Raw genomic sequence first — 288358 nt, 5'->3', positions numbered from 1 at the left:
AAGAAATCACCTTTGTCATAGTTCTGTTCAATAGGCTGTAGGCAAAGTTGTGCTAGTGTTTCTGGGTAAATGTTTGCTTTCCTGGTGAAAGAGGACATAAACATCTGGTGCCATCCATTGGCCATGGTTCCTGCTGGCATTCAGACATGGTGTCTGGGGCTGCCGCAACTATTTTGTGACTATGCGGTAATCAGAAGGAAAAAAAGGACCAAGGGACTCACAGATAAGCTGGCTCTTAGATCACTGAGGCTCAGAGCCACTGTGAGCACAAACCTTTCTTCGCAAACTTTTACTTATGTTGTAGGCCAGTTTAAGTTGGGTTTTTCTCTTAGCCGTTGCTAAAATCACTTCTGATAAAGTATGGTTTAGTGTTCTACCCAGAGGACAGGAGTTTGTGACAGAACTGAAGTGAGGTGAACAGTCCTGGGCTTCTTTGTCACCCTCACCATTGTCACCACCACTGCCACAAATGTTTATTGAACATTTACATGTATTATCTTATTTCTTTATTAGCTACTTGTCTGTTTATCAGTCCTTATTTAATTCATTGTCTAATAATTTTTGATAAACAAAATTATTGTCTAACATTATCTAATTATTAATCATCTATGTAGTATCTAATGTCACAACAACTCTGAGGCAGGAGCTATTATCATCACTTTTGGGTTAGGAAACTGAATCTCAGGGACTGTCTTGAGCGGTAGCTTTGGCCACAGTGCCCCTGGTCCTCAGACACATCCCAGAAACAAGTCTCAGCCCTTGAAATTAGCAAAGTTGAACAAGCCTGTCACATAGTTTCCTTTTATTCCTCAGCATTAGGAATTACTGTCAGTGCAAACACACTGTTTCCCCAAAGTTGACGGTTCAGCTGGTTTGGCATTTGAAAATTACCATTATTAGTTGTAGCACGTGAGCAATTTCTCCCAGCCTCCCAGTTTGCAGAGTTTGTTTTTAATCTTTTAACTCATGATGGGATGACACATTTCATTTGTGTTCAGATTTCCCCCTGCACCCTCTGAAGAATCAGACACCTGAATTTACAAAATTGTTATTAGAAACAAAAAAAACCTCATCAGTTTAGTCTTCCTGTGTCCGTATCGTCTTTACTTTGGTTCTGCAAGGTTGGTTGTGAAGATAAAAGAAAGAAATCGAAAGTCGTTAATATTCTTTTTTTCTCATACATTAAAAAAATCAGTGTTCTGAGGAATCTGGCAGGTAGATCAGGCTGAGTGCTAAACTTCTGTTTCTCTCTTGGCTGATTATTATCCTTGCCATATGGAGACAGAAAGGGAGTCCTAATTTATGCAGCATTACACTGGGCTTGTGCACAAAGATGTAAAATAAATAATACTGATAGCCATCGTTGTCATCATCATCTTCATCATCGCAAAGCCTTCTACTAAGTGCCAGCTGGCACTGCACGCACTGGAGATGCATTAACTCTGTTCTATTGTGATGAAATGCACATAACGTAAAATTCATCATCTTCACCACTTCTAAGTGTACACCTCCGTGGCACTGAATACGTTCACACTGTGGTGCAACCATCACCACCATCTACCCTCAGGACTTCTGCATCTTCTCAAACTGAAACCCTGTACCCATGAAACACTGACTCCCCATTCCTCCCTCCCCCCGCCCCCTAGCAACTACCATTCTCCTTCCTGTCTCCACAAATTTGGCTACTCTAGAAACCATATATAAGAGGAGTCATACAGTATTTGTCTTCCGTGACTGGCTTATTTTCACTTAGCATAACGTCCTCAGGATTTGTCCATGTTGTAGCATGTGCCAAAAGTCACTTAATTTTTAAGGCCAAATAACATTACATCGTATGTGTATGCACCATGTTTTGTTTATCCATTCATCTGTCAACGGACAGATGTTGCTTTCACTTTTTGGCTATTGTGAGTAATGCTGCTATGAACATGGGTGTAAAATTGTCTTTTCAGGTCCCTGATTACAATTATTTTGAGTTTTACTCAGAAATAGAACTGATTGATCATATAATAATTCTATGTATAATGTTTTAAAGAACCACCATTCTGTTTTCCATAGTGTCTGCACCATTTTACATTCCCACCAACAGTGCACAAGTGTTCCAGTTTCTCCACATCCTCGCCAATATTTATTTTGGGTTTTTTTTTAAATAATAGCCATCTTAATGGGTATGAGGTATGAGGGGCTATTTTTATCTCCATCCATTTTGGAAGTGAGGAAACTAAGGCACAGAGAGAGAAAATAACCTGCCCAGGGTTCTTTGTTTATTATGTCACAGTAGAATTGGGATTCACACCCAAGTGGTGCAGCTCCAAAATCCATACTGTTCTGCACAGACCTTTTAAAGCTCAGAGCAGCTACCTTTTAATGAAATTTTATTATGTGCCAGGCACTACACTAAGCATTTTACATAAATTATTTCATCTAATTCTCACAACTGAACTGCAAGATCATTGTTGTTCTTGTGCATACTTTTCTAACAAGGAATACAGACATAAGTTTAGTATATTATCCAGGGCTACTTAGCTAGTAAATGACAGAGCTGGGACTAGACTCCAAGTCTCTGAATCCAGGGCTTCAGCAGGTAATCTCTATCACATACTTAGTTTTAGACAAATGATCATCCCATTAAATTCTTGATCTTTCTGTGTGCGCTCAGCAGAGATATTTCCCCCTCCCTATAGCTAATCAAAGTCCTTCAAATTGGATTTCCTAGTGATATGGATCCGTTCACTGGCATTTGAATGCAATTCCTCCAGGCTTTCGGATGAGCTAATAAGTAAGTTGAAACCTGCATACCCAATGTAACATTCCTTCCCAGGGAGAGTAAGTTGGCAGGACTCACTCTTTCATAGAAAGGCCGTGATTGTCCAAAAAAAAAAAAAAAAAAAAAAAAACAAAAAGCCTCTCAAGCTATCCCTTCCCAGTTACTTCATTGTTGTTCTAAAAATGTTTTCTTCCAATGGGAAATGCTAAAAACAAAATTTTCTCACAGCCTCTCTCGCTCTTTCCTCAACCTATTATCATGTCTTTGGAATATATGAGCAAATTTTACCACGTTCGCTCTTTGGTGTGCCCCAGAGATTAATATTTCGCTGTCTTTCAGTAACTCTGCTAAATCTCCCCAACTGTTAGTGACTTATCTTTCTCAAACATCAGTCCCCAAAGAAGTGCGAAATGCCGTTCAGAATAATGGGATGTAAGCATAGTTCAGTAGCTACGAGCACAGGTTTTGGCGTTCACTCAGCCTGGGTTCAATTTTACTCAGCCACTTAATAGATTTTTCACTTTGGATGAGCTATTTTAACTGCACTGGACATCAGTTTCTTCATCTGTAAAGTATGGATTAAGAAGTTTCTGTGTCATAGGGTTTTAAAACGATAAATGAGATCATATTCAGAAGAATATTAGCATGGTATTTGGCACACAGTAAGCTCTCTATAAATATTAGTTGTTCTATTAAATCTTACTAACTAGAGAAGAGCATTCCAAAGGTGGGGAGTCATTCTTCTTGATTTTCCTAGCAAAGAGCCTGACACACAGGAGATGAGCAAGAAATCTTTTTGGATAATGATTGCTCCTTATTTGGATGGGGTAGTGATGATCTTCTCAACATTGTGACCTCAAAAATCACAAGTTTCAGGAAGGATCAGGAAGGATGCAGGGAAGGAGGGCAGAGAGGCTAAGGGAAGTGGGCATGGGAGACGGGTGCACACAGGAATTTCAGAAGTCATCATCCTGTGAGATCCAGCCATGAACAGTGTTCACACTTCATGCCAAAATAAGTTGGCTAGCATCTCTGTGTGAAGAGATGGATTGTTGAGCAAGGCTCTGCATGTCTAAACGGTTCCAGCATCTTGCCCACCTGAGGAGTTGTCCCAACTCTTCTCACCAGCGATTATTCTGCTTTTCCACACCCACACATTAGGAAATTTCTCCTCTCTAGGACATCCTAGGCCAGATCATCTCCACTGGTATCTTTGAATTCAGTCAGGCCTGGAAGCATTTTGCTTGTAATTGGAATGTGCTAGGGTTGTCCTAGAAAGCCTGCCCGACACTTACATCACAGCTGGAATATGAACTCCTATTCCTTTTCTTCTTTTTCTAGAGCTGAGCTGCCCAGTAGAGTAGCTACTATACTCGGGCAACCATTTAAATTTAAATTAATTAGAATTTAGTAAAATTTAAAATTCATTCTCATGAGCCATATTACCGGTGCGCAGTAGCCACATGTGGCTACTGACTATTGTATTGGACAGAGCAAATATAAAACATTTACCTTATCACAGAAAGTTCTGTTGGACAGTGTGGCTGTACAAAATAGCCTCCAGCATCATGGAATAAATGCTTCCCAGGAAAAATAGTGTCACAGCTAGATCATTAGCAACAGGGGCTGTTATTTCTCATGCACACTGTGGTGATTTTAAAGCATGTCATTAACACTCTGACCATGAAAATATGGACTCTAATTCCCCTCTTCTTGAACATGGGCCACTAGTGACTTGCTTCTGTTAAGTAGAGAGAGACGGAAGTGAAGCTGTAGAATTTCTGAAAATGTTATGTTAGAAAAGCTGACAGGGCTTCTGCTTGGCTCGCTCTCTCCTGAAATGCTCACCTTGAAACTCCAGCCACCATGCTGTGAGGAAGCCCAGGCCGCACGGCAAGCCCACATGTAGATGCGTCGGCCAGTCACCACAACCACAGCTGACCACGAGCTTTCAACTCGAGACATGGGAGCCTTCTGAGGATTCCAGCCTTTGAGTCACCCCAGTTCACACCAGGTGGAGCAGAGACAAGATGTCCCCACTCTACCCTGCGTAAATTTGCCAACTCAGGAGCCAAATGATTTTGTTGTTTTAAACCACTATATTTGAGGTGGCTTCTTATAGATATATAGATCATTGGAACATACACATTCTGAAAAAGCAACACATTTTTAATGAAATATCTTGGGTGAATTTCTAAGGAAGCACAAGGGTCATTGTCTTCAGTACCAACTGAAACATCACTAGTGAGAACATGAGACACACAGAGTAGGAGAATGGTAATGCACTTGTAGAAATGGCAACCACCCCCACCATCCAATTGCAGACCCCCCCTTCCCCCAGCCCTGCTCTCAGTGGCTCTAAAATGGCAATACTTTCTGTGCTTGCTTCCCCCGTGTCAGGAATGGCAGCTCAAAAATTCCTTAAAGGGGTTACAGTCTGTTTGTAACAGGACTCATCTTGGTTCTGTATCTGCATAGGACCCTTGGTACTATTAATAATTATATGTGATGGTCAAATGACAAAGATTCCTAAGATGCTTTTATTCTTTTTTTTAATTGAAGTATAGTGAGTTTACAGTGTTGTGTCAATTTCTGTGTACAGCACAATGCTTCAGTCATACATATACATACATATATTCCTATTCATATTCTTCTTCATTATAGATTACTGCAAGATATTGAATATAGTTCCCTGTGCTATACAGTATGAACTTGTTGTTTATCTGATTTATATATAATAGTTAGTATCAAAATGTCTCAAACTCCCAATTTATCCCTTCCTACCCTCTTTCCCTCTTAGTAACCATAAGTTTATTTTCTATGTCTGTGAGTCTGTTTCTGTTTTGTAAATAAGTTCATTTGTGCATTTTATTTAGACTTCACATATGAATAATATATAGTATTTTTCTTTCTCTTTCTGGCTTACTTCACTTAGAATGGTGATCTCCAGGTCCCTCCATGTTGCTGCAAATGGCATTAGTTTATTATTGTTATGGCTGAGTAGTATTCCATTGTATAACTATACCACAACTTCTGTATCCAGTCATCTGTTGATGGATTTTTAGGTTGCATCCATGTCTTGGCTATTGTAAATAGTGCTGCAGTGAATATTGGGGTGCATATATCTTTTTGAATTAAGGTTCCTTCTGGATGATGCCCAGGAGTAGGATTGCTGGATCATACAAAGTCTATTTTTAGTTTTTTGAGGAATCTCCATACCGTTTTCCAGAATGGCTACACCAAACTACATTCCCATTAATAGTGTAGGAGGGTTTCCTTTTCTCCACACCCTTTCCAGCATTTATTCTTTGAGAAAATGTTCACTGTCCCCATATAAAAATTATTTTTCCTAATCAGCTTCAGTTTTGATTAGTTGTAGGCTTCCCCAAAAGCAACCCCTAAGGAAGAGACTTATGTGCAAGTAGTTTGCTTGAGATGTCAGATAGCTCAACCCAGGGGGGGACTGAGACCAAATACACAGATACATTTTGGGGTTGATAAGTGCAAGGGAAGCCTGGGTGCTGAATGCCCTGAGACTTTCAGAGAAGTTAGATGAATGCAATGCTTCTCAGGTCTGTCCAGCCCAGAGGAACAAAGGAGGAAGCTCTTACCACTGGCTCCTATTCTCTGGATCAGTTGTTGCCCCATGGACTGTGCCTGAGGGAGCGCCACATGGATTTGCAAGGGCATCCCACACTCTACATGAGAGAAATCCTACAGCAGAAAGCAGGAGATGTGCAGTGGAATCCTGAGATAAAGCACTGTTGGGTTGCACCTGCATGAAGCTGGTTAAAGGACGAGTGGAGCCAGTTCTTTCAGGCTGGCTAGAATAAGAGGTGAAGATAAGAGCAGATAAGAGCTCTGAGGTGGCACCTAAGGTGCGTGGTACAGGCTGCTCTTTGGTCTACTCAGCTATGCTTCTGCCCTCTCAGTCCAAACAGTTACACAGTATCTGTAACGTAGCCACCACCACCATCTGTGCAAAGACATAATGTAAGGGGGCTAGTGAACCAGGCTAAGTGACTGCAGCCAGTCCTGAGACTGTCACTGCTGTTCCAGAGGCCTTTCTACCACCAACAGTTCTAGATTCCCTTCACCCTTGGCTCACATGTCAGCTGAGATGCTTGCCTAGTAATGATTCAGATATTCACTTTCCGAAAGTCTAAGCCTTGGTTTCCTTGCCATTGTGGGGCTGTGGTTCTCACACTTCCCCATGTACCATTAGCAACAGACATGAACCAGCAAGGGACACCCTGCCGAACGCCCTGGGTCTCAGGCTTACGTCTCACTGCCACTATTAGGTAGCAGTGCCGCTGGCTTCTCCTGCTAATGAGTGTCAGTTACACTTACTGTCGCACTATTTCTTCCCTTTGCCTTCTAGCCTGTTGTCATGAGAAGTTGCACGTGACCCACACCTCACCTTAGACAAGTTATATTTCTTGCCCATACAGAGCCAAGGGTGACTCAGGCAAGATTCAGTCCAAACTGTCTGACCCTAAACCCCATACACTTAACCTGTACCCTCTCGGACCCTTAAATTCCTAATGTAACAAGAACACAGAAGGAATTTACACTTTGCCAAACCTCCCAGGCTGCACAGCTTTGTGGGCCTTACTGGAGTCACGCTGGATGGTCTCCAAGGTCCCTTCCGTGGCGCCAATTTCAGGACTCAGTGGCCCAAAATCTTGTCCCACAAGACCCTCCCTAGCCCAGCTCTGTTTCTCTTTGCTTGCCACCCCAACTGTTTATCTCTATCTGAACTTTGCTTGGATAAAAGCACCTCATCCATAATTTTTCTTTCTCTGGATCCTTCAGGGGAGAAAAAGAGACAAAGATAAACGCATGACCTCCACATTCATTTTGATGATAAGCGTATCTAGCCCTGACGCACACAGGCCTGGGACTACTCAGCAGGTTTGACTGAAAAGAATGATAGGGTGGGGGGCAGGGGCGGGAGGCAATAGAACAGAGACCTTTCCCTTTAAAAAGAGCTTAACCCAGATAGCATCACCAACAGCAGCCCAAGTGAGATCTCTGTGTTGAATTTCCTGGTCTGTGTTATTGCTGTTTTATCCCTAAGTTCAGACCTAATTGTAAGATAATGACTTAGAGAAAGATAAAACTCAGGGAGAATGTCATATTGTGGAGGAGAAAGCTTTTATTCAAATTAAACTTCTTTGATGGTAGGGAAAAAAAATAGGGCGGATGTCAATTGCTGTTTTACAGCAATCACCTAATTGCTAAATTCCTCCTTAAGCACAGCACGATTTTTTTTTTCCTTTTTGAAAGAGGAAAGAGCAAAGACAGGTTCTTTTCAGTAAGGATTTCAAGCCAGTCATCTTGTGTGTTTTGAAACAAGCTGACATTTTAGTAAAAAATTGGGCTTTCCATCTACGACTCAAGATAAAAGCTTGCATTCAGCAATGGGTAGTCTGTAAGTGCCATTTGAAGGTTGTTTTTTTTTTAATGCTTTTACAGTTTTTGGAGCAATTGTGAGCTCCACACATTTTTTTCCTGAGTCATAAAACTGGGGGAGATGTTTGCAAGTCATAATGTTCCATAAATGGTTCCAAATTTATGATTGCACCATAAACTATATTTGACGATCCAAAAGCTAGTTTGTTGCTTTCACTGGCGCTCTCTGAGTCTATAAATTAGAGAGTTAAGCCTGTAAACAGCAAATGAGCAGTCATGAAATCACCCTGGGACAAGGTGCACACACTGACTATTCAGAACGTTCTATGTCTCTCTGCCCCAGACATTGCTAAATAAATCATCCAGGGACTAGAGTCAAGGTACCCCTCCTTGAGAGGCACCCAGCAGGCGAATCCACTCAGATATCACACTCAAGCCAACTAGAATGGGGATGACTCAGGGGGGTAATCCATGTGGTGGAGAAGGTTGACCACATGACTGCTGCATCGTCCTCAAGGGAAGCTCTGTCTGTCAGAACCCTTCTCTTCACGAGGCCCAAGGTTGCCCTGCAGAAACTGCTGTAAAATAATAATAATAGGTATTATTACTGTTAATATTTATTTGTTGAATTCTCACAAGGTCCAGGCACTGTGCTAAGCATGGCAGATGGATTATTTGTGCTATTACTCACCACCCTATGGGGAAACTGAGGCTCAGGAAGGTTAACCATTAGGCTTACTTGGTCCCAGATAAAATAACTCAGACTTTCTGTACCCAAAGCCAAACAATTAGCCACCCCCCCAAACTGCTATTTCTAGGCAAGACACAATCCTTTAGAGCCTAAGCAAATAATAAAATGTCTTCAGTCGACCTTATGTGCATTTTGTCACTCACTGTGAGTCCACTTTAGCCGAAATAAGAGCAGTAACGATGCAGACGAGGAGGAGGAATTGTCACCTTTATTGAGTGGTTACTATGTAGAGAGTGCTCTGCTAGGCATGACACAGGCAGAATTCCAGGTTGGTAATCAGATCCCCCGCCCCTGTCTGTCCCCCTGAAATTCTCCTTATTGTTCTGAGAATTAAGGGCTGGTGTATGTAATGTGCTCAATATGGACAGCCATCATTACTATAAGTCCTGTTCTCAAATGTTGGAAGAGGCAGGGAAGAGAATGGAAAGTAGACATAGTGTGCCTTTATTACACAAAACTGAAACTGATAAAGTCATTATTGCAGGTATAATTTTCTAAGAAATACAGCTTTGAGCAAATTGCGGTTTTTATAAACCCTCCTAGATGATTTTGAGCTATAAAAAACCACAGTGACTGAATATATGAGAAAAGATACTCATGGTGAACCTTCATGTTTGAGTTAATAAGTATTAAGATATATTATGGAACCTGGAACACCAACTGTAAACTAATGACTCCCAAATTAATATCACCAGGTCAGAATCACCTCTAAACTTCAGACTCATATATCCAACTGTCTACTTGACATCATTTGAGTAAGGTGTCTCAGACAGAATTCTTGAATTCATCATCCATACCCACTTGTGATCCAGTCTTCGCCACATTGGTAAAGAATATCATTATGCATCTGTTCATTCAGGCCAGAAATCTTGAAGTCATAAATCATTGACTCTTCTTTTTCTCTCACACCCATATCCAGTCCAATGGCAAATCCTTCTATGAAACTTTCCAAGTTTATCTTTAATTGGTCCACCTCTCATACCCTTCTTGGCAGCTACTCAGTTCTAAACCACCATCATTTCTTTCAGACAACTACAGTAGCCTCCTGTCTTCTCTGCTTCCTCTTGTGCCTCCTAGGCTCAATACTTATCCAGAAATCAAAGAGATCTTTCAAAAGTATAAATCAGATGATTTCTCTCTTGCATCCAACCCATTTGTTTTTCACCACATCCCCAAAACAAAATCCAAAGTCATTAACTTGGTCCACATAGATCTCTGTGCCTTGCCCGCTTTTATTGACCTCATCCCTACCACTGCCTACAACCAGTGTGCTACCTCTGCTCTAGACATTCAGATGTCTTACTGCTTGAACAGGCTGTTTATTCATACCTCAGGGACTTTGCACATGTTCTTCCCTCTTCCTGGAAATCAACTCCCCCCCTTACTCACGTGACTGACTTCCTCCCTTTCTCCAGGGCTTTGTTCAGATGTCACCTCATCAGAGAGGAGTTCCTTGTCCATACGAGTTAAACAGCATAGTGCCCTCAGAACTCACACCTGCTGTCCCCAAACCCAGTCATTCCCTTTCCCCACCATGACCTTGATTCCCCCCAGTTTGTAGCACATATTACGTGTTTAAGAGCCGTTTATCTGTTTTCCTCACTAGGGTGCTGCTTTGGGAGGGCAGACAGTTGTTTGGTTCACTACTGTATCTCCCGTGCCTTGTAGGGATCTCCCCTTAGCAGAACTTGGTAAACGTTTGTTGAATTAATTAATTTACCACCTAGCATCAGCTTTTGCTGCAGCAGCCTCGGATCCCTCCTCCCCCCACCCACTTCTCCCATGCCTTCGGGAAGATGCACCACTCAACAGGAATCTCCCCACAGTTAGGTGTGTGCATCTTAGTTAAAGAGAAAAATAATTAGATCTCACATTTAGTGAGCATCTCTGTGGCAGGTATTATGCCAAGCCCTTGACCTGCAAGATCTCATTAATTCTCAGAACAATGCTGTGAGGAACTTAACTTTAATTGTCCTCCTTTTAATGAGGAAGAAACTCAGATTTAAAAAGGAGTTTATGCAAGGCCTAGATGTGAAAGAGCCAGAATTGGTCCAAAGCGATCTTTCCTCAGAGTTACACTCTTGTCTCTCTGCATACCTCCCCAAGACACTGAACAAGGGTCTCAGAGTTGGGGGGGAAAAGATTATTTCCTATGTTTTAAGCTCTTGATATTGTGTGTTTTGTTTTCAAGGAAGACATGTCAAAATGCGATGAAAAAATTGTGGAACATTTTAAATGTGTTCACTTGTTGTAACATCCAAGACGCACTGAACCACAGTGAGCTGTAAGAGTACTATTTACAAGGTGATAATGAGATTATTACAAAAAGAAAATGGTAATTCATAATGAACTGCAGGTGAGGAGATGCAGTTACACAAAAATGGCATCTTCTTCTAATCCTGTCGCTACCCTGCTGGGACCAAGCGCGTGACCTCATTCGGCAGTGGGAACCTGAGGTCCCTGGTTGCTGGGAGGCTAAGCAGCTCCCCTGCACCTGCTCCCCACCTCGCGGGAGGGCATGGAAGTGCTGGAATGAACTTAACCAGGAAGAGCATGACAGCTGGGGCTCCCAGAAAGGCAAAAGCCAAACCTTGATGGTTGAGTTCAGAATCGCCATCCTTCTGTGCCTGTGTAACTCCACAACTCTAACATGGCACGTGGGTACCATCTGACTGCATTCCTGGATAAAGCGGATTGATTCTTCTGAGTTCCCCTTTGCTCAGCCAAGTAGCCAAGCCCTGATGACCGAAGCTGAGTCAAACTTTGGTCACACCCAGTCCTTTTTCATTGGGGAAACACTCAGGGCACAGATGTTCTCAGGTTTGCCTTCATTGTGACTCAAGCGTCATAGGATTTTCTTTTGCTTTTCTTTTACACTTTCTTTAAAGCCGAATGAGGGGTCAAACCAGGGTGCCAGTAGAGTGTGCAGGTTACATACTGCACAACCCTGGGGTCACCATTCCCAGAGACCACAGTGGGACTCAATGGCTATGGTTATAATGCTTTGGTGATCTTCAGGCTCTCTGAAGCTTTATCTTTTTCCTTTGTAAATGGGGAATAAAAACCTGCCTTATTCCTAAAGTTGTTGGAGAGAGTAATGAACCAATAGAGGTAAACCCCTCATGAACTGCAAAGTTCTTTAGAGCATGTGTGATGTGTGTGCTGGGAATGGGTAATAGGCAACTGACTAGCTACCTCTGCACAAGAACCCTTTGTTATAAATGACTCCATTCCTTCATCCATAGAATGCAGGTCCTAAGACTGCCCTCTAATTCCTTTATGGGAATGTTTATTCAGACAACAAACAAACTTCAAGAATTTCTTACACCAGCCCCTCGAAAAAACTATATGCTAGGTAAAGTAACATACAACAGCACAGTCTTGTTGTGGGTTTTTTTTTTAAGTGGATGCTGCTTAACCATTATGCTCAAAGGCAAACAATGCCAAGGTGATCTTTGAGCAGGTCAATCCAGAGCCACATAAACTGAGTCTCAAATTTTAATCAAGGAGATGCCTTTTTCAATCAGATTTTTACAGTAAAATAAATGCTGTTTTCCTAATACATTTGATGAAATGCATATAGTAATCAGGAGAAAAGTGAAATGGCCAAGCAAATCAGACATTCCATCTCAGCGCAAGCATGACCAGCCCAGAAGCAACAATAAAGTCCTGCCAGCAAACCTGATGTTATCACGAGGGAAACAGGAATTTCTTGAGCCATGTTTTGACTCTCCTTATGGAAGAAAGAGCGGCATGCTGTACCCAGGAAGTGATGCTAATACAAGGCTTTGGACATCTGCATGAATTTTGAAAACCAAACTGCTCTAAAATTGCATGGAGACAATCACATTAGGGGTTGCCTTCATTTAGTATTTTCAATTAGAGAGCAGACAGTTTCAGCTGCTTTGAGTTCTCTGCTCAACAAAAGCAGTTCACAGTTACATTATTTTTTTAATTGATCTTCATTCATTAGCGCCAAATGAGAGAAATAATTGGGCTCTAATTACCCTGGCATCTGAGTAAGTAGTAGTATAATTTTCCATTTGGCTCCAAAGTAGTCTCAATAATTAAGTCATGTCTCTCCTGTTATCTAATTTAAGAACCTGAAAGAAATGAAAGGGTTGTGGGTGGAGGGGGGACACTTAATCACAATCCTTATTGATAGGCAACTTCTCTCCTGTATGCAGCTTCGTTTTGGTTTTAATCAGGACTGAGGCATAATGCCAAGTTCAGGGGAGATGGGAGCAACGAGTGAAGTACACATGAGAAGTCTCCTCTGTTGCTTATTTGAGATGGGAATTCAAAGCTTACAAATGTTTACTACTAAGATGGACAGAAAAATAGATACCATCCCACACATGCGTGAGTGTTTTTGTTTTGATTAGCCTCAATTTGATTGCTATCCAGTCCCTTCAGAAACCTAGATAAAGATGTAACACTAATAATTAGGGATGGTTATTAACTCATATTTATATAACCCTTTAGAGTTTTCAAAACTCTGTGGAATATAGTATCTCATAGGCACCAGAGAGGAAGCAAAGGTCCGTGCTTAAGATGCCAGCCCTGGGGTGGGACCACCTGGGTTCCAGTCTCAACTCCACTATTTCCTGGTGTACAACTGAGGTGGTAATAGCACTTTCCTCATAGGGTAGCTAGGGAGTATCTAAGTATTTTACGTACTTTAGTGAATATCTGTGAAATACTTAGAACACTGGTAAATATTAAGTTCACCATAAATGGTTACTAATGGGTGAGGGGTTCAGAAAAATTATCGATCCAAATAATGGGATATCGAACAGGAGGTGGTAAACTATGGCCCAGGGGCCTAGTGTAGGCCACTGCCTACTGTTGTCTGGCTCATATGCTAAGAATAGTTTTACATTTTTTTTCAAAAAAAAAAAAAGAAAGAGAATAAGAATACTTAGCAACATGTAAAAATTATACAAAATTCAAATTTCAGTGTCCAAAATAGGATTGCATGTGAACAGAGCCACACCCATCATTCATGTGTGACCTCTGCCACACTAAACATGGCAATGTCTATGCCATTGTCTGTGGCAGAGCTAAATAGCTGTGACAAACACTGTATGTCCTGCAAAACCAACAATATTACTGTTTAGCCCTTTATAGGAAAAGTTTGCTAACCCCAGGTAGAGATGTTAAACTCAGTTACAAGATAAGGACTCCTAAAGTAGTATAATTAAGGAAAAAGGGAACAGAAATCAATTCTCAGTAATAGAAAGACAGAATTTAGGGTAGTGTGTACTTTGGAGCCCAATAGGTGTGGTTGGAATTCTAGCTTCAAACACATGCATCTGTGTAACCTTGGACAGGTCACTTCAACTTGCTGGTGGCCAGCCTCCTCATCTGGGAGAAGATTATAATAGTAATTCTACCTTTCTCACAAAATTTTTTAAGGATTATATTAGATAATGTGTGTAACATATTGAATATCCCATAAGTATTCAAAGGTCAAGGATAACACAGAACTGGAAAATACAAGATCAAGTTCAGGAACTCAGGTCTGAGAATTGAAGAACTAAGTGAAAATTCAGGTGAGACGGAGGTCCAAGTGAGGAAGGACAGGAAAGCATGTTTTCAAGATGGTAAACTGAGCCTGGCTCGGGAGAAGGAGACACAATTCACCTGGATGTTCCTACCAGCATGGCCTCCACCTCAGCCTGCAGCTGTTTCCCCAGTGGGGTGTGACATGTGCTTGTGGTTTCAGCTGTTTCTGTGATCCAGGTTTATCTCCAAGGGTGTAGTCAAGATGATGAACAGAGAGAGGGATGGAGGAATTTGGTGTGTCCTGTTAGGTTTGAGGGACCAGTGGGACGTTCCAGTCCAGTTGAGCGGCAGGCATCTGAAAAGAGGACTCGAGACAGAGCCATGGCCTGGAAGCCGCTGGGAGAGCTGTGGTAATTTAAGGCCTCAAGGCTGAAATGAGTAAGAAGGACAGAGGGAAGGAAGAAATGAAAGCCAGGAATAGAGCTGCCACAGACACGGTTGTCAACAGAGGCCACGCCAACACCACATTCCACTGCTTCCTGCCACCGTGGAGTCTGTGAGGCCAAGTGCTCACCCAGCTGACTTGGTCACAAAACTCCAAATACTGGCAGATCTAGGTAACGGAAACCCACTCAGAGTAGCTTCAGTTTTAAAAAAAAGAATGTACTAAAAGGACACAAGGCCATTTCAGAGAATTCAGGGATCAGAAGGAGCCAGATCTCAGAGAGGACTCTGTTGGGGCGCTGATGGGGTCCAATAGACAGAACTCCTCTTCATTTCCTGGGTCCTGTGCCAAGTGAGGATTAAGGCCAAATGGAAGACCAGCTCTCAATGTTTGTTCATTCCAATATCCGGGAGCATAACACAGTGTCCAGGAACTGGCTAGTGTTCGGTACATATACATTGAATTTGAATAAATGAATGACATTTTTGGTTGGCCCAGGCAAGAAGTACTTTTTCTTGTCAAAGAATAAGGCACGAATAATTGAATAGCAAGAACCAACGGCCAGTGATGAGCACACATAAAACCCACTGCCCACTCTACTATGCTTGCTTCCATAGCATGTATCACCGTTTTTAATAGTACAGTGATTCTTTGATTAATGTGTCTCATGAGATAAGAAATTTCTTAAGAGTATAGCTTGTGTCTGTTGTGATCATTATCTGGCACAAGGTCAACAGACGTTTTCTGAAAAGGGCAAGAGTAAATATTCTCATCATTATAGGACATACAGTTTGTCACAACTAATGCTGCTACCGTAACACAAAAGTAACTGTAGACCATGTATACTGAATGGGTATGGCTGCGTTCCAAGGAAACTTTGCTCGTGATGACAGGAGGCAGGATATATTGCTTCATGGGCCACAGTTTGCTGACCCCTGATCTAGCACGTAATTGGAGTTCATTAAATACTGAATAGTGACTATTCTACATCAACTTAATATCAGCTCAGGATGACCTCATACTGTCTGTGCCCTACAGACATCAGTGGAGGTGATGTCATTCCTTTGACTTCTGCTGAAAATTCCATCAGGCTTTGTTCACTTGATTCAGTGGTCAGTTAAGAGGCAACCAGAAGAGAGTGGGACAGATAAGATGAAGAAAAAAAAACTTTTTTTTTTTAAGAAAAGAAGACTTGGGGATTCAAGTTGTAGATCTGGAACTAAAGCAAAACCAATCTGTCTGAACTCTGATGGTCCCAATATAAGAAAGTTACATAAGTGACTCTGTGACTTTATGAGAAGACCACTTGGGCTTTGAGGTCCAGAACGCCTGAGTTTAAGTCCCTCTTCTATCCCTCCCTGGCTTTGTGATGTTGAGCCAGTGACTTCTTATGACTGAACTTCACTTTCCTGATCTGTAAAATGGAGATAATAAGACACACTCTCCTTTCAATGTAGTTACTAGGATTAGATAGCGTGTGTAAATTCTTAGGTTTGTTAATGAAAAAAATGCTCAGCAAATATTATCTTCGGTGCTCTTACTCAATTCTGAAACCCTTTCAAAAACTAGAATTTGTCCTTCTCTCGAAGAGCTGCAAATAGGCATTTGGCCCCCACCAGCTTTCATGAAAAATTCAAGACCTTTGCACAATGTACACATTTCCTTTGACATCACTACACAATGCAGAACATATGTGTTGTTACAAAGATGAAAACAAGGCTTTGTGGCATAAATTATTGATATGTTTTGGAGCATATGCAAAATGAGACATGGGGGAGGGAAATAAAGTGAATAAAGAGGTGAATTTGAAAGAAACTCAATTTACAGGCACAATTAAATCCCTATGAAATAATGCTAGCCAAAGAACAGTCATTTAAACAGGCTGACATGAATTAGAGAAAACTGAGTTCACTAAAGTTGTTTACTAGTAAAGGTAGGGATGGTTATTCTAAAGCCATGTTCCTTATGTTACCCTCAGCAAACAACTGGGCTTATCGTTAATATGAAAATAATGTTGATGTAATTCAAATCTTTCTGGAGAAAAGAAAGGCTATTCGCCTTTCAGATGTTTTGTAGAGGGAAGCCAAATAAACTCTAAGAAAGCATTATTTGGTTAATCACCCTTCCCTGCATGGATATATACACGCACATACTCAAATTTTATCTATGTAATTAACAAGTTGTTTTGTGTCCCTGAAGTGTCTCAAGCTATAGAGTTTTTCAGTGAACACTGGTTCCTATAAGAAGCATGGTATGTAATCTTTACAAGTGTTCTCATGCTTCCCTTCCATATGTACATTTTATCTGTCCTTAAAAAACAAATTTTAAACTTGAGCCATAAATATTGCTTCTCCCTAAGTATACATTTCCTCCAAGTTGAGCACAGGTGAACTTTACAAAAATAAATGGATCTCCAAATAAACACAGAATTACTGGTCTTGCCAAATTTGAAATATCATTCATCTTACTTTTGTTTTCCCTTTTTTCCTGTTTCTCATCTTTCTTAACCTGAAATTCCGATAAATAGGATTGTTTCCAAAGAGATGAGACGTAAGGGCAACTGGCAGAAGGAACAAAATCAGGTCTCACTTTATCTTCCCTTCATCCTAATTGCTCCAAACTCCTGTACAGAGAGCCTGCCTCACAACTATTTTGTTGCGTACCAAGTTCCCATGCTGATGTGAACATTTTTGGACCCATTTTAAAACTGTGGACTTCCTATGGACAGCAAATTTTTGACTATGAAACTGATTGTCTTTTATTTCACTATTTGTTGATGGGACTGTCTTGCCCCCGGAAATAGAACCTCACACTCTGATGCTCATGGGAATGCCAATAGAATATAAATTAGTGAAACAGGTCAGATATTTCCACATTAAACACATAGAAGTGTTCTTTACTTCTAAGAAATATGCTCTTTCCTATCCTTCTTGAAAGATGTGGTCATCTGTATTTGTTTTCACATTTCTGAGTCACGGATACAGAGATTTCTTCTGTCTGTGTAAGGCGCTTGCACAAACTCAGTGACAAATGGCCGCTGGCCCTTTGGCGTGGGAAGGACAATGGCACCTGGCAGGCTCTGTGGGGAGTGGGCCTCGCCCAGAGGAGACAGCGGCTGCTCAGCAACATGGTAAGTAAGGAAACGGAAGGTTTGTGGCTTCGTTAGAACAGTACCTGGCACCAAGCAGTCATTCAACAAATATTAGCTGTCATTGTCATTATGGTTGTTATTGCTGTCATAGGATTTCAGTGGGTGGAGTTGGGGATAAGAATTGGTGCTGAGTTGGGTCAACAGTCAGTGATGGAGTTGGATTAGAGAATCAGTTTGCTCATTGTTTCCATTCTTCCTGGTTTTATATATATATATTTTTTGAGTTATAGTCAGTTGATTATGTGTCAGTGTCTGGTGTACAGCACAATTTTTCAGTCATATGTGAATATACATATATTCATTGTGGTTTTGATTTGTATTTATCTAATGATTTTGGTATTGAGTGTCTTTTCGTGTACCTGATGGCCATCTTTATGTCTCCTTTGGAAAATGTCTGTTTAGATATTCTGACCATTTTTTAATCAGATTGGGTTTTGTTGTTGCTGTTAATTAAGTTGTATGAGTTCTTCTATTTAGATATTAACTCCCTTACTGGATATATGTTATCTTCTCCCATTCAGTAGCTTACCTTTTTATTTTGTTGATGGTTTCCTTTATTGTGCAGAGGCTTTTTAGTTTGATGTAGTACCATTTGTTTATTTTTTATTTCGTTTCAGTTGCTTTCTCAGTGAGATCCAAAACAATATTGCTAAGACTGATGTCAAGGAACTTACCATCTACATTTTTCCCTGGAGTTTTGTGATTTCAGGCCTTACAGTCAAGTTTTTAATTCCATTCTAAGTTAATTTTTGTGTATGGTGTAAAATAATAGTTTCATTCTTTAAAATGTGATTGTCCAGTTTCCCCAAGATCATTTATTGAAGAGGCTGTCCTTTCCCCATTGTATGTTCTTGCCTCTTTTGTTGTCAATTAACTCACCACGTATGCATGGGTTTATTTCTGGGCTCTCCATTCTGTTCCATTGATCTGTATGTCTGTTTTTATGCCAATTACACACTTTTGATTATTATAGCTTTCTATTGCAGTTTAAATTGGCATGTGATGCCTCTAGTTTGTGCTTCTTTTTCAAGATTGCTTTGGCTATTAGGGATCTTGTGAGGTTTCATACTAATTTTAAGATTGTGTGTTCTATTTCTGTGAAAACTGTTACTAGAATTTTGATAGGGAGTGCATTGAACCAGTAGACTTCTTTGGATAGCATGGACATTTTAACAATCTTAATTCTTGCAGTCCAGGAGCACAGAGTATATTTTTTTTCCCTTTTTAAAATTTCTTTCATCAGTGTCTTGTAGTTTTTATTGTACAGATGTTTCATCTCCTTGGTTAAATTCATTCTTAGGTATTTTATTCTTTTCAATGCAATTGTAAATAAGATCGTGTCCTTAACTTCTCTTTCTGATAGTTTGTTGTTAGTATATAGAAATGCAGCTGATACTTGGATATTGATTTTTATATCCTGCAACTTTACTGAACTCATTCATTCTAAAAAAACTGGTAGAGTTTTAAGATTTTCTATATATAATATAATGTCATCTTCAAATAATAACAGTTTCACTGCTTCCTTTCCAATTTGACTGCCTTTTGTTTCTTTTTCTTCCCTGTATTTTCTGGCTTAAGAGAGTGTGGTATTGGTGAAAGAATGGACAAATAGATTAATGTGACAGAAATAGTCCTGCATAAATGAGATCGAGTGACCTTTGACAAAGGAGCAAAGGCAGTATAGTGGAGCAAATACAGTCTCTTCAACCAGTGGTGCTAGAACAAGACATCCACATGCAAAAAAATAAATCTAGACATAGTAGACACAGAGCTTATACCTTTTACAAAAAAAGAATTCAAAATGAGTCAGAGACATAAATGTAAAAGGCAAACCTGTAAAACTCATAGAAGGTAACATAGGAGAAAACCTAAATGACCTTGCGTATGGTTATGCCTTTTTAGATAAAAGACTGAAGACATGACCCACGAAAGAAATAACTGAAAGCTGGACTTCATTAAAATTAAAAACTTCTGCTCTTTGAAAGAGAATTAGAAGACAAGCTGTAGAGTAGGAAAATATATTTGCAAAAGACACATCTGATAAAGGATTGTTGTCTAAAAGATACCAAGAACTCTTAAAACTTAAAAATCAGGTTGTTTGTTTTCTTCTTATTAAAATGGACCGAAGACCTTAACAGATACTTTACCAAAGGAAATACACAGATGTCAAATAAGCATAGGAAAAGATGCTCCACATCATATGTCTTCAGGGAAATGCAAATGAAAGCAAGGAGATACCAGTACACACCTATGAGAATGGCCAGAACTGACACCACCAAGTACTAGTGAGCACGTGGAGCAACAGGAACTCTCAGACACTGCTGGTGGAAGTGCAAAGTGATACATACAGCCACTTTGGAAAACAGCTCAGCGGTTTCCTGCAAACTAAACACACTCTTACCACATAATCCAACAATTGTGCCCCTTGGTATTTACACAGAGAAGTGGGAAACTTATGTCCACACAAAAACCTGCACAGAGATTTTCATGGTAGCTTTATGCGTAATTGCCAAAACTTGGATGCAACCAAGATGTCCTTCAGAAGATGAATGGATTGATAAGTGTGGAACATCCAGCCAATGGAATATTATTCAGTACTAAAAAGAAATAAGCTATCAAGCCATGAACAGATACAGAGGAAACTTAAATGCATATGACTAGATGATAAAGTCAGTCTGAGAAGGCAACATACTGTATGACTCCAACTCTGTGATATTGTAAAAAGCAAAACTGTAGAGACAATGAAAAGATCACTGGTTGACAGGGGTTCCAAAACGACAATCTGTACCCATGGAACACTAACTCCTAATTTCCCCTTCCTCCAGCCTCCTACAATCACCATCTAATTTCTGTCTCTATAAATTTGGCTAATGTAAATACCTCATATAAGTGGAAATCATACAATATTTGTCTTCTTATGTCTATGAAAGTTTTGATTGTATCTTCTAGTAATATATTTCAAAGTTTTATCCCATCCCAAGAGAACATTAACTATTCAGAGGAAAGAAAAAAATGTACTTTGATTTAACACTTTGCAGTGATCAATTTCTGTGAAGCTTCATTTTCCTAAGGGAAAATTAAGTTAAAGTCAGAAAAATGCTTGCAGCTCTGCAAGGAAGTATGAGGGTGATGTTAGAATAATTTACGAGGGACTTGAAGAAATCATTCCTGAAACCTGGGACAGTTCTGTCAACTATGTAGCTCATTGGGCCTTTCAAAATTGTGTCTTAATGCTTTTGGAGTATGTTCAGTTCACTGGTTTGATAGAGGAAAGTGTCATTACTCAGTGAAACAGTGAAATTATATCTAACATTTACAGTATTGAAGTTCAGATTATTCCCAAGATGAGTGATGATGCCGTTCTACTACATACACAGAGTTTCCTGCTCGGAAGAAGGAAGAGTGGATGGATGGATGGATTAGACTATGTCTAAGTTTACATAATATATACGCAGGCTTCAGGCTGTCCACATTTCTTCACCCTGTTTTTTGTTCTTCCAAGAGAAACGTCAAACATTTAAAATGTATCAACAACCAACTCATTCTGTGATTATATGGTTTCTTGATTCTACAATAATAGTTTACATAATCGGTGCCTATAAACACTTAAATACAAGCTTGTGTGTTTATAAACAACCAGAAAACCAAAAGACAATGGACCAATGTGAGGAAAATCAATAAACCTCTAATTAAATCTCTCTGGAAAGACTTTTTGCCTTGAGGTGCACCAGCGGGTAAAAGAAAAAAAAATTTAATGGAGGAGAAGTGAGAATATAGAGAAGATCCTGAACGAAGTTTCAAATTTTAAGAGTCCCCCTGAAATTATTGAAAATGCAGAAATGAAAAAAGAAAAGCATGTGGTTCTGGGTGGTGACTGTAAAACTAAAAGAAACCTTAGCCTTCACATCACTATTCGATTGACATTTTACAGTTGTCCCTGAGGCTGGGCTGGGGGAAGGGAGTACGGAACTCACCCAAGGTCGCAGTTGGTGACAATGTGGGGCCCCTTTTTTTTTCCCTCCATCTCACTTGGTATGCAGCCCACATCTGGTCATGCAAAACAAACAGAGCTTTCATTTATTTTTCCCTTCATAAATGCAGGAAGTATCTGCATTTCCAAGGAAAATATTTATGTATTTTTAAAGTGGATTCTAAGACCAATCGAGTACACAAATTAAAACAAATATATTTGCCTGCTGGCCAGTGCCTCTCTGAGGCCCCCATTGTGCTTTACACATGAAGACAGGCTTAAAGTTTTTATCTTGATAAAAAGAGAGTTTCGTTTGATTCTGTTATCTTGTTTTTGAAAGAAATTTATTCTCCTTCCTTCCTTTTTCATTCATTTTGTCAAATGGGAATACTCCGTTGTTAGCAAAAACCCAGACAGCAAAATACGGTGCAAAGCAGATGTGATTTGAAAAGCTTCAGGTTGTGTTTCAGTTGTTTCTGAAGAAAAATGGATTGGTGGGAAGTGAGACATTTTTAGGGTTCTATTTGCATTTTAATGCAGGATTGTAGACTTGTTAACCCAAAGTGTCGCACAGATTTGGAGAATCATTTTTCATTAAGAATGGCCAACCTAGCTTTTTTTTTTTTTTTTTTTTTTTTTTAATGGAGCAAACACAAAAGCCTGTCGTGGGGCTACTACAAAAGGAGCTCATTATCTCAAAACCATGTGACATCTTCAGCTTCATCATCAGAACAAGCTAAAGAAATTAAAGAAAAGTAATGGTAGCTCAATGCACTTTGTAGACATAATTAAAGTCGATGTAGGTGGGGATAAAATAAGCTTGGGTCTCTGAGGTTTCTAAATTTGAATGGACTGTTGACTTTATGGCCATGAGAACATGCAGCCATAGTATATTCCCCATAGTCATATTGATTAATTAGTTAATGTAAATTCCAAGAAGTCTCATTAGTTAAATTAAAGAAATAATAGTAGGTCATGTTGAGTTTAAAATTAATTATGGAATTTAATCATCAGTAACAACAATAAAATTCATCTTTTTAATATTTTCCAAAGGCCAAATAAAGTAAAGTGCAATAAAGAAGAAAGGACTTGAAATATTTAAATGCCACCCTCTCTAGTCGAGACAACGTTGGAGCTTTAAAAAGAACCGTTTAACAAATGTTTGGTTTTTTCCCTGCTTTTTCCTCTTAACAAGCGTGTATTCACATATCCATTCCAGTGTTAGCCTCTTCATTCAGCTTATGTTTATTGTCAGCTGACTGCCACCAAGTGAGGACAAAAGGACAGCCATCAATAACTGCTGTCATGGGTGGCTTTGGGTCACAGCGCAAGTTGGGATCTTCCTCTGACCCCATCCACAAGGTTGGCTGTGGGTGACCTTAATCAGCCTGAAACCGGCTCTGGAGAGCACTCATTCGGCTTGGTCATTAGACTACAGGTCTGAAAGCTGTCAGGGTAAGAGTTAAAAATTTCCTGAACAGCCTACTGTTCCCACCAGTGTGGTCCCACGAGCACTCCCCCGGCTTGAGAAGACGCCATCTTACTAATGGGAGACGCTTATAACATCAACACCTTTTCGTTTTTGTTGTTAAACTTTAGTCTTGTTGGCTTGGCTGCCAAAAGTGTACCTCAACTCTATTCCCTCATCTGGAGGCATTTGAGCACCCCGGCATTTCTCCCTTTTTAGCTAAATGATGTGCTAGAACTTACCTTAGTGTAGCATGTTTTAAATGCCAGTAGGCTCTGCAATTCAACCAGACACAGAGTCAGCAAAGTTAAGTCATCTCATCACACAAACCCAAAAGCAGATCACTTTCGCGCACATGATACGAAACGAGATGTGCAAAGCAGGGTCCTTCATGCTATGATGTGCACTTTGCATCTGCCTCCCTGCCAGGAAGGTCGTTTGTTATGATACATGTGACTTTCCCCAGTGCAGCCCCCAAGGCTCTGAAGATCCTCAGCTGCGTGGAAGAGTGAACCAGAGGCTGAAACAACACAGGCCCTGAGATAAGAGCCATCCACGATGACCTAAGGCCATTCACAAGACTGCATGATCAGCACTAAATTCCCTAAGGTATCCTGAGCTTTGAGATCCCGCCACTAAAGGAGATGGCAAAGTCTTACTATGTAACCCCTCAGCCTATATTTTCCTCCACCTCGTTCATACTCTAGCCTTGAATTCCAGCCTGTATTTGCTTTCCAGATACCAAGTCATGAAGTCATGTTATTGGAACTGTGTTCTGCTTTAAGTACTTACAACATTTCACGCATATATTCACCTTGTGGGTTCACTTGGGTCTCCTAGGGAAATTTACGCAGGTTTTGATCACCTCTTACGGATAAAAAATGAAAATAAAGGAGGAGGCCAGTTACTAGAATTATCATGTGCCTTGTGAAGTCAGAAGAGAGAGATGAAATAATGGAATCTGGCCTCGGGATGTTTAAAAAAATAGCATGGAGGAAAAAGTAAAAACATTGCCCGTAGAAAGAATCTTACACCAAAGATCATGAGTTTGCCTTGTGAGGTCAGAATTCATCCAAGTACAAATAATAAATAGACGAGAGAGAAGGATTCTCGGGTTTACATTTTCCAATTAGCATTCAGAACATCAAAGCTCTGAGAAGATGTGGAATCCCTTGCCTGCCCAAGGAGGGGGAACTAACGTGGAAACACCATGTCTCTCCACAGGGGACTCTCACTTTCAAAGGTCTTTGTTTAGAAGCCTCCTGGCCCCAGCTCAGCAAAGCTCAATGTCCTCTCCGGCCTTCTGCTGTAACATACACGCTCTTCCCTGAAAATGCCTCCTGTCACAACTGAACATTTCTTATCTCCAGAGGATTAAAACCAGAGCGCCCTCAAAGGGCCCAGGGAATGTTTAAGAATAGCAGAAATTTAGCTTAATCAGACCTACGGAATTTGAAGAAAATTATCTGCTAACGTTCGGCATTTGCCCTAAGCACTCGCTGTTGCTTTCAGCTGTTCACTCTGCCTTATTCCATTAAACCTTAGTTATGGCTGTGATCATTTTCCTTTGTGGACCAAGGGCTGGTTTGAGGGACAAAGACCCTTAATCACTTTTCAAAGGCCTCACAACATGCTTTAGAGACGCCTGGATTTGGAAGGCCAAAAAACTATAATCCAATGAGTTTGGTGACTTGGAAATGTTCATTTTTGAACAGAACAAAAAAGGCATTTACTTCCCTCATATAAACATAATAAATGTAAAATATGACGGATTAATAGGAAAGGCATGAACATTTATAATGCCACAGGAAATAAAATGTAAAATGATAACAGTATCAGACAACACGAGGCACCTAGGAGTGTGGACCATGGCTTAAAGCACGTGGACGTATAGTATCTTTGTACGCAAATACGTCGTTATTTTGTTTTAGTATGGTGAAGTAGATTTAATTCCTGTCAAAAGAACAGTAGCACTAAGTAGTTTTGTTTGGCATCTAAGTAAATTTGTAAAAAGGTGAAGGACGTGCACCCAGGAGGCAAGTATTATTAGTATATTCTTCACAGAATATCAGTGCTCTGCATGGTTTCCACGGAAGAAGCCGAAGTTATGTAAATAACATTACCCTAAATCGCTAACCAGAGCTATTCATGTAAAGTCTTTATTGTAGCTATCTCCATGACCATGACCATGTAGAGGAGAGATACTGCATTGTTGACAATCAGATAATGTAAATTTCATTTGCTCTGAAATAGCACTGGCTGTTGCTTTTGAAGCCAGCCAAGGTCAGACTTACCAGATGGAGAACATATACCCATGTGGTTTAAGAACTACATTGCTGTCTGTTTAAAACCTAAATTCCTTGCAGCTATCTAGAAGAGTATGCTAATGGAAAAATCCCACATATTCTTTCTAGGCGTGTAGTTAAATTCGCTTGCCTTGGGAAGGCACATGGCATTATTTCATCTCATGGTCCTGAAACTAGGAAAAAAGGGAATCAAGCACAAGCTGTGCTGCGTATTTGCAAAGAATTTCGTACACATTTTCTCTTGTTTCTGCTCCCCTGGAGAGTGCAGGTGACATAAAACTGAAAGGTTTTGTTAGAAGATAGAATCCTTCTCACAACACAACTTTGTTGCACTGTTTCGGGCTCTGGGGTCACAGAAGTGAACGAATGTAGTGTCTGTGTTCTCAGGGAGCTCGCAGTCTAGTTAGGGCTAACAGACAGTAAAAAATTTTAGAAATGAATAGAACAAATGACAGGAGATGGCAAATACTATGAAGACTGGGGGTCACATCTGAGCCTGAGGTGGTAACACGTGAGCAGAAATGAAGTGAAGGAGCCAGCTGCAGGGCCACCTGAAGGCAGAGTGTTCTGGGCAGAGGGAACAGCAGATGGAAAGGCCTCGTATTTCTTCAGGGGATGGGTGGGAATGGGTAGGGAGCAGGGAATGGGTAGGGAGCAGGGAATGAGGGAAAGAGGCAGGAGAATAGATCAGAAAGAGAGAAAGAGAGCCACGGGTCTGATCACATCGAGTTCTGTATGGTTACAGTATAGATGCTTTGTAGAGTTGCCAGCAAGTTTTGACCAAGGGAGTTAACATGATCGAATGTGTTTTTTTAAAAATGCATCCCCTGTAGGTGATTGTATAGACAACAGAGGAAGGCAGGCAAATATAAGAGCATGGAAAGGAGTTAGCAAATTTTTGTTGTAGTCCAGGCTGGAAAATGATGGGGCTCACAATAGGATCGTGGAAGTCCAGATGAATAGCGATGAAGCTTGGTATAGACTAGAGGGTAGATCCGATGGAGTTTGCGGACGGACTGAATAGCGAGTATAAAAGACGGGAAAGAGCAAAGAGTAACTCTCAGATTTGTGACCTGAGCAACTGGATAAGTGAAGATTCTGTTTACTGTTTGTCCTCATAGGGTAGAAAAAGGACTGGTGGTGGGTTGGCTGGGATGCTGTATAAAAAGGATTTTCCAGCAGTTATATCTGGCAAAGGAAGGAATGAGGTGTCTTTAAAGATGATGAGTTTTCCACACTGGAGGTTGGCACAGGTAAGGAGAACACCTGTTTGGTGGAGGCTTTGTGACAGGACTCGAATGCCAATAAGGTGTGGAACTAAGTGATCTACAAGGGTCTCTCCAATCATGAAATTTCATCAACTATGAGGTTTATAGAATTGGAAAGTAACTCATTACCTATGACCGTTCATATGGGTAAAAGAGAATAACAACATACAGTCACATTGCATTTTGCTTGTTTCAAGCTGGGGCAAATTAGGGAGAGCGAGTGTAGGTTTCTGTATCCCATGACACACTGTCCATTACTTCAGCGTCAGACAATCCCTTTTCAAAGTCAGAACGTCCTGGGAGGACAACAGGGTGTGGTTTGTTATTGTTTCTCTTTCCTTTTCTTTTCTCAGTTGTAAAGCTGGAAAATTCTGTGCATCTGTGTAGTCTGGGAAGACCAGCGTGGGCTGGGATCCTGTCGCTCTTTACTCCGTGTGTGAGCCATCCCTGGAACCGATGGAGATTAGAAGGGCACCCCAGACAGACCAAAGGGAAGAAATAAGAGCCAGGCTTGCTGACTTTTTTAAAGAGAAATAACTCCTATGGATTCAACAGAAGGGCACCTAGAGTTCTGTAAGGCACACTTACAGCTGAGTCCACAGAGCCAAACTCTTTGTTTCCCTAGATCTCTTTTCCCAAATTTAAACTTCCTTTCCTGGACAGGTCACATGTCCTACTCCCAGTGGAAGAGGCTGGGGACAAATTTCAAGAGTTGAAAATCCTCCCCAGTCCTTTCCCATTCATGTCTAGTTAGTATGAAATCAAGGGGGAAACACACCACGATTTATTTAATTTTGTATCTTACCTGTCCTGTCTTTCTTGCCTTGTTTTTTGTTTGTTTGTTTTTGTATGCTGACTTGTTTATTTATTTAGGTGGGTATTTCCATTTTTGGAGGGGGGTGGGAGGTAATTAGGTTTATTTATTCCTTTATATTTAGAGGCAGTACTGGGGATTGAACCCAGGACCTCGTGCCTGCTAAGCATGCTCTCTACCACTTCAGCTATACCCTCCCCGCCTTGGTTTGTTTCTGAGAAAGATCATTCCCCTTTCTTTGCCAGGACTAACCTGAGAGCCTGTGTTTATCTGTGCTTAACTCCTCTGGGAACTTGCCTCCCTAGTCACCCACACTTTCTGTCTCCTTCCCATTCCATTCATGCTGTTATTAAACCCCTCGGGGTGCCTCTTCCTGGTGGACAGTGTGCTAGGGTGGGCAATAGGAAACACACCTCTCCATCCTCACCCAGCACTCTCATTCCGATCCGTGGGGAAGGGCTTCCTGCTTGACTGTGAGACCTCTAAGTCTGGAGCTCCGCCCCGCTCTTGGAAGTGCTAAGGCTGGACACCAGTGTCGATGGTCCTTGTGTAGCAGGGCAGTGCCAAGGCGACTTGGAAATGCCAGGGGATGAGTCAGGAGTAGGTGAAGAAAAGCTAACCTGCTCATCATGAAAAACTCACCAAAATTTGTGAGCAGCTGGGAAGTCGGTGGTGGGATGGGGTGTGTGCTGATGAGCAGGAAGAAAAGTCCTGGGACTGAGGAGTGGTCCACTTGACTGTAGGAACAGGGATGTCAAACCCTGAATCTGACATCAGTCATACCTGGCTGTGGTCTAGGATGACCCAAAAATTCAGTAAAAGCTACTGCTCCCCGTAACATTTGTTAACAGTGCTTTGGGGAAAGGAAGGAGAAGATGTGGAACTAAGTGATCTGCAAGGGTGTTTCCCATCATGGAATGTCATGGCTGGCCTGGTCCAGTCCAGGATAGAGGTGGTGAGAGGGATGGCAGTGTGGAAAGACAAGACCAGAGGCTACACAGAGAGGCCACAGCAGGAGACCCCCCTCTTTTCCATCAATTTACTTTAAAAAAAAAAGGGCTATTCGAAAGTGGTAGGATGATTGCATTACATTGAGGTGCAGAAATAAAAGATATTGGTCCTGACCCCCCTAAAGAGACCAGTATCCCCCTCTCTTGTATACCCAGTACTTTATTTTTCTACCTCCATTAATGCCACCCATCCCCTGGTGCAGCATTGCACCCGTACACATCGGCCTATGCCACCGTGTCATGAGTTCTCCAAGAGTAGGATTATTCATTTATTCAATGAACATTTTGTGAACACTTGCTACGTACCAAACACAGGGATAGGCAGATGAGTAAGACATGGACCATGGGTTTTTCTCAGTGAGATCTTCATCTGGGAAAACAAAAATAAAAAGGAAAGATGTTTTCTCTTCATGTCTTTATGTGCCTGGAAGAGGATGGGCTCGTGAAAAATATTTGCTAAGCAAATATCTATGTTGAAAGAGGACATAAATTAGGCTCTAAATACACCCAGTAGGAGAAGCCTTTGGAAAGAAAGAAATCTTAAGTGATTGGGTCACACTAGGATGCACCTGCGTCTGTCCTTTGAAGTTAGGTGAAGAGTCTAAACTACTTGGTGTGAGGAAGTTGATCTGTGCATATTTTCTATTTTCTCGGTGTTGCTTCAATATTTCATGAGACAAGAGCTTTATCCTCATGTCTTCTCCAGATATCACCCTCAAGAGCGCAAAGAATGTGCTTTCTGCGTGCAGTTTTAAAAATCTGACAATGATGAAAATTAAAAGTTAAAAACCCTGCATGGAAGAGATGACACAATGCGACCAAATCACTGAAAATTCAATCAAGAAAATAGGACAGGACTCTTTCCCAGTATTGTTACTTGGCTTCATCTGAAGAAGTTTGACTTACACTTTTAATAAAAGTTTTTCCCCCTTCTTGCTGGTTTATTCCTAGTCTTCCAATATTTTTAGATTTCATAAACCAGATGAAAGCTGTATGGTCAGAAAAGAATGCGGCATGCCTGAAAAGCATGGCAAATAGCAGAAAATGATTAATGTGGCAGTGATGATACTAAAACAATAAGACAGCTAGAGAAGAAATGTAGGTCATTGTCTGCACTCCATGGGGAGCCTCCCAGGAGAGATTCTGGCTCAGTGATGGGAGAGCCACCAGGCTGGGCTTGAGTGTAAACATAGATGGTCAATTACAATCCAGTACCCCCCGACCCTGGTGCACTGGTCAGGGTTTTGGTTATAAACAATGGAAACATCCCTGATTGGTTTATTGAGAGAAGAAATTTATTGGAAAGACATCAGATATAGCACATAGAATCAGTGAAAGCAGAGGCTGAGCTCAGGCAGGAACCAGGGCAGGCACTACAAAGCCAAGCTTAGCCACAGGAATGATCCACTTAGTGTGCTCCCCCAGGGCCACTGTGAGTATGGAGCCATTGCCCCGATGGCTCCCTGCATGGCCCTGGGCTCTCAGTGCTACAGCACATCCCTTCTATCTGATCCTGTGCCTTTGTGTCCCTCCACCGAGATTCAGAAGCCTCGGCTTTGGTACCCTGGGGACTCTGCTGCCAGGAAGCACACATCCAACCCTCTTAGGTTTTGTAGTGAGAGGCGGGCTTTGTTTTGCTCGGGATCCCTCCAAATAGAATATTCAGATGTCATGTAGCCAGAATGTCAGAGGTCCACTCCCTCTGGCCAGCAGGCTGGGTCCAGGGCCAGGATTGTGTCTGAGAGAGGGCAGAGGGTAAGCCAGAGAAGCTTCCCCAGGATGGAGACTGAATCAGCATTGACAGTAGCTGAGAAATGGGAGAACTGGTTTGCAGTCAGGCCAGATAACCAAGAAAGATAATCAGGGACCAGTGGGTCACTGCAGTGAATGGGATGCACTGGAGGCCAAAATCTGGAGGCAGGTAACCCATGCTTACATGTAGTGCTTCTCCTGTTCGCAGATATTTGGGGATAAATCCTGATGCTCAGAAGGGCAGAGGCAAGTTGTTACCTGCTCCCCTTTGCCTCCCCAAATTTCTACCATTCATGTGTTAGCAGGTTCATTTTCCCAAAACATGTGCAGGCACTGTTAGTGCGTGAGAGGGGATTTCTTTTAGGTGGCCACTGAGTAGACTTTCCCCCCATTATTCTGCATATATGTTTATGATACTCAGAAATATGAACTGAAAAGGAAAATTTTCTTACTCTGTTCCAAGTCCTTTTCATACATTCCAATTCATTTAATCCTCACAAAAATCCAAGGAGGTGATCATGATTATTACTGTTGTTACCCAACGTTTACAGGTGATAAAACCCGACAGGCCCAGAAAGGATAATGAACGTGCTCAAGGTCACATGGCTAGTGAGCGCAGGAGCCGGGTTTACACTCAGGCAGCCTGCCTGCATAGTCCTTGCTCTCTGGCCGCCAAGGCGAGGGTCTTTACTGTGAGATGAGCACCTGCTGGGCCTTCTGAACAAAGAAGATGACTTTTCTTTTCTTCTTTTTAATGAACGTGAATGTTTCCTTTCACCTCAACCCTGTAAGGGAAGCAATAGCTAACATCACTCAGACCGCTTAGTCTGTGCCGGGTACTCTTCCAGGTGATTCATGCATGATAAACTCATAATTAGGAGGCAGAGGCTCCCTTATACCCATTAGAAACAGAAACTGAGGCACTGAGAGGTTGTTGCTTTCCCGAAATTACCTCGTTACTTAGCCTCGAAATGTCTCTTCTTGCCTATGCATTATTTTGCCTCATCAAGCTGCCAGCCTGGGAGGTAGTTACCATTATTATCCCATTTTCCAGGTGAGGAAAGTGAGGCTCAGACAAGTGAGGGGCTAGCTAGTGAGCATCTTTGCCTCTGTCGCCACTTTGTAACTCTTCTCTTGTAGCACAAAAGCAGTCATAGACATCACACAAAGGAATGGGGGGGCGGCTGTATTCCAATAAAATGTTCCGTATAGACACCGAAGTGTGAATTTCACATCGTTTTCATATGACACGGATTACACTTCTTCTTTTGACTTCTTTTCAACCATTTAAACATAGAAAATGTATTTGTTCATGGGCCAAGCAAAAGCAGGCGGCAGGCGGGATTTCTCCACAGGTCATTGTTTGCCAACCCTTGGCCGAGGTCACGTCACCAAATGGTGTCTGATTCCAAAGCGGGTCTCTTTCCACTGAACCGTGAAGCTTCCAAACAGAGAGAGGAAAAAGAGAAGGGCTCTCCCACGCCAGGGACAAGCCAGAGGCTAATACAGTGACAGCTCCCTCCTGGCCCATGGCGTCCCTGCAGGTCAGCTCTTGACAGTCAGTAAAGTTGGAGCATCCTGGTGGGTGGAAAGAAAGCATTGATTGTGAAAAGCAACACTTAAAATGTAAAAGTAATACTTTTAGAGCACGTTTTATCAAACGTTCTGTCACAAAAATACTGCAAACTTTTTTTCAGGATCATGATGAAATAAATTGTTCTGAACCATGGCTTGCATTTTCCCCTTTCCCCCAAAGAAAATCAAACTGTAAAAGCATGCATTTCCCCGAGAGGGCTCTTTGCCCATTCAGCCATGTCTTCTAAGGGGTTTGACTTATTGAAAAATAGAAACCACTCATGGCTGTAAAACCAGTGAACCTCTTTCCTTTATTTAACCTATTGCCCCAGAAAATGTGCTTTTTTATGGTTCACACGTGATCCAACCCAGTCTGCTCTCAGCAGTCCTTTCACGTGAGTTACATGGAGAAGCACTTCAAAGAGAAAAGAGAAATGCTACCTAAAGACAAGGTAGTAGGGAACTCAAAGCTAATCTTAATTCAACTTGAACCCTATTGCCAAGTTTAATCGTCTCTGATTGAGACAGGAATTTCCTAATGGATGCTCTGTCCTTGATTCCTCTCCCTTTAATCCATCCCTTTACTGTTTCTGTGCACACTAGCTCTTGGAATACTATCCTGCCCAATAGCCAGTGCACGTGATTCTCTGTCAAGAGGGCTGCCCTGGGGCTACCAGAGCTGGCTTTGTCCCCTGAAATAGAAGTACCTGGGAATTCATACACCCCCACCGCTGGGAGCAGCTCTTAACCAATGACTGATGGTTGTGGGGCTCTAAACACTCCTGCTCCTTCGCTCTTGCTTGGGACACCTGCAGCATGAGGCTTGCTGTGTCCTCCCCCGTGGGACTGAGTCACCGTCAGTAAGATAGAGCATCCTTGCTTGATCTCCTTCTCTTCTCTGGTTCACCCTCCTTCTCAGCCACTCATTTTTCCCAGGAATACTTCCTAGTAAATTGCTACCACGCAAATCCTCATCTAAGGCTCCACTACTGGGAACCCACTTTAGCCATGGGTTACAACAAGCATCCTCAGTTCTGCCTTCTGGTACACGGTATGTTGCAATAGAAACCTGTTTCTTTGCGGAGCTGGAAAGAGTTTTCCAAATGCTTTTAGAGCAGTATCTATGTAAACCTTCAAACTAATATGATTACCTTCATCATACAGGTGAAGAAACCGAGGCTCAAAGAGGGTAAACAATTTACCCAAAGTCACACGGATGGGAATTAACAGAGCCTGGTCCTCCTGCACCTAGGGTAGGAACCCTGGAGTCCCCAAATTACTGTGAATGACCATTATTTAAAATTCAACTGCGCCAGGGTTCAACCCCCAGGACCTCCACTGAAAAATAAATTTAAAAAATTAAATTGCCATAGGATATTTTCTCAGATACAAATATAGTCTCTCTTTAAGTCAAAGGAAAAAAATTACTTAAAAATGAAATGCGTTAAAATCCTTTATTCATACGACAAATCTTTATCGACTTCCTACTTTGTTTCAGGTGCTGGAATAAAGGCTCTAGATATGACAGTGAGCTCCTCCTGGAACTTAACTTTGAACAGGAGGATGAACAAGAGAAAAGAAACTAATTATAATGGCTGTAATTGCTTTGAATAACATGAACAAGGGAGACTCAGAATGGGCCTTCTGTAGAGCAGAGAAGGCTGCGGACAGGAGGACATTAAGTGAGAACTAAGGGGGTCTGGGGGCGGTGAGAAAATGTACTTCAGGAACCAGAACCTGAAGACCACTCTTCACAGGGAAAGTAGAACTCAGAAATCTGGTTTCAGGTGGCCTGTATATAGGAGCCAACCTTTTTGGAAGCAGAGCAGATGATGGTATTTGAGAGAGAATTTCAGGGCTGTCAATAGTGCTTAGACAAACATTTCTATCCCCCCACCGGCCTGGGCCTTTGACCGAAATATCCAGCATTTTTCTTATTCTCGGAGGGTCCTCTGGAAAAGCTCAGTTGGTTCACCCTGGCTGCATGAGCACTGTTAACTGGAGTTAACAGGTGTGGCCTGTGAGACTAACTCTGGGCAAGCCACCCTCAACAATGGGAGACTGTGGATGGCGCCAAGCCCAGTATCGGGGAGGCGGCTGTCAGGGAGAAGGGTGGAGAGTGCTGACGTGGGTTTGATTCCCTGTTGTGCCACAGAATCCCTGTATCCTGGGGAAGGGAACTCATCTCTCTGAACCTCTGTTTCCTCCTCTGTTGATGATGAGAAAACTGATTATACTTGCAGGCTGCTGTGAGGATCAGAAAGAACGTGTGTAAAGAGGACCTGCCCCTGTATCTGAAACTCTCAAAACAAGAGCTTGCGTGGCAGTAGCCGTTGTAACAGACGCCAGAATTGCAGAGTGAGAGGGTGTGCAGTAGCGACAGAGTAACAGCAAGGGCCGCTAGTGAGAACTGATACTGTTATTGTCATCTGCCTGTGCCTTGGTCATTCTGGTAACTGACTAGGCCCTAAAGGGTGCACAGTAATCTTGCACCCATGTAAAATACCAGCGGCCACCTGTTGCTATTGGGAAGTGACTTGAGCTTTGGAATGTGTCCAAAAGAGAACCGCACTGTCCAACAGAAATACAAAGCAAGCCATAAATACAGTGCAAGCCACGTGTGTTAAGTTAAAATTTTCTAGTGATCGTATTTTAAAAAGCAAAAATGGGTGTGATCAATTAACAATTCTTTTTTCTGTCACCAAATATGTCTAAAATATAATTTTGATGTAATCATTGTAAAGGAAATTATTGCTGAGACTGTTTTATATTGTCTTCAAAATGAAATGTGTGTTTTATACTAACAGCACATCTAATTTCAGTCTAGATACATTTAAAGGGCATAAGAGGTAGACATGGCTAGTGGCCAGCAATTTGGACAGCAGCATTTTAAGTAATAACAATATATTTCGTGTGACCAAAATTACAATGTCAGAGAAGTTTGCTTGCACGGTTTACACGTTCCCAAATACACAGGGGAAAAAAATTGCAATTTTTAGAAACATAGCAAAATGATCAAAAGGAGTCAATATTAGTAGCTATGTGTATTATAGACATAGGAAGCAGTTCTGTTCTTTAATAGTGGAAAAGTTTGTCTTTCTTTCACCCATCCAGATATATGAACAAATACACCAACAAATGAAAGCTGAGTCTGGTATAACTTGCCTGAAAGGGACCCTTAAATCTCACCTCTTCACCCCATTTACGTGTTGACTCTCACGTCACCTCCTCAGAGAGGTGACCACCCCACACTGTCACAACCCTGCATGGCTTGGCACACAAACATCTTCCTCCCTGTCATTTGTGATTTCAGTGGTGTGGTTGTTTCTTGCTAACTGTTAGCCAGCTCAAGATGCCATGGAAACAGAAGCCTCTCTTCTTCTTTCTGGCAACCTCTCAGGAGTTGTGCCTCACCAAGGCACCAGTCATTGGCTAAATCCTATTCTAGACCCCATCCTTCCCTTCCCAACCCCTTTCCTCCCCTGACCCCAAATGCTTAGAAGATTGGAAGAACCACTTAATCCCAAGAGGCATCCCTGACACCATGGACATTACTGATAATTCTGGACCATACACAGCAGCACAAGGACTCTCCTCAACTTCCCTTCCCTTATGTACCTGATGCTGTGCCCCAGGGCCTGTTGCCTCATCTGGAAGATGAGAATGTTGGACTAAGCCAGTGGTTCTCAATATGTTTAATGGTGGGGACTCAGCCCACATTACAAAAATGATTTTGAGGAATATAATATAGTTACATAAAAAAATGTAAGTTATACCTCAAATCACTCACAATTCCAAGAAATAACCATCTTAACATTTGTTGATAATTGCATTCAAAATTACTGTAAGTGTCTAAGGAGAAAAGGAGGACAGGAAAGCAGAAGGACAGGGAAACTGGAGAAAATTAAAGCAGGAAGGAGGGAAGGAGAAAAACATTTGAAAGCCAATCCTGAAGGTGGCAAAGCAGAGATATAGAAAGATCCTAGATCCATCACGATTCTGCTGAACTGTGGAATTAGCCAACCTTAAAATCCTACCTACTTCTAGACTTCCAGTGTAGTAGTTCTCAACTATGGCTTTACCCTGGAATTTCCTGGAATGTTAAAAAATAACATAAAATATAGTAGCCTGAATCCCAGATTTTTTAATTGAATCAGTATGAGGTACAGCCTCTGTGGCAAGATTGCTTAAAGCTACTAAGGAAATTCTAATGTATAGCCAAGTTAAGAACACTGCTAAAAAAAAAAATCCTGTCATTTAAGCCAGTGTCTCTCAAACTGTAACATACATCTAAATCACTATGAGATCTTGTTAAAATACGGGGTTCTGATTCAGTTAGTCTGAAAAAAGTCCTGGGGCATGTCTAACAAGCTCCCAGGTGAGATGATGCTACTGCTGAGGGATCCCATCTGGAGTAGGAGGTTGTGAGCCAACCTGAGTCAGAGTTTCTTAGAGGCAAGAGCATCCCAACTGAAACGTCTTTCTCCCTTGTAGGTTATTTGATTATCCCCCTGAATGCTCCATTCTTCTTGTCTAAAAAAAACAAACAAAAAAAAATAAAAAACCGAAAACAACAAGAGACTGTTCTTTCTGAGGAATATTCAAAATAGTCTTTTTAAAAAATAAAATGACATTAACCTCTTCCAGGAGATAAGCTTTGCTCATTGTAATACATCACTTTTCCCAAGAATGTGGTGTGGCCCTCACTCTTCAAGTTAAAGTGTGTATTTCGAGAAACTCTCTTCCGTTTTCTCCTTGAACATAATCTCCTGCTGCATTGTCACTTTCAGCAACCCCAATTGTACATAAGTTGTACCAGTTTTGTTTACCTTCCATACCTATCATCTCTTCTGCAATCATTTTTATATCTTTATTAGTCTTCATTGTGTTTTTCAGGATTTCTTCAAGTCTTATCAGTTTGGAGTTATATGGAGTAATGATCTTTCCATTCGTTCAATTATGAAATTCGCTTTGTTTTTTTTTCCTCTTTCATTTCTTTCCCCAGCTTTGCCAACTCACTTTTGTCGTCTTCAATTGCCTTATAGCCTCTTCTTTGAATCTTTGTATCTTTTATGTAAAATATTTTCTTAGTGAGATGGTATTGTATATAATTCCTTTGAGATGGTTTCTGTCATATTTTGTATATTTCTTCTTGTTACCTTGATAGAGAGAGAGAGATAATATATAACTTTGTTACCTGTATTTTTATACATAAGCTTCATGTTGGTGCTTTTCTTATTCATATCTTTGAATAAGTCCCACCACCTGCTGAAGGCAGTGGGGAGGGATGTAATTGCATTAGTGCTGAAACATCCCATAGCCTCCACTCAGGTTTATGGCCTATCATACTCTTACATTGAATCTATATATTTTTTTTAATTTCCCAAGGATACATCTCCCTCATTTTTGTAAAATCCAAAATTAGAATTTCTCAGCCTGAAGACCCTAATAAGGACCAATTTTTAATATTAAAAGAGGGGTGGGGGGAATACTAGGGGATAGGCCTGAACAAATTACCAGTGTCTGGTGGTCAGGAGGTGGAACTGGAGGAAATACCATGTAAAGAAAGCCTGGATTAAGAAAATACCTAAAGACAAAAAGAAAACATGAATTCATTAATGTTGTGAACAAACTTGTGTTTTGGTACACACGATAGCATCTGCAAACATTTTACAAAGAGCCTGTGTATGGGCAACATATGTTATTTATTCTGCCCGTGGAAAATGCCTTGTCTGCACATGGACTCACAGAACTCCTTTTCCTTCAATTCTGTTTATCAGGTGCTCACCATGTGCCCCCGTGGAGTTTGGTCTAGTGGCGAGACATATAGCAAACAGGTAAACCAATAAATATGTGGCTTCACGATGTGGAAGTATGTGAAGGAAATGAAAGGAGTTTGAGATGGAGAATGACCTGCACAGAGAGTCTCCTGAAGGACAAAAAGTCACATTCAGGGGAAGAGCTGGCAGCGAAGGGCGAGCATGCTCAGTAGAGGGAACAACACCCGGAGCTGACCTTGCAGGTGTCCTCGTCAGTGAGAAGAGTCTCGTGGGGCTGGTACACAGTAAACGAGTTGGTACAAAATGATGTCAGAGCTGCAGGTGGAGTCAGAGTACACAGAGCTGCTTTAGGCCATGGTGAGAAGTTAATCCTACCTCCGGCATGAAGTACCGTGCTTTAGGCAGGGGTACGCCATGATACAATGAAATCTATTTTGAATGGCTGTCATGTGGAGAATGGATTTGAAAGTGACTGTGCAAGAATCTGAAAACAGACTTAGGCTGTAACCCTGGGGAGAGCTGGTGATCCTTGAACTGGAGCTGAGATAGTAAGGATGGAGCGAAGTCTGCAGACTGGAGATAGATTCAGGAGGTAGATCACAAAGGACATGCTGATGGCTCGCAGGTGGGAGGTGATGGAGAGGGAGGAATCAAAGTTGTGTCTCCAGTTTCTGCCCTGGACAGCTGAATAGATGGCGGTGGCCCTTACTGATTTGAGAGCCACCAAGGGAAGAGTGTGTCTGGGAGGAGAAATCAAGAGTTCAGAAACATAACATTTGAGGGGATTCTGAGTGTCCTGGTAAACACATTAAAAACAATTTAGATAAACTGGGGCACCAAGGAGAAATCTGGGCAGCACATATAAAATGTTAGAGTCAGTACAGTATGAAAGATACTTAAAGTCAAGTGAGCGAGTGAGGCAACATAGAAAGACTAGAGAAAGGAGCCTTAGCAGTTTGAAGTCTCTTCACAGCCCACATGTTGACACTTATTGAATATAGTTACATTGGCTTTATAGTAATCAACTCTTTTGGTGACCCATGACAGAAACGCCCATCAAGTCATATTAAGCAAGAAAGGTTCAAATTTGTTCAACCCTGGTATTCCAGTTTGCCTTCAGGCACAGTTGGATCCAGGAGATCATATACATCACCAGGACATAGTCACATTATTTCTTGGCTCTCTTTTTCTCTGTGTTGGCTTCATTCCAGGCCAGATGTCTCTTCATGGTGTGCCACGGGGCCAGACTTGTGTTCTTCTATTAGCAAACCAAAGTTAAAGAGAGCTTTCTATTCTAATAGTTCTAGAAAAATGTGTTGATTTCTTCTGATTGTACTACCTTGATGTCTTAGTCCATTTGGGTTGCTACAACAAAATACCACAAACTGTGTGGCTTATAAACAACAACATTTACTTCTCACAGTTCTGGAGGCTGGAAAGTCCTAGATCATGGCACTAGCAGATTGGGCATCTGATGAGGGCCAGCTTCCTAGGCAGCCATCTTTTTGCCATAACCTCATATGGCACAAGAGACAAGGGTGCTCTCTTGGGCCTTTTTACTAATCCCATTCATGAGGGCTCTGCCCTTATGACCTCTTCACCTTCCAAAGGCCCCAGCTCCTAATTCTGTCACACTGGACGTAAGTATTTAACATGAATTTGGTGGGGGGCACGAACATTTGGTCTGTGGTATTTGGGTCATGTGTCCAATCTCATGGCGAATCACTGTGCCCAGAAGATGCTGTTTGGCCAAACTAGGTCCCCTGCCCACATCTAGATCCAAGAGATGTGGGCAACAACCTGGCCTTAAAACAGGAGGTGTAGGTGTAATACCTCAAAGGAAAACTCAGAGTGTCACTTCCAGAAGAAAAGAATACTGATTCTGGGCCAGGAAAAACAGCCGTGCTTAGAGATCACTTCTGTCTCTCAAATACACTGACGACATGGAAGCATCTGAAAATTTCCGTTTGTTCCAACAGGCAATTGACATAAAAGTCACCTGACCTTTAGTGTGTGGCCGTTTTGTGCCAAACTCTGGAGGTAGCTGGGGGTAGGTTTGGGATGGCCTGTTACAAGATGATTCCAAAATTAAGAGGTCAGAATAAAAAGATCACATTCCTACCCTCAAAATGAGAATCCGAATGGACAGATACAGGGGAAGTCACAGAAATGAAGGTGGCTGTTTGTGGAAGTGGCCAGACTCAGGAGTCCAACAGGAACTGGGTAACATCATGTTAGGTAAAGCCACCTTTCCATGTTTCCCTTACCCCAAGGCTGATAGCTGAGAATTCTGTCAGGGTCAGGGGCCAGGGACCGAATAAGAAACTTTTGTATGTGAGGAGGGTACCTCAAGGGGGAAGGTTACAAGACAAAGCTTCCAGACCCATTTCTAAACTTGGCGGGAGAGGGTGTGGAGCCAGGTGAAATATTTGTAGCTCTTAGAGGTGGAGCCTGACCCGAGCTTTCTGCGTGGGTGTGTGACAGCTTGGAAACACAACGGCGGTGATGAGCCTGAGCCGTCCCCTCAGTGTTCTATTCAGAAACTCTAAATCAGACCCAGGTCCCGACTGCAGCTTGCAAGTAGCGCACACAAAGTAATTAGGCTTATGAACCAGCTATTGTCTCTGTTCTGAGCCTGTCATCTAAAAGCAGAAAGCCAGACCACAGGGGGTTGTAACTGGGGACCATGGCTGCCTTTTAATTCCAGGCGCTTTCCCTTTTTCCATGAAAGCACCAAGTGCAGAGCAGAGAGAAAAGCGGAGAGTTGGTCTCCAATTGTCTGGGAATATCCATCAGGCACCAATGTCAGCAAAGATAGTTCTAAGTCTTTATGGTTTCCAGATTTGGCATCTCAAATATGACTTCCCAAACATAAAATGCACTGGTTTAGAAATGGTAAGTAGGTAAGTTCATTTTAAGGTGAAAAGAGGCTTTTATGGCCCTTTCTTAAGAAAAGCAACTCATTTCTGTTTGGTTTTGGGCATGGAGATGGGAAGGAAGATGCCGAGGTGGGTTGCTAGAGGTGAGGGAAGCAGGCTACAGATCTGACAGCTCTTTGTAACCTTGCAGAAGTCACTTAATTACTCAAGGTTTCAAAGCACCTGGAAAATTCATAAAAGACAAGCTGGCTCAGAAACCCACTCAACTGAATCAAGTGTGACTGAAGAAAATGAGGAGAGACAATTCCAGGCCAAAGGAAAAAGAATACTTTTTCCTAATACTTAAAAAAAAAAAAAAAGAAATTGCTTTTTCCTTTATTCTCTTCTCCTGTTATTAATTTGAAATAATTTAATAGTCAGAACACTTTTCAGAGTGTGAAATGTTATTAGCATTGCCTTTTCCCATTTTCTCTATCAAACTGCTGTCTTGCTTTACTTGAAAAAGGGAGGAGATAGGATATAAACAGTTTTAAATAATAATTATGTCAAATAAGTCATGTTTGAATTAATTTTGTCTCCAAATTATGGAGATGTTTGTTTTATGGAGTTGCATTCATTTTCCACTTGTGCTGTTGCGGGTGGGGGTGGTGGGGGTGTCCTTTTAGCTGGCTAGACAAGTAAGGCACCATTTTTGTTCCTTAAAGCAGAGAGGGAAGTTGTATCAATTAGGGCAGCCTGATGGCTGTAACAGAGAAGACCTAAAAATGATGATGACATCATCCCCATCACAGTTCACGTCTTCCTCATGCAAGTGTCCCCACAGAGTGTTGCTAATGAGCCTTACTCACTTCCACACGTTGATTCAGAGACCCAGGTTCCTTTCATCTCCAAGTTCAGTCGTAGTTTAGTTCTTGGTGGTCTTGTGAATCCAGCCAATGAAAAGGGAAAACCAACTTGGGAGAGGCCTGCCTGCCTCTTAAAAGCATCGGCTCTGCAGTGGCACATGCTCCATGCTCCGTCAGTGAATGTGAGTTACGGGGTACACCTCCCTGCAAGGAGGGGGACACGTGCTGTCCCTGCCCAGGTGGCTGTGGCAAAGGAGCATCATCACGCTGTAGGTGGGGAGCATGGACTTGGGGTGGCCACCTGCATCCTCCACCCCAGAAGTCTTCATCCTTCCCACTATGTGGAATCCCAGGGACCCCACTCTGTGGCACAGTGAGTTAAGGTCTGGCATCAAGCATCCAGGAGCTTGAAATTCTGGCTGGGTCACTCGCAAGTCTGCAGGAAGTCTTGGCAAGTCAGGGCCTCGTTTTCCTCGTCTGTCAAATGCAGGTGAGAGTAGCTACCACAGTAGGATGCTTGTGAGCATTAAACGAAGTCATTCATGTCTTCTTTGTTAAGCTTTTGTCCTAGAGTAAGTGCAAAGTGAGTGACAGCTCCTATTATTATGACCCAAGTGAGGAGAAAATTTCTGGATGCTTAGTTCTACTTAGCTTGATAACTTACAGTTTGATCTGTCTTGACACTGTCTTCTTCTTCTTGTCTTCCCAGACCATCCTCACTCATGGGACATCATACTCTGTCCTGCCCTCTTCTTATTCAAGGCTCTCCTAAGCAATTATGGACACCTTCCAACCACAGATCCATGATGCTACACACCTTAGGGGAGGGATGAGGAGCGGGGGGTGGGGAGAGGGAGAGAAAGAGGAGCCCAAATGTGAAGCTGGGCAGATCTTTTAAAAACTGATAGAGCTTAGCACAGTGTTTTCCCCAGAAAAGTCACAAGGTGAAGGTTATTTGAGTAGGACACGAAGGTTCTGGGATGGGATGGTGCAGGTGGTATTTTGTGTGCACACAAGCATGGACATGAGCTTGCCCACATGTACTTGTGGACACACACATGCGTCCAGTGAAGCTCTGCCCCAGTGCAAGTGTCAGGACAGGAGGGTCTTGCTCACCTCATGTGTCCTGGAATTAAAATGAGAAAGATATTCTGTCCTTTATAATGTCTTCCAGAAGCTACGTCACAGGTCGGGCTGGGTCAAAGAGAAGTGGTGAAGTCCCCTTTGGATGATTAGCAGAACATGGTCACTGTCTGTCCCATGCATCAGCTGGTCATCTCAGGAAGGTCTGTGACCTGTCGTGGGGGTCCTAGGAAAGACTAGGTAAATGGATCACAGAAACATTCATCAAATGGCTGTTATCTGCAAGGTTTTGTGTTTGTATTACTCAGTCCACACAACGTCACCCTGAGTAAGCGTTATTAGTCCTTTTATAAAGGGGAACAAACTAAGGCTCAGAGAGACGATGCAATTGCTCACAGTCATCACAGCATCCTAGTAATTGATTGAACTACGTCTTAACCCCATATCTGACAGCAGAGTACATGCTCTTGGTCTGTTAGTAAAATATCTCTCACAGCCATTACGCACATGCACACGCGTGCACACACCTAGTGTATGACTGACTATGGGAGGGTGTGAAGGGTGCCTTTATCAGAAACATACCTAGGTTCACTTGCTGAATGCTATGAATGTTGAGGAGATTTTGGCTTTCAAGGTAGAGAAATGTAAAGAGAGGGACTGAAGAGAAGACAGACTCATCAGAGAGAAAACTCTAGAGGAATTAAGTAGACCACACACATCTCCCTTTATGGCCTTGCATGAAGGAAGCATCTAGATGGGTCTGAATGTTTAGCCTCTTAGTTCAGATCATGGTGGGGCTGGACAGCGGAGGGAGCACAGATTTATGTGTGTATGAATTTAAAATGTGATCCGAGGGATTATTTTTACCTTTACTTCAAAGAGGGTAGTGCAGGGTTAGTAAATCCTATCACATCCAACTTAGCCTGAAAAGTACAGGGTTAAAATGCAACCAATTTCAAAACCCAAAGACAAAGTACAAATCCATATGTTGCTCTGAAGTACAGAAAAGCACCCACTTTAGCAGATGTTTTGGCTGCTGTGGAAGGAAGGCAGATTTCTTGGTTTACGGGAATTGGTTACGGGGTCGGGAGGTAAGGAGTCCTCTATTCTTGCTGGCTGCTTCTCCATCCTTCTATAATCAGCCATATGGACCCCTCTGCCCCGTCAGGACCATAGCAAGACCCATGTTTGCCTTCTTCAGCATCGCAAGTCTCTTGCTTTCCCCTCAAAATTCCAACGTCACGTTACTAAGCCAGTCAGGAACTATTTTTTGAGTCTCTGAAAGGTGAACAACGATCAATAATCACACTACTGCTGCTCAGGAAAACTACAGGTGACTATCAGAGCATTTATTTTGCAGGAGGATTAGTGGAGGTTTCTTTGCAGAGGTGGTGCAGAAGTTGGCACGTGAAAGTTAAATACGGGTAACGAAGTGAGAAGGGGTAACAGCAAGAAGAAACAGCACGTGCATGTCCCTAGCAATGAGGGAGAGGTCCTGACACATTGAAGAGGAGAGAGAATGCTTAGCGTAGTTGCATAAGCTGCCCAAACACAGTGGTTCTCAACCGGGAGTAATTCTGTCCCCCAGGAGATAGTTGGCAATGTCCACAGATATTTTTACTCATCACAGCTTGGCGGGTGGAGGCTACTGACATCTAATGAGCAGATTGCCAGGGATACAGTTTACCATCCTCCGATGCACAGCACAGCCCCCACGAACAAAAACTTAACTCACCCCAAACGTCATTAATGTCGAGGTTGAGAAACCATTCAATGGAAGGTCCAAACACAGGTTTAAACCAGATAGGTTTATTTTTTAATATTTAACAGCCCGAATGGACCAGGGCGGCTGATCTGAGCAGCTCTAGAGTGCCATGAACCCAGGCACCTTCTCCCTTGTTGTCCTGTGTCTTCTAGGGCACAGGTTGGCAAACTTCTCCATAAAGGACCAGACTGGCAATATGTTGGCTTTGCAGGTCCCATGGTCTCTTTTACAACTTTTCAACTCTGACACTGTGTGTAAAAGCAGCCACAGATAATGCCTTAGTGAATGGGTGGCCATGCTCCGGTCAAACTTTATTGACATAAATGTGGTGAACTGTGTTTAGCCTGTGGGATGGAATTTTGGCCCCTGCCTGGTCACTTGTGTTTGGTCTGCATGCTGACCAGGGGGAGAGGGGATGTTTATTTCCTTTCGAGGGACCACATGACTTCTGATCACATCCTATTGTCCAGAACTCGAAAGGCTAGAAATGCAGTTCTTGGCTGTGTAATCATGGACCCGGGGGAGCCTCAGGGTGTTTTTGTAAACTCAAGGGAGAATGGCTACCGGAGGACAATTGGCAGTTCTTCCATTGCTGAAGCAGAGAGCTAAGAGAGAAGCACAAAGTGAGGCTGGCAAGAGAGTCAGAGTGAGCTCACGCCAGCCATAGAGGTTAAGTGAAGTTTAAGATTACCGTTCTTCTCCGAAGAGAAACAGGAAGCTATTGAATGTTTTTAAGTAGCAGTGGTTCAGCACCTTCTTTCTATTTTAAAAAGATCATTCTGGCAGCATCGTGGAAATGGAAGGGGTACGCAGGGATGTGGGGAGAGGACTGTGGAAAATATTGCTATCATCCGGGTCAGAGAGATGGTGGCTTGAATGTGGATGGTGATGAAGAGGTGAAGTAAATGGATGGGAGAGAGTTTAGAGAAGAGAGACTAAACCTACAGATTAAACTCCCTTTTTAGGAATTAAGAAAAAGCAGTTTCATTGTTAATAAGTTTTTAAAACAGAAAGAAGACTCGGTCACCATTGTGCACTGTGGGCATCTGATCCAGCCCCAGCTGGTCCTTGTCTGCTACTTTCCTTTTTCCTTCGGGACCCTCATGCCCATTGTTCATCATCTTTTCTGGAAAAAAGCCATCCTGGTTCTCCCAAGTATGAGACTCTGGGCTGAAATCACTCAGGATGTGGACACAGCATTCACAAGCCCCAAATACAGTAAGTGGGCAACCCGAGAGCTTGACATAAGCAAAGCAAGGAAACACCATGTCTTTTGAGACTGGCTGGCACCAAAGGAGACAAAAGCCCACAGTATAATTATGCCAAGCATATAATATGATGCAATCAGTTTCTGCCTCCAGTGCCCTGCGGTGCAGTGCAAGGGCTTTGAATAGGAGAATGTTCCAGACCTGTGAGTCTTTGCCATTGGAAGCCTGAGAAAGCCATGGTACCCTTCTTCCAGTCAGCAATGCTATGGGCATCTACTTAGCACCTACTGTATGCCAAGGACCATGCTCAATCCTGGGGAAATAGAGGTGAATACGAAATGACCTTGTGACTTCCTCAACTAAACAACTCTCTAGTTTCTGCTTCCAGTCCCTGTAAACAAAGGATGAATAAATATTTCCCTCATTTGTTTAAAATGGGTTTCCAGTGATGAAGGCATCTTTACTGGCCATCTAAGCTATAGAACTCCTGAAAAAAATCCTTTGGTGTTTACACTTAGCTTGGTGGACACATTTGACCTCAAAAGACAGAGTCACTCAGTAGTTCACTTTTAAGGAATTCTGTGAATGACTGCTGGCATCATTTTTTTTTCCCCTAAATAGACAGGACATCCCATTCTTCCTGTCTTGCTTTGCGTTTTTGATTTGTCAGCATTGTTACGGTGACTAACCAGCTAATTCGCAGAATAATAAATAACTTCAAAAGAGGGAGATGATTCATGTGTGGCTCCAGTGCAGCCTCTTCTTCCTCTAATTCCTTTCTGATGATGTTGGCTGGCAAATTGCTTCTTAGTGTCACTTCATCTGTTGCCCTATATCCATAGTCTCTCTACAAATGCATTAGAATCCTGGAATTCCAGCGCTCTAGGGCGGAGAGCCTGGGCTCCCTCCATAGGTGATAACTTCAAGCATAAGCCCCGCCAGGCCACTACAGCGCTCACCCCGCTTGTGGCCATTAACTCAGATGGAATGTCGTTCAGTTCACTGTACACCTGGCCCTGTGCCAAGCACTTCACTTCATGTGGGTTTCCTAATTTAAATGTTATCCTATTTAATCTACATCAATTATGAAGTAGGCACTAATAACCTCTCCCTTTTACAGGTGAGGGAACTTGCAAATGTCATACAGCCAATACGTGGGAGACCCAGGATTTGAAATTGGTTTCTCTGACTCCGAAGTTCATGATACTCCACTATCTCCTTTGTTCACATTATTATTCATCGAGCAGGTGTGTATCAAAACCTCCACATCACTCTGAGGATATGGGTGTCTCACCACAGTGGTCTTGATGGTCGCCAGTTCAGCTGATTTTGTCTCATCAAAAAGGCAGTGTATTCGTATACGACAGTGGTCAGCAAACGAAGGCCCCTGGGCCCAGTCCAGCCCCTTTGAAAGCACAGCTGTATCAAAACACAGCTGTAGTCATTCATTCACATGTTGTCTAGGGCTGCTTTTGTGCCCCAGTGTTAGAGATGAATAGTTGTGACAGAGATAATGTGGCCCACAAAGCTGAAATATTTACTATGTGGTTCTTGACAAAAAAAATTTTGCCAAACCCTGATTCAGAGCACAATCACAGATATTGTTTCTTTGAATAAATTCTTTCTAACAGACTGGTGGTATTCAATGGCTTAGGGTCAGTTTAACTGGTTAATTCGCATGTATATATTATTTGTTCAATTCAGTACATTTTTATCAAATGCCCTCCCCCACAACAAAAAAGATCAGAAGTCACGTTCATGGAGGACTTCTGTATGGAGAAGAAAATGCACCATTCCCAGTTAGGCTGTGAAATGTGGAACATCTTTTGATTTTTCCCAAAAGGCACTCCTAAGTTTTTGCTGCTGTCTGCAATGGTGTGCACTTCTGAGACCATCACCCCACGATTCCATTGACAAACTGGGTAGCGCCCATCCTGGCTGATCGATTGCCGCCCTTCTGGAAAACAAAAATAAAAACAAAGCACATCATACAGAAGTTAGAAGCACACTTTGACTTGTCTGCTACAATTTACAGAACCATCAGACACCCAGCAGTTCTGGAATAGAAAGAAAACCAGTATGAGCTCTTTGGCTCCAGCTTTATCTTCATCTTCAAGCTTGCGCAACCCACAGAGAAATTATACATTATGACAAAGATTCCCACCAATGGCAAACTGACTCACTGTCCTCCAAGTCCTTTCATCTGTCTGGATTCCACTTCTAAGCCTCTTTATATTCTGTCAAAAAGGAGTGTGCTGTTTGCCAACAAGACAGAGAGTCCGCCAGGATTGGGACATATTTTCCATTTTACCTGTATCAAAAAATGTTACCATTGCTGAGGTTTTTTCCATGATTGCTTTTTGCCCCTGTAAAAAGCAGCCCAGGGCCAGCTTTGTGAAATGCTTCGTGTCTATTCCTGTGCAGTGACAAAAAATGAAATGAAAGGTTAACGTGACTTTTGATTGTTAAAATATAAGAAATGATTATCCTAGAAACACCATACCATCATAGGACTACTTTCCTTCTTGTTTGGTTTTAGCTTTTTCATTGCCAAGTGCCCGCTTGATCTGGGTACCAAAACCACAGTTTCAGGACAAGAGTTCAAAGAACAGCGATGTCATATTTCTCTTGGTTGACTGACATCTCAGAAATGTTTTGCGTGAAGCCCTCCCGGAAGAAAAGAAGTTATTCTTTGGTTGTAAAAATTATAAAAAGAAAAGACAAGGAAAAAAAAATCCCCAAACCATGGGCAAGCCTCTTTGTTAATGTAATTGAATGGTATTTAAATGAAAGCGATTGCTTGTTACACGTTACGGGGGAGAGGGGACTAGTAGATTTCTAATCTACTAGTTTGAGAGCTGCTTCTCTGCATCATTTGAGCTCAGACCTCTGTTGATGGCTGCCATTCCCAAAGTGGTTTATATTTTGCTGCAAAGAGGCCCCTAATGAAACACCAAGCACAGCTCTGGCTATTTGAGGCCCTCTGTGACGAGAGAAAGGAATATCAGGCGGCAGGGTTTTGCTTGTCAAATTCATCAGCCACGGACAACACACGGAAGCAGCTGATGGTAGTCCACCCCTGTGGGGTGGACAGCCTTCTTGACAACAGAAAGCCCTGTCTTCTCCCTCAGCCTAAAATAATAATGCTTAACACCTGTATAAATTCTTCACGGGTTTCTACATATAAAAATTAGTTAATTAGCAAATTATTACCACATGTTAGGTAAGCATGGATTATTATTATCATAATTTTACAGACAGTGTAGGTGAGATTATTGGAGGTGCCAGGAGAAAAATTAAAATTGAGTTCCTAGATCACAGGCCTGAGCTGCAAGGACTATAAAGAGCCTGCTCATTTTAAAGAACACTCCTTAAAGTGGAACTTAAATCATTGGAGAAGATTGTCCAAATTTTTTTAAGCAGTCCTATTTTTCAATAAAACCAGTGCTGGGGTTCTGTTTTATTTTTTTTTCTGGGTATTTCTTTTATGATTTTATATCTCCCCATACATTGGTGGGTGATCTTATTTTTGATGGGGGATTCCATGTAATTGTAGGTCTCATTCTTCAAATTGCATTCCTTGGTTTTTCACTCTTTAGGAATAATCAAGAGCTTAGAAACCAGAAAAAAATGTTTGGACCAGTAAATATCTGAGCAAGTTACAGAGGCAATCAACATGTGAAGAGAGTGTCAACTGTAAGCTGAACGCCGTCCCGGAGCCCGGGGATCCAGCACTGGCTGATGAGACAGGTAGCTTTTAAACTTTAAGAGTTTAAATTTGACTATAGAAACTCTGTCTTCATGTGATTTTAGCTGAAGGAAAGGGTTTACTGTTGAAAGAAAAAAAACACCTCATTTTGAATGTATTTGAATGTATTAAAAAGAACATGACATTTCCTTATTATATGTATCAGCCTTCCCTTCCCAGATGATTGCTTCAAATCAGGGTGTAACTCAAATCAGGGTGTTAGGGAGGCTGATGGTGTTTTTAAATTTCATTCCTGGACAACAGATATACATATATTTTACAGGAAATGCTTCTTGCCCCTTTAGGGCTGGTGATGACTTCTGTAATAAGACTGTAGTGTACATACATGTTTTGCCTTTCCAGCATCTCTCTGGGAAACCACTCCCTCTCCTACCTTCATTTCTTGTGGTCTGGGTATGATTCTCCCCACTCACTGATTCAGGAATGAGCACATGTCCTGAGGCAGGCCAAGAATCATGCCTAGGACATTTACTGGAACTATTAGGAAAAGGATGCCCCTTCTGCGGGGGTTGATAAGCTTGTGAGATGCAAATCTGGACTGCAGGGGCTGTCTGTATAACCATGTGGGAAGAGCCTGCCTGAAAAGCAAGCCAACCCAGAGGAATGCAGGGCAGATTTGTCATGTGTTCATGTGAACACCTGGATTCAGCCATGCCCGAAGCCATTTTTACCTCCTGGACTTTTCAGTGATGTGGCCTAATGGTTTTTTTTTTTATTATTGTCTTTTTGTTTTTGTTTTTCCAAATGCCAGAGTCACTTTAAATTGGATGTCAGAAACTTGTAGGCAAAAAGAGTTCTAATACAATTCAAATTAATTATTTTTTAAAATATAGCCTTTGGCATGAACAAGAAAAGAAACCCTAGTTTAATAGATGTAATTTTGAAAAAGAGAGCTCATGCGTTTGATGGATACAAGCAGAATGCTATCTGTGTATCTAATGTCCATCATTCCCTTCCTCCTTATTAACAGAACTCTATTAAATATTTTTGTGTTTTTATAATAGCTTTATTGAGATATTATTCAGATACCTCAAATTCAGCCTTTTAAATTATACAACTCAGTACCTTTTAGTATAGTCATAGTTACATAACCATCAGCATGATTAATTTTAGAACATTTTCATCACCTCAAAGAGAAATCCCGTATCTATTACAGAAACTCCCCCTTCTTCCTCTGGCTTATGACAAGCACTAATCTAATTTCTGTCTTCATAGATATCATATAAATGGAATCATACAATATGTGGCCTTTTGTGTTTGGCTTCTTTCACTTAGAATAGTGTTTTCATTGTCAATCCATATTATAGCACGAATCAATACTTCATTCCTCTGCCTGGCAAATGATACTCTATCGTATGGATATACCATAGTTTGTTTATATGTTTATCAGTTGATGGATATTTGGGTTGTTTAAACTTTTTGCCTATCACAGGATGCTGCTGTGAACATTCGTGTGTAAGTTTTTGTATTGATATATGTTTTCAGTTCTCTTGGGTATATACCTAGGAGTGGGATTGCTAGGTCACATGGTCACTCAATGTTTGACATTTTCGGAAACTGTCCAACTTTTCCAAAGTGGCTGTCCCATTTTACAATCCCACTAGCAATATATGAGGGTTGCACTTTCTCCATATCCTTGTAAACCTTTGTTATAATCTGTCTTTTTGACGTTAGCCATCCTACTGAGTGTGACTTGGTATCTTGTGGTAGAACCTGATTAATATTCCATGATTAAAAATTCCAATGTGCCCTCATAAAACACTCTCACAAATTCCCTTCCTTGCATTTAGGGGTCGCTGTTAAGCTGTAAGAGAAAGTAGTTGGATGGGGCTTCCAGAAAAGCTCTTAAAGAAGGCTAAGTTTAGAGCCAGTAAGTTTTGGCCTTTCCTTCCTTCCTCCATTTTCTGCCTGGAATTGTTGGCTCTGCCACAGGTATCCTGGTCCATGAAGTCAGTGTAGAGACCAGGTCCTATAGATGGCAGAGCAGGAAGATAAATGAGTCCTGAGTCCTTGTGCCTTCAAAGCCACTGTATCAGCCTTGAGCTGCTAACTATGAACCATATGTTTTTACTTGAGAGAAATCCATTTCTAGCTGTTTATTCCATGGTTATTTAGATGTTCTGTTATATTAGCTAAACATTATCTTTTTTCATGTATGTATGTATGTGTGTACATACGTATGTGTATATATACACACGTAAGTACATATGTACATACATGGGCGTGCACACATACATACACACACATACAGATATATTGGCTAGATGCTCACCAAGTCTACTTCTTCTTTGTCCTGAGAACACAGCTAGACCACATCTCCCAGATTCCCTTCTATCAGTGGGGCTCTGTGACCGGACCTTAGCCAGTAGAATGTACTGAAAGTAATGTAGGCCATTCCCAGGCTTGGTCAGTGGAACTGTCTTTCATTCTTTTTCCCCATCCACTAACTAAATTGAGATGACTTGAGGAGAGGACTTGAGGAGGGCAGAGCCAGGAGGCAGAAGGAGCCCAGGGCTTGGGGGTGACCCCATGGATACCCACACTAGGGGACAAGAGTGAAAAAAAACATTCCTTAGGGTTAGGTCTCTGCGAAGTTGGAGTTTGCTTCCCCTAATTAAGTTGCATATACATACTCATTCATATTTACATACAATCACATAATTTACCCAAGTTCACTCAGCGAACAGTGTCACACACACCTCCTAACACTTAGTCCAGTCCTTTCTCTACTGTACTGAGTTGCAGGGTATCTGGGTGTACCGATATTATAGTATTTTTCATCATAACTATTTAAAAGGTCATCTCACTTCTTTGAGCTTCTGTTTCCTGATAAGATACTTAACACATTTGTTTTTGTATTATAACTATTTGTACTTTCACTCAGTCGGCAACCTTGGGAGCCCTGTAAGCTCTCTAAAGGTTAAGAGTTAGGTCTTGTGTCTTTTTTCATATTCTTACTTTCTAAGATGATAGTGGTTCCGTAAGTATTTGTAGAATAAAAGAGAAGTCCTCTGTCAGCTCCAGATGTCTACAGTGCTATGAGTCTTCAGAAACACATTTGTCACAAACACACTTTTTTCTGCACAAAGTCTGCCAATTCACAACCAGTGATCTAGCTTTTCCTAAGGGAGTTGGTTGTTTCCAATTCAGAATATATTTTGTTCTGGGAGCCATGTTCTAAATGATGGCGTGTACTCCAAATAGGTCGCAGAGGCCTGGTTAACCCCTACTGTGACATAGATAAGCCATGCTCTAAGCATTTGACCTGTGCTTAGGATCCTAGAAGCAGGAACTTCCTGGAGCAGAGAGAGGGAACACTTTTTTGTCCAACATGCATTAGGTCTCTACCAACTTCAACATAAATTAGGTCTCTACCAAATGTTACACTTGAGATATAATGTGGACATGAGGCCCTGACTCTCTAATAGATTGTTGGGTGAGAACTAGACATTGATTCCCCTTCACTGCCCAAAACCCTTCAGTGCCATCCATTCAGCACTCACAAAAGCAGTTCACACTCCTTACAATCTATGTCCTGCAAGGCCCTGGATGTCTGACTACTGCTTATTTTTCTACTCTTGTTTGATTCTGTTCTCCTCATTTTTCACCCTGCTGTAAGTTCTAGGCATACTCTGTCCAACTGACATAAACCAAGCACTGGACTGCCTCCAGCCCGCTGCACTGTCTGCTGCTTCTCTGCCTGAAATCCTCTCCTGCTGACTATTGCTGGCCCGTTCTCATCCTTCCAGCAGCCACTCATTTCTTCTCATCAGACTCCCCTCTGTGGAATGGGCTCCTCTAATTTCTCTGAAGCACATCAGCTTGGTTTATAGTCTTTATAGCAGTGCTTTAGACTGCTTTATCAGACTTTAACTGCACACCGATCCCTTGGGGATATTGTTAAAATGCAGGTCCTGACTCAGTCGGTCCAGGGTGAGTCCTGAGGTTGTGTATTTCCAACAAGCTCCCAGGTTATACCCGTGACTCTGACTATACTTGGAGCAGCCCTGCTTTAGAGAACTTATCCCATGCCACATTGTCTCCTGACTGTTTGTTTCTGGATGCTTGTCTCTCCTCACCCTGGAAGGAGGGCTCAGTAAGGCAGCATCGCCCATCGTGTTCCCCTCTGTAGTCCCAGTGCCAGAATGGCACCTTCCTAGCATACATGTCTACGCTATAAATACTTACTGGGTAAATGTAGACATCTCAAGTGCGATGAGCCATGAGTGGTGCAGTAGAAGCTAATCCCACCTGGAGAGACAGGGATGGAGGCCTTGCCCACGTGGAACACCACACTTTTGCATAAACTTGTAAGAAGCATTTTCCTACCTCTTGCTGTTCTCATCCAGTGCTCCCACTTGGGGAGCTCCTCCTGACTTACCCAAGTCTTCCAGGGTGAAAAAGTCCCTTTTCTTCTCCCCACCCAAGGCCAAATGGATCTCCCTGGCCCCAGGACAGCTGACATGAGTTATGGTAGGAGGCAAGCAATCTGACTGAGACGTTTCACACTTGTTTGTGGATGACAGCTATGCCTTACTACTCTCCGGCACTATTTCTTTCTTTTGTATTGAACTATAGTTGATTTACAGTGTTGTGTTAGTTGTAGGTGTATAGCAAAGTGATTCAGTGATATGTATACAAAGCAATTCAATTATACATATTATTTTTCAGATTCTTTTCCACTATAGGTTATTACAAGATACTGCATATAGTTCTCTGTGCTATACAGTAGGTCTTTGTTGGTTTTATGTATAGTAGTGTATATATATTTACACAATATATATTTATCCCAAACTCCTAATTTATCCCTCTCCCACCCCTTTCCCCTTTGGTAACCAGTTTAATTTCTATGTCTGTGAGTCTATTTCTAGTTTATAAATAAGTTTATTTGTATCATTTTTTTAGATTCCACATAGATATCAAATGATACTTATCTTTGTCACTGACTTAGTTCACTTAATATGATAATCTCTAGAGCCATCCATGTGGCTTCAAATGGCATTATTTCATTCTTTTTTATGGCTAAGTAATATTCCATTGTATATGTATATCACAACCTCTTTATCCAGTCATCTGTCAATGGACATTTAGGTTGCTTCCATGTCTTGGCTATTGTAAATAGTGCTGCTATGAACATAGGGGTGCATGTATCTTTTCGAGTTAGCATTTCCTCTGGATATATGCCCAGGAGTGGGATTGCTGCATCATATAGTAACTCTTAAGGAACCTCCATATTGTTCTCCTTAGGGGCTGTACCAACTCACATTCCTACCAACAGTTTAGGAGGATTCCCTTTTCTCCACATCCTTGCCGACATTTATAGACTTTTTAATGATGGCCATTCTGACTGCTGTGAGGTGATATTTCTATTTGGTAAAAAAAAAAAAAGCTTGTTAATCTTATTGTCTGGGGCTGTTTCAGCTATCTGAGTAAAAATATTTAAGGAAAACCACCAAAAACAAGAAAAATATTGGTTTTGTTTGTTTGTTTGTTTTGCTTTCTCCAGTACAAAACCCACAGATTATCTAAAGCCTAGGGGAACCTGAGGACTGATAGAGGGAAAGCGATGTTGGAGGTGTGGAGTGATGACAGCGTTTGTAAGGTCATAACTCCCAAGTTAGGGGTTGTGGAGGAGGAAGTATATGCTCATAGAGGTTAAGAGCGAGTGTTGTGGAATCCTCCTATCTACATTCTTGACTGCCATCTTGATAACTGACATAACCTCTATAAACCTCGGTTTCTTCATCTGTAAAATGGGGCTAACAACATATCTACCTTTTGATGTGCTTTGAGGATTCATGAAATAATGAAAATCAACTGGTGAACACAATGCTTGGCACTGAGTAGCAGCTCAAAAGCGGTAGATAATTATTGTCATCCTCATCTGAGTAAACATGTTGATGGAAAGGACAATAAGAACAGAATCTAAATCAAAGTGATGGTGAATATCGCATTTCTCTTAGGCTTCGATTAGAAATACAGAATCAGATTCTTAGGTTTCGATTAGAAAGTGCAAAATCAGACTATAAAAGGAAGGGATGATGGCAGAGATGGTGGAAGCCGTAAGAATTGTTTGCAAAGTGACCAGTGCTCCTGTCTACAAGGAATCCACCCTTCACAAACATTCAGATGCTTCCAAGATGCTTAAGTATCTAATCCATGTTGGAACAACCAGAGACTTTTCTCAGATGACTTGTCTGCCAAACATTCACCTTCCAGTTTGTACTCGTGTTTACTAACGTGGTACCTCAGCTTTTCAACTGAATACCTTTCTCTCGCTCAGCTGCATTCTCTAGGTCATTCCACAGCCAGCATTGGATGCGGGCTGCCAGCACTGCCTGACGTTAGCAATGAATGAAAGGTTGCCCTAAACCAGTGTCTCTCAATCTAGGGCAGTTTTGTCCCCCTCCTCCCCCATCCCACCAGGACACTGGCAATGTCTGGTTGTCACAACTGGGTGGGGAGAGTCCCACTGGCATTTAGTGGGTAGTAACCAGAGATGCTGCTATAAACCCCACAACACACAAGGCAAGCTCCCACAACAAAAAAATTATTTGACTGGAAATAGAAATTGAGAAATCCTGCCCTAAAGTCTTTTCTTTTTTAACCTTTCTGGTTCTCAACGCCCCTGTCTGTTAAATTCAGTTGCTAAATAATATGCATGATCCGTCAACTCTGACATTGTAGGAGGGTTTTTTGTTTCTTTTCTGACCTCCAAGAATTTTGATTGTAAAACTAACCTAGGAATGGCTCAAACTTTTCTTTTGCCTACAGAGACTGACCCATGGTCTGCTAGAGCTTGTGTGTGGCCTCAGCTGTAGCATTTCATCAGCAATTTCTCAGTCGGCAGTGGGGTGGGGGTGGGACAGCTTTTGAGAGAAGCATACACCCAAAGTAAGCCCTCCTTTCCCGTTTATGGCATATGACGAGCTCTATTTCTCAAAACCAGTTTGGTTTGAAGATTATCATCACCCTATTGACACTAGCCCACCCTGTGAAACTGACAAGCCTACACACCTTTGCTGAAAGACTGTGTTTCTTGCCCATTATCTGAGAACCTGTGAGCAGCTTAATATACTGATGGAGGATTTCTGGCACATGCTTATCTGAACAAAGGTCAATTATATTCCACCCCACGTACTAGGAAAGAAATGCATTAATTGATTAAAGCAATTAAAAGAAAGTCCCTACCACAAACAGACAACAAATGCCACCAACACTGATGAAAGAACACTGTCCAGTGACCCCAACAAGGCACTGAAAAATCTAGGCAGTGACAGTTTTCTAAAGGTCAGTTCAAAACAAGTAATCCTTGTGGACATCAAGGCAACCCTTTCACTGGTGAAGCAGTTAAGCAGTGAAGGTCACAGGGCTTTCGCAGCCACATAAAGGAGAGAAGTAAAAGCAATTAGACAAAATGGATGTTGTAATCCCAACTTCCAGGCCTCAGAGCCACACTCAACACAGAGATCCAACTTTCCCTCTTTACTATTCAGGAACCGGCAGCACATTCCAAAGGAGAATCCCATAGCTTGGGTTGTTGTTGTTGTTTTTTCCTACCAATACTGGCTGTTGTGTTTCTTAGCAATGTCTATAGTTTGGGGAGAAAAAAAGAAAAATAATCACCAAATCCATGGATGATGCTATGAATTGATCACTTAGATTGGAATCTAGAAGTACTCCTTCAACAATCAGAAGTTTTGCTGAAAAGTGCCCTACTTGAAAATCTGCCCCTCAGCAAAAGAAAAAAGTCCAGATTCATGGATGGTCACTTCCGAGTCAAGTGGAAACGCATGGACCAGTGGCATCAGCAAGCACCACTCGGAGGCTCTTTCAACACGGAGATTCTCAGGTTCCACCCTAGACCTACCGGATTAGAATCTGCACCCACATGAAAATTTGAGAAAGATTGCTCTACAGGGCCTTGCAAGAGTATTTTATTTCATTTTTTGTCTTCTCTCAGCCTGAGTTTCCTCAATTGGAAAATGGAAATATAACAGAGTGCACACATATGGAAAAACAAAACTGAAGGATCGCAATTCACATGATTGCAGGGGATTATGGGGAACTTCTCCAACGTCTATACCTGTGCAGTTTTGTTTTTTTTTTTATATATATAACACTGTACGACCAGCGTTACTTCTTTTGTAATGGGGGCAAATAATTTTAAAATACAGCTAACACTCTCTCACAATATCTTACTGATGGTTTTTAAAGGGACCGATTTGGCAGGGCCCAGCACAACGTATGCCACACCGCACTGCAGCCACTTCAGAGGTGTTAGGTGAAGTGGACGGAGCCAGCCTGGCAGTCTCCCGCCTCGGCAGCCAGCGAGCAGTTCTTGTCCCCGCAAATTCTCCCCCGGAGAGTCCCCCTCGGGACCTGGAAACCTTGTCCTGGCAAATCTCGGGGTCCGCGGAACCTCTGGTCGGAACTGTAGTTGCAGGAGAGTCCCGAAGGCTCTGTAACTTTCCCTGCAAAATTAAATAAATAAACGAAGGCCGTAAGTGCTGAGATAGCGGGCCCCAAGATATTTTTCGCTCTCAACAGCCAGGAAAAGAGGTGGCAGAAGTGGAGAGTGAAAACTGTAACAGGCTCCAGGAAAACTCGTTTGGGCGACAGCAGCAGCTTCAGCTCCTAATTTAGCTTTTCTCGGCTGGCGTTTCATCTCTTACAGCGAAAACTGCTAGGGAGCGGAGAGGAGTTTCCGGAGTCCAAGACTCAAGCTGCCATCCTGGGCGAACCAGTCCCCTCGGCGAGCCTCTGGGTCTCCCCACCCGCCTCTGCCTCTCGACCTCCTCTTTTTGGCGGGGGACCAGCGGGAAGCAACCGAGTTAGGATGTTGGTGCGCACGCGCTCGCGCAAATACGGCAGGAGGAGTTCTGTTCCTCGGGCTTTTTCCGAGGAAGTCTGGAGCAATTAGGCTCAGTCCGGGGAGAGCCAGCGAGCGAGCGGGCGGCGCAGCCGGCGCGTCTGGGCAGCCTCGCTGGGAGGGAGGGGGCGGCCGGCCGCCCGGCGGCGACTCCGGGCCCCGGCCGCCACCATGGGCTTCGAGCTGGACCGCTTCGACGGGGACGTGGACCCGGACCTGAAGTGCGCGCTGTGCCACAAGGTCCTGGAGGACCCTCTGACCACGCCGTGTGGCCACGTCTTCTGCGCCGGCTGCGTGCTGCCCTGGGTGGTACAGGAGGGCAGTTGCCCCGCGCATTGCCGCGGTCGCCTCTCGGCCAAGGAGCTCAACCACGTCCTGCCGCTCAAACGCCTGATTCTCAAGCTGGACATCAAGTGCGCTCACGCGGCGCGCGGCTGCGGCCAGGTGGTCAAGCTGCAGCAGCTGCCCGAGCACCTCGAGCGCTGCGAGTTCGCGCCCGCGCGCTGCCGCCACGCGGGCTGCGGCCAGGTGCTGCTGCGGCGCGACGTGGAGGCGCACATGCGCGATGCGTGCGATGCGCGGCCGGTGGGCCGCTGCCAGGAAGGCTGCGGGCTGCCCCTGACGCACGGCGAGCAGCGGGCGGGCGGCCACTGCTGCGCGCGGGCCCTGCGGGCGCACAACGGCGCACTGCAGGCCCGCCTGGGCGCGCTGCACAAGGCGCTCAAGAAGGAGGCGCTGCGCGCGGGCAAGCGCGAAAAGTCGCTGGTGGCGCAGCTGGCCGCCGCACAGCTGGAGCTGCAGATGACCGCTCTGCGCTACCAGAAGAAGTTCACCGAGTACAGCGCGCGCCTCGACTCGCTCAGCCGCTGCGTGGCCACGCCGCCCGGCGGCAAGGTAGGCGCCCGTCGCCCACCCCGACCCCCTGCCGGGCCCCAGGGTACCTCCCAGTCCCATGGGGCCCAGGGATGCCGGGAGCTTGCCAGGAGTATCCCTGCCTCTTTCTTCTGACACTGCTTTCCAGATATATCACCGTGAGCAGGTCGGGGAATCAGTCTAAACTTGGAAAACGTGATCCTTACAGATTAGACTCAGGGTGGAATATAGCTCTGGCAGCCTCAGGGGTTCTGGTAAGGCTAAAGGGAATCTGCGATCCACTAAGTAAAAATGAGTGTAACTGTAGAGTCAGAACTACCGAGGCTTTGCTGCAGACCAGCTGTGTGATCTTGGGGAATCGCTTAACCTCTCTGAAGGTTGGGAAACATGGTCCCTATACACGTGACACAGGAGCAGATACTAACACACGATGTGGACTAGAGCCACGCACCCTCAGGAGCTCCAGAAAGAATAAAAAGAACCCACAGTCAGTGTAGAGTAAGCTAAGAAAGTTGCCAGAGGGGAGGCCTCTGGAGTAAAAACTGGATTCGAATGTGGGCTTTGCTGCCAACTATCTTGCTGACCTTGAGCAAGCCGCTTAAGCTCTAAAGTTGAAAAGTATGGCCCTGGAGATGTGACACAGGGGATAGAACACAGGAGGCCCCCTCTCTGTGGTATTCCACCCGGGAATGAAAGAATCCCAGAAAGAATTAAAGGAACCGCCATCAAATATAACAATAACTGAAAGAGAGTTCTCTGGAATTAGAACTGTTCGAGAATCTGGGCTTTTGGCTCACCAGCTGAGTAACTTCGTGGCTTAACTCCAGGTGCCTTGGTTTCCCTCAATGTAAAATAGGTTATCACCCTTCAGGGAGAAAATATGTGAAAATCACCTGGCACGGTGCCTGGTGGAGAGTAGATGCTTGTTGCTCGGTGCCTGGTTGAGAGTAGATGCTCTTTAACATCCTCCCCTTGTAAGCCAGCCCCTGGACCTGATTGTTATGTCATTCTAACAGCTACTTCAGGAGGCTTCCTTTGCTCTAGGCCCTATTCTCAGCACTTCTCAGTTGTTTCCCTTTTAATCTAGTAAGGGAGGTGTGATGCTCCTCATTTTGTAGATGAAGAAAACAGGCCCAGCAAGGGGCAGTCATGTGCCTGAGTCACGGCTTTTAGTGCCTGAGTTGGTTCACATGTGTTGGTCTCTCCAGCCCAAGCTCTTAACCACTGTTGTGTTGCCGCTCAGTGTAACCACAAGTGCCACTTACTGAGGGTTTATTAGGTGCCAGCAACTGTGGCAAGCACTACAGCTGCAGTATCTATTTGATCCTCTGAGATGAGGAAGCGGGCTCAGGTCACAGAACTTGTCCCAAGTCAAACAGTGACTTGGGACAGAGCTGGGATTCAGGGTCTGCCTCAGTTGTCTACCTTGGGATGTTGTGACATTTTGGGCCCCCAAATTCTTGGTTATGGGAGGCTATTGTGTGCATTGGAAGACGTTCAGCAACATCTCTGGCCTCTCCCCCTGGATGCCCGTAGCAAGCACTCCCCCAATAACTTCACATTTTGTCAAGTGTTCCCTGAGGGGGCAAAATCACTCCCAGGGAACCAGAGTTTCCCTGGTTGCAAAGGCCACATTTTCAACAACTGGGGAGGGCACTGGCCACGCTACCACCACTCTGTGGTTCAGCACTGCGCAGCGGAGGCGCATATGTGTGCCTGAGGGGCCCCCAGGGGCCTGTGTCTGCTTGCCTGCCTTGCCGCTCCCTGCCCTCTCCCAGCCCCCTCTTCCATAGTGCACGCCAGACCTGCAAGTTTTCCGACTCCCCCTCCCCGCCTCCACCCCATCCTGGCCTCCCAGCCCGTCTGTCAGCTGCAGCCTCAGCAGCTGGCCGGCTCTGGGCGAAGGGCAAATATTTACAGCTCTGAGGCTCACCCGGGACCGCACAGGCGTACAAAAGCCTGGCGTGAGCCTGCGAGTCACCAGAGTAGGAAGAGGGCAGAGCTTGGTCTACTAGCAGGCGCCGGGATTGGGGGCAAAGGAGTTCCCGGCGTTTCTCCCATGTATGCTGTCATCTGGACTTCCTGCGTAGTTTTAAGTGATGCTTATTTATAAATAAGCCACTCAGTCCCCCAGAGTTTATACATCATTCATTGTTAAGCTAGTTTATTATTTCTTCTTGCCTTTCTGTTTTCTTTCTGGAGTGTTTGGGTAAACTCTCTCTCAGAATCAAAAATATGATACTTGAATCAAAACTGTGGATGTTTTTGAAGCTCTTTTGGGTGAGTCAGTAGGATAATCAGGGGTATTAAGCTTAGGAACAAGATGTTGCTTTTTGAGCTTACAGAAAAAGTTTCCTTCTGGAGTTGGAGCCCTGCTCGGGACTTTTATGGACCTCAGAGCTGAGCTTGAGGACAGCCAAGAATGGCCTGGCCTGAAAGCTGCACTAGTTCATTTCTCTGGCCTTAGACCCTGGCCGGCCTCAGCGCAGGCCTTAGGGAAGCTCACTACTTTTTTCTTGAATTTAACCCTCAGTTGCCCTTGCAGAAAGCTTTTGCTGCTCCTGCATCTGCCAGACAGGCCCCTCCCACTGCAAGCTGTTTAAGAACTTGTTTATTTCATTGGATGGACTCTCTGCTCCCACTGGGTACTGTTTATTCTACAAGGCAGAAGGATTTATATTGCTTGGAAACTCATAGGCACAACACTTTTATTACTTTTTTAAAAAATCCTAACGTTTACCTCTCTGTTACTGGCTGAAGTAGATAGGAAACATTCAGGAGATTTTCGATACCCCGTATTCAAGTCCTAGACCTTGTTCCATACAGTGATGTGGCCTTATTTAAATAATCTTGGAATTTGACACAACATTGTAAAATGACTATAACTCAATAAAAAAGTGTTTAAAATAAAAAAAATTAAAATTAAAAAAAATCTTAGGTTTCGGGTTTTTGATACCAACTGAGCATTGAGGGCTTGTACCTACACAGGCGTTGTTAATCCTTTTCTAAAATGGGAGCTGGAACAGGTCTTCTCACACATGATTGGAATCACCTGGAGAGCTTGTTAAACCACGGATTCCTGACTCTTACCCTTACGGATTCTGACCTTTTGGGGGCTGGTGTGGGGCGTGAGAGTCTGCATTTCTAACAAGCTCCAGGTGATGCTGGGCTGCCTGTCACATTTTGGGTAGCTCCTCAGCTAGACAAAGAGTTTAGGCTCAAGCACAGACGTAGACAAACACGTGTTGGTCTTCTCCACACAGTTAACGATTTTACTGACTGTTGTCTAAACATCCCTTCCTGAACATTTTAGGAAAGCCCAGGGCAAAGTTCTAAAACCAGCCTGCCTAGCAGTCATGTTATAGGTAACTACAGCCCAGAAAGGCCATCTTTAACCCATCTGAAGCCCCACCCAGGCTACAGCACACTTGGTGACGCTATTTTGAATATGTTAAAGAGTTTTCCTTCCAGCCTAAGTTTCCCATCCTGAGTTTTCCACCTGATTCTGAGAACAAAAGCATTTCATAGCAAAAAACTTACCTGGCTTTCTGGGAAAGGGAAAGTTCTGGGCAAAACTTTCCTTGGAATTGTTGAGAAATTTGCAACGCAGCCTTGATAGCTTCTGCTCTTTTATCCCTACATCTAGTCTGTCATTAAATCTTATTGATTTTACCTCCTGAACACTTCCTGAATCTGTTCACTGCTTGCTCTCCAGCCCCATCAGATGATCACCTTGGTCCAAACCAGGGTTTCCTGACCACAGCACTGTTAACATTCTGGACTGGGTAATTCTTGGTTGTGTATGTGTGTGTTGTGGGGAGGATGTTGTGTGCATTATGGGATGTTTGGCAGCATCCCTAACCTCTACTTATTGGATGCCAGAAGCGCCTCCCACGATGTGACAGTCACAGAAATCTCCACACTGCCGCTGTCACCTGCAGGACGAAATCAGCCTTGATCCAAACCTCTCTGTCATCTCTTGCCTAGACCACAGCTGCTCCCTCCACATATTTTCTTGCTCCCCTCCAATTACCTAGTGGATATAAGGTCACTCTGGATCCTGCTGGCCTCCACCTGCCTATACTCTTCCTCTCTTTAGTCTCTATTCCCAGGGTCTCTGATCTCTGGCAGTTCTGTGTCTATGCCTCTGAGCTCCTTCCTGCCCCTGGGCCTTTGCACTTGTTCTTTTTTCTAGTTGGAGTAGTCTTTCTGGTTACTCATAGCTAAGTAACCAACACGTTTTCCAGTTCTCCCCTACTTCCTCCTGCCTTTCTGTCAGCACTTAGGGTTTGCTCATTACTAGACAACCTTTCTAGCCTTTCCACCCCAGCTCTAGCATCACTGCCTCCAGGAAGCCCTCTCTGACCTTGACTAAGTCTGATATCCAGGACACTCACTTTGGTGCTCAGCCTGCATGGCCTTCATCACAGCTGTAACTGAATCATGGGAAGGGCTGTTTTTTGTCTGTCTCCCCAGGAGGGACCGTGTGTGTTCTTCCAGGCTGTGTCCCAGCACCAGCGTGATTATCAGGTGCCCTATAAACTCTTCGATGTGTATTTGTTCAGTGAATGAATTCAGAATCGAAAGGGCTGTCTTGTCAGCCATGGTAACTTTTCAGATTGCTAACCAAGAGTGAGTTCGTTAGTTCACTCTTTAAAAAGAATGAATTTTTCCTTGACCTGCAAGTTAACAAAATTGTTACCCAGGTTTGTGGAGAGGTGGTTTTTTTGGTCCAGGAGATCCACCCAATCAAATTATATAAAACCCCCAATCCCAGAAATGATTTTGTCCGTTTTAGAACTCCTGGAAATGAGTGAATCTAATAGACAGTTGTATCAAAAGGTGCTGCAGATGTCCAGGCACTTTGAGATGTGTCTGTCAGTGTTCACTGTTCCATGTATTCTGTTTCTGAAAAGCTTCGACAGATAGCCTTTCCATAGTGTATTTAACAGAACAGCCCAGTTCAGCTAAAGGAAATTTGGGCTGCTAACACCCATTTCATTTCAGTAATTTGTAAAGAAAACTAGGATTTGTCTTAAGAAGATGTTACCCAGCTACACTGGCTTAAGTGATCATAACTGAATAGCTTGACTTGGGAATTCAGTTGCCATTTATGTGTAAGTGGTTCTTTTCTGAGTTCAGAAATGATGCTGGACTCTCTGTAAAAATATTTAATGAGGGGGAGCCTATTCATAACGTGGTTGTGTGTTGGTTGTAGACCAAGGAGCTTAAAAGGAAAGGAAATAATATTCATTGAGTTTTACTGGGTGGTGTATACTTAGGGCACATTATGTGTGTGCACACATTAGCTTCTGCATCCTTTTCATTAGGAAGACCCTCTTTTTTTGGTAAGAGAGGCAGATTCTGAAAAAAAATTGTAAAACAGCTTGGTTAAAAGTTACATGGATTCTAAATGTAGAGCTGAGATTTGAACCCAGCACCTGACTCCAGGCTGTTACCAAAATAAAAGTATTTTCTCCTAAGGCAGTGTCCCCTCCAAAGCCTTAACACAGGTTTCCAATGGATGATTACTATACCTGGAAGCACTATGTGGATTAGAGACGTAGGTGCATCTTCAGAAAGATCCTGGGAGGTAGGTACCCACAACCCATTACCCTCCCCGTTACAGATGGGAAAACAGAGACTTGGAAGGTTAAATAACTTCCCCAGCATCATCTTCTGGCTCCATGTAGTTGATGTGATGGCTTCTGGTCCATGGCAGCGAGGTCTGTTCATCCCATGCTGTAACGCCCAGTTTCAGAGGTCTGGTGTGGGGCACATGGCATATAAAACAGAACGGGTCCTGGTTGTAAAAGAGTCACACGAAATAAATATAAAGAAAAGAAAGAAATGGTGTCCTGGATGGAATGGTGCCTTCTCCCCTGATTCTGTATGTCTCTTTATGGGGACTTAAGGGGCAGAGCCATGGTGCAGACTGTGTGTGCCTGAGCCCTGTATCAGCCCTTTCTCTGGGAGTAGATCGGGGGATAAGCTTTTCCCCTGACAGAGGGCAGCAGGCATGCAGAAATGAGTCCTGGACAGAGAGGTCACCCGCAGAATTTTGCTAGAAGCTGTTTTCAGGTGCCCCGTGTCTTTGCTGTACATTGATCAGGAAAGGGTACAGTGTCTTTCATGTTGTGGGTCAAGGTTGGATGCAGGACTATGTCACCAGCATCTCCAGGGTGCCCTGAATTGAGCTGTTGTATGATGTATATCAGACCCTGGAATCGGAGGTACCCAGGGTCATGTGCTCCTTCTGCCTCATTGTTGAGGGTCTCTGGGAAGGTTTTCTAATCTCCTCTAAGCCTTAGTAGCCTCATCTCCACAATGAGATAATGATATGCCTGCTGATAGGATGGGCATTAGGATTAAAGGATCTGATGTACATAAAGGGCACAGGAAGGCTTACCAAGCATTTACTGAACATATGTTAAGTGAACATTTATTAAGTGCCTGTAGGTTTTGAGATCTTTTTCAAATCAACGGCTGGAGAAGCACTAGAAATTCGAAATGGTTTAATGGAGAAGAAGGAAACGATTTTTACTCAAAAGGGTCACAGGTGTATTGTGAGCCTGGGGCTATCCCTGAGTGGCACGGTCTCTGGATTTCTGTTCTCTGCTTGTCAGGGGTGGAAACTTTGTGAAATAGGGATGTTCAAGTCAGTTTCACTGCATCTGGGTGGCAGCTCTGGGCTGCAATGTAAATGACGAGGCTAAAGCTGTGAATGAGAGGAGGTTACTGGGTTGTGGGGTATATTTGTATATGGCCCACTGAAATTAACAAAGCCAGGCAAAGCTCCTCCCCTCCTATAAGTGAGAATTTAGGGACTTACAGCAGGGTAGCCTTTGCTTTCTTCCTGATTTGGAGAGGGAAATTCTCCAGACTGGGTAACTGGATGTGCACATTTCAAAAACCTTGTAATCCAACAAGTGGAAATGTAAAAACACTGTAGAAGTTTAAATAAGTTTGTTGTTGTTTGTTGGTGAAAGCGTTGCTTATGGATGTTCAGCAGAAAAGCAGATGGCTGTATGATAAAAATTAGAGGTACAGACTTGGAATCAAACTCCCGGAAATACTGACGTAGACATTTAGGGATTTCGTGTGTTATTTAAATATAGCAACAGACTAAATATATATATATTTTGGCTTAGGGTAACACTGACAGTCTTTACCTAATTCATTATGTTATGTCATTTTTCAGAGGCATCTTATTTGGCTAATGGATGAATATATACTACCCTCTGGATATTGTGGGTCTGGAAACGCTACATCTTTGCTTCTTTCCACCTGTTTTCCCATGCCCTTTGTCTCTTTTCATCCTCTCTACATCTGTTTTGGTGACAGATACACGCTGCTAATACTTCCGTTGACGGTCTCATCCATTTCCAATCCATGTTCAAGCATCACCCCCCACAACTGTCTTCAGTCTTCGCTTTGATCAGTTTCCCCTTCCGTTCTTCCTCCAAGAATCCCTGCTTTAGAACTGAAGGGGGAATTACAGGAAGGGGTTGATCCACGCTGCCTCTCGATTAAAAACATAGTTTGACTGACGAAAAGGACAGAAACATCTTGGTGCAGGGAGTGAAGACATCCTCATGTCTTTACTACACGATTTCTGGCAGCCAGCTCTGCCTCCTGGCCCCCTCCCCCGCAGCCCCCACCCCTCCACATTTTTTTTGCGCTTTCTTGTCACTAGTCAACAGACAGAGCTGTTTCCCAGCTGTGTGAGCCTTTGGGAGCTTTGCATAATCTGAGGCTGAGAGGTGTTGTGTCACCCCAGATACACAGACTAGCGGTCAGTCAATTACAGTTCTCAAAACCCACTGGGCAGCTTGCCAGTCTAGCCAGTTCTCGGCTGCCAGTCCCACAACAGCGATAATCAAGAAACACCCGTCATTGAGCGGAAAGGGGTTTGTAGAAAGAATCCACATTGACAGTGGTATGGATGGACTTCGGGGGCCGTCACGGTGATTAGGAGATGGCCGGCATCCAAGCTTCTGAGGCCAGGCTGTTTGGAGGAGAACAGTTACAGAGTAATGCTACGAGGAAGAGGGACTCTGTCCGAAGAGGACAGTTTGCATTCTTCCCTAGATACTCACAAAGAAAAGCAGCCACCATGAAGTGTCTTTTTGAAAAAGTACATTTGACTTTTGGTTTTTCGCTGTGACTTTTATTTCCTCCCCCAGATTCTTGTCCAGTTAGCCCTTGAGTTGAACAGATGATGAGCCGAGGCGGGGGATGATGGTAACATTGATCCTATAGTTACATGTTCGAATACGGTCGCCAAGCCTATTTTAAGCAGAACAAACTGTCTGTTCCTGAACACAGAGCTTCCATTGCTGATGGTGACTTCCTGGCTGTGGATGGCTCATGCCTGCTCCCTCCTCCAGGGTTACTGTATCTCTGCCCTTCCTCAATCCTAAAGACCTAAGCACCTCCCGAGTAGACCCTCCACTGCACTAGGGGCCAAACTACCCACCTGAGGTGGGTTCCAGGGGGGAGGAAGGGTGCTGAGCATCTGATAGTGCTTCATGGCCCGCCCCCAGGGAGTCAGTGCTGTCCCCAACTCCCGAACCTGCAGGCATCTTCCTCCTCCATCCCCCACCCCAGCTCTTGGTGAGAGCTCCTCCCCTCCTGAGTCCTGGCTGGGGAAGGAAGGGGACCCTGCCATTGAGAAAGTGACAGAATGGGGGCAGCTCGAGGTAAGGCTGTCAGGGAGGTTATCATCTCATTTCCACTTTTGTTGTTGGTTTTCCCGCTTTTCTTCTTTTCTTCCCAGACGGTCACTACTCACTCCTCTGACAGAAGTTGGAACGGTCCCAGGTCTCAGCAATCCCCAAGCAGCCTGTATGCCCAGCTCCTCCCTCCACTGTCTGTATCCAACTCAAGTCCACACTTACTTGGACTTGCCATTTCTCCCATCCTGTTGTGAGCCAACATATGCTCCCTGCTCCCCCATCTCCCGCCAAGCCTGGGATGTCATATGTCTGATTTCTCCTCCTCGTGCCTCACAGCCCCCTAGTCAATACTATTTGCCCATCCCATCTCTGGGATGCTGCAGGTCCAGGCCAAGCTTCTCCCCTTGTTTCTTTCGTGTCTCTCCCACCACCTCCAGGATCAGAACTGTCTCCTGGGACTTCAGCAGTCCTTCCAGAAAATGCCAGTCTTTCTCTAGACTTGGAAAGAGGAGAAACATGCATGCAGAAGTAGCTCCCATCAGATGGCCGGATGTTGTGATGAACACGTCACGATCTTTCTGTGCTTAGTAACTGCAGGCCTCTGCTCTCCCAAACTTGCTTTAGATTGAGGATTCGACATTCTCCATTTCTTGGATTTTGCAGCGGGGTCATTTACGTGGTGGAAGAGTTCCGTGGCCTCCATGCTGAGCTATGCTGGTGTCCATCGCACCCTGTGCTCTGCTAGTATTGGGAGCCCTTGCTCTTGGCCAGGCACAGTGTGGAGACGCAGGGTAGTGATGGTTCGTCTCATTCATGCTTCATAGTAACTGTGACGTAAGAGGAACCCAGTGTTATCCCTGTTCTACAAACGAGGGGACTGAGCTCAGGTTCTGACTCTAAAGTCCCAGATCTTCGCCATTACCCTACTCCTATCAAGGTCATAGTATTCTTATGACATTCTTCGGGATATAACAGACAGGATTGATCTTTGCCACTATTGGCTACATAGTCTAAAAAGCCTTGCTTAAAACTCTAATTACAAAACTAATTAGATGTCTAATCCCTCATAACATTTTCATGTGGAGGCTCCTCTTTTGAGGCAGAGGGGTGTAGGGTAGGGTGCACGAGTTTACCAGTGTAGCACAAAGAGCATGGGTGTTGGAGTCCCGTGGACCTGTGTTCCAGTCCTGCCTCCCACCCCAACCCTCGCAGCTATGTGATCTTAAGCCAGTGGAAGAATTTCTCAGAGCCTCGGTTTCTCAGGTATAAGGATTGATATCATACCTGCTTCAAAAGGCTGATGTTTTGGTTATTCACTTGTTTATGTGAAACAGAGCTCTTTCCCTTCTTTGTTTTATTATACCAAGCCATTGAGAAAACTTCCACCCATGAGTTATGATAAACTACCAAACAGACCGATATTGGTTAAGTCTTTCTTTAGATGAACAACGTCACTTGTTAACACTGTCTGTGAACAGCCAGGATTGCAGCACTAATGGGAGCCTTCGCCTTTATTCCATTCATACATCTCTTCACCTGGTGGAAAATGATTGAATGAGAATCATTTAAATGACCTCTATCCAGATGAATTTTAAGACCAGAAACAAGTTACATGGTTAAGCAGAAATTAGAGTGGTTAACATGTTAGACATGCTGTGTGAAGGTGAAGCCGAGTGTTTAAATTCTGTATTAGTATTTCTCCTGAAGAATGAAAAATTAAAGGAAAGAGTTAAGTTTGCTTGCGGGGAGGAGAGTAGAAAGGAAAAATCGGAATCAAGCTCAGGGTGTCAGAGAAAAAGAGATGACTCTTGGTAGTTAGATGGGGAAATGAAAGGAATTCAGCCTGGAAGGAGCTTTTGTCTTCTCTTACAGACCATCACTCCCAGTGTCTTGTGTTGAATCTTCCATCTGGTGTCTCAGTCCTGTGAATAGTCCTACAATAGGCACTGCCACCTGAAGCCAACATCTAGACCTTCTGGATAAGACTAGGTCCCAGTGCTTCCAGAAAATGAGAACACCCTTTCTTTCTCCCCTGCGATTGAGTACATCTGGCAAGGAGGTGTAGACAGTCAACTTGATTGTTCCAAAACGTTCTTTGTAAATTGCTCTTTGGCTGAGGAATGTTGTTTCGGGTGTTGTCCCAGTTTGTCTCATTGTCACTTGAAGGAGATCGCTGAGTTTGGGACCAGACCTACGTGTCTTTGGGCATCTCAGGTTGGGTCTTTTGGAGATAAGTAGTTCAGTAAACAGTCTGGAGTTTTGTTCTAATACTGGTTTCCTGGGTAAGACCTCCTATGATAAGTTCCTTTATGGAACTTTTTGCAGCTCTAGCAAGTGAACCATCTTCGGAGGGACCTAAGATTCTGGGCTACACAGCACCCTTTTCTACGTTCCACACTGAAAAAGAGGAGTAATAGAGAGTCATTAAGGTCTAGAATTGGAGATCATGGGTTTAAATCCCAGCTTGAGCTCTTACTAGCTCCTTGAAATGGGACAACTTTCTTAAACATTCTCTCCCAGTCTTCCCACCTGTGTCTTGAGGATGGTAATAGTGCCAGTTGATAAGATTGGTTGGATTGTCTTATAAAATAAAGCACTAAAATGCTCAGTATAATTTCTGGCACGATAAATGTTAGCTGTCATCATTGTTAATGCACTAAGAGTTCTTTATTTTTCTTTCATTTTTAAAAGAATAAATGGTTATCACACAGTAGATTTAAAACTAGTCTATTTTAATCATTTGGCTGTGCATTCTCCTTTACGCATCATTTGAGATTGTCAAACCAGAGCCATCTGCCTTGGATGTCTATGTAAGTGTGCAGTTTCCAACACTGATAAGTTATGAAAGCCAGAAATGTAAGACATGTGTGATGACTTGCCCCAATTCCCATGTATCTCTAATTTTTTCACCTTTCTAAGATAACAAAGCAAGAAATGAACTTAACCAGTGTTTCCCATTTCCAAGGCAGAAAGATATACACTGTTTCAGTTTGCACATCATTGTGTTTGTATCTCAAAACAATGTGGTAAATTCTGAATTTTTATTTTCTTACATCCGTGAAAGCTGTTGCCTGTTAGTTTCTTGCAGGTGAGATTAATGATAAAGGTTGATGGCATGGATAGATGCTATGAATTGGACATTTTTTTTTAAATGTGGATAAATTGTCATTTATGAGAGTCTTCTGTTTTTTGTTAAGCACAGTAGCTTGATAGAGATTTGCTTCCCTTTTATATTTAAATACTCTGTCTTCTGTATCAAGTAAGTGACCCTGTAGGAATGAAGACTTTGATGTTTTGTTCTTAGAGGATGCCTAATTCTTTCATCAGAAACTGCTTTCTTCTGACAGATTATCATTTTTGCTTTTCTAGGGTCTTAGTAATTGATACTAAGGATTACATGAAATTTTTGAAAGTATTTTGAGACCTATTAGTCTTTAACGTGTGTGTGTGTGTGTGTGTGTGTGTGTGTGTGTGAGAGAGACTCTGTTCCTGGCCAAATATGAAACAGCATTTTACATCGACAACATTAGTCGTAAATGAAAGCAGTGCTTCCAAAAAAACCACTGGGCGCTGCAGGTCCGAAAGATTGATTTTCTTTGCCAGTGTGGTCCAGTCAGATAATTTGCATTTGTATCAGTGAAATGTTGCCATTTATTTCCCCAGAAAAAGTAGAAGGTGTCAATGCTTTTTTTGAGAAAGCTGGTAATGAAGTATTTCATATTTTTTAAAAATACCGCATTCGGATGATACCATGTTTGAACGGAAAACGTGAATAAAGCATTAGCAAATTTATGGCCAGAACACGTGAGGTTGTGCATACCATCCCTGTAGTTGGAACCATTTCAGAGATGCATCAGCAAGTTTCATATTTATGTCAGAGCCTATTAAGTGATAGTTTGCACATAAGGTTAAAGCTATTTTTATTCGTTGTCTGTTACTTGAGAGTGTTACTTGAGGAGCCCTGGCACCCACAGCCCGTTTGACCGTTGAACATCACGCCTCTCAGTCCTGCCTGGGTGACTTCTACTTGTTTGATTTAAAGGAATTCACAGGGAGCCACCTACCTTAAACAGAGTGTTTTCTGTGGAACAGCTCTGCATCTCCTCAAGACTGGACAGTAATTACTTTGTGAAAATGCCCCCGCCGCCTCCTGTCAGTAAAATTCAGGATTTTTCTTTTTCCCACCCGTGTTTGCATCTGACTTTTCAAGTGCTGCTTTTCCCCGAGTCTCACAAACACAGATGACCATTGACAGACCGTACGGCATCCACTCAGACCTCCAAGAGTTTTGCTGTTTGAACTTCCCTTGACTTAACGTGAATGCTGCTGTTAGGAATGGTTGAGAAACAGACAGAGAGTAGCTGTCTAGACGGCCGGCCTTTGATGGGTTGGGCAGAGGAAAGATGCATTTGCAGACCACATTATCACTGAGAGAAAATGTTCATTAAGCCTGTCTGGACATCTCTGAACATTCTTATGTGGTCACTCCAGGGTAAGATGGTATCTCGAAACATCTGTAACCTCCTCAACACATGACAGAGTTTCCTGGGTTAAACTTCCCCGAGAGACATTAATGTTCAGCTCAGCAGGCCGGGAGTCCACAGAAAGAAAATTTCTCCCATCTTTTTTCGTGTTTATAAATAAAATTTTGAACTCATTTGTTCCCTACAGGGTGAAGAAACAAAAAGCTTGACTCTTGTTCTGCACCGAGACTCTGGCTCACTGGGATTCAATATTATTGGTGGCCGGCCATGTGTGGTACGTTCATTGCTGGAATGTGTTTTTGTTGTCCCTAACAGAGCCAGAAGAGGGGTCAGGGTTTGGGGGGTGAAGGGTAGGAACCCTTGTTCACCTTATCCTGCTCTGATTAGAGAGTTTGTTGTGTGTCTAATGTCTTCACACTGGGATTTTTATTTAGCTGTGGTCTCCTAATACATTATTGGCTAGTAATACAATAGCTAATCCAAGCCATTTCACTTTGGGGGTGCATGTCTGGCTGTGGAGCAGCTGAGCTGAAGAGAGTCACGTAAGATGTGTGCAGTGGAGCTGAGTGACTGTGCAGGCACATGGGCTCCGAGACTGGCGGTCTGATCTGGAATTCTGCCCCGTACGCCGTGCATCGGTCAGGGGCGAGTCCCTCATTTGTGGGACTGGTGCAGCCTTTGCTTTTTCCTCCCACTGCAGTTCTCGGTCCACCCCATTCATCATGATCCCCCACCTCCAGAAAAGAAGGGCCGACTTCACATCTGTCAATTTAACTGCAAGGAAACAGTCTGCTGATAGGGCTCTGGGGAACTGGCAGAAGATGGTCATGGGGTCTCACCTTTCAAGCAGGATTACCTGAATGTGTATCATCTCTTGCTGTTTTCTTCTGCTGACTCTTTCTTTGTCTGTTAGCTTAAAAGGAAAATCGTCAAAGAAAAAGGAGAATCAAATTCACTCATTCAGCAAACAAGTGCTGAACACAGGCTGTTGGCTGGGGGTCGGGAGATATGGTGTAGGCCAGGGAGACTGAGTCCTTGTGGTCACTGAGTTTATGTCCTGGGGACCATCAGACAAGAAACAAGAGAGTGTAATAATTACAGGTTGGGAGAACTGTGACGAAGGAAAAGAAGTGCGAGGATGGCATATGGTAGGACCAAGAAGCAAGGGTCATCATTGGCCAGCATAATCAGGAAAGAGAGAAGGAGCTATTGAGCTGAATCGCAAAGGATAAGATGTCAGCCATCCAGATGTGGCTAATGTTTGCCCTGCATCCATGGAGCTCACGGAGTGATGGGGAGACGCACAGGTTAGGAGAGGAAAGCCCTGTTCTCATTGATATTCTGTGCCTGGGTCCAGCTGAAGATGCTTTGGGAGGCAGTTAACCCTAGGGAAAGAGGCGTCCTGGGGGCAGGTACATTGGAGTTGGGTTATGAAGGATGTGTAGGAGTTTGCTAGATCAGAGGCCCATATAGAACATATTTAGTTGAGCACTCTTAACTGGAAAAAAACAGTTGAGCGTTTTTAGATATAAATTATAATGTATATATACTACTGAACTAGTGTTACCTGTCTTACAAAAGTTACATGCAAAGAGACATTTTAAATGATGAAATTAAAATAGGAGTAAGTGTCTAATGTGCTCTTTCATCATTCCAGTGCATTGCATTGCGTGTACCCATCTGTGAAGACCTCTGAGCTAAAAGAAAGTGGACAGGCCCAGGAAAGCCCAGATAAGGACAAGGACAGGGACAGAATTGGGTATTGGGGAACTGCAAGTTGTAGACTGTGGCTCAAGTTGAGAGGTGGGCAGGAAGTGGCCAGAAAGAGACTGGAGAAGAAGATGGGGACGTAACACGAGGAGGGTTATGATTAAAATTCCCTTTGCTTTTGGCCAAAGCTGCAGTTTCCAAAACAGATGAACACGGTTTATTGCAAGAAGTGACAGCTTAGTTGTAGGTGATACATCATCATGAAAATGGTGAACTAGTGCATTATCTGCCTTACAAAACATACATAAAAAAGAGCATTTGGAGACGATGAGGTGAAAGTAGGAGAGTGAAGGTGAGTGGGGGCAAGGGGCCCGCCCGCCTGGCCAAGCTACAGGGATGCGCCGTGTTTCTCCTGTTGCCCCAGTGGGATTCTCAAGAAACTAAGATTAGGTCAGGTTGGTACTTTTTTTTTGCTTTTCCTGGAGATCCTGGACGGCATGTCATCGTGCTGCTCTGATTTAGTCCTTGCCGCCAGGGTCAGTGCTCTCCAGCTCTGGGAGGGAGCCAGCTGGGGCTTGACGGTCTCAGTCACTGTCCCAGGAAACACCAGGACTGGACCAACCCAAATTCTCTAACTTGCCATGGAGAACGGATTTTGCCATTTGTCACAAATAATGGAGTTAGCTGTACTTGGTTTACGGTCATGATTATTATTCCTCCCCTCCCTACCCATCCTTACCAGTTTCAAGCAACAGCTACAGTAAAGGAAGACGCACTTTGCTATTAGATGTTCTAGAAGCTTCTGCAGCCCATAGAGCCCAAACTGGGAAGATCTGTTCTCTGCACACCCACGCATACATAGGAAAAGGGAACCTAATGTTTGAAAAAGGCCTGAAACAGAGAGGTGTGCTATGGCTTAGCAGTTGTTGGGCCACCGGCAAAGATGGTGTTTAGATTCTGCAGCCCCCCAGGGCTGAAAGGACACTTCCAGCCTCACTAGAATACAGTTTTGTTCTTATACTTAGCAAAGAACTTGTTTGAGGTTATTTTCTTTTTCCTTAAAAAAAGTGGCTTAAGCACAAACTGGACTGAATTTTGTAGCGTTCACAGGCATTCTCAGTGCATGTGGTCTTTTTGCAAGAACTACATGCATGTCCCTGGGGAGGAAACTTAAATCCCATATGCCTGTGTTTGCTATAGTGTTTTCAAAGCCTTGTCCTGCTGAGCAGAAGTAGCATAATGAAACCTAAAGATTCTACACTGTTGCCTGGAAATTTGGCAGGTCGTCGAGAACACGCTAAAAAGCCAAGATGAGCAACAGTGCACACTCACAGTTAGTTACTGGAAGTGGAGCGCAGTGCAAATGATGTGTGTGTTTCCCACGGAGTTCCTGTGTTGGTTGCTTGCTCGGGTTATGACATAAGTCCAGCCAGAGGCCTCTGACATAAGGCCTTTCATTGCATGATGCAGTTCGTAATGCTCTCAGCAGAATCTTATCTCCCATTCATCAGTGCTCGTCAACTTAAAGAAACAGCAGCCAGTTTCGTGTATCAGACCTTTCACTTCAGCCTTTGGCAAGTGTAGTTCATTGTCAGGCACCCCTGGGATGAAAATAATCCCTTTCATTTTTCTGTTTCTTAAGCTGGCAAAACAAGACAAATCCTAAATCATGTTGGTTTACCTTGATTAATAGCTCTACTTAAAATGTGTTAGGAGATGAGCCAACAAAGAAGAAAGAGATGTCTTTTAAGAGAAGAGTCTCGCTATCAGAGATGGACTTGATTTGGGTTTCTTTGACCTTGTGCTGTCTTTTTGGCATTCTGTTCCCATCACCTACCACTGTCCTCATGTAACCTAAACAGTGGTATTTGCTCTCGCCTTTTCCTCTCTGATTTTTGCTTGGACTGTCTGATGTTCCTTAAGAAAAATTACTTGCATACGATGTGTTATTCTGAAACATGAACCAAGGCCCAAATCCCAGCCCTCATTTACCCCTTCCTCCCCAGCCAAGAAATGCAAAGCAATTAAGTCAGAATAAACACAGATTTCTTTTCATTCAGTATGTTGACATCACCTTTTAGGGAACTCAGGCCTGTCCATAAATGCTTTGTGGTCCATTGAGAGTCTTCAAGTTAATATTCTAGAGTGGAATGTTCAATTTATGAATTATTGTATATTTTTGAGATTGTTGCAGTGGGAGACAACATTGCACTAGAGCTTGTGTAAGAGACAACCTATCCTTAGTTTGAAACTGACCTATGCCACTTTTTGGCTGTGTGACCTTGAGTAAGTTACTTAACCTCTCTGTCTCAGGTTTTTCATCAACGAAATGGATACTAATAGTACTTACCACTTGTGGTTCTTTGAAGATTAAACGGTGGGCGAAGAGCACTTGCTGCATACGTGGTACCCAGTATGTGTTCAGTACGTGGAAGCTGTCACACTGCTTTGTACTTACACCTGGGATAAGGGAACTACACGGATGCGCTGGGGTTAGTGCATTATTAGTATGGTGGCCGGGAGAGAGAAAGGAGGCATAGAGACATTCAGGCGGGAAAGGATTGGTGTGCAGTCGGCCTGAGCAGAGTGCTGGGGAGCTGGGCAGAGGTGCCTTTGGGGGACAGCTGATGTAGCCCAGCACCCACAGCCCTGCTGACCCTTCTCTCTTGGAAGAGTGTTGATAGAATCCAGATGACATTTAGAGACCCAGCTTTGTCATGTGGGGATAAACGTTGGGAAGAACACTTAATGCTTGTTTTAAATTGTGATTTTGGTTTCTTTTGAATCATACTTACAACGCTACATATTGTGGGTGTGTCTTTGTGAGAAGGGGCGGGGGGAGAGAGAGAAGTGATGGGGAGTGTGCATTGTCCCCCCACCATGGTCACTGCAGTTGTGCTTCAAGGGATAGGTTGAACCGCGTTCAATCATGTTTCCCTCTTTAGAATTCGGAGGGAGGGTGGTTGCAGTTTAAAGAGGAAAATATTTTTTTCCTAGTTATTTTTTAACAAGTGGAACTCTGATGTATTTGCGTGTAGAAAAATTATTATTGAAACAGATCTTACGGCATTATGGCAGGGTAATTACCACGATGGTAGATTTTGGAGTTTTTGTGGAACATCCTGAACTTACTTTTCAAATGCTTTTGTTTAGAAACAACACATGCTTTTGCCATTTCATTTATAAATCCATCTGTTAATCACGAGAAATTTAATCCACACTCTTGGACAGCATTCATCCCAGCGCTGTTTGGAAAGAAGTTCATGAACAAGCTGTGAGGGTTTTTTATGAGCTTGTTGGAGCCGTTTGATTTTAAATAAAGGAAGGAGTTTGAGCAGTGAGCTGCCTTCCTTTCTAGAAAGTTTCAGTCTAGACTTTGAAAGATCTGAAGGGATTCAAGGAGATTGGAGATCAGAATTTATTAGGATTGTGGTGGGGGCGGTCATGGTGGGCTTTTCTGATGCAAATCAGAACAAAAATAAAATGCCTATTTTCATCATCAGATCATGGCATATTTAAAAGTTTGATAATACTCTGTGCTTCTGAGAATGTGAGAAAACACTCTGTCTAAAGAGCTGTTAGTGGAAACTCTCTGAAGGGTAATTTGGCAATACCAATCAATTATGTGTACCTTTGACCCAACAGTTTAATTGCTAGGGATTTGCCCCAATATATACTAGCAAAGATACTTCAAAATATAGGTAGGAAGGTATTAGAAGCAACACCATTTCTAGTAAAAACAGCTGGAAACAGTGCTGATTATCCCTTTGTGGGGATACCATCCAGGCACATAAGGAAGTGAAGCAGGCAGTGGGCTGGGTGGTAAAAGATCTCCACAATTTTTAAAGTTAAGTGAAAGAGGCAAGGTACCCAAGAACGCGGGAAGCATAATTTCACTTCTGTGTGTAAAAAGGAAGAGACACGTGCTTAGGAAGGGGATGCACTAAAATGTTTTGGAAAGGATGCCTGTGCGGCAGACAAGTGCTACCAAGGGGTGGAAGGACAGTGGATTAGAGGTGGCAGGGACTTAGCATTGTATACCTTTTGGCAGGCCTTGCATTATTTTACCACATGTTAATTTTAGTTTAAAACAGAAATTAGGGGAAGCAGCTGGCTTTTAGCCTATTGCCACTTGTGACCCCAGCAAGAGTCCATTACTGTTTTAAGAACGTGGGCTTTATTTTCATGACCAACTTAATGCCTAGCATTCATGCATGTGTTTTTTTAACCCAAAGGACAACCAAGATGGATCGTCCAGTGAAGGAATCTTTGTGTCCAAAATAGTTGACAGTGGGCCGGCAGCCAAGGACGGAGGCCTGCAGATTCATGACAGGATTATTGAGGTATGTGAACACTGCCAGTGTCTTGTGCGGGCTGAATGCCGTCCCGTTTTCATCCGGCTCAAGGCAAGATGCTTGGTGGGGGAGGGAGGCCTCAACTGGTGGATATTTGGGCAGGAGGCAGAATTCGCCGACTGTATGCGACCAGATTGGATGTTGATTGACTTGGTGTTAAAAGTTTTTGTTTATATTAAATATAGAGAAGCCAAATTATGAGTGATTTGTTCACGATTTGGCTCTTTCCATGCGGCCCTGCATCTGTTTTGTATGCTTTAGTCATAGCTTTGTGTGAGAACCATTGGTGAGTTGTACACTAGTTAGAACCAGATGAGTGGTCCCTGGTGTGCAAATGGTGAGTCTGTTCAGACTGGAGACCAGTATAGAAGTGTGTTAGCCTTGGAAGCATTCTAATGTCCTTGGAGCTCACAGCACACAATTATTTCTGCAAATGTGTTGTTGCCTCTTTTATGTCTGTCTTCGCCTGTGGTCAGTAGGACCAGTGGATTGTCCAGGGATGTGCTGGCAAAGGTCGATATTCAGGATGGTCACTCATCTCATCGCCGACTTCATTTTCAGTTCTTCACTTGTCATTTAAAATCTCCATCTAGGAGGTTTACTGATTTCCGCTGGGGGAGGCAGCACCCTCAGCCTCACCCTAGGACTCTTTGGGAGAGGATCACACAGTATCCTAGCAGGCTCCCAGATGCTGAAAGAGAAAGAATTATTCCTGACTTCCTTGTATGGGCTCTTGTTGCAAAGTTTGATACAAATGACTCTTTTTTGCTGGTCGTCTTGACCATTTTAATGGCTTTTAATGGGTAAATACATGGGCTCAATTTGTTAGATCTCTTAGGAGGAAAAACATTAAACATGATATCCAATGTGATATGTTGAATCCCTCAGGAAACAGCCATGGGCTGTTACCATGATAGAGCACGTTAAATGGGAAACTGGAAAAATAGCGCTGTTACCTCTGGATGTTTTTTGCTCCAAACGCATTTGCAATAGCGTCTGTATTTCTTAAGTATATTCATTTGCTATTTCAAACCCTGGACCAAGGGGGATCTCTGACCGTGAGATGAGCCACGAGGAAGTTCGCATAACCCACTGGAAAGTGGCCATGTGCTTCTGGGGAAAGGAGCTTTGGGAAGACGGAGGACAAAATCTTGCTTTTCTAGTCTCGTTTGGATGAATTCTGCAATGTGCAAAGCAGTGCACTTCAGGTTAATTTACATCCTTGGAAAGATAAACGGTTCTGTCTCCCCAGGAAAACACACTGAGCGAGTTAGGGTGTAAGAGTGACTTTCCTGAAGAAATGGGGGCAGGATGGCTACTTACCTATGAAAAGGATGCTTGATTTTGTTTTAAGGACATTATTAATGTTGTTACATTCCCCCTTCAGTTTTTGAAGGGTTCTTAAACTGGGAGCTCTTTTTTGCTTCATATTTTAGGGTCAGTCTTTGTACTTCCCAGGTCAGGAGAGTGGATTTTCCCTACCAGGAATTTGCTTGGGCAAGAGCACATTTTCAAAGGCTCAAATGCATACTTGTCTTTTTTTTTTTAAGAGAGGGAGAATACACTTTCTGAGACTATTGTTCAAAAAGATAAGTAGAGCTTCCGTTGCCAAGGGTTTGGTGGAACAGCCAGTTTCTCTCAGTAATGGAATTTCATCGCTCTTATGTTTTGCAAATGAGAAATGTACAGCTGGGCAGGATTTTCTCTTGGCAAAGAGTGATCTGTATTTGAAACATTCAGTACGGTTTCTGGTAAGTCACATTCCCCTTTTGGACAGTGTGTAAAATATTAATCATGTCCCAGGGTTGAGATGGAATGAAGGATGCTCAGAATAGAAAACAATACATGTGTGATTGCAATTGACACCCCGTGCCCTTCTCAGTCAAATTCTAATCTCTTTTGACATAATACAGTGATTCCCTCGACTGAGAACTGTATTCTCCGGTTCACCTCGTCTGTGTCTAAGTTTATTACCAGGCATGAATTTGATTATTTTAAGTGGCGTGTGGGTTTCATCACCAAGAGGAGTCAGGGGCTTTCTAGTTTTCCCCCAGATTTCTCCCTTTCCAGAGGAGTGGGCCAACTACCCCCAGACTTTCACCAGAAGAACTTGAATTCTGGCAGAAGGATGCTTCTGTTAAATCCATAGCAGCTGAGCAAGTCCTGTCCTCAGTGCAGAATCTGCATCAGTAACTCGGTTCCTACTGCTCTTTGTTCCCTGAGACCTGAGCCGTAGCTCCCACCAATATCAGAATCAGGCCCCCTCGCCTCGTTTTTGTAACAGATATTTTGAAATGTCATCAATAGTGTCGTGAAACGAAATTCATAAATATTTATATACATACACCCCTAATTGTAAGATCTATATACTAGTAAGTAGTAGCAAGATAAAAGGAAGAGAATTTGGAATAACCTCTATCGGTATGTAAATGCTTGGGCACAGGGACATTAGAAGATGCCTTGATGTTTATTGCCAGGTACTTGTACCTCCCTGTGGACCAGCTGCAGGTGCTGCCAGGCACAGGAGGGTGGTGCTGTGGACTCAGGCACTGTGAATAGCATCATCGTCCATGATTGGATTTTCCACGGTGGTGAACAGATTGTGATTAAGCTATGACACAGCAGAGTCCAGTCTTCCTTTGATTTAGAAACGTCTGTGTGCATGTGTATTTTTAATTGTGGTGAAACATACATAGCATAAGATTTACCATTTTAACCATTTTGAGTGTACTTTTTTTGTGGCGTGAAGTCCACGTACATTGCTGTGCAACCATCCCCACTATCTGTCTGTAGACACTGTTCATCTTCCCAAACTGAAACTGAAGCCATTAAACAAGCCCCCTTCCTGCTCCCCCTCCTCCTCTTCCAGCTCCTGGCTGTCACTCTTCTACTTTCTGTCTCTGTGAGTTTGACTACTCCAGGTACCGCATCTAAGTGATACTTATCTTTTTTTGTCTGGCTCATTTCATTTAACGCACCATCCTCCGGGATCATGTGTTGTAGCATGTGTCAGAATTCCTTCCTTTTTATTTTTTATTTTGAGGGAAGGTAATTATGTTCATTTATTTATTACTGTTTTTATTTTTTAATGGAGGTACCGGGGATTGAACCCAGGACCTTGTGCATGCTAAGCACTGCACTCTATCACTGAGCTGTGCCCTCTCTGCAGAACTGCTTCCTTTTTAAAGCTGAATACTAGTCCCATGTATGTATAGAGGTATGTACCACACTTTGTTTATCCATTCATCCATTGATGAATGCTTGAGTTACTTCCACTTTTAGGCTGTGGTGAATAATGCTGCTGTGAACGTGGGTGTGAAATCTGTATAAATTTAAACCGCCCCCTCAAATCCTTAGTGTTTATATATAAAACAGAATTAGGGTCTATAGTTAGGTAATTATAAAAGAAAGTTTGTTATTTCACCTTTACTCATGTCTGGCAGTGTCTATGAAAGTTGTGCTGGGTGCAGAATAATTCTTTTTTTTCTTGGAGGGGTGCATAATTAGATTTATTTATTTTTAGAGGAGGTACTAGGGATTGAACCTAGGACCTCATGCATACTAAGCATGTGCTCTACCACTGAGCTATACCCTCCTCCCAGAATAATTCTTTATTGCATGGGACTCTGCATTGCAGGACTTCTGGCGCCCCTGGTCACCACCCCAGTCCTTGTGACAATGAAGAATGCTCCTGTAGATTTCCAGCACTACCTCGGCATGTAACAGGGACCCCAGGGAGAGTCACTGGGGTCGAGATTGGTCTTATTCCCAAACCGATGCTGCAGGGTGGCTGGTTCAGAAACAGAGTTGTCAACACTTCCCCTTCCAGCTTGACTGGAAGAGAGAGAGATGGCTTCCCGGCCATGGGCTCCCAGGGCTTGATAAGAAGCCCGAGCGGCCCCTCCTGGCGCTGGGCCTGGGAGTCCTGGACCCTCCTAGGTCACATGCCCTGCCAGCCCACGTGGCTGCAGCTTTGGCGCCCGGCTGACCCTGGAGGCCACGCTCTCCTCTGGCCTCTCGTGTCCCCCACCTGCCGGGACTGGGACATAAAGACTGTCTTGCCCGTCCTCCGTCACATCTGGTGCTGAGACGTAGTGTCCACCCCTGAGTTTTCCTGTCTCCTCCCTGCCCTTTCTTACAGGCACCCCCAGGCTCTTTGCTCTGATCCCACCTCTGGCTGATTAGACTCAACTCCTTTGTAGAAAACAAAATTCGATTTCTCTCCCCTGTACCTTTTCTATTCATTCTAAACCATAAATACCCCAGCGGTTTTAGTTTTTCTGCCTCAGAACCTGCTTTCTAATCTCCCTCGTGAGCAGAGCACAAGGCTTCTAGACCTTCACACTCACCACCAGATTTTTAAAGGAACTGTGCTGTGTTCTCCCTGACAGTTTGAAATCTTTGGAAAGATCTTCCCAGTGTCCCCAGGGTGTGGAGTCACCCACAGAAGCAGGTTTCGTCACAAATAAAACACCTTTTCCTGTGAACTTTAGAGTCTCTTTTGGACCAGTCACATTCTGCTCTGTTCTACTGTAAGTCATTTAGGAGAGAACCAAAGGTGAAAAATCGCATGCAGTCACTATTACCCTGAAAGATCCCTTTGGGAGGTGCCATGTGGGGACCATAGCATCTCTCCTCCTGTCCAGCCAGCTGGCTCCCCAGCACTGGAGCCCCTCACTAGCGCCTCTGCTCACTGCCCCAGGAGCTATAGGACTTGTCATGCAAGTAGCTCACTTGGCGAAATACAAGGAGAGCACAGGGAAACCAAGACCTACTAAGAAACCAAAATCCTGTTGAGACATGTGCTGACCGTATGTTAATTTCTCTCTTGAACCTTGTTTGTTTTGTTTTTTTGACTCACATGGCTTGCATATAACTTGAATGACCATGTGATACCACCGCACTGAGGTTCGTTGTCAAAGACTTCTAGAGGCCATCCACACTTACGTTTTTGCCAGGCTTCAAGTTTCCTGGGTTGGTGTTGAGCTCGGTAGTGCTTTGTGCTCGTCTCCTGCTTGGCGGTAAGGAAATTCCTGTAACAGTCGCCTGGGTTAAATGCAACATCCTGTTCTGCTTTGAGGTAGTAAACGCGATTCTCCGAGCGCAGTGAGAGTGGGGGACTTAAGCCCTCTGTTGGCGATCACCGTTATTTTGGGCGGTCTTCTGTAAATACGTGTTCATCTTGGGAGTGTTAGGATTTGAAGACCCAAGGATGTGGTCACAGAAGCTGTGTAACCTCGGCGGCTTTGTGTAAATCATTCTCTGTTTTGTTTGCTCTAGGTTTAGTTGATCTGTCATTGCTGAAAAGACTGAGTTACAGGGTTGGCTAGAGTAGATTAACAGTGCCTTCCCTTCCAGAGCCAGGCTGCCTGGTCAAGTGAGATTTCACTATTTCTTAGTGTTAGGCAGGAAGAGAAATGTTCTCAGACCAATTAAAATCGCAGAATAGCATGTGAATTCACCTGGAAAAGCATTTATTTTTTAGAGAAAAAGAAGGCTCTTTTTTCCTAACTTTTCATTTTGACACAATTTCAGAGTTAATGAATTTCTGCAGTCTTTACCTAGATTCCCCCAATATTAACATCTACTTTGTTTACTTTATTCTTGCCTCTCTGTACTCCCTTTTCCTAAATATATCAGGGTTTTTTTTTTTTAAGAATAAGACATTCTTCCATAACTACAGTCCAGTTGATCTAAACCAGGATATTAACATCAGTAGGGCACCATTATCTCATGTACAGACATTATTCAGATTTCTAATAATCCCTGTAATATCTTTGATAGCAAGGGAAAATCCCAGATCATAGGTTTTATTTAGTTGTCATATCTCTTTAGTTTCCTTTCCTTTAGAGCAAGTCTTCAGGTTTTGTCTCACAGGCTCCTGAAATTTTTGAAGAGTACAAACCAAGTCTTTTGTATCACATCTTTCAATTTGAGTTTGTCTGATGCTTCCTCGAGTGTGGGTTCAGGTCCCACATTTTGGGCAGGAATACCAGAGGAAAGATAGTGTGTCCTTCTCAGTGTACCCTGTTGGGCGTCACATGATGTCCCTTTGTCCCTTTATTGATGATTTGGACCCCTTGGTCGAAGTCCTGTCTGCCAGGTTTCTCTGCTATAATAAAGTGACTGTTTTCTTCGTTGTCTTGTATCTTGTAGGGGACATGCTTTGAGGCTGTGTAAATATCCTACTGGGACTCAAACTTTCATCCACTGGTTTTAGCGTCCCCTTACAGATTTTACTTGAATTGATTATTATGGTGAGGGTTGACAAATGGTGATTTACTAGCTACATTCCTTCTCTGTTTATTAGTTGCCTATAAGGAAAAGTGTTCCTTTCCTTCCTGTTTTTTCTGCTTACCAGTCTGTCTGTCCCTTTCAGTAGGGACTCTTGGATTCTTATAATTTGGTGGTCACACTGGCCAGTGTTCACCAGAAGGAGCTCTTGCAAACTGGTGTCTCTGTCTTTTTCACATGTTTCCGTCACTTTTTGAGCACTTTCCTTCTGGCAACACAATGTGGTCCAGACTCATCTTGTTCATTTCTTGCCCCCAGGCCTAGAATCAGCTGTTTTTCCAAGTAGCTCTAACTCCATTTAGTGAAGCACAGAGCGCCTCCCTTCTGTTCTCTGCCCATCTTGGCAGAGTTCACTTCGGTTGACACTGTGTACTTTTGTGGGCGTTCTGGCTCCACAGAGGTTTTAAACTGTCCCTTGTGGTCATCCCTTCATAAAAAGGGTTAATTAGATCATCCACAGAGGGTTTTAAAATCAAGAATAAATCAGAAGGGATTCGTGTCCCCATTAATTTTTTTCGAATAAAGATTAGGGCCAAAAAATGAAATCTTTGGCAGTTTCCAGAGAACAACAAAACAGCAAATCCTGGACAACAGTACAGATAAGATGCATTTTATATTGAGTTATCTTCTCTATACGTCTTATCTAGACATTTCTCTTTGAGTATGGAGGTTTTGAGAACCACAACCCATAGCAACTTATTTTAAAAATTGTATTTGTCTTTCAGTCTATTGGGAGAAGACACAAAGCTAGGTGCACTTTTAGCGAATTTGGAAGGTGCATTTGTGATGGGCTGGCTTAAGTGATCTACCCTGAAGTGTATGTGAAATCAGCTTTGTGGGAAGGGCCCTGGGGGAAGCCTTCAAAGCAGTAAGTCAGCATCATTTTGGAAACAAAAACTCAGCCCAGGGCATGTGGCTGAGGGTGCTGTGAGCAGGGGGAGGGGAATGAGGAATTTCAGTGCACGCTGCCCATGGAAGACTCAGGGCAGATTGGTGGCTGCAAGCACTGATTTGCAGTTATGCCACTGTGACTGAAAACTCTGAGCACCCCCGGGTGAGCAGGTATAGCAGCAAGACTTCGTGTAAGTGCGATGCCCTCCCAGGAGGGCAGCGGGAATGGAGTTCCCTGCCACACCCAGCACCCCGCTGCTCCAGAAGGACCTTGAGCTTTTCTCTCTGTTGGTCTTTGCAGGTCAAATGACTATCAACATAGAGAGCCTGGGTCCTGCCCCTTTTCTCCTGCAGGCGGCACTCCCCACTTCCTTTTTGGCTCTTTTGATTTCTCTTAATTTCCATGTTTCATCACTTCCTGTTCTCCTGCTAGTCCGTGGGTCATTTGACTGCTCTGGGGGAACAAAAGAACCAGAAGCCTAGCAGTGTTTGGTTTCTTAGCCACTCCCCCACTTCCCAAAAGAGACATGCCAGTCGGTTTTTTTAAAAATGAGGTGAATATATTTATTTTTTTAATATCTGTAGAAACTCTGGGGTTGAATGGAAGATACTGGCAGTCAGTAATCAAAGGAGACAGGTTTTGTTCTTGACCTGGAATGACTGTTGCTAAGACATTCATGTTTCCAGACACGTCGATGTGAGAGTTCATTAGCCAGACACGTGCAACTCATTATTAGGTGTTGATTTTAAAAATTGGGAGGGGGGTGAATTATAGAGAATGATCTCCAGTCATGGCTTGTTGAAAATCTTTGCATTGTGTGAGTTTTTAGACCAGCAGTGGAAGAGAGACCATCAGCAGGCGTATGTTCACTTGTTGGAGGTGCACTGTGTAGCCCCTCATATGGGATAGATAGCCCAGGATGCTTAGCTAACACGTGGTCCCAGCTCTGGGGAATTTCCACGTAAGATCTATGTACAGAGGCACGTAACTGATCCTGGGGTCCTAAGAAAGGCAGTCAGAGTATAGAGTTGTTGAGAGTCATGGACTCTGGAGTCAGACCAGATTTTGAAGTCTGGTTCTGTCATTGCTAGCCTTGTGACCTTGGAGAAGCCTCTTCTCATCTCTGAGCATTGCTTTCTTCTGTAAAATGTGGTCCCCGTTTAGACATACCTTGGAGATAACTGCGGGTCCAGCTTCAGACCACTGCAGTAAAGCAAATATTGCAATAAAGCGAGCCATGTGAATTTTTTGATTTCCCAGTGCATATATATAAATGTTATGTTTATCCTGCACTGTAGTCTATTAAGTGTGCAATAGCATTATGTCTAAAAAACCAGTGGACATACTTTAATCAAAAAATACTTCATTACTAAAAAAATGCCAAACATCACTGATTACAGATCACCATGACAAATACAATATTGATGAAAAATTTTGAAATATTGAGAGGATTATCAAAACGTGACACAGAAACACAAAGCTAGCAAATGCTGTTGAAGATGGGGCTGATAGACTTCCCCGACACGGGGTTGCCACGAACCTTCCATTTGTGAAAACAATGCAGTAGTCCTCAAAGCGCAATAAAGCGAGGCCTGCCTGTACATATATCATGAGGTTGCTGCAATAAACAGTATAATGCATGTGTCTGAAAGCTGTAAATTTGGCTCCAGAATAAACACTCCCCAGGTGGTTGTCTTTGCTGTGTTGTTTCCTGTCGTCCTGTAGAGGATGGGCAGGAGGGACCTTCCAGCAAGCCAGCGCTTTGATAACGTTTGTATGACTCAGCTTCCTAAACCTGAAATTACAGTTCTGAATAGATCATTTTAATTTGGTTTAGTTTTTTTTTTAATTAGTGGCCCTTTGAATCTGGATTAAGAAAGAACTGTCCCTTCCTAATGCCCTATAAATCACAGTAATTGATCAATCAGGAATAATTATTAGTTTACATCTTAGTGTGAACAGCCTGGTAATTCATTGCATATGTGCTGACTTCCGTGTTCTAAAAATAAAGTAAAACAATTGCATGTTCACTATCAGCTATTTTGAAAGTGCCTGAACAGGTGAAGATTTCCCTTTTTTTTTATAGACTCATGAGGAGTGTTGGGATTTTCTTAAAATTGTGGAGTTTGTATTTCTTTGAACAAAATCTTCCCTTAAGATTGCAAGTTACATTGAATTCTTTGCAGGGTAACATTTTTATATCTAGATATGCATGCAGTACACCAATGTAGAAAAATTGGAAAAAAAAAATCCAAAAAGGAGTAAAGATGAAAATAGAAAACCTTACTGATCATAAACATTATTTTGCCAAAAAAATTTAATATGTTTGCTCAGTCACTGGGTACAGTGGCCTGTGTGCTGGAATCTGATGAGGTGTGGAAATTGCACGTGGAAGACGTCGTCTTTTCATCACTTGTTCTAAACTCTAGCTGAAATGAAATGGGAGGAGCACAAGTGAAATAGGATGAAGTATGATTTTTGCAACCATGTTACTGGGTTCTAATACTTTGTATCACTCTCTGAAATATCTGAGAGTCAGGTGTGCTTGTAGGAACCCTGGGTGAGGTGATACTAACATATGTCAGAGAGTTGGAATCGAACTGCTCATGATAAAGCGGTTCTTTATACGAACTGCTCATGATAAAGCAGTTTCTTTATTCTTGAGGGAATCAAGAAAAAAATATGTCATGTTTTTATTGAAAGCTCGACACTTATACTATCAGTGGAGCAACGTCCTAATTTTCTTTGGTGGCTAAAAGGTAAGATTGAAAAACCAGAAAAGAGAACTACTTTCCCCTTTCTTTTTAAAGGACTAATGATAATGGTAACAAAGTTGGTGAGGTTTATAATTTCTTCGTTCAGCTGTCCCCATCAGCATCTTTTTATCTGAAGGGCTAATTGCCTTTGGTGTAGGAAACAGCAGAGGGAAACATGATCAGAGGCAGGACATTAAATGCCACATTTGGCTGAATCCTTTTCAGAGAAATGTTCCCTTGACCTTGGTATCTGCATTTTAATCAAGTTTTAAACCACATTTTAACTTTTATTAGCCACAGACCTTTAATTTTCTGTGTTTTGACATACAAGATTTTTTTTAGGATTGCCTAAAGAGCTTGTAAAAACTACATATATGTATGACTCAATGTATAAATATACCTATATGTGAACATGAGAGTGAATGTATATGCCTGAATGCGTAAGCCCCTCAATGACTGCACCTTAGTAACTTGTGAGATTTTGCTTTTATTTTGTATGAGTTGCTCATTGGAAACTGAAGACAAATTAGATGAAGTGTTAAGCTGTTTTGAATATAGTCCCTGTTTAATAACCTCTATAAGTTGTGAGAGATGAAAGGAGACTCCTTTGGGCAGGTGGTGTTATGTAAAGTGCAGGCAGGGAAATCTTTGTTTTGACAAGGTTACTTAATTGCCTGCAAAGCCTATTCATAGGTGAGTTTAGATAATTTGCTTGTTATGTTAAGTACATCTTAGAAGTGAAATGTGGAAAGTCTCATCTGCTAAACTTCCTAGATTTAACAGACCATACAGGGAATTACACTAATTCAGAGAGAATAAGACAAGGAAGGAAGTTGCTAATTCTATTGAAGTGATATTTTTCTTTCTCCTTCAGTTTGATTGAAAGTTAAGGCCAAGTAAGGGTTTGGGTTTTTTTGCCACAGTTAGAACGTTAAAGGCATTCAGTATGATCTATTTGTAACCCTCTGTTAAAATTGATCCCAGTTCTAAGTGATCTTTTAAAATTTAAAATAGTAGAGATTTAAGAAGAGAAAAGAGGGATGTGTTTTTCATTTGGAATCAGCTTGTTCCAATCTTTTTATTTTTTAATGTGTATATATTTTTACTGAAGTATAGTCCGTTCGCAACTTTGTGTCAATTTCTGGTGTACAGCATAATGCTTCAGTCATCATGAACATACATATATTCATTTTCATATTCTTTTTCACCATAGGTCACTACAAGATATTGACTATAGTTCCTTGTGCTATACAGCAGAAAGTTGTTTATCTATTTTATATAGATAAGTTAGTATCTGCAAATTTCGGACTCCCAGTGTATCCCTTCCCACCCCCTTCCCCCATAACCACAAGTTTGTTTTCTATGTCTGTGAATCTGTTTCTGTTTTGTAAGTAAGTTCGTCTGTCTTTTTTTAGATTCCACATATAAGTGATATCATATGATATTTTTCTTTCTCTTTCTGGCTTGTTTCACTTAGAATGACATTGTCCGGGTCCATCCATGTTGCTGCAAATGGCATTATTTTATCCTTTCTTTTTTTTACAGCTGAGTAGTATTCCACTGTATAAATATACCATAGCTTCTTTATCCAGTCATCTGTTGGTGGACATTTAGGTTGTTTCCATGTGTTGGCAACTGTAAATAGTGCTTCTGTGAACATTGGGGTGCAGGTGTCTTTTGTTGTTGAAGCATGTTGCCTGTGAGAATTATCAGCCAGAAAGACATAAAAATAGCAAGAGAGGAAATGAGTCCTTCTGACACACACTGGGGCAGGAGAGAGGGTCCACCATCATCCTTGGAAAATCAGAGTGCAGGATAGTCAGTTGAGCCAGTTTAGCATTTCAGGCTGATGTGCCAACATGAACACACGTTTCTCAAACCAGTCCGTCATATGCGACCTGCTCAGTTTCTGCCTTATGTACACCACCTGTTTGGTTAAACACTTAACATTTTTTTCTTGAAGCAGCATGCTTTTGTTTCACCTAGATTTACTTTAGAAGGAAATTATATGCCATGCTTGCAAGTAGAAAGCCATTTTCACTTGCTGTAAGTGGAAAGTAACAGTGAAAATCAACACAGTGAAAGTACAGAGTTGGCAAAAATCATCCAGATGCTGTTGCTCGCTAAAGACTCCCATCCTGAGCCTTGTTTTCTCTTTGTTTAAGAGCAAAATTATTCTGCAGGATTAGAAGTAAGGATGGTGACTGGGAGCCCTAGGCCCTTGGAGAGCTTCTGGAATGCTGGTCCCCTTCTGTTCTTAATGGCCAGCCAGTGTACTGCTGCTGTGAAAATGCATCAAGATGCATGCTGAAGATTTAGTCACTTCCTATACATATGTTACACATAGACAGCATTTCTCTTACAAAACCGTGTTGCACACTCTTAGGCCTGAATTGACTCTGCCCCCCCCAGATGCAGTCAGACAGGTTGGAGAGTCACAGTGGAGTGACTTGCTCATCATGTCATCCAGGTCCTTTGACAGCATAACCCAGCACCACCGCCAGTAAGTCACGTGCCCGGACTTCATAATGCCCGCTGCTGCCATGTACCGGTCCCAACTAAGCACTTTGTGAGGGCACTTGAGTTGGGTTGATGGAGGAATGAATGTGCTTTTAGAGAGTAGAGTCCACCAAAGAGAGGAAAAATTCCATCACTGTTAACGATTTTCAGAGACAAAAAGGTGACTCTTAGCATAATAGGCGAGACATCAGAGAATCCATCTTTGGTAAGGTTTTGTTTCCATAAATTTTTGAAAAACTCTGCTATCTTTATGCATGCCAGTTGTAGCTGTTTATAGTGTGCGTATTTGTTGATTGATGCAGCCCAAACATAGATATGTAAGTGCCATTCCAATAGCTCCTCCTGCTACACTGCCCTTTGAGACAGCACTTTGCAAACTTTTTTAGGTAAGAAATAGTTTTTATATGCAGCCCAGTGCAGCACTCACTGATGTGAGCGGGCCCTGGTATATGCATATAAAACTTGAAAAAAAAAATGGTTCATGAGAGATATTTTCTTACTGCATGCAGAGCAGTCTAGTCTTTCTGTTTTATTCATTTTCTTTTAATGCTGTTTGCCACCCACTGAGTTGACTTCATGGCTCACTAAAAAGCAGTGGCCGACAGTTTAGAAACGTTCTTCTTTGAAGAAAAGAGCTGTACCTTCCATATTGACAGCAGATGTCTGTTTCTGATATTACACCATGGAGTCTGTTGGATCTGCCGATGGTACACCCAAGTCCCAGCCTCTTGCCAAAGAATCAAGTCAGATGCATCAGAATATATGAGCGTATTTACAAAAACTGAGCTCCACTACCTGTCACCTTTCCACTTAGGAACTTCTTGCCTGAGGTGAAGTTCATGGACTCTGCAGGCCACCAGCAGATGGGAGGGCATTAGTTAGCGGTCATGTGTATCATAACGGACTAACTACAAAGGGAAACTGTGTCCAGCCTTCGGAAGCTGAACTTGCTTCTATGTGTAAAACTTTGGTGTGCAGGAAGAGCTCTTCTCTCATTGAGGAAATGTGTGTCTGCCTGATGTTTGGTGTGGGTGCTATGTGCGCCCTGTGTTGTAACTGACTTCCAGAGTCTTTGGGAGAGCTTGTGAGTTAGACCCACGCAGGCTTCTGAGTTCAACATCTGTTGGACCCTGCGGGGGAGGAGGTCTCCCTGTGGAATTGGCAGTTCGCTAAGGCAGGACTAATGAGGGGCCTGCTTGAGCGTAAGCTCCTGAGAGCAGGGGTGCCTTGGCTGAGCTCTGTATTTGCAGTGTTCTCAGGACCTGGCATGGTGCCCGGTGACTGGGGGAAAGATGTTCAAATCACATGACCAGCTTCTGAGTGTGAAACTGCAGGAAGTCTAACATTAGAAGTCGTACAGGCAGGTGACAGTGTGTCATGAGGTCTTGGGGACATTTGATCCTTTGACAACACCTCCTGGAGACAGGTGGAATCTGCCAGCTGTCCATACAGGAATAGCATTGGCTTAAAATAGACCTGTCTCCCAGTGCCGGGGGATTCAGGAGTGGAGTTCCTTTATTTGGAAGCAAGGGAGTAAATGGGTCTATCAGAAATCACTGTGTGAGGAAGCCTCATTTTTGCTTTCTTTTTCTTTTTAAAAAAAGATAAATATAATAGTTTCATAAAATCTGGAACTCAGTTTTTGGTATACCACTTTGGGTGTTATGAACTAAACTTAAAAAAGGAACAAAAAGTCTGCTACATTTATAAATTCCAGGCTTTATATTTTAAGTAAACATTATTCTTAGTCATGTTTAGCAATACTATATAGGAAATTGTGTGCTCTCTGGTTAACTCTGTTTATGGAGGATAGAGTATGAATTTCCTTTCGCAGTTGTGTTCTTTGCTCAGGAAGCTGCAGGCTTTGCCACCATATTTGGAAAATATTTAGCATTGGTCACCTCTGTCCTCCCACTGACTTCAATCTTAGCACCTGTAGGCCCAGTTTTAGCAACATTAAATCAATGACAGCTGAGTTCTGGGAGATGCCTTCACTTCTTTTTATTTTGAACATGTCATTTTTTTTAGATGTAAGTTTAGCCACTGTTGTTGCCATGGAGCTTTTATACATGTTCCAGGAAAGAATTCTGTTGCCTCCATTGCTTTATCAAACCCAGTTGTCAGTGAAGCCATAAACCTCGGTAGAACTTTCTGAGGGCTTCTTTGGAGAGGGGATGCAAATTAGAGCATCAAACAGTGGCCTTGGGGAAAGGTCTTCACTGCCTCCTGCCCCCCAGATCACACCCCAGATGATGCGTGGGATGATGTTTACAGCCCGACATAGTAAACAGATTCATTTTACCTTTTTACTGTTAACTTTCTGCTCAGATGTTTGAGAGTCTCTGCTGTCTTAGAAAAGGTGACAAGCTGAAAAGAGATGAATGTCGTCATAGAATTAATATTAAGCTAAAAGCAATGCAGATGTGAATAAAAAGGAAGCAGTCAGATAGAAATAACCCCACAGGCAATTCCTGCTCTGTTTTCTAATACCGTTTGCTAACAAAAACTTTGAAACTAGAATTCCCAAGCTCTCAAATGGGAAGACTGATAAACAACCAGTATCTTGATTTTTTCCTTTAAACACTTGAGCCAAGAAAGGAAAAGAAAATGATTCAGAGTTGGGCATTGGCTTCTCTGTGGCAGCCTGCTCCGAACTGGAGTGTTTCTTTCTTTAAAAGAAGTTTCTTTTGAAAAAAAAATTATTTTGTTAAAGTTGTCAAAAGGATGAGATAAAACAAAAACAGTGCAGTTTCTCTTGCCTTTCAATTTGTGGGATAGCGGAATTCATTCAGTGGACATTTAAAAAAATCAGTGCTCTCTCTGTTACAGAAGTTGAAAGGGTGGCGGGAAGCCTAAGCATAATTCGTTGCTTTTGTTAACACGTGTCAGTGATTTTGAATGCGGTTAGTGTGATATTCTGCTTAGCTCAGTACCCAGACAAGAATACACAATATTAATAAAAGAATGCAATACAATGTTTGCATTTACTTTAAAGAAATGGCAGTGACATGCTTTTCTTCAAAGGGACATCCCATAAGTAACACTAAAATCCAAACCAAAATAACTCTAGTGGAACCAAAATAGGTGTTTCAAGGAACTGTAAGTTTTTTTTTAAACGAGGTTGTTTTCTTAGTACTAGTTTTTTCTATTCCTAAACCAATTTTCATTTATTTCCTTACGAATACACACGCACACAACAGACACACACTATTCAATGGAGCATCCAAGTAAGAAATCAAAGTTGGTAACTTCTGCTGCTAAAAGTGTAGCTGTTGTCTTAATAGAGCAAAACATGTTGTTAGCACTCAAGTTCAACTCCAAACTGGAAAGAGTCTATCTGCCATTATCTTGTTCCCTGGGCAGAAGTAGCTCTTCTTCTCTGTTGCTTCTTTTTTCCCTCCTTCCTCGCTTCACCCCACAGCATGTGAGGATCAGTAGCCATCACAGAAGATGCTTCTGTATCAAGGATGCGGATTCTGCCCGTTAACAGCTTTGAAGCAAACTCTTGGGTTATAAATGGCCTGCTCTTTTATTTTTCTTTCTTTCTTCTCTCATTTGCCACATCAGACAGAGGGAATGTCCCAGCCTTGTCAGAGAGAGAAAAGAGTACTGTGGCATTGGAAGTGAAAGCATAAAGCTAATTGTTAATGGTCGTAATGTTACAGACCACCTTTGAGACGAAGCTCGAGCTTTTGAAGGCTTTTTGACCTTTAAGGAGCAGAAATGCTATTTTGATTTAATTTAGGAGAGTACTAGAAGTGGCAGAAACACTGCTAAATGTCTCTGGTTTCTGTAAATTGGAAATAAGTTATTTCTGCATGACATTAGGGTCACCTGTGTGTTTAATAAGCCAACCATGGGATTCCCCTGATTAGAGCCTCACGGGACCCTTCACTCCATCATCAGCTGATGAGAAAGATGTTCACAGTCCTGGGCTGCCTGCTTGGGGTGCAGGCTTCTGGGGTGACCCAGTGAAGGACCATGTTTTGGGTGGGTGCAGACTTGAGGCCACCTTGTCCTTTTTACCATGTGCCATTTTTCCCTTCCTTTGGTTAAATTTCTTTGGGTGGTGGAGTACCAGTGGAGGGGAGAGAATCTCCTGGGTGATGAGTTTCCTTTGCAGAGTGTAACCGGACAGACACACAGCAGGGAGAGACGGGGAGAGGGTGCTAAACATCTTAGGTGGGCTACTTTGGGATGTCAGGGTGACTGTGCACATATGTCCCCAAATGGAAAAGCCCGGGAAGCAGTGCTGAGGAAATCACCCGCAAGCCTGAGGCTGTTTTAGCTTGTATGGTTCATCTGTTGTGCCATGGTCCACACACATGCTCCCAGAGAAGAACTAACTTCCATCAGCTCCCGCCACGGTCACAGTACTGAGCAGCAGTGTGTGGAGTGAATAAGGGGAAGCCAGCTGCTGGGGTTGGAATCCCAGCTCTGATACTGTTAGCTGTGCAGCCTTGGGCTAGTTACCTAGCTTCTCTGGACCTTTGTTTTCTTGTCTGAATAATGAGGATGATAGCATCTCTCATGAGTCGTGTGCAGATTAAATGAGTTAATATGTCTCAAGATTTTAGAAGCTATTAGGAGAGTTTTTAACGCATAGCAAGTATTCAGTGACATTTTTAATACTACATCATTCTTAGCGGTAATTTCCATTTGTTGAGTAGCTACTGTGTGTCAGGCAGGGACCTACATTATCCAGATGTGTTATTTCATAAAATTCTTGCCACAACCCTGCAATAGCTGGTAGCTTTGTTCCCCCTGGAGAACTGACACCACTGAGACTCAGGTTAAGGGCCTGGTCTGGGGTCTCACAGCTGGAAATTGAGGATGACATGGTACAAGTCCCTATCTGCCTCTCTGCGTGCGCTCCCTCATACAGGTCATGTTTCTATCCAGCCAGACCCATGCCCCTGGAAAGAGGGTAGAAGCCTTAAGATGTGAACAAGCACACTACGAAACTGTGTGTGTGTGTGTGTGTGTGTGTATTATATATACATGTACAATACTTATATTTTATTTTGAAAAGTTATTTTAGGTAATGTAGGTATAGGAAATAATAGGAATTTGCACACAGCAAGTTGCCAACAGTGACCTTACTTGAAGGGTGGGAGGGATTGTGTTCTGAGACTTTTTAATTTATTATAACATACAGTTACCTCTTTCTTTTTTTTTTAAGCATCTTTTGTTTCTTGTACCGCTGCCCAGGTTGTAAAGTTCTGTGTAGTTGCCACAATCATTGAAACAGAAGTTTTAAAACAAAAAAGGCAGATTTCCACCTACTATCTTCCCCTTTCCCTCCTGTGTTTGGTGGTAAGCCGTGTTTCTGCCTAGAATGCATCCTTCTGAATGTGAGTAGTTGAACATAGAAACACATGCACACGTGTGGGATGTCAGACGTGTTGTCTCTACACAGTGGGAAGATACTGGACTCACTCTCTGACTTGCTTTCTTTAACTGTGTGTAATACGTGTGTTTCTGGCAGGTAAAGATATAACTCACCGGTTTTAGTAAGTGCATACTAGTTCCATCACATGGGTGTGACCCCAGCTTATTTGATGCCACAGCCTCCAATCATTTTGCATTTTTGACATTGCTGTCATAATGTCCCTGCGAAGATTCCCTTTGGATCTGATCCTTGGACTCCAAGAAGCTGAGTGTGTGTTGTCCGTTCATACAATTTTTCAAATTTTATTTTCCATAATGAGCAAATGTTTCTCTGTAATCAGAGGTCAAATTTCACATGAAGCATGTGGAACTAGCTGTGACACATTCACACCAGACCCGCCACACACACTTCATGGCTGGTGTGGGAAGATGTAGCTTCCAAAAGCCGAGTCACATTAATTCAAAGACTGATGTAATGTAGTTGGGTGTTCACTGGTGATATTGTGGGGTCCTGTAGTAAAAGGTAATATTTAAGGACATGGTCCTGGCACGGGGAGTTTTTTTTTTTTATTTAAAATAGGGGGAAAACGGTACACACTGAGCAAACCATCAGTTGTCTTTGCCAATTCCACTGCCTGGGAGACAGTCACACACACACACACACACACACACACTCTCCCTCTCTCTCTCTCTCTCTCTCATACTCAGGAACATATACATGTGGTTCTTTCTATGAAGAAGAACCCAGAAGGAACGTCGCTTATGCTTTTGCATAGGTCTGTTCTTCTGTAGACATTGAACCTTGACATTTTATACTCAGGTAAACCTCAGTCTGCAGAATTCATCACCCTTCCACACACACAAAAAAAGGCATTTTACTAAAATCAAAACAGTCACTGATTGTTTCTGGTGGGTTACATGTAAGTTGTTGACTGGATGCTGTAAAGGTGGATGTATTATATTTCAGAATTCATTTGAGGTAAATTTTACTGTTATGAGGCAAAGTATAATTCAGTCCAGTCTCTGGAAAAATAACAACCGTAACAAAACATAGTCATTTATGGAGAATTACCAAACCACAGAGATGGGATTCGAGGAGGTCCATGTGCATTTTTGGTCGTCAGACTGAGGTCTGGATGAAAGAAAAGCCCTATTTGGAGTCTCAGGCTGAATGTCAAGAAACTGCCTCCCAGGTGAACAGCCACAGGAGAGACCTCGGTGTTACTTGAGTCACTCCACCCTCTGGATGGGGTCCCGTCCAGCCGTCTCCTCTTTGCTCGAATTCCACTCTGCAGGGACTGGCGACGTCAGAGGCTCACGCTGAGCCGCGGTCAGGAAGGCCGAGTCCACAGCGATGGACGGCGGCGCCGTAGGCTCCGAGGAGAGGAACAAGCTGATGCTGCCCCGCCTGCCTCTGCCTGATCCCGTGTGGCTGTGAGAGCCGAGGGCGTGAAGAGGAGGGGCCCGCCTTTGTCCTCATCTCCGCGGTTCTTTGTGGTTTGGGGAGATGAGCCCCGCTCCCCGCAAGGATCTGATGAGAATTCTGGGTCTTCTTGCCAAAAAACCCATCATCTCATCATCTCTCATTCCCTCTCCCTCCCCTACATGTGCACACATGCAGTTTCACGGGACGGGACGCAGAGGCTCCTTGGGACCCGTCCACGGACCTCCTGTTGGGGATTCTTAAGTTTGCAGGATTCAAGACAGGCTCTGAAAATCATTCTCCATCAACCAAAATCACCTCAATCCTCAAAAGATCTTTCCGTTTTCCAGCTGGAGAAATGAACATGCACAAGAGCCCTTCCCAAAATGTGGGCTTGGGGGTATGAGGGGCCACTTCTCATGCAACGTGGTAAATGGTGACTTAGAGCGAAGGAAAAGACCTTCCTTTCTTGGAATGAGTTCATCATTGCTCCTCTGGTGGGGTCTGACACGTAACATATTTTGTGTGGGTCTGAAGGAACTTAGTCTAATATGATGATGTAAACATGCCTACCCCCCAACACACACACTTTCCACCTAATAGCATAGATCCCATGAGCCAAACATCCTACCTATCCATTTAGGGCTGAGAGCACAGTAATAGTTTCAAAACACCAGGAGCACCAAGAGCAGTGGTGCAGTGATTGATGAAATAACATTTGAGTTGTGCTCTGATTGGAGTCAGAACGTCAGTGGCAGGTTGCTTATTTCTGAGGAGTGACAGTTACTCTCATGCTGCCCTGGGGCAGTTTTCTGCGTGCCTCATTCAGGAAGGCAGGTGAGAGTTTAGGCTCTGTATGAATTTGCGGCAGTTTTCAATCCCTGTTCACCTTCATTTTCTCATCCAAAAAAATAAAAATAAAAGTTACAGTAGTGCTTTTAAAAATAAGTTTGTTGGAGTCAGTAAATAGGGAGGAAAAAAAAGAACCAAAATTCTTGGCATATATCTTGGCACATCTAACTGACAACTGGAATTGATGATCATTTTATTATTATCTGGTAGTAGCTGTTGATTGGTCTCAGACCCCACAGAATGGAACCTTCCAGAATCAGTGTGCCTCGGAGGATTTTGGTCTTCAGAGGTGACTCAGATATTCCTCGGTTAATTTGCAAGATCCAGGAAGCAGAGACTGGCTAAGAGGAACTGTGTTTAACTGTGCGTTCTCTGTTCACCCTGCAGTTGTTTCCCACCGTTCATGGGTGAAGGCGGAATTCTGAGCAGACTCTTCCCTTTTCCTCGCTGCAGTGTTCACAGTTCTCTCCAAGTAGAAAGAGCAAGAGATGGCAGGGGAGGCGGGCTTGTCATCAGTTGCCACAGCAGCTTGGATTCTTGGCTACTATTATTTTGTCTTTTAAATAAGAGAGAAAAATCCTCCAGATCCTTAAAGAATTGACATCTTTTTCCCACTTTACCAATCAGTCAATCACTCTCTCTTTCTCTCTGTGAACTTCTTTTTGACTTGCTTTCTTTGTTTGTTTGTTCATTTTTGTCTTTTTTTTTGGCAAGTCATTCTCTCTTTTCACCTAAATATTCCCTCCTAAGGGAATCTTACATTCCCTTGTCCTCTCTGAAATGGGAATGATGGTAGTGACCAAAGGTACTTCCTAGGAGCAGTTGAGGACTGTGTCATTCAGGGTCCCAGGAGTGAACAGTGGCACACCTGCAGGAGGATTAATAGGAGAGGTTAATAAAAGGAATCTTTTTGAGGGTTTGGGAAGAGTGTAGGGCAGGGGTGAGCAAACTTTTTCCATAAAGGGCCAGGTAGTATGTATTTTCAGCTTCGGGGCCACTTGGCCTCCGTTTTAGGTGCTTAACTCTGCTGTGCTAGTGTGAAAGCAGCCGTGGAGAGCACATACATGAACAGACGTGGCTTCCAATAAAACTTTATTAGCAGAAACAGGCTTTGGGCTGGGTCTGGCTCATGGGCTATGGTTCATCCTGGACTAGGAGCAGTGCTATGACCGCTTTTGGCTTGAAGGGCAAGAAGCAGTTACCAGGAGGGGGCGCTGTGGAGCGGACTGCGCAGACTGGAGCCATGGTTTCTGGAAGGACTCTGATGTCGCTAAGCCAGTGCACAAGGAGGGAGCTGGGGGACAAATATCCAGGTCTCACCTCTCCTCTGGTGTGCCCCTGTGACTGAAACCAGCTAGAAGCCAGCTGAGTAAGGGAGCGCATTGGCCTGTTCGGTAAAGCGTGTCCTCTCTGGGAGCAAAGAGCAGGGTGGGAAAAGGCAGCTCTGGCAGGTGAAGTTAATGGGATACGGCACCCACCGCACTTGGCCTGGATGCCTCCAGCACCAAGGGCTCTGTAAACATTGTTTTCCTGTTGTTGTTGATCAATCCAGGTCATCATAGACATCGGCATCTCTGATGACCTGTAGGGTTTACATGCATCCTTTCACTTGACAGTCTAAAGAGTGAGTAGAGAGAGAATGAGCAGAATGTTCCACAGAGACCTACTCAGTGCAGAGGTTTGTCATGTGATGCCTTCTAACCCCTTGGGCCCATCATGTGTTCCTCCAGAATTTTCTTTTGGCGAGGGTGTTTTTGGAAAGACGTTATACTAAGCTCTCAGTTGGGATTTGAAAGCAGGGAAACCGTGTTTGCCAGAATGAATGAATGAAAATTGGCCTCTTATAGAATGAAGCCTCACCAGCGCGTGAGCACGTGCTTCCATTTAAGGGATGTATTGAGTCACGTCCCAAAGCATCACATCATACTTTAAAGTGAGGCCAGCGAAATGAATGTCTTGATAACCTTGCAATCCTCACACATAGATGCATTGACTATAGGTGCCTTGAGAATGTATGTTGTGTTTGGTTCTCTTTTTAACATTTTTAATTTATTTTTATTGAGGTATAGTTGATGTACAAAATTATATGAATTACAGGTATACAAGTGATTCATAATTTTAAAGGTTATACTCCACTTATAGTTATTATAAAATTTTGGGTCTGTTCCCTGTGTTGTACAATATATCCTTTTAGCTTATTTTATGCATAACAGTTTGTACCTTTTCCCCCACTACTCCTATATTGCCCCTCCCCCTCCTGATTTTTGTTTTTATTCACAATTCAGTTCCATGATTGCTTCTCTAGAAATTTTACTTGTCTCTAGGACCTTGACTTCTTTATTTATGGTGATGAAAGCTATCACTCTAAATGCATAGTTCCCCACACCAACAAGATGGCAATTTTGTAAAGTCCCCTTTTGCAGGAACCAGAATAAACAGGTATTGGTTTCTATTAACAAGTCATTGAGTTTAATCAAGCAAAACAGTAAAATGCTAAAGGTTGATGATTTCAGCAGGCTTTTCAGGGAACCTGTGTTTGGTGTCAGTGCTTGTCTTCTGACAAATCATCTTGAAAGGGTAAATTTCTTAGTGTTTGGTGGGGGGAGCCTTAGAATTCTCCTTGTATCACCCTAAAAACTTGTTTCTCTGCATTTTTGTAGTTTAGGTCATTTATTCAGTTTTACATCCAGAGACAGGCACATAAGTCTGCACCAGAAGCCGGGGCTGTGGCATCCTTGTTGGGCTCACTGCCGCTGGAAAAAAATGCAGCTGTCTTTGCTGGCCGCGGTGGGTTGGGGGCAGAATGCAGCTCAGATCTTGAGTTTGGTTCAGCCTCTGTCACTTACTTAGGCAGGTGACTGTCTTTTTAGATTGGCTTTATTTTTCATTGGCTCTGGTAACACCTCTTGTCAGGCATGTTAACTGCATTATTTTAATCATTTTGTTTGGACTCTGTTCACCCATCCATATCACCCGATAAAGCTCAGTGCCTAGTTTGGAGTGGAGAAGGCTAGAGGAAAGATTTTGGCAGGAAATAGGCAGCCCCCTACTGCAATGTATATCCTTGTGTTTATGTGTATGCGGTTGTACACACATGCATTTTCTCTCCTTTTCTTCCCTCCCTTCCTTTCTTCCTCCTCCTGCTGCCCCTCTTGGCAGTCAAACGTAGATTTGCTTAAGAGAGTTACCGCTGAGTTATAATACAAAAATTGATTTTGATCAACATAAGTGGAGAATCGTGGAAGCAGTTGCATGATCTTTAGAGATCAGTTCGCTCTGTCTCCTGCTGATGTGGTGAGAAAGCAGGGACACATCGCGCTGGAGACCTGTTCCCGCCCTGTCATCTGATGGGTGGCAGAGCTGGGACAGAATCAGGCTTCACGGCCAAGGTGCACACCTACGACACAGTGTGTATTTTGTCAAGAGCTTATGTGTTTCTTCTTTCTGAACTTCTTATGAAGTTCTTATGCTTCTCTAGGCATTTTGTCTTTTAAATGCACATCCCATTTTTGGTTCCACTGTCAACATTGTCAAGTTTGAACGTTAGTTTTCCATTTGACCTGACTGCCATTTCTCAGGTTTCTGCTTGAGAAAGTCACTCGGTTAGATTTCTGGGAGAAAAAGGTAAGATGAACATTCTAGGAGCCACTTTCTCTTGCGTGGCATTTCCCTGAGCTTGTCACAGATGTTAGTTTGGAAAGACAGCTTGCCTTAGAGATGGGATCTCCAAGCTGTCTTAGAACTGTAAGGTCTTGCAGGGATGGCTTTTCCAGAAGGTTCCAGGCACCTTTGTGATCTGTGAGCAGCAGACATGTTGTGTTTGCCCTGTAGTGGTTTGTGAGCTAGCTCAAGAATTAGCTGCATAATTATAAACCCCTGTTCTTCCTTGTGAGTAGAGTGCAATGCTGTTGGTGATCATTGTTTTCAGAGGCGATCATGTTGAATTGCAGGAGTACTAGTTTGTGCGAACAAGATGAAATCCTCCAGAGATTAGAGATTTTCTGTATTAACTTAATAATGTTTTCTCTTTTAAAAACCATCACTTTGCTTTTGTGTACCCCACTTCAAAGGAGTGAGAACTTATCACAGCTTTTTGGGAAGCTGAGAGGTGAGAAGCTCAGTTGTGTTTGACAGTCTGCCCTAGTCGGACTTGTGTTGTAGATGAAGCAACTGTTCAGCCCGGGACAGAACTGCCAGAGATAGAAACGGGCTCCATGAGGAGGAAAAACCTGAATTCGTTTTAAAAATCACCTTCCTGTCTTTCACATTGAGTTGATGTTGGTTTTTCCCTTTTGGCTGTTTTGCAGCAGTAAGTGTGCTTTTTTAAATGAACCCACTGATTTCATTTCTGTTCCTAGAGAAGTGCTGGGGAAGGAGGCTGAGCTAAGAAGGATTTGTCAGCTCCACAGGCTCCCACTGCCTCATTCTCACGGTCAAGTACATGCTCAGTTGGGTTTTAGAAGCAGCTTTATGCAGCCTTGGCCAAGAAGGCACTTCTCCCCTGGGGCAGGTTTTCTTGATGGTGAGATTAGCAGTCAAGAGGCTCCAAGTGCAGGGGGTTAGAATGTTCTTAGAGGACAGCCTCTAACCCCAGAACGTAATTAATGTTGGACATTTTTTCCTTTACCGGCTGAGTGTCAAATATCAGACAGGGTTAGGGCCAGGTCATTAATCCTGACAACTGTTACTTCTCTGTGATATTAGAGTAAAGGGTATTTGCCCTTTTAATTTCAGGCCTTCCTGCCTGTCATTGCACCCTCATGTCTGGAGGATGTGCTAAGAGTCCAGCTACATACTCTTCCGGGCAGCTGAAAATTTGCATTTGTGGCAAAGCAGAAGTGAGCAGCTTGTCTTGAGTGGGGTGGAAACACCCTTCGATGTTTCCTGTGATGTTCTGAACGTGTTACAGCACAGGTTAATTTTAGGACCTAGTGTGGTAACAGCCCTCAGGGGAGGAAGGGGTAAATTAGACATATATTTTTGGCTCTTTTTAAAGCCTTATAAAAGGTGTTTTTGGAGGGCTTATGTAGATTTGGAAGTGAAAATGGCCAATAACACTGACATTTCACCATTGAACAGGGGTTTACACTCTGTGAAGGGCCAGATAGTAAATATTTTCAGCTTTGGGGGCTGTCTAGTGTCTGTTGCAACTGATCAATACTGCCATTGTAGTGTTTAAACAGCCATCAACAGTATGTAAACCAATGAGCATGGCTATGTTTCAATAAAACTTTATTTATAAAAAAAAACAAACAGGTGATGGGCCAAATTGGCTTGCAGGCTTGTGGTTTGCCAAACTCTGCTAGAAAGTACTTCTGATTTATAAGTCTGGCTTAGGTGCTCAATTTCATCTCAGAAGCCAGTCTGTCCCTTAAATGCTCTCCTGGTCCTCCAGGGCACCGACTTTCCAGATTGTCATTTGCTGCACCTTGTAATAAAAGCAGTCAGTCCTGGGGTGCATGGTACACACTCTGTCCTTCCCTGGCAACTGAAGGCCGTAGAGATCATTCCTAGTTGTCTGCTCTGGGCCCTTGTACTGGCAGAGATGATCACCTTTGAACCTCAGAGAGGCCTTTGGGGCAAGTGAGACATCTCAGCATTTGACAAGCCGCCGCTGGTTTCCAGCCAACTATCAGCAAGCCCCGTATCTTACTGCAGGCTTTGAGATAAGCCACGGTCCCAGGGCACACTGTGGGACACCAAAGGAGAGCTGAAACATCTCCCTTTTGCTTGGTTGATACAAGGTCTCCAGGATGACCGCTCCAGTAACTGTTTTTCTAAAACTCCAGAAGTTTTTTCCAAGTTTCTCCTTAAACTATTGAAATCCAATAGTGAAATATCCATATTGTTTCCTCAAATGCAGGGAGGAAAGTGTGTTTTGTATTAGAAAGCTGGGGAGGGGGTCTTTTGCAAAATCAAGCTTCTCGCTCTTTGCCCAGCCCCCTCGGATTGGTGTGATTGTTTTCATTACACCCGGCTAGTGGTTCCATTTAGTACTGGTGTCCCACCGCTTACAGTGACTCAGGTGTGCCTGTAACTGGGACGCAGCCAGCTGTGGTTGAGTTAAATGCACTATGACAGCTGGAATGTACAGCATGATTTATAGGGGTTGTTCACACAGAGATCACCAGATAGCTTGATTCCCTGACATCCATGCAAAGTCTTGAGGCCCTGGAAGAGGAACACACTCCAAGGAACAGAGGAAAGCTCGTGGTATTTCTCCCTATTGTGATGAATTGATCCAGGGCTTCATTTCTTTTCTCTAATCAACCAGTCTCCTAGAATAGAAGATAGCATTGGATTCCCACCCAGCAGAGTTAGGAGTTAGCAAAACTAGCAGTTTGACCACGTGAACTTTGATTCCTGGGAAGAACTGATTAAAATCTTTGAAGGTGGGATAAGAGGTCGAGCAAGGTAAGCCACGTGACCCTTTAAACTGGTCAAAAGTTAGAAGACACACAGCTGTGAGCAAACAGATTTGGTGTTTTATTTATTTATTTTATTATTGGGTTTGGAAAGAATGACTTGAGAGGCCCAAATCCTAGCTCAGCACCCCAGCTCGCTTCCCTGCAGAAGGAAGACACTAAATGAGGTGATTTTCGAGATCATTTTTTGGTATGAGTCCAAATTCTGTTGACAGAAACCTGATTAATTTTCTGAAAGCCATCCGGCTGTCTCTTGCTCACGTTAGGCACCAGACTGCCTGGACACTTTCCCCCAGCCTAACGCCCTGTGCTGTTCTTTGTCTCAGTCCAGGACGGTCCATTCCTGTCTTTCTCGGAAGCCTGTGTGACCCTCTCAGCTTTCCCAGCGCTCCCCCTGCTCTCTGGGTCCTGAGCAGACATGAACTCTGGGGGCAGAGTCTTTGATGAGGTGAAGCCCGCCTGCTCGTGGAGAGAGACTTCTCGGGGCCCTTCTCCCAGGGCAGGGCTCTCGCTCCGGCACCTGTGGCTTTGATTGAAAAGGTATGCAGCCCTCCAGAACTGACTTCAGCCAAATGGCATTGGTCTTTGAAAAATGCACTTGGGCACAGCCCCTGCGGAACGTGTTTACTCAGGGATCCTGCCCTCGCTCAGAAGTGAGAAGGCTGCTCCAGCTGGCTTGCCCCTCACCGAAGGCATTTGCTCCGAGTGAGTCTTCTACTAATATGTTTAAGGCTTTAGAAGGAAAACAGAGTCGTTCTTAAATATAAGGACATTGACACCGAAAGCAGTAATGGTTGATGCTATCTGTTTTTGAAGATAAGGGTTTTGTCACAAAGGTACAATTTATGGTGGGAATGCTGAATAGTTACCGTGGCAGGTGATAAATCACTTTTCTCACTGTTGGATATTGAGAAGAAAGGGATACAGAGACCTTTTAAAAATGGGAGAAGTAAAAGCACTCCAGAGTATTTTAGTTTACACATGATGTAGTGTAGAAAGTTTGCGGGAGAACTGAGATTGTGCGTATGCACGTTGTTAAGTGAAACGTGAGGAAAGGAATAGTTACGATCCACTTTTATCACATGGCATCTTGGAGAACTCAGTGCTGGATGGAGGCAATGATGCTTTTTAATTTAGGGCTTTCGTGCAAGTTGAACTGTGATGATGATAAAAATCAGGACCTTTGTCTTGATCTTCTGCATAAGTTTTCTGACTGCCCACAGCCACACGGATCTGGAAGAACAGGCACATGGGCATATATAAGATGTTGAGGGTTAGAATGAAGCAAAGATCTTGAAAGACTTTTTAGGAACGTCTTGGCAGGTGTGAGTCCAGAGAGGGGTTCTGGAGCTTGAAGTCCTCTTTCCTGGGCATCCTCAGCCCCTGTCCTTCCTCTTGCTCCTCCTCCTCCATTCTCAGTGCTGGTGGAGCCTGATCCCATGGCCCCTGGGGTGGATGGAGGCTCCTGCTGGGCCCCAGTGGTGCTTCCTTGTGGACAGAAAGGATCTGATCATTCAAAGACTAGCCTCTGAGGAAACCTGAGTGTAAGCAGATGGCCTCCCAGAGCGGGAGGTTTTCTGACAGAGGACTCATTCTTTCCAGAGTGCTTTGTTAAAGCATCATTCTGTTGGAAATGAGTGTGTGGGTTCACACACCGTTCATTATATAATGGAGAGTCCAGGACAGGTAAGGTACAGGTGTGAGGTCTTCTGTGCCACGTCACATAAAATCAACCATTGGTTCATTTCTAAGAATTTAATGCGTGTGCAGCCTTTACTTTGTGACTAACACAAAGACAGAAATAGCCCTGTAATTATTGCCATAAAATATCACATCAGTCTCTTCCCATTGTGGTAACGTTCCTCGTCTCTTTTAGATAGTATATGCTCCGTGAGCTGGTTACTTAGTATTTGTCTAGTCTTTCATTCAGTTGTTCATTTGCTCATTCATTCAAGAAACACTTGAGTCCTTCTACCTGTCTCTCCTGTCCTCGGTGCCCAGTGGAGAAGACAACTGGAGTCCTGTCCTCCCAGGGCTTCCATCCTCGTCAGGCGGAGCCTGGCAGTGGGCAGAGCCAGACAAATAACATGTCCGCTGGGTCTTAAGTGCCTGGAAGTAAATGAAGCAAGGTGGGTAGGGGGACAGAAAGTGACAGAAGGCTAAGATAGTGTCCGTTATATCCTCAGCCCCTCCAGGAGACAGTGACTCCCAACCTTCTCTGCTTGTCACCCTGACTGCAGCTCTGTCATCCCCTTTCCAGATGAGGAAACCAGGGCACGGTGTTGAAGAGATGAGCGAGGTGACCCAGAGGGTAAATGTCAGTTCACCCAGAGACACTTCTCTCAATCTCTCAGAGTCCCTCATCTGCATTGCTGCCACCCCCAGCCGTCTCTGGGCCCACTTGGCAGGTGACGGCTCAATGAGTATCAGTTGGAACTTGGTGCTCAAGGGCACCATGCTCAGTGGTAGGCAGGAAAAGAAAGGGAAACTCAGGTCCTGCCTGGAGAGGTCCCAGTCCAGTGAGGATGGCCGCTGGGACACTGCCACCGTGCTGTGAGGGTCCTAGCCTGAGCACTGCGGGCCCCAGGCTGCAGTGCTGGGTGGGGTCTGTCCCTGAGTATGGTGGCCCCTGGGGGGAGCGGGGGAGCGGGGGCACTAAGAAGGCTTCACTGAAGAGGGACCAGTCTTGGTAGAAGGCAGAGAAGAGAAGAGTAAATCGCCCAAGGTGTAAAGCCAGTAAGTAGCACTAGGGGAAAACCTCGCGAACTTGTCATCAGAAGACCTGCACTTGAAACACCAGAGGCAGGAAGCCGTGGATCTCTGACATGGATAAGGTCAAGTAGTTACCTGTTCAGTACAACTATAACTGTTTGGCATCTGTTTTGGTTAATAGGCAAATGCTCATAAAATTTCTCTGCTGTCTTCCAAAAAGTTGTATTTACAAAGCACTGTATTTTGAGCAGCAGGACTTGTCAGGGTAGAAGCCAAGAGGCTTGAAAAACTGTGACATCCAAGAGGCAGGCGTATGTCCCATCAGATAGGTAAGAGGTGCTCACACAGCCCCTCCCTCTGCACGAAGAACCAGTGACCTGCTTGTTCTGATGTTAACCAGAGGCTGTTTTGAGAGAAACTCGGTCTTCATAAAACGTTCTCCAGGTTCATCTTGAGGGACTGAAATTTTTATGAGGGACCTGCAAAAAAACTTCTTACACCTGATTAATCGAGGAATAAAGAAAACTTGAACACGATTTACCAGGTGAGGAAATGTGACAATGAAAAATGGCCCGTGATTTGGAATCAGAAATGAGCTTGATTCAGCCACAGCACATACCTTGGGCAAGTTCTTTTACTTCGCAGGATCTCACGTTTTCATCTGGAAGTGGGAATAATGATACATACATCCTCAGGGATCTGGGGGCTGAACAGGAATTCCAGCAGTGCTCTTTAATTGCCGTTACCTTTCCTCCGTGGCAGTGCAAATCTCTTTTTCTTTGTTTTGTTTTATTGAAGTATAGTCAGTTACAGTGTGTCAATTTCTGGTGTCCAGCATAATGCTTCAGTGATACATATATATATATATATATATATATACACACACATAATCCTTTTCCTATTCTTTTCCATTATAGATTAAAATCTTTTAAAAACTGCAGGTCTAGCTTACCCTAATCAAATAGGAGCAGTCTCAGCATAATGCTCTGTGCTTGTTAATAGTTTTGTCACTCATTTTAATCATAGGATTTTACTTCCACTCAGCGCTGTGGCTGATGATTTAATTTTTATGTAATTGCATGGCAAACATCATGCGTTTGGAGGTAGGGCTATAAAGAGAGTACGCCGCACACAGGGTCTGGTCTTCCGCCAGCAAATTCCAAGCTGCCTTTGCTGCCACATGTTACTACATCCAGTGAGTTGCCCAGGGACACGCCGCCTGCCGTTGATGGCTCTCGCTCACTTGGGTGACTGTGTGGAAGGCAGCTATGCAGTGTAATGGTGTTGCTCATTATAGTAATGATGTGCACTTACCAGAGTTCTGTAGGAGAGTGATTCGTATCTTAGCGTGCAGGGAGTCCTGTGGATGCTTGGGTATCTCAGAAGCTATAAAACTTCTCAGGTCAAAACTAGTTTAAATGTGTTGCTTTCAGAGATGCACTGTGAACTTAAGACAGCAATGAGTGTATTTTAGAGCAAAAACCTCATGCCTTTCCAGGGAAAGATTAGTATGAAGGATGCTTTATTGGTTGTAAGACTTTTAACCCAGAATTTAAAAGGAAGACTTTTTTTTCCCCAGTAATCACAATCAGCTCCCAGGAGATAGGCAGGTTAGTGATGATCTGTACCATTTTACAGATGAGATCACTGAGGTCTGTGGCTTTAGGACCAGCGTCCATTTCTCTTGGATGCCTGGCTTCACTTGGCTCTTTCCTTGGATGGTTTCTTCTCTCTAAGATCTCAGCTTGGATGTTGCCTGTCCAAGAGACTTTGTTTAATTCTCATCGCAAGTAATATTGCCTTCCCACTCCTTGTCTCCTTTCGCCTCTTCTTCCTTCACTGGCATCAGTCACGAGCATGAATTTTATTTCTTTCTTTTAGTTTGTTTTTAGTGTTTATGATTTAATTGAGTTTATTAGTCTGTCTCCACCGTAAAAACATGCATTCTGAAAAGGCCAGGCTTCCATCTTTGTACTTGCTGCCCCAGTCCAGTGCCTGACACCTGTGAGGCCCTTTGTTAATATTTAAGTGCGGAGGGAAATAGCTGAGGTTTTTAAAGGCTAAGCTGTTCATTGAATGTTTATGTTCAAAAGGCAGAAAGCAGACTGATGGAAGGTTGAGTGAAGTGTGAAAATTGTTATGAAAGCATATTTTCACAAATGAACCAGGTTTAGATTTTAATATGTGTAGGTTTTTGAATAATGTCTGGTAGATACATAAGACTTGTTTCGGGGGATTTTTTTTTTTAATACGATGGACTTCAAGTTAGAAGAAGTTGCAATGCTTGCTATACTTGAGTAGAATTGATAAAATCTGTTAATCATCAGTTTTGCTTTAAACACCTGAGGAATTTTTAAACGTTGGAAACCCAGGCCATGATCTTGAGCTTATATTCCTAATAGCAATTGTACCTGGCAATTTTTTTACAGATTATGTAGTTACTGATTGGTTTTTGACCCTTAGCATATCTGCATGTAGTTTAGAAGGCTTATTCGTAAATCTTTGTCTTAAAAGATCGAAGAGTCCAGCACATGATTCTCAGGCATTGTTCATCCGATATGGAAGGATCCAGGTAAGCTGAGAAAAACTCCCTCCTCAATGATAGGTGTCCACGTTGTTCTACTACCTGATTCTTAAAACTTGTTCCTTTTACATCTTGCCATTTGGGTGAGGCAGAACAATCCAGTTCTGGATGACTGGTGGAGAACGTGTCTAATGAACAACTAGATTTTTGTCTCATATTTTTCCACTAGTCCAACTCTATTACTTTAGGTATTTTCAGCTATAGCTGAACTTTGTGGAACTTTCAAATCAAAACAGCTTAAACATACCGTCTTAGATATGAGGACTGGGTAATTCCCAGGCCAGTGAGTTGAGCAGCTCAGTGATCTTGTCAAGGTGCTGGGTTCTTCTTGGCCATTCTTAGCATGTTAGCTTGGTCTCTTCATGGTCACAAGATGGCTGCCAAAGATCCTGGCATCACATCTAGACATGACAGCCTCCAGGGACAGCAGCAAGACAAAATTTCCTTGTCTCTCTGTATAAGTGTGAAAGATGCTTTCCTCGAAGCTCAAGAGGAAACTGCACCTTGACAGTGGCTTGCTGGACAGAATGGGTCACACCCCTAACCCAGTTCTGAGACTTGAATTAGGTGTGATCTATTCACTTTCTCTGAGGGTGATTAAAACATGGACTGTTCTGTCAAAGAAAAGGTGAGAAAGAGATGAACAGGCAGTGAGTGGTCACTGCTATTCCAGATTTATCCTGGAAGCTCCCTGCATGGATGTGTTTATTGCTCTCTGATAATGAACATTTTACAGATGGGAAACAAAGTGGCAGTTCTTTGGGTGGAGCATTCATACCTTCACATCGGAGTTTCCTCCTGGGAATTCTGCAGTGAAAGCTACTCTTGCATTATTTTCTCTCGTGAGATGAATGCTGTGCTCACAGGTCATGTGACTCTTCCAGTGAGATTTTAAAACAGCATTTTCATCCAGATGTGTTCGGTGAGCATGCTGTTTACCAGTGGAGGTTTTACTGCATTCCTTGTCCTAGAAAAGATTTCATTTTGTGTAAACCAGAAAAGGAAGTTGGATCGAGTAAGTCTGACTGCAGAGTTGCAGAGTCAAACCCTCCCTTCGTCTCTCTCTTACAATAAAAAATTATAATACAGCTTACAGTTGTCAAACAGTCATCCTGTGGTCTCTGGAAATTTCAGGCTTGTACTCCCTTCCTTGCCTTTTCCCCTAATTGTGTTAATACTTGGAACATTTAGGCTTTCAAATGTTTGACTGTTCTGAAGTTGAGGAAAGGTATCGAGTTTATTTTTACTTTTCTCAGATGTCACTTACTTCTTTGACATAAAAATCCTTATCTCACAGGGTAAGCTTCAGGAAATGGGTTGAGGAGTGAAGACAAACCTGGCTTTTATGAGAACAGGGATGCTTTTCACTGGAAACATAGTTTTCAACAAACAGCACCAGTTCGGGAACCTGTGGGATTGGTCCTGTCTTCATGGGGCATTGTGGGAGTTGAAATCAGCATACAGGTTTATCAGCCTTATTCTTAGAGACACCATTCACAAACATGAACTGTCAGTGCATCCAGCTTTTCTCCTTTCCAGTTGAGGAAATAAGGCTTAACGAGATTAACTGACTTGTTCACCCCTGTTAATTTTGAGGGATACAGTATTTCCTTCTAGCCCCAGAGAACACAGAGCACATACAATATGGTATCAGGCTGTATATACAGTTACTTTAACAATTCTTTACTTGGGTAACTTTGATGTTTGTTGTAAAAGGAGCAATTGGGAGTGGCAGTAGTAGTGATGATGAGAATAATAAAACCAAGGTGGCACCCACTTAACGGTTCTTGAGCACTTACTGTGTACTAGGCAGCGTGCATACAGCTCTACTGGTGTGATCTCACTCCAGTCTCACAATAAGCATGTAATTCCCATTTACAAATGAAAAGCATGCAGTTTGTAGGTTAGACTAGCCCAGTGTCACACAGCTGGTAAGTAGCAGAGGTAGGATTCCAGCCCATATTTGGCTGGTTTTAGAGTGTGGGTTCTTAATGAAGAGGTTTACCATGAATCATGGCAGGGAACGGGGTGGTGGTTATGACTCTGAGAAGGAAAGGTTCTGCATGGCTTCAGGCATGACCAGCCCTAGGAAAGACCAGATCACCCGGTGGGCACAGGGTGCTGTTTAGATCAGGTTGAAACTAGAACTCCTTTTCACCCCACCAGAGGAAGGGCAGGGTAGAGGGGAAACTTCAACCAGGGGTTCGAGCTTTGACATGAGAAGTCGGCTGCAGGGGCTTGGGAGAGCTGATGGAGTGTAGATGGGGCTGGGGTTGGGGTCCAGCTCCCTGTGGCACACACCCCATAGTCTGTGTAAATGTGATAGAAAGCATGTTCTTTCTGCAGGTCTCTTCAGCTTTCTCCTAAACACTGCTTTTGGTTTATCCGGCTCATCCACCTTTTTAAAATAGAAATATAATTTGGCACATTGCCGCCTTTGGCTAACTAAGGATAAGAATAAAAGTCTAAAAACATATTTTCCATTTATAGAAAAAGGGAGTCAGCTTACTTGGAAATGTTGTATGCTACAGTGCCACTTAAAGGAGATGACCCTTCATTCTGAAGGTGAGAGGTGTATCTAGGAACCTTTGCCAAAGAATTTTCTTCCCCTCTTCAAGTTAAAAAGAGGAGAAAAGTTTTTTAAAAAGCACAAAAAGCTGTTTCATGGTGATGTCTATTTGAGCTCTGATTTAGGGGAGGGAAGAAAGGGGCCCATGTGTATCCATTCTGCCCCCAGATGGATTTTGTACATTTTAGTTGCTCTTGCACTAAATGGAGGCAAGAAAAGGTACACAAAGCGCCTGGGATGGGGCTGACCTGGGTGCACAGGGCCTTGTGGGGCCGGAGGATGGTTTTGTAATATGGTTCTCCAAAAGCAAATTGAGGTCTGAGTAATGACATGTTTTGTCTGTAGTTGACAAGGAATGGGGCCTGTTTTGTTTACTTTTTCAAAGAGACTCTGGAAACCATGGCTAATTTCAATCTAATGAAACACCTCCTAACATCAGGGCTTTCTGGGGTCGGTGTTTTATAAGAATCGCATCTCATAGTCTTCCTGTAACAAGGTGTCCTATGTTCACATACACCCTGCATTACATCACCTGTTAGACTTATTTTATTAGTTTAACCCTGAGTATTATAATGAAGTTCTCTTGCCATTTTGTGTCAGTTTGACATTAATTTATTAAGTGTCAGTCAGCTCCTACTCTGCGCAGCGTCCAGAGGCAGGAGGTACCGTGTATCCCTGTGATTGTTTGAGTCACAAGGATGCAGGCTTTCCTGTGCTGCTTTGGGATTAGAGATCCACTAAGATCAGAAGGGTTTTTGGGTTTTTTTTAACCAAAATTTATAATTCTCCCAAAGGATATTGGCAGTGGAGTTGGGCAAGCAGAGCATATCTTTTTGAAATCCAGCAGGCTCAGATGGATTCCTAATGGAAAAAAAAAAAAAAAAGAGCTTTTCTGCTTTTCCAACATAAAAGATAATTTGGGTTGCTGTGAGCTATTAACTGTACCAAGTTATGGTTATTTGTTTACAATCACACCAAGAAATGAGGAAAGAGAACTCTTTTTAAAAGTTTGTCTAGGAATGGAGACACAGGCCTTGAGTTCGGGGTGACATTTCCCAAACGCAGCCCTCCCACATGGTAGTTGACATGTGCACCAGGCTCTGTGTGTGAAGACTGACCACAGCTGCCTCCCCCGGGTCCAGGATGGGAACAGCAGTGGTTTTCAGCACCCGTTCAATTCAGTGCTTCTCAAAGAACACTGGTGTCCTGGCAAGGGAGCAGAATAGTCATGTCAGATGCGGAGAAAGGAAGCTTTCAGCCTCAGCACCCACACATTTAAGGACACACGTGGTGGGGGGTGGTCTCTGTCAGTGAATAGAAGCAGTGTCTGTTGTCTGAGAAGCCCTTGCCTCTGGTGTGTGCAGCAGCCTTTCCTTCTGGGGAGGCTGAGTGATCAGAGCCAGGACACTCCCTCTGTCACAGCCACTGGACAGAGGGCCACCCGCGCCGGTCACAGCAGTTAAGAAGCTGGGAGAAGGTGTAGGAGCTTGTCTATGTGGAGATTAACCCTCCTAGTTCAAAGGTGGACCACTTTCAGAATGTTTGCCACTTTTGAAACAGCTCCGAGAGAGTAGTTGAGCAGACGTAAAAACTAAACGTGATCCTGCTTACAGAGAAATCAGTTGTCAGACAAAATCCATGTTTTATACAAGTATCCTGTTTCTCAATATGTGTGTATAAACCAGACTCTGGAGATTGTATTCTCAAACACATCCTTGTATGGAGGGGGTTGGAGAGAAGGAGAATACTCAGCTTCAACATTATTCTAGTTATTCCATCTTTGTTATCGCTTGTTTTTTCATCTGTAAAATGGGTACATTACTAATGCTAAGTAATAGGATCCTTGTGATAATCAAATTAGGAGGTTATGTATAAATTGCCTAGCATAGCACTGGGCACATAAAAGAAGCTTTCTTGAGGCATTAAGGGAAAACATCTCAAAGCTTCAAGGAACAAGATTTTAAGCCTTCTTGGATTAAAGCCATGTAAATCATCTACAGTGTGTTAGTTATCTCGACTGTCTCACGCAGACTCTGGGGAGATGCCCCATGCACAGAGAAGTTTTAACATTGCCCGTGCTAATTAGATCATGTTAGGGACTGCGGGCAGTGCTGCTGCCTCTGCCCTCGACAGAAAATATTGTCTGTGATTTCTAAATGAACTGGATGCTCATGTATCCTCTGTAAGTATAAATATTGATTCTAAGGAAGTACTAAAATAATATTGAGCTGGGACATTTTCTAGTTGTTTAGGGTTCTGTTTTGTTTTATTTAATTGCATGCACATTGAAACTGAACCCCAGCCTTGGCGAGACTTCAGTCATCCGGTTACCACCATCAGTTCTTCTGTGATCCATATTGTTATTTGTTTAATATTTATTTAAGTTCACTCTTTAAAAATGTGAATTTATTTTAAAAGGAAACAGCCTTCTTACATAAGTGGACAACTACCACATGCAATCACTAGAATGTGCTTTAATGTGCAGGGGAAAACAGTGTCTTCAGATCAGCCAAAGGCACCAAGTTTAAGGCCTGTGACCCTGATGCAAAAGGAAATTAACAAGCGGGTGAGAGAGATGTTTCAGATGTGTTAGCGTCAGAGAGTTTCTCCTTAATGTGAACTCCTCAGACAAGTTCTGAGTGTTTTTTGTTTAGATTCCTGTGTCAACATATTTTGTAGGTTAGACCCCATTTAATGCTGTCCATTCTTCTTTTGTTAACACCATTATCACTAGGGGTTCCCTTTCCTTCCTCCCCTGGAAACAAAGTTCAGCATGTCGTTGGGCTGCACCTGTCCTTTTAAGAAACACAGATCTGAGTAGCTCTTCCTCCGTTACACCTCAGATTGGAAAGGATCTTGTCAACCAGGCAGAATGTAGCAAATCCAAATCCACTGAAAGACATGAGCCAGAAAACTGCCCTGTACAGAGGTCACCTGGGTGTCCTGATTGCTGGGGGTACCTGGGCACTTCCTGAGGACAGGAGCCCTGTCTCGACACAACTGTAGCTTTTCTTTTGTATTCTACACCTGGTGCCGTGCATACTGTGGACTCCGTGGGCAGTAGTCGGGTAAACTGGGAGCATCTGGCAGCCTGCCAAGCAGATCAGACCCCCGTCCTTGGAAGCTTTTGTGTTCCTCTGGCAGAGGCTGCAAATAGTAGGGATCTCAGGTATTCCTGGCTTGTGGGAGCAGGGATGCAACTCAAGGCTCACAGAAGGCACGATGTAAGAGGCTAATGGAAAGCTGCCACCGTGATTACAAGTTAAGCCTACCCCTCCCTGCCATTTACAGGGGTCGTGGAATGGAAACTCTGCAGGCTTGGAGCCACCTACCTCTCACCCTACCTTATCAATCCTGGGGTGGCAGCCCCTGACCAGGAGGGAGGCTGGACAGGAAAAGCAACAGGAAGGAGAGTTTGCATGTTCACAGTTCTGAGCCTGGGTGTTGGGTGTGCCTCAGACTGGGCAAAGGCCAATGAGGGACGAAGCATTTCGTTTATTTTTGCCTATTTTTCTGTTTTGATTGAGTCAATACTCTAAGTGTATTATATTTGGGGGGTGGGGGGTTTTCGTGTGTTAGAGTGAAAAAAAAATTAGTTTTCAGAATAAAATAATGCCATTTTCAGGAACATGGATGGACCTGGAGATTGTCATACTAAGTAAAGGAAGCCAGAAAGAGAAAGAAAAATACCATATGATATCATTTATATGTGGAATCTTAAAAAATGACAAATGATCTTATTTACAAAACAGAAACAGACTCACAGACGTAGAAAGCAAATATGGTTACCAGTGGGGAAACAGGGTGGGGAAGGGTACGTTGGGAGTTCAAGATTTGCAGATACTAACTAATATATATAAAATAAATAAGTTCATACTGTATAGCACAAGGAGCACTCTAGTCAATATCTTGTAACCCATAATGAAAAAGAATATAAAAGGCAATATATGTATGTGTGTGTGTGGTGGAAACATTACACTGTACACCAGAAACTGACACAGCGTTGTTAACTGACAATCCTACAGTAAAAGCATTCGTTTTCAAAATAATAACATTTTTGAAGTGTTGTGCTGTGATGCTTATATCTTAAGAAAGACCTGTTATACTGTGAAAAAATTAGGGCATTTAAACTAATATTTAGTAGTTACTTTTTAAAATAATCTGCCTACTAGCTTTCCAGATATGCTCGTGGAGGGTTTCTTGGTTGGTTGATCAGGTTTTTACCCAGGGAGCTTTCCTCTATTACACAGCTAGCCATGGATTTTATTTTTATTATATAAAAATCATGGTTACATTGCAGAGGGCTATTTTTGGAAGCAGTCTCTGTATTTGACTGTTTCAGTCCTAAAGACAAAAAACACATTAAAAATACTTCTTTTTTCAAATTATGAAAGAAATATCTTTTCATTTTATAGAACATACAGAAAAATATGTGACAGGGTGAAATCCCTCCAACTAGAGATAAACACTGTTAACATTTTGGTGCTTCCTCTACTCTTTATTTTTATGCATTTAAAAAACTGAGATTAAACCAGTAACTTACTGAGTTTTCTTATTTTTTTCCAGCTTGTGTGCAGGACACAAGTTGAAGTAAGTGGTGCTCGTGTTCTACAACTCAGTACTTAGAGAGTTAATTAAATGATTGGAAATGATGTTTTAAAACCTTATTAAATTGCCTGCCATTTGAATCATTATGACAGCATAGTCCCTTGTATCTTTAAATATTCTTCAGAAGTATAATGTTAATCTTTAGACATAAGATGTGACATTTAAATGTTAAATAGAAGAAAATAGCCAAAGAGATTGATTAACAATGCTGAGATACATTCCAGATTTGTAATTACTTTCATTTACCACCACTAGTTTGATTGCATAGTTTCTAATATGAGGCCTTAGATGTAAAATGTATCATTATGAACCTAAATTAAGAATAATGGATCACCACACATTCGATTTTACTACCACCACAAGAATGAAGGACTCAAATCACAAGATGAGAAACAGTCGCAGAATTCTAGCTTCCTAACTGAAAACTAGTGATGAGTTTCCAAGCAAAGATAATTCAGATTTTATTAACTTGAAGCAGCTGTTGTCTTTAATATGCTCCTTTTATTCCCCCCGGAAATGGAAAAGATCTTGTAAAACAAAGAATACTTGTGTTGTTTCTTTTTAAAAGCAGCTGGCCTCCCATCGTTGAGCTGTTTTTGAGTTCAGAAACCCCAGGCTCTGGATGTTTTCCTGGTGAAGGAGCTGGGAGGAAGGGAGGCGAGAGGGAGCAGGCATCCACCGTCCTGTCCAGGGTCCCCGCCCCCCCCCCCCCCCCCGCAGCAAGGGGACCAGAGGGAAGAGGGGCAGACAAGCCCTCCTTCCCTCTGTCCAGTTCTCACCTTGCCAACACCAGCCCCCTTTCTGGGTCTCACCACCATCAACCCTGCCCCGCACATCTGTGTGTGAGGAGCAGCGTGGAGAGCAGCCTGGCAGGCACTTGGGGAAGAGAAGCAGGGGGCAGAGTCCGAGGGGAGGGGGGGCGCGGGTCCTTGGGCAGCTAGTCATCACACATGTCCACAGTGCGGTCCACACATGGCACTTGAATCCCTGCCCCCAGCATCCTCCATGGGGTGGAGTGGGGGAGACCCTTGGGGCTGCACGTTTCCCCAGTTTCTGGGCTGCTTCCACAAACCTGCCTTGTGACCTCAGCGTTCCTTGGAGAGCCTCTCAGATCTCATTTCTTCAGGGTTGCCTTTGATTCCTGGCACAAAATCGTCTCCAAGTGCAGTTTGTAGTTATATCAGGGTTATTTGATTACCATCATCTTCTCCCTATTTTGACAACTGGTTTATCCCCAGCACCAGGAACCATCCCTGGTCCACCAGAAGCCCGGTGTAAATATTTGTCATAGGGGAAGAAAAAAAAAAAGACTTTTTGACTGATCATTTACCTCTCTGCTTAATTTAAATACCTAAAATCTCTTGATGAAAATAGTTATGTAAATTTTGAAAGCTCTTTTTCGGTGGCATAGCATTACATTCGCCAACAGGAAAAGGACAAAATTATAGTATTCCTTATATTAGATATTTATTATATTTTCATTTAATTTTACATTATTCTAAAATAATGCTATGTTATTTTATGTTCTATATTATTGTCTGAAATGATTTTTAGTGAACTCTTACCTTTTTATTCAGATTTTTTTTGACATGATAAATAAACATTTATAGATTGTGACTGATTATTTCTTATATTTGAGATTTCCTTGGTGTCATTCTAAAAATTTCAAATAGTAAAGAGTGAGTTTATAATGATTATGCTCTTTTTAAGATAAGGATTTTGAAAGTTGAAAGAATTTCTCAAATCAGTGATAGACTTGAGAAAGAAAATTGGGCAGCTGGGGGCATTTTGAGAAAATTTCTCTTATGAATCCTTTTTTGTAATTCTGGTCTCTGCAGAATCTCTTTGCCTTCTTCAGTAATTAGCACAGCTCCCTGCATGTGTTAAGTATCAGGTTTATGTTTGAATTTATGTATGTGTTTAGTTATGGGTAAGGACATGAAAGGAAAACAGATCCAGCTAGAACCAGTCTTGAGTTTAAGCCTATTCTTTTTGCCTTCATACGTTTTAAACAATAGTTGCTTTACATTCAGAAATGGAGAACCAGAGTTACCATCATCCCTTCCCTGTCATCTCTCCACATCCTGAACCTTGTTCTTTTCATACAGTTTCCCCTTCTCCTAGCATGTAAACTCACTATGTCTATTTTCTGTTGGTCTTATCTTTCCAAAGTTTAGGACTTTTGAGATGTGGCACTGATTCAGACTCATGTAATATGGGACTGGAGGTCATCATGCCAAAGCCAGTCTGAAGACAGCTCTTAGTTTTCATAAGCAAAGGCAATGCCAAGGAGAACAATCATTTTTACAAAATGTCAGTGGGAAAATTTTAATTACTTAAGAGAATTGAATTGTTTCTAAATATCCTGGACTGTAGGAATCTCTGCAAATTAGTCTTCTCTCTGTGGGTTTGTGGATCCAGAGTTTGGCTCTGCCTTTCAGTAACCATTGCAGCTGTTTTGTTGTTTTACTCTCAGAACAAAGGTGCTCCTTCTAAGAGCTTTTCCAAAATCTCATACTCAGAAATATGCTTCCTTGTCCCAAGGGACATGGCTAGGTTTTAGTAACTAGTGCTCATTCTAGGGGAATAAAGTGGTGGCTCTAAAATGTTCCTTTAAAATGTCAGTGATTATGGTACAATCATCTTCCATGGAAGAAAAAAAAATCATTGGCTGTGATCCAAAAAATTACAACACTTTGGCTATAAATCCCTAATTGTGTCTAAAAAGCAAAAACAGACATGCTTAATTTCTGTCCCCTGTGCAACTTATCTGCTTCGTCTGGTGATTCAAGCAGGCGACAGCCAGTCAGGCTTGTTGGAATCTCGTGGCTCAGGCGTCACAGAGATGTGCTTGGCCCTGCTAAATGCATCTGTATAGAAGACTGCTCTCCCCACCACACAGGTCTGCAAAGACTCAGTGTTCTGAAAAATTACTGAGATATTTGTACGACAGACATCATGATCACTGCCTTGTCACAGTTAGTGAATGTGGATGGGAAGTGTGGAATCTAGCTTACTTATCTCTGTTACTTTACATCTTGAAGGCCTTTCCAGGTTGGGATATACGGAACTGTTCTCCAGTTTTTAAACTGCTGCCTGGTATTTCATGTGGCAGCCATTTCTCAGTGAATGTGCATTAAGGTTGTTTCTACTTTCTCCATATAATTCACGGTGCTGCAGACCATGCTTGTCTGAACAGTGATGATGATGGCAACAGTAACAACAACAATGAGCAGACACTTAGGAACTACTTACTATGTGCCCAGCCTTGTTATTTGTCACTGGGTGTGTGTGTGTGTGTCCTCACAACAATTCTGTGAGATAAGTACTTACTATTCTCATTTTATGTTTGAGTAAAATTAGGCCCAGAGAAGTTTTCTAACTTGACCAAGGTAACAGAGCTAGTAAGTTTCCTAGCTGGGATTTGATACAGGTAGAACCTTACGGGCATACATAAACCTGTTAAAGTACGTGTTCCTCTTCCCTGATTCTTTCTCCCGCCCTAACGATGCCATTACTCAGACCCAGACATTGACGCTGTTCTTCCGTCTCAAACCTCCGTATGCTTTAGGCAGCAGCTCTGTGCCTGTGCTGCCCAGGTTTCTGGGCTTCATTAGCCTCTGCTTTGCATCTTCAGCTGCCAGTGAGGCACCTGCGTACAGTTGTAGGCTGCTTGCCCTCCAGCTCCATTCTTTCTCCTTGTCGTTTTCCTTCTACCCCTGGTAGAGGCTGTGGTCGGAATGAGCTCCCATCACGTGTGTGCCTTGCATATTTCTGCATCTCTCCTCATCCTGGTCCACGCCCTTCTCATTTGCCTGCGTTCTGCCAGTCCTCTGCCAGACTGAAGATGGTCTCCTCCGTGTCACCTTTGCCAGCCGGCCACTCCAGCCTGTAGACGTTTCTCATTCTGTGTCCTAAAAGCATATGCGGGAAAGCTTCAGTGTGAGAACTGTGAAATCAGAGGGCCTGGATTCAAATACTGGATCTGGGTAACTTAGGTTTGCTGATCTTTAGCTTCCTCATCTATAAAATGGGGAGAGTATCTTACTACTTCAGTCGTTAAGAATAAATGAGATACTATCGTAAAGAATGCCGAATGTCTTCTCACCACCATTTACATTCTCTGAATGCCTTCCTCTGTTTGTAGCCTCTGCCTTAGTCCTAAATTATCCTACTTTGCATGTTAGTTTTGCCTCTTTAGATTACTCGGGTAGGGTCACCGGATACTTCTCTTTCCACCAGAGTGGTGAACAGTGAGGAGAGTTTGTTTATTCCTGAGTAGCGCATTGCTGAGAATGCGTGAATCATCGTGCTGAGCGACTGTGCTCTGCAGGACTGCGCTGTGTTTATCCAAGAACAGAAACATTTACCTTAATTCTGAAGCGCTGGTTTCCAGCTACCATAGCTGAGTTTCTTCAGATTCCAAACAGTTTATCAGTCAGACTTCTTCCAGGCAATTGCACCTATTTTCTCTGGACAGATAGTCCACAGGAAGACATCTAGATCAGCCCAATTAGGATTTGCCAGACGACACAAATAGTGATGTCTTGGCAGTAATCTTTTCTATAATCTTTCTCTTAGTTTCTGCAGAATCTAGTTGATAACAAAGTGAACTGTCCTTTTGAAAACCATCATGCATGCGCATACACGCACACACACCAAAAATACCTGCTCTTTAGAGTTCATATTTTAGCCTGGGAAGGAAATACCCTAACTTTATAGGAGCATGAGGAGTAAGTGAGATAACTGTAAATTTCTCAATAAGCCTACTATCTGGATACAGTTATTATCCAATTAAAGTTAGTCATTAAGACACCTCATGGGGGGAAATTTTGAATGGTGGGAAGTTACTGGGGCAACTAGTACCTCGTCGTGAATATAATAGTGATTATATAGCACTTCCTATGTTCAAGGACTGCGCTACGGCTTGTAGGTATATATGCACACATTTACTCCTTTAATTCCTTCAAGAAGTCCAAGAGGCAGTGTTTATTTAGATAAGGACACCGAAGTCTAGAGTCTATGGGTGGCTATGGGAACAGAAGAGGAGGCGTGAGAAGGAAGTCAGAAAGTGACTGTGCTCCGGGGACTGGAGTGCTTCCCTTTGCAGACATTGTCCCTGAACTGAAGTAAAGTAGAGGGGACAGTCTGGAGGAAGGGGTGGCAGGGAAGGGGCCTGGAAGACCACAGGCATCAGGGGTCTCTCAGACATGGATGGGTTTTCAGCTCAGCTTCCTGCTAGCAGTTGGCCTTCAGCGAGTTACTAACCAACCATCTCTGGGCCTCAGGTTCTTCCCCGGTGCATCAAGGTAAAGAGAATGGCCATTGTGTTGCCGTGAAAAATAAGAAAATAATGCATAACAGAAGGATTGTTAGTCTACGGCTTCGTGGTTGCAGCACCCCAAAAATATGTTCCTTTACCACTTTCAGGATTTTATCTGTGGGTTTCTAATATTAGAGTTAGGAAAAATAATGACGTAAGTTTCAAATGTAGCCAAAGGAACACTGCACAACTGTAAGAACAGCTGGAACCGTTACTTACATCCAGCACAGATTGTGGTTTTTGCAACATTTGCTTTTCTTTACTTCCTTCTTCCTTCCCTCCCTCCTTCCCTCTTTTTTCTTTCTCTTCTGAAATGTATACTTGAATATCCATCTCTAGGGACACATAAACATTTCCTCACCTAGCCACAATGCAAGTGACAGAATTAAACCTAAGCTGAAAATTGGCAATACCGTCAGTTTGGAAAATAATTAAAAACATAATTTCTGTATATTTTATGAGTTAGTGGTTTTGTGTGTGTGTGTGTTTTGCAAGAGTTCAAATATAAAGGTTTTGTGGATGCTTTGGGGTTTGCTTGCTTTCCTTAAATTTATTTTTCATCAGATTTTATACTCAAGATTTAAATATACTCAAATTCAGTGAAGACTGACTGAAATATCTTTATGGGCATAATCTAATAATTGCTGACACTTTACTTTAGTGCTTTGGAGGTTTTTTTGAGGGGTAAATACTGTGGAGGAAGATACCACTCAATTTCCAGTTCTGGTTGATCCCAGCCCTTCCCTCCCCAGGTATAAAAGGACTCTTGTAAAGTTGGTGTTTGACTTTGAATTTTTAGATACTACTCCTGGAATTAAGACAAATGTTTTCTTAGATTAAGAATCAGATGTGAAAAACAGATTCTTTAATTCCTTAGAATTACCCTCAGGTAGGGAACATTACTTTCCCCATTTACAGATGCAGGAACTGAGGCTTCAAGTCAGAATGGTCTTGAGTAAGGTTACAAAGCTTGTAAGTGGAGTGTGGGGCCCTGTGGGTCTGACTTAAGAGTCTGTGTTCCAGGTACAGTGCGGTGCTATTTCTCCCCCTTGGGAACTGTCACGTTGGGATGAACATTCTACTGGAACTCAGGCTGAAGAGTGCATAGTGGCAAGTTTACTATCTGCAGTCTAGAAAATACAGTATGTTTATGGGAGTGGAATATTCAACATGGAGCCGGGGGCATTGGTAAAGAGCAATATTGAGAAATAAGGGAAGGAGCTGTCATGCGCAAGTACATACTTGAACCTTTTTCATTTTGAAACAATTTGAAGATGAAAACTTTACTGCGTGGAGCAGGGCTTCCCATGCATGATCTCCCTGAAGGGAGCGTGAAGTGAGGTGGACATCCCAGTGTACAGATGAGGAGGCAGAGTCAGACTGGAGCACTTCCTTCCTGGGTTGTGACCGGCGTGGGTTGTAACGTGCAGCCCGCTGCACCAGCGACACTCCCGCTGTGCGCCCCTGAGCATGTGGGGCGCTGCTGGAGCCCTGTCTGCTCTCACTTGCCCGAGACTCAGCATGAACCAACCTCTCCGGAAGCGGCAGCTGGATGGAAACGTCGCACACTCAGTGATGTCTGACCGGCTTAGTCGTCCCAAGTCATCTGCTTTCACTTGAACTTAAGTGAATGACGTTACCATTTGTCACTTTCAACATGAACCGGGATGATGACAGATGCAGAGAAATAAACTGTAGTTCCTTGAGAGCATCCAGAACTGTTTTCTGACCTATTTAGCCTTCACTAGTTTTCTTTCTGATACTCTCATTATAAACATAAAAAAGAACACTCTGTAACATTCTGCTTCCCCAGGGCAGGGACAGTTGGGAGCATCACTGTGCGTATGACTGTTGTCCTGACAAGTCTTTGCACTTCTAATGGAGGCCCAGAGGTTATTTATTTTCCTGAACATTCATTCATCCATCCCCTCCTTGCCCTGATCCCTGGTGCTTGTATTTCGTTCTGATGCACAAACTTGATATTAGAGAAAGATATGTTTGGGTAGAAGTCAAAGTACATAAATGGGCCTTAATTTATAGAAGGCAGTACTTAATCCACAAAAATAAAGTTGCATTGGTGTCGCTGAAATGTCTGCTGCAGTGAGATTTACCTTGAAGCTGCACGGGGCACATCTGCTCACCAGCAATGGTGGGTTTTGCTTCTGACCGTGCACTGAATTAGCTGGGGAACTTTTGAAGACTAAAGCTCAGGCCCCATCTTCAGAGATCTCTGGTTTAATTGAACTGGAGTGGGATCAAGTATTGATGGTTTTAAAAGCACTCTGGGTGTTTATAATGCACAGCCAGGATGGAGACCCAGCACTCCAGAGCAGTGATTCTCAAACTTGAATGCACAGCAGAATGTCCTGAACAGCTTGTGAAAACAGCCAGGACACACCCCCAGAATTTCTAGTGCAGCAGGTCTGAGATGGGGCCCGAGAGTCTGCATTTCTTACAGGTTCCTGGACATTGCTGATGTGTTGGTTCTAGGAACCCACTTTGAGAACCTCTGGCCTAGAGGGCTCTTTCCAAGAGCTTTATATGATTCTGTTACAGAAAAAAAGAGGAGGGATGCCAACCCACACACCCAGCATTGCTTTAGTTAGAACTGCCGCTCTAGGCACAACTATTAAAATATATTTCCCTGTTCTTAGGGGAGTTGAGCCATTGGATTTTTTTCTTTAAACCAGCATGCTCACTAGCAGGCAACTTGAGACCCAGGATCTAAAAGGAGCTGGATTAGAGGAAGAGTCCAAGTTTTTTTTTTTTAATAGAAAAGGTTGCAGGCGTCTGTAGAATCATTACACAGGCTGGCAAATTCCCCAGCTTTACTGAGACATAGAGCTTGGGAAAAGATGAAATGGAAACAATTCTAATGTTCTGTCGACAGTGTGAAATGGCACAGAAGGGCAGAGCTGAATAAAAGCATGGTACTTGGCCCCCAAAAGAGGACATTTTAGCTGCAGAATGTACCGTCTATGGCTAGACATGTGTATTTCTGATTTAGGTGGACATCGTAAGTTTCTCTTTATCCAGTTCTTAGGACTTCCCCTGTTTCCTTTTTCCAAACACTGCCCTCAGTCTGTAGTGAACAGCCCGCAATGAAACGTCCGGTGTTCCAGGTGTTCAGGTCTCTACCCTGTCCCCGGAGTGCGCGGGCTGCATCGCCTCCCATTTGTCTTCACCGGACCTTGATGGAAGAGCGAACCTGTAAAAGCAGCTGATCCGTGTCCGTCTCCTCGGCCTGGTGGGATTGACTGGGCTTTGAACCCAAGCGATGGTGGGGCCTGACTCACCCTCCCTCCCTGCCGTGCAGCTTCTCTCAGGGAAAGTGCTATGCCGGCCGAGAGAGAAGAAAAGAGCCCATTCTGTCCCTTGGACAGACCCTTAATTAATAGTAATCATGCAATTGGAAGTTGTGCGCCGCCGTGGCATTCACCATTGTTGTGGGAGCAGTTCCTGGACAGCACGAACAGAGCACCCCTTATTCTGTGATTAAGTGAAAAATAATGGCATCACTTCATCCTCGAGGAAGGAAATGTCCAAGTGCAACCTCTGTGTAATTAAGCTGAACGTTATTATTAACAGAAAGTGATTGTACTCGTGTTCAGAGGCGAGAAGAGATAAGCCACCAGGCATGTGACCTCCACAAGTGAATGGTTCTGGGGATGTCTGCTGCGCCCCCAGACAGCCAGCTCTGGGCCTGCTGCGGGGAGAGGGTGGGGGAGGGCAGGTGCTATTTTCCATCCCATTTTTCTCTCTTTTCCAGATGTTTTGATGTTTTTTCTCATCAGTTCTCGGGACTGTCTCTAACATCTGCCCGTATGTCCTCCTTCACCTGCATCTGCTTTCCTGCTTTTTTTGTTTTACTTATTTATTTTTCTTCTTTAGCGAGGCTCACTTTTCTCCACTTGGACGCACCACTAGGGTTCTGACAGGTAAAATTAAAACAGTCCATTGAATTTTTAGCCAAAACAGGTGTTGAGTGATTGACCCTATCAAGTGGCTCCCTCCAGAAACCTCATTTACTCCTGGCTTCTTTATGACCCCCTCATAATTCATTAGCTTCATAAAACGCACGTGTGAAAGGCAGCGGCGGGAAGCCTGGCTCTGCAGTGTGGATGTCAGCCCACCCCCTCCCCTGCCTCCATCCCGGGGATTTGAGGGGTTCGAGCTCCCTGCGGGATAGTCAAGATGTGGTGCCGTGAAGAGCCTCAGGTTGGAATTGGTGAATGTTCAAAAGTAGAATTCCTTCTCTGCCACTGTACCTTGATGATATACCTCTTAGGGAATCACCGCCTGCATTCCCCTTAGTGGGCTCCTAGGGACATAAAACGTTTCTCTGTTCTGCTTCAAGATTCCCAGCAATCCCAAAATATCCAGTGTTTTTCAGCCGGTTACAAAACCCTTCCAAGTCCCCACCATCATCAGAGAGTGCCCCAGACCCCAGTGCTTGTCACTTTGGGGTGTGCAGTCCTTTTCCTGTCTCCCTAGCATCTAAGGTTGTCTGGTGGGTACCAAAGGCCCACAGAGGAAGGGGTGGGGTGATTGTCGCTCTAGTCTTAATTTAGGTTTAGCGAATATCTGAAGCCCCCCTTTCTGTAACAGTTCGCCAGAGCCCGGACTCATCTTGCCAAGTACTCCCCCACCTCTTCATTCCCAAACCCCTGTGTATTATGAAGGAAATGAAATCCATATGTTTCTGATTCATTTACATGTAGCTCATCAAAATGTAGTTTTGTAAGAGCTCTTTGGTGTCCAAGAAGCATTTGGAGCCTCTTTATGAGACTTTTAACTCCCCGCCCCGCCCCCTCCCCTTTATCCCCTTAGAACCAGGAAGTTGGGACTTGCCAAGAATAAATAAAACCAAGCTTGAGGGTTGACTCTGCCTCTGGTCTGACCCACCAGACGTTAGCCCGACTCACAGCTTCAGCAGCAACAGAAAAGCCTCTCCCCCCGTTTCTAGGGCGCCAGGGCAGTGGCCGTCATCCCACGGACACCCTACGTGGCAGTGAGTTTGGTCTCAGCCCCAGCTTCTCGTGGAGGCAGCTGACTGTCTATTCTCAGCTGTTCTGCAGCCCAGCCCCTTCCCTCCAGCCCCGGGGCGGGGAAGGGCAGAGAGGAGAGCTGGTGGCCGCTGTGTGGACCAGCAGCACTGGGCGGTTTCTGGCAGCGATTCCCCACCTCCATCCACTCGGCGTTCCCCAAGTTACAGCTCTCAGACTTTTCTGGGCTACAGATTCTTACCAGGCGGTTTACTGTGCACCAGGGACTGCTGTCTTTTTGCCGGGACGGTGGCAGAAGCACCCACAGCTGTAAACCAGGCTGCAGGGCAGCCATGCCGTCATTTTATGACAGTTTCGAGTGTTTCACTTTTCTTCGTCAAGAAAGGCTTATAAGCTTTAAGGACAAAACTCCTCACTGCCATGAAGACTCCAGAGCTTTTGCTCTAAAACCACAGAAGTGAAATGAGTCAGGCTGTTTCCAGAGTTTGGTTAGTGTGAGGCGGTGGGGAATTTTTCTCTTCAACCCTGAAGATGATGAATTACTGGAAAGCCGTTCAAGAGCTCAGGATTCCTCACCTGGGCTGTTGTCATGAGAGGGGTGGAAGGAATTCTGCCCTTGTCTGTGCACATCCCGGCTTGTTTCCCGGATTCAGGATGGCGCCAGGCCCTTCCGGGGCCCAAACCCAGGCGCTTGGAAATGCAGGGGCGGGGAGTGGGGAGCAGAGCTGGGCCCGGGTGTTCTCACCCCGCCTTCCAGCTGCTGCACTCAGGCTCTTTCCAAAGTGTGTTTATTTCTTCATGTGGACGCATACAGTGTGATCACAGTCATCCACTCATGCGTAAATGACATCGCATCTGCGGAAGGATGCTTCGTCTCCCAGTTTGTAGAATTTGATCACGTCCCTGCTTTCGCTCCAACACAGAGACAATCTAATTAAATATATACGTATCCATTTGGTGTGTGCATATGTGGAAGAACCATTCTCAGAAGAATTTTTAAAATACTTAACAGCAGTTGTAGAATGTTTTAGGCAAGTGGGAAAAAGAGTCAGAATTCCAGCTTGTGAAACCTTGAAATCCCACAGTGGGGAAAACCATGACCGAGAATACTTGTGCCGGAGCTGTTTCCTCACGGGTGGAAGGACAGGGTACAAGTATGTTGGGTTTACCTGGTTAGTTATTTCTCAAAGTGAATAAGCCAGCACCTTTGTGATCCGAGGACAGGCAACTGTCAGTCCATTGCGAGGGTACCTTCCACTGGCTTGAAATTTGCTAGATAGTTGGGACCACCAGTTACATGAGCGTGGATCTGATGTGCTTCATTCTGCGCTACCTCCAGCTGGTCCTTATTCCCCAGTAATAGGTCTGACCTCAGGTTTACAGTTAAAGGAGCACTATACACATTGTCCCTTTAACTCCCCTGGATCTCTCAGTAGTGTCATTTCACATGGAGAAATAAAAGTTCACGCTCATCCAGTGAATTTTGCCCAGTGTCATCCATTCACTGATTTGCTCATTGGTTCAGCAGGTGTGAGTGCCTTCTCTGTGTGTGGTCTTATTCTCGGTGCTGGGAAATCGTGTCCAGGACAGAGGTGGTCTCTGGAACACAGCATCTGTTCCTGTGGATGGAGCTTACATCCTCGTGGTCACACAGGGAGTGAGTGGCAGAGCCAGGTCATGAGCCTGTACCTCTGGTTTTCAAAAAGTGGTGTCTTTCCTCCCCACTCATGCTATAGCTGAATCCCTCAGCCCTTCCACTACCATGTGTAAGAAACTCTGCCATTACACACTGTAAAACCCCCCACTTCAGAATCTTAATGCTTTCAGGAAAAAGCACTTTTGGCAAAATTTTGCTGTAGCCAAGAAATTTAAAGATCTGGTATGTTTGCCTCCACGTCTGAGTAGTTTCTAGTAGAGAATGTCTCAAGGACTAAAACTGCTAGGGTGATTGAGCTCTGTGAAATTTCCTTTTGTTGTTGGTCAGAATGGTTGACTATTGGCAGGTCCCCTGGCTTTAGTCTGATACATTTTCTTCCTCTTTGTACCTGGCATGCAGTAAGCGCTTAATGAATGTGAGCAAAATTGCAGTGTAAGTCCCAGGCACTCAGACATTTCTAAGCAGTCCAACTTTTCTCCACTTTGTGTTTTTTTCTGTAGGTAGCTAAAGTGATGTCACGTTTTGTTTAAACTTGATTTTTGTAACCTTTACAGCAGTAGCTAACAGGACTTTTTCCAGGGTGACCCATCTACCCTTCTGCAAAGGGTTTCTTAAACTCTGATTACTGAGAAAGAAGGTGCCTGTCACCACCTCTGTGGTGTTACTGAAAGGCGTTCTGAAGGCACAGGAAATAAAGCATCATCTGCTGCGGGGGGGCTCCAGCTTACCTGCCCATGTGCCCTGTGCCCTGTCATGAGACCCAGGTGCTAACAGGCTCAGTAAAAGTGATCACTTAGCTCTATTCATGTTATTAAACGCCATTGTAGGAGGGCATGCTGAGAAGTGAACAGAATAATCTAAGTGGATGTCTTTTCTTTCATTTTTCCGTTGGAAATTGTTCTTTTATTGTCGTTATTCTGTGTGTGTGTGTGTGTGTGTGTGTGTGTGTTTGGAGGTGGGGAAAACAGCTGTGAAGATTTTGATGAAAAGGTACAGAATGGGGTTCAGTTTTCATATCAGATCTCCTGCACATTCTGAAATCTGCGGAGGCACGTGCCACAGGTCGATGCTGGTGCATAATGAGCTCCCCAGAAAATGTTGGTAACGGTAACTCCAACACACGGTTCCTTCCTTCTCAAAAGTAAACAAGCTACCTGATCTCATAGCATTTTTCTTACACTGTTTCTAAATGCCAAGACATCTCCTTGACTTAGTCTTTTCAGGAAAAAAAATCCAGATTGTGGAGATGCAGGGTAGCCTGTGGCAAAAATTCGGTAAAACGGAATATCATAGCATGATGAAGGAATGGTGCATTTGAGTTTTTCTTCACAATTCTCTTTACAGTTCAAGTATGCATAGCAGTTTAAGATGCTTTGTTAAGCATAAAGAGCAAATTTTAAAATGTTATGTGCCATGTGGTCTCATCCAGGTAAAATGGTAACACACATCGAGGTGAGTGGTGAGAACAGCAGTTTGGAGGAGCACACGGTTAACTGCTGGTCGGAGGTTGCGGTGGGTGAGCATAGGAAATGGACTCGTTCATTATACATGTTTTATTCTTCCAATTTTAAGATAATAAACGTGTGTGTTTTGATAATAGCAACCAAAAGTACGTAGTCTGAGTTGGTCAGGTGAATGCTCTTTCCTTTCTGTGTGCTCGTTGGTCTCCAGGTTTGAATAGTCTCTTTTAGAAGTGAAAGTGTCAGAAATCCTGTGTTACAGCCCCAAGGACTGACTATACTGAGCCTGCTCCCTACAGTCAACTTCATTTCTAAGTTGAATAGTGGATCTGCTTTTATGAAATACACAGGTGGCATCTCCCAGTGCCAGCTGCTTTGAGAGCTTCCCCTGGAAATAACTGTGGAGGAAGCAAAAAGCTGGAAGGTAAGACTAAATCTGTTATCTGTCAGAAATGCCTCCATTTCAGTGAAGACTGAAAAAAAAATGTGTGTGTATACATATATATATATGTAAATACAGCCAAATAGCATCTGGAAGGTTGCGAGAAAAATCTTAAGTCTGGATGAGATGCATCTTTTCTTTTCAATGCAGGATTCAGTTTTGCCTAGTTTGTGACAGAAGAAACTCCCTCCCTTCTTAGACTCTGCACCCGTCTCACTGCAAAAGCTGCCCTTCTGGGCCTGAGAGGGGCTCATGGGAGATGCCACAGGCTGGGTGCTGGCCTCCCAGGGCTGTGAACTTGCTTGTGCACTGAAGTCAGATGCCTGGTCCCCCCTCAGCTCTGGACGCTGTTTGTTCCGGCACACTGCTGCTAGAGATGCCTGGAAGTGGAAAGCAGCTCTGAGCCTTTGGGGATTCTTTCCGGATGGCCTCTTTCCCTCCTGACAGCTGTCCATGACTATGAACTGTGCATATTTGCATTTATTACAGGTAGAATAGGAATCCCCAGAGAGAACTCAGTGTGGCCAAAAGTGCTAGACACTTGTAGGGCACAGAGCAGGAAGGCATCATTTTCTGTGGCTGACTTCAGTTTTGTTTGGCAAGTCACGTGAGTGTGGGGGGTTCATGAAGTACCAGTTCTGACGACATTGCACATAACGGTACTAAGTTAGTATGTTTGTGTGTTTTTACATAGTGGTCATCAGCAAGGAAATCTTAGGTCCTTTTACTGTGCCTTGAGCTAATGAAAGATTGGTTTACATTTAACTCACAAATCTGCTAGAGAAATTGGTTGCTGGAGATTGACTAACATGGTGTGATTGAGCTGGGATTGAAACCCAGGCAGTGATGGTGTGATGGCGGGGCTGTTGCTGTTAGCAACACAAACACACCAGTGTGTTCCTGCCCCGACACTACTGAGCCACTGCTATCTGGTCATCCAGAGAGACCTGGACAATATTTTTGCTGATGTCTCTCTTGCTCTGCATTTCTCTGTTCGTAATTATTTAATAATGCTATCAATGTGGGAATTTTATTTGTACTTGTTTCCCCAGGTCATTTATAAAACTTGGAAGACTTGTTCTGACACTGACCCCATTGTTAATAGTTCCTGCTCCAGAGAAACTGTAGATTATTCTTATCTTCTGTTTGTTTTTCCCTCAATGTAAGTTTCTGATGGCATCTCTTTCATCAGTAGCTTAGGATCTAGAATATTTCCAAAGGGATCTTGAAAATTATTTCCTCAAATACTACTCTTCTGGAATACCTCTCTGCCGGAAATATGTCGAGCACCCAAATGTTTCTAGCATTTATGTAATTTTAGATGGTATCAAAGAGTTGGGAGATGAGAATACAGTAAGGTGTGGTCCCTGCACTCGCTGACCTGTGGGACGCATTGAACTAAATGCCACGAAAATACTAACTGGGTGAAATAGCTTCATTAGCCACGGAGGAGAAATCAGTGTGGGTTTGGAGACACCTGGAAAGCCTCTGCTGCAGAAGGGACTTTGTATGATGTTTATTGGGTGTCTCAACAACAACAAAAATCTCGATACAAGCCCAGTGTGTGTACATCATAGAAAAAATGTAGGACAGAGACTGAAAGTAGCAGAATGACAGCCCAGCGGCAAGAGCGCATGGGCTGGTTCAGAGCCTCAGTCCTGAGCCAGAACACCCAGGTCTTCCTTTTACTGGCTCTCGGACCACGTGCTTAAAGCTTCGTAACCTCTGTCTCTGCCTCAGTTTCCTCTTTTGTAAAAAGGGGATCATTCTGGTACATAACTCAAAGGCGTAGGCAGACAAATAAATTAATGTATGTAACGAATTTAGGCCACTGACCTACAGTGATCATTCAGCTGATTGTTTAGCTAGTATTAGCTAATTGGGCATATTAGAATGATGAGATTATGATTGTATTTCGTTCTTCTTCAGTGAACATGTGTGCCTTTCATAGAAGAAAAATGTATTTAAAGTAGGGCCTCTTGGTAGGGTTTTAAACATGTATACCGCAGGTGAGTCATATTTAGATGACTAAAAAGCCATTTAGAGCATATTTTCATGAGGGTAGGCAACAGTTTTTGCTAACATTCGACTCACATTCCTTTTTAACCTCCATAAATGGAATTAAAAGTTTCCCACAAGTTCCCAGAACCTCTTTCTTCTCAGGAAGTCTTCGTGTACATCAGGATAAACTGTTTCATTCCATTTATCACTTGTAATGGTAAAGTCTATTTTCAGAGTTGGATACAAAGGCATCTCAGTCAGTCATTTAATTAGCTGCAATTTTTTCCAGAAAATATACATAGTTTTTGTACCTCCTCAAAGTAGCTTTTGCCACAGTGTCGTCTCCAGTCATTTATTAGACTTTTGTGCTTTATCATTTTATAAAATACCATATGCACCCAAGTATAGGATGAGTCCCTCATTTCCCCAATGAGAAAATTCAAAAACCTATTTTGTTTTGCTTTGGACGGGGCCAACAGCAATATGTAGACTTTTATAGATGCAGTTGAAATAGTCAAATGTCAACTAATAAAACACATTTTTTCTGCTATATATATTTAGGATTTGGGATGAATCTCAAATATAAAGCAGTGTGCTAAATTAGAAACACTGCGTTTTTACTGTCATATTTCCTAAAGCAGTTTTATTAAAGCTTCACTTGCATATTTAATGCCAGTTTTTTTCATCCAGCAGTTTTTCAAAGCACACCATCCTCACTTTTACTAGAGGCACAGCATTTCCTGTATGATGAGTGTGTCCCGGGAAGTTTCTTCCCAAGGCATAAATCCTCAACCCTGCAGCATTTCAGCTTATTTTCCCATTCCTCCTATAACAGTATAGTTGTGCTCTCCACAGTTAACCCCTTGTTGATCACTTTCAGATTAATCTTTACAAGACTTCTTTCCAGTGATATCTGACACTTGGAATTTATATAGATATAGTATATTCCACCAGGAATAAATAAAAAGTCTGTCCATTTTTTTCCCTTTGATTTCATTTATCTGTTGCTGTGTATCAAACCATCTCCAGATTCGTTGTTAGAGCACTGATTCATAATTCCTCATGATTCTTTCAATTAAGTGGGCTATTCTTCGGCTAGGTCTCACTTGCAGGCACTCATGTGATAGCTGGGTTGTCTAAGATGTTCCCACCCACGTGTCGAGCCCTGTGTGCTGGGCGTTGGTTGGGCCCCTCTCTCCATGTAGGCTCTCCTGCTCCACGAGGCTAACGCAGGCTTCGTGGTATGTTAGACCCGGAGCAGCAGGAGGGAAGGGTAGAAGGCAAGAGGTCCAGGAGACCTTACTCAGAAGTTGCCCCATGTCATCTCCCCAGCTTTCGACTGCTCAGAATTAGGCAGAAAGCCAGCCCAGATTTGAAGGGAAGAAGTCGGTTCCACTTCTTGGGGAATGTGTGACCATTTTATTTTTAACCCACCACACCCTCATTTTGTGTGGGGGGGGGTTACCTTTTATCGAAGTGTGAGACGCATACGGAAAAGTGCCCGCCTAATACTATACCACCTGCTGTATTTTCACGAACTGAACAGACTCGTGTAAATGGCACCCAGATAAAGAGACAGAACATGGTCAACATTGTGTGCTTTCTTCCTGTTGCCAACACTTCCACAAGGATGACCGCCACCCCTACTTGCAGCCGCACTGACAATGTTTCGCCTGTGCTTGTGCTATAATAGGATAGAGTCAGAGAGGATAAACCCTTTTGAATATGGCTTGTATCACTCAACATTCTGTTTGTGAGAATCACTTCTATTGCCATATGTAGTTATAAAAGATTCCTGATCATTACTATACAGAATCCCATTCTTAAATATGGAACAATTTATTTATGAATTTTAGTGACAGTCTGATGCACACCCTCATTTTTCTCTCTAGTGACCCTGTGGTCGTCCCACAGTTCCTTTGATCAAAAATGTTTCAAGCCCGTGTATCTTCCCTAAACTTTGTTTTGTGGCTCAAAACTAAGTAGTTGAGAGAGTGACCTGTAATAGGACAACCTGTCTAAGGACCCAAATGTGATGAGACTGCTCATCTGAGGAATAAGTCTTTTATGTTTTATTTTACTCAGTATGGTAGTCAGTGAAGCCGACTCTTAGCCAAATACAAGTCCATTCTTAGCCTTGAAGGATGGGGCAGATTTGGGGAAATGGTGGTGTTCCCATAGAAGAAAAAAGCTGTATACTATTATTGTCAAAGCCCATGGAAATATTTTATAAAAATAGCATCTCTTTGAGAATATGCTTTGTTACTAGGGAGCAGTTTGGCCATTGTGTGTCTTTGTGGAAGTAACAAGGTAAGGAACTTTGCACAGACCTTAAGAAACATGGTGAGCCCTTCAGAGGAGTAAAGCCATTGTGTCCCTGCAGCTAGCGAACATCTCCTGGGCATCTCCTGGGCCGCCATGAGGGCCTAATTACCAGGTCTTGGAGTTTGCCTCTACCGACATCGTTGTATGAGATTAAAACCAGATGAAAAAGCAAATGTTCCATGCAAGAGAAAAATGGATGCAAAACAAGGCTTGTAAAACCCTTAAGTGCTTTATATTGCTGGAGATTAACTGCATTGCCTCACATAAGGAAAGACCAGGAAACTGCTCTGAATGAGTGGTAGCATCAAGAAACCACAAAAGAAAGGGCTCGACGTCATAAGTACATTTTTTAAATGCATAGAACACAGTGTAAAAGGCAGGCTGCAATTTTTGAATTATGTTTCCTGTAAAAGAACATCAGGTAAATATATGTAATTGGAGTCCCTGGTGTTCTGGCTAAGCTCATTTTGAGGACCTTAAGAAAACTAGATTGCTTTTCTTAGGAGTATTATTTTGATTTGAAAACGCCCTTCTTTGCCATGAGATGAAGCACTGTATTTACCGAAAAGGAGACACCCCACATTGTGCTAGAAGCATGTGTGATACGTGCACATTCTCTGCAAGGAAATTAAAAGTCTCCGCTTTTCACTCAGAAGCAGTTACAGGATATCTTTTGTGGCCAGTGGAAAACAGATGCAGGACTCCTGGAAGTCTGAAGTGTAACATGACAGTGGAAAATTAAAGTTGGTAGCATCACTGCCTGTCGTAGATCTTCAGGTAATGGCCCAGGCCTGGGACATCTGACAGTGTGCGCATTTCCATCTGTGTGCTTCATGGATCCCATGCTCCCTTGAGATGTGTTGGAACGTTAGGAAGTCATTCTGGTCCAGAAGCCCTGGTTAGAGGAGTGAATTGGGTGCTGATGTTGAACACATTAAGAGACAAAGTTTCCTTAAACCAAGTCTCTCCACAAGGAGAACATGAAAGAAGGGCCTCCTGACATCTCTGGGAGAAGGGAAGAGTTGGGTCCTGTTGGCCATCCTTTGACTAGTCCTGTCCATATTCCACAGTGCTCTAGAAGATGGAAAGTCAAGACCAGCGCCGAGGTGTGTTGGTGCCAAGTACCAACACATTTCCAAATATTAGCCAGTTCAGCATTGTTGGTTTAAGCCATCTGGCCAATTAAAGCAAGTTTATCACTGTATTCACATAGATGAGTGTTGAAACAGACCACACCAAAACTTCAGAGGGTCCACACAATAATTATGTATTACTTATTCAAGTCAGGGGCCGGATGCAGCTTGGCAGGGACTAGGGACTCTTCTTTGCAGTGGTTCAGGGGCTCAAGCTTCTCCTGTCTTGTAGCCCCACCTTCTCTAGGACCCACGAATCTCTCCCCTGGGAAAGCGGGTGAGGATGGGGCAGGGTGGGTGTCAATGGGCCAGACTCAGGAGGTGATGCTCATGACTTCTCACATTCTGCTGCCCAGACCTCTGTTACATGACCTCAGGTAACTGCAGGAGAGGGTGCCAGGAGTGGTGAGCTGAGGGCTTGGGCGACATCAGGGAGCACTGGCGGCCCTGGCCTTGCCTTTCCAGCTGTGGACTAGGGGGAGGGTCATTGCACCAGAGGCTTTCAGGTGTAGTTACCAGTCTTAGCACCAACAACGGGGGGCCTCTCCAATGGTCCTGGGAGGATATGCAATGAAAATGACTCTTAAAATACAGGAGAAAGTCTCTGTAAGCATAATATGTTTCCTGGAGCGATCAAGACCCCCACATCCACTACCCTTGCCACCCAGCAAAAGCAGGGCCACACGATCCTGTTTCCCTCCGAATACATTCCCTTTCTTGTCTCCAGTGCAGTGGTTCTTGAGTGTGGAAAACATATTTTCCTTGTATAGAGACCTGCCACTGCGAGGGATTTAAGGACAGGGACAGCTGAAGAACACGTGTGACATTCTAGACACAGACCTCTTCCCATCTCTAAATTATGGATATTGGCTTAAAGAAACCTTTGTCTCTGAAAATAAGTTCTCAGTGCTCAGGATTAGAAGCAGCTGGAAATCTTTGTGAAAGGGCAGAGGTTTCAGATGTGTCTGAGTATTTTTTCAGCGGGCATGGCAGATGAGCCGAAATGACACACATGTCTGTCATACCGGCAAAGCCACATCCTCAGGGTGTCTGTCCCAGCAGAAGTGATGCCCGGCTGTCCCAGCGGCTCTGGACCACCAGAGTTCACTTCTGTGGTCCCATCGTGGGAACTGCTCCTCCATTTCCATCCAGTTAACTGTGCTTGCAGGCACAACAAAAGGACTCTAGCAGAATTTGACAGGGTGCACTGGATCCTGAGATTGTATTAACCAGTTCGCTTTAACGAAACTTTCAACATCCATAGGACACACACTTGGTGCCTGTGAGTCATTAAAAATAGAAGATGCCATGATCTGTCAGAAGTGGCTTACTGTGAAGTGCAGTGATGGATACATTTATATTGATTACCGTGAGCAAAAGTTGTGAACCCCAAGAAAGAAATTACATTGACTTTCCTTGCATGTTTTTCAAGTCAAATTAGCATCAGAAGTTTTTAGCTTTTACTTCTCAGTCACATTTATTAAATTGTGTGTGTGTTTAAAGGAGTCTGTCTAGATCATATCATTTTTCCTTTTACATTGATGTTACATAATACATAATTATGGAGAACCTCCCCTGTTCCTATCCTTGTAAATTCTCCCTGTACCTACAGTTAAGTCCTAAGCAGAGTTACTCAGGGCGCAGCTGGAGTCTGCTTTGCTTGTTTGTGCCCTGCCCCACACATGTGGGTGCACAGTAAATACTCTTCCGTAATCACCTGCAAGGTGTCCATTAGGTGTGAGGGCTTCACCGCATGTGACAGATGACAGTTTAGGAAATGCAGATTATGAGCGTGCAATTACTCTGATTATGGACCGACCTGGAACCGTCCGCCCATGTGAATTGGCAAATGAAACTTTCACAAGACACTCTCTCCCACAAAGCCAGCTGTATGGATGTGTGCCTGTTGTTATTTTTCTGAGCACACTTATTTTAAGCACTGGGAGTGGAGTTGGGATACAGAGAGTCTGTGACTATGTGGGTCTTTGCTGTTACTGGGCATGTACATTACTGATGCTTCTGTTGGTCTTGCGTCTGTGTAGAGAGAGAGCCTGGTTACTGTTAAGGCATTACCGATTCCTTATTTACGTGTCATAATAAGGGATTGGAGTGCGAGGAAATGAATTATTACCATGAAACCCTTAAATGTGCATCCTTCTGCTTAGGCTGAGTTCTGCTACATAACGACCTTTGAGAATCTCAGCCGCTTACAGCAGCAGTGGGTTATTTCATACTCTTGTTGCATGTCCTCTCGGGCCCGCAACCACTCTGTGTCCATGTCATCAGCCTTCCAGAAACCCGGCTGAAGGAGTGGCTTCCAACCTGGGACACGGCCGGCTTCAAGGGAGAAGGGAAAGACCCGAGGGCAGAACGCGGTGATGGTCCTTAGTCTTCTGCTCAGAAGAGGCACGCTCGCTCTCAGCCACACGACAGGAAGTGACAGGAGCAAGTCTGTCATCACCAGGACAGGGAAGTGTAATCCTGCCACAAGGAAGGGCAGCAGAAATTCTGAGCAATAACAGAGCCTACTCCACTGGGCAAGGTGAACTCGATTTTCTCAGTGCTGCCCTTTGTCTCGTACTGGCCAGTGGGACTGACTGACATGGGAAAGACAGAGATGGAATCGTCGCTCTTTGCTGATCCTCACTGCCGTAAGGCGACTAAGAATCTCCGCTCTCCAAAGGTGTTCCCTCTAAGAAGTGAGAGAACAATAGCAGACAACTGAGAGGTGTGGTGGGTGGGAGCTTACAAGAGAGGGCCTCAGAGCGCCTGCTTGGTGGTTCACAGACTCCCTGTAAATCTGGACCCAGATTTTCTGAACCACCTGCGTCTGTCATTTCTCCTTGGTTCCCATAAACACATACCTTTCCCAAAGCGTCCCTTCTCGTGAGGCCACGGGAGTCAGTTTGATCCTTTTACCAGTGCTCTTTGAAGAGTTAAAATAATAAAAATGAGTCCATAAGAGATCAGATTAACTAGCTGCAGAATTCACCGCCAGGAATCCAAAAAAGGAGAAACAGACCTTGAACTTCCACTGGAGACTTGGCTGAACTTGGAAGAATATGGCAGCCTGGCCTGTGAGACTGGCTTAACTGCACAATGAACTAAGGAGTGCCATTCATCCATGCCCTGAATCAGGCATTGGCTCCTATGTGCCAGACATTGCTGTAGGTGTTAGGGGAGCTGCTGCTGGGGAGACAAAGACAAACAGGAGCACTGCTTTGGGAGCATTTACATTTTGGTGTGGTTGGGTTTTTTTTATTTTTAATTGAAGTATAGTTGAGTTACAATATTGTGTTAGTTCTGGTGTATAGTAATTCAGTTATGCATGTATATATTCTTTCTCATATTCTTTTTCAGTATAACTTTTCAATTTACTGAATATAGTTCCCTCTGCTATACAGTAGTACCTTGTTGTTAATCTGTTTTATATACAGTAGAGTCTATCTGCTAATCCCAGACTGGCAATGTATCCCTCCCCTGCTCCCTTTGGTAACCATAGTTTGTTTTCTGTGTTTGTAAGTCTGTTTCTGTTTTGTAAATAAGTTCATTTGTGGCATATTTTTATATTCTGTGTATTACTGATGCAGGATATTAGCCTTTCTGTCTACTGCTTCACTTAGTGTGATAATCTCTAGGTCCATCCGTGTTGCTACAAATGGCATTATTTCATTTTTTATGGTTGAGTAATATTCCTTTGTATTTGTATACAAACAACTTTATATAATTGTCTGCAGTGGACATTTAGGTTGCTTCCATGTCTTGGCTATTGTAAATAGTGCTGCTATGAACAGTGAATGTGTCTTTTCTAGGTAGCATTTCCTCTGGATGTATGTCCTGGAGTAGGATTCCTGGATCATATGTTAAGTCTATTTTTAGTTTTTTAAGGAACTTGCATGCTGTTTTCCATAGTGGCTGCACCAAATCACATTCTAGTGAGTGTGGTTGTTAATGATCTATCACTTGTATATTAATTACCTTATTTGAAAAGATATCTATTAAGGCTTAGATACTGTGGACTCAGCAGTATATGAGACAGGCAGAGACCCAGCCGTCATGGCCATCCTATTCTACTGGAGGTAACAGTACAAAAACTGTGAATTGATACATAATATAGGTGGTGCTAAGTGCTATGACAGACGTGAAGGTGAGTGGGGTCAGGGGATTGGGAGTGGGGGTTGGCACTGAGTGTGCTGTTTGAAACAGGGCAGGCAGGTTAGGCCACCTCCATGAGGTGTCATGGAGGCAGAGAGCTGGAGGAAATAAATGAAGGTAATATTTGATGATGGGTGTTCCAGGGCGAGGGAACAGAAAGTACGGAGTGGAACACCCAGCAGTACCTTCCATCCATAGCTGGTTTCCTTGGCTGTCTCTAGCCTGGGGTTCTCACTTTGTGTCTTACACCTTTATCAGGGCTTCCATCCTCTCATGCAGAGGCAGCCATGCCTCTCACGGAGAGAGCTGTGGTCCCCATGGGTGTTTCTTGCCTGTTCTCTCTGCTACTTGATGTATGTCACCTCGACAGTTCCGGTCGGCCACTCCTTGTTACAGACATGCAGAAATGTAGCCCATGCAATTCCAGGCTCTGTTTTTTTAAGTGCAAAATTGCCCTTTAAGTTTATACTCATGGATAGATGTTTTGTCATTTAATTTTGGGGGGTTTGGAGTTGCAGATAGGTAATGGATTGAAATAGCCATGCAGCCCTATGTAAATAATTAGAAGTGTGTTCTGAAAATGCTTAGAGTTGGAGGGTGGAGGTGGAAGACTTGTGAGGAAGCTGCAGCCTTCACAATAGCTCTGTTGTCAAGTCACATTAAGGTGAATAAAAATCACAACTGGCCTGTGCAGTAACTCTGGATTTGGTTGCTTTTGCTTTTGCTTTAATTTTTGCCAAAAATAAGTATCAAGGATTATGGAAACTTGATTAAGTTAACTTAATTATGAAGGAGTGCTGGATGAAGTTATTGGAGCGGTTTTGTAAAATACTGCATTTCTGATCCATTTGATCTTGAACCTTTTTTCTCTCTCTTTGATGTTGAAATAAGAAGATTAAAATCGACTTGTTAAATGTGAAACCTATAGATGTAGGGAAAATGCATTGAGTCAAGACTTCTAAAAAATGTTTCCAGTTTGCCTTTTTAAAAGTTACCATTGTTCTTGTTGCTCTTGTTATTATTGAGAGCAATGTCACTTACAAATACAGTTAGTGGCCTGATCTCTGGCCTCTCCTGGCAGGTAGCACACCAGCTAGCAGTCATCAAACTGAAGGGCTGAATCATAAATTTGAAACGTGGTCAGATACACTGTTATGTCTCACTACACAGTGACCGCGTGAAACTACTGACCCCAAATGGCAGGTATACCCAACAAGTAACAGGAGATTGTGTGCCACCTCAGCTCTTTTCCCAGGATGTAACAAGCCCCTCCTGCAAGGTCTGCTTTCTCCTACTCTTGTTTCTAGGTGGGTCCTGTGGGTTAGTGGCAAACAGGTGGGATTGAAAGTCAGACAGAGGTGGGACTGAAAGCCAGTCAGACAAGTTCAAATCCTGCTGCGACCAGGCTATCCAAACTCAGACAAGGTCTGGACTCTCCGGAGAGCCTGTCTTTATCTCTTCAACTTGGGTAACGATATTACAGTCCGTTCGTAATGAGGATCAAGATGAGATGACTCACGGAAAGCAGTTAGCACGGTGCCTGGCCTGGGGTAGGTGCTCATTATTGGTCTTTTGCAAACACCATGCAGATGGAAAGCATTACTTAGGCCGCCTGACCTTACAGGGGAGTCATCTCCATAATTGGCAGCCTGTAGGCTCGACGTGGCTAAAACAAGCGTTTGGTTGAATGACCACTGTGTTTTAAAATGTTTGGAATTTGTTGCCAATGTTGAAAAATCAAGATATTTTTATAGAGAAGTCTGGCTTTCTGCTTTATTAGAAAATCGAGACTGTCTGGCAACAGGTACTCCGCCCGCTCTTCCCTGCCTGGGCAGCAATGAGCAGGAGCTGAGGGGTGGTCGCTTCCCTCAGGGAGAGTGTGTGCACCGACCTCCCTTCTCTCCTCCTTGTTTCTGTCTGCTCCCCGAGGGCCCCTCAAGTGTTAACATCACCCAGTCTAGACATTAGGCTGATTGGACTCAGTGAGCCAGTGTGTGTATCTTCTGTGTGTGGCTTTGAGACGTTTGGAGGCTACATACGGGCCTTGAGATGTGTTTGGCTCCAGCAAGGAATGGTGATCCCTGGCACACCCCTGACTGAGGAAGAGAGGTACCTCCTTCCAGGGAGGCTATCTGACTGACGGTGCAGCTCTGCCTCAGCTAATCAGAATAGCTTTCAGGAAGGGGGCTGGGACACTCGGTCAGGCAACCAGCCATTAGGTGGGTGATAGATACCCACCCAAGTCATCCTCAGTATAACAGAGGCACTCGTAGCAATGGTAGAGATCATGGGTGGGGGAAATTATAGCAATACCATGAAGAGAATAGGGAATACGACTTAGAATGAAGACCCCAGGAGAAATGGCAGGATTCAGTTGATCCAAAACAAACAGGATAGTTCATTAACAAACGTATTCTGGGACAGAGTCAGCACTCTTGAGCAAGTTAGGATAATTAAAAATTATAGTCCAGGAATAAAAATTTGCGTTTCCCTGGCTTGTTTCTCTTCGAAGCTATATCCCTTATCTGGTCTTCATCACAGCCTGCCAAATTTTTCACAATAAGGTGACGAAAGAGTTGTCAGTTGATGCACCATCCAGTCAGTAAATTTGTGACATTTCTTCCTTGAAATTCCAAAGTTTTGCTTGATTACATTTTGAGGTACATAAGAAATAAATATAAACCAACGATATTGATGATTTTTTCCCCAAGAAATAAATTCAAAACTTCTGGCTGAAATTCATTTAAAATAACATGTAATCTGTATTGTTCTCACTACAATTTAAGGGGCAATATTCTGCTCTGAATGACAGCTACAAGTTTGTAGGCCATTTGGTTCTTGCATTTGACCCAGATTTTGCGGAACTTGGTATATTGGGACTTTTTACACGATCCCTTTGACGATTACTTTGCTTTTTTTTTTTTTAAATTCTCAAGGAACCCAGAATTACCTTGGTTTTCATAAAAACATGAATATGTTGGCATTCATCTGGAGGTTATTGATCTTAGTAACTAGTTCTCAATTAAAGCATCCACTTCTCTGAAGGATTTTGTAGTGAACCAATACATCATCGTGTTTTTGTCATTTGGTAGTGGTCTTATGTAACCACTTAATTTTTACTGCGTGAGTATTAAGTCGTAAAAAGTGTCTACACTGTGCCCAGTAAAAGAACCAGACCTCTCTAGACATCTTTGTGGTCATTGTTCCAGCATTCCCAAGTTGACTTCAAGCTGGTAGGGAGGGGGTGTGGTTGAGCAGAACCATTGCATTGAGGCCAAAATTTGACCCCCAGAGCGTAAAGAGAAGCTGTGTTTGGCGGCTTTGCATTAGGCTTTTACAGTACTTATCAGACGTTTAAGGAATTATGGTTAAGTGAATGGGTAAGAGGTAAAATCACACTAATAATGACGATGGTGATGTTGACAGCTAACATTTACACAGTGCCTGCATGTGCCAGACCTTGGTGTAAGGGCTTTCTGGGCATGAATTCACTTAGTTTCTACAACAATCCTATGAGGAGGATATCGTTACTCTCTTCTGTTTACACATAAGAGCCCGAGGCACAGGCAGATGAAGTGCATTTAGTGAAGCAGCAGAATTTACACAACTCAGCCTGGCTGGTGTTCTTAACTCCTCCTCTTAACTCCTGTGTCTCCTGTTAAGAGCAGCTGGAGAAAAGCAACACATGAAGGGAAACATTTCTTTTTACCTGTTGGTTAATTTACTCTGGCCTGATGGTTCTTGAGGCAGTATGGCCATTCTTGTAGTGTCAGCAAATTAACGGAAACTTCCTCCCGGAGTACATTGAAACCTGACAGTTTGATGAAACTCTTTACATAGTATGTTAGCACTTCCTGTTGCCTTGAAGAGCAGAGAGCAGGTATAACGCACACCTTTCTCAAGGACTGCGAGCCCCCAGGAAGGACAGTGGCGATGCTGTTCTTCTGCCGGAGTTTATGCATCAGGCGCTTCGCTTTGACTCTTTAGAGCCCCACCCTGTACTTGGGAGCTCCCAGATCTACAGTTTTCTGTTCTGTGTCTTTTTCAGCCTTCTCCCTACTGTTGGACTTTGCATGCAAATCTCCCTCTTCCCTTCCTCTCTCTTCCTGCTTCTGATTTTTCCCTTGACGCAGACGGGAAGGCAGACCAGCTGCCTCGAGAAAAGAGTGAAGTGATCACCAGGAAGCAGCCCAGGTTTCCTAAGGAAAGGCTGTCAGGGCCCATTTATTTGTTTATTTCATTTCTTTCTTTTTCCTTTCCACTTTTCTCCCTCTTCTTTTTCTTTTTCTTTCTTTCTCTCTTTTCTTTTTTTTTCTTTTTCTTTTTTTTTTTTTTGAGAATGAATGAGTAAGACCATCAGGATGATACAGTCAGACCCAGGCATTTTTAAAAAGAAAGGTTTCTTATTTTCCTGGCTAACACTTTGCCATCCCCTTGAGGACAGGCTCTGTCTTACTGTTTCTGTATCTTCCTCTCCCACTGCCCACCCTGAAGCCCTCTTGCTTATTAACAAAGTGCTTTGCTGATGACAGAGTCGGCATTCGCTGGCTTGAATTGGAAATGGACAATCTGGGCTATACTGGGTGAAGGGAGAGGGGACGGGCACCAGAGGTGGCAGTGCAGGTGACCAGGGTGTGAAATAACAGGGAGAGGTGGGGACCCGGTGTCGTGAAGAGCATGAAGCAGAGACCACGAGCCAGCTGTCTGCATCCTTGGCCGTGGATCCGTTTCACCTTCGTGTCTTGGCTGAGCACTTTGACCTGCTGATGGTGAGGGCCAGAGGGACCATCAGAGCACTTCCAAGGTCTCTGCCTTACAGATCCTGAACAAGGAGTCAGAGCTCACAGCCGCCTGCCGTGTCAGGTCATGTGTTTGAGGTTTCCACGTCCTCCTTTCACACGTCCTCCTTTCATAAGATAATGAATGAAGCCCAGCTTACGTAAAGAGGCCAAGGGTGCAAAATTCATCCTAGCAGAGGTGCTTGATTTGTGTTTGCACTCACAGACCCCAGCTCCATATCCTCATTCCTCAGCCCTAGCCATAGGGTCATAAAACAAAACAAAAACCTCTTATATATTTATAAGTGTATATTACTCTTCCCAGAGCTCTTTTAGTGAACATAGGTTGGTCACCAATTTTGATCTCCCTTTGCTATTTCGTTCTTTCAAGGTTTTAAAGCAGTTTCTATTAGCTATTTTTTTTCCCCCAAAGTTTCTTGAGTCTAAAAATACCCACTCTTTCTAGTGCCCATCCCCCTTCTCTCTCCCAGGATGCACCAATGCACAGACCTCAGTGTTAGATCATGTGCAAGACAAAATCCTTTTACGGTCCCCAGTCCCATGTGAAATCCTCCTTCTGTTTCATGCTGTTTCACTAGCCTGTGACAGTGGGTTCGTTCTGTTACTTTTTCTGTTTTGATTCTTGCTACATGGCCCTCTTATGCTATGAATATAAGCCAGAAAGAGAGTGAGGAATGGCATGTAATGTTTAAATCAGCAGGATTTGCAGTCATCCACATTACTTCATAATTTCATGTAAAAGATAGTCAGCTTTCGGAGTCATCTGTTTATTCCTGACTCCAAGAGCCCCTGCTCTTCCTTGGGCGAAAATGGGGTGACACTGTCTTTTTGTGGTGTTCGTCTGACTGTAACAGAGCTCCGCTGCATATTTTATTTATCTCATCCTTATTGGTAATTGGTTGCTGTTGGCCAATACTCCCATTGAAATGTTTTTCTCTACAGCGGTAGTCTTAAAACTTCCAACAAGTTTCCCTGACCTTCAGAAGGGAGGTCATTTAGTTTAACCTTCTCAACACACTGGAGAAAGACAGGAATGGGCATTTGCAGAATTAACCAGCAGGGTTTTAAACCAGCTGCAAGGGAATACTCGACTGTCAGGCAAGTCCAGACCAAGAGGGATCCAAGGCGACATCACTAATAAGGAGTGATCTTGCTCCTTGGCCTCTCTCATCTGTGGTGGGTGGCTCTTGACCCCAGAGCCCGCTGCCCTTTGACCTTGACCTTCAGAGCTCTGAGCGTCAGCATGAGTGATTTGTCCAAGTCCATTGTGTATGGACATCAGCCTGTGGGCTTTGGACCCTGCCTGCAGGGAGGGCTCAGGAGTGGAGGCTCAGCCATCCGCTCATCATGGGAGAAGAGTTCTTTGTGGTTTGCCCAGTCCATGTCAACAGGAGTTTATTTCCCTCATTTGGTTTTTAGGTCATGTGGTCTTTTTGGATGGTCTGGAAGCTGACCTGAAACATGGTTTTTTAGAATTTCCCTTGTCCTTCTTGCACCAGTGCTGAGTCCTTACTAACTAGCATTCTGGTAAATGAACCTTTCTAATATTAGGAGTGGGCAGATTCTTTAAATAGCTCAAAGAAAGCCAGCCACCTTCCCTGGATCAACTTTATTCATGAGTCTGAGAATTCTAGGACTGTCTCAGAATGTTTGATTTTTTTGTCATGGCCTAGAGTTGGGGTTTTTGATTCTTCATATTGTGTCTGAAGAGAATTTAGAAGCTTATAGGAAGAATGGCCAAACATCATATAGCATCTGTTGCAATTTTGCAAATCCAAGGACCTCAGCATTCTAGCTGCCCTGTGCTTTGAAAGGAAAATAGCTAATGGTTTCTCAACATTGAATTCATGAGATCCAAGAAAAAAGTGTAACTTAACAGCCTTAAAAATAATTTCCCGGTTCACATCCTCTGGAAAGGAGAAGGAAGTGAGTGACAGAAGCTGCCCCCTTTTGAACACCTGTTTACTACCAAGCCCTACGCGAGGCCTTCTGCATATATTACCTCCTTTCATCTTCATTATCCCCATTTCACAGAAGGTTCAAACTGAGACTCAAAGGATTCATAGGACTGGGCAAGAGAACATCCACGTCACACCATATTTATGATCAAATCAGCCTTGTGTCATGAGCATAGATGTGTTCTTACTGGAGTAACTGTGTATGGACTTTGTTTCTGACCACTCCTGCCCACAGCAAGTTGACATGAACCCCGCTCAGGAGAAAGGTAGTGGAAATCATGTCCTCAGTTTATGCTGGTGGGGTGGGCTCAGGGAACTGAAGTTTCCAGAGTGCTGTGAGACTTCGAGGAAGGCATTAGCGATCTCTGCAGTCCCTCATCTGTGAAGTAGGTCTAGAAAAACTTCATGGGTTGTTGTGAGAATACTCTGATATGATTATATTAAAGTATATCAATTTGGGAGGTATTTCTTCAGCATCTTTTAGTATGAGAGCTGTGTTTGGCATTTAATATACATGGCAAATAATAATAGTGCTCATTTGTAAAGTGCTTATTGTATGCGAGGGGTCATTTTAAGAGCTTTACAATCAGATTTGATTTTAACCATAGGAAACATGCAGTAGGTCCTCTTAACCCTACCTCCACGTAAGAGGAAGAAAGCATCGCCCAGAGAGGCGAAGTAACTTGGTGAGGTTGCACAGCTAGTGCATGGTGGAGTTGGGATTGTAACCCAACAGTCCATGTCTAAAAGCTGCATTGTAACCATGACATAATAATATTTGTGCTCTGCTGGCATAGAGGGTCTCTGCCCTCAGGAAGCCCAGAGTCCCAAAGAGAAAGGATGAAATTAAGTGAACATAAAGGCAACACACTCTGCTCAGCACCATGAAGAAATAGCCTGAGAGGAAGGAGATTTGCGGGGGAGCTAAGTGAGATGGGCAAACCTGGGAAGGCATCTCTGAGGGGATGTCGTTTAAGTCTAAATCTCGAAGTGAATTGCAGTTAGCCAAGTGACAAGTAGGGAGCAGAGGAGGGAACATCATGCTTAAGTCTAGAAGTGGGAAAAATCTGGATACCAAGGGCTCACACAGAGAAGCAGCTCAAAGTGAGTGACCGATATTATTGGTAAAGAATACTTGGAGGTTAAAATCTATTTGCAATCTGTTGAAAAAAGATCCTGCCGCTGCCTTTGTGGCTTTAGTATTTTCTCTCCTTTATTATGTATGTTTGATTTTATAAACATGAAAGAGATTCGACCTTTTCATGAATGCCTATAACTGACCACATTACACAGTCCCCTCCCTTCTTCCAAATGTGGGAAAACAGAAGGAAGAAGTTTTGAAGTTAGGCCTCCAAATATTTCCTTAGTGGTCTTTTATGGGGTCTGGTTCCTTAGAACCTGACGTGTGTTCATAAAACGTGATGTTCCTCTGCCTTTATATACATTCTTTTTCTTTAAAAAAAATAAGATTTAACAGAGTCATAACTCTGAGCCAGGAAGTCCTCGAAAGAACATAGTAATTGTAAATGCTTAAATATGCTATGCATAAAATGAATGAATGCTAATTTATTTGCTCTGCTTTTAACAGAGTGACATCATGCAGACCACCAAAAAGGTTTCACGAAAAACCTTTCTGCTAGTGCCTACCCATACCTTTTGATATTGCCTCAGGAGGCAACATTTGTTTAAAAAAATTTTTTAATTGAAAAAAAATCACATATCTCTTGTCCCTCTGTGGTATGTTTCACCTCCCAAGACATGCTGGCCATTTTCCCAAAATGTAAACTAGGATTATGTTCACTTTCAATTTGCATGCCTGGGTAACAGTGTCGCTCACCTCTGCTATTCCTTTATAAATCGAAATTAATTAAACTAGAGCTTGCCAGTGAAAACATACCCTTCTAAATATAGATTTCGGTTCTATAGATCTATCCGGGAAAAAAAAAATACCTTTTATTAGAAATTGCTGATCTCACATCAAAGCAGCAAGAAAAGACCAAGTTCTGTTTCATTTTTAATGAAGAGGTTTTCTGATCTCCCAGGGCAAACCTGACCACACTGCTTCCAGCACCGGCAGCCTGCGATGAGTGGCCCGTGGAGGTCACAGTAGCCTCCTTTCAAAGGTCACTGCCTTCTCTGAACTTGATGTGTTTAGAGGGGCTAATTTGTTAATCAGAGAAAACTTGAAATCTCCCTGTGATTTCTTTTAGGCTACTGGCGGTGCTATGCATCACTGCAGCTTTTAAGCTTTTCTGAAAGAGTGATTTTGAATATCCATAGAAGGAAGTTCTATTTTCCAAGAAGTTAAAATATATACATACTTCTACTTTTACTGAAATTAAGTTTCCATTTTTTTAGGTCACCCAACTTGACTGTTTTCTACTCTCCAAAGTTTTTGATACATTTGCATCCTTATCTATAAGAAAGGTTGGTGGTATCCAGCCCTGTCTTCTTTCTGCAGTATTTTATGTTAAAGTAAAAATCAGCCCTTCTAGTCCAAAAATGTTTCCCAGACACCCAAAATACAAGTGTCTGGTGAACCAGGAGGTGCCAGGGAAAGGTAAGCGTGCCCTCTGGTATCTGCATGTAAGAACTGTTCCACAATACTGAAATTCCTTCCTGATTTGTAAATCCAGTGAATCAACTCACAGGCTCCAAACTCATCTTACAGAACACGTTGGATCCTTTGCCAGAATCTCAGGGAATGTGTTCCCTGCTTGTTCATTTCCTGCTGCTTTTTGAAAAGCCTCCTGCTTCCCTTCTGCCAGTTGCATCTGCTCACTCCTAAATGAAAGCAGCTTCAAGGAAGCACTGGCCAACATCTGAGCAATGGGAGGGCTGTGTGTTGTCCCGCTGTGTAATCCTGAGGTTGAGGTTTGTTTTAAGCCTGGTTTATCCCTGTAGATATGCCACCAGATTTCACTTTGGACCTTTAACCAACTGTTCTGTTTTTTGTGGTCTTATTTTTCACTTGTTTGAAGTGTTATAATCCATATTCTTCCATAACATTCGTCTGCCTCAGGAAAACATTGTGTTTTTTGTTTTTGCAGAGAATTACTACACATCTTTTGTCTTTCGCTGTTTGATATTTTATAATGTTTCTATGTGTATAAGTATGCGTATCTGTATGCATGTCTATACACATGCATATGTATCCACATATAGACATAATAGCATTTGTTTATATAGCATACTATATACAACTATTTATATAATATTATAATTTATTTTAAGGCTTTTTTGAGGTCATCTACCATGTCATCTCTAAATAATGAAAATCCTTTCTCTCTTTCAAAGAATCTGTTGCCTTTTATTGCTTTTTTCTTGTCATATTTTATTGGCTAGAACATCTTACCCTGTCATAAGTATCTTTTTATTTAGGCACATGAGGTTTTTGTGAACTCATAGTTAGCAACTAAGTCCTAGAGTAGTAATTAACATTTTTATCATTAAACATAAAAGTGCAGTCTGATATAAATAATTCACTTCAGAGATGAATATCAAAGAGCATATCTTCCACAAAGTGAAACATTCCTCCAGGGACAATGAGAATTATTATAGTTCCTTTTATCAGATGCTTACTAAATGTTAGATACCAGGTCAACAGATAAGAATATGCTGCGTTAGATTCTTAGAACAACTTTCTGAGAAAAGGTCTTACTGTGCCTGTTCTGCTGTGGAGGAGACTGAGATTTAGAAAGAAGGTAACCTGTTAAACATTCTCATAACATAGTGTTTAAGTTCAGGCCCTTCCGAGTCCAGAGGCTAATGCCTCACACTGCTAAGCTATTTTGATGTTCAGGCCTGATATTAAAGGTCTTTTTTTTTTCATACCAGTGACTGGAAAGTCCCAAAGTAAAAAGAACTCTACTTGTGAAGAAGATCACATTCTGAAGAATATATTATGTTTATCTCTTCATTTAGTGTTACTTGATATCTGAGGTCAGCAAACTTTTTCTATGAAGAACCAGAGAGTAAATATTTTAGGCCTTTTGGGCCATGCTGTTTCTGTAGCAACTATTTAATGATACTGAAATAGCCCCACAGCAGCTGTTGACAGTACAAAAGGCTGTTATACCAATAAAATTTTATTGATGGACCCAAAAATTTCAATTACATGTAATTTCATACATCACAAAAAAATTTTTCCCCAATCATTTAAAAGCTTGAAAGCTTTACAAAAATAACACATGGGCCAGAGTTGGCTCACAGGCTATATAGTCTGTCAGCCCTGCTCTATACACTTCAGTCTTAAAACCTTGGATAAATGAAGGGGTGTACATTCGCTCAGCGCTTCTCCAAAGCGTTCTTCCTGTCACCTTTATTTAGCAGACCTTTTTGAGGGTCGACTACTGCATAGCAGCCAGGACTTGGGCAGTAAGGATACAGAGATGAATAAGACGATCTTTGTTTCCAAAGAGTTTATAGTCTGGTTGGAGAGAAGGGTAGGGCAGCAGGGTAGAAGTGGTAAAATGTGAACAGTGGCAACGCAATATGCAGACTACTTCTGACTTAACAACAGAGTATGTGCACGATCATGGATTCCAGCAAGCTCCTGGTGAACCGTGGGCTTTAGAGAATCCCAGACCCTCTGCAAATGCTCGACTTCCCCCTCGGTGCCTTGTAGGGCACGTGAAGTCTTTTTGGAGAGACATGCATGTTTTTAGGTCATATGCTAGAGTTCCTGATTCCACACCGCTGTGCTGAGGGCCATTCGGAGACTGCAGAGCAGTGAGTGAACGCAGTGTCTTTCTAATCCGGTGCCATCTGCCTGCCACCCTTCTCAGATGCATGTTTTGATGCTCTGAAGCCTGGCGAAGCTTTCCTCAGCTGATCTGGCTCCTCAAAAATGAGAATTAATGGGGAATGAAGGGTATGTATGGGCCCCAGAAGAGATGGTCCAAAAGCACGAAGTCTTCCTGGAGGCTGAACAGGGCTGAGGGGGCCTGTTGGAGTTGCATGCACACTGACGGGTTTGAGAGTCCACTGTGGCAGAATGCTCCGAAGGGACAAAGTATGTGGACACCACTGCCCTGTGTATGTCTCCTCCTTTGTATTCTTGTTGACACGTCTCATTTGAATTAAGTTCTTGACTTTTCCATATCAGAAGTCCTTTGGTTGTGTCCCTGCTGACTTTTTCCAGTCCCCTAGCTTCCAAGCCAAGTGCAACACGCTCCTTCACCAGCCCCTATTCTTCTTAAGTGTAGAGGGTCTCCAGGGCTCCATCCCCAGCACAGCTTTTCCAGTCTTCACACATGCCCTCCGAGTGATCGATCTTTGCTTGGAGTTTCACTTCCATCTGGGTGCTGATGGCTTTCAGATCAATATCTCCAGCTAGACCTGCCCCCCAACCCCCTGCCCTGCACCCCAGCTTCTGGCTTCTTCCCGAAACTGCCTATCCAATAGCTCATGTCTTCCTCACCAAGACCCGTTTGCCTCTTTACCCCCATTTCTTTCTTTCTCTCTCTCTCCCTCATTCTTCCTTCCTTTCCCTCTTTCCCCTCCTTCCCCTAACTCTCTCCACCCATTTTTCACCCCTGCATGTCTCTCTCTCTCTCTCTGCTAAATTAACCTGCAAGTCTTTCATAGTCTTCCTCTTTCCTTCCCGTCTCCCTCTGCTAATCTAGACCCAAGTACCTGGTAGTCTGATTTTGAGGTTTGGCTATAAAGGCAAGTTGAATTCCATTTAAGGGGTCATTTACTTTAGTTCACTCTTAATGCAGCTCATGAACTGCCCTAACGATATACACGGGACCAAGTGGCTAAATGTAGCTCCCCCACTGCCTCTCTCCTGTACAACTCCAGTTCCAGTAGTACCTCTTCAAATGTACACCTGATCGTGTCTTCCCTCTGTGGGGTTTCCACCAATTTTAAGGATTGCAACACGTGGCATGCAGGTTTCTCACGGCACAACCCGAGGAGGCACCACTCTCATCCTAGTCTGTGTGAATAGCATCTCCTTCAGTTGTGCAGTGTACAGCTCATACTATCGTACATGGCAGCTCTGGTTCACAGGGTCCGGCAGTGTCTATTCCTGAACTCCTGTCTTACCACATCCCATACAACTCTTTCCCTGAAACCCAACCCCAAAGTTTCTGATTCAGTAGGTCTGGGGTCAAGTCTGAAAAATCTTTCTGTTAGGTTCCTAGGTAACATGATGCTACTTGTCCAGGAACCACACTTTGAGAACCACTGATACAGACACAGCTTGACCTGACTCAGAACTTTTTCTCTTATAACACTTCGCTCACTCAGGGCTTCAAAGACATGCCTGGGTATAGGCTGCCTAATTCAGTTTTGTAAGAGCTAGAGGTATCTCCATTTTATAAAATCAAGTTAAATGATGACATTTACCTACTTTCATATTAGTGTTGAACTGTACCAGTAGCACATGCTCCCATTCTTTCTGAATATTTTGGAAACAATACGCATCAGTCTCACGTCCCTTTGACTGACCCTCATCTCCACCCCAGATGTCTCTTATCAACCCTTCTCCCCCCACCCCAACCCCTCTCTCTGATCAGGGACCCCTTTCAATAGTTCCAGTGCTCCCTGGATTCTAGGTGGGTTTGGCCATGGGGAGCTCTGCGGGATGTCAGAGTGAGGAAGGAAAATGGGGTAGGGGACTCTTTCCTCACCCTCCCTGTGCGAGGTGATCAGGCTGGCTACAGCTGTAGAGGGCAGCTCCCTGCATCTCTCCAGGCATGCTCTGTTCCATAAGATGTGCTCTCCTTTGGACCGAGTCACTGCTGTTGGTCCTTTGTCCCTCATATCTACTCTTCAGGTCAACCTGGTTTGTCTTAAGTATGTCATCCTTTTTCTGCTGGGAACCTTACTGCACACGTAGACCTCACTCTATTTTTCTTTTAATTGTGGCAAAACTTACATAGCGTAAGATTTATCATCTTAACCATTTTTAAGTGTGCATTTCAATGGCATTAAGTGAGTTTCATGCTGTTTTACAGCTATCACCACTGTCCATCTCCAGAAGTTTTTCATCATCCCAAACTGAACCTCATTAAACATCAATTTCCTGTCCCTCCACACCCAAGCCACTGGCAGCCACCATTCTACTTTCTGTCTCTGTGATTTTGACTACTCTAGGTACTTTATAGAAGTGGAATCATACAGTATTATTTGTCCTTTTCTGACTGGCTTCTTTCACTTAGCATCATGTCCTCAGGGTTCATCCATGTTGTAGGACATGTCAGAATTTCCTTCTTTTTTCAGGCTGAGTAATATTCCATTGTACTTACATACTGCATTCCATTTATCCATTCATCCACCAGTGGACACTAGGGTTGCTTCCATCTTTTGGCTATTGTGAATAATGCTGCTATGAACATGGATCTACGAGTATCTTTTCAAGACTGTGCTTTCAGTTCTTTTGGTTGTGTAGCCAGAAGTAGGATTGCCAGATCATATGGCAATTCTATTTCTAATTTTTTGAGGATCCACTCTACTATTTTCATCTTCACTTATTTATTTTATTTGCTTTGACCTGAAAAGCTGACTCTTATAGTTTTTGTATCTATATGGTATCCCACATCAAAGAAACTTATTTTAGTCACGTCTTTGAGGTCAACTGCTTTTGTCATAACCCATTTATCATTTTGATGCTGGCAAATATTTTGGTCCACAGAATGTTTTAGCAAAGTGCATTGCAGAAACTTTACATCATCTTGCTTGTGAAATGTGAAGCCAATTTTCAAAGCAGATGTGTAAATTACAGATATGGATTCAATTATATGGCATATTGAGTATTTTGATTGCCATGGCTACAGATTCGACAAATATTCTCTAAGTTTCCTCCCTGTCGATTTGGGAGTATCCTCTTGTATTCTCCTCAATCGTCCAACCTGTCCAGTCTTATACAGAGTCTCTCAGCATCCTCTTGCACCTAAACTTAGCTCTGATATTAAGTTTGGGGTTTTTTTTTTTTGCTTATCTATCTAATATCTATTCTTTAATAACTAAGTTTTAGGTACCTGTAATAGCCTGTTATATAGTGGTCAGGTTAAGAGTTCTTTTCATGTAGGAAAGATACCTATTTGGAAAATCCTTGGTACACCAAGATTATAAATTTATTATAAATTTAACAGAAGCTGTGATTTGTTTGGAATTGTATTATACCTTTGCCAAAAGTTAGTCACAAGTGAATTATTTTATATAATGATAGCAGGTAACATTTATTAAGAACTTACCTTAGCCCAAGCAGTTAGCAATTAAACCTGCATTTCAGATGTTTTTATTGCTTTCATAACCCTGAAAGATAATAGAATTATCATCTTCATTTACTAGATAAGGAAATTGAGATTCAGAGAGGTTAAAACCTAAGTTACCTGAAGTCACAGCTAATAAATGGAGGTTACAGATCTTAAATCTGGTCTCTTCCCTATATCCACATTTTCTGTTTTTCCACAAATACTACCTGTGATAGAAGACAAACACATACCCCCTCCCCTCAGACATCTGGACTCCTTCAGCACCTCCTTTGCGGCAGCCAATGAATATTGCTTGCAGATATTAAATAAAATAAGTCCTTGGTATCTTCCCCATGGGGATGGAATTTGAAGAACCAGGATGGATGGAAGAGCTACAAGAACCCCAGCGCAGCTGCAGCAACAGCTCAGCTCAGCAAGCTGAGCCCAGTTACCTATAGTTTGTGGTGTTTGCTTTGACCTGAAAGAATCTTCAAAGTCTGTAGGCAAATGAGCACAACCAGCAGCAGGTCAAGACCATAAATGGATTTTTAGAGCTCTGCTCTGGAAGGGTTGGGCAGGTGTCCAGAACTCTTCGTACTGTAACAAGTGTAGACCTCTTTCTGGAGTGTTTGTTTTAAATGTCAGAACTCAAGGATAATTTTGGCCAGGCTTGGTTTTACATTTTTCACGGGTACCTATTTATAGGTCTGAATCTAAATCTGTTTTTTTTTTAACCCAGAAGCCATAAAGAAAAAGACTGATAATTTGACTGTATAAAACTTAGAGCATACATACGGTGGCAGAAATAGAATAAAAACTAATCTGGCAGGAGCAGATGACGGGCTGATTTCCTGTTTCCCTGATGTGCTCCTACATGTCTGTAGGACCAAGACAGACTACTCAGTGGAAAAGTGAGCCAACAGTGCCATCAATAAACGTATGAAAAGGGGCTCAACTTCATTCACAATTAAGAAAACGCAAAACGAGATGATGTTGGCAGAGATGGAATGGTCTGATAACATGCAGCATTGATGAGGGTGTTGACATCAGCACTCATAAACTGTTGGTGGGAGTTTAAATTGGTGCAGATTTTGGCAATATCTATTAAACTATGCATTCCAGCTGGCTCATAAATTCCATTATTAGGCATCTATACTGTGGATATAATCACAAGAGTACGCCAAGATTTGTGTGCATGCGCACACGTTCACGTGCACATAGGCAGAGATGCTGCTTGTAACATTATGAAATGGAAAAGCAACACCACAACAAGATAGCCCTTCCTCCCAAACTACAGACAAGCTGGATGTTACATTAATGACAATCACTATTAAAAAGAATGAAGTAGATTTGCAAGTGTTCAATCTGACAGATTTTCAAGCTTTGTCGTCAAGTGAAACATCAAGTATTTGTATAGATCATTTCTTAAAATGGTACCTACATACTGGTACAGTATCCCCAAGGGGATTGGTTCCAGGATTCCCCTCGGATACCAACATCCACAGATGCTCGAGTCCCTTATGAAAGCGGCATGGTACAATGAATCCAGTAGGCACTTCATATCTGCTGACCAAAATTGTGTGGTTGAAAATCCATAATCGGTTGAATCTGTAGATGTGAAACTGGCGGATATGGAAGGCCTGCTGTTTGTACATATATGCTTTTACCTAAAAGGATACCTGAGAAATCATTACCAGCAGTTAAAGTTTGGGGAATACTGTTTTAGGGATGTGAGTAAGCTTTTGGGTTTTCATTTTATATTTTGTTAAAAAAAAAAAAAGTTTTCCACAATATAGTCTGTTTATTTAAAAAAAATAAAAATTTGATTGAAATCCATTTGAAAATGGTTCTAACACATAGAGAACGAAAATTAGCTTTGTCTTGATCTAATCAATGCAATACAATTGTCCAGAGCTATTCTTTGGGGAGAAAAAAATACAAGGATATCTATTTGGGGGCTGAGCTATTTTCCAAAGTAGACGATGATCTGCATATATCCTGGGCTCTGCTATTCTGTGGAAATCCATCTTTTAAAAATCTTGGATGGAGTTACATTGGAAACAGAATGTAGAAGTGAGGTCATTTCTTTATAGAAACTTTTCTAGGGTGGGAGGAAAGCACATTTGCTCTAGGCTTTAAGCAGGGCTGATTTTTGGTAGAAAAAGAGGCTCACTAAATTGCCCAAACAGAAAAGAACACCAAGGCTGTTGTATCTTTCTGTGCCTTTCTGTGCCAGACCACTAATGAGCATGTAGGGGTAGACTCTGTTCTGAGGGGTTGGTTTTTCATGTTGGGAAACATATGGGGGATTTTGCTTTACAGGCAAATATACCAGATGTAAATGGGCTTCCGTCACTTTCTCACTTTGTAACCGAGCAGAGCTTGTCTCCTCATCTGTAAAATGGGTTTGTGAGTGATGACTGGCTTACGGAACTGTTAAGCATTCAACGGGATAATGGAGGTGAAATCCTGCATGTGGCCGCATCCAGCTAGCCTTTGTTGGTTCCTGTCATTACTGAAGAACCAGAGCTCTACAACCTTAACTCAAGAGTTTATACAGTTCTACCCAAATGGGTTCAGAGAGGTCATTGGCTTGGGAGTCTGACAGTTTAATTGGATTGCAGACCAGCCCCGATAACCAGGAGAGCAGGTCAGAGGCCCAGAACTGAGAACTGTTGGCTAGTTACAGATGTGAAGTGCAGAATATACCCAGTCGAGACCTGTTGGTTGACATTTTTTAGGTCAGAGACTTAGCGGAAATGTAGGAATGCCAGTATAGTGTGTCTTCATGACCCTCATACCCCAAATCAAAACCAGAGAATTTGCCCAGATACAAACGGCCTAAATAAAGTCCTAAGTACCACCACCCCCTTCTCCCCAGCCACACCAGTCTTCCAGCCTCCCCCTTTGGTCCTATCTTTTCTCAGCCAGAATCTTGAAAGGACCATATTTCATTGTTACACGCTTAGCCAGATTTTCATTATTGTTTACTTGCCTAAATCAACCACTCGCCTCAGGCCTGCCCAGAGGAAGAGTAGTTCAGGGTCATCCCAAACCTTTCAGTGCATTAATTCCAACTTGAACTAAGTCAGACAGACAGACCCCAGACCTCCAACCCTGGAGACGTGAGCTCTTCAGTCTTTTTTTTAGTCTGCCTTTCAACATGATCAAAGCGCATTCCCTGCCCCAGAAGACAGCACCCATGCTTCTAAGAATCCTTTGTTTGTCCTGCTTATCCCCAGCCAATAGTGATTTTTCATTTGCATCACTAATCACCCTCTTCAGATGCGTTATTCCTAAAATTAGATTAAATGTCCCTAAATAGTTCCCTTGTGTTGACAAAGGCAATCTGACCCTTCAGTGTGGGTTGGCCTCTGTGAAAGTACCAACAAGAAGGTCAGGGAAGTTTTGTATGTAGAAACAAAGGGGATTCTTCTTTGCCATCCTTTGTCTTAAATATAATCTCACCCACATGCCTAAATTTTGTGGGTGTCCATTTTTAGGAGTAATACAGATTAGTTCATTGAAGAACAACAATTAAGCTGTTACCAGTTACCATTCAACTGTGGGTCAGAATAATTTTTAAGGGGAGACCAAGACTTCAGTGGATTTTTTTCAGTCAAGGTTTAGGGATCCTAGAAAACTGCAGATGCCTCCTTCTCGGGTCTTAGTTCAGGACCTGGATGCTAAATGTCCTGATTAGAGGCAGGGAAACGTGAAAACTCCCTTTCAGTTCAGCTCTGTGTAGATGGAGGGAAAAAATAGTGGCTGTCGTTAACGGACACGTGAATGTTAACAGGTTTGCTTCTCAGGGGTGCTGGTTAAACAACTTCTTAACTGGCCAGAGTCCAGCATGTTAATGGTTAACCTGGGCCTGAGCGTCTGCTGCCCCCTGCATTCAGAATTAGTTTATCATTACCTCTAACTACTGCCTTTTATGGTTCCGAAGAGCTTCTATGAAATCTCTTATCACCGCCAAGCCTAATCTTCATTAACTGAGGGGCAGCGCGCTGCTATTTCTGAGTTGGACCCGAGTAAGCAGTTTATGGCCTCCTGAAGAATTTTTAATCACAACTGCTTAGAGAAAAAAGAAAGAAAGAAAAGAAAAAGAAAGAACAGCAGCTCACTCATTGCAGTCCTGGGACCATGCTTAGAAGTTCATATTCTCATGACCTACTTTTCCACTTAACTCTTCATAACCCTGGGTCTCTCCTCTTTCTTTTGGACTTTGGAGGACTGGGTTAGTGGGAAGAGTCAGGGTGCCCCGGCAAGCAGGCTGGGTTCGAGGCTCAGGCTGGTGCCTCATCGGAGCCGCATCTCACACCCCTCTGCTCCGAGCGTTGGCTGTGCTCCTGGCAGAGTCCCTGCTGGAACCAGCCCTGGTCATTTTCACAGGCAATCTCAGCACTCCAGCCTCCCTCAGGGGACACACAGCCTGCCAAAGCTGCTCTGAACAAGTCCCATCTTTTTTCTTTTCTCCTTCCTCCTTCCCTCTGTGTGTCGAAATGTGTGTGTGACATTTTCATTTTTCTGACTATCAAAGTATCTGTTGTAATAAATGAAAGTAATACGTGTCCATGTACTTGGTGGAAAATCGTGAAGAGTCTAAAAATATGAAGAAAATAGTTTTCAAAGATCTAATTTTCAACAAGAAAGCTGAGCTAATTTTCATTTCAGTGTCTAAAAGCAGCTTTTTAAAACCCTTTAAAGGGTTCAACATGTCGAGGTATGTGCAGGAATGAATTTGGCTACAGGGCCTTTGGTATGACTACCCTATAGCTGGAGGTTTAAAGATCAATTATATTAAAGCTTTTCTAAGTCTCTAGAAAAGTTTCCCTGGGTCTTATTTACTATTCTAGGCAAGTTAGGGAAACTTGGGTTTAATTTATGTTTCAATTCCATATTTTTGAATCTTGTTAGAAAACAAGCATGATTTGGGCTTTATCTATGGGGGGAGTTGTCCTCCCCCCCACCAAAAAAAACCCCTGAAATTCCCTTATGACGCTATTAAATGCCTTCCTTTGGGTTTTATGGTTCCAGGATATTGTCCACATAAATATATGCAATGTTAAAGGAATGTGGATGGCTGGTAGCATGTACGTTTTAGCCTCCTGAACCAAGGGTTTATGCAACTGGTTGAAGAGTGTTTTATTGAAACAAGACAAATATTTATGAACAATTCAGAATCCTCTGTTTTGAAATGTAAAGTGCGGGCCGAGTGGCGCAGAGAGTTCCAGGTGTTTCCTGTCTGCATTTGGAGTGGTTAGCTGCTGCTCTGGGCTGGCCAAGGGGCTGTGCTTTCCTAGCTTTTAATAAGAAACTCAGCATCACACAGCTTCCCTGCTAATGCCCGGATGGCTGAAAGCGCTCCCAGGAACAGACTTGATTTAATGAGCGTAAAGCCGTCTTTAGACATGCATGTATGGGTGTATTCTGATCTATTCCATTTGTCACTTGATTTAAAACAACAACAACAACAGACTTGTTTACAAGAGGAGTGTGTTAACTCCTGCAGGTATGTAAGGTCTGGTTCTTACACACATTCTTACTAATCAGAGGTTTACTTTATGGCCGCTCCAGCTTCTGTGTTGTTAACCATCCCTGGTTTCTGTGAAATAGAAATATTATGTATTCGCTCAGACAGTTGGAAGCCGTTTGTGTAAATACCGGCCGTTGTGATTTAACTGTCAGCCCGAAAGGCCCCTGCTTCGGAAGGGTTCCTTTTAAAACCGAGCACAATGAGATGTCTGTTTCAGATGCAGCCGCCAAGCCTTGGTCCAAATACTCCATGGATTTGTTTTCCCTGTGCCAGGAGAACTGCTTTTTTACAACATGCCCTGCTTTGTGTGCCGAAGCGGCAGACGGGCCTTCAGGGTGCTGCGAACGCCTGCCATTCTGCCCTTACAACCCTGAGCTGCCCCGGGCCGGCAGCAAAGCCGTTGCCTCTTGGAGCACTAGGAACGTGAGAATGGAGAATTTGCCCCACAAAAGAATGTCCAGAGACAGAAGCAAGATCGAGTTTGGAATCCAACCAGATTACCCAACTGAAAGCCAGCTCTGGGGGCCCCTGGCTGCAGAAAGGGGTACAGGGAACCCAGGGTGGGGATGGGTGGGGTTTGGAAAGCAGAACCATTTTTCTGGCACAAACCACAAGGAATGAGAGTGGTTCCTGCTTCCTGCTTCGGCCCTGCGTTTTCGCACTGCAGACATTATTCTCCCTAATGGTGGCGTCCAGGAAGCCACAGAAGGAGAAAGGCCTGTTTGTTTTTTATCCAGGGCAGTGAATGGGGGAAAAATCGAGAAAAGCACAAAGGAGAAATTGAGTCACCTGTACTCTGGCCACCTCCAGGCAGCCCCATTCGCCACACCAGCTTTCAGAGGTTTTTTCCCTTCCTGTGTATATATGGGGAATACTGGAATATAGCTTCCTTCGTATTCTCATGTTAGAGTTGTAGGATGTTACCTATACAGCTAAAGCCCTCCTTAGGTCTAACCACCCCCCTCCCAAGCTGGACCCCTCCTCAGTGCAAATGGCAGTCCCCAGTGTGAATTTAATGTGTTCTTTCCAGCTGTATTTTCTACTTCTTGGCCTTTTAGATTTCCCTCTGGTTCAAGCCTCTTCACTAGCCTAGAGCACACACTTTATCTATTCCCCTATTACTGGATGTTGTTATTTTTGCTTTTCTCAGCAATGCTGCCATGGGCTTTCTTGCACATTTTTCCTAGGGCACACATGCTGTATTTCTTCTGTGGTGGAGTCCTAGGAATGGAGTTGTGGTTCCTGGGCAAGACAGACTTTCAACATTGTGGGTGAGACGCTAACTTTATGTCCCACTCAGTCCACTTATTGTCGCACTTGATTTTCAGCCAGTGCATTAAGCAACAAGAAAATGGACAGAGGCAGGAGATGGAAAAAATGCAGGAGGGATGCTATGGAATCCTCAGGTTCAGTTTACCAGGCTGCTGGCACATCTACCTGGTTACAGTTGAAATACTTGCCTCTGGTAGGAAACGTGGTGGAGGGCCTTTCCCCCACCCCCATACCCCCCATTGTACAACAGATAAATCTGTCCCGGTAGAAGAAACAAATGGCTTTTTGTTGCTTCTGCTGCTTTTTTCAAGATCATGTGTCGTTTTCAAAATATTTTCAACTATTGCTTTCAAGGAACAGGAGGCAGGAGGCCCTGGCCCGTGGTTCCCCCAGGTGGAAACGTTTGCAGCCGTTTGCAGTGACGTCATAGACTAGCACCGCCTTGCGTCACGACAGTGCCGGAAGTTGTCTGTTTGCTATTTATTCGGGCGTCTTCCGGTGCATTGGTTATTCAGTCAGAGCCAAAAGTGGCTGCTTGCAGTTGCTTGGGCGGTGAGGGAAGACGTCGATTTTCCTCCGAAGGCCTCAAAGCCTGAGACACCAATTAAAAAGAATTTTGCGGTGACTCTCCCTATGAGATATTCAAAACCCGGTTTATCAGCAAGTTTATTGACAGATGCCCGTTAGCTCTGGGGGAGCCAGAAGGGACATGAGGTGTCTCTAGTTCAACCACTTGGATATGACAGAGGAGGAAACTGAGGCACAGGGAGTGAACTGACCAGCCTGGTTCACACACGTTGGAGGAGTCAGGAGACAAACAATGCAGAGGGCCAGCTCCTCCGCCTTCCGAGGACGGGGACCACCCCACCGGGACCTGTGTCCTGCTGGACCCACCTCCAGCACCCATCCAGTGCCTCTCACGAGGTAGGTGTTAAGTGTCCGTTTCATCCTCGCGTCATGCCGGGGGTGGCTGTTTGCTGACGTGCAAATGAAGGCGAAGTCACTTACTCACTTCTCAAGTCTTGGAGAAAAAGAAAAAGTCAAACACATAAAAAATGTAAACAGCGGAGTAAGCCCGCCTGTTCTTAAAATTATTATTTATACCTTGCCTCCTTCCACAAAGGATTTGAAGCAGCTTACGAGCGTTAAACGCTAGTAGCAGGGCCGCTTGAGGCTCACAGATCACACGTGCTGAGGGCGGGGGTAGAGTTATCTTTACTGCTAAAGAATGTTTGCAAGTCTGTATAAACCACAGTCGTTATATAGAAATAGAACCTCAAAGGAACACTAGAGGCTCTGTTGCCAGAGGCTTATTTATTTATTTTGTCTTTTGGAAGAGGAAGCTTTGGGTATGGCTTACGGAAGTAGACAGGGGAGAGGAAAAAAAATAACTTATTTCTAAACTTACCAATTTTGTGTGCCGTTCGCTCTGCTTTCCTTCAGTCTCTAGCACAAAGCCCTTTATGCTTACATTTCCAGAGATTTTAAGAAGAAAGACTTTGCTTGTATTTATAATTAAAATTTAAAACAAGCCTCACCTGGGAGCTAATTCCCTTCAAGAGACTCACGGTTGGAAATTAGAGGCTCTCTTGCTGGTCTGTCTTAAGGATGGAAAACTGTTCGCTCCTCGATCGCCCCCTAGTGGTTCCATGGGTCATGGATGGTCTCGTTCAAAAGAAGCTGGGAGATGGGGTGGGTCACTGTTGGAAGCACCACCATCAGCCTCTTGGGTTGCTCAGAGGTGAAACTGGCCACCACAGTGACAGACTTCTGCACAGAGAGGCTGGTTGCCTTTTCTGCTTTCATTCCCATGGTTTTTCCTTTCCTTCTGTGCTGCTGTCCTCTGAGCCCTAGAGATGATGCAAGGCTGGTTTTATGCTCAAAACTCTGATAACCAGTGAGAGGGAAGCCTTCCTTGGCAGTTACTTTTCCAAGGCCTTACCTGTCAGGCTGCGTGATGAGAGGCCTTGTTTGGAGGTGACTACTGCTCAGCTGGAGTGTCCAGCATGCAGGGGAAGAGAGGTTTTTTCAAGCAAGCGTCTAATTGATAGCTATACGCGTTCAGAATGAAGAATGGGACAAGCAATAGCTGCATTTTAATTACAAAATTCTGTTAAAGTCTGACTTACATTGCAAATGCCTGAGCCCTCCTTCCCGTATACAGTTTTCGAAATTGGTTAAAGCTTCCTTCAAATCCATCTTTCCTTTGCCAAGGGTTCATCTGTCAATAGTGGTTTCTCATTTGGTTGGTTCTATTTAGACCTGACATTATCAAACTCCATAACGTCTCCTAGTTACTGAGGTAATACAAACTTGCTTCTAAAAAGCACTGAAAAACCAAGAGTAAAAAGAAGTCACCTGTTGTCTAATAATGCAGGAAAAAAAGCTATTACTCTTTTACTTTATGCCTTCTTTATACCTGATGGTGTGGGTGTGTATGTGTGAGTAAGTATGTTAGAAAGGGAGGCTAAAAATGTATGTTTATATACACACACACAGAATTTTTAAGAGATGGTCTTTTTCCTGGAGGACTGTAGCCTGTTTTTACTTAGCAGCGTACCATAAACAATATCCTTTGTCATTGGATAGTTTTTGGCCTCTGTGCTTTCAATGGCTGTGTAGTTTTCAACATGTGGCTGTACTGTAATTTCCTTTACATGTTGTTATTGTCATTTTTACCATTATGAACAGTGCTATATTGAAGATTCTTATATTTTTTTTTCTTAAAAGTTTCCAGAATTTGGAGAGTGTGTGCCATTGTAGAGATTTCCTTAGAAAGATGGAGACTGCTATTTCCTCACAGGTGGTGTCTGAGCAGGTCTTTTCCCAGTCGTTTTTGCTAGTACTGGGTCTTTTATCCCCTCCTTAATGGAGGCACTAGGGGTTGAACCCAGGACCTTGTGCATGCCAAGAGCATGGTCTCCCTGTGAGCTGTACCCCCTAGTTCTGGGTCATTTTTAACTTTTGCTATGGGACACGTGAAAAAGAGCACCTTGTTATTTAAATTAGTATTTGTTTACATCTAATTGGGTTGGACCTTGTTCCATTTCTTCATTAGCCAGTTGTATTTCATCTTTGGTACAAGGTTTGTTGCCTTCCCTGGGTTCTGGTTGGAATGGTCATCTTTTATCCTGTTGATGTAGAAAAGCTTCATTCATAGGAGAGATGGCAACATTTGTACCTGGGTTGCAAACTTTTATTCCCATTTGGTGTGCCTTTTCCTGAGATTTGAGAGTTACAACTAAACAGCCTTTAGTTAATAAACAAGTTGTTTATTTAATAAATAATATGTTAAATAATACATAAAGTTCCAAGCTTCAAAGATTTGATCAGTCTTATAGACTGTCTTTCACAAGATGGACAATTTGAAAATTCTGATTGTTAGGCTGTTAGGTCTCCTGGTTTGGCCAATATGATATGTGTTTCTAATCTGGTTAATCTGTGTTCTGAAATTTTTGTTTGGTTGGTTTTTGTGTGATGCTGTTGCTACCCAGTGCATCATTGTCCAGTTCTATTAAAACCAACAACAGCTTGCCTGAAACAGTGCTGGCAGTTACATGAATTAAATTCTGTAACTTTTAATTCTGAGCCAAAATCTATGCCTTGAATCCTGAATCAAAGGCTATAATTTTAAGGGACCTGTGTTTATTAGAAAAGAGCTGTCAGAGAGGAACTTCCTATCCAAAGTGCCCAAAATGATGACTTACAGACAACTAGGTACATAAAACGACATTGTGGCCCTTAATGAAAAGAGTAAACTCCTGGCTCTCAGTTGTATAATCTCAAACTCTTCTACCTCCATGGTATGTGGGGCTGTTTTAGAATAGGAATGAGATTTGGCTGAAAATAAAAAACTTAAGAGATTGGCATTTCCAGAGAGCCACGAGTGCTCATTGGAGTTGCAGCAAAAACTGGCCTTTTTACATCACAAGCACAGTCCTATAAGAACATGGTGGGTTTTATTTTTTCTGTACTTACTTTGAAAGAATTTCCCAGAAAGCCTTTTTGTGTATTCCCACCCACCCACATATCAGCCAGTCATGTTAATTACTGTCTGAACAATTAACTTACATGCATGCACGTAAGTGATACTAACACAGTGATCTTTATATATGAAACCTAATGACTTACATGGGTATAGAACTACCTAATACTAAGTGGGCATACTCTCTGGAGATGGGAAAGTGGTTTGTAGTTCCAGTGGAGTTGTTGAGTCAGAGCATTACTTCATTTCTTGACAATGAGGTACTCAGAAAATCGTAAAACAGGAGTCATTATAAAACAGGTCAGCTCTGTAATCACCCACCGATAATGATTTGGCAGAAACAGCCCCAGTTCATAATGGCTGCCCAAGAAAGAGGGTTCAGATGCACTCCAGTCCCAAACTGTGTCCTCTAGCATGGCTGAGATGTTGACTCCACAAATAACGTTCTCTGTTTGGAACCAGGGAAGTCGTCATGGAGATGGAAGTCTTCCTGGTACATAAAAACTCGGCTTGTCATCTGCCTTGAGCCCTATATTTGTACAGGTGGTTCTCTTAGCTCAGAAGGCTGAGTAAAAACAAACCTATTCTTCCTGAATAGCGCCTTTATGTGTCCAAAAGAATATGTTTCCTTTCTTTGGCCCTCCAATTAATGACCCATTATCAGCTAATTAAATCCCATGTAAATTTTATGTGAATTCATTTGTTACACAGCACTTGCTAAGTACTGCCATATTCCTGTGTTGAACCATATAACTGTTTAAATTAATGGTGAGAATGAGGGGCATTGGGTAGTCATCTGGAGAGAATAATAATGTACCCACGAAAGAGAGATTCATGTATACAGCCAGTAGTGTAATATTAATTTCCATGTAATAAGGCTACTGTAAATTACGCTCCTGTGAACATTGAGGTGCATATATCTTTCCAATGCGTGAGTAAGTGAACATCTAGCCTATGTGCTATGACTTGGGGATACCGTGTTTGTGTCTCCATTCTCCTTGGAAGAGCGATAACACAGCTGGGGTTTCTTTTCACTGAGTTCTGCTTCAGATGTGGGGGTTGTCTACATAATACAAAAACGCATCTGTCCAGGCTCTCTTGCTACTCGCCTTGCTTTTTTGCTTGTGTGTCAGAGAGCAAAACTTGATCTACATATAAATTTTGTATAAAAGCTTTAATTGAAGGTTTTTAATTTCAGTCTGGGATGCCTTTCTGCCCTAAAGAAGTTCAAAGCTTTTTGACCAGGTTTCTCGAGACACATTGATGGTCGCACAGAGACAGTTGAGTTCAGACACAATAAATGCTGTGTTATATTTTTGGACATGTATTCTGTCATTTAAGACTTTGCAAAGTGTGTGGGGGGAAAGCATTAGATGATGTCCTCTATAATCAAAAACTACCAAACTAAGCAAAAGAAGGATTTTTCATTGTTCATTGGCTGGGGCTGAGTAGACCACAATGGGAATAATATTTAGAATAAAGTGTTATGGATAAAAGATTGACTTAAAATGAAGAAACTGCTTTTTTGGTTCTTTTCAAGTCTGGTATTTAACCTATGAAATCATACTTCCTTGAGGTTTAAAAATAAAGAATTATCCATGTGCAATGTTAGAATTTGGTCATGCAGTCCCACATGTTTAACGTGTCTGTCACTTGTAAATGGAACTAACATCAGATTTATGACCTCGGTGGAATCTTCTAGGTAAATAATAGACCACTTGCACATTTGCTTGTAAAAGTAGCACCTACTAGAAAAATATTTGAAGGAAACATTAAAATAAGTTTAGATTTAGCCTAGGAAGGAAACACAGCTATGTAAAACTTGTTCAGTTTCTTTTTAATAAGACTGAGTTACCAAAGTTCTTCATAGTGATAGTTTATGTTTATAATAAAATGGTAAAGTTTTAAAGTTGAGATCAAGAAAACATTGGAATAAAATTGCCTTACCTAAAATGACAGAACAGGTAGCCCTGGTAGTGTAATGTTCTCTGACCGATAACATCCATACACCCAGCCCTGATAATGCTAAAACCACAGTTGTGTTTTTGTGTCTGCCTCCTCTGCTCATAGGAAGAGTTTCTTTTTTTCTTCTTTTAAAATTTTAAACGGGATGAATATGACTGTCTTTTAGGAAATGTTGTGTGTGGAACATTGGCACAGCTCTGCCAGAAGGTGGCGCTGTGATACCACACCTCTGCAGGCATCCTTTCCTCTGAGGAATTGCCGTCAATATATACACACCACACTTAAGGATTTTCTGTAAGATGCCGCATAGCTTATCTTTAGAAATAACTGGATCCCTAAGGGATTTTCCTTCCCTCTGACCACTCCTTGACCAAGCTGCCTTCTCTGTAGCTGCACATTGAAAGTTGTCATTTCTTACATTTTCCTGGTTGCATGATGTCAGTTCCAGACCATAATATACCACAGAATAGGAACTCTGATCAAGCAGCCTCACATATATGTATGTGTGGCGGGAGATAAAAGAACGTTCAGAAAGATGAATATTAATAGAACTGATAAATACTGAAGAAAATAATTTTACTCATTGGGGGCCTCAACTTAGGAAGAACAAAGCACCGTCTTTTTCTCATTTTAGATCCATCTGACATTCTCTCTTATGGGAAGCCATTTATTTAGACACTAAAGAGCACCATTATGGAAATGGAATCTTCTCTCTAAAAACCTATCATTTGGGCCACAACCAAGTTGTAATTTTGACTGAAAATATAGTAATTACCACAGACAAAAGGTTTTACACTTGATTCTCTGCATTCATGGGTCAATTAAGTCAAGACCCCTGTGCAATCGCCCCTAATTTCTCTCATATTGCCGGCTGTTGTGTTTTTCTCTTTGCTTAATATTATAGCTCTAAGAAAAGGGTCTCATTTATTCTAAGAGCTGGAGACAATTCAAGGAACTTCATTTTCTGAAGGCTTGTTTTGCAGTTTAGAGAACAGTGTCTCCCACTTTGTTCCCAGTAAATGTGGAACCCAAGGGTCAAATTTAACAAGGCTTCCTTTTGACACCCTGCAAGCCTAGGGCCGTAGCCTCCTCTGTTTCCACTGTCATTGTTTCTGCTCTTTATATAAGAGGTACAAAACTGATAGGTGTTGAATGAATTACTGCTGGAATAGAAATGGGTGAGACGAGGTAGAGGGGATAGTCGAGAGTCTTCTGCAGTCATCAAGGGAGCGATGATGATGGCCTGTGTGGAGAATTGTTGGGGAAGCTGGAGACAGGATGGATGAGCCCTGTTTGGGAGGCAGATTGCATAGAGCCCAGAAACAAAGGAGAGAAATATATTTATTAAGAATAGGTGGTGGGGGAGGGGCTAGCTCAGTGGCAGGGTGGGTGCCTAGCATGCACAAGGTCCTGGGTTCAATCCTCAGTACCTCACTTAAGGATAAGTAAATAAAATCCTAATTACCTCCCCCACAACATAAAATAAATAAATTTAAAAAAAAGAGAGATGGGACCTTGAGAGAGGGCATCACCTCCAAAATCCACTTCCCAGTTGAGAGTGGAAAGGACTTGGAAAGATACCCTTAGCTCAGGACAGGAATTGGCATGATTTCAATCAGAGATGGAAATCAAGTGGAGAAATGAGTCCGCTTATGAAAAGCCCCAAGGGAAACCAAGGCAGCTGTGGTTTTGTGTTTGGATTTTGCAACTCGAATCAGGTTCATGAAGTCATAGCAGAGTTTCATTGGGAATTTGTAATGAGAACCCGTTCAGATAGTTTCAAGGATTACAAGATTTCTGAATCACCTGCCTGGACTTTTGTGGGAATACAAAAAGAATGCATGACACCAAGCTTGTTCTGGCGAAATTTAGTCTGTCTTGGGAGACCAGACTTGCATCGAGGAGGCAAAACCCAACTACACTCAAAATGAGCAGAAGAGACGATGGGGAGCTTCACAAGGGCTACGTGAGTAGGTGAGATGTCAGGAAGAAAACAAAGCATGAGGATAGACTTAGAGGAGGAGAAATGGAGAAGCTGTGGCTGTGGCGGATAGAGGTAGGTGTGGCCTGGAACACACGTAGGTGATGTAAAGGGAGTGGCCCACTGTGGGTGCAGGTGGGAGCTGGCAGATGGGCTGGGCAGGGTTAGTGAGATGCCGGAATAAAAGGCTGAGGAGCCAGTCCTTAATCCAGGCTACAACAGGGAACCATTGTGGGGTGGGAAGAGCAGGTCAAGGCTGTGTTTTAGGAGGATTACTTCAGCAGTGGCACTGGGAGAGGCTGGAGCCATGGTGATTAACGTTCCTCAGTCCTAGTAATCCAGCTCAGAGGTACTCAGGGACCAAACTGAAGGGTGGCACACCTTCTGTGGAAATGTGGAGGGGATAGAAACAAATTTACCCAGCCAAGTGCAAGTTCAGTGTTAGTAACAGGCTTGGGAGAAAGCTAGGGCTTCCCCTGGTATTGTTTGTAACTCCACATCCTATGGAGACTGGGTTTTCCAAACAGGAAAAGAAATCTCTGATAGTTAATAACAGTCACAACATGTTAGTTGATACCCATCCAGCTTGCTACGTGGCTGAGTCTGTTTAGGCACCAAACATGTATTAATTCATTTAAGCATCACAACAACATAGAGGTGGATGTTGTCATGATGTTCATTGTACAGGCAAAGAAATCTGTGATATTGAAGATTCTGTAATTCGCCCAAGAAGATGCAGCTAATAAGTAGCAAACCCAGATATGAGTGAGGCAGCCTTCCCAGATCCCCTGCTTCATTTTGTAATTGAACAGAAGATCTCTGCCCTTCATCCTACCCCATCCCAGGCACAGGCGTTTTGAAGGAGGTCAGTTGGACACCACGATGTTGAAATTTCAGTGGTTTCTTACCATCCATAGAGTCAGTGGAATTAGGATACATCCAGAAAATCTAACACTTGTGGTCATTCGTATCTCGGGCACCCACCCCAGAGCCTTAAGCTGATAGTAATAGATGCCTCCGGAGTGTGTTAGGGGAAGAGTTGGCATGAGGATGCAGCAGGGAGGCTGTGACTGCAGGTCAGGCCTGAGCCCGGGAGGATGGTGGCTTGTGGCTCAGCTTCCCCTTGGCAACAGTAGCCTGTGGAGGGGGGCAGCCCCAGAATCTCCTGGGCGGTCCTGGGCTGGGTAGGTCCATGCCTTGGTTGTGGTTATGAGTGGTACCTCATCAGACTCTGGAGGTTTTGAAGGCAAGTTCCATGCGATCAGGGAGCATCAGTCTTCTCCATGGCTCTCTTCCAGTGCCTGGAAACAGCGCCTGGGACCTGGGAGATGTTGAAGTGAGTAAGGCAGCAAGTGTGCCATTGGCGGGTTACTAAAGGGGTCCAGAAAGCTCAGTCACATTCTTACTGAGCATAAGAGTCAGCCATGTGGTCGTTCATCCCCTTCATGTGGTGTCAAGGGCCCCTAGGAGTCGCCTGGTTGTGGCCCCTCCTCCTCATACAGGAGCAGAGCAGGGTTTCCGTGATGTCAGAGGCAGCGCTTTTGCCTCAGAAAAGAGCAGGTCTGACTGGTGAGTCACATGACCAGCATCTGGCCCTACCCAGTATGTATTGTCAAAAAAAAAAAAGTTAGCTTGTTTGAAGCATGACAGTTTGGGAGCATTTGACCCACTCCCTTTCTGCTGCTGACATGGAAAGGTAGAGAGTTGGGTTCAAGTTAAGAGCAGATCATTCATTGTTTGAGATGTAGCAATTAGGGAAAAGTACTCAAACATTCTCACCCACTTTTCCAACAGCTAGGTTTTGCTATTTAAGTTTTGAGTGAGAACAGTGTTTAAACTCCTGTGTTCTCAGTTGATACCTTGATGGCCAGTAAGAATTCTGAAACAGTGTCCTCCCAGCTGCCCTGGCCAAACTAAGCCCAGCCACAAAGGTGAGGCTCTTTTCAAGTTAGGATACAGACGGAGTCACCCACTGATGGACCCGAAAGAAGGAAATAGTGGGGTCAGGGGGATAGAGAAAGGGGGGCGGATCTAGGAGGTACAGGTGACCCCTGAACAATACGGGTTTGAGCTCGTGGGTCCACATATACACAGATTTCTTTTTAGTAAATACAGTCGGTGGCGCCCACATCCACAGGTTTATAGAATATTTTCTGTAACATGAGTAATCACCCACCCTCTTGAGCCTTTTGGCTTTTGAGTTTTCTTAAATCAAGATGCATGCATAATATCAGGAGTGAAAACAAAACATTTGCTTTAGAAAAATAGCTGAATGTACAGAATTCTGTCATTCAGTTTAAAGATGGATTTTCATGTATTTCCTCATTGTTGATAAATACACCAAAGAAGGCAGAACCCAAACCCCACGGAAGCAGTTTCAACATTTCCCCTGACAGTTTTCTTGTCAAATGCATGTATGTGACTGCTTTCCAAACATACTTTTTTTGTTGTTCTGCATATAAAGAGCCAACAGAACAGGGAAGCAAATGTTTCTGAATAGCCATGTTTAAATTAATCATATGCTGCCTTAAAGGAAGCAAAATAAACAAGCTCCTGACCCAAATACTCTGTGGTATCTACCCAATTATTTTTAAGCTTGGAAAATAAGGCCCAGAGTGTATAATAGTCACACTGTAACACCGTAGTCACCATATAATTTAGTCATTTGTTACCCGCATCAATACACTTGTGAATCTTAAAACTCTACCAACTGCTTGGCCCTTACGTTAATGACTCTGCAGCGTTCTGGGGCGGATATGGGCCAGGGGCGCAGGGAGGGCGATCTCCTTGCTCTGCTTCCTTGAATATACTTGGTGATGCGCACTGAGTTGTTGATTATACAGTTAGACCTCATTGTTGCATGTTAATTTGAAGGAAAGATTGGCCATTTAGTTAATAGCTTGAAGTAAAATGTTTACAAGTGATGGGGAGTGTTATTTCATTTGGATCCTAACTTTTTTACTAAGATACCTTTGTGTGTTGAGAAAATGTGAATATGGGTGGATGTTCGATAAAATTAGGAAAGTACTGTTGTGTTGGGTGTGATATTGGCATGGTAGTTTTTATTTTAGGTCCTCTTTATTTAGAGATGGCATTATGAAGTATTTATGTATGAAATAACTTGTTCTCTGGGATCTGCTTTAAAAATTCCCAGGAAGTTTAAAAAAAAAATGGGGCAGGGGAAGTTGAATAGAGGAAACAGAAGTGTCAAAAAGTTGATAATCATTCAAGTTGTCTTGGATACATGAGGGTTCTTTAAGTTAGTCTCTTTCAATTTGCATTTATTTAAAGATTTCCACAATAAAAAGTTAATAACAAAACAAGGGAAGGATAAACAGAAAAAAAAATCAGAATAATGTTTACCCTAGGAAGAAGTAGGATAGGGAAATTGGTTTGGAATCCTCAGGAGGCATCAACGGTTGGGAGAATGTTGTTTAGATGAATGGTGGGGACACGGTATTTAATTGACTATACTTTGGACTACATACACTGTGTGTGCACATTACCTTGTATGTATTATACAATCCGTCTTTAAAATGGAGTTGATCTGTGTGGAACAGTTTTCTTTTTTCAAATACATATCTTGACTGTGACTTAGTGAAAGCCTTGAGGACTGTATTTTGATGAGTCAACAGTCCTTACAATTAACACATCCACTAAAAGTGGATATACAGTCCTGAAATTCTTGGGAGGGGACAGAACAGGGTATTTGATCACGAAAACAACTGCTTTTGAGTACCGGCTGTGGTTTCTGTCTGAGTTGGGCAGTTTTTCTTAAAGCTACAACAGTTTTTGAAAAGGAAAAGAAAGTGATCTGATCCTTAAAAAACTAGGGGGGAAAATCTGAACTTTGGTTCATGATAGTCTTTCTTTAGAGCTGGTTTTTGTTGGTTGTCAATACTTTCATAAAAGTCTGTCTTGTTTGACGTAACAGCCTCCACTTGAAGAAGTGAGTGCAGCATCCCGAGAGAAGCCCTTGCCTTGTGTTCAGAGATTTATACCTGGCTGTGTGTTGTGGTGTTGTAGGTAATAGGGCAAAAACACAGAGACATCTTGAATGTCCATGAACAACAGAATTGTTAAATAAAGTATGAAGTTAAAAATAATGAAATAAACATATGTGTGCTAACAGGGAAAGATCTCGAAGAAATACTAATGAGGGAGAACATGAAGTTACAAAATACTACACAATGCTTGATAGCGTTTATGGAAAGGAGCATATGTACCAATATAGATCTGTAAGTAAGATACTCAGGGAGGGCATACACAGCCAGGTGACTGTGGTTCCTTCTTGGAAAAGATCAGAGGAATTTTAGCTATATTGGGCATGCTTTAGTTCTTTTACAAGTCTAATCGTGTATTACTTCTACAATTAAAAATTATGTGAAAGGCAGGCCACTTGCTAAGTGCATCTCCCATTGAAAAGATTTCTCTGAGGCAGGAGTGTGTATAAATCAGTGGTAGAATGCGTGCTTAGCATGCATGAGGTCCTGGGTTCAGTCCCCAGTCCTGCCATTTAAATCAGTCAGCCAGTCAATCAATCAATGTAATTACCTCCCCCGTCTAAAGGGATTGATTTTCTTTGCTTGTTTCATAATACTGGATTTTTGTTTGACTTTAGAGAAGTAAGCTGTATCTTCTATATTGTGGCATACTAAGGAACCAGAAATCGTGTTCTTCATTAAAAAAAAAAATCTATTGTACGCTTTAGATGTTGCCTTTGGGCACTGAATGGTGCACAGAACTAAGTAAATACATGAGGTTACATAAGTGTTCTTAAAAATAGTGCAGAAGAAAAGGTCATGGACAGGCAAAAGTTAACTTTATAAATTAAACTTCTTAAAGAAGCTAAAGAATTATGTCCAAAACCAACAGCTTTTAAATACTGCATTTCAGTATTACAACTTACAGTTGCCATGAAGCTTTTTGCAAATACTGTTTCATATGTTATAAATATTTCCATGTAAAAGTGTTCCATGAGGTATTTGAGTTCCTTTATTGGTGTCTAGAAGAGAGCGAATGACCTTGCATAAGGCAGACATGGATTTTACTCACACATCTTCCCACGAGTAGCTTTAAGTCATTGTGTCGGGACTATCCTGCTCTCAGCCTCAGAGTTAACCAAGGACAGTATGTTATTTTAGGGAAGGGTTGGATTTGGACATCTGGTCAAAATTAGTTTTCTTGTAAGTAATGTTAGAGATAACAAGAATAGCCTTTTTACTCTTTACTTCTCTGATTTGATCTTTTGGTTTTACTGTAAGGAAACCTTGGTGTGCATTTAAGGTATTAACATAGCTTAAAGTACAGTGGTGGTCAGTGATGAAAGCGTATACTGGTCAGGATTCTTTGGAATGCACGTGTCAGAATCCCAGCCCAAGTTGGCCATAGCAGTAAGCAAAACAAAACGAAGAACAAAGGGCAGGTCATTGACTCAAGCGATGGAAAAATACAAGCACCTTTAGCTCTCAGCTAAGCTCCATCTGGCTGTTCCAATCTTGTCATCCAACATGGACCTCTTTGCATTTCTTAGCTGTGCCTAACTCCGTTGGCTTCATTTTGGGCTGTGTGTTTCCCACACGTGGTCAAAGTGGCCCTCCGCGTTGCCAACGTCAGTCCTATCAGCCCAGCAACCCAGCACGTTCTTTTCTTGAGAATTCCCATAAGAATCCTAGGGCAGTTTCTCATTGCCCCAGGTTAGGTCAAGTGCCATCCCTGAACCAGTCACTGACGCCCAAGGTTTGCAGGCCTCAGGCACATGCTCATCACTGAAATGAGTCCACTTCAGCTGAACCATGTTGAGAAAAGGAGGAGAGATAGTTGCCTGAGGGAAAACGAGGAGCTCTTACCAAGAGTGGACACGTGTGTACAGAGAGAGATGTGTGTTCCAGGGATGCTAGCTCCTGGTTCTGCAGTCGGCATATTTTTCTCCAAGGGCTCCTATTCTTGTGTGTACATGTGTCTCTGTGTATGCATGCACGTGCACGCGCACACACACACACACAGACACACACACACACACATACACCCCCTTCATCTAGCAGGGTGCTGTTTTTGAGTGGTGTCCTGAGTCCCACTCCACCAGGTTTGGAGACGCTGCTGAGATGGTACTTGACCTTTCATGTTACAGGTTCAGGGTCACGTGCTCTGTGTATGCGAGGTCATGAGTGCTGTCACTGCCTCTCTTCCCAGTTAGTTTCTTCCATCACGTTCTTGGGAATTCTCCCTTGTCACTCTCACCCGCGCACTTCCGTGGGGCTTCAGTGAAAGACCAGCAGAACTGGAGGCTGTGGAGAGACCCCAGGCATTATGCAGGCATTGAGGCCCAACCTGGGCTTTCAGGAGCCTTGAATTCCAGAATCGAGATCCCTCTAAGGTCAAGGAGGAGAAGTACGAAGGGAAGGCCAAGGTGACGGGGGCCCCAGACATACCCTCACCCATTCCTTTCAGCTTTCATCCTGTGTATAATTTGGCATGAGAAGTTTGTTTCAAACTTTAAGTTAAAAAGAAAGGGAAATGCTCAGTGTTAAGGAGACTGAGAAAGGCCAGGTGGCTGGCTGAGTGTGGGCAGCAGAGCCTCAGGCCCACACTGCATCCTCAGTGCTCTGTTCTTAAGTCCATTCATCCTTTCACCTTGCTCTAAGCTCCTTGGAGGGGAGCTTCCTTCAACACTTCTGCAGTCTCAGATCACCAAGAACAGTGTTTATAGGGGCTCAGTGAGGATCCTTCACTCAGGCTCTGGACACTCGGTAAATCCACATTTGTCAGATTAGACAAGGGCCATAAACATACATGCCTCCTACCTGGGAGGCACAGGGCAGTGGTGAGGGCAGAAGGGTGCTGGTGACAGGGAGGGTGCTGGCGGGCACACAGCCCGGCCTCGGACAGAAGCCACTGCTCAGAGCTGGCCAGTGACTACCACGAGGAGATGTGAGTCTGGCTGCATGTGCTTCTAGGCTTTTGCAAGAGAAAAGAGAAAACTGGACTTTTCTGCTGAGATATTTTGGTGATACAGTGTTAGAAACCAATTTTTAAAATTGGCATAGGGGCCTGATGGGGCCTGGGACGGGGATTCTAGGAGTCGTGAGTGTGAGAAATGCCGGCTGAAGGTTTCTTCACTGCAGTCTGGAAGACTGTTCTTTTCAGTGTTTTGTGTACGTTTCTTTGGTGGGCAGGGGCCTGGAGAAGCACAGAGTGGATGCAGGGGTCCTGAGATTCCTTTGTTGCTAGAGTGGCAGCGCCTCTTGCGAGACACTTGGAACACTGGACCTCTGGTCCATTCAAGAATCTTCCATGTGAGACTCTTCTTTCGTTCTTTCCAGTGACTGGAAAGTCTCCTCATCTGAATTAACACACACCCCCCGACACAGACACACACACATACCACACTTCCCTCATGACCTCACACTCACACTGTAAAATCTGTGTTGGATTTTACAGTGTCAAGCCCAACCGGCAGTGTCAACCTTGCATCCTCGTGAACAGGCTCCGAGAAGCAAGTGTGTGGCAGGGAGAAGCAGCTCTGCACTGGGCATGGGGTGAAAGGCGTTCAGACATCACCATCCCTCTCTCTGCTGCTCGTTCCATGGGGGAGCCTGGGAGAGAGGCCCCTGTGAGCCATTGAGTCATTTATAGGCTAATCTTAGTAGAGAATGGCATGGACTGCAGGAATTTCCTCCTAAGCACCTCAGAGAGCATTTCGCTGCTTGAAATTATGAGTTTCTGTATGAGCAGGAGCCCGCGTGGCGCACCAGCGGATGCAGCCTGCCTGCCAGGAGGCCAGAGGGTCATCGTATGTGAGCATGAGCAAAACGGGCTGTTGGGAATCCCAGCCGCCTCCTTGAGCTTTCCTGGAGTTTGCTGAACTTACTCTGAACTTGGAAGGTTTCCCTGGCAGGTTTTTATTGACTCCTGATACTGCAGTTTCAGCCTAAGAGGGGCAGGAAAGAGAGATCCTGTGCATTTAAGGACTGCCGTACCCGCAATTACCTCCGGCCAGAGGTCCTCAGACACTGTTTTCTTTGGCAGCCAGCTGGGGCATGTGACTTGGATTCCTTTAAAGTTCAGGGGTCCAGAGAACAGCAGCCACCACCTGCATCCCTTCCTCAGGGTGGCAGGCCTGGGCTCTGCGGTGGCTTGCCTGCCAGGGAGTTCATCCTTCGCTGGAAGGTCATTTTGGTCTGAATGTACCATCACATCCCCCTTTCCCTGCTTAATTGGGGTTTCATGCTGATTCAGCAATAAAGAAGAGTCCCCAGTTTTTGCTGGTTCTGCTCACATGGTGAAGGGAAAACACCTTGTTCAGCCAATGGTGCAAATGTGACAATGAGGGTTTTCCCACACCTGCCTCTTTGGAGGACCCAGGTGCTCAGGCCCAAAGAAGCAAGAGCCAGTCTTGTAGTGATGGGAGAGGCTTGGAGTCTCTTAGCCGAGCCTAGTGGGGAACTGAAAACCTTCGAGATATGCCAGTTGTCCCTAAACAGCAAGAATCCAGCAGGTCCTGGTGTTTTCTCTCCCCTGAGTAGGTTGGAGGGCCTGGGGAATGTGTGTGCAGTGATGAGAGTGGCCCTGAGATGGGTTACCTCAGCCACACAGCGCCTTCCGTGGGCCTCTCCCTTTAAGCCCAGGGGAGGAAGACCGGCTTTGCTGCTTGTGCGTCCTCCGGGAAGGGGGGCTTTGCCCCCCTAGGGCTGCAGGTGTGCTGGGGCAGGAAGTTGAAATTAGTTGTTTGGGGAAAAAAAATAGTCTGTAAGGTTCTGCAGGGCAGACAGTGCCAATTAAAATCAGTTCATCAAACAATATTTAGTCAGTCCCTAGGTTCACATATGAGGAGATGTGATTATGAGTAACATGGCTGATTCCACACGCTGCTCAGGAAGTCGGATCATTACCTTGTAGTCAGATTTGTGTGTTTAGATACTGGGGACACAGTCTGAACCATTGCCGCCTCAGGTGCCAGTAGGAATATTGGAAACTGCCCCAAGCCCAGCTGGAGTAACCTCAGATGCTGTATTTACAACCTCAGACACTGTATTTGCTCTTCTGTACTAAACCTCCATGAAAGTCCTCTCACCCCCCTGAAACAGAATGGGGTGGAGAGTTTTTATTAAACAGAAGCTGAGGATTTCCTCTGGGCTAGAGGCCCGGGAGACTGTGGTAAACAGGATCAGCCTCATAATTTGCAGGGACCAGTGCAGAGTGAAAATGTGGGGCCCCACTGTTCAAGGGGAATAAAGGGTCACTAGAAATAGTAAAACATGAAGCTTTGTCTTTTCTTCCACGGTCTCTGTCAGCCTGCCTGTCCTGATGTTTTTATTTTCTGTTTAATGCTGTGCTCCCTCTTATGTGGAGCTACTGGTGGGCCAAGTGCAGTGCAGACCCTCTCAAGCCTCTTGAGGCCTTATCCTGCCACATGGCGCATGCACAGTCACCAGCTGGGTCCCCTCCCTGCAGTCACCTGCCCGGTACACTTTCTCTGCTGGGAGCGGGAGAATGGGAGAAAAGCATCTCCCCATCACATAAACCTGCAGCCCAAATCCACACTGAGGTGGGTGAGCCCTACGAGTATTACAACAAACACGCCATGGCGTGCTTGGCCCCCTAAACATACCGTGGAGCCTGAGGCAGAGACAGCCACCTCCATGCTCTGCCCCAAGATGTCACAGGCACACATGCCTGACTCCACCCGTCCCTTTGCTCAGTCCCTACCAAGGATGGAGGTGAGCAGCAGAGGCAGGGAGGAGTAGTATCTGATGTGTATCTGATGGGGGTTTTTCTATGCACTGCTGTCAGATAAGAAAATGATTTCTGGGGTTCTCATTAGATGATATTTCTGGGGGAGCCTTACCCCATTGTGAAATGGCCTCAAAGGTGAATGTTTTAAGTAGTGAGCAGTAAAAAGCCCCACTGCTGGCCATGAAGGGGAGTCAGATGATTTCCAAAAATGGTCTGCACTTGCCTCAAACAGCGACACAGAAAGGACTCTGCGTACACAAGAGCTGTTTTTAGACACTTGCAGAATTCAGGATAGCGAATGTTTTGGCTATTTATTGGGACACATTTGTTCTGGATTTGCACCCAAAAAAAAAACTTTTGTTTTCATTCAGAAAGCTTATGTCACAGGAGAGCAGGGCTCTGAAATGGCCCAGACAGAATGAGCAGTAATTAGCTGAGATCAGGTCATTGTGATGTCTTCATCCTGTGTCTTACAATGAACTGATTAGCTCACCTCTCAGAAAACATAGAAAGAGAAGACAGCCTCCTCCTGGGAGTTGTACAGAGAATGCATAAAATGACAATTTTGGTTCCTCTACTGCAATTTATTATTTAAGTATTTATTGTATTGGCAGTATTTTCCCAGTGGTTTAAAAAAAAATCATTTCCTTTTTTAGGAAGAACATGACCTTCTAATAATAAGAGAATTAAACACTACTTAAATTCAGTTAAAAAAATTAAATTGCTTCATTTTTAAAATCTGAAACTCAGGAAAGATCTCTATAAATTTAGAGATATTGAAGTTATTGGGGGGAAAGCACAGCAAGTTGACATTTAGATTTCTAGCTTTTGAAAATCAATTACTATTGTAGAATTTGTGTATTATATTCACTATGAAAATCCATTTGATTCCCCCCTAGAAGGAAAATTTTTAAATTTATATGTTTTGATCAATCTATGGGGAGGGGGCCATAGTATAAAAAACAATGGCCACCAACTTTGGAGCAAAAATCATTTTAACCAGGCAAGGCACATTTAGCTTATAATAGATTTAAGGCTATTTCTTAGGTTGGTTTATTCCTATCTTTCCTTCAGAATATTTAATTTGCTGTTATGAAATGAACCATCAGCCCTCGGACATGTCGCATCATCATGCTTAGATGTTACCCCTGTCACAGTCTGCTTCTGGCAACCTGACAGATAGTCACAAAACAGTATCTCCCAGATCTGCCCCCCAGCTGAGCCAGTGCTACGCTGAGGAAACTTCCAAGGACTAGACAAATAAAATGTGTGGCTTTTTCTTTTTTTATTGTGGCCAAATACAACTTAAGGCTTACCATTTTAACCTAGTTTAAATGTACAATTCAATGACCTGAATTAGACTCCCAGTGTTGTACAAGTATCATCACTATTTCCCACTCCTATTACCCCAAATAGAAACTCTGTAACCAGTAAGTAAATGGATGGCTTTATTTGTTGTTTGGTTTAATAGGGTTGTTTGTGGATTTTGAAACATTGTATTGATTGGCCCAGTGATCTTTTGTCTCTTATCTCATGCTCCTCCCCAGTCTGAGTGCCTTGCCAACTCTGAAGCCCTAGAAATTCCCACCTGTATACTTGTGCCTGGATTGTAATCCCACCTCTCACATCCACGGGCCCTTACACAGGCCATAGAATTTGGAGTTATTGCTCACCAGAGTCAGATTCAAGCTGTTGACCTAAAAGCAAGCCATTCCCAGCCACTGGCATCTCCCAGACCCCACCGTCTGGTGATGTGCGTATTATTTTTCCGTTTCCCTTGCCATGCTCATCTGTCCTTGCGGTGTGCTGTTTCCCAGCTTCCTGTCAGCTTGATCCACTTACCTTCCGCTGATGAAGATAAAGTTTTTTTGCACAAAAGCTGCTCGGCCACATCGCATGCTGTGTGTTGGCAAGGGCATTGGTAATAGCTTTAAAATTCACTTAAAGAAATTGGAAACAGTGAGTCATGGGCAATCATTGCCAGACATGTTGTTAATTACCTGACAGAGATGCTACATGGGCTGCCTTTTGGTTGTAATTATAGTTGTTTTTTTTTTTTATCATCCCTGCCTTGCCTGTAAGTTTTTCCACATTTCTTTCTGAAGAGTACAAGTGGAGACGGATAGGTTAATAACACACATCGGATTATGTGCTAATTTCCCTGAAATTGACTTAACTTATTTAATTGTCATCCTTTGCACACTAGCTATGTTTCTTTGAGTGGCTGCCTTAAAAAAAAAAACATTTTTCATGGGCTTATAGCTAAAATGAACAAACATTTCCTGCTTGTAATTTTGGACTTGATAAAGATCTTATTCAGGAAGTTGGTGGAAGGCTAAAATATTACCACCTATCCTAAAATTAGAGCCTAATTCTTTGTGGTGTAGTCAAACTATATTTGACTTTGAAGCTGCCAGATGGTTAGTAGCCAAATAGTGGTAGGAAAATGACTTCTCCTATGAAGGATCTGAGTCAGGAGCAGCATCTGAACCACTGAGACATCCTTCTGGCATTGGTTTAAATTCCATAAGAGTCTGATTCTGCAAAGAGGTTGAGAGTTTGAGGAAAGTGTTTCTCATTCCATGATGATGTTCAAAATTTGATCCTTAGATTAAATAATTCTTCATCGTCCTTGTTTTATAAGTCACAGGGAAAAAAGCTAATCTTCACCTCTCATGTGTATTTGTTGGAAACTGAGAAAAGGAAGAAAGGTTAGAATATATGCCCCTTCTGGCTTCATTTTAAGGTTAAAATTCACTCCTACTCTTACAGCCTTATCTCCATTCCTCTAAGAGAACGTTTGTGCTCCCTCTTCCCAGGTACCTCCCATTCTGCTCACAAAGCCCAAGCTTCCTTTATATTCACTTCTTAGTCTTTAATATGCCAACATGTCAACCAAGGATCTTGCTAAAGTACTGATTCCGATTCACTTTGGAGAGGGGCCTGAGATGCTGCGTTTCTAACAAGCTCATGGTGGCTGCTGCTGCTGCTGCTGCAGGGACCATACCTCACACAGCAGGGCTCTGAGCTTCACTCCCTTACCGGCCACACCTTCCTCCCCTGGGAGGCCCTGCCTCCTCTCCTCCTCGCTCTCTCTGTTTACTCCCAGCCATCTTGAGAGGACAGTCCATCCCCACCTGCCTTCCTGACTTTCTGTGTCACAACCTGGGTCTTCCCCCAGCAATCTGTGGAAGTTTTTCTGGCAAAGGACATTGCTAGGCCTTTCTGGCATCATACCCAGCAAGTCCTGTCACTTCTTTCCATATGCTGGGCCCTCTGGGGCATCTGACCAACCACTCTCCTTCATTGGAAGATGATCCTCTGACCTCACCTCTCTTGTGGGTGCTCTGGGCAGTCATGACTAAGACAACTTAGATTAACCGAGCCCTGTCTCCAGAACCCACGTCTCGATTTCCACTTGTCTCTGGGACATCTCTGCTCAAATGTCCATGTACCTTGAACCTCAAGTATGTAAATCCAGACCCTTCTGCTCTCCTCCTCCTCACCTCCCAGTCTTACATAACAGCACCATCGTCCTCCCAGCTGCTAAAGGTAGAAATCTGGGAGATATTCTGGGCTCTCTTTGCTCACCCGCTTGTCAGTTCCTGCCAGTTCTAACTTCACATTATGTCTCATCTCTATCTCCTCCTCTCCGTGTTCAGCCCAGCACCCCCCCATCACCTTTGTGGGGTCTGCTATACCTCTTTCCTTTTTTCCTCCCTCCCCTCTCTCTTCTCCTTCCTCCAGTTCTTTTTTTTTTTTAATGTACTACCTCCAGGCATTAAAAATTTTTCTAAAAGCCTTATGTGATGTACCTTTTCCTTTTGAAAAAAAAGTTTTACTGGCTGCCATGGAGATCCAGTTACTTAGTCTGCCCTCTAGGGCCCTCCCCCTGCCTCTCTCAGTCCCCCCGTACCTCTCTAGCTGCTCCAACCGAACCTTCCACACCTGCCGTCCTGTGTCTCCAGAATGTCCTGCTTCCCTGCCTTTGTATCCACTGTCTTCTCCATCTGGGTATCCAGCTCGTCTTTCAGCCGATGGGGTTGCACTTTGCATTTCTAGAAAAGGGCCTAAGAGATTTGACTCTGTCCATCCTCCAAAAACAAATCAGGAAAAAGCAGCAACGGAGAGTTGTTTCACTGATAACTGAAGCATTCGTGGGTCATAGTTTGCAAATAGCATTTGCTGTTACCTTTTCCACCAGATTATTGATTAGGCCATTGTTCCAAGTCAGCAGACCCCAGTGGTTAGTAAACAGTTAGATTTGCAGCTTCCTCCTAAATCTTCCCACATGATTCTTTTAAATGGTTCTGTGTTGTGAATAACATGATCAACCAGATTATCACCCTTACTTTATAGCATATGCATTTAACTTACATCAGCTCCACATTTGCCTGTTAGAGAATAGGTACACATTGGCTTCATTACACAGCACATGCACTGTCTGGTCAAGAGACAGTGGCAGGAACCTTGAAATAGCATCGTGATAGCTAGCATGATAGCGTCTGGTAAAGAAAAAGTCAATTTCTCCTACTCTATAAACACTTCAGCATCATGAACCCAGGGCATATTTCTTCCCTAGGACAACTGACAGCGCGGTGAAGACACGGTTGACAGAGCATGCTGCTTGCAAACATGCACCTAGCTGAAATGCTTTATGTTAACTGCTCTTTTTCGCGTCTTCACTGTGTTGACTGTCCATGCAGAGAAGAAGGGAGTTCAAGAAGACACAACATCTCTGGTTTCTCAGGACTGCTTCCAAATGAGGCTCTTCACTTATTTGTAGTAGATTTTTCTTGGTGACATTCTATCTTCAGAGGGCTCTGAGCAGTCTCCCAGTTGCCAGATGTCTCTGTGACAGAGTCATCTTTTTTTCTTTCATTGGCCTACTCTCAAGACGAGAGAGAGTTTCATCTTCCACTCTGAGTTATGATGCGAAGGCAAGGTGTGCATGTTTGGTCTGTTCTCTGATGCAACAGAGCTTAATTTACTATAAAACAAGAAACCATCAATGGCAATTCTCTAGTCCCTGTGGTGTCCAGAGAAAAATCATGCAGGTGTAATGAGGAAAGTTGAAGAATGGTGCTTATTTTGAATTGACCCAGGGTATGTAGGATAGCTTCTGAATCTATCCTGTAAAGAGACAGGATATAGTCTGTCCTTAGAAACTGTATAAATTCAAAACCCCTTAAATGCTGGATTACTATGTAATGATATCTGGTGGCAACCCAGGGTCCTTTATTCTTACTGTTGAAGGGCTTCCCAGACTAGCCCTGTGGGTATCTCAGTGCACTGCCCCACTCCCTGGGGTGTTTGTAGGTACTTAATTGAACTTGCCTGGGGCAATCCCAAAATTGACAAGTCTTCTCTTAGCATGTTCCATGAGTACTTCAGGATGCATGATGTTTTTTAAAAAGGAGTCGAAAAGTGACAGAGATGTTATTAAAGAAATTTCAGATGCTTTAAGGAACTAGCTGGTTAAGTGTGTTATTTGGCCATTATAATACAGCCTAGGTGAGTGTTGGCCAGCCCTGTAGCCACATGGGAAAGGGTGTATCTATCTAAAGTAGTCACCTTTTTTTTTTTAAGAGAATGAGGAGTTGATACTCTCCAGTGGATTAATCTCCAGTGAGTTCCAGGTTCATCTCCCTTTCTGATGGCTTGCCTCTAAGAATGGCTCTGGGAGTCTGGGTTGCAACTCAGTAAATGTATTCTCTTGGAAGCAGAGTTGTAACAATCTAGTGAATTAGACTTGTGATGGTATTAGTACAATAGCTCTTGAGATAAATTATGAATTTACTGCAATTAAATAGAGACATTTCTTTGACAAATGAACTTGAAAAGGGGAAAGCCTACTCTTCTGTGTCCTCAGCCCATACCTGCATCAGACATGACTAGTCAATCACCAACTTCTTATCCTCAGAGCCCATTGTAGCCACTGCCAGTCAGGCAGTGATGCCCTTATGTTGAAAACAGTTTTGCCATGCTTGGAGGTTAGAATGAACACTGGGCTGGGATTCAGGACACCTGTGTATGTCCCTGAGGCTCCCACTAGCTAGCTTTGTGGTTTTGGTCATCTTTTATACTTTTCTTGGGTGTTTCTGTTCTCTATATAGTGAGTGAGGTTGGTTGGATAATCTCTAATATCCTATATATTTTAAAAATTACACTCTAAATTTTATGAACAATCTGTTCATAAATTTGAATATTTTACTCCCTTTTTTCCAAGGATGAGAAATAGGAAGCAGTTTGCTGCTCCCGAGCTCAGTGGGTGTCCATGTGTCTTTTAGGAGATAGACTCCTATCAATCAGACCTTTCTGTTAAGTTTAATTAATTGTATCCTCTTTGTCCTTTGTTATTTTAAGGAAAGAGGAGAAGGTTATTCCCCAAAGTGACAAACTCCTGGGTGGGCACCATGATTTGCTTACCCTCTGGCACGTCTAATCACCACATGCAGTCAGGGTCAGAGGGTTCAGAAGCTGGAAAGAAGCCCTGTACAAACAACAGCTCTGTCGACGTAGTGGTGAATGGGACAGGTTTCAAGGTCGGGATAGACTGGGGCTAAGTCCCAGCTCCGCCATTACCAGACTGTTGTGACCTTAGGCAGGTCACTTACCCACAACCTGTTACCCAGCTGTAAATCAATAATAATACAAGTACCTGATCCCCAGGCGTGTTAGAGGTGAGTGAGCTGGTACGTGTAGATAAGCAATCAGTGACCCCGAGAAAGTGAGGTGCCAGAGCTGCTTGTCATCTTTTCATGATGGGGAGAAAAATGCCTGTGAGGTTAAGAAAGCAGTGTGTGTCCAGGGGGAGCAGCCACTAGACACACCTGAGCTAGGGGCAGGGGCGTGCCCTCGGACAGGGGTCCTGCAGGCTGATCCTCGGTCTGGGTGTGCTGCTGTGCAGGGTGCAGGGTGCAGGGCGTGCAGATGGATGAAGGAAGAATGCCCACTCTAAAGGACCACACAGTGCAGGGGGGAAAGAAGTGGAAATAGCACCTTCCTTCACAGGGAACCCAGTGCTCTTACAGAAGCCACCCTGCATAACAGGATGGCAAGGAGGTCCAGGGAGAGCTTTCCCATCAGACTTGAAAAGTTGACTAGAAACAGGTTCCTGGAGAGAACAGAGAGGATGCTTTATTTGTGGTTCAGAAGGGAGCTGGACAAAGAAGTCGCACTGACATCGGGAAGCCTTTTGGAGCAGAGAGCCCCACACATGCCGAGGACCGAAACCTGTAGCCTGCTTTGCCTGCAGCTCAGCTCGACACCATTCTGACAGAGGCGGAAGAGGGAGGGCCAAGTGGGATGCGGGCTGCTAGTAAACACCAGGTCACCAAGGGCTCACCCAGCTGCTCAGCTCCAGGAGGCTGAGATGCTTCCAGACTTGAGAGCCGTTTGGCCACGGTTTTGGCAGCAGTGGCTGCAGTCCTGCCAAACTTCAGGCGGGCCTTCGTGCCCCAGTGATTTCAAGGTCAGGACACTCTCTGATGGGCAGTCATAGTGGCCAAGGGCAGACACGGTTTGGTGAGGAGGAGTATTAATAGGGTTATTAATACTTAGACACTGGCCTCAGGTCTCACCCCAAGGATGGTAGTTTGAACTTCTCAGTAATTGGATTGCCCCCAGTAAAATCACATTGCAAAGGGTTTATTGGAACACCTGGTGCCAGCATCGCTGTTGAAAATTGTATTGCACGTGCTGCGCTGTCCCTCGCACCTAACCTGATTTCCTCCGCTTCAGCCCCTCACTCTTCCCCTCCTGCTCAGGAGGTCCCTCAGGCGTGGCCCAGTAATGCCGCGCACAGCCCGGTGTGAATCTCAGCTCTGGTTTTTGAGCGAGTATGTGAGAGTCCACAACATTTGTGAATCTTGAGTTGAGCTCCCCACATAATGACCCAGGAGCTTGGGTGCAGGGCAGATTGCGGGAGGGGAGACAGGGTTGCTTTGGGTGGTGCCACCCGGTGATGCTGGGTGAGGAGGGGAAAGGGAAAGGGCTGGCCCTGCTGGTCCAAGTTCTCATTAAAAGAGGGTTTCAGAGCACTCCCTGGTGGCCACACCCATGGGGATCCGCTTCTCCAAAGGAGCCCATGCACGGATCTCAGATCTAGGGTTTGAATGGTTCCAACAGGTGTCTGTCTACCCTGGGCTGTGGCAGGCTGAGCGATGACTCCCCCGCGGTGGTTGCAGAGAGTCCCTGCATTTGGCTGCGCTGTGGATTCGCAGTGGAAAGGGAGCTCAGGCGTCAGCTGTGGGAAAGTGTCTGCTGGCAGAAAGGAGTCCCTCCGCGAAGGAGAGGCTCTCACTCGACTTTGGGTTCTGCTAATTGCTCCCTCCCCAAGTTGAAATCATTGGTAAACAGAAGGACTTGAGCTCCTCCTTCGGGGCCGAAAGAGCTCTGGTGCTCTCTGAGCAGCGGTTTTATTTGAATTTGCTGGGTAACTTCCTTGAGGATGATCATTTCATAAAGAAATGAGATCTTAAAAAGCCAGGGCCTTTTTCAAGCTGCCTGAGCTCCAAGGAGTAGAGAATTCTTGAAGGTTGAGTAGGATTCAGGCTACATTTCTTTTTTGACTCCACAAATGCTGATGACAAGTAAGTCTCCGTAATAAACAGATGCTCATCCAGTGGTGAATTATATAGAATCTAATGTTTTGCTGTAAGGATACACACTGTCCATTGATTAGTCAGTTCTAGAAGACTTTGTCCAAGTGAGATTATGAAACAAAATCAGCAGCAGTTTCTCTTAATTCTGTTAATCTGTAGTGATTATAACCCCACCTGGGATGCACTGAAGGAAAAAGGCAACACTGGTCAGAGGGCTGGACCTGTCTTTGGCCATTTAAAATTCTGCCTCTCCTGCTGAACCTGGTAACAGAAGCTCTGCAGGTTCCAGTTTCTCTGCAGGTTCGGGATGTGGCCAGAGTACTGAGTGTCCTGCTCTCTGTGCTTTGATTCATCTTAAAGAGAGCCATAATTTAGTGACTCACAGCAGCCTTCAGCCAATTCCATGCACTGAATATCATGGGTTTTCAATCAATTTTTACACCAAATAAAAACGTTCGTTTGTTACAGGCTTTTTTTCTTTTTTTTGATATGTCCTTGTTTTCATAATTTTCTTACTTTTTGAGAATAGTTTTGGAGCATTAGGAAAACTATTGGCTCTGTCAGTGGCCTCCATGAAGGGGGTTTTAGTGTGAATAATCCAAGACTGTAGACAGTCCAGGAATTGCTTACCTTGGCTTTTAGTACGCATTTTATTTTGTTTATCAAAGACTGCTCAGCTAGCAGCAGCAACCTGGGTTAAGAATATGGGCCTTGGAATGAGAGAGATTCGAAATCTAACCATGTTTGCTGCCTCTCAGCTGTATGGCCTAGAACAGAGCACTTTCTCTTGCCAAGCCTTGATTTCCTCCTCTGTCTAATGGGAATAATAACAATCTTGATAGCTAACATTGAGTAAGTGCTTGCTACGTGCCAGGCATTGTTCTGAGCGCTTTACTGAATCCTCACGGCAACTCCACGAGGTATACCTGTGAATAATAAAATGGGACCTGCATCTTAGGGTGTGATGTACTGTTGAGTCAGATAGCTCATGGAAAACCTTTCACATACTGCCTGGTACCTTATGACAATTCAAATACATGATGTCGCTGGTGGTTGTAATAGTTATCTTCCGCTGTATAATAAATTGCCCCCAAATTTACTGCTTAAATAAAAAACAAAAACATTATCTCACATAGTTTCTGAGGGTCAAGAATCTGGGGGAAACTTAGCCAGGTGTGTCAGGTTCAGGGTCTCCCGTGAGGTTGTAGTCCAGATGTCAACATGGACAGTGGTCTTCTGAAGGCTCAACTAAGGGTCCATGTCCACAGTGGTTCTCTTATGGGGCTGTTGGTGAGGCTTCCTTAGGTCTTAACCGGCTGTGGGCAGGAGGCCTCATTCCCTCAGCAGCATCTGGGCTTCCCAAGAAGACTACTCCAGACAGGCCAGGTGGCTCTCTCTAGAGCAAATGTTGAGAAAGAGAATGAGAGAGAGTGAACAAAAAAGTAGTGCACTGTCTTTTCTCACCCAGTCTTGGAATTGACAAACCATCACTTCCAGCATATTCTGTTAGTCACACAAAACAAGTCTGGCATGATGTGGGAGGGGGACGCTCCAGGGGTGTGAATGCCACAAGGCAGGGATGATTGGGGCCACCGTGCAGGGTGACTGCCACGGTGATGCTTGTGCATTTTTAAGTACCATAGTAAATCACTTGCCAAACTATGAAGGTGGAAAGTTGACCAGAGACCCAAGGAAAACTTCCCTGGAATTCAGCATTGGCCACTGAAGGACAACAAGCCTGACCATTTGGTATATGGGTAGCTTTTATAGGTTCAGTGCAAACCCCACGCATGTGCAGGGAGTATTTTCTGTAACTTGTTATTTGCATACCCAAAGATGGTGCCAGACACTTGTGTTTGTCCCTGTGCTGTTCGTTCGCCCTAGCTTTTATTTTAATATTCTGGTACGTATTTTTTTGATCTCCATCCTCTGCAGGCACAGCTCATCTTACAGTCAGTTCTAAAAGTATATAGCAACCCCTAGCTAAAGGTTCATTTCATTACAAACTGGCTGAAGGCAGTGAATTTATATTCAATCACCGGTCAGAGTGTTTCACCCCAGTTTTCTGGGGATGGATTCACTGCAGTATTCCCTTAAATGGATTTTTTGGCCTTTCTCTCAGGCCTGCATTTGACATTTTCTCAAGAATGTTTATTTTTTAATTTACAACTTGGAGAGGTTTATTTTATGAGATGGGTTTTATGCAACAAAATATAATGGGTTCAGAGCGGGGGAAAAACCCTGTGAATTTGAAATTGACTGCCATGAGGAGGAATTATTCATTTCATTTGTAGGAGAAAAATGACAGCTCACATGAAAGTAGAAAGGTTTCAGGTCTCAATTCACAGATGGAACAAATCGCCTTTCATAAGTCAGCACACTCGGTGTTGTGTATTTGCAATAAATATCTATTTGGGAGGCTTTGGAAGGACATGATGAGGGTGTGAGCTCCAGTAGTGGGTTTTCACAGGATCCACTGGGCTGAAGGGGCCTTTTGAGTTAAAACAATAGGGGAACCCTCTTGCCTCATCAAAACATCAGGGCTTGGAATCAGACGGGCATGTCTTTATTCTCTTTCTTCTTTCTAGGGCTAGTGCTCCCTTCTGTCGTTCAAAAAGAAGATGCTTGGATGCTCGAAGCCTGGGCGTGTTCATTCTGATAGCATAATGGTGAAATATTAACTTACCAAAGTGCTGGAAGCTTTAATAACCATTCCGCCCTGACTCTTTGAGCAGAAAGGACTGGAAAAATCGCCATGCTCCCATTTTCACCCTCACACCCGACATCACTCCGTTAATTTCCAGGCATGGCGCTTCATTAGCGACCCCACGGCTGCAGGACTGTATTACGAGGCTGCAGGGTCATGAACCACACCGTCTACCCTTGGTTCATTTCACAGCTTGCTCCTTTCTTCATGCCTTACAGCTCATTTTCCCCCCTTCACTTGGCGAGAGGGATCTTTTCCAGGGCTTGAAATGGATGGGTCTCCTGCTGGTCCTCTTTTGTTTAATGCCCCTCTATTCTCTGAGCTTAAAAGTGGACATCGTCACCATAATAGTAGCATTTGCTCTGTGCTCTCACCATAAATGAAGTTTGGATTGCAAAGAAATTATGGACCTGTGGTGTTTTAATGTAGGCAGATTTTAAATGAAGATGGAATACAAGAGGATGACCTTATTATTCTGTAAATTTACTCACGTGTAAACTCCATGGCGGAAGATGGTATTTGGTGACTGTAATCTGTTCTACCTTTTTTCATAAGTAAGGTAATTATGAGATGTGATTATATTTTCCCATTGAACACCATGGATAGCAGTCTGCCTCAGAAATCCGGTGTGTACAAAATAAACTTGCAAAGCTGATAGAATCAGGGGCAGGGCACACCTGCCAAGCACTGGGATTTCTGCCATCTGACTGGATGACAAGCTGTTACCTTTGACCTTTTTCTTTGGTGACTGGCAGGCTGGGGTAGATCATAGCTACATCTTAAAAGTGCCTTCTAAGGTGGCAGCAAAAGCGGAAGTGAAGTTTGTTTTCCCCTAAAAGAGGTACAAGGTGCATAAACATGTGATTTAGAAGCACTGAGGAGACAGGGTAGCATCATGGTAAAGAGCTGGAGCTTGAGAGCCAGGCAGGCTTGGGTTTGAATATGGGCTTGGCTACTTAGTAGGTATGTGACCGGGCAGTACTAAATTGCCCCCACGCCTAGTAGCTTCAAACAACAAACTTTGTTATGTCACACAGTTTCTGAATGTCAGGAACAGTGGCTTAGGTCTGAGTGTCTCTGGTTCGAGCTGGAGTTGGTTGGCAAGAGCAGCAGACATCTGAGACTTGGCTGGGGCTGGAGGTTCCACCTCTGGGTTCACACCCGTGGCTTCTGGCAAGAAGCCTCAGTTCCTCATCACTGGGTCTGCTCGTGCTGTTACAGCCGGCTTCCTGGAGAGCAGGTAACCCAAGAAAGACAGAGAGAGACAGAGTGCCTAAGACAGATGCCTTGGTATCTTTTATGCCCTCATCTTGCAGGGACATCCAATCACTTCTGCCATATTCTGTTGATCACACAGACCAGCCCTGGTACTTGACAGGAGAGGACTACAGGACTGAATACCAGACAGCCCACTGGGCCCCTGGCCAGTGTCCTAACTTCTCTGAGCCTCCATTTCTTCATCAGTAAAAATGAAAAGTAAGATTTACTTCCAAGGATTATAGTAAAGATTGAATTTTAATGAAAATGTTTAGTCCATCATCGAACTCCCAATAAACTCTCATTATTACTTACCTTTTTCATCATCATCATCGTCAGTTTCTACCCTATGAATTTCTCCAGGGTTTAAATGGGCCCATATATCTCCAATTTCTGGCGTTTTCTTGTTTTTTTGTTGTTGTTGTTGTTGTTGTTGTTTTAATTCTTTGCCATGAATAATCCTCCCACTTCCTTAAATTTCACACTGTTTCTTGGCTGGTCATGGTGAGAACCCACCAGAACATCAGTCCCTAAAGTCTGATGAATCTTTGCTGGCTATCAGAACCTGGAGGGCATGGTTAATGGAGTAATCTGCAGAGAACCTATATAGAACATTGGCCATGTTGTTAAAATAATGAGAAGAAATTTTCTGCCAAAGAGTTTTTGGTCAGAAAACTAATCCTGGAGTTTGCGAAAAAGAGGACAAGGGACGTAGAAGGGAAGTAACTGTGAAAAACTAGAACATGCCTCTCCTTACCTCACAGAGACCATCTCCATTCATGGGTCCCTTTAAGGATCTGATAAGATCTTTGGACCTTCTTCCTGGAATAAAGCTCATGTGCACACATCCAGCTTGGCATAGGATTCTGTGACGTTCCCGCCTCCCACCCATTCACTCCAGGTATATCAACTCAAACTATATAAAAAGAGCAAGACGGCAGTAAAGGCCAACATTGTATGTCCCATTTTAATGCATATTTTTATCTAGAGCAAATAGCAGTTTTGTGTTCCTTGCACACATCAAACCATCGCTTATATACCCACATGTAGTAGACATTTGGTGTTTTTGACAATTTTCTTGCTACTGCAGCTTTCTGAATGATGCCAGCTACCCATAATTTGTTTTTCTCTGCCGTGATGTAATCATTAAGTTGCCGTAATGAAGATTGAAGGTTTAATAATGGGAAGTGTTACAAATTCCAATTTAATCATTGCTAAATTGATTAGTGACTTTCCCCCAAATGCCTGGCTGTGGAAAACCAGAGGGCTAAGAGAGACAAAATGCTGTGGTCCAAGTTTGATAAATGGTGCTTTGGTGTAGCTGTAATTGCATTATTGAATTTACTCATCTTCCAAATGATGTTTGCATTGTCTCAGCCATATGTGTTGAGGGCCAGAGCAAGGTCGTTAGAAGCTTCAGACCGAGGGCATGTGTGGGTTACAGCAGTTTTGAGCCACGCCACTGAGGTGAGTCAATTAAAAGAAACGCCCAGCTCCAGGCATCCCAAAGCCGCAGGCCACAGAGTGGTCAGCGGCAACATCCCAAAGGCCTATTTAGAGGAGTCTGAAGATGCTGTAAGTAAATGTCTACTCCTGGCCTCGGGCTGTTTAGCCCCTGACAAATGACGTGGGTGAGCCCCTGCGGGCAGATTTGAAGAAAAGGCCACCTATAAACAAAGCCAGCGCTGGCAGCTCCGGCAAAGCTGGAACCAAAATAATTCCGGCCTCACCCACCACAGCGAGGAGCTGTGTTGCTTTCTGCATCACTCACTAATGCCAGATGTGAGCTTCTTAACTTTCCCCATAGATTTCCCTCCCCAGCACTCTCAGAGACAACAGATTTGTGTTATGCTCCAGTTCAAGAAAACCTGAGAAAAGCTTTTTTGGTTTTTTCCTTCCCTGTAGCCCATATAATGATCCCTGTTTTTGCCCACGTGCCCACAGATCCCCCTTGTGTTTCCGTCTTTTATTAAATAGGCTTCCTTTTTCTCTGAACCTATTTATATAATAGAAGTTTTACTGTAAGATGTTATTTTTACAGATCCCTTAGAGTTCATGTGCATCATTTTTCTAAACCTTTGGGGCTAAAGCCAGAAGACCATTTTGCCTGGGACTTAGAAGACACACCTTGAGGATATGGGCAGAAGATGTCAGGAAGCCAGTGATGGACAGAGGGAGTCCCTGCCTCCTCGGGAGTAAAACCCAAGGGGAAGGCTGATGGGGCCCAGCTGCCGCCTGGCACGGGGAGGGCCCTGTGACCACAGGGCAGGGGGCCAGCACGTGCATATGGCGAGCACAACTCAGTGACAAGCCACCTCAGAAAACTCAGTCTTTACTTTCGTTAGGAATACAGTATTCTAGAACCGCCACCCCCCCAAACCCGCCATAGGCATTTCCCCACATCTGTCGGTGGATTAATTTGTGAAACATAAACACTCTGTTATAAAGTTTCCAACGGCTGCTAAAGCATCTGTGCCCTTTTTCTGTCAAGTCACATACCAGGTGACTTAAAAAAGAGAAATTGATGGACTCAAATTTCTGGAGGCTGTTAGTCAGAAATCAAAGTGCTGGCAGGGCCATGCTCCCTCTGAGAAAGCTGTAGGTGACTCCTCCTTGCCTCTTCCTGGTTTCTGGTGGTTTGCCTGCCGTCTTTGGCTTTCCATGGCTCGTAGAAGCATCCTTCCAATCCTCTGTCTTCGCCAGGTGTCCTCCCTGTGTCTCTTCACACCGTCTTCCCTCTCTGTCCAAATTTCCCCTTGTCATAAAGACACCAGTCGTATTGGAATAGGGCCTACTCCGGTGACCATTTTAACTTGATTATCTGTGAAAAGACCCTCTTTCCCAGTAAGGTCACAGTCTCAGGGACTTGGAATTAGGAGTTCAACATAATCTTTTTTAGAGAACACATTGCAGCCTGTTATCAGTACTAAGTGTATAAATTGCAAGACAGAATCTAGATTCATCTTGTTATCTAGGCCAGTTTGGAATTTATTTCTCCTAGGTATTTCCATTGAAGCTGAATTTTTCTGGATATTTAAGGGAGAAACAACGAATAGCAAGATTAACAATTGACCCTCAGAATGTCAGTTTGTGACAAATTGGTCTGGATGATTGGCTCACAGAGTCTTGGGTCCTGAATTTAACCCGAAGTTAAGCAATTCAGATGGCTTTAGCTCCGGGTTACACATTCACTCTGCACTGCTAGCTTCCCTAGAATCAGGTGCCTTGCTTCCAGAAAGGCTTGTCAGAGAGCACATGAGTATCTCCCTCCTGTTTCTGAGTGGCATCCACAACATACAGCAGGCGGTTGGTGGCATAGGAGTGCGTGAGTCTGGGGAGTTACAGACCTGTATTCACTTCCTGCTACCGCTCTTATCAGCTGAGTGACCTTGGTCCTGTTATTGCTAAATGACTTTGGCCATGTTCCCTCATCCATAAAAACCAGAGAATGCAGCTCAGATGAGATGGTATGAGCAGAGCACTTAGCACATAGCACAGGCTTAATACAGAGTTAGTTCCTCAAGCAGCCCATCCTTTGTTGAGTCCCAAGGCACACCGATATGACAGTAATAATCACTGACACTATACAGTATATTTATAATGCAGTTTTATGTATTATTACGTTTAATTTCTATTTATTAAATGGATGGACACTATTAAAAATATAAAAATGCTTTTTTTAAATGATTCACAACTGGTAGCGATAACTGACTCTTCCTACATTAAATATTTTAGTTATCTTTTTAGCCAACAGGAGCAGTTAGGAATCTCAGCGCTGATATCATACTGCAATAAGTGGTTCTCAGCTGAAGGGGATTTTTGCCACCAGGGGCCGTTTGGCCCTGTCTGGGGACATTTTGGGTTGTCAAAGCCAGGGGTGCAGTACAACAGGCATTTCATAGGTAGAGGCAAAAGGTGCTGCTAAGCATCCTGCAAAGTGCAGGATGGCCCCTCCCACATAGAATTGTCCGGCCCAAGATGCCTGTAGTGCCAAGCCTGAGAAACCCTGCCTTAAGTCCCTGACGAATTTTCATAAATAAGTGCTCACCTTCAATCAGCACCTCCAATCAGAACATGGGTGCTGTGTAATAGCACTTTGTTTTTTGTTTCCATCCAGCAAAGAAAACTATTTAAATCAGAAGCAATATTTTCCAATGTTATGAAAGGAAGAAAAAAAAAAACCTGCACCTTAAGTCAATAAGCATTTGATGAATACATATCCCTGGGGGTATTGTGGTGCTGATAAATGACAGCAGTGGGTGAACCTGGCGCTCAGGCCAGGCTTTTCACACTAAATGGCTAAGGCTTTGGGGCTGGCCCCTGCATTCTCTGCGATTCCACTGTAAGCAAGCAGACAGCAGTGGTGAGTTTCACTCAGAGCCCGCCAAACTGTAGAGCCATCCCTGAGAACACACCTGCCCCAACGTGCTGGAGGAATCCAAGGACACCATGCCTCCAAATACCGTGACCACAATATCAGAAGGCTGGAGTTGCTCAGACTTAATTTATATAAAAGGGCTGAATCCTATTTCTTTTCCAGAAAGAAAATATTTGGTAGAATCATAACAGCCGGTAATGACAATCATAATAGGAATCTGGCCTCAGCCAAGAGTTGACACGCCTCCTTATTTGATTCTCACAGCACCTCTTGAGGGAAGTACTTATTACCCCATTTTATAGTTGCAGAAACTGAGGCTCTGAGATGAGGTGACAAGTTCAAGTTTATGCAGTGTCAAAGCCAGAGTTGAATCTAGGATTGCTGCCTCCAGATCACCAACTTAACTCCGGGTTCATATTTCCATCAATCACCACAGTCATAGAGTTTGGGAAGGGGTGGCTGTAAATAATTCAAGACCTCTGCCTGCCATTGCGTTGTATGTCAGGAATGCTAGACACCTGTTTTCAATCCATCTTGATGGTCGTGATGCCCGTTATGTATAATAAATCTTGGGAAAGTCGGTTTGCCTTTTACAGCCCAGAAGATAGGGGATGCTTTCACCAAATACCAAGTGTCCACATGCCATCTTCATGGTTTTCCCATAAACATGTACCTCATCACCATCATTTCCAAATGTTTTCATTGATTCTAAGTAAAAAACATTGAGTAGTGGTATTTTTCATGGTGATGGGGAGAGAAGGAGCCCTTAAAACAATGCACACTTACTATCTTACAGTTCTGGTAGCCAGAAGTCTGAACTGTGTCTTGCTGGGTTATAATCCAGGTGTTGGCAGAGCTGCATTCCTTTCTGGAGGCTCTAGAGGAGAATCTGTTTCCCTGCCTTTTCCTGCTGCTACAGGCTGCCTGCTTCCCTTGGCTCATGGCCCCTTGTTCCATATTCATAGCCAGCAGTGTTACATCTCTCTTCTGTAGCCAATTCTTCCTCTATCTCTGTCTTCCACTTTTTATTCTGTTGCAATAAAATACACATAACAGAAAATTTACCATTTTAACCATTTTTATGAGTGCGGTTCAGTAGTGTCAAATATACTCACATGGTTGTGCAACCAGTCTTCAGGACCCTTTCATCGTGCAAAACTGAAACTCTGTACCCGTTAGCTAACTCCTCGTTCCACAGCTGCTGGCATCCACCATTCTAGTTTCTATTTTGACTACTTTAGATACTGCATGTAAGTAGAGTCATACAATAGTTGTCTTTTTGTGCCTGGCTTATTTCACTTAATTGTATTTTAAATGAAAATTTTCTCTAACTTCTATGGAAATGGAAAATCAGTAACAGTTGTGATAAAAGAAGGAATAACCCTAAAGTGAATACAGAGAAAACAGCCCATTACTTTATTTTTAATCATTATTGGCCTGGGCCATTTCTTTGATTGATTTTTTTCATTTTTTAACTTAAGTATAGTTGGTTCATAATGTTGTGTCACTCTGTGGTGTACAGCATAGAGATTCTTTTTCATTATAGGCTATAACAAGGTATTGAATATATTCAGTGTCTTATGCAGTAGGTCCTTGAAATAGCCCATTATTAGATGTTGACTGGGTTCTGCTCTCTGTTAGACACTGTGATATTCTTATCTCTGAGATTAGCAGGCATTAATGAGATACAGGATGTATTGGCACCAAGCTGAGACTCTCACATTTTCGTAATCTGGGGTGTAGCAAAGCATTTGGGAAAACAAAACTTTCTTGTTACGTGTTTCAGTGTTAATTCCAGGCTTGTCCCTGGACTGCTTAAAATTAGTTCAGGTACTAGGAATCACCACTGTAGAACATCCAGGGAGGGGAGAAGAAATGGGCAGATGATCGCAGTGAAGAAGCAAATACTATTGTTGGCGTATTTGGAGTGTCTGTGCCATTAGGTACACTGAAGCCAAAGAGGGGCCCTCCCATCCCACCTTCCTTCACCTGGGCACATCCCGGTTGATTGTCAATTACGTGTCACTGGGAGGTAAGAAAAGGCAGTTTAATTCCCCATGAAAATTAGGACTTGACCTGACTCTGTGCCTTTTCTCCAAGTACCTGGTGCTTGGAAGCTGCTCATTAATCCCTTCGTGTAATCCCCTTGTGCTCACCAGCCTTAAAATGAATCTGCAGTCTGTGCACCCTCTCTGCAGCTGCGGTCAGATGGAACATCAGATGGGGTCTGGCTGTAGGCGATAAACTGTGGGTACGTTAGCGAATCCAGGATAACTTCCTGGGGACCCATTTCTGCCCTTCTTTAGAATCTACCCAATGTCCTACCAAGAAAGAATCAAATGATGCATCACTTAACAGGCTCGATAGGAAAGGGAAAAATTCTTGTTCCTCTTTTCCTAGAAAGTCTACATATATTTCTGCCTATTTTTGTTAATGTACTAGAATATTCTTTCTTCCATTTCTTAGTTAAAACAAAGTAGAGACCTCATTGGAGGTGTATGATTTTAAATAAGAATTAATGTTGTGACAAAGTTTTTGGAGTCACATCAGAGCAATTTGACCCTCCCTTAAAATTTATTCCAATGTTTCTGTATGTTTAGGGTGGGGATGAAAACAAGACCAGAGCTGTTGCTAGGCCTGGTGCATCTTTTAGAACCTGCTCTTACTCACTTGGTGGACCAGTCCTGCTCAACCCCGCCATAATGGCCTCCCTAAGGATGCTGTCCTGGGTCCAGATCCTTTTCTTGAGTGCCTTAGGCATGATCAGATGTCATTAATGAAGCCAGGTGAGGTTTTCACTGTCATGTCATCTCCCACTCTCAGAGACACAGCCACCCTGAGTGTCTCGCCTTTTATTATTAATTGGCCTTTCTCTTGCGATACTGTCCCCCCTAAAAGAACTCCAGGGGCCTTTACCTCGTTTCATCACAGTCTCTTGTAATCCTAACCAGCGATAACCGTTTGCTTAGGGAGAGAAGGAACTTTCGTTGGTCACTGCAGATAAGATACCATATGTCAAATTTGTAAAATCTTGTTAACATTGTGTTTTCTTCGCTAGAGAATTACCGACTAGTAGGAGGAAACAGAGCTGCCAATTACAGCAGATTCCTGCTGTGAATAAACTGGTGCTATGTTCCCAGCCATCAGGCTGTGCAGTCAGAGAGCCCCCAGTTGCCTTTTCCTTTCTTGCCTGATAGACAGAGCTTCGGAGTAGGGCGTAATTAGCTTGACTGACAATCAGGAAGATACAGACTTCAGTATCTGTTTTTATTTGAAGGTCTTCTTGCTTTGGAGACATGTTCCAGCCCCATTTCTACCATTTATTCCTCCATATAAAATTCAGTCAATTTGCAGGGCCAGAATGTGCTTAAAAGGTTCAAAAGAAAGATAAATGCATCTACCTCGTGACCCAAGAAACTTATGGCATATCAGACTGTAACTGTTAAAAAAGAAACCATCAATCTCTGTGGCAGTAGGGCTAGTAAATTTTTGCCTGCTGACTCCTTTGGGGGGAATTTGTATCCAGCACTAAGTTCTTAATTTTATTGGGACAAAGATATTGCAAAGGGAAAATTGTTTCTCTGGCACTGAACACAAATAATGTGTGACAATAACCGTGACTTCCCAGGGAGCCGTTCCCTAATCCTCAGTGCTTTGCTTCCTCCTCATATAGAGGTGTGGCCTTGTTCATCAACCCCAGGCCCTTTAGAGGTTTCCCTCAAGGAATCAGAAAGGGATATTTTGTTTTATTTTGGGTTTGGTTTTCCAAATCTCCTTGCATTTTGCAGCCTGGAAACAAGTCTCTCAGTGGGTGTTGGGACCACATCTTCAACCATCTCACCTAAGGAAGGCGATTTGATTTAGAAGGAGGATGAGTGATCTGAAGTGAAGGAAGGGAAATAGAAGGAAAAAGAGCAGAAGATCAGATTTTAAATGCAAAAACAGAAAAACAAGGGAAAGTGTACTTCATCATTCATCAGATACTCAGTGAGTACCTAGTATGTACCACGTGCCAGGCTAGGCTTGGGGGGTGAAGCAGTGAAGACTGCAGTAACTCGTCCAGTGAGCATCTCTGTTCCATCAGGGAAAGCGGGGAGGTGTACTCTGTCCTAGGATAATTAAACTCATTACATTACAGGCAATCAACCCAGGAACAGCTTAGGCACGAGTGTCTAAAATCTAGTAGAGCAGAATCTGGTTCCATAGTTTAAAAAAAACAAAAAGAAAACCACCACCTATTTCTTTTTTTTTTTTACATTTTTTATTGATTCATAATCATTTTACAGTGTTGTGTCAAATTCCAGTGTTCAACACAATTTTTCAGTCATTCATGGACATATACACATTCATTGTCACATTTTTTTCTCTGTGATTTATCATAACATTTTGTGTATATTTCCCTGTGCTATACAGTGTAATCTTGTTTATCTATTCTACAATTTTGAAATCCCAGTCTATCCCTTCCCACCCTCTACCCCCCCACCGCCGGTAACCACAAGTCTGTATTCTCTGTCCATGAGTCTATTTCTGTCCTGTATTTATGCTTTGTTTTTGTTTGTTTGTTTGTTTTTGTTTTTTAGATTCCACATATGAGCGATCTCATATGGTATTTTTCTTTCTCTTTCTGGCTTACTTCACTTAGAATGACATTCTCTAGGAGCATCCATGTTGCTGCAAATGGCATTATGTTGTCGGTTTTTATGGCTGAGTAGTATTCCATTGTATAAATATACCACATCTTCTTTATCCAGTCACCTGTTGACGGACATTTAGGCTGTTTCCATGTTTTGGCTATTGTAAATAGTGCTGCTATGAACATTGGGGTGCAGGTGTCATCCTGAAGTAGATTTCCTTCTGGATACAAGCCCAGGAGTGGGATTCCTGGGTCATATGGTAAGTCTATTCCTAGTCTTTTGAGGAATCTCCACACTGTTTTCCATAGTGGCTGCACCAAATTGCATTCCCACCAGCAGTGTAGGAGGGTTCCCCTTTCTCCACAGCCTCTCCAGCATTTGTCATTTGTGGATTTTTGAATGACGGCCATTCTGACTGGTGTGAGGTGATACCTCATTGTAGTTTTGATTTGCATTTCTCTGATAATTAGTGATATTGAACATTTTTTCATGTGCTTTTTGATCATTTGTATGTCTTCCTTGGAGAGTTGCTTGTTTAGGTCTTCTGCCCATTTTTGGATTGGGTCACCACCTATTTCTAAGTTCAAAATCCTCTTAGAGTAAACGTCTGTGTAGAAAGTTTCCAAGAATGAGGACTATCTGTAAGAAGTAGAATCCCATGGATGAGAACACGGCTTCCCATGCTTCTAGTCTCCTGGAGCATCTTGACACAGTAACTGCCCAGCTCCCAAATGTTATAGGAATCATCCTCTGCCGTCTGATGGTCTCAGCTGTCTGCTTCCTGATTTGGCTAGTCCTTTCCTTCCCAAGTCTGACAGGGTAAGGCTGGGCTCTGCTTGAGGTCACAGGGCAGGGAGTCTCAGGAGAGCAGGGATTCTGCCTGCGGCTCCCCCAGTAGGATGACCACCTCTTTTTGCTGTTTGTCTTCTCCTCTCAAGTGTGCAGAGCTTCCTTGCAAGGCTAAAACGTCTTCCTCACACCTCTCTTGGCCTTTTCCTTTCCGTCGTTGGTGTTCTCAACAGTGAGTAGTCACAGAACAAGCAGAGCAACTGAAGGCGACGGAGTATTTCAGTGGTCGGGAACACAGGCTAGGAAGCAGGACAGACCTGGATATGAATCCTGATTTGGGGCATAATGTTTAGTCCCTTTGAACCTCGTGTTCTTGTTTGTATAAGCGTGACCAGCATTGCTTATCAGAAGTTTGCAATGAAGTGTGCAAAGTGCTTAGCACGGGACCTGGTATCTGGTGGTGGCCACTGAAAACATCTGTGGCTGCTGCCCTGAGAGAATAGGGCTCCCCCTGATGGCACATGCAGAGGGGCCCATACAAGAGCTCGGTTTTCCCTTGACATGCATTATACCCAAACTGAAATGCTAGACTTCTCCCTACATTACACAGTAGGTGGAAAACTTCTACATCTTAAATGGAATCAGGTTCCTTTTTAAAGGTTCACAAGCCAGATAACACTTTAGTGACGGAATTTATGATTTTCCACCTCTCGAGCAAATGTACCCTTCAGATTGTTCTGAGCTAATTACCCTTGCCTTCCAACGACAGACCTTCACAATAAAAAATGCAAGGATAAAGACAGCATCATTTCAAATGCATCATCTATTTTGACACCTTGCTTTTTATGTAATTGAAAGAACACACATCCTGGTTTACGCTCGAGCAAAAATGATATACGGTATCGATGTGAAACGTGGAAGATGAACTCTAATTTTTTTTCCTCGTTAATGAATATTGAGCAAATAAATAAAGCGTTGCAGGATCCTGCAATATATTGGGTCCTGTCTTTTTATTTTCTTCATTACTCTAGCCACAATGTCACCCAAGAGTATCTCAGAGATGACAACCAGGCAATTAAAGACAGCTCTGTCCAGGCCCTGGCCCTGCCAGCATGAATCATGACCCTTTCTCTGGCCAGCCCAGGACTGAACCCCTGTCCTTGGGGAACCTCGGGCTGTCGATGGCTTGGCAGCTGCTGTGACATGTACTTTCTCACGCTTGTGTGACATGGCCATGACAGGATATGTCCACTGGCTTCAGAACCATCCAGATGACTTAATACCATCTCCAGATCTCTCTTTGAAAATGCAAATCAGTAATCTAAGTGAAAAGTTTGGGGTTTCTTTTCCAGTTTAGCATAGAAACTTTATGTTTGGGGGTGCCAAGGTGGGGCAGGGAGCCAATGTCTCTAAACAGCTGAATGAAGAAAACCACCGATTTTTAACATAAACATACTTGTTGTGATCAAGGCTTGACATATTCCTAAGATGGGTTCTACTCACAAGGATCTTTTTGGTGTTTATTCAGTTAAATGGTGGAGGGGAGAGTGTCCAATGGATTCCCTTTAAGATTTCTGGGGTCTCCAGATTCATGCAGCTATACCCTAAGATTATACAGCTTCCTGCATTGTCTGCAAAATTGGCTGAGAGTGGGTGTAAGATATTAAAAATAAAAGCATACACACATGCCATAGGCCTGATGGAACAGTTAGCTCTTTTTAAGCCTGGCTTTTTCCACTGAAATAAATTACAGGGTTTAGATTTTCAACCATTTGCTAACATAATCGGGTGAGACCCAGTGCTGGTGTCTGTTGATTCATTCATTCTGAGACCAGTGGACACAAATTATAACAAGTAAGAGGAAATAGAACTTGAATCCTTGTTTTCATGTCTAATCCATGGACGAGCTGTGCTAACCCCATTTCCTGGATGAAAATAAGCTTTGTTAATTTATTTCTTTGTTCTTGATCGATTACGAAAGCTTACTAGGAGTACACTCATATCCCATCCAGTGCTAAAACTCTTCATGTAGGAAGTGTGGCATCATAAACAGAACAATTGGGCTGTACTTTGCCAGATTTCTAATATGCTCCTGGAAGAGAATTAAAAAATTTAATTCATAAGAAACCTAGTTTCCAGTGGATTGTCAGGATAAATCAGAATTTGAGGCCTCAGACTGTTGGTCCCATTTATTTTGGTCTTACTGACTCTGACAGATGAGGGGCTAGTTTTGGCTTGCTGATTGGGTCTTTCATGACCTTCAACCACTCAGGATGGAAATTTCAAAAAGCTCCTTCCTGTGGTGAACACAACGCAAAAGGCAGAGAACCAAGGCTCACAGGAGAGAATGTTAGCTTGGTCATTATTGCCCCAGTCATTGTTCTCTCACCAATTGGTACTGTTTCCAGTGACAGGATTCTTTTGCTATAAATTCTCAAAACCAGCAAACTTTCAGTTGTATAAAACAGCCTCAAAAGCCCCACAAAGTATGTATGAGAATTTTAATAATAGATTTTACCATCTTCCATAAACATTGTCATTTCCTTTTATCACTTGAAATAGGAGATGTGGGAGCTCCGGGAGAAAAGGCAGGGATGGACTTCACAGACAGACATCTGGACATGACTCCTAACCACCCCATACTGGCAGGGTGGCCTTGGGCAAGTTACTTCACTGCTCCGAGCCCCAGGTTCCCCATCTATGAACTTGAAATAGCAGAGTACTTAAGTCATAAAGTTATTATGAGGACTGAGTGCAGTCACATAGCCAAGAGTTGTAACACTGCTCGGGTATGATGGGTGTCCAGGACATCCTAGGTTTATATTCAAACCTCACATATGCACAAAAAGTGGAGGAAAATTACTTTAAATGGAAAAAAGATTTCAAAGTATTAGCACCGAGGCATAGGGAGTTACCTGACCCTGTAAGATAACCTCATTTGAATTTTCTCAAAGCGGTGAACGAAACTAACCCTTGGAGGTGGCCATCTCTGAAGGAGAGGTGTTCACCTCTGATTTGGGAGCCATCAGGTAACAGCAGTTATGGACACCCAGTGGGCACAGGGGTGAATCCACCTGCTAGGACCAGCTGGTGCCTCCTGTTTTCTGATTCTGTTGATAAAGCAAAGCCCCTCCACCGAGGTAAACAGCAGCTGGTGGATGAGGGCTACATCGGGAGTATCCACTGTATGGGGAGACCTTCAACCGAGAAAAAGGTTAAAAAAGCAAGGGCACAATATGATCCTCCGCGTTGGTACCCAAACCCTGGGTCTCTGCACCTGAGTGCCTCCCCGGTGTTCATGGCACATCCCTGGGCCGGCAGGCGCTGGCTTAGCAGGATGAAGGGGCATGGTGCCCACAGGACAGGGGCCTGATGTGGAAGACGAGGTCAGCAGACCCCAAGGGGACGCACAGGAAGAGCAGGCACTCTGACGGCATGACTGTCCCCACACCCCTGAGTTGGCTCTGGTTTGAGCCAGGCAGGCCTGGCTGGGGGCTTTCACCAGCACCATTTCTCCTCTTGGGAGCCCTGGCGATCTCTGAATATGAGCTAAAGCTGACATTTCTGCCCACCACCCTCCTCCCCAGAGTCTTCTTCAAGATAAGCACTTTTAGTGTGCTATTGTGATGCATATAACTTAAACGTTAATATGTAGTTACCATTATTTCCTTTTTCATTTCTCAAAAATGATCATCTTCTCAATCAACAAAAGAAATTCATGGCATAGAAACCAAGTCCTTTATTTTCTCATCTCTGTGACTAAATTTTACGTCTGCTGGGTGGTAGTAGTTTGATGGACATAACAGTCTTGAAAGCAATCAGCCTAACCTATCAAAGGCTGGATAAACGGATGCCCTTTCTCTTAACTTCATGTATACATGAGAGCATTATTTTGGTTGAAAGTCTGTGTGTCTTTACTGCCTGTCAGTATTCTTCCAGAGGAAGAGGTCACTATCATTTCCTTCAAATTCAAAATCAAAAACGTTTGTTTACAATGTTAGCAGTAAGTAAGGCAGATATTTTTAAAAATCTAATTATCTGTTTGTTTGTTTTTTTTTTTTACCAATAGACATCATTTTGTTTTACCTGGGTCAAATATTTATTCAACTATAAATGTAAACCTATTCACTTAGGACTCTGTTAGGATGAACAAAGCTGAAATGAAAGCTGCTCAGATACCAGGGTGAAGTAAATATTTGCTACCTTTAGGCAAATCTCAGTATCTGACCAGCACCAGTGGCCAGGGTATCACCATGATACCAAGGGAAACACACACACACTCAGAGATTTCTTCCTCTTAGGTTAACAAGGAAGCCAACGTTTATGCCACCTTTATGGGCACTGTATTGAATTTTTGACCTAACACTGTTCTAATAAAGCAAAGACCATCTTCTGACTACTGACAGTGGAGTTTTAAATGTTCTTCTCCCTACTGTCCTTACTCCTGCTTTTTAAGAAGCTCAGAAGAAATGGTTATTATTTATGCAGGCTTTGTGCTCCCTCTGCTGGTTCTGTAATTAACTAATAAGTCTAATTCCCATAACTATGCTGATGTCATCGATTAATTTTGAGCACAGACATGGAGTTACCCAAATCAGCCTGCTCTGTTCAGACATCATCAGGAAAATTAGCAGAGGGTCAGAGGAGGACAGTTGGCCTTGTGAAGAGAATGTACGTTTTGACTTGTCTGAATGTGTGTTTGAAAAACCTAAGTGCAGTTTTATGCTTTTGTTTACTCAATACTGGAAAAAAACGATCCATCATTGTTTAAACTGGCATAATGCACCCCACCCTCTCAGAGGATTTTTGGAAACAAATAAGGCTTTTTCATCTTTAGGACAAGATTTATTATAATACCTGTTTTGCAGGTGAGAAAAATAGAAGCTGAGAAATGATACATGCCTTGCTGCTGAAAGTCTCTCCAGGCTAAGAAAGCAGATTTCTGTAGATAGCATGTGGTAGCCTATGGCTTGACTTCTTGGATCTGAAATGTCTTTTTCTACAACTGTGGGGATAGGAATGTAGCTGTTTCTTAATGTCAGCACAGCATCGTGTCATCATTAAGAACAAAAGCTCTATGGTTGGATCAACCGAAGTGTAATTGTGGTTCCAGCACTTACTGTGTGATTCTGAATAAGTTACCTAACCTTCCTGACCTCACCTTTTTTGTCCACAAACTAGAAAGAATATTCTAGGCAAGAGTTTCTACATTGTGGAGTTACTCTAAGGATTCAATAAAATAACACCATGGTACAGAGTAATTCTTAAAGTGTATCGATGATGTTTGTGATTTGAGAAGTCTTTGGTCATTACTCATGGTGATTGTTCCTCTAATATGAAAACAGCTTTTCTCCCAATTATAAAAACTTTAAACTTACTGTGAAAAGTTAGAGGGGTACTCGCAAAGGATAAGGGTTCAAGCCAGTAGGAATATGCGCACATACCTAAACAACAGCTTGAAACAGGAAGTGCAGAATTGGATGGAACTCCTGGAGAAACCAGCCACTGCACAAGAACGTGTAGGAATTCAGACATACCTCCTAGGGATAAGTCAATCAGACTGAAAAAACATCAATGCACGAATAAACAACACTATCATTATCATCATAGTAGTAATGAAAAGACTTAACATCAGCTGTTACTCCAGGACACAGAGATGAGATTTGAGTAAACATGTAAACATCCTCTAGATGTTATATATTCATTTACTTATTCGAGCAATTTTTAATCCACCTATTTAGTTCGATGTAAAATAATTCCACAGCATTCATGCACCATTCTAGAACCTCCTGTTTCTCAGTCAGCACCATGGTCTAGCCATCTCTCTATGGCAATAAATGTAGCTCTTCAGCCCGGTCATGGTCAGTGTTACTCTTGGCCTGCTTGGTCTTCAGTGTTTATAGATACTACTCCACCCAGCTTAATGACTGTGTTCTTAGATAAGGCACGTAATTCCAGTAACAACCTAGGGAAGGCGGACAGAGTCAGGATGGAGTCAGGATGCATGCAGTGCTTTCCAAAGCCATAAAACAATGACTCTTGGACTATTCACATCAGCCCCTTTCTTTGACCTCTTTCTAGGGAGAGTTTGGTACCACATTGATGTTGGAATGCATCACCTTGCTCAGGTGTGTGTGTTGGGAGGGTCTTTGCTAATGGGTGTTGCAGGGGCACACGAAAGAGGCAGGTAGAGACTAAAAGACTCACTGTCTCTCCCTGCTCTGAGTTGTCTGGCTCTAATTCACTGGCCCTTATAGGTTTGGCTGAAACCCCTTGTGTTTATGTGTGTGGTGGGCATTTCAGCCAGGTGCATGAAACTCTCCTGAAACATACCTACCTGTGGTGCGGAGCCCAGGCTTATAGTCCTGCCCAAGGGGCACTGTCATCTACATGTGTTTTCAAGCTGGTTTAAAAATAGGGAACCTTGTCCTAGAATAGCTCGCTGCACACTGATTATTTATCTATAATCTGTACCTGTCCTTTTCACAGGCCTTGGCTACGCTCTGACATGGAAATATTTGGAATTTATTCTTTAAACAGTGTAGGCCACTTTGGATGTTGACTTAAAGCATGCTAGAGGTTTTATAATGGTTATTTACATTGGCCAACTCTGACCGCTCTGTGATATGACCTGTTGATGTTGGACAGGGATAAGAGACACTGAATACAATGCAGGAAATGGAAAGAGATCAAAAAGAATGAATGTTAGCTTAGTAACAATGCTTCGTAGGTTAACAGGGAGATCCGTTGTCCGCGCACATGAGGTTTTTCAGAGTTGCAGTACTGGGCCCACTTGGAGGAATTGGGCATTCTCGTCTGAGAAATTGAAGAGAGTTTTTCAAACTGTTTTTCATTATAACATCAAGATTGTTAACTTTAGAAAATCATTGTACGAAATTATAAGATTATATAAAGCTATGTATGTAGAGATTTACATGTACTTAAAATGGGGAGAAAATAGCTTTATATGTATTGAAATTACTATGCTTTAAAAAAAAAAAAGCCATTGTGAAATAAATGCTTCTCTGAAGGTGAAGTCCCTTTTCGGGGACTCTTCCAGAATCACAGTGAAAGTGGCCACAGGCCTGCCCTGCTGCAGAAGGAAGTAGCATACTTTCTCCCAACTGTTTTCTCTCATCATGACACTGATTTTCTTTCTCCTTTATTCAATCTCAGAGTGTCCTTTTGTTTGTCACCCGGTTCCGATGTCATTCCTCTCCGTACAAATGTAAGATATGAGACGAGAGAACATGTATGTTTGACAGCTGCCCGATAAATTATGCAGAGGCACAAGTTAAGGACAACTGCAGTGGACTTTCAAGAAAACAACTATGGGGCAGTGTAAAGAATTCCCTGTGGAAAGCGCGCTTGGTCGACACCAGTTGTGACTTCATGAATAACAGAAATTGATCCCACTGTGTCCTTTTAGTAAAGTGTTCCGCATGGTGTTGGGGATGGCATTGGAGGAACTCAAAACTTGAAACCAGATAAAATATGATGCCCCCAAAAGAGAGTGTGCTCTGGAATTCCAAGTATTAAATCAATGCATGAATAACAGCACCAGATGGGGGTGGCGGTGAGATGGTCCTAGAAGCCTGGCCCAGGTTCTTACATTTTGTTCCCAGTGAGCATGGAGCTCCCGCCACATGGCCCTGCCTTCCATGAGGTTAGAGGGGAGAAAATTTAAATAGAATTACCCAAAGTGTATATTCCTGTGTCAGTTTTGGAGAACTCTCTGTGGCAGACGTTTAGTGGTCTTTTGGGGAGAAAAATAACAAATGATTTCATCATGTTGGTAGCACAGAAAAGAAATGTGTTTGTTGCTCAAATCTAAATCTACCCCCCACCTCCTGCCACCCCTCTATTTGAGACCCCACCACTAATCTCCCCGTTGACTTTGTTTTAGTCATGTTCATCACCCCCACCCCAAGAGTGTATGTTTGTGGGATGATGGGTAGAGTTGGAGGATTCATTCTGTAGCCGTAAGGACATCTGTCCTTGTCACGTGGAATTCAGAGCTCATCCCTGTGACCTCAGTTGCATCCGTGTTCCAACCAGCCCTGCAACCTGGCACATAAAAACATGGCAGCTTATTTCTTAGACGAACTGGGAGAGCCCCAGTCGGGTTAGGCTCTCACAACTTTCTGTGTTCACTGCTCATCCTTGGATGGATTCCTTGTTACTTATGAGAACTGACTTCCCAGTAAAGAATGTGAGCAGAGTTATCTTGAAATCTATGTTGACAGGGCTGTGTGTATGATGAGAGAGGAGCTCGCGTGTGGGGGATTCAGCAGGGAGGGCGGATGACCTAATGTGACAGTAAATGACTAGGGCATGAGCGAGGCTTACCTGGCATCGGCCAGCTGGTTGTTGTTTTCAGGGGATTATTGTAGCCTTTTTTTATGTCTGAGTCGTATTCCATTGTATATACGTGGAATCTTAAAAAAAAAAAAAAAGGACACATGAAATTATCCACAAAACAGAAACAGACTCACAGACATAGAGAACAAACTTACGGTTACCAGTGGGGTAAAGGGGGTGGGAAGGGATAAACTGGGAATTCGAAATTTGCACCTCTTGGGGAGTGATGGAGATGTTAGCTTTCTAGATTTTGGTGGTGGTTTCATGGGTGTATACATCTATCGAAATTCATCAAGTTGTACATCTGAAATGTGTAGTTTTCTGCACAGGAATCATGCCACAAAAAAGGTGTTAAAACAGCACTTTCCCTTCTTTATTTCTAACAGAAGTGGGCAGGTGTGCTAGGGCAGGAAAGAGGTTTACCTAATGAAGTCGCGTGTAGACAGGTAGTTGGCAGTTCAGCCCTCTTTGAAACCAGTTTTGCTTTGGTATTTTTCTTCCATTCGTTAACTCCCTTCAGTGACCCTGTTTGGTGCCTCTTTATACCATGACCAAAGTGACAGGCTTTGGTCTCTGTTGGATTAATCAATGTGTTCTTTGATCCGTGCCACATGTTCCCCATAGACGTCTGAAGTCAACATATTCAGCATTCGTGGTCTGGTGGTTCAGCGTGGTTACTCAGGCTGATGAACTGGTTTGGGCATTCGCCTCCAAGATACTCCTTTCCTCCTGGGGTCCTCTCTCTCACGTCTCCACTCCCAACAACACAAATATTGACTGTCCCAATCACTCATTAGCAGTAAAAATTTGAGAGCAATTATTTTTTACGGCGCTTGCCCCGAAAGACACCATTAATTACTTTACTGCCTGTGGATTGGAGCCGGTTTCGGTGTCCATCAAGCCGGCTCCCCACCCGAAGAAGTATTTGCAACTCAGAGGGACACCACTCAGGATGTTGCCTGGCAGTCCAAGCGCGACACTGTGCATTGGCTTTAGAAGTGAGACGTTAAGACTCTCCCTGCCTCGATGTTGGATTTCTCCAACACAGGACGCACAGGTCAGGCTTGGTGGTGATGGTGGGTTTCCCCAGTGGTCCAGATGCCACCTAGAGGTGAGCGTGTGTGAATCGGGAGTGTCTCAGCTTTTTTTTTATTCCCAAGAGCATGAGAAATGTTCCAAGTCATCCTAGAAACAATGATCAAGAGGAAGAAGGTTTTTGACCATTAATTTTGATGATCTTACCAAGAGGGGCCAAAAGAACTGAGGCTCCTGGTGGGCCAAACTTTTTCCTCTTTAGCTTTTTAGTTTCCATCTTTCACAGGTGGGCCTGACCCAGCTTGGTGCCGGGAGATGGTTTCCATCCTTCTCCTACTCTCACAGGAATATGACTGCCTCCTGGAATGTGAACTTGTACCTTGAACCAGCTTGACCATGAGTTTCTTCTCAGTGTGGAAAACCCTACAAGTCATTTGGAATGTATACTTTTATTTACTAGGAGGAGGCTATTCCTCTATTAAAACTGTATTGATTGTATACATGACATGTCCTCTTCCCTCTCCCCCAAAAAGGAGCTGGACTGTGACGTGTTAGTGTGCCTGATGACACAGTAGGCCTCAGTGTCTGTTGGTTGAATTGATCTGTTGTATTCCATATGCATGGGAATTCTGATCCCAATTTGTGCATTCATTAGCAGTGTCACCCATCTTTAATATGAGTGGAAATAGCTCAGTAGTAGGTTTAGCAAGGGCTAAAGAATATTTAATGAGCACCACAGGATAAAGACAAATGGCCATGGGCGGAAGGCTGATGGGATACGTGGCATCTCAGTCCACGTTAGAGTAACGTGGGGCAGATTACACCGTGAGAGCTGAGGCTCAAATTATAAATCCGGAAATATTCTCTAAAAGCCAGTGCTGTTAGAACTTGCATGGAACTGGATTGAATTCTGTTCTTCCCTTGGAGGTCTTTAACTCATAAATTGTGAATTGAAAGTAAAGGGAAAGGCCTGGTCCGTCCAGTGCTTCTGAAGGACTCTTCCTCAAGTCACCATCTTCCAAAGGACCAAACCATGGGTGTCCTCCTGGCTGTTGGTGGCTGAGCACAGGCACTGGACTCAGACACCATCTGGGCTGCTGTTTTTTTTTTTTTTTTTTTAACCAACTGCCTTTTCCACAAAAAGCATGTGATTAGAACAGGCACTTCTTATACCCTACACTGAAATATCTTCTAATCAAGAGCCGTCAGTAGTCCAAGGGAGGGACTCTGTTCTTCTGCAGCCCGTGCCTTAAGCATAAAAGTCCAGGTTGCCACTTACTGTAGTTTAGTGTAGAATGAAATGATCGAGTCTAGCTTGCTATGATTAAATTACATATTCAATTATTTTTGTTAGAAATTAAATGCCTGATTATATTACCAAATGCCGTGTAATTTTACACATGTTGTTCCCTTACCTACCAATGAGACAGAAAGTGTGATTAACAATGTGGCTGCCAGGAGGAAGAAGCAAAATAATTATTTTTTCAATATACAAGTCCTCATCATGATTCAGAAATCAATGTGCATCCGTGGAGGACTGGTGCTCGTTGGGGATTACAGGCACCGGGGTGGCCTCCCCTCATTTCCCTGTGAATGTGAGACCTGGAGACTTTGGCTGGCCAGGCAGGTTTTTATTTCTCTCTTTTTTTTTTTTTTTAGAAAGACTGATGTTTAACTACAACCACTGGGACCTAAATCAGAGCATCCAGTGCCCAAATATGAATATTAATCAGACGCCAAGCCAGGGAGTTCCTCTCTGAGTTTGACAGTTTAAAGTATCAGTTAGTTAATTAGAAGATGACATGGCCCGCCGGGTCCCAGGGCTCTGACCTGCCTTCTGTCTCCTCTTTTCATTTCCCTTTTTGACAAGTCAGATTACATCATTACTGGTAGTTTCACTTGTTAGCCTCACCACGAAGTGAGAATATTTTAAGCTTTAATTATCCATGATTTCTTCCCCCGATCTCTCACAGACCAGGCTCTAAATGAAACTCAAAGAAACACACAAGAATTGGAGGTTCAAAGGCCCATGAAAATCAGCCTTATGACCCCAACACCACCACCCACCACAATGCAGTGAGAAAACGAAGGGTCTTAACAGCATTGGAAACTGGGTTGTGGTAGTCATGGTGACTGGTTTTCAATATAAAGACCCTGTTCTGATTTTGGTGCTGCAGGTGTGGATCTGTCCTTCCAAGTGATTCCATGGTTTCTCTGGCTTGAAGTGTTAGTTACTGTGAATGCCCCCAGGGGGTGGCAGTGAATTATACTGGCCTGTGTTTCCTGCCCAAAGCTGGCAGCTAAAATGAAGCAGGGAATTGTGAACTGGTTTCCTTCTGAAGAAGAGACCAGGGACTGGAAGGCCACAGGGTTTCCTCCCACTTCCCAAACCATTACATGGGATGAACCATCAAACTAGGTTGCTGTTTACTAAACTGTGACATTTGCGAAATTCAGCTTTTTCCTTCTGAAAAAGGAATGCATGTTTGCCACCCAAGCCACAGAGCTCACTCCTCCAAAGAGACCAAAGTAGGTAATGATCCTCAGAAGCAACTCTGGTTCACGTCTCTCATTGCTTCCACTCTTCCCCACGATCAGCATACTCAGCATATGATTTAGGACCACCAGCACCTCACCTCCCAAGAGGGAGGATTCTGATGCACCCCAAAGCCTGAGTAATTCTGCTCTAAATGCTTTGGAGGTGTTTCCTTGCCATGATATTATTTCTCTTTTGCAAAGCTTCCTTTCTTATGACATCTGTATGTGGTCCACAGAGGAGCTTAATTCCCAGCATAGAAAACAAGATTCGGATTAGTGTTCGAGTGAAGCTTTTTCTGATGCCCTCAGTAGAATTAACTTTTCTCCCTTGTCCCCACACCACCTCTGCACGCATCTGTCATAGCATATCTGAATGGATCGCACCATTTAGTTGACGCATCTGTAGGCCTTAAAAGACACTGAGCTACTCGAGAGAAGTAGAGAACTCAGGTTTAGCATCGTCTCTGGCAGACATTACTAATGAAAATTCAAATAAAAAGAAGCAAACAAAATCTACCGAGAACTTACCCGTGAATGCTGTGAGCCAGCCACTCTACTGAGTAAATCAAAAAAAAGCTTTATTGTTAGTCTTCACAACAATCCTGTGTGTCAGTCAAGGAAATGGAGGCTTAGGAAGAAATTTGCCAAGTCCCAATGTCTGTGCAAAGTTAAAGGCTGAGCTGGGATTATAAATGTGGTGGTCTGAGCCCTGAGCCCTGACTCTTCACTCCTCTCTGCCGAACCTCATTCGGTCCGTGCGTGCTTACAAGTGATGAGAGGGAAGGATATTTGTAGATGTAAGAGGAAATGAGTATCTGTGCTCGATGTTCTGCTTACCCCTGAAGAGGCCATGACTTTCGAATGTATCTACATTTATTTATGAGATTGGAGGAGGAAGAGGAACCAGCACAAGTCACCAGAGGGCTCCATGGAGACCAGGAATATGTACTGTCAGGAGGACTAAGGAGGAGTTAAGAAAGAGTGGCCGGTCTGCAGGGTCAGACCTTACTAGAGAAGACCGGGCAGGTGGTGGTCTTTAGGAAAAAACAACACTAACATGGCCGAAAGGCTGAGGTCACGTCCCAGTTCTACCACTAAGTAGCTAGGTGACCTTGGCCTCAGGTCCTCAGTCTTTTTGGACAGCAACTTAATTAAGTATCTTTAAAGTTGGTGGAGATGAAACTTGGACTGTGGCTCTCTGAGTCCTCCTGCTCAGATAGTACGAATCTAGGACTTGGAAAAGTTTCTCAGTTTTGACAGTTGAGAAGTCATTGTGACCCAAGATGGGACAGTTTTAGTAGAATGTGCTGGCTGTGGGAGGAAGAGTAGGGAGGGCAAACCAAACCACCCAGTGTTGAGGTGAGAAGAGCCGATCCATGTAGCCTACTGCTGTCAAGAAGTGTGGCAGCGAACAGGAGAAGGAGATGAATTGTGGCAGATTTAAAGGTCTTTAGAGAGGGGAGACTTCTGCAGGCCTGGAGAGGGGAGAGGCAGGGTAGCAGGGGCTGGACTAGACAGCACAGTGGCAGGAATCACAGTCTGGGAGACTGTGGCTGTAAGCATGGAGAGCCTGAGCTCAGAGGGAGAGAGGCCTCCCTTTCCTGTACCAGTGATGGGAGAGGAACAGCAGAAGGGTGGGTAGGGCAAAGATGTGTTTTTAGAGAAGATGCAAAGTTTGTTTCTCCCCCAGTGGAAATAATTGGGGGAAGGGAGGTAACAGATAAATACATGGATTGCTAAATACGTGTATTTTAAGGAGTTAGAAAGAAGCAGGGAAGGTTCTGCCCACATCAGTCTGATTTGGTCAGGAATCCTTCTGTGCTGTTGTCAGACTGGCCGCAGAGGGTGGAGCAGTCTGGGAGCGGGAGCAGGAGCAGGAGCAGTGGGAGTCAGCCCGCCGGACACTGGGGAGGTGGGGGACACTAGATGCCCCAGTCCAGACGGCAGGACAAATGACACTGACAGGTGTGGCGCATTACAGTTCAGTATTTGAAAGAAGGACTTGAGCAGAAAATGTGCTCCATCCTCTGTCCTTTTGTGCGCCCTTGTTAACCCTTCTTCCTAAAGTCAGGGAAATTCCCTGTCACCAGAAGCAGCCTGATTTCCATGTTCTTCTGCAGCGTCCCTGGAATGTAGGCTGTCTGTGCCTTCCGTGACCAAATACCTGCCATCAAGAGAGTCATCTGTGACAGTGTGATCTTTTGGAAATACAGATGTATTCTGTTTTTAAAATTCTTAGATTAAGTCCAATGATTCTTTTGGGGTTTTTTTCCCCAATTAAAGTACTAACAAATGAATTTTTTTAAAGGTCCTTACAAGACAATATGTATTTGGCCACTCTCTTGGGCCTTAGGTATTTTGCTCCTTTAATTTTACTGGTCCCTGCACTCTCATTGTTGGAGAAGTGTTGGTCTGTGGTGTACACGGTACGATTAAGGATGAGCTGGTGTGCAGAGTGAGACCAAAGTGTGGCTAGGTCAAGCAAGGCTTTGAAAGAATGCTTAGTGTCTACGTTACCATGTATTTGTTCCTTTTCTGTAATAAATGCCTCGCCTCAAGGTAGGTTATGGTGGATGGACACAAACACAAGATGGGCAGAACTCAGAATGCTGACGGGGACACCTCTGCACTGAAAGGTGCAAAGCAAAAGAAGTGGTTAGCGCTTCTCGCTTATTCCCATAAAATAAATTGTCGTTTCAGAGCACCCACTTACTGGCTTTCTCGCTGCTGTGACCTAGCACAAGGCTGCCTATCCCGTGGACGGATCCCCTGAAAGATGTGGTGGTCCAGCCGTCAAAACATATGGACGCACATTAATGGGTTTTATGCCTTTGTCTTTCTCTGCTATTACTGTTGTGCTTCAGCAAACCTACTAATATCAGATATATCCTACCGGGGACTATTTTAAATCACTTCAATTTTCCCTGCCCTTGGGCTCTGCCCGTAAGACCAGACTCTGAAGCATGAGTGCTGCCTGTGATCTAGTGTTTTACTTCTCCCCCAATTTATATTAGAGGGAACTTTATTAGCTTTTGGACACACATACATCAGTTTTAAAGATTAAGTACAACGTCAATAGTTCTTACCCAGTTCTCAAGTATATCGAGTTGTTATATTTTCCTTGAGAATGTTAAAAAAAAAATTAGTATTGCCATTGGTGAGAGCATTCTTCTCTTAAAACCAACCATTGGTCATAATAGTGTTTACTTACTTATTCTCCGAAGTGCTGTTTTATAAAGAAAGTAAATCCCGAATAGAAGCTTGATAAGTAATTTCAGACTTGATGGCACATGAACCTTATAGGTTTACATGAATTATGAAGCCTCACTTTGCAATGCCTTTTTTTCCCCTCCAGTAAGTATCTTGGTCACAACTCCTTGTTTATCTTCTGAGTGATTTTAAAATATGGAGCGAGCTTCTGCTTAGTGCCTGAGTCATCCATCCAGGCCATGTTTCTGCTGTCCTCCACATTCCTTCCGATGGCAGTAGTCGGGTAGCCTGTGACTCAATTACAGGCTGTCAGAGAGGACAGTCATTGACAGGGGCATGTCCTGAATCCTAGGATCTGTCTGGGAGTGAACAGGAGAAGCTGCGTTCCTCAAATCCGCTTCGGGCTGGGGTTCAAGCTGACATCTGCCAGGCAAAGTACGAAGTAACTGGCCAGTTGGGACCCTAGTTCTGAGTTCAGACGTGAGCTTCTTCTCTTGGCTCCCTGCTCTCCCCTAGTGTTACCCTTGTGCCATCTTATACTGTCCCCCCTTCACACCAATGTGCACACCATCCCTGGCCACGTTCTCAGATGTCACTTGTGTCCCAGCATTCCATTGCCTGCAAGTCCACCATTCCTGTGGGCTTACCTTTCCCGGGCACCCAGTTTCACAGCCAGTGAGACGTGCTCCCCATGTGTGCACACTCCAGCCTGGATTGTTCACGTCCACATCCCCCTGTCCTGCAACAGCCAGCTCAGATCACAGCTGCCCCACAGTGATCAAAGGCAACCTGGAAGCACGGGCCCGGGGGTCTTCGTTGTAGTTGTCTCAGTGGATCCTCAGCAGAAATGTTCTTCAGTCTCTTGTCTGCAGCCCTGATTTCCCCTTTCCCCCACTTCACAGTTCAGTCCTGTCTTCCAGAGGCGTCTGTAGCTCCCTCAGTAGAGCGACAAGGTTGACAGTTTTTCTGTGTCCCCTCAGCTGATGCAAGGTGGGGCACAGATGCTCAGTAAATGCTTGCTTATTGATTAATCACTGTAATGAAGCTATTCATTGGTCATAAAACACTGAGGAGTTTATGTCTCCAGGAGTTTGTAGCTTTCCTCTTAGGAGGGAGAAGGTGGTCACGATTACCATTCTGCCCCAGACACTTAGCATAACATTTGCCAGTTTGAATTAAGCTCTGGGGAAAACAGACAGCTGTGGCCCCAAGAAGCCAGCACAGTGCAGATTGCAGCAGATGCTCTGGGTAGAGCACACAGGAGCTAGAGAGGACTTTGGATGGGGAAATTGGAGTTGGCTTCTAATGTGAATGGAATTTGAAGGATGGAGTTCAAAATCGGCCAGCAAAGGATTGTGCAGAGGGTATTCTAGTTGGAGCAACCAGGCATAATGAAAGCATAATGGAGTGGAAAGACTGGGGGTTAAGAGGAGGTAGAGAAGGCTGGCAAGATAGGAGTGGGAAAGGGCACAGTGAGGCTGCAATTGAGCACCAAATAGATGTACATTCCAGACAATGTGGTAAACATGGTGGGGTAACAGAAGAATTTGTGGCATGGGAATGAACCCCTTTTTAATTCTGAAATTTATGTAACAGTTTTTATTGTAAATTTTTTTTACATAGCCAATGATAATGGTTCCCCATTTACAATCAGCATTAGATTTCACTTTAAAATGCGCGTATGTAAATAAGACCAATTGAGTCGCTTTAAAAAAAAAAGTTTCAAGTAAATAGTGTTGAGGCTTATAGCTCTGAATCATGGCAGCTCCCTAAGGCTGGAAGTTTGGAACATGCAGATATAGACACGGGAAGATGCCCAAGTGGAAAGTTACTGTAGAAAGGTTACCCAGGCCAGGGACTAAGGGATGGTTGCAGTTTGGCAGCCAGGAAGCCGTCGGTGAACTCGAAGCAGCTGTAGTCCTGGGGAGGCCACAGTCAAGTGCAAGATGGCTATTCCACGAGGGCAGGGATTTTGTGTTTTGTTTATCACTCAAGGGCAGTGCCAGCTCCCAGGAGGTGATTAATAAGGAGGTAATGAATCAGTAGGTGGAAGGTAAGAAGTGAGACTTTTACTTCCACTCACGGCAGTGACTCCTGCCTCTACTGTCTTCCCTCCACCACTGGGCTGGAGCTGCTGAGCTGGGAGCAGCCCGATTCCCACGCCCCCTCCTGGAGTGAGCGTGGGGAGAGCCAGCCTTGGTCAGCATGGCCTCCCCAGGTGGAGGAGAGGGTGGGCCAAGCGGCCAGGCCTGCAGTATCCGCCTGTGGTCCTCCACCGAGACACTTAGGTTTTATAGTTTGAGCCAACACCCCAGGGACCAGGGCGCCTTGTGCACTCCCGCTTAAACTGCTGGTGAGGAGGCCCAGGAGAGACACAGGGGCCACACCGCCCGTCTCAAGGCCACAGCCTTGACTCTGCACCTGCTTGTGTTTGTCACATGGGGATGCAAGGCCCTGTGTGTCACATCTAGGAAATTTATCTAAAGATGTAGGAAAAGAAACAAAAGCTCTCCACATTTAGGTGAAAGCTCATGTTAGACTGAATGACACCTGATCCAAAATGTTGGAGAAGCCACACTGGTCCAGCAGGCAGGTGGCAAACTCCAACTTAATTTAGAGATTTTTAACTCAATGAGATCATATCTCCTCCCCTGTTCCTCCAAGGTTTTGTAATGTTCAGTTTTCCCTTTCTGTACAGTTTTTTCCAGCCTGTGATTCTAGTCATTTCTCTGAATCCAGGATGGCACGAGGAGGGCTATTTTCACGTGTCCCTCGGCTCCAGTTCCGAATCTCTCCCCTTTTCCTCCCCCCGAGTTGCCTTGGTCCTGGCTATTACCTACTGTCACTTCCTTTCCTTCTCTCTTGTCCGAGTCTCTCTCCTCGCAGCTAAGCGAGGCTTTAAGCCATCCAGACTGAAGGATGTGCGTGATTCCATCCTCATTCCCCTACTTTTGTCCTGACACCCTCTCCGGGCATTGTCCCTTCCCCTCCATCTCCGTGTCCACACATCTCTGTCACATCTCCTTCTCTTCCATCTCTCCTGCCTGGACTCCTGGCCTCCAATCTTCTTTGCTGCTGTCAGGTGGGCTCTCACATGCAGTGGCTGGAGCAGACCCACAAGGGTCCTGGCAGGACAGAGGCAACCCCCAGGGTCGCTGGGAGTCTGGTCAAGGTCACAGGGCTACAACATTAGTCGCTTCCACACGCCTTTCAGAGTGAAGCCTTTGATGCATCCATCACATTCATATGAGCAAAGAGACTACTGTGTGGGTGAGACACTCAGTGACCCCAGGCTCGGCAAGGACCCCTGGGTCAGGCTGCCGGGTGACTGCAAATAAGAAAGGGGAAAATAATATCCAGAAGGAAATAGGAACACAGCAGAGTATCAGCAAGCCCCACCTTGTCCTGGTCAGCAGATGAATTATTTGGAGATTGAACATCTTGACCAAGAGTATCATGAGTACGTGATGTTTTCTTAGGTAGTTTTCTTTTGCGCCTCCTGTCGTTTCTCAACAAGGAGCAGCTTTTAAAGCCTGTTTTCGGGCACCAGTGTCCCGAGTGCGAGTGTAAGGTGTTAGGAAGCAAATAAATACGCGGCCGTTGACTTGCTTTGCGGTCGCCGGCTCTGAATTCTGATCGCATCTCTGCCGTTTGCTGGCTGTGTGCTCCTAGGTGAATCCCTTCTGCAGCCTGAGCCTCAGTCTCCCTGCGTAAAACAGGGATAAGAGAGGTCACTGCCTCATCGTCTCGGAGCATCAAGGACCTCGTTGTTGAGTCGGTTATAGTCTGGTCAGCAAACTCTGATCTAAAGGCCAGATCCAGCCCATACCCTATTTTTGGTACAGTCTGCAAACTAAGAATTTTTTTTTTTACATTTTTAATGGCTTATATAAGTTCCTATGTGGTATTCTTGATTTTTGCCTCTGGGCCCACAAAAGGTAAAATACTTACTCTCTGGCCCTGTGTGATGTAAGTTTGCCAACGCCTGCACTGGGACCTGCTGGAAGGGCCTTTGGGTCCCTCTAGTTTGTCACTTGCTTTTGGTTTATTGCACACCTCATGCAGGCTGTGTTCCAAGAACTTCTACAGGCTTTACCGCTGTTAATAACCCCTCCCCGAGAAGTCTAAGGGACACCACCCCTTACAGTGGGGAAGCCGGATCCCAGGAGGCTGTGAACTTCCCAGAGTCAGAGGGTGGTTCTGCTGGGCTGGACCGAGTTGACCTGCTGCCCTTCCCTGTCCCACTCAGATCCCAAGCCAGGGCCCTGGTGCTCCCTTCTCTCTGGGAGGAGCTCACCCTGGCTGATCCCAAATGCTAAGAGAAAGCCTCCTCGGAGGTCAGTGTCATTCTAGGCATTTGAGGGGGTCCCAGAGATGACGCATTCAGGAATCCATTCTCCGGGAATTACAAAACTAGAGAGGACAGTCTAGTTTTCTGGGGAAGTTTCTGGGGGAGACAGTGGCACCCCCAGAAACACACAGCATGCAGTGGGGCCTCCAGGGAATAAGAGCATCCCCAGGGGCATCCCTGGGGCTTCCGACTCATCAGAATAATTGAGTTTTCTGCTGCCTTCAACCTCGATGCCTGTGTGCCGGCCTCCCCATGGCCGGTCCCTGTTGCTCTTGCTGTACTCGTGTCCGGCAGCTTGTTTTGTGGTTCACTGAGCAACTCTCAGGGATCATGATCACTGCCCTCCTCCACCCACCTCCTCCACTCCCCCCGCGGGGCTCGGCAGGCGCCTTCCCCTCCATCCCCTCCATCCCCTCCATCGCTCTGAGTGGAACAGTGGGCTCTCCGTCTGCAGCAGCCGGGGTGCTCATCAGGTACCTGGAACCCAGAGAGAGTGCCCTCAGGACAGCAGCACCAGCTTACCAAGGGAATCATACCCTTTCATCGTGAAAAATAAGATTTGAGGTCCTGAGCGGATGTTCTGAGCTTCTGTCACTGTTCAGAAGTGAAACAGCGCTCCAAGCAGCTGTATCTTTTCAACTCATCTGACATTGTGTGTGTGTGTTCTGACGTCTTTGAAGTTGCTTGTTCTCTTCGCTGCAGTGGTGTGGTTTTCACCCGCAGTTGGCTTTCTAGCAAGTCTCACTCTGTTCAGTTGGAGAACTCACTAAACGCGGTTCAGACAAGCTTGGAAGAGTCGCGCTGACAAAGATGAGGGTTACCTGGAAGGTACTAACCCGTTTTCTCAACAGAGTGAGGTTTTGAGCCTCTGGCCATGCCTAGAAGGGGTGCTGTCTTAGTCTCTTCAGGCTTCTGTGTCAGGGCAGCCCAGACTCTGTGGCTTATAAGCAGCAGACATTTTTTGCTCATAGTCCTGGAGACTGGAAGTCCAAGATCAGGGAACTAGCATGATGGGCGAGGACTTGCTTCTGGGTCACAGACTTCGAGTTGCACCATCCCTCGGTGGAGGGGACTGGGAGCTCTGTGGGGTCACTTTTATAAGGGCACTAATCCCATTCAGGAGGGCTCCACCCTCATGACCTCAGCACCTCCCCAAGGCCCCACCTTCTAACACCTGTGGCATTAGGATTTCAACATGTGAATTTGGGGGGAAGATAGACACTCAGACCCTAGCAAGCATGAAAAGTGCTTTTTCCAGGTTTATGGCCTTGATCTTTTTGCAGGTGAGAGCAGACTACTTTGTCCGCTTGGGTCACTGTTATATTCTCAGAAGACAGGAGAGTGCCAGGCACACAGCAGGCTCTCGGTAAAGATCAGATACTGAATTTATTCATCAGATATTTATTGAGCATCTGTGTTTGGGGGAGGGAGATGGGCACACATCGCTGGGTAGGCCTGGTCCTTGCCCTGGAAGAGCCCTCTCTGGTGAGGACGAGAGGGACACAGACACAAAAGGACCACATAGTGTGACACCTGCCATTGGGAGGCAGCAGAAGCACAGTGCAGGCTGAGGAGGGTCCCTGTGGCTGGGGACACAGGTGGGGAGATGGTAAGGAGCACATTGAAGGCAGTGGAGTGGGCAGTCCAGGCCAAGGGCCCAGCATGTGCAGACAAGGAGACATGTAGGAACATCGTGCAGGAAGTGTGCCGGACAGCAGAGAGGGGACAGAGGAGGTCGGGGACAGATCCACACTCGGGGCTTGGACTGTGTCTTGAGGGGGGTGAGTATATGAGCTGTGTGTGGAAAATTATTCTAGCTGCCGTGTATGGTAGGGATGAGTTTCAAACCAGGAAGAAGCCAAGCTGGTGAATCAGTGTGATGCGGGAAAAACGCTGCTAAAAGCTCAAGACAAGGCAGAGCCAGTGGGCAGTTCTCTCAGAGACCTGGGGGAGACTGGCTTCATCCCTTGACTGGCTGGTGCTGGCCCCGCAGGGACTCCTAGGCTCCATGTGGACTTGTTTCCTCCTCGGCCCCACAGACCTTCCTCTTTGTCACCATGGCTCTTCCCAGGAGAACACAGAGTTCTGCTGAGCGTCTAGTTGGATGAGACGTGTGCTCATCACACACGGGGAAAGACGAGAAGGTCATATTCCAGGTGTCAGATAGACACCCAGCCTGTGTGCTGAAAATAATAGGCTTGAATTAGATAGACGATTCCACAGCTGAGTGCACATGAGCTGGCGTCTGCATCTGCTGACTTGCGGCGTCCCGGGTGACTTACGGAAGTTGAGAGGATGGTTGTAAAGGATGTGCCCCGGGCACCTTCAGCTCCCACTCTCTGTGCCCCTTCTATTCTCTGTCTCAGGGTGTATTCCTCAGTGACCCTGTTTTGCACTGTCGCGTTCATTTCCACGAAGGCAGGGGTCTGACACACACAGAAGCGTCAGTGCCGTGGGCTCTGGCTTTGGTGAGCTTCTGAAACTTTCCGATGATGTGATAGCTAACTTGAAAAGGATGCTCGGTGTCTTCCTCAAACGGTGTGCAGCCAGTGGTTTTCATTTTTCCTGGGATAGCTGTTGTCTGAAAAACAGTTCTGTTGTAAATAACTTGTGTCGCTAACAGACTTTCTGTGCTTCTTGCATCTGTAGCGTGGAGTGCCTTGTGTAGAGCCCAAGTTGGGTGAACCTCATTTTACACAGCTATGTTTCGTACATACTCTGTGAAAGCAACCCTTTCAAAGTGGGACTGTATTCTAGATGCACCAGGTGATTTTCCAAAGTAAAGAGTAGTTTTCAGGCAGCTAATCACTTTGGAAAGTCTTGTTTTGAACGTAATGCGTACATGAGGATTTTGCATTGTTGATTCCAAGTGCTACATCATTAATCACAAGATCAAGTGGAAAACTAACCAGGAACTGAACCTGAATGAGTATCCTCTTTTTTTTTTTTTTTTGAAGTACAAGGAGTTTAAATTTATTGGTCAGGGCTTTTTAAAGGAGAGTATATTTATGTTTTAATTGTGTCATGGAAATTTTTAATTTTTTTCAGATAGAGCTATAAAAGCATATTGAATGAATTCTAGATGAGAGCCAGTAATATCCCAAAATGTGGAGAATTCAACTTTAAAGGACCTGACTTGTTTTCTTTTGTTTTCTTTTTCTTTTTTTTTCCTTCTTTGCTCTTCCCTCCCAGCAGGAGGCTGACACCCCACTCACGGGTGCATCTTTCTAGAGCAGCAGTTCCCAGAGTGACCCGGCCCCAGAGAGGGTCCTTGACACTGTCTCAGGGCATCTGCGAGTTCAAAACTATTTTCATAAAAATACCAAGATGTTATTTTCCTCTTTCTTTCACTCTCATTCTTCTATGCGTGTATAGTATGGTGGAATTTTCTAGAAGCTCCTCTATGGGTATCATAAAGGATTGAATGCAGACGCCACTGTGGCAGCCACAGCTGTCTCCAGTCAAGCAAGACATGAGTTTTGCAAAAATATAAAACAGGGCCATTCTTCTCGAAAACTTTTGTTTTGGAAAATATGGTCACTTTTCATTAAAAAATTATTCATGTTAATATGCAGTGGGTTTGTTACTGCTATTTTTAATGAATTAGGGAATAAATATTTCTGAATTTCTGGTTACTTGTAACATGATAAATATCAGTAGACATAATCCATGTATAATGGCCCTTTGAGGGGGGTTCTGGGTGATTTTTAAGAGTGTAAAAGGCTCGTAAGCCTCCACGTTTGAGAAACCACTGCTCTGCAGTACAGGACAGTATGCAATAAAACTCTCGTGGGTTGTGGTTGAGATTTGAAAATTTTCTAGCAAAGAGGAGGACGGGTTTAAGTTCCCTCTCCATTTCATCAGGGCCCATTTCTACACTGATTTGGCGATGTGCAGGGGAAAGGTGAGAAAAGCTAACTGTTAAACACAAAACCTTGCTGGGGAAAAAAAAAAACTTAAAGGCCCACAACATTGTGGGGAGGAAAACCAACCGTGATGCCCTCGTGGGGACCCAGGCGCACTTAGGTATCTCTTCCTGTGTGCTCTGTGACTGATGAGTGGTGAGACTGCCGGGCCAGCTTTATCTATTCATTCACTCCAAGGATGTGTGTTCCCCGAGCACCTTCACGGGGCTGGATCGTGGAGGAAATTCAGAGCCAGTCCCTGCCCTCTAGATGATGAAATTCCTAGACAAGGAGACAGGCAGTAAACAAAAAAGCATGGAGGGACAGGCTCATTACTCATTTTGAAGACTGATGCAGAGGAAATGAATGGGTTGAAACGACATAGCAATTTGGAAGACTGAGAAATAAATTCAGACAAGGTGCCCAGCCAAAGCTTTTCTAAGGAGTCTTCATTTGAGATGAGATGGGTGCTGAGTGGGGAGGAAGGACAAGGGAAGGGGCAGCTCTGACAGAGGGGACCACAGAGGCCCCGAGGAAGGATGTGGCTTGAGGGGAGTGAGGGGGGTAGTGATGGGTATGGGGGAATCGCTGGGTGAGGAAGACTTTACAGGACATTGGAGGCTCTGGTGGAGATGGTGAGTTTAATCCAATTGTGATGAGATGTCATTGGAGGGTCTTTAAGCAAGTCAAAGGAGTGATCTGATTTCTGCTTGGTAAAGAACAGCCTGGCTCGAGGACGAGGGGGAGTGGGAGTCAGTGGATAGACAAGAGGAGGTACGGTACAGAGGGTATCAGGAGGCTCTTGACGTCGTCCAGGTGAGAGCCAGTGGCCCCAGAGCAGTGAGCAGATCTGAGATCTCGTCTGGAGTAGGAGAGAGCAGTCTTACCGACCGAAGGCTCTAGGGCTAAGGCTTGGTGAGCTGACAAACTCAGCCTCTGGTTTTGGCTTGAACCACCTGTTTCCTCACATCATGGCGACAAAACTCTGGAAGGTAGTTAACATCATACCCATTTGAAGATGAGAAAACTGAGGTCTCAGTAACTCACTCATGGGTCCACTGGGCTCTTTCCAGCATCACAGCAAGTCAGAGGTCACTGCCTCTACTAGACTCCCTGTGTGTCTTCCTTTCCCCCGTGGCACATGTCAGCACTCTGCTCCAGCCCAGGTGGTGATTCCAGGCGAGGGCCTGAGACAGTGGCTCCCTTTCTCCCCCTCTAAGGAGCCAGGACCATTAGCTGACCCCAGCCCCGCCACCATGCCTCCTCTTTTAGGTCCAAGAAATGGGACCAGCTGTGGCTGCTGGCCGCCAGCCCACACCCAAGTTTATTGGGACAGGTTTACTCATGGTGCAGGTGTGTCTTGGTTCCCAGAGAAAGGGAGCATTATTCTTCAGGCCCGTGATGCCCCTTGACAGGAGACGTGGGAGTCCTGCTGAGAAACAGTTCAACCTTTATAAAATGGAGCCAAGGCTGTGGAAGCAGTTGGGAGAATTCTAAACATCAACCATTTGGGTTGAGAAGATGGTACCTGTGCATTTTGTTCTAGCGGTGGGGTTTTAAGCCATCAAACTTACTTGGTAGTACAGAGGCTGAATGAAAGGGAGGCCAGAAGCAATGCAGCACAGACCAGAATTCTTCAGTCCTGCCTGCGCTCACCTTCTGTGGCTAATTGCAACTCCCTGCTTCTTTGACACTCAACACAGGGTAAAGCTAGGAAAGTCTTGGCAGGTACAGAATATTGGGAATAGATGTGTAGGAGCTAGTGACACGTCTCTCAGTGGCCTGGGCTCTGAGATGGGCTGCGAGGCTGCCTGCTGCTCTTCCTTCCAGAGAGCCAAGCAGCCCTTTCACAAATCACTTTGTGCTTTGGGAATTGAAAATGCACCTTAGCGATGATTATCTGCTTGCTCACCTTTAGGGCAGCCTCTTTCCTTACACCCCCTGGTTATTTTACATATGCACACGTATATCTTGCAATTTAAATTTTTATATTTTATTCATATGTGGAGGATTTTTCCTACAGCTTAGTAAAGCGCTAAATATTATATGAACGTTATTCAAAACATGTCCATTCCATAAAACCCGTTTATATGCCGTCATTATCTGCAGCATTAAATACATTTTATGTCATCAGGAATTTTATGATATATTAAAAAATGAATTTCTGCTTAGCTTAAATGCATTAGGGATTATCCTAAGAGAGCTGGCTGAAAATGCAGTCATATTTACTTGTAACTGCCAGAAAATGGCTTGCAAAATTGTCAGTGTCTTTTATTATTCCCTACCACTGGAGAACTTGCTTGTTAATTAGAGAAATTTCAACTGTCATAGTTGGCAATTATAGCTTCTGTATCATTGTCTGGTATGAATAGTCAATGAGAGCTGATTAATATGCATGAGCGGCAGTATATATAGCGTGTGCATTGGACCACAATCCAGCTGCCAGAGTCACTCAGAGGAGGGAGTGGTGTGCGTGTATGTGTGTCTGTGTGCTCGCGCGTGCATGCTGCGAGGGAAGGAAGGGGAGCGTGGAAGGAAAGGGGAGAGTTGTTTGCAGCCTCTGGGAGCAGCGCCGGAGTGAAGGGTCGCAGCACCTGGCACCTGGGGCGCTTTGAGGACACCTTCATGCCGGCACACTGAGGGCGCTGCTCCTCTTGGGCGCTGGCGAGTCCGCAGCCTTTCTCTGCCGGCTCTCCAAACATGGGATGCAGTCTGTGCAGCCTGCAGAAGCAAGAGGAGCAGTACAAATTACTCTACGAAGTTTGTCAGGTAACGCGCCGCGTTTTATCCTGGGGGAGTGGCCGGGCACTCACCTGGCTGAGCTTAACTTCTGGCAAAGGCAGTGGGGATTTCTGTGCACATTTTATCTGGAATGAGAGAACCTTTCTGACATTTCTGTACATTTTCTTTTAAGCCTCTTAGGTGATTTCCCTTACAGTGGCACTTAGGTGCCTGTGTTTGAATATTTCAACAGAAGGTGAGGATCATAAAGTGCGTTTCAAGCAGTAACGTCACAAAGCTCCTTTACATAACCTGCCCGCTCTCCCCAGAGTAGCTGACGAATGTCCTAGGCAGGGTCAGCTTCTGGTCACGCAGCCTCTGAACAAGTTGGAGAAGACATGGACGATGATTAATGCTGGCATGGTTTTGTCTCTGTTTACAAGTAGTTGTAAGGCGCTCCTTTCAGGAGAGCACAGTGTCCAGTAGACTTCAGTCTCTCAGCAACTTCTTGTAACAGGACATGTGGTTCAGATTTAGTCTTCGCACTTGCCATTTCTGTGCCTCCCCCTGAGAAAATGTTAAGAACTTCCAGAGCAAGGGGCTTGATCTCGGGTTCTGTCACCCACAGTTGATGACTTCTCTAAACTTCTGCAGCATTACTAACAGGAAATTTCACTGGAGGTGAAATGGTTTTTTTTTTAAGGTATGACCCAGAAAACTTATCATACATTTGTGTGGGGCATTTTATTTTTAAATATTCAAGACTTATCCTGAACTAGAACATGTTCACACTGCTGTTTCTGGCAGTTAAAGATTTTCCCCTTAGATCATTCAAACTCCTTCAAATTTTTCTGCAGTAATCAAAAAATTGTAATCCTGTCAAAAAAGGAATTTTAACATTAGCAAACTAGAAGAAGGTTGTTACAGTGAAGGAAAAAAAGGTGTTTCTTCCTTAATTTATCACTATAAATGGTATATTAATACATTCTTTAAAGGGGCTACACTTGGCTTAAAAAGGAATTTGAGTTATCTGTCAGTTGGGTGCCATTTTCGCACAAGCCAGCAGAGGGCGTTTAGCATTAAAAATACAGCGAGGCAGCTGTGCTGGTGAGTTTGCCTCTGGACAATCTAATGATAGAGTGCCTGGGTGAATAAAAGGGGCTGTGTATCTGTGTGTGTCTGCCATAAGGCACAGAGAGGGTCAAAACAAATATGTTGGGGCTTAGGCACCCCCACCATCCTCCTTGTGCAGATGGCACATGCCTTACAGAAAACAAGCATCTTAAATAAGTATTAGAAATAACACTTCTGACTTATGACTTCACGCTCAGGACTCTGCTAGACTCCTCATCCTTTCACAGCATCTGCGGGCACATGGAAGGTCTGGGCAGAAGTGCCATTGCCACTGGAGATCTTGCCTCTATCCCTTACGTGACCATATGGTGACGTTGTAATCCTAAATTTGCCAAATTATCGTGTGCATCGAGCCCCACTTCTCAGTGGGTCAGGCACTCAGAAGTGAAAGAAGCAGTACCACAAAGCCAGCACCACGGCAGGTGGACACAGACTCTCACCACTGCATATAAAATAAACACTGTGCGTAAAAGTGTTTTAATAACTTGCTGGCGGGTTTTCCTTTTAACTATGCATGCATGGAAATATTATGTTGCATTCACTGCTGTAGTTGTAATAATTAAGCTGTCATCCTCCAAAAGGTGACCCTATCACATTGCCTGGAAATCTGCGTTAACTTGGGCTTTATCCATCTGTATTATTTAGGCTCCTCCCCACCTCAGCTCCCAAAAAGGAGGAAATCTCAGTTTTGTTTGTTTGTTTTTTACTACATGAATTTATGTGGAAATATTTCTGGCCAAAGCATCGTACAGTAAATTGCTGATAAATGACTTCCATCTGGAATATACTTTTGTCAGCAATTTAGAAAGCCATGCAGATTTATTTTCAGGGAACTCAGACTACTTTTCAGACCCATTACCCTTGTGCCAACTAAGTAAAATCCCCCTTTCTCCTATTCTTTGGGAGTCCTGAACCGTAACATAAAGGAATTCACAAAACACTTGGAGGAATTAATCATTGCACTCCCGCTCTTATTATGCAAAGCCTTATTAGAGCAGAGAAATTAAGGTTTCCATAAATTACAGTTCCAGAAGGTCCGGTGTGTCTGGCTTCAGTAAGCCCTTGTACCCGCAGCACAAAGAGGATCAAATATTCTGGGGCTCAGACTTGATCCGTCCCTCATCCAAAGATAATTCAAAGCGATGCTCTTCATTAGGGCCTTTGGCAAGCTGCCTGCAGTTTCTTTTGGGGGGCTGCTGGGAGCTTAATGATGCAGAACAATGGCTTTGCCTCTTGTTGCACACATACCTTATTGTACCTTTAATCACAATGGAAAAACATCGACAGCACGCAAAAGTGCCTGGTCATTACGGGACTCTGCGGAGAGTGCGCACATCCCAGTGATGTGCACTGTCTGTTCCAGGGTGCGCTGAGCTCTTGGGGGATAAGTGGGATCCTTCTAGGGAGAGCGTAAGATTGTCTTCCTGCCCACCCTGGGGTTGAGTTACAGTAGTTCTTGGTGCTTTTCTGGTGACTGTAGTGGCCTGCGAGCATGAAGACAGGGCCTGTGCCTGTCAGAGGTTTAATATTTAACTTAGCAGCTGCTTCATGCTTTGGAAAGCTATCATCTCGGGTGACTTAGACTATTCAGGAGCACTGTTAAAATGAAAGGATGGGGACGTAGGAAATGAAGATGCTTTCAGCTTATCAAGGGCCGCAGTCTTCTACTTGGCTAAAGTCATCGGCCTGGGAGATCTCATATTCCCAGGGCAATTAGAGAAGGAGCCGAGCCGCTCTAGAGCTGTGGCTGGAATCCAGCTTCCAGCTGATCGCCTCTATGGGGGAGGGGAGGGGACATGTGCGGGGAGGGGGAGGTCGGTGGCTCAGCTGGCTTGCTGCCGGTGACTCCATCGTAGGCCCAGGACCAGCCCTCCACCCAGTTGTGTCCCTTCAAAACCAGGGCTTTGAGATACTTTGGATACTTTGAGAAGGGTCTCTCATGGATGGAAGCCCTGGCGGAGGGTCAAGGAGTGAGTGACACAGTGGGCAGTCTTATCCATTCCTTCCACCTCCTCTGAGGTTGGCCAGGGACTCTTGGTAGAACAGTAATCTTTGCTGATTTGATTATGCAACAGAACTAATTCTGGATGGGACGCAGGCTTCAAACAAGAAATTATAACAACTAACACATTCACGAAAATCTGCATGCTTTTCAACAACTACAGTATTTATTTATTGAGCAGTTACTATGTGACGGTGCATTTCCGTATCACATCCCCCCAGCAGCACCAAGAGACAGGTGATGTTAGTATCCCCATTTCAGAGATGTAGGAACTGAAACACAAAGGAATTACCAATCTGGCTGGGAGCCACAACGGTGCTATAATTCCACAGTTGGTGAATTTTTCTCCTGTATAAATGACTTACATCTATGTCAGTGAGTAGATCACCATGTTATATGGAACACTTGGGTTGGTTTTTCAAATTTGCCCTTGCCTTTGTGAGAGTAACATGGAGACGCCACATTCTCAAACAGGGCCACGTGCCTCTTGGCCCTTCTGTTAGTCTGCTGTTACTTGTCTCGGTTCTCTTACAAATGAGTGAGGTTTCTGGGGAGCCTCTGGTGCCTGCTATCTGTTCTGGGGAGACAAATGGGCTGGAGAGGTGTACAGAGTTCCCATTAACCTCACAGGCAGCTGTGAGAATGGATGATTTGAGAAAGCTCATGTTCTTTTGCCTCTGAATAACAAAAAAAAAAAATCAACCAAGAGAAACTTGTGCCTTTTTATGCCCTTTAATGTTTTAAGTTTTGCTTTTGTTTTAGGCATTTTTTCTTAATGGAGGTACTAGGGATTGAACCACTGAGCTGTACCCACCCCCACAATGTTGTTGGTTTTGAAAAGCAAAAACATCACCCAGTAACTGTAACTTGCCAGAAAACTGGAGAGAATTGTATTTGTGACCCTTTCTACATCAACCTATTAATTAGACAGTGGGCTAGAAAAATACAGATTTCTACAATAAATGCTAATCAGAATCAACAAGTTTAAGGAATATCCTGGAAACCTGACAGTACACAATCTTATTTTCATATTGAGTTAGCTACATGCAAAACTCAATTAGATGAGTTTACTTCTTCAGAGCAAAGCAAGTATGAGTCCGCTGAGAATCAGTGCAGTCATGGTACAGTTACATATGGACAGAGTTAATGGTGGTTAATTAGATGAACACAAACTTGACCTCTACACAGCAGTGTTGAGCCTGGCATCCTTCTGCAAGTGGGATTGTGTTTAAACAATCTATCGATAGATTCTAAAAGCTTTGTTTTAGTCACTGTTTTCAACATGAACATTTACTGTCATCACTGTTGATTTCTCTTCAACTGACGATGGTTCATAAGCCACTTTTATGTTAGGAAATGAGAAGGAATAGCTTACAGTTAGACCAAGGCTTACTCCCCCTTTTCTACCTGTCTCTTTAGGTACAAAGCTTTCGGGGGGGTGTCCAGAAAATTTACCTGCTTTTCCCAGGACTGAGGCCAGTTAGCCACCACCCAAGTTAGATGCCCTTCTGAGCCTTCCCACGATGCCCTACACACCCCTGGACCCCTGCACTGAGCCTTCCCATGATCCCCTGTGCACCCCTGGACCCTTGCACTGAGCCTTCCTGTAATACCCTGCATATCGCTGTGTCCCTGTAGTTTCTCCTACCTCATTTCCATGTTCTCTGTTCACTCAGCCTCCTCCATTACACTGACCACCTGAGAGGTCTCTTCACCACACTCACCCTCCGCACATGGCTGGTAGAACATGTTGGATTTTGTATGTGTCTTTGGGGGGTGACGAGCAAGAAAAGAAACCGGTTAGGAACCCCAACAGAGAACTAGCTGCTGGATGAGATGACCGTGATTTGAACCAAGGAGGAGAGGAGGGAGAACAGGATTTACGAGACATTTATTTTTCCTTCATGCAGCTAGCACGTTCAGCCAGCCAACTACAGCTGAGACCTGAGCATCTCAGCACCTGGCTCACTGGCTCCCCTGTGCCCTTAGAATAAAAGGAACCGTTTAACTCTAGCTGCAGGGCCCTGTGTGATCTGGCCTCCTCGTACCTCTCCATGGCCCCGTGCTGCACATCTCCGTCCTCCTCATCTGCCCTGGTCCCTCAGGGCTTCTTTCGGTACCCGGAACCTACCTGACTCCTTCCCTCCAAAGAGTTCCACACTACTGTTCCCCTGCACTAACTCAGCTTGGAGGACACAGCTTCAACATCCTGCTCCCTAGAGAGTCCCCTGATCTTAGAGTTCCCCCACCCCCACAGGCAGTGACCTCTCTGTGCAGTTTACTCCTTCCTGGCTCTTATCACAAATCAGGCACTTACTACCTTGCTTACCATCTGTTTCCAACCCCCAGCCCCCAGGAGAACGTGAAGGTGGGCACTTCGCCTTGTTCTCTGTGGCGCCGCTGGTCCTGATGTATAACCAGTAACTAATCAGGACATGCTTACTAAAGTAACTTTCACGTGACGAATGGACCACGTGGGCCCCACTTTGGTCTGCGAGGGTTTACATGATGACACATGAGCCTGGGTCCCAGGACTCCCATGGCTCCCACAGATACAGCTGCACATCGCCGTGAGGCAGGCGGGACGGAGTCACGGGGAGGGGACCGCCCCCTCTCTGAGTTCCTGTCACTTGCCTTCCATAGCAGGCAGAAACAAACACAGAATAGTGGAAAAAATATAGCTTTAATAAATGACTTTTCTTATGCGCATCAATAAGACAGGAAGAGGCCATGGCTAAAATGAGGAGGGGGAGGCACAAAAGAATACTGTCAGCAGCTCCAGAAACACGCCCAGCAGAGCCAAAATAGTGCCCCTGCAGTCTCGGCAGTGTGGGAAGCAGCAGAAGACACAGCATCCACTCTCGGGGGCCCAAAAAGCTGTGTTCCTGGCAGCGTCACCTGTGGTTCGATGGCCAGTGTCATCATATCAGTGAGATGCCGCCAGGCCAAGAGGCAGGCACGAAATGGTCAAGAGTGACTTTACTCTGAATGGCTGGCTTTCCTGTTTCTTCGCCAAGGGCATATTGTGTGTGTCTGTTGGGGAACTTTGGAGAAGGGGTCCCTTTCCCAGTCTTCTGGTCCCCTGCCTGGCAGGATCATGTTTTTTTCCAATGCATTTGATAAGACTCATCAGCTTGTAATAAAGAATAATTTGAAATAGTGGAGAAGTGAAAGAAAGTTAGTGGCACCGATGTTCAGTTGTGGAGAACACAGGCCTTGACCTGAGTGGCAGGAGGGATCAAGTAGAGATTCTCTGACGATTGAAGCGTCTCCCGAAGTTTCTTCTAAGTCATTTGTTCTCAGAGTGCGGGCCTGGTCCAGCACCATCCCCACCAGCTGGGAGCTAGTTAGAAGGGCATGTCCTCCAGCCCTGCTGAGCCAGAATCTCTGAGTGGCGCCCGCAGTCTGTGTTTAACAAGCTCTCTGGATGAGTGTGGTGCACATTCAAGTTTGAGAACCTCTTTTCTAGTTTAAACCAAAAATCCTGGAAGAGGGAGGACTCACAGGCTACCTAAACTTTCTGGCAGGTTTTCTTAAGTCTTACTTTAGATGAGTAGGCGGCAAAACAGGCTCTTATTTCAGACACTTATATGCAGATCAGAAACTCACCATCTGTTAGTTAATACCAAAAACATTATTTTATTTTGCTTAAGCAGAGTTTTCAAGTAAACTGTTGTGTGCTGTCTAGTTTGCAAGTGAAAAACTGTAGGTTAGTAAAGTTTTGTCTGTAGAAGATACACCACGGGGGTGTGTGTATGTGTGTATCTTTTACAGATAAAACTGCACTGACCGTCAGGGTTTTTTTTTCCAACCGCTGTCCTCCTCAGAATCACCCCAGGTTCCAAAACTATCCTGTGTCCTCCTAAACTACTTACTGTCCTGTTCTACAAACACTCACACTCCCTTCTCAACAGTAAATGGGAAAATAATCTAATTAAAGTAATTCTGAATAATGTGAACCTCCTGCCAGAAGAGAATGTGTTTTTAGAAAGGACCTTGTTACCCAAGGGAATCCTAATGTTCAGGATTTTCAGGAAGTTGGATCAGAGACGTCTTTGGGATGAGCCGTGTAACTGTCACCGTAATGACAGCTCATGCCATGCAGACCTTGGTTTTGAGGGACGTCACAGTGGCAGGGCTCCATCTGACTGTTCTGTGTGTTGTACAACATCACTGGCCATTTGATAATACTTAAGCAATTCTTTCAGGATACATCTCTCTTTGTTTTGTCAGAGGATCAGCATTTTAGAGTTCTCACTAAGTCTTGCAAAATCACCCCCCAAGTAAGCCTCTCTGTGTAATACTCAACATATACACTCCTCGTATTTGAGTTTCCTTTTGTGCGTGTGCAGTGCCTGTTGAGGGTTTGCCCAGTTCTCTATCGGATTTTTCTTCTTCTTCTCTTGGTTTGTAGGACTTTTAAAGTGATAGTCTGCATACAAGTTCCTCATCAGTTACCAGTTCCATTTTCTTCCAGCTGGTGACTTCCCTTTCCCTCCTCTTTACAGTGTCTTGATGAGCCAGATCCCTTAACTGAACGTCATTGAGCACATCAGTCTTTTCTTATGGTTTGTGCTTTTAGTCTTTGCTGGGGAGTATGATCTTTACCTTCAAGTCATAGAGCTTCTCTCCTGTGTTTTCTTCTAAAAGTTTTATGTAGGCTTTGCCTTTCACAGTTACCTTCTTTATATATGGTGTAAGGCTGGAGTCCAACTTCATTTTGTCATATGGATTTTCTAGTACCACTTGCAGAAAAGCCCATCTCTTCCCCAAGCAGGGGCAGGGCCGGTTTTCCTGTGTGGTTGGGACTGTTCCTGGCTGTTCTGTTCTCGTCCATTTATTGTCCCAGCACCAGAATGGCGCTGAGGGCGTCTAGTATCTCTTGCTCTAGTGTGCAGTAATTCTCGGTCCCTGGCAGAACAGGGCCCTTCCCAGAGCCTCCTTGGTGCATTCTTCTTGGCTGTCTGTGATGCCCTGGTCATTCGTGGACATGGATGTTCAGCTTGTCAAGGTGACGTGGTGGTGGTCTTCTCAAAGTGGGTGGTGAATTCACACGTATTCATTGTAGCATTGTTTGTAACTACATATATCTTACATATTTTTAAATTCAATATTTAATAAAAATTAAAATATTAATAGAAGACCCAAGAAGAAATATTTTAAAGCCTCTCCCTTCCCCCAATTTGGAAGGAAAGGAAGTCACAAATAGTAATGGGGGAGAAGCAGTTGATAAGCTATAAAGATCTTTAGAAAGTGTAGAATACTGCTTTATTTTTTTCTTAACATAAAACATTCTGCATCCACAGAAGAATCTTCTCAACTCGTAGCATTTGTTGTAACAGAAGAGAAAACATCTGTAAGACTAGAGTTAGCGCTAGCATCTTTATAAACACATTTCCTGACAGTGTGCACGTCTGCATGTTTCTGTATAAAGAAGTCTTCAGCAAAAATGTTGTCCCTTTTTGTGAACAAACAGTGCATAAACCAAATAATGCAGACACTTACTATTCAAAGCATTAAACCAATGAAAAAAGAGTTAATGTGCCAGACATCTGGGAAGATGACAATTTCCTTCCTGTGTGTTAAGCAATTTACCATAGAATTAGCAGATACATTCCTGTTTTGCCATACGTGGCAATTAATTATTTCCCCTCACCTGCTCAAAGTGTCAGTGGTTGGGGCCCATGACATTAAAAGTGACATGCATTTTAATAAAAAACTCTAAAGGATAGGGACCGATTTTCCTTTATCATGGGGCTGTTTACTATTTGGGGAGTCGGAAAAACCTCAAGGGAAATTACCATCCTTCATAATAGTATTGCATTTGGCATCAGGAGGTGAGAAGCACATCCTTTCCACCTTAGATACCAGCTACCCCAGGCTGCACTTACCTGTGTGTACTGACGTGGTCCCAGGTGGAGTAGTTCCTTAGCAGGAGGTACCTGTCTTCCCCCGGCCTGGCATTTTCCCCTCTCTAGTTCTCACTCTAGCAACTTCCTCAGCCTAAGATTTGTCGTACAGGGCTAGGTATCTGGAGACTTCACAGGAATTAAAGTTGAGGTTGTTTGGCCTGTCTGATCTGTCCCACTCCGATGAAGTTTCTGTGCAAGAGTGGGGCCTGGGAGCCAGTGGTTGCCACCCCAAGAGTGAAGGGAGGGAGGCAGGCACTGTGGAGAAATCAATGTGAAGAGTTAGTGCATCTTTTTTCGCACTTGGCCATGAAGTTTGAGAAGCAACTCTATTCCGTATCCAGCCACAGTGAAGTAATGTCCAGACAAAGGAGGAGGCATTCCAGCATTGTATTATTTATCCTTAAGTTAGCAGTAAAGGCCCAGGGTTAATCTATTCCAGTGATTTGAAGCTGTATGTTTATTAGCATAAGCTAAGCTAATAATAGCGGTGACGACTACCTTATTGAGTGTATTTCCAATGCGCATGGCCTCTGTCCATGTGTTATACACGTGGACCTCTCACATCGCCCCTTATAGTCCAGGTACTACTGCTGTTTCCACTTTCCAGGTGAGAGAACTGAGGGTTCGTTGGAGGTGCTCACTGACTTGCCTGGCATCAGTCGGGTGGTAAGGGGGGGGCACGGCCGGTTATCCTAACGCAGGACTGTCTGACTCAGGCACAGGCCTGACAGTGGGCAGGTCCCGCGCTCATTCCTTCCACACACACTTAGACATCCCTCTGTGGTCCAGGTACCGTGCTGAGTATCTGGCATCGCCACGATGGAATCAGAGTCCCTGCCCTGTGGGGCTGACATGCGTGAGGAAGAGAGGGAAGGGGAGTCGGAAACTAAATCTTATACCAGTGAGCTTACAGTTACAGTGTAAGGTAAACTGCAAAGGAACGTGGGTCTCGTACAAAAGCATCATAGAAAGACCTGACCGGGAAACCGTGCTTGCTTTTCTCCTCTGTCAAGTGAGGTAGGTCTACAGAGGTAGAGGTGACAAGATGTAGCATGTGTCCCTCAGGTGGGAGTTCACCTTGTTGTTTTATTAAGGCAGGAGAGAGATTCCATCTGCACGTTATCCCACATGAGAGTCACCCTCTAGGTTGTCCTGAGGCCGGCATTTATTGAGTGCCGACTGTGTTCTCTGGGCCACAAGCTGAAAGACTGAAGACAGCCCCTGTGCTCACAGCATTCATTTGAGGAGACAAAGCGGAGACCTCCTTTTCCTCAGGGTCAGTGTATGAAAGGGCGAGGCTCATGGCTGTGCCACGAGTAGCTTTGTGATGTGGAAAGTTCTCTGAGCCTCTCTGAACCTTAGACTCATCCTCTGAAGCACAGGAATACAAACTCCTCCTCCTCCTAGGGTGTTGGGAGTGTGCTGGTGAGCTGAGATGTCAGAGTGCATGCCTGGAACACGAATGGCTCGATACTGCACTGAATGCTGTTACATATTGTCAGGCAAGCCGATGAAAGGCGGTAAGGGACCAAGGGAGAAAGCTGGCATTTCTAGAGGAGCTGGGGGCAGCCAGGTCTCCAGAATTGGGTCAAAGAGGATTATCATTATGAGTCGCAGGTCTCCGGGGGAATGGAGCCAGAAAAGCCAACTTCCATAGACATCCTTGGGTACCGTTGTTGCTACAAAATATCTGTTAAAGGAACAGTGGAGAATGAGGTTTTTAAGAGATGTATGTAAGGTCAAGGCTTCCCCAGAATAATACACAGAGCGGAACTACACAGTATGTTTGGAGGAGATGCTCAGATTCGGTCCTTTGTTCCATAGGGTTTTTCTTTTTTACATTTTTAATTGAGTTTTAGTTATTTTACAGTGTTGTGTCAAATTCCAGTGTAGAGCACAATTTTTCAGTTATACATGAACATAACATATATTCATTGTCACATTTTTTTTTTGCTGTGAGCTACCCCAAGGTCTTGTATATATTTCCCTGTGCTATACAGTATAATCTTGTGTATCTATTCTGCATATGCCTGTCAGTATCTACAAATTTTGAAATCCCAGTCTGTCCCTTCCCACCCACTGTGGCAACCACAAGTTTGTAATTCTGTGTGTATGAGTCTGTTTCTGTTTTGTATTTATGTTCATTTTTTTTCTTTTTTTTAGATTCCACATATGAGTGATCTCGTATGGTATTTTTCTTTCTCTTTCTGGCTTACTTCACATAGAATGACATTCTCCAGGGACATCAGTGTTGCTGCAAATGGTGTTACGTTGTCTTTTTATGGCTGAATAGTATTCCGTTGTATAAATATACCACTTCTTCTTTATCCAGTCATCTGTTGATGGACACTTAGGCTGTTTCCATGTCTTGGCTATTGTAAATAGTGCTGCTATGAACATTTGGGTTGCAGGTGTCATTTTGAAGTAAGGTTTCTTCTGGATATATGCCCAGGAGCAGGATTCCTGGGTCATATGGTAAGTCTGTTCCTAGTCTTTTGAGGAATCTCCATCCTGTTTTCCACAGTGGCTGCACCAAACTGCATTCCCACTAGCAGTGTAGGAGGGCCCCCTTTTCTCCACAGCCTCTCCAGCATTTGTCCTTTGTGGACTTTTGAATGATGGCCATTCTGGCTGATGTGAGGTGTTACCTCATTGTAGTTTTGATTTGTATTTCTCTGATAATTAGTGATGTTGAGCATTTTTCCATGTGCCTATTGATCATTTGTATTTCTTCCTTGGAGAATTGCTTGTTAAGGTGTTCTGCACATTTTTGGATTGGGTTGTTTTGTTTTATTTTTTTTTCTTATTATGAGTTGCTTATGTATTCTGGAGATCAAGCCTTTGTCAGTTTCATCATTTGCAAAAATTTTCTCCCATTCCATTGTAGTTTTGTTTTACTTATGGTTTCCTTTGCTGTGCAGAAGCTTCTAAGTTTTAGGTCCCATTTGTTTTTTCTTGCTTTTATTTCTACTGCTTGGGTAGACTGCCCTAGGAGAACATTTTTGAGATGTATGTGAGATAATGTTTTGCCTATATTTTCATCTGGAAGGTTTATTGTATCTTGTCTTATGTTTAAGCCTTTGATCCATTTTGAGTTTATTTTTGTGTATGATGTAAGGGAGTGTTCTAGCTTCATTGCTTTACATGCTTCTGTCCAGTTTTCCCAACACCATTTGCTGAAGAGGCTGTCTTTATTCCATTGTATGTTCTTGCCTCCTTTGTCGAAGATTAGTTGACCGAAAGTTTGTGGGTTCATTTCTGGGCTCTCTGCTCTGTTCCATTGGTCCATATGTCTGTTTTTGTACCAATACCATGCTGTCTTGATGACGGCAGCTCTATAGTATTGTCTGAAGTCTGGGAGAGTTATTCCTCCAGCCTATTTCTTTTTCTTCAGTAATGCTTTGGCAATTCTAGGTCTTTTGAGGTTCCATATAAATTTTATTATGATTTGTTCTAGTTCTGTGAAATATGTCCTGGGTAATCTGATAGGGATTGCATTAAATCTGTAGATTGCCTTGGGCAGTGTGACCATTTTAACAGTATTGATTCTTCCAATCCAGGAGCATGGGATGTCTTTCCATTTTTTTAAGTCTTCTTTAATTTCCTTCATCAGTGGTTTATAGTTTTCCATGTATAAGTCTTTCACCTCCTTGGTTAGATTTATTCCTAGGTATTTTATTACTTTGGGTGCTATTTTAAAGGGGATTGTTTCTTTACTTTCTTTTTCTGTTGATTCATCATTAGTGTAAAGAAATGCAACTGACTTTTGAACGTTAATCTTGTAACCTGCTACGTTGCTGAATTCTTCGATTACTTCTAGTAGTTTTTGTGCAGACCTTTTAGGGTTTTCTATTTTCTATATATGGTATCATGTCATCTGCATATAGTGACACTTTTACCTCTTCTTTTCCAGTTTGGATCCCTTTTATTTCTCTCTTGCCTGATTGCTGTGGGTAGGACTTCCAAGACTATGTTGAATACGAGTGGTGATAGTGGGCAGCCTTGTCTTGTCCCAGATTTTAGTGGGAAGCTTTTTGAGTTTTTCACCGTTGAGTACTATGCTGGCTGTATGTTTGTCATATATAGCTTTTATTATGTTGAGATATGTTCCCTCTATACCCACTTTGGTGAGAGTTTTTATCATAAATGGGTGTTGAATTTTATCAGATGCTTTTTCTGCATCAATTGAGATGATCATGTGGTTTTTGTCCTTTCTCTTGTTGATGTGATGTATTACATTGATTGATTTGCGTATGTTGAACCACCCTTGTGTCCCTGGGATGAACCCCACTTGGTTGTGATATGTAATCTTTGTATGTGCTGTTGGATTTTATTTGCTAATATTTTGGTTAGGATTTTTGCATCTATGTTCATCAGTGATAGTGGTCTGTAATTCTCTTTTTTGGTGGTGTCTTTGCCTGGTTTTGGTATCAGGGTGATGGTGGCTTCATAGAATGGGTTTGGGAGTATTCCCTCATTTTCAGTCTTCTGGAAGAGTTTGAGAAGGACTGGTATGAGTTCTTCTTTGTATGTTTGGTAGAATTTCCCAGTGAAGCCGTCTGGTCCTGGACTTTTATTTGTAGGGAGGTTTTTTATTGCTAATTCGATTTCATTTCTGGTGATCTGTTTGTTCAAGTGGTCAGTTTCTTCTTGATTCAGTCTTGGTGGACTGTATGTTTCCAGAAACTTGTCCATCTCCTCTAGGTTATCCATTTTGGTTCCATATAGTTTTTCATAATCTTCTCATGTGATATTCTGTATTTCTATGTTGTTTGTTATAATTTCTCCATTTTTTCTTTCTTACTTTGCTTATTTGTGCTCTTTTTTTCTTTGTGACAGAGGCTTGTCGATTTTATTTGCTTTTTTAAAAAAACAGCTTTTGGTTTGATTGATTTTTTTCTGTTGTTTTTTTAATCTCTTTTATTTCCTCCCTGATTTTTATTATTTCTTTCCTTCTACTGACTTTTTGGGATTTTTTGCTCTTCTTTTTCTAATTCTTTTAGCTGGTGGGTTAGATTGTTTATTTGAGATTGTTCTTCTTTTTTGAGGAAGGCCTGTATCACTATAAACTTCCCTCGTAGCACTGCCTTTGCTGCATCCCATAAATTTTTCTGTGGTTGTGTTTTCATTTTCATTTGTCTCAAGGTATTTTTTAATTTCAGTTTTGATTTCATCATTGACCCATTGGTTTTTCAGCATGTCATTTAATCTCCACGCTTTCCTTTTTTTCTCCTTTGTTTCTCTATAGTTGATTTCTAGTTTCGTGGCATTGTGGTCAGTAAGATGCTTGAGATAATTTCTTTCTTCTTAAAATTGTTGAGGCTTCTTTTGTGCCCAAGTACATGATCAATCCTAGAAAATGTTCCAGTGCACTTGAAAAGAATGTATATCTTTTTCTAGGGGGGTGTAATGCTCTGAAAATATCCACCAAATCTAATTTTTCTATTGTATCATTTAATTTCTGTTGCCTTATTTATTTTCTGTCTGGAAAATCTGTCTAGTGATGTTGATGTGGTGTTAAAATCTCCAACAGTGATTGTATTCCCATCAATGTCCCCCTTTATCTCTGTTAGTAATTCTTTTATGTACTTAGGTGCTTCTATATTGGGTGCATATATATTAACAAGTGTAATATCCTCATCTTGTATTATTCCTTTAATCATTATAAAATGTCCTTCTTTTTCTTTATGGCCTTTGTTTTAAAGTCTATTTTGTCTGAAATCAGTACTGCTACACCTGCTTTTTTGGCTTTTCCATTTGCATGGAATATCCTTTTCCATCCTTTCACTCTCAATCTGTATGTGTCCTTCTCCCTAAAGTGGGTCTCTTGTATGCAGCATATTGAAGGTTCTTGCTTTATTATCCAGTCTGCCACTCTGTATCTTTTGATTGGACCATTTAGTCCATTAACATTGACAGTAATTAATGATAGATATGTGTTTATTGCCATTTTAAACTTATTTTTGCAGTTGACTTGGTATTTCCTCTTTGTTCCTTTCTTCTTCCTTTTGTGGTTTGGTAATTTTCCTTTGTATTATCTTGGATTTTATTTAGTTTTTGTGACTCACTTGTAAGTTGTTGGCTTGTGGGTACCGTAGAGTATGTTTTGAACACCTACAGGGTGCCAAGTGAGGACAGCTGCTGGCTGTGCTGCAGTGGTTGCAAATTAAAATGTTCCTGGTCTTCACAGTTCTTACCACCCAGAGATGGAGGAGGACATCACCAGGTTGCTGCTCAGGTGAAAGCGCCCCTGTGGCCAGCACTGTGGTGGCCAGTCGCAAGCACTAGGGACCCTGGGTTAGGACCCTGTCACGGGGTGGCCAGGCCGGGCCTCCTGGTCATGGGAGCATGGGGCCATCGGCAGAAGCCAGGCAGAAGCTCTGGGGCAGGAGGAGCCCGGGGTTTCTAGGAAAAGCCTTTCATTAGTAATACTTGCGTGTGCATGCGTCCCATATGCTCTCGTACCCTGAGAGGGCTTTGTTTCCAGGGTGCTGTGTCAAGTTGGATACATACTCGTTGAACTGCAGCCAGTGAAAACACTTTCAAAAGCATAAAAGTGCTGTTTCGGTGGTGGTGTGACTCTACAACATGTGTTTGAAAGAAGAAATGTTCGGGGAAGGCATTAAAAATGTTAGCCATATCCCTGCCAAACTAAAAAGCTAATGCCAGGAGTGAGGGGATATGTGTTTTGTGATTACAGATTTTTTAAAAGGCTTTTAGAGTTACACACTCATATCAATAAATAGGAGCCCATATTATTACTTCCGGCTCTAATTTGACATAATCAAAATCATGTACACAGACTGGCCTTTCTCTCTCTCTGGAAAAACCCTACATTTCCTCCTATTCTCATTGCGTTATCAAGTGTTTTGTTTGCTTCATTAATTCCTTCCCAAGTGATTTGCTCCTAGTAGGTTTCTAGCAAGTTCCGCCCACGTCTCATAAATCATCTTAGAAAATGCTGCACGTTCTTCTCCGTCCTGGGGACTAGAGTCCTCACACCAATTCCTGTGCCCCTGCAAATAGTTGTATTCGCCCTCCTCTTGGAAAATTACCATCTTCTGCTTCGTTATTAAAACTCTCTACTGATGTAACAGCAGAGGAGAGATTTCAGAAGGGGGTGCTGGCCAACCCCTCGCTGGAACTCCACTGCTCTCTGTGCTGGAGCATACTCAAGGTCATTTTGTCATCTAAACAGTTTCTCCAGGTGACCGCAGGCAGAGGAGTTCATCTCCTCTCTGTCCTCTGCTGGACCTGAGAGTTGGGGGGATGTTTGAAAGGACCTGCTACCCTAATGGGATAGTTCTGTGTAATCAAAACAGACAGCAGGAAAATGAAATCAAGAGGTTTTAACTGGGTATCCAGAGGATGTGAAAGTATTTGGGGGCACAAGTCTTGCTCCCGGGATGTGACAGGATTGTTGGAGCAGGGGACAGTGGAACTGTGTCTAGAGAGGCAGTAAGGCACCCGGCCAGGTGATGGGCAATCTGAAATGATCAAGGAGGACCTCAGGGTCCCGTGAGATTCACCCAGCAGTATAAGTCATCATCAGTCTAGAGTAAGCCCCCCTTTTACAGGTGAGGAAACTGAAGCCCAGAAAGGACTCGTGGTTTCTTTTGAAAAAAGTATTATATTTTGTCTACTTTATCTTACTGTCCCATCATCTACCAGTTACAAAATTCATGTGTTTGTGATTTAGTGTTTTTAATCCAGTTCATAGTTTCTACGATTATCTTGAATTTTATTTTTTATTTCTCTTCAGTTCCACAAACTTATCACAGGTCTCCTATATGCTAGGTGTCCTGTGCAGCTGACATACACAATTATTCGGCCATTCTTATTTCCCAGAGTTTAATCACCAAAAAAGCGAGGATCAATTATTATAATGTGGTCATATTTTAAGCCCTTCGGTGCCTGTGAAGTCAAGAGGGAGAGTCATTTTATTTCCTATTTTAGAGCTGATTAATATCCAAGGATGTCATTATTCTTTTTGTGCCATTTATAAATCACATTTATAAATCTTTGAGAAAGAAGTCCCAACGTAAGTTTATTTTTGATTCATAAAGGTTCTAAATCTTCCCAGTTTCTGTTTCTTCCATCGTAGATGCCTCCGGAGTCAGTTATTCTCACTTATTTTCATTGGTTCTTCTTTCAAACCCAGCATTTTCAGAAGTCTGCATTAATTCCTCACAGCCACTGTCAGGTAACTGCATATCCGAGTGGCAAGAACTTAGAATTTATACAATCTATTGATGTAAAATTGTTCCTGGTCTCCAGTTGTAAGAGAGGGTCTCAGCAAAGTATGAACATTTTGTCAATCCAGTAAAGTTAGGTCTGGATTCATTATTGCTTGAAAGCACTCCTAGAGGGGATATTTATGCGTCTTACAGATGGAACATGAGCTGGTGGGGTGAAGGTTGGCTTTTTTTTTTAACATTTTTTTATTGATTTATAATAATTTTACAATGTTGTGTCAAATTCCAGTATAGAGCACAATTTGTCAATTATACATGAACATATATATATTCATTGTCACTTTTTTTTCTCTGTGGGCTATCATAAGATCTTATATATAGAAGGTTGGCTTTTTTGGGACATTTTATTCAAATTTAGAAATAGATTTCAGCCCCACAGAAAAGAGGCAACTATTTTCTCCTCTAACCTACATTTCTGCAACAAGCTGAGCAACAGTTTGCAATTAAAAATTTAGAATTTTGTCAGGGCTCAGGATGAATACAAGGTTAGTTTCTGTGCTTTAATTATGTCAACTAGATAAGCAGTGAAATGGTGCCCATCCCCAGCCACACAGCATCACTCCACAGTGATGGTGTCAGAATGAAATATGGAGACCTGCTCCCACTCTGAGCACATCTGAGCAACAAGGGCTGCCCTGCTAACCGCAGGCTCCAATTCTGCAATTTTTCTTTTCCTTCCTAGTTCTGATCATGAGCAGATTAGGGGAAATTTAATAATGTAAATGCCAACAATTACCCAGCATAATACCACTTGGAACTCCTGATGCCCAAGAAGGGTCAAAACTAAGAATCCAGGAAATCTGTAAGTGGACATGGTTTGGGTTTTTAATACAGTTCTTAAACACCAATAATGTGGAATACTTTATGCGAAGAACAGAGTTTCAGGAGCCAGCGGGTGGAGCTGCCCTCTTTGAAGGTGAGGAACATGTGTCACATTTCGAGGGGGACTGTTGGGATAGGAGACTGAGTAGCTTTATTAATCAGCCGTCACAATAAACCATTCTTCCTCCTGTAATCTAACCTCGTTGTGGTTTTCCAGCAAAGGGGTGGAGATGGAGGATTCCAGAGTCTTAGGAAGCAACGTGTCCAGCAATGATGGGTAGCTGAGGTCGGGGCAAGGACAGCAGGTGGTGAACGTCCACAGGAACTTGTGAGGAAAGCCCCAAAAAAGGATTGGGGACTTAGGGCCCTGGCCGTTACAGGGAGCCTATGTTTAGGGAGGAATCCAGCAGCAGAACCGCACAAGTTCTCTAGAAACCCAGAACCTGCGTAGGTCCTTACGCATTTCAAGTTTTTGAAATGGGTTAATAGCTCTGGAACCCTGAGGCAAGTCCCTTAGAGTCTCAGCTTCCTGTCAAAATGGAAATAACATGGGGGTGGGGAGGGCTCCATTCCTAAGTATCTCTTTGGTCTGCTTGGGCCACTTCCACCACCTTCTTCCTAGCCTCTTCCAGTCCATTCTTCACATCGCAGCCAGTGTTGTGACTGTGTCTCTCAGATGCAAATCTGAACACGTATCATTTCCTGTCAATTCTCTACCCCCTCTTAAGTCATCTCAAAACCAAAGTCCTACCTATAGCCCCTGAGAGTCAACATGGTCTGTGCCTGCCCACCCCTGTAGTCTCATCACATAAGCATCTGTGTTCCTCCTGTCCTGACCCACATGTGGACCAGGTTTCTTCCTGCCACAGGGCCTTTGCACATGATGCTCCCTCTGTCTGGAATACTCTCTCCTCTCTTCCTTCCCACATAAATCCTGTCTATTCTTCTGATTTGTCTTCAACATGTCTTCCTCAGTGGAGCTCCCTCTTCCTAACACCTGCCCCTCTATCCCTGCCAAGTTCTGTTTCCTTTCCTGAGTTAGGGGATTGTCAGCATGTCTCTTTAACCAGACTAGGAACTTCCTGGGGGCAGCTCCCATTACTGGTTTTGCTCACTAATGCAGTGAGGTTTCAATAATGGTATTGGGCAACATAGTCATTCTCAGTATTTATTATTCATGTGCTGAATGCACACAAATGAGTGATTGAATGTACAGTGCCTACCCATGGTGTGTGGTCCAGAGAAAATAATCAGAAGTATTAGACATTTATCGCTCAAGGAAGTAAAAGGATGTGTACCGTCAAGTAGCTGTGGTCTTTGTTTTTTTGTTGTTTTTGTTGTTGGGGGGGTGATTAGGTTTACTTATGTATTTATTTATTTTAGAGGAGGTACTGGGGATTGAACCCAGGACCTCGTGCATGCTAAGCATGTGCTCTACCACTTGAGCTATACCCTCCCCCCTAGCTATGGTCTTTGCATGACACTTTGAATTCCAGCCATACTTTCTAGTTTTCCGCTAATGTAGAACTTCTAAATATGCTTCTTGGGAAATTGGAGGTATTTGAGAAGATAGATCATAATTTATTTAGAAGGGTGATTGTGGACAAGTCAACTAATAATTACTACAGTAGGGAGACAAAAGAAAAACTAGCCATTCTCTCCACATTCGGTGGTAGTTTTATTTTTATTCTGACACGAGGCCCTTTCCAGCTGATGTTTTTAAACCCCTAAGACTACATTTAATCTTTATGTCGTTTTCTTCGAGGAGCCTGTCACTGTCACTTTAATGGAAGTTTTACTAATCTGTCTGAAACTCACTAGATGAACTATAGCTGGCGATGCAGGAGTCAGAATTAGTTTTCATCTAAGTGATACACATCATAATTTTATGTCTTTGGATAGAAAACGGAAAACAAAAAAAGAACAAAGAGAGATTCCCAACCACTATTTGAGGCTACACAGGTCCATGAGCGCCAGGAAATTCTATTTGAAGTGAAATCAACTTTAGCTTTAATTTTCTTTCTGACGTTCACTAGTTTGTTACCTGACCTTTGTGTTGTTTAGAGATAGTCAGGAAATTTCACAATCCTGTTAAGAGAAGCAAATAAAGGGGCGGCCATTAAAGCCAGTAAGCATTTTTCAAAATTAGCTTTCTTGGCCTGACTCCTCTTTAAGATTCAAAAGCTTCCAAAAGCCTGATGCTACAGATTTCATTACTGCTCAAGAGTTTTCTCTTTTAACAAAAGACTCCTTTTGCCCTAATTGGACTATTTTAAATAGTGTTCCACCGCCAGGACTTCACAAAATGCCCTGGGACGTGGATGTTCATGTTCGTAGGACAAGATGTGCTAAAATTTGATGAGACATGTTAGTAAGAATGGGATTAAGAGAAGAAATAGGTTCCCCTCTGCTTTCAGCTTCTCTGCAAGTAATTAGGAAGGGGGTGGGTTAGTGAACATCTAAAACTAGTGTTCTTTCCTCTCTGCTCATTAAACATGGTCCCAACATCACGGTGAGCTCCTGGGTAAGCTCAGCTGACGGAGGCCCACCCCTCCAGCAGGGCCATACCCCCAGGGCACGTCCAGTGAGCGTCCTCCTCTGGGGAGGATCTGTGTTCTTCCCACTGGAGAGTCACTGTCCTTGTCTGGGGTCCACCCCACTCTTGCTGATGACGCTTTTTCACCCCACCCTCCCTTCTTGGGATCAGTGTAATCAGCTGTTCACACTTCCTTTGCTGTGGGGCTGAGGCCAGGTCAGAGCACTCCAGCTGTGCTGCCCAGGGGTGAGAGCGTGCACGCGCAGGTGGGCAGACCTGGTTCCAGTCCCACCTCTACTGCTCGTGAGCTGCACAACTTGTAGGAAGCTGCTTAAACTCCTCACCGGGCTTTTATTTCTTTGTCTGTAAAAGGAGAGGTAATACCACTTACCTCACCAGTGACCTTCTTATTGTGAAATGGGATGAGACTGTCCATATAAAATACTTAGTATATATAAGATATTTAAACAACAAGGTTCTACTGTATAGCACAGGGACCTTTAGTCAATATCTTGTAATAACCTGGAATGAAAAAGAATATTAAAATGAAGATACACACATATCTGAATCACTATGCTGTACACCAGAAATTAACAAAACATTGTAAACTGACTGTACTTCAATTTAAAAAAAAAAGTACTGAGCACGGTGCCTGGCCCAGCGCTGACACCCAGTACTTAGAGTTCAGCGTGTGACATCCTTGACATGGATGCCGGGGTCCTGAAAAGGCCTCCTTTTCCCCATAAATGAGTAGACCATAGAATCTTTTTTATGGGTATTCTTACGTGATTTATTTGCAGTAAAGTTTTTACTGAAATTTGGCAGCTGGGATTTTTAGGAGCCACACGTGGGCCAGCATCTCCTGGAAAAGTGGTGACTATGAGCCCAATTCCTTTCTAAGTGCTTTCAACCCGTCTTCACACCTCCACTTATAGATGAGAGACAAGGCGAGGTGGGTAGCTGGTCCAGGTTCATAGGGCTGTAACCACGGCTAACACTGGGCCCTGTGCTAAGATCTTTAATTGTCACAAAAGGAGGTAATTCCTTTAATATCCCCCATTTCCAGCGGAGGACACTGGGGCACACAGGGTAGAATAATCTACCTGAAGTCACATGCCTGGTAAATTGGTGGAGCAGGGATTCAGACCCCTGTGTGTCTCACCCCACCAGAAGTGGTTCACATATACTGTAATTTGATGGACGTCTGCACTCTCGTTTACAGTGGGATTTGAGGGTGATGCTATCAAGGCTTCCGACGTAGATAAGCAAGATTTTGTTGATAAAGGTAGGATTTTTACCTTAAGCATCTTATAATATTTCATGACTAGTATTTTTTAATCTGAATACATACATGATTTTTAGCCTCTGTCTTTAAGACATGTCGTCTCTTTCATCACTGGGACACCAGGGTTTAGGGAAAATAAGTAAAGGACTTTAAAACCTGACTGGTTTCAGTTAGACACAAGGAAGACTTCTCTAATATGACAATTTCCCAGGCTCTAAATTCATCCGTGCGGGATGCTCAGAGTGTAATTAGGGGGGAATCTTCCAGTTAAAGAAACATCAAACCTAGGGACATAACATCAGGACCCGTTTAGAAATGACCGTGGACAAACCCCACCGCGGTCCCTACTGCAAACCAAGCGCACCGGTACAGATGGAACTTTTACCACGTAGGATTTCAGGTCTATGTGAGCAGAGTCTGTTTATCCATACAGATCTCTACAGTGAGCACTTTCTGCAGAAAGACATTAATTTGAGATACATTCATTCATTAAGACTCATATTCCTTCCTAAGTGCCATAATACCTGCATTTTAGGCAGGCTGGCCTTCCCTTTATAAGGCCCAGAGCAGACTATGAATTTGAGATAAATTAAGACAGACAGGAGTTCCCTGAATGAAAAAAGATTTTTTTAAAATCCAGCCTAAATCAGGGCTTGAAACCTTTCACTTTTCAGTATGTGCTTTAGTATCGTCTATTGCTTCCAGTGGAATCTAAGTTTTAATTAGTTTGAAAACAGAGGTATGATATTTTACAGAATGAAATCACTGCCCCTGTATTTAATTAAATGAACCCTATAAAAGTTGGGTTTTAGCCTGGGGCATAATTTATAGTAGGCTGGTTTTAAAATTGCATTAGCACTTTATACCGAGGTCATTTGCACATGTAATAGAAATCGAGGTGATGGTGGTACACTGATCCTCGTCTTCCCATAAATAGAAACTTGCTTTCTAATACGGAGAGAGTATGGTATGTCTTTTCCAACTATATTTTAAAATATCCTGAACTGCTTACAATTATGTTGTAGGGAATTTTAAAAGCTTTCTGGCTCTTGTTCCGACAGGAGATTTTTTTTTAAGTGTATGACAATAGTTTTATCAATGGAATTTCTTGGTAGACAGTGAAAACCAAGACTGTTTCTAGGTCATGGGCTCAATTAGTGCTCCAGTGTGCATAGTCTCAGATCGACCTGGCCTCCTCGACCAGATCAAATCCCTCAGTAAGATGCCACAGTGAAGTGCTACCCACAGTGCACTCCATCTGACCATTTCTTAAGTGGCTCCCACGTGCTATGGCCTCATTTTTTCCCCAAGAAATGTTTCCAAGTAGCATCTCATCAGCCAGGAGGGGAACAAGTCTCACTAAATAACCTCAGTAAATGGTGAATGAGTGAAAGATGGACAGATGGATATTCAATGAAATCTACCCCAAAGTGGAAAAACACACAAGCTTTGCTTAGTTCTCAGGACTGTGGAAAACATCGTCATGAGCACTTCAAAGAGCCACAGTCCTGGTACCCAGGCTTAAAGACAACCAGGAAGGAATCAGTCCATGCCCTCAGCAACACGGTCTGTCTTGTCACTGCAGACCTTACACTAAAGGACTTCTTTAAGGTCCCTTAGTGTCCAGTCATATTTGCAGCAGCGATGTGTGCCCTGAGACAAACTGGTTGGATTTTCCACCCTAATTGCACCTACATCCCAGGGGACCATCCAGAGCCTTAGGTGAATAACTAAATAACTAAAGCATTTAATTTATAATAAAGTTTGCAATCAGCATTTCTTCTTCCAAAACATTCCATTTACTTGGTTTTAGAGCTGCATAAACTGTTTTAAAAGCAATCTGCTCAATTGGGCGAGTTAATGATATTTAATTTGACTGGGCCAAACGTCACGGGATGAACATCCCGCCTGTAATTGCAGCCATCATCAGCGCCGTTTTGTGTAATGTACATGAAATGCTACTCCCGGGAATAAAGGTTGTCATTCTCGGCTGGCTGACGGCGTGCACCGGAGTCATCACCTCGCTAACTCTCTCAGTGATGTGATTCCAGGATGACAGTGTAGTAAGTGTTATGTGCACAAGGTAATTCAAAACAAATTTGGCTGCAAAAATGGATTGTCTGGATAGTAAACTCCTTGCCTTGTCTCATCGTCTTTTAAGAGAATGTAATGATGCCTAAAATACCTTGTCAAGAAGCTTGTGTGGCAGGGGTCAAGTCCCGGAAAATTTATCTATGCACCCTCCTCGGAGAATCCCAACCTGCGGGCTGAAAACAGTAATGTATATGTTGGTAGGTCGCCCAGGAACATTTGGGCTGGGAACCTCCCTGAGAAATAAAAGACACCTTTCAGTGCGCAAATGTCTCTTAAGACCACATAACTAGGCTGCATTTTGCTTCTTTGATGTGGAGACTGTCCTCTCCTGGGAAAATGTGACTATTTTGGGGTAGGAGCCCCAGTGGCACTGGTATCTTAGTAAATCCTTATTATTTGCATGCTAGGCTATAAAGTAGATTATCTCATTAAACTTTATAATAACCCTAAGAGGCCTGACACTATAATTACATTTATTTTGCACATGAGGAAACTTGAGACTCGGAGAATAAATGGCCCAAAACAACAGTGGTCTGATCACTGTAGCAGCCCCTGGGCACTCCACTCCTCACCTGGCCCGTGGAGGGGCATGTCTGAACGGGCCTGATTAACATGCATGTGACCCTGGGCTTCTGAAATTGTTCCCTCGGGCCCAGCAGTCAGATGTGCCTTCCTGTGGAACTTTAAGTGGGGTTGATGTTCTGGCGGGGGTTTGGCGGGCATTTCACAGCCTCCCTGAAGTCTCGGGCCTCCTCTTGGGTTTCCCGCTACTCTCTCTCTGCATCTGAGGCCATAGGGATGTTATGGATGTTGTTGCGTTGACGTCTTTTAGTAACAGTTCCCACAGTTGGACTGATTCAGAAAAGCAGTCCTGCGTTCGTAACTGTGTGCGCCAAGACACAGGGGAGCCTCTGCCCTTGAGAATCATCTCAGCTTAGACTGATGCAGGCAGGTCCTTGCTGTTTAATTTTCTAGGTACCATATGAGCATCTCAGTGGTTCTAGCATTGGTTGTAACACCTTTACAAGTAAAGCAATAGGTAAGATATACTCCTAGTCAAAAAAGCATTTTCACTCATTTTTTTACAGATCAGTGTCTATAGGAACAAATGATACATTCCCCTAACTTTACATCTGTGTGATGCCTACACCTGTCAGGATGTTTTGGGCTACAGGGAGTTAAGATCCAAGTTACAGTGGCCTAAAGTATTACCAAATGTGACAAGAAGTTTGGGGTTAAGAGGTTCTAAGCATAGTCAGTTCATCTGCTCAATGATAATCATCAAGAGACACCAGTTCTCCAGTTTTCTGCCCCACATCCCTCTGTGTATTAACCTGGCCTCAGAGACCCGGCTCCCGACATGGTACCAAGATGCTCCTGTGAGTCCCAGCAACACACGCAGACAGCTTGCCCAGAGGTAGAGAAGGGCCAGTTGTATCTCGTGTCCTGTTAAGAATGAACAGATCTGACATATGCCCCTTCCTGTCCACCAGAAGTACGGCACACAGCCACGCCTAAATTGATCGCTGAGTGATAGGAACCAGACCGCCGTGAGAGGCGAAAGCCAGTTAAATCCACACCTCGGGTCTCCCCCAGAGGGAACGCTCTCTGGTCTGGTGGAAAGAAAACAAAATCCAAGCTCTCTTACTTAGCAGAGAGGAAGCAGGAGGAACGAGGAGGGAAGCTTTTTATCCGGCAGCTGACCTTTCTGCTGTGATATTTCCAAGACCTAATTGTGTGGATAAAAGGAGAGACTCCTAGGATGGATTTTTTTTTTTTAGACACAATTGTTAAAAGACTCCTAGAGGAAAATCCCATGTTCACTCCCTTTTTGCAAAAGGCCTTGTATTTATAGAAAGAAAACGCAGATTTGACAAAACTGATTCAAAAGTCTTCGTGTCTGAGTTCACTGTGGGTAAACCCACCTCTAGTGCAAGCCATTCCGAGAGTGACGACCTGGCATTGGCCAAACTGACATCCCCTAAGGATGCTGTCTGTAGCATTGATTTAATCCAGGGAGAAATTTACTGTTGCATCATGAATTCCTATAAGGTTTGACTCTTGGGGTGACGCAGTAATAGAAAGTCAGGCTCAGGTAGCTCGGCCACAGCGTGAACGCACTGCGCTCCATCTTGTGCTCTGTCGCCTTGTCCCCACCTCATTCTCAAGCCCTCAGAGCTCTAAGCTCTGGGCAGGGAAGAAGTCAGGATGCTCAGCTGATTTGGAAAGCTAGAAGGAATTCCTTTGTGTCCTTTCATTCTTTCCTCAATGGAAGGAGAGGGAAGACAGTGGTGGTCTTGAATCCTGGTGTTCCCAATCCTCCTGGGTGAGCAATTTTAAGAGTTTGATGGTTCAGCCAGTCACTTATTAACTGGCACACTTGAGTCGGTTTGCAGCCCAGAGTTCTTGTTCTGCCTAACTCCTTCATGATGACAGTAAATTACTTAAGTGGATGGAATCCAAATCATTAATAATCTCCGCTGGCATGATTCATTCAGGCTTCCTTACAAGGAAAGAATCTGACATCTATTTCTCAACCCGACAGTAGTTTACAAGGCACTCCAACCTGAGAGTGCTTGTCCCTGTAGGGCCAGAGTGAAAGGGTTTAGAAAAAATAGAGATACAGCTGCATAATCAGTACTTGTGTTCTGCTTGGACAGAAGTGCCCTACCTCAGTGGATGGACCAGATCGTCAGTGTGCATCAAAGTGCACGATGCTAAGGCGGGAAATGTAGATGCCAGACAGGAAAAGGGTCAGTATTCGCTTTGGCATTTATAAGCAAATGACATGATTTTGTCATTGTGCCTGTCCAGAGAAGATTTGAGAAGCTGAGGAACTTCAGCAAACATACATTGTGCAGAATATGATACCTATACCATCATTTTGTATTTGACTTTAAAAAGTAGACCCACCATGTGGGGAATAATATGAAAATATTTCACAGCCTGATAACTCTCAAGCAAGTGCAATCATTAGACACCGTCAAGCTATTGGAACACCATGTCATGTTCCTTTGCTGTGGCAGATGGGACAGGAAAGGTAAATTAAATAGTTGGGCTTCTGTGTTGCTTGGAGTGACTTCCTTGTCTAGAAATAAGGTTCTGCCTTCTATTTCCTCTTGTGTAAGCCATTCTAAAGATAGCTGTGTTCAGTTAGCTTGGAGTCTACCATTGGAAAGAATCCTGGATGCAGCACCCAATATTCCGACCCACCAGTAACTAGCAGGGTGACCTCATGTGGTTTATTTGTGGCTGGGGGCGGGGGAGATGAATGTGCTTGTGGCCCCGCTGACTTCCCAGGACTGTGATGAGAGAACTCTTAAGAGGTATCATGATTTAAGTCACGAGTGGGCAGTGGGCACTCAGTACAGGCATCGGGGGCACAGCGGTGGCGAGGAACTCACTGCACACGGTGGGAAACAGCACAGCAGTGAAGCTAGAGGTTGTTTCCCAAACAGCGGCCAACATGGCGGGCATGTGAGTTCCTCCTGTCCGCCTGCCCTGTCCACCTATGGCCTGTGTGATCATTTACTTCGTGTTTTCCACTGACTTATTTAACGAAAAGCAAAGGCATTCATTTTAGAAGGAACATCATGCCTCTTCCATAGAAGGAAAACTAATGTCACCTGACACGAACCAGGAAAATACACACCATTAAAGCACAGCAACGTCATTAAGTTCTGGCCAGCTCTTACTGCCTGATGAAGGCTTTGAGCCTGAGGCTGCTCTTTTCTCTCGCCGACGAGATGAGGGGGTGATGAAGATGTTTCAGACATTCCAGTAGGAAGCCAAGACTTCCCCACCATGATTTATTATTTCATGTCAGATCTGCTCTCCCAGACTCACCCACTCCCCACCAGGCAATCCTGGGGAAACCTCAGAGAAAGAAGTGAAATTCTCTGACACCCCCAAGTTTTCCTTTCTGCTACTTGCACACGAAAACTTCTTTCCACTTCTGCTTAACTATAATCCTCTCTCACTCTAAATATTTTTGCACAGGTCAACGGCAAAGACTTATCCAGAGCAACTCATGATCAGGCTGTGGAAGCTTTCAAGACAGCCAAAGAGCCCATCGTGGTACAGGTGTTGAGGAGAACGCCTCGAACCAAAATGTTCACGGCTCCATCAGAGTCACAGATGGTGGACACGGGAACCCAGACCGACATCACCTTTGAGCACATCATGGCTCTTACTAAGATGTCGTCGCCTACCCCGCCTGTGCTGGACCCCTACCTCCTGCCCGAGGAGTAAGTAACAGTCTGGTGCGTGGGGAATGTCTTAAGTGGGGCACAGAAGTACAGGGAAGTTGGCTTTTTTCCTGTTCCACGTGGTGAAAACAAAATGAACACATCTTACAATTTCCCTCCAAGTTGCCCGTGTTCCACTTTATTGTTTATGGAGGCAATAAATTGAATCCTGCTCAAAACCACTCCGACATATTAATTACTTTATTATAACCCTGGAGCGGAGTTTCTCAAATTATATTCTAAGAACAAAATTACTTACAAATGTCGTAAAAGTTGTTTCAGAATGAAATTTAATCACCACAAATGGCAGTTGGGGAGGTTGGGTGCGTATGACTCGAGGGAACACTGATGGTTCTTTTAAACAGACAACAAGGTAAGTTGTGAGGAAAGAGAGCCCTGGAGGTTGAGCGCCGGCTTTCTTTGGTCTTGTTTCGCAGCCTAGCTCCGTGCAGTAAGTCCACGCTTGCCTCCTAAGTACAGCACTTCCCGAGTCAGTAGCAGCCTGATCCCGTGCACCACGCCCCCTGCTTCACATGCGACTCTCCTCTCACCTGTGTGATCGAGCAGAGACATCGAGTAGTTCAGAGCCTTCAAGGTGGACAAACCTGACTCTCAAACTAATCTCTAGCTGTGCAGCTTGGGTCATTTACTTTATTTCTCTGAGCTTACTTTTCCGTATATTAAAATAGGGCTAGCCATAGTAAGAATACTTAGCTCACAGGGTTGTTGAAGGACTGAATGAAATGCATATGGAAAGTTCTCAGCCTGGCATATGGCAAGCACTTGAAAATGATAGCAGTAACTATCATTAGCTTCGTGACTGATGTGAAATATGTAGGGGGAAAAAATGAAGAGCAAGAAATTTTCTAAGGCGGACCAGTGGCTTAAAAGATGTCCAGCTGAACGTGGCTGTCGGCAGGTGATTTTGCACATCTGTGGGCAGGGGGTCTGCTTCCCCAGCTTAGCCTCTCTAGCTGACGTTAGAGTCCCTCCTGTCTCTTCCCATCTTGCTCCTGGTTCAGATCATTGCCCTGATACCTTATTTCAGTGGGCTTCTCACCTCTTCTAGAGAAAAGCTGGGTGATACCTGTTGGATTTCTATTAGTAACTCAGTAGCTGGAGTGAGTGCACATTTCCCATTGTTCTGTCAGACTCCAGACAGAGGCTGGCCTTTCATCCCATGGTTTGATGGATTGATGGTTTGCTGTTAGCAGAACCCGGGGCAAATCCCCAGGCTTGACAAAGTGAATTTGGCTGCAGCTGACAGCGTGTAACAGTAGAGGAAGGGTACCCGTCTGACACTCACAAGGCACAAGGCTGTGTGCAGGCTCTGTCCTCTTAGCCATTTCTCACGACTGTCCCTTCTGTGCAACCAGGACCTGCAGGCTCAGCGGCGGTGCTCAGCACAGGTTGGCAGCTGGACTGAAAGGAGGTCTGCCTCATCTCAGCTCACAGATGCTCACTGCAGTACTCTGTAGCATCCCAGTCGCTACGAAACCACCAGACAGTTCACTGGCTACGGTCATTCAAACCAGTTACTTGACGTTGTAGACCCAAACTGCGGCTCATATAGATGAGGCCTTGAAAGCTACTCCTGACTCTAAAATGTTGAACTGTCACGGTGACAGGCTTTTTAGAAGCCAAACCCTTCCACTTCCTCTTCAGTCTAGTTAATATGACATGACTCAGCCCCAGGGGGCGATTTGAGAAATGTCAGAAGACCGCAGAGGTCAGCCCCGTCCGGGTCCTGGCTGCAGGGTCAGAGGATCGCAGGGGTGCGCATCCAGACTGAACGTAGAGGGTTACCGTGAGCCCAGGCCTTCCAGCAGCCTCCGCTGTGCTCACAGCCCCTTAAGTGCAGGCTGTGTGTTTGCCCAATGGGTCCAGTAAATTGAAAGCCATCCCCCGTTTCAGTGACCACTCATATACGGTCTGCTGTTTCAAAATTAAGTGCCTGGCTGGGAAGACCCGGGCCTGTGGATTGCTGTGCTGACCTTTGAGAACGTGAAGGTTTGGGTCCCCAGCCAACAGTCAGGCTGAAGCTTTCCGTCTGCATCTGGCACCTTTCAGAGCTGCTGACCTGACCAAGCGTGTTACATTCCCACTGCCTTTGCTCCTAGGGATTCCATTAATGGTGTTTCCAGAGGGGTGGTGGGTTCTGTGAACTGTGTTTTACACATGTTAACCTAGAGAAATGGCAGGCTTCTGTTCTCCTAGCAATGTGTCTGTGTGTGGTGTGCATACACACACACACGCATTTTATGAACGTATGCACATATATTACCTACACGTACATGCATACTGGGTTGTGATGTCAGACATATTTCTTGCTGAGAGACAAATTATTCAGGAAAGACACTCTCCTACATGATAGCATAGCAGTGGCAGTCACAGCCGTCTGAACCTGTCTCAGAGGCCAGCACCCATCTTTACATGTTGCCTAAAGTACAGCCTTTTTCTCCCCAGAGAGAACAATCTAACACTCAAGGCATGAGTAGTAACAGGAGTCTGTCTCCTTCCTAGAGACCGAGCTAGAAATTAGTCATATAGACTCGAAAAACTAGCCCCATTCTCACCCGGCATCTTAACTCCTTCTTCCAGGGAAAAGGGACTTTGGTGAAAATGATGGAACTGTTAGAAGGGAGGTCTGACTGTGCCGGGAAGCACCACTGGAGAGAAGAGAACTTAGAACCTTAGGCTCTAAAAGCAGGCCTTGTGATGGGCGATGAGAAGAGGTATTTTTCACTGGAAGCTGGGCCTTAAAGATCTTTCATCTCTCGCAGGCATCCCTCAGCCCACGAGTACTACGATCCAAATGACTACATGGGAGGCATCCATCAGGAGATGGACAGGGAGGAACTGGAGCTGGAGGTACGAGGACCATCCTGGTCGCTTTCTAACAGTCATTATTAAGATTCGTAAGTTCTCTGGAACACTGCTTTGCAAGGAGAATGGCTGTTTAATAATGTTTATAGGACAACAGTGCTATTTATGTATTTATTTTTAATTTTTTAATTGAAGTATAGTCACTTAGCAGTGTGTCAGTTTCTGGTGTACAGCACAATGCTTCAGTCATACATGAACATACATATATTTGTTTTCATATTCTTTGTAACCATACGTTACTACAAGATACTAAATACTATACAGTATGAACTTGTTTATCTATTTTACATATATTAGGTAGTATCTGTGAATCTTGAACTCCCAGGGTATTCTTTCCCACCCCCTTCCCCTGCTGGTAACTGTAAGTTTGTTGTCTCTGTCTGTGAGTCTGTTTCTGTTTTGTAAGCAAGTTTGTCTTTTTTTTTTTTTTTTTAGATTCCACATATAAGTGCTATCATATGGTATTTTTCTTTCTCTTTCTGGCTTACTTCACTTAGAATGGCAATCTCCAGGTCCATCCATGTGGCTGCAAATGGCATTATTTTATTATTTTTTTATGGCTGAGTAGTATTCCAATGTATAAATACACCATAGCTTCTTTATCCAGTCATCTGTCCATGGACATTTAGGTTGTTTACCTGTGCTGGCTATTACAAATAGTGCTGCTGTGAACATTGGGGTGCATGTATCTTTTTAAATTAAGGTTCCCTCTGGATATATACCCAGGAGTGGGATTGCTGGATCATAAGGTAAGTCTATTTTCAGTCTTTTGAGGAATCTCCATACTGTTTTCCTTAACGGCTGCACCAAACTCCATTCCCACCAACAGTGTAGGAGGGTTCCCTTTTCTCCACACCCTCTCCAGCATTTATCATTTGTGGACTTTTGAATGATGACCATTCTGACTGGTGTGAGGTGATACCTCATTGTAATTCTGATTTGCCTTTCTCTGATAATTGGTGATAATGAGCATTTTTTTCCTGTGCCTGTTAGCCATTTGTATGTTTTCATTGGAGAATTGCTTGTTGAGATCTTCTGCCCATTTTTGGATTGGGCTGTTTTTTTCTTGTTAAGTTGTATGAGCTGTTTATATATTCTGGAAATTAACTCCTTGTCAGTCTCATCTTTTACAAATATTTTCTCCCATTTCATAGGTTGTCTTTTTGCTAATGGTTTCCTTTGCTTTGCAGATGCTTATAAGCTTAATTAGGTCCCATTTGTTTACTTTTGCTTTTATTTCTATTGCCTGGGCAGACTGCCCTAGGGGAACATTGCTGAGATTTATGTCAGAGAACGTTTTGCCTATGTTTTCTTGTAAGAGGTTTATAGTGGCTTATCTCATGTTTAAGCCATTTTGAGTCCATGTTCCTGTGTGGTGTGAGGGAGCATTCTAAGGACACTACCACTTGTTGATGATCATTGTAACCGTGACAAAGTAGAGGTCTTGAAAAAGCTATCAAGTATCTCAGGAGCTAGATTTAGGGAGTAGGGTGTCAACTTGGTTAAGTCTTTGGTATTTAGTTAAACTTAACTTTATGGGAGTGGACCTTAGTTCTAGCTTAGTGTCTGACACCTTTGAGAATCTGATGGAAGCTGTGGTCTCTTCCTGGAAAAATGCTCCACTGTCTTAAGAGCTTCCATAAAATTTCTGGAAGGTCATGGGCTCCAAGAATATCTGCCCAGTTATCTGTTACATCTGAACACCACCCAAATCATTATTACTTTCTATTTCCCTTTAACTCATCCAAATTACGGTCAATTTATTTTAAAAGAAATGCTGTTCCAGTGGCTTAGGCAGAAAAGCAGCGTCACTCGCCATGGACAGACGGTGCCACACAGTAAATGCAGAGGACACGAGGCCATGTTATTAGGTCCCAGTGCTTGTCCATGTTGCCTGCTGAGGGCTAGGGGCCCACTCTCTCCACTACCTCCTGCTCCCTCTTTCTCTGAGGAGATGGGCTAGTGTTTAAGAAGTGTTAGACTAGCCCAAACTGAGTCTTCCTTCCTAAAGGAAGTCCCTTTCTCCTTGTGACCCATCTAAGAGCATCTTGCTTTTGGTAGAAGCGTGTCACTCTGAAAGGCTTTCCCAGAACCTTGTTATTCAAAGCGCAGTACCAGGACTGAAGCAGCAGCCCCCAGATCTACAAAGCCAGAATCTGCATTTTACCCAGACCCCTGGGTGCTTCAGTGCACACACCAAAGTCCTAGAAGCCCCGACCTGGAGGCCACAAGCCCAGGGAAAGAAGTCCAAGCTTCCATCAGTTCTCATCCTGCGTCCCACCGGCGAGGCTTTGTGCGTTTCCTTCACTGGAGTGTGGAGCTGTGACTCTGAGCCTCCAGTATCACCCCCACTGTCCGTGCAGAGTGAAGTCACACGGACTAGAAATGATGAAGCTCTTTGTGGGACTTCAAGACTCTGTTTAGACACCTTCCCTTTCACAAATAGAAATCAGAGACTCTTTACCCGCATGCTTATATTCACGTCTACCCCCTTGCTTTTCCTGAGCATCTGTTACGGTAAAACTCCTGTTAAGCACTAGAAATACAAAATCAGGAAGTCAGCACCCTGCCTGCCCCCTTAAGGAGCCCATATTCCTTTTGGTTCATAAGCCATCAGCTTAGCCCCTAGAAAACCAAACTGTGGCCATTCTCCACCTGTAGCTCCTTTGGGCGGTTATCACGAAGTACGGTGGGTGCACACCAGGCAGGAAGGCTGCTTTACCTTTGGACTTCTGTTCACAGCAGCTCAGATGTCACCAGGGTATTTCTGTTAACTGAGCCTAAAGTGAACCTGGCGTTTCTGGATGAATGGCTTCTCCTAAGTCAGGCAGAGTCTTCCCAGTGCTGCCCGCGGCCACTCACCAGGAGGGATCTCCCTGGGGAGACCAGTGTGAGCACCTCCAGGAATGCCCGGTTTTGGTCATTTCGAGAAGCTTAATGAACAGTGGCCCTGCCAAGAGCTGGGTTTCCTAAGGCAGCCCCGGTTTGGGGGGGGGGGGGAATGGCACGTCCCCATCTTCCCTGCCTCCTCCCGCGATTTCTTCGAATAGTCAACAGTCTGTCTCTGCGAGGCCCCGTCAGCGCGTTTTGTGTAAGGGGGCCCGTCTCAGCACACCGCTCATCAGCTGAACAGATCAACGTCTGCACCTTTTGAAAAATCACTAGTTCCGGGGATATTACATAGGAGGAAAGTACAGGAGTGTTTGGGGATATTATGGAAGCAAACGCACAGAGGAAAACAGATGTTCTCCCCTTTAAAGCACACAAAATGATCATATTTAGGTAAGTGTCAAATCCCTGTTATTGTGAAACTGCTTAGAGTTAAAAGGATTACACCCAAGCATACCCAAGGGTTGAGCCGCCAAATAATTACCCGTAAATTTTCAGGTACTGAACACCTGCTCTAGATCCTCCTGTAGGCAATTATGAAAGACAACAGACGTCTGAAGATGGCTTTTTTCTTAGTCTGTTTCCTTAATTTCCCAGTTGATTCATCAATAGTATCCTCCCCAGGCTGCTGTCACCTGTGTTGTGTCCTGATGATGTTAACTGAGACCAGAAAGGAAAGGAAAGCCACAGTTTGCGCAGGGAGACTGGAGTGATCCCCACACCTGGCTTCGTAGCGTGACCTCAGCAGACACTAGGGAGATGAGACTGTCCTGGAGATGCTGCCAGCTGCCCCCACCAGCCTTTACATTTTTCTTAGCCTTTAAGCCACATCCCCAGGGCTTCTCCTGGGAGCCTTCCCGGGTCGGCCCCGCCCTCACTGAGTCAGCCTCCTCACACTCGCCCTGTTTCACCAGCACTTGACGTCTTGTCCTTCCCTCTGCTCTTCTCCTGGCCTGTACAGCACTCGCCCAGATCCCAGCCTAGCTCAATCCTTTGTCCACAGGTCCTCAGCAGAGAAGCTCCCCTCCCGCTCCGTCTAAAGCACCCCGACGCCAGCGGGGCCATTTCCTACTTACACTCCTGCCCAGACAGTGCCTGGCAGACAGTAGTGAACCACAAAACACTTGTTGAATGAAGGAATAAATGCCTTGTCACCCAATCTCAAATGTAAGGTCCCCGAAGGAAAATGCCGTCATTTTAGAGGCATCTCTCCCTCCCCCACCCACAGCACCAGGCAGACAAATACGCCCAGCACTTCTGGATCGACCGGGTCTTAGAGTTATGCTTCAGTGACCAGTCTTGCTCGAGGTGAATAAGCCTTTGAATTAGTCTTTGGGATCCCCTCTGATTAAAGTGGCTGTCATTGAAACAGAAAGCTCGACTCACCACGGCGGAGCGGCCCCCTTAATTCTGTTAATTGAGCTTGCGTTTCACTCTCATCTACAATGTCAGACCGCGTGGTTCATTTTTATCCCGCAGTCCATCTAGATAGACCAGTAAGCAACAGGACAGCAGCGGTGGGGGAGCCACCATCATCCAGATAATGCTAGTACGTTATTCCTACCAGCCTGGTGAATGGTCTTCTCTGCAGTCCTGTGTCCCTCATCACAGGCAGCTCTGTGCTGGTAACTTCTATACTTCCGGTGACGGGCGCCAGCGTGTAAGGCTCTACCTGTAGCTTGGGGTCAGAATGAAATACTGAGAATTTACAAACCACCCCAGTAAGTTAGAGGAACTGCAGTTTCCACTGAGCCCCCAAACTGTAGAACAACTGAGAAGTTTCAGAGGAGTGAAGTGAGTTTCCCAGGGCAACCTGGCTGGTCACTGGCAGAGCCAAGCTTATCTGTCCTTTGGATCTTTAGTCAGCCTTGGACTCTCACACTAATTCAGTCCATTTAATTGAGCGCCTACCATGCACAGTATACATGGCTAGATGCTGCTTTCGCTGCACAATTCAGTATTCAGCCACCACTGCGCTACTGTAATCTTCCTTCTGAGCAGCCAAGGTAAAACCCACATCTGTGCAGATCCCAAGACAGTTGCAGCTCTTACACTGTTGTGTTTCAAGAACTGAAAACCTCTCATGGTTCAGTCTGCTTAACTGTTAGCAACGGGGCTCTTCTCTGTGATGTCGAACCACCCCCTGGAGATGGAGTGACCACAGCTAAGTCTATCGTGTGCTTTTCTAAATGACAATTTTTCCAGCTTCTGTTTGGTGTTCCTAAGAAAATCCAGGTAACAAGGAAATATTACCGCCCACGCCATCCGATCTAACAGCAATGTCCAGGACACACCTAGAGTCAACCCCAGAATGCCCTGGGCTTTCTCATTACTTGCAGTGTGCTTTGCCAGCATGTGTTCATTCAGTACTACTCATCCTTTTTAGAAGCAGACCATTTCCAGGATAGGAAGTGACCCCCAGAGGACTGCCCTTAAACTAGAATCACACCCTCCTTCTTGAGTCTGTTTTAAAGATCAAGTCCTAAAGTTGTGCTTCACAGCCAGCTGGAATTGGAGGTGGAGGAGAGAGCTCTGACCTCCTCAGGCAAGTGTTCCAGATGGGAGTCCGCTCCTCCCGTGCCCTGACAGTGTGCAGCCAGGCCTGGGCTTCTCAGATCAAGGACAGAACTTGGCCTTTGTAGTTTTAAAATCTAGTCTAGCCAAAGTGAGAATGACAGCCTGTTGTGGGAAAATTTTCAGTGGCTCAGTGCAGCGTTGGGCTCTGTAGCATTCCGCTATAGTGAGGAAGCATCATTCTCAGAATCTTAGTAACAGAACCTCTCCTCGACCAAGCAAAAACATCTGTTCGCCATCATGTGTTGTATGTAACGTAATTCCAAGCAATATGGGGAATCTCTGACTACTTTGCTAACCACATGTGGGTTGATGGCAGTATCTAAAGTGTTTAAGTATGGAAAAGTGTAAGATATGGTCCTAGATTAATTATCAGTGATTCCGGTGAAAATATTTTGAAGCAACAAATGCCAACCTGTCATTTTGTTCTCAAAGTTTTCTCCCTAGTTGTAAAAAGTAACAGATCCATTGGAAGAAATTAGAAAATTCAGAAGGGAAAAGTATAGGGGGAAAAAAATCATCCCACATGAACTAATGTCCACTTTAATCGTCTCCACATACCTGTTGGTCAGAACAGTGATCCAAAAATACAGTAGAAATGCTTTTCAAGTTAGGTTTCTATCAAAATCATGTTGATTGGCAATACCAGACTACTTACATTTTTGGTACGAGGCCAAATCTGTGTAATCTTTTTTTTAATACATCAGCCCTTCAGCCCCCACATTCCTGTGAATCCTCCTCTTTCCTACCTGAATAGCATGATTTCCAGACCTTTCACTTCCCTGGGTACTAGGTGTGTATTACAGGGTCACACTTCTCACTCTGAAAGACCATGGAGACCAGGTGGGCCAGTTGGTGTAATATTTAACATGTCACTGACCAGTACAAGATTGTCCTCTGCACAGTGACACTATAGCACACCCCTGGCCACTTCAGTTCCGTACTGCCTCAGCCCGTCCACGCCTCGGCCAGTTAGACTGGTCTGCTCATCGTGTTGGTTAGTTAGCACAGCAATGTCTAATTACTGTACAAGTTTCTCAACACACCTGTCAGTTTCTGCACTTACCTCATCGTGACCTTGAAGCAGACTTTGGTGTTAGAATGAAGCCCAGTGGAGCTGTGACAGCTTCTGAACTTTTTAAAGAGATACTCACCTTGGCGGCCACTCATGCAGAGAAAACTGACCTGTGTTACTATTTCTCTTCAGGGAAAAGTCATCTCACAACATTTACTGTCGTCTCCTTTTTTCTCCCAACAACCTCTCCAATTATCCTTTTCTCTGCTTTGGATGCATGTGAATCTGATCTAGAACCAGCCGGCTTCCCCCCTAAAGCCAGGGCATTAGACCCAAACAAGTAATCACAAAATCCCAGAGTCACACTTCCTGTGAGGAAGCGCCGAACCCGAGAGAGTCTTCCCTTCCGCCCGTGCCCAGGTGACGTGGCACCTGAGACAGAGACTTGCGGCTGTGTGTGACACAGGGTGATGTGGGACTTGTATACCGGTGGTCTGCAAATGGGTTATTCCCAAGTGTTTGGAAAGCATCTGCCCTCGTGGGTAAACTGCTCCCTCCGTTATTTTGCTTAGTCTCTTTCTCAAAATAGGAGATGAGAAATTTCCATCCAACTCAACTAAATTGTCAGACGTTCATGGGATTTGATTGAAGAAAAATATGCCAGATTGCTAAAGCTATCATCAGGAAGTCAATGAATGAATTAACATATCACTGTTCAGAAAATTAAATTATCTTAGGGGGAGGAGGGGAGGCGTGAAAGAGAGACACGCATTGGGCTACAGACAACTTCTGTGACTTCAGGCAAGTAACCGCACCTGCACGTAGTTCGGACGGTACCATTTGTAGGCCTTTCCCGGGGCCCGGCGCAGTGCCGGGAGCTCTGCAGGCCTCATCTCAGGGACTGTTCAGCCTGTCCAAGCGGCAGGGTGACCTGAGACTTAGTAGCGAGCCCATGAAACCCCATGTGGAAGCTGCCAGAAAGAGCTGGGGTTGGGGTCTGCCTGTCCTCCAAGCCCAAACTCTTCCCCACCACCTTGTCCTCCACGTCAGCCGGAGAGACCGCTGAAGCTATCAACCAGATCACGGCAGTCCTCTCTTGAGAGTTTCCCAAAGGGTCCCATAAAGTTGAAATAAACTCCGAACTCCCCATGCTGGCCTGTGGGCCCCACGGCCTGGCCACGCTCAGCCCACCTCTCTTCTCCTTGCTCATAGGGCTTGGGCCCTGTTGGCCCAGGACCTTTGCGCCTGCTGTTCTTCTGCCTAAAAAGTGTCCATGGTGTTAGGCGCTCTGCTGCTCCCAGGGGAGGGGTCACGAAGTATCTGCTCCATTACTGCTTTGAGCTTCACCACAGAAACACTTGTCCTCACCACCATCCAAGAGCAGCCAGAAGAGGGGGAATGGTCCCAGAGCCAGATCCCATCTCAGAGCCCCTCTGCCCTCCGGGTTGGCAAGCAGATAACACTAACCCCCAGACCAGGGGACCTGCCTGAGAACTCACCCTCAGGGGACCCTTCAATCAGGCCAGTAGTTCACTGCGGCAGAGTCTCATGTGGGTGGTGGGCAGTGTGGGTAGAAGGGGAGACTTGACGCATGGGCACTTCCAGAGACCCACACCTCTTCCTCCCAAGGCTCCAACAATTTTCAAAGTTCTGACTTCATTCCGAAACGCAGACTCACTGGCAAACACAGTGTGGTGTTCTCTGTGCTCATGTGTCTCACATTTGGACTCACTTTGCTTTTATCTTATTTAATTTGCTGTAACAGCGGCTGAGACTAATTTCTCGACTGTAAATATCACAGCTGTTGTGGAAAGCATTAACTGCGTGCTATCACGTTACCCTCTGTTCTTGGATCCGTTTCTGTGTAATCTGTTTGCATGTTCTCTTACTGTGCATATTAAGGGAACACAACGTGAAATAATCTCACCCAGCACGTTGGAAACATTTGTACTGAAATGGCTGGATGGTTTGGGGTTGGAAATATTCTTGTTTGTGGCAGACACTGAAAGAATACTTTTTAAAAGCCCTACCCCAGAAGTCTTGATGCCGAGTGAAATATGGGTCATTTTTCTTTGGGGAGGAATCAATAAAATAACTATTTTCTAAATGACTTTATATTGACTGAAAGGTCAGAAATGCCCTGAGCATTGATCCCATGTCCATCATCACTTTTTGTTTAGTAAGTTAACCCCTCTGCACAGCCAGATGCAAAGCAGTCCAGTTCATCATTTAAAGAAAACGTTTTCCGAGCCCGCCCTGCCTGCCGGCTCTCACTGGGCCTGCCCCTTCTCTGTCTAGGAGGTGGACCTCTACAGGGTCAACAGCCAGGACAAGCTGGGCCTCACGGTGTGCTACCGGACGGACGACGAGGAGGACATTGGGATTTACATAAGCGAGGTATCGAGGCTCATTTTTTGCTAACAGCCAAAGCAAGACCCGGAGAGTCTTTTCTCTTGCTTCTGTATGTTAACCAACCTTACCTCTGGCTCACTGAGATGTCTTTGGAAAGACACAAATTTCTTGGTCCCCTTTATCACACACCGTGGAGTTCTGTCTTTACACAGGGGTTAAGTTCTAATGTGAGCACAAAAGGCAAAATTACCCTTCAGAAGCCTGCAAATCGGCCATAAAAGGGAGCCATTCACATGGTTCTGTGTGTTCAACCCCCAGGGAAGAGCAGACACATTTCCCAGCTCGTGTCACTGAACGGCATGGTGGAGGGAGTCATTTATACTTTCTGACTTTTTTGCTTTTTCCTTTCGGTGAAATGTGCAATTCCAAGATGATGGACGCTAGTTTGATCTTCCCAGAGAAGACAGTGCAGAGGGCTGAGTTCAGTGTGGATACTTTACCTTGCTCTCCCATCTTTGCAAGCACAGAAACCCAATTCGGTCAGGAAATAAAACCTACTACTTTGCTGGGATAAACCAAGGGCTGTGCCTGCTAGACTTAATGATTATCCCTGTGGGTGTACGTCGTCCACCAAGCTTCAGTTGGTCCATCATTACTGCATTCGGGGGTATCTCTCCCATATTCAGTCCCATTTATCTCAAGGATATTTCACTTTTAAAGTTATTTTCCAAAATGTAATATACACATTTGGTAAAATAATTAAGACACGGTTGCTAGTCAACATGACGAAGGGTACCTTTTAACCTGTTGTACAGCACACTGGATTTTCACTCCTGTGTGTGGAGCACACTTCAGCTGTGCCTCCCCATCCCCTCAGGCCAGCAGGGTTGCCACGTAGGATCCAGGAACACGGCCTGGAAAGGGCTTGGAAACAGATGAGTCTACATTTGTCTCTCCTTGCATGAAAGTCAGTCTTGTTTATTTCTGTGCAAAATGAAAAACAGAGGCGTGAGCACGACTGAATGTTAGAGACAGACTTTGGACAGGGCAGTTGTTTACTTTCATGCATGTCTGAGTTACCAACTCAGAGCCGAGGTGTCTGCTATGTGTTTCAGATCGACCCTAACAGCATCGCGGCCAAAGATGGGCGCATCCGTGAAGGAGACCGCATTATCCAGGTAGGTCGCCTCCCCACCAGCAGCCTCGTTCTCTGCCTGTCACTGAAGAACAGGCTGGTGCTAACAATAGCTCTAGGGCTGAAAATGCAGAGGTTTACGATCAGGGATTACAAACTCAGATATGCAGTGAGACCAGATGAGTTCAATTAATGACTGGAGCGCACACTAGGAAAATAGCAGGTGACAGGGAGTCGTGAGGACGCCCCATCCAAAGAGAACAGCTGCCCAGCACCTGCCAGGAGGTGAGTCAGCTCGCCTCATTTCCTTTCAGTTTCCTTTCATTCTCTTTGGGCCACAGACGCAGAGACGACACGTCAGTGGGCCAGATCAGACCAGGTCTTGTGAAATAATAATGCTCCTTTTAGCTTTCTCTGACAGATTCACTTCAGACCGAGCGTTTCAAGTTTAGAAAGTCTTTTAAACTTTAGGGCTCACATTTAACTACTAGGCACAGAATGGCTCTTAGAAGTAGTTAGTTTATCTTTACTGCTTGTTGCTCTTTCGAGTCAAGATGAGACCACTGGGTTCTCTCTGGGCTGCCGTCTTTCTTAGTCTCACAGAAGCTGAGATTGTTTGGTTCGTGGGTAAAAGGCTTAGCGACCTCGTCTCATTGGTGTCTTCTCATTCCTAGTCTGCTGTGTTTACAGCTACCCTTACAACCTCCCCATGAGTAATGTTCATTTTCCACTGCTGGTTCTGCACTTCCCCAGCCCTCAGCCCCCGCCTTCGTCCCCACAGGGCCTGCCTGCCCAGCAGTAGTGCCCCTTCTGTTGCTTCAGTTTTCCAGGAGCACCTACCCTTGTGCACGCAAGTCCCGGCTTCCTTGCCTGGCCCTCACTGTGTCGTGGGAACCCCACTTCCCCGAGGTAACCCAGCCCCATCACCCGGGCGAGGAGCACCACCCCCTTTGCTGCCTGTTGCTCCACTGACACAGAGAGTCAGACGGAAGACTCACCTTCCAGCTCGGCGGGGTCACTGCTGTGTCCCCAGAGTGGAGACCTCCAGACCAGCAAAGCCTGAAGTCGCCAAGGCGGGGAGCAAAAATTCTCAGAGAGTTACCAGGTGTGACAGGGAGCGAGTCGGTCCCATTTGACATTGTGTCCCACCTAAAGACTAAAGAAATGGTAGTGTCAACCTGGGGACATAGAACACCCTGTCTAATTCCATAATCTTCACATCAGACCCACGCTGCCTCCTTTTCTCCCCTGTTATTCAAAAATACCTAGAGTAATGCTTCAGCATATTCCCCTTATGCTCCCGCCTCAATATACTGAATTACGTCTCCTTGGATTGCTTCTCTTTTCCCTCTTCACACCACTGTGCTGGTTCTCAGTGCCACCTGCTGGAGTCCCAGCCACTGCAGTTCACATAGCTTCCTCTTGCGCACCACACCCTCGGAGGCTGGCTCCTAGACCGAGACATTGCATGAGCTGGAGCAAGGCCTTTCCTTCTGAAAGTCAGAGTTCTTCTCAAGCTATACGTAAGGTCTGTTTTCCAGGTGTAAGTGGGTGACAGGTGCCAACGAGAAACAGTGGAGGATGATTGGCCACCCTCTAATCATGCTGTTGCCCACCCCTCCACCACCTCCTTTCCTTTTTTTTTCTTTTAAGATTAATGGGATAGAGGTACAGAACCGCGAGGAGGCTGTGGCTCTTCTAACCAGTGAAGAAAACAAGAACTTTTCGTTGTTAATTGCAAGGCCGGAACTCCAGGTGAGTCAGCACCCTGTGAAGCTGGGTCCGTAGGTCTGAGTCAGTGACCGAGTCACTCGCCCTGCAGAACACTGTCTAGGCGTGGACTCTGAACATAAAGGCAAGCAAGCGTACCCTGAGAAGTTCACCTGATTTGCTGTGACTTCGAATCTATTGAATTTTTGATCCTTTCAGGATGCTGCTGCCATCCACCCGGGCAGTTACACTGCAGGGATCATCATGAAGGAAAAGAGGCGTAAACACGACCAGGGTTATGCCCAGCAAGATGTGTGACTTCCTAAGGCCTGACAAATATTCCGGCCTAGATCTGTGTGGGCCTCATTTGTAAACGCAAGGTCTGCACAGCACTCAGACTGTATTAATGATACCGTATTGAGTACTCTATTGGAAACATGCTAGAAGTAAATTTAAGGTGCTCTCATCACCCAAAAAAATAGTAACTCTGTGTGGAGATGGCATGTTAGCTTGACTAACCACTTCTCTGTGTATATGTACATCATCATCATGATGCACATCTTACACACAATACAGTTTTTAATTTTAGAAAAGAAATACTGGTTAGCAAGCTTTCTTAAAGGGCTACATAATATATCTGGCTTTGGGGCCACATAGATGGTCTCTGATTGCTCGCTGCTGCCCCTGCAGTGCAAAAGCAAGCAACCACACACACTATATAAACCAATGGGCAGGGCTGTGTCCCAGGTAAACCTTTAACATAAAAATAGGCTTCAGGCTAGACATGGCCCATTGGCTGTAGATCTCGGACCCCTGAACTGTCTGTTCTTTAATGAGCAAGAGAGAGAAGGGCCTGATAAAAGTGATCAGCCTCGCCCAAGACTAACAGCTAGTAAGTATACCTTGGTTGTCAGAAACAACTCTTTGCACACTGCCAGTGCTTTCTCTTTGGGGCATGCTGAACTTGCGGGTGGGGGGACAAGGAAGAGGCAGGGCTTAGTGTCCCTGACCCCCTACTCAGTAGCCTCCTTCACTGAAAGCCGCTATCACGGCTGTCATTAATTGCTTCACCCTGCAAAAACCAGACAACACAACACGTCCCCAGAAGTGTGGTGTAGGCTGGGCTTGTGGTTACTGTAAGGATTACAGCCAAACAATGGGCAGGTTGCATTTTGATGACTCCTAGAAGGAACCCTAGAAATCTTTTCCTCCAAGATACTGTCCTTTCTTAGAAATAAATGAAACGAAATCAAAAGCAAACTGTTATGAAACAAACATGTGTCGGTGGCTTTCTCTCCCCAGCTGGACGAGGGCTGGATGGATGACGACAGAAATGACTTTCTGGACGACCTGCACATGGACATGCTGGAGGAGCAACACCACCAGGCCATGCAGTTCACAGCCTGCATGCTGCAGCAGGTAACGCCCCGGCCCCTCTGAGTGGTGGGGCCATCCGCTCCCTGCCTCTCCCATCATGATGCTAGACCGTGAGAAACCTCCCCTCCTGGAAGACGGCAGGGAAAACGAGCTACGTGCTTTTCTCTCTTTGCCCACGAGTGAAACGCACGCTGATATTCTCCCAGGCCAAGACAGTGCGCCCTGACCTACTAAACAGCAGTAATGCGAGGTCCCACTGACCACCTGATACCTGTTTGGAAAACACACGTGCCAGGAGTAATGTAGATCAGAGAAAATACAGCCCTGTTTCCAAAAGTAAACCAAGTCCTTCTGTTTAACCTGAGCTGCCGGCACCCTTTTGCTCCCCTCCATGACCCACGGTTGTCATCGTAACCACTGAGTTGTTGAGTTCTTTATGAGCTAAAGGAAGCCGTCTGTGCCTCCTGCTTCCCCGGCACGGGGTCCTGGAACACCTAGACCCATCCACTGAGGGAAGGTGGCTGTTACCCTCATTTCTTACATGGGGCCCAGGATGAGAACGAGGCTAAGCAGCTGCCCAGGTAGCTGGCTGGGAGCTGATTCCCAGACCCCGGTCCTAGAGGAAGGGTCACTCCTGGGAGCTACCCCTCCAGCCTCCCTCACTCTGCGCGTCTGTTCTTGTTTCCTGTCGTCTAGAAGAAGCACGAGGAAGACGGCGGAACGACGGACACGGCCACCATCCTGTCCAACCAGCACGAGAAGGACAGCGGCGTGGGGCGGACGGACGAGAGCACGCGCAACGACGAGAGCTCAGAGCAGGAGAACAACGGCGACGACGCGCCCGCGGCGCCCCCGCCGCTGGCGGGGCAGCGGCAGCTCACGTGCAGCCAGGACACGCTGGGCAGCGGGGACCTGCCCTTCAGCAACGAGTCCTTCATCTCGGCCGACTGCGCCGACGCCGACTACCTGGGCATCCCGGCGGACGAGTGCGAGCGCTTCCGGGAGCTGCTGGAGCTCAAGTGCCAGGTGAAGAGCGCGGGCCCCTACGGCCTGTGCTACCCCAGCGGCCCCCTGGACGCCGGCAAGAGCGACCCCGAGAGCGTGGACAAGGAGCTGGAGCTGCTGAACGAGGAGCTGCGCAGCATCGAGCTGGAGTGCCTGAGCATCGTGCGCGCGCACAAGATGCAGCAGCTCAGGGAGCAGTACCGCGAGTCCTGGATGCTGCACAACAGCGGCTTCCGCAACTACAACACCAGCGTGGACGTGCGCAGGCACGAGCTCTCCGACATCACCGAGCTGCCCGAGAAGTCCGACAAGGACAGCTCGAGCGCCTACAACACCGGGGAGAGCTGCCGGAGCACCCCGCTCACCTTGGAGCTGTCCCCCGATAACTCCCTGAGGAGAGCGGCCGAGGGCGGCGGTCCTGGCGGCGAAGGGGCCACGGGGCCCGCGGAAGCTTACGCGCCGTCCCCAAAGAATCTGCTCGCCATCACGGAAGATCCCGAAGTGGGCGCCCCGAACTACAGCCCTTCTAAAGAGCCGGACCCCGGCCCGGCCCCGGAGAGCAAGGAGCGGAGAGCCAGCGACGGCGGCGGCAGCCCCACGGCCAGCCCGAAGCCGGGCGGCTCCTACCTGGCGCCCTTCCCGCACTCGCCCTACAAGCACGCCCACATCCCGGCGCACGCGCAGCACTACCAGAGCTACATGCAGCTGATCCAGCAGAAGTCGGCCGTGGAGTACGCGCAGAGCCAGATGAGCCTGGTGAGCATGTGCAAGGACCTGACCTCGGCCAACCAGGCGGAGCCCCGAATGGAGTGGAAAGTGAAGATCCGGAGCGACGGGACGCGCTACATCACCAAGCGGCCGGTGCGGGACCGCCTGCTGCGGGAGCGCGCGCTCAAGATCCGCGAGGAGCGCAGCGGCATGACCACGGACGACGACGCGGTCAGCGAGCTGAAGCTGGGCCGGTACTGGAGCAAGGAGGAGAGGAAGCAGCACGTGGTGAAGGCCAAGGAGCAGAGGCGGAGGCGCGAGTTCATGATGCAGAGCCGGCTCGACTGCCTGAAGGAGCAGCAGGGGGCCGACGACAGGAAGGAGATGAACATCCTCGAACTCAGCCACAAAAAGATGATGAAGAAGAGGAATAAAAAGATCTTCGATAACTGGATGACCATCCAAGAACTCTTAACCCACGGCACGAAATCCCCCGACGGCACTAGAGTATACAATTCGTTCCTCTCGGTGACTACTGTATAATTTTCACTTGTGCGTTATGTACAGAAAAGAGACCACCACTACCATTGGGGTAGAAATTCCTGCCTCGTTCAATGCGGCAAGTTTTTGTATATAAGATAAATACCGTCACCATGTTTATAGTCGAAATTGGCGACCCTTACAACTCTGTATTTGGAGGTGGACGTTGGGGAGGTATTTTAAGTGGGAAAAAACCCACCCTTAAACTATCTTGGAAGGCAATATTAACACAGCTTTTTTTCCAGATAGCAATGGTACTTTTTTACTCGTTACCTTTTACATAAAGTGTTTTTAAGCATACTTTCACAGAATAATTTGTTTAAATAATTTGTTTCAACTATATTCATATGAGAGAGTTACACACGCTTTTCTTTTCCTGCCAAAAACAGATACAACTGCCAGTATGCATTTTTAATGGAAGCCTATTTTATAATGTTACTCTGCTAAATGTGTTTCATACGAGTGACCAGTAATATATTATTTAGGTCAAAGTTTCAACTCAAAACCACCAAACTCAGTGGTTAACGACTTAATACACCTAACCAAGCCAGCAGTTTTTAGAACTGGGATACACATTTAAACATTTTTTTCTGGTTAAAGTTCCCCAGAGTGGAAAGGTTTTAAAAGAAAGCAAAATATCGTGCAGCTTTGTGGAAGTTTAAAGCATGTTTGCAGATACTGCAACCTGTTGGAAGAATTTGCATGTACAGGAAAGTTGTGGATGGAGACAGTTTGTGGAATTTTAAGTGCTCATTGTAGTAAACCTTTGCTTTGTAGATTTGAGGGGACAGACTTTTACAAGCAGATTCATGAAATCATGATTAGTTGCATACATTAAGTAAAATGAAGTTAAAATAAATTATTATTTTCTATTTGATATGTTTTTGAAGTGATTCCTCATTTTGCAGTGCCTATAAAATAAAAGCCTTTTGCAGTGTATTTTTTCCTTCATTGTATTACCTGTCACCTTAGAAGAATTTGAGTCTTTCACATCATCCAGTGCCTTCATTCTGCCAGGAACCCAAAGAGAGCTGTAAAACCAGTCTGTTGGGGGGAAAAAAACTGAACTCACCGTTTAATCTTGGATTCTGACTCTGTCTTGCAGAAAGCCTCAACTTGGCCCAACATCCTATACACTAGAATAACTGTGAGCAAGTGTATCAACCAACATCATGTTTGCAATGAGACCTCTTTGGTTCATTGCAACCATTACTATTGGAATATCTAACATCTCTGAGTGGCTCGGCCCAACTTTCCATGTCTAAGATGCACCTCCAGACTCCACAGTATTTTCATAGAATAACAAGGATCACCAAAGTGGAAGAGCTTCAAAACTGGTACCTTTCAGACTCCAACAACCCACAGAATCCTACATAATGAATTTGCTGCAGATTGTTCCCTGATTACAGTGTTCACACAAATCTCAGCTTTAATATCTACTGAAACACCTCATACCCACATAAGTGAATGAATGATCAGGAAGGATATCATTTTCATTTCCCATGATCCTAGATGTCTGCTTTCTCACTGAAATTTTGATTGAAATGGCCAGGTGTTTCGGCACGTCAGACAGGCATTCCTCCCACTCAACCTATTCAAACCAAAATTCCTCCCTTGTGGCCCAAATCTTGAGCCTAACTAGCAGTCATGCTGCCAATGCAACAACTTAATGAAGACACTGGTATAGTTATTCCTCACTACTAATATTTCTGTTCATTACCTCTTCCAGACCAGGCATTGCAAAGATAATTAAACCCGCTACATTCATTTTTACAAAAGGTGGACTATTAGCGCCACGGTTTTCCAATTCTCTCCAAGGTCACCATCCAACAGAATTGCATCCCTGGCTCCCAGGAGCAGCTCCCCATCTCCAGCTCTCTCACCTCACAGCCCTTCTTGGGGCTGTGAGAACAAACACCAGTCACATGAAACACAAATTGCTGCAAGACGTACACAGGTTCCATGTAAGTATATGGGTTTCTTTGGCGACATAGCTCACCTACCTTGTGTTCTCATGAAAGGCCAGAGGGGTGCACGTGGCCACAAGAACAAACGGCCCAACCTAAACAGTCGAGGTGACATCAGAGTTAAGCTGAGAGGTTTCTAATCAGGGCTCCCCGGGCACCTGTGAATTTAGGGGTCAGCCTGTGCCATGTGTGAAAAAGTGGAGGGGAATTTAAACAGTAACATACGTTCAAATCCAATTCCAGATCCGTCAATTACAACTTAGTTTTTAGATCACTTTTCCATATGGATACACTTGGTCATAATGTGCAATGTAATACAAGATTTCCCAAATCAAATTTGGCAGATCAACTCCTAAAAGGTATTGCAAGAGACCTTGGAAATCATCCATTTGTCAATGAGCAGAAGACTCAAGGAGACAAATTTGTCTCATTAATAAACAAACTGGGATATGAATTTAGAACCTGCTCTCCACAGCTCTCATCACCACATCCACAGAGGAGAGAGGTCACTGTCGTGTGCACACTTAACTCAGGCGCACTCAATCCTGTGCCCTCAACTGAAACACAAACACATTTCACCAGTGGATGCCCTGGAGTGAACACAAGCTAGGAGACGTGAATCTGCCATTTTTCATTGAGCCTGAGCTCCCGAGTGCCTCTGAGTGCAGGCATTTTCCAGCCGGTGGCCGAGCTGGAGAATTTTCCTGGGCAATGGTGACAGGAGACAATTTATAACTTCTGTTCTCCCAGATGTGAAACCCCAGTTCCCCTGTAAACAGAACGACCCCTGTACCCAACAGGCCTTTCTGCTACCACAGCTGCTTGCACATTTTTAATTTTCTGGGTCCATTTAAGATTCTGATGGAAGCTATGGATTCTCTCCACAGGAAAACATGTATAATAAACAACACAAATACATAGCATATAATTTTGGAGACTTTCTGTGCCTCCCAAGTCCATTCATGGATCTCCCCTCAAGGTGCAAAGAAATACAAGCTTAGACCAGCTGAATTGAACAGTGCTCTTATTTTTCAAACTATTTTTCCAGTTGCATTATCTAGCACTCTTTGATTTCAGTGATTATTTTAAATATCAAAGAATACATTTTCCCCATTAGAACCCTAATAAAGCCACTGAAATTCAACAAACCACTAACACTTACACTCTTCCAGTCATTATGCTAATGGTTGTTTCTCCCATAACTAAATAAATTTTGGAACTACGAGGACTGATTTCTGATTCTCCGTAACAGCCCCTCTGCTGGATGGATGACAGCACCGTATTCAAAAACATAAAGGAAAAGAAATGAGAATATACTGACCATCCAGGCTACACTGTCCAATACAGCAGCAACCAGCCACATCTGGCTGTTAAACAGTTTGTTAGTCTAAACTGAAGTGTTCTGAGAAAATAGATTTCAAAGACTTGGTACTTAAAAAAAAGGAAAGTGCATGTCTTGGATTAAGGAAAAGTTACAATAAATTTCACCTTTTTACTTTTTAATGTAGCTACTAGAAACATTTAAATCACACATGGGATGCACACTTTATTCCTACTGGGTAGCACGAATACAGAGACTGTCAGGCATGTATGTGTAAAACATTTGACCTCATGATCTCGCCAAATCTATGAGGCAGTTCTGCTGGGCAGATGGCCTCATAGACAGTTCAGATTCAGATTAAGGACCTCGTCCAGATGAGTGCAGAGATGTGACTTCAATTTGCATCAACTTGACACCAAGCCCTTTACCTCTCACCACTATGCCTGCACGCACTTCTGAAGAGGTAATGTTAACTCTGTTCACGTTACGCTACTATTTGTAACCTAGTCATGACTATGGCAAAAGAAACTGCTTCAAAGTGACAGGTATTTCACTCAGTTCCCTTTGAGTTTTAAATGACAGAGTATTGTAACTCTCCTGGCAAAAACATGACAACGTATAAAAATACAGGAATTTGGGGCACAAATTAAGCTTCACATCCTTTAAATGAAAACAGAAACAACCCAATCTGAAAATGGGCAGAAGACCTAAACAAGCAATTCTCCAGTGAAGACAAATGGCCAATAGCAATGTGAAAAAAAATGCTCAATATCACTAATGATCAGAGAAATGCAAATCAAAACTACAATGAGGTGCTACCTCACACCAGTCAGAATGGCCATCATTCAGAAGTCCATGAACAATAAGTGTGGAAAAACGGGAACCCTCCTACACTGCGGGTGGGAATGCAGTTTGGTGCCGCTGTTATGGAAAACAGTATGGAGATTCCTCAAAAAACTAAACATAGACTTACTCTATGATCCAGCAATCGTACTACTGGGCATATATCCAGAGAGAACCTTAATTCAAAAAGATACATGCACCCCTATGTTCATAGTGGCACTGTTTACAACAGCCAACACGTAGAAACAAACTAAATGTCCACTGACAGATGACTGGATAAAGAAGATGCAAATATATGTATACATACACACAATGGAATACTACTCAGCCATACAAAAGACTAAAATAACACCATTTGCAGCCATATGGATGGACCTGGAGAATGTCATTCTAAGTAAAGTAACCCAGTAAGAGAAAGAAAAATACCATATGATATCATTTATATGTGGAATCAAAAAAAAAAGATAAACTTATTTACAAAAGAGAAACAGAATGACAGACATAGAAAACGAATTTAAGGTTACCAGGAGAGAAAGTGGGTGGGAAGGGATAAATTGGGAGGTCAAAATTTGCAGATACTGACTACTATATATAAAATAGATAAACAAGTTTATACTGTACAGCACAGGGAAGTATATTCAATATCTTGTAGTAACTTATGGTTAAAAGGAATATGAAAATGAATATATGTATGTTCCTATATGACTGAAATATTGTGCCATACACCAGAAATTGACACAATATTGTAAATGGACTATATGCCTATAAAAATATATTTTAAAAAATGAAAACAGGAGATTGAAAACCAAGAATCACAGTTGTGAAGTCGAACTACACATCACCTAGGGAATACTAGTTGGAGAACTAATTTGGATTATAAACTAAAATGAAAACTAACCAAATAATTATCTAGTTGTAGCCTGCGAAGGTTACAGGTTACTTGTTAGCAAGATAGCTCAAAACCAAGGAAGCAAACAAATTTATGCCAGAAGCAACTGCAATTCCCACCATCATTTCTATTTTCTGGCTGTATTAGGCATGTTAGGATTTCTGCAGAGTATCAACTAATCAAAAAGAAATCACTGAAATGGAGATAAGATGTGAGAATTCTCATGGAAAATGCTGAACTCGTCTATTGTGATTAAATGTGAATTCCCTAAAGCAGTTACAAAACAAAGTGAGGTTCTTTGGGTTTCATTCAGATGAGTTTTTCTGCTTAAATGATCCATTTTTCTTTAGCTCCCAGTTTCAACTAATCCTGAAAGGACACAGTCCATGGGGGCATGTGATTTGTCGTTAACACGGTTTTGCCTTTCAATGGTGGAGCACTGACCTGAGTGCACTCAGCATCTTTTTAAGATGAAAAATGAGGAATTAATGATCCTTAGTTCAGTGCGGCTATTGCAAAGTTAAACTTGCTTACCAATTCAGTGGTTCTTGTCAAAATCCTCAAAAGCCAAATGAAACTCCCTAGACATCAGGGTCTCTCAAAAATATATTATGTTGAATCATGCACTCATTCCTCTTCCTTAACTGCCATCCCAGACACTATGGGTTTGATTTAGCACTTTCAGGTCTGAGGAATCATCACCACTTCTATGCTCTAAGAGCTGTGTCAGAAGCCAGATTGGATTTGTTCAGCCAGAGGCTTTTGTGCCTACTGGGTTTAGGGCCATAATGAATTCTCATGGAGCTTACAGTCTAGTGGGAAAGACAATTAAAATCCAGTCTTCACACAAATACTTTTAAAATGTCAACAAGGTTAGAGTCAGGGGTGGACAGGAGAGCTAGTGCCACCAATTTCAAGGAGGGTCTCTTAAAACAGTCTGGGTGAGCTGAGAGCCAACGGGTGAATATAACTAGGCAGAGACAGGAGTTCTACTCCAGGCAGAGGAAACAGTACATGCAAAGGCCCTGAGTTGGGAGAGACAAGGTTTACTTAAAACGAACTGAAAAGATAACCAGTGTGGCTTGAGCTCATAAAGCAATGGAAGAGAGGATGGTGTGTGGTAAGAGTGGGGAGACAGGAAGGAGCCAAATACTGGACCACAAATCCACATTCAATATGGCAAACATTTACTAAGCACCCAATCATTGTGCTAGAAACTATGCTAAATATTTTACATGTACTAACTTGCTTAACCATAAATAGCCTATGAGATGGGTGGATTCAGTATCCTTATTTTGCAGATAAGAAAACAAAGAAGACTTAGGGAAGCAATTCACTCCAAGTGAAAGGGCTGGACAGGCCAAAGAGCAAAGAGAGACCTGCTTTTTCCACCCACACTTAACCACTGTGCTGGGGAGCAGTGTCTCCAGGACCAGGGGGCTGCGTCCTGGCTCAGGCTACCATAACGAAAGCACGTCGACTGAGGGGTTTAAGCAACATCAATTGCCTTCTCACACTCCTGGAGACGAAGTCCAAGGTCAGGGTGCTGGCCCGGCTGGGTGGTGGTGACAACGCTCTGGCTTGTAGGTGGCTCCCTTGTTCACAGGACAGAGAGAGAAAGCTCTGGTCTCTCTCTTCTTTCAACTATACTAATCCCATTCTGGGGGCCCCACCCCCATGACTGCATCTAAACCTAACAACCTCCCAATTGTCCCACCTCCAGATACGATCACATTTGAGGGTTAGGGCTTCAACATAGGAATCTGGGGGAACACAACACTTAGTCATTACGAGTCTAGATAACTTGACCCCCATTTCATGCCCTGCCTTTTTCCAGCTCAGTGATAAACCTGTTTATAACCTTGTCGCTACCCACTTCTATGACTCCGCAGATGATCAACTTAACAAGCTCGGTCAATTCACTTCCACAAAGTGGACAGTGACCTCTGGCTAGAAGACATTTCTCTATCCAAGGCTCCATCTTCCATCACCCATCATGAATACCCAGATCAGGAGCTTAAGTGAGTCTCCTCCTCCCTTCCCTTCCAGCTAGAGCTTTTCCTACCAGTTTTTACCACCATCCAGAGGAGTACCTGATCTGATGGAACAGTCCCAGCAAATGCATAATGAAGAAGGCAATTTACTTTTAGGACCACACCGCTTCTCTAATTAGCCAGCCTTCTGAAACGCTTTAGTGGCCCCCTGCTGTGTAAACTAATGTCGGTGACTCCAGTCCAAGAGGGAGGTTTTGCAACCCCTGCTGCCACCCAATCAGCTCTTCCGTAAACGATCTCCAAAGTGTTGTGAGGAGAGGACACAAGGTTCCAAAGGCAACTAAACATCCACTTCCATAAAGAAGTGTCCTGGTGCCGATGGACTGGAAGCACAGAGGAGCTAAATAAACCCTAATTAAATATGATTTAAGCTTTTCCATTTTCTAAGAAGCAGAGCATTTAAGACAAGGAATGTTGACTTTGCAAATGCCTAACATTTACCCACAATGGACAAACAAAACCTGCCCATATGGTTTTACAGCAGCGTCTTAGAGACGAGTGGTACTGGGTGCTGACAAAAAAATGAGTTTCTAAGAACCACTTTCTGCAGGACTTGAGCCCTGTTGCCAGTCTTTATGGACTTTGTTACCTTAAGTAGATGGACACAGCCACTTACTGAGTTCCAAGCCAACAATTTAGTGGTACTTTCAAGGGAGACTTATATCTGGCCAATTTTTAACTGACTTTTACATCTTCCATCTCTTTTTAACCCAGTCTTTTCAGGAATGTGACCTGCTTCTGTTCGCTACTCCCCTGACCCGTTTGCTTTTGCCTTCTTCCTTATCAGTCACTTCTTTAATACCTGCCTAAGGCACCATGATCTGATTTTCCTTATGAAGAACAAGCACAACTTATACACCAAGCTTGGAATTCATTCCTTCAGGTAGCATCAAGCATAATTCCAAAAGAAGTATACACGTTGGTGTGTAATTTTATGTTTCGAAACAAGACCAAATATTAAATGTTTCCTAAAACCCATGAGAGCTCAGGGACTACTCAGATATAAGGAGAAAAGACCTGCCAGGATGAGAGATCCACTAGCCAGCTCAGTGAGCACGTTCAAGAGCTCGCCACGTGGTCAGCCAGGACACCTGCCTCTCAAGGTATTGCTTGGGAAGATGTCAGCAGTCGGACCAACACAGCAATCAGCATGTGACTCACGTTATACCAAAATGCTTCCTTGTTCTTTCTTTTTTTAAAAAAAAAACAAAGAAACACAGTGCCAGAGAACAGCACAAAATTTTGCGTATAGTCAAGGCACGACGGCCAGCTGACTGGCTTGCCCCTTGTTGCCTTTACGGGGAGATATAGCATAGAGTTCTCTCTAATCTAAAAAACAGAAGCATGAAGATAGCCCTCAACAAGAGTTATCTCACTGCCCAAATTCTGGGAACTCTGAAAAAACTGGATACTTAAACGTCTGATTGCACTGGCCTCCCTCACCGTGCCCCGCCCCGCCCGCCCAGCCGTGCGGACACCAGCCAGGATGGACTCTCTCTCACGCGCATGCTCTCTTCTGTTCGCTCGCCTGCTCCAGTCTTACTTGGCTCTCATGGCTTAATGCCTTGTTTTCGCTTTGGTAATCTGATTGAATACGAGAGGTTTTCACTGGGGATAAGAAGCAAATCCAGGTTCTCCTTGTAGCAAACAGAGGCTCCTCATTGCTGTCTGCTACCCCTCACCCCTTCTTGGCCGTCAGGTATCTACTATGTGCTGATCACTCTGCGGGGACCAAGGACACTGGAGACCAGGCAGACATGATCGTCCCTCAAAGAGTACCCATTCTGACAGGGCGAGAAAGAAAAAGAAGGACAAGTAAACAAAGAAGACTTGCAAATCACGTTAAGGAAACAAGCACAGGTCTGAGAGGCATGACCCACCAAACCAGAGGTTCTCAAACTGGGGTCCCTGGACCAGCAACTCCAGCATCATCTAGGATATTGTTGGAAATGCAAATTTCTTGGACCCCACCCCACCCCGGACCAACTGATTCAGACACTCAGGACTCAGGCAGTCTGTGTTACCACACCCTCCAGATGACTTAGATGCATGCCAAAGTTTGAGAAATACTGCAAATAAACAAATTTTGACTGTTTTGGTTGTGGGTGTTTGTTTTGACCCCTAATTCTTACAACAGTTCCTAGACATAATAGGCACTTTATAAAATATGTTGAATGAACAGTTGGGCTACTGTAAATTAAACTGGGTTTTCAGCAAAGACCACTCTAAATATCTAAGCTGAGATCTAGTTTGAGAAAGAGATAGCCATGCAGAGTTGTGGGGAAGAACGTTCCAAGCCAACTAGAACCGCAAGTGCAAAAGCCCTGGGGTAGGAAAAAACTTTCTTTGGCGTCAGACTGACTGACCAGCCATGCTTTGCAGCTTTCCTGTCTCTGACCCTGGGATCCAAAGTCTTATATTCTCAAGGAACACAAAGGTAGGTCTCCGCATAGCTTAACTAGCAGGTGAAAAACCTACCCTCTCTGTGAGCACAGCTGCCTTTCTTGTTTGGCTGTGCATGTAAAACCACCAGTGCAGCTGAGACCATCATTTACAAAGCCTGGCTGGCTCTCCCATCAGGATGAACTCTCAGTGACCTTAGACAAAGGGGCTCCCAGGTGCACCCAGTGAACAAGGCAGGAGACCCCTGGGTCGTGTGACTTTCTGTGATGTATTCTGAAGTGAGCCTAGTCCTCATCATTTCAAGGCAATAAACAAAGAATGCTCCAGGACAAATTCAAGATGGCTTCATAAAAAGGAGACGAACAGCAGCAAATGAAAGAAGGCAATGACAAAGACAAGCACAGTGACTCAGAGCGCCTGCAGCCAGAGGAGGGGGTTGAGGCCAAGTCTAGGCTGATACTCACGACACTGTAAAGAGCAGGTTCTGGCCCGCAGAGCACACAAAGCCAGCTGGCCAGAGGGGCTCTCCTCCTCCCCTGCCTCTACCCTCATCCAGAAAAAAAGATGCAATCTTTGCTCTAATTACATCCACTGGGAAATTTTCCTTTTGTCTTTTAATGTCCAAAAATACCTGCAGAATATTAACACAGATATTTTTTAAAATTATAAAAGGGGAAAAATGTGCTGTACATGTCTTTAAGATAACCACAATATTTTTTTCACTAAGAGCAGACAGTCAGAACTTAAATGACAGGCCAACAAACTTTACAGTAAGTATTTTAGGATGTTAGGTACTTGTACAAGAAGAGAGAGAAAAAAATTTCCACAGCTCTTCTTTTTATGAATTTCCAAGTCCTTGAGTACAATTTTTAGTAATAATAGTCTACTAATGAGAAGACTAGAATCTAGGGGTGGGTAACAGTTTGCTTACATGGGAATCAAAGTTAAATGTTCCTATCATCAAACTGATTACAAATATTCATCAGTAAAAGCCATTCTTTGCTCATAGGCCGTACAAAACCAGGTGGCAGACTGGATTTAACTCATGGGCCTTGGTTGGCTAACTTCTAGCTTAGACCTTTTATTAGTCAAGATTCTCTAGAGACAGAGAACCTGTGTGTGTGTGTGTGTGTGTGTACACACGCATATGTATGTATGATTGTATGTATGTAGACAGAAAGGCATTTGTAACAAGGAACTGGCTCTCACACAGTTATGGAGGCAGGCAAGTCCCAACATTTGCCAATGAGTCAGCAAGTTGGAGACCCACGAGAGCCAATGGTGTTGTTCCAGTCTGAAGGCCAGCAGGACCCAGGAATCACTAATGTTTCCATTCAAGACCAAAGGCAGGAAGAAAGCTGATGTGCCAGTCCAAAGGCCATCAGGCAGAAAGAACTTGCTCTTACTTGGAAGGCATAGCAATCTTTTTGTTCTCTTCAGGACATCAACTGATTAGACGAGGCCCACCCACACTGGAGAGAGCAATTTGCTTTACTCAGTCTATTGATTTCAATGTTTATCTCATCCAAAAACACCTTCACAGGAATACCCAGTATAATGTTTGAACAAATAACTGGGTACCCCATGGCCAGGCAAGTTGGCACATAAAGTTGACCATCACAGATCATCACCATCCAAATTTTAGGACTCCTCATGGGACCACAGTTTCAAACAATCAAGCCTCCCTCTCCCTCCCTGCAGCCTCAGGTGCCAACAAGCATCCTGGAAAAGTGCCATGAATACAACATAACCTGCTTTCTTTTCTAAGACTCTGAGAGTGTGTGTGGCCAGGTATAGTATCTGGGCAGTTACAGCTCCATAACGCAGGTGGAGGAGCTGGCTTTGTCCAACTGGGACCCAAAATGTCCCTAGAGATGCCACAGTTGCCTGCATCCAAGCCATCCTCAGGCACACATGTGTCTCCTAGAGTCCCTAAGGGGCATTCCCCTTCCCCAAAGCCCCCTTCCTTCAATCCTTGGTTGGAAAACAACTTTCTGAGTGGAGAGTACATACAGAAATGTCTTCACGCTTTCTCTCTGACTTTTGCCCAGTATAAGCTCTTCTATATTTCCTACCTTAATTGCTCTGAGGAGCTCCCTCAACAATCCATCAGCTCCCAGCACATGGCATGCCCTGACTTTGATGTGTAAGAGCTTCTGCTTAAGAGGCAGCAGATGCATTTGCCCTTGATTTTTCTATCGGCCTCTGCCTGCCTTCCCGACACTGGATTCCTCTTAAGTAAACGACACCTTCGGGCTGGAACAGGAAAACTAGAGGGAAATGACTGGAGATTTGGTCAGAGAGGTGAAGAGAGGCATCTGGGAGGAGCCTTGCAGGTGTCTACAGGGAACTGGGATTTGATGAGATGATTTAAGCAAAACTGACTGATGCTCTGTAAGCATTAAATGAATGCTAGGTCCAAAGTACGTGAGGCTGCTGGTGCTATGTATACCACAGTGTCCCACAGGTCACAGCAAGGCATTGCCAACAGCCCCCTTCCTCCAGCTCTCCACCCGGAGTGGCAGATGCTGTAACATCATCACCATCCTGATGTTCCCTAACATTCAAAGTTATGGTTGCACTGCGCCCCCCAAATTCATACGTGGAAGAACTAAACCCCAGTACTTCAGAATGCGACCTTATTTGGAGAGAGGGTCTTTAAAGAGGTCAGCAATTTAAAATGAGATCCTTAGGTTGGGCTCTGATCCAATATGACTGATGCCCTTATAAAAAGGGGGAATCTGGAGACAGACACACACAGGAAAAAGATCGTGTGAAGATGAAGGCAGAGAGGGAGCTGATGCTTATAGAAGCTGAGAGATGCCCGAAATTGCCAGCAAACCACCAGAAGCCAGGAGATGGGCCTAGAACACATCCTCCCTCACAGCCCCTGGAAGGAGCCCAATCTGCCAGCACCCTCAGCTCCCAGCCCAGCACGGTGGGATAGAGTGTCTGTCTGGAGGCCGCCGGCTGCGCTGCTGCACTGTAGGGGCCAACGGGCCCCTCGAGCACAGAACAGGGCAAAAGGTCCGCCTCGCCTCCCTTAGAGTCAAGGTTCCCAGCGCTCTTCTTGGTTTCCTCTCAAATAAGGTCGCTGCCTGGTTTCTGAGTGCCCATTTAAAAGATAAAGTAAAATCACAGCTAGTCTCCAAAGAGCCAGGTAGAGGCATCACCCCTGGGTCAACATGCAGCAGGAGGATGGGGTGGAGACTGGTCGTGTCAGGCCTCCAGACAAGCAGCAGACACCCCTGCAGAGAGACGGAGAGTCTGTCTCTGCCGGTTTCCCCTCGTAAGTCCCTACTTGGGGCAGAAAGAGTTGGAGTTTGTAAGAACCATCCTCCGTTTCTCCTGCACTAATGTATCAAACTATCATTTAAAGATCTGCTAGGCAGAAAAAGCCAGCAATCACTCCAAGCAGAAACACTCAAAAAGCTTAAAATGTGA

At 43.9% G+C, this 288358-nt stretch overlaps 1 protein-coding gene, 2 long non-coding RNA genes and 1 other non-coding gene across 6 annotated transcripts; 1 reads left to right on the top strand and 3 right to left on the bottom strand.

The window, feature by feature from the left end:
• The first annotated feature begins 58440 nt into the window (after positions 1-58440).
• PDZRN3 (PDZ domain containing ring finger 3) lies at positions 58441-276314 on the top strand. Of its 3 annotated transcripts, XM_072941713.1 has the most exons (10): positions 58441-59295; positions 72624-72710; positions 78382-78489; positions 256999-257246; positions 260030-260117; positions 268909-269007; positions 270078-270140; positions 271751-271852; positions 273110-273226; positions 273881-276314. In XM_072941713.1, exons 1-10 carry the CDS (start codon positions 58573-58575, stop codon positions 275438-275440), a joined length of 3195 nt encoding a protein of 1064 aa, XP_072797814.1. In that variant the 5' UTR covers positions 58441-58572; the 3' UTR covers positions 275441-276314. The 3 variants fall into 3 exon arrangements, with proteins under 3 accessions (XP_072797814.1, XP_072797816.1, XP_072797815.1); XM_072941715.1 differs by lacking the exons at positions 58441-59295; positions 72624-72710; positions 78382-78489 and adding an exon at positions 163592-163725; XM_072941714.1 differs by lacking the exons at positions 58441-59295; positions 72624-72710; positions 78382-78489 and adding an exon at positions 228663-229007.
• On the bottom strand, positions 82025-82097 carry TRNAT-AGU (transfer RNA threonine (anticodon AGU)). Its single transcript has one exon. It is a non-coding gene; the product is annotated as a tRNA-Thr (tRNA).
• Positions 257519-271793, bottom strand: LOC140686803 (uncharacterized). Its single transcript, XR_012060733.1, has 2 exons — positions 269759-271793; positions 257519-257797 (listed from the first exon to the last, which is right to left on the bottom strand). It is a non-coding gene; the product is annotated as an uncharacterized lncRNA (long non-coding RNA).
• Positions 260530-268902, bottom strand: LOC140686804 (uncharacterized). The gene is made up of 2 exons (XR_012060735.1): positions 267426-268902; positions 260530-264699 (listed from the first exon to the last, which is right to left on the bottom strand). It is a non-coding gene; the product is annotated as an uncharacterized lncRNA (long non-coding RNA).
• Positions 276315-288358: the final 12044 nt, after the last annotated feature.

The sequence above is a fragment of the Vicugna pacos genome, chromosome 17, assembly GCF_048564905.1.
Source record: "Vicugna pacos chromosome 17, VicPac4, whole genome shotgun sequence".
In the NCBI taxonomy this organism is placed as follows: Eukaryota; Metazoa; Chordata; class Mammalia; order Artiodactyla; family Camelidae; genus Vicugna; species Vicugna pacos.
This window is presented reverse-complemented; position numbering and strand designations above follow the sequence as displayed.

Excerpts from the sequence above, each read along its gene's own strand:
- PDZRN3 (XM_072941713.1), top strand. The coding sequence starts at position 58,573 with ATGGGCTTCGAGCTGGACCGCTTCGACGGGGACGTGGACCCGGACCTG. Across the intron at positions 78,490-256,998 it reads TTCATGACAGGATTATTGAG|GTCAACGGCAAAGACTTATC; the intron begins GTATGTGAACAC and ends ATTTTTGCACAG. Across the intron at positions 271,853-273,109 it reads TTGCAAGGCCGGAACTCCAG|CTGGACGAGGGCTGGATGGA; the intron begins GTGAGTCAGCAC and ends TTCTCTCCCCAG.